This window comes from Gopherus evgoodei, chromosome 22, assembly GCF_007399415.2.
Source record: "Gopherus evgoodei ecotype Sinaloan lineage chromosome 22, rGopEvg1_v1.p, whole genome shotgun sequence".
Taxonomy (NCBI): Eukaryota; Metazoa; Chordata; order Testudines; family Testudinidae; genus Gopherus; species Gopherus evgoodei.
Window position 1 is genome coordinate 8,649,477 of NC_044343.1, and position 284,107 is coordinate 8,933,583.

A 284,107-nucleotide genomic window follows, 5' to 3' on the forward strand; every position below is an offset into this window, starting at 1 on the left:
TTAGTAACAGTCCAATTGTACTTGACCGTCTCCAGCACTTTCCAATGGTGTCTCCCCAGGCTCTTTACAAATATCGTCATTCCTGTAGTACCCAGGGGGAAACTGAGGCACAGAGCGGCGGCTGTGACTTGGCGAAGGTGACCTGGGAAGCATGAGGCAGAGACGGGGAACCGGAACCCACCTCTCCCACGCCTCTAGCCATGGGCCCAGCGGTGCCTCTTTTAAGTGAAAGTGACCCAACTTTCCCCAGGGGATGGCTGTAGCAGCTGAGAACAAACAAACTGCTTCCACGTGTGAGCACGTGCGTGTGTGTCCAGGAACACAACAGCTCCCTTCTCCCAAGGGTGTTCTGGGTTAGATAACATGGATCGGAGCCAGGGAGGGAGGCAGAGGAATGGTGCAGCTCCCCTCTCCCGGCTGGGGGGTGGCTGGATCTTGGGGAGCCGAGGCAGAAGCAGCGAAGGGCGAGCCGTGGCAGGAGGGTGTCCTGCCCTCTCTCGCCCGCTCTCTGCCGGGACTCGCCGAGCCTGTTTCAGGCGCCTGGCGCGGTGGCTCGCCGCCCGGGGAGGGAGAGGGGAGGCTGCTGCAGCTTTAAGAGAAGGGAGGACCCCTTTGCCCTTAGAGAAACCAGGAAGGGAGTTCAGCATCATACGGGGCTTTGCATATACAGTTACAGTAGGGGCAGTAACACCAGAGAGAAGAGGGAGAGCTGGCCGGGAACTGACTCCAAACTCCAGGCAGACCCCCCCCCACCCCCAGCCCCGCCACCCCCAGGACCAGCAAGGTAAGAGTGGGGGGATCGGGCTGTCTCGGGAGGGGGGGGGCGTTTGGGTGGGGAGGGGAGGTGCTGAATCAAGGGGACATTTAACCCCCCCTCGCCGGCCCCCCACCCCCACCTCAAACAGGGAGGCTGCCTTGGAAGGAGGAAAGTCGCCGCTCCCCCTGGCTTGTGCTTTACTTTATCTCCACCCCAACTTTATAAACCTCGGGATTTTTTTTTACATGGGGAAGTGGGGGGGCTTGTCCGAGAATTTCCAGCAGCTGAGGGGAGAGGGGAGTTGCAAAGGGAGGGGGCAGAGGGTGAACAGCGCGTGTTTGTGCGGGCGGGGGGCGAGATTCATTTTCTTCTCCATTTTCTAGGGAGGGTGTTTTTAATCTGCCTGCCTGTCTCTTTGCATTTGGCAGTTGCAAGGCTGGTCCAGGGGGCTGGGGTTGTACTGAGGCGGGGGGTAGTTGCAATATGGTCGGGGGGGGGGTTGCAAAGAACTTTGCGGCTATGCAGTTAATGCAGATCCCCCCCCTCTCTATTCTCTGCTGCGTGCATACGTTGTACTTGGCTGGGCTGGTGCTTCCTGGGGGGGGGAGTTTTTTTTTGAGGGGGGCCTTGCAAGCAAATAGGGGGGAGACTCGCACAGAGGGGTGGGAAAATGAGGCTCATGGGAGTTGTAGTTTCCCCGCCCCGCTCGGTCTTGCAGGTGCAATGGGGCCTTGGACTACGACTCCCAGGGTGCCCCGCGCAAGGCCGGCCGCCTCCAAACCAACCCTGGCCGGGAGGTGTGTTGATGGGCGGGCGGCCGAGCCAATGGGAAGAGGACCTCCGCCCCTCCTTCCCGCCCGGCTCCGCCTGGCCAATGGCGGACCGAGAGTGCTGCGAGAGTGGGGGGCGGGATGCGGAGGCGCCGCCGAGAGTAGCTCGGCCAGCGGGGCAGCGCCCTCCCCTCCCCCCCGGCACTTCCGGGCCCCCCCCCCCGTCCCCTTCACGGGCAGCCCGGCCGCGGGGGAGGCGGGGTCCCCGGCCGCCGCGCTCAGGAAAGGCCGCGGATGCGGGGCCTAGTGTAGGCCCAAGCCTGGGTGGTGTCCGCAGGGCTCAGGCCCGGCCTCCTGCCCCCACCCCCAGCGCAGGCCTCCATTGGTCGCTGGCAGCCCGGGGAGGGTGGGGTGTGGCAGGCGGCCAGGCTCCCGCGGGGAGGGGGCCGGATTGCGGTGGGGCTTGGCGCCCTGCTGAGGGGTGGGGCCGGGCCTGGCCGCCCAGCCGCGGGCAGGGCGCTGGGGGGGGCCTCGCCAGGGTGGGGGGGTTGGGTCCAAGGTCGCCCACAAGCACAAGGCCGCCCCGGGGGGGGGGGGGGGGGAGCCTGCTGGCCGGCTCTCCCCTCCCTTGGCAGACAGGGGAGGCAGCTCCCGGGCTGCCTGGGCTCCCCCCCCCGCCTCTCACACCCGGACGGTGGCAGCAGGCTGCAGGAAGCAACTTGCAGCTGGATAATCCACCCCTGGCGGGTTGAAGGGGGGAGCCCCCATCAGACTGGCTGTGCACAGGTTCATCCAGCAAATGGCCCCGAGAGGAGAAATCGCTCTGCCAGCCCCCGTGGAGCCCTGAAATCAAGCTGGCAAGTTGCTGCAGAGGCTGGAATGTGGAGACCAAGCCAGTATTGTAAAGGCTTCAGCATCACTAGCTCAGGCTGGTAGGACCAAGGGACTTCTCTACTCCTGCCAGTATTCAGGGCCTTCCTCGGCCTTCCTCCTCCTCTGAAACCACAGCTAATCCTTGAGTTGGGGATCAGAGAGCTATAAATCAAGCCCATGCTTTGGGCCGGGAGCCAGTCTAAAAAGCTCTCCCATAGAGGCCAGGAAATATATCTGAAGGTCATTGCACGCTTCCCATTGTGAACCACAGCTTTTGCGGGGCTGATCTGTTAAATAACAAGTGGGTGAGTTGTGGTGACCATGGTTTGGAGCTGGTGGTTGGTTCCTGGCTAGCAGGCTGGGGAATGAAAGTGCTGCTGTCTGTTCTCTGTTGGTAAAGGTTTATACTGACAATGGAAAAATGGACTGACAATGGAAAAATGTTAAATTTGTTGAACTTGTATGTAGCTTACAGTTCACAAGATTGTCAGACCTTTCTGTCATTCTTCTCAGGGATCTTTATGCTCTCAAAGTTTGTGCATTAGCTACTGCTTGGTCTAATAAAATGCATCACATTGAGGACCAATATGGCTACCTACATCTTCTCTTTACTACAGCATTTCTAGCAGACTTCCCAGTGGTTCCCTGGAGGGTCCATTATTTCCAAGCAGCAGCCTGGACAGCGAATGATCCTGATTCCCTGTAATGGCCACTTGGCAGGATTTACAACTGGTTCCTGAGTTAAACTAACTCAGATTAAGATTACCCATCTTTCTGCTATTAAATGTATTATTTATATCGTTCCCAAAGTGTATTAGGCACTTTATGGACAAATAGAGAAGATGCCTGCCTTGAAGGGTTTACAGTCTAAGTAGGTGGAAGCAGAGAAGTGGTTAATTCCATGATTGATTGTTAGTACTTTGGTTGAGGAGATGTCACAGAATATTACAGTTTGTCTTGGATTGAAGAAGCAACCTATAGTCATTTATGAGGGTTGATTTGGAGAAAGCAGCAGGTTTAGGAATTCCAGCAGGTTGCTTACGGATGTTTTTAAATGTTTTCTTTTTTTTAAAGTCTATGAATGGGTTATTGGAGAGGAGCCATTGCTGTTTAATATTCATTCTGGCCGTTGTTCAGGCTTGCTCTGGGAAAAGAGGGAGTGCAGCGGCACAACCCAAATGTGGATGAGGTGGTAGGATTTTTTCACCATGCCTTAGTTGTGCCTAGGAAGAGTTTTGCAGTGCTGGAGTTCTAACGAATTAGACGGTGGATCAAATAGCTCTATGCTTTGTGCTGATCTGTGGGTCTTCACGTGGCCTTTTTTGAGCTCAGAAATGCACCCTGTTGCATTGTGGTACAGGGAACTGATAATATTTAGCTATAATACTTATTTTTCTTAAAGGTGTGGTTTTCAGGGGTGCTGAGCACTGGAAGATCCCCTTGACTTCAGTTGGACTTGGGGCTGCCCATAACCTCTGAATGTCAGGCCCATAATGCTTTACAACTCCAGTATTGTACTAATCTGTATGAATGTCAATTGAAGACTGACAGTTTTTTTTTTCTTATGGCTATGCTTTTGCAGCCATAAGTAACTGCATTTTGTCAATGAACCCAAAGCTCATTAATAAGTTAGAAAGTTTAAAGTTGAGGTACCGTGGCCCAGATCCGCGAAGGTATTTAGGCTCCTAACTCCCACTGATTTCAAGTGAAGTTAGGAGACTAAGTACATTTGAAGATCTCGGTCAGTGTTACCATTGAGCTGTTAAATTAGCATTTTGTTTGCCTAAGTGGTTATTTGGGTGCCAAAGTATGCCTTTTAGAACCCAGTTGTAGAATTGAACATCAGAACATAAGTGCCTGTGTTTGAAATGTAGGCCCCCAAACTTGAAAATCAAACCCAAACATTTGAGATGTGCAGTTGAATCTTGATTAAAAGTGACAGTCTTAGGCTGCTAAAGTCATCTGTGACAGACGATTAGACTTCCACTTGTTATCTTGCTAATCAAAACAATAAACAATCATCCTCAACTTTGGAGAGGCCAGCATGTCTTTGTAATTAAAAGCCTTTTGATGAGCAATATTTGAGTGAGAGAGAAAATGAGCATCCTGGATGGTGAGAAGTATTTGTGCCAAATCCCGTGACCTTTTGATCCGAAATAGAATGTTTTTTTTCTGTTCAGAACTCTCTTCTATTGGTCACATCGCCAGCCAGTCAGTAGTGTGTCCATGCCTTCGGTACCTGAAGTCAGAGCATCCCGCTAATCCTGGAACCGTTCCAGTAAGGTGTCAGAACAGGAGTAAATGAGGTCAGACAGGCATTGGGATTCTATACAAATACCTCCTCATATTCCCATGCAATATCTTGATGCTGCGCATAGTCTAGCATCACATTGTCGAAAGCCCAAACGTTGCAGCTGGATTCTGGAGAATGGACTGGATAATGTTCTTAGCTGTCCAAATGGCAGTAATCTGTTCTTGTGGAGCAGGGCGTAGGGTGATCCCTTGTGAAGTCAAAGAATTTCCCCACAAAGACCCAGCGCATGATATGATTTTTCACCTTCCTCTGAAGCATTAGGCTTTGGCCTCTGTTCTGTTTGGGAGACAGGACCATAAGTGTGTTCTGCTCTGATATGATAGGGAGTGGAACACTGTACTAAATGGACTGCTCTGGTGTAGCTTTAGGTAGGAGACAAGACTGTGGGTACATCTAGACTACCTGCCGTATCAGCGGGTAGCGATCGATTTCTTGGGGATCAATATAGTGTGTCTCATCTAGACGCAATATATCGATCTCTGAATGCTCTCCCGTCGACTCCGAAACTCCACCAGTGCGAACGGCGGTAGCGAAGTCAACGGGGAACCGCGTACGTCGATCCCGCGCCGTGAGGACGAGAGGGAAATTGATCTAAGATACTTTGACTTCACTACACTATTCATGTCGCTGAAGTTGCGTATCTTAGATCGATTTCCTTCCCCCCCCCCCAGTGTAGACCAGCCCTAGATTAGGGGAGCTGGTGGTCTGCTCTTATATGACAAGGAGTGGGAGACGGACTCATGATGTGCTGTAGCATAGCTGCAGGTGGCAGACAGGACTTGTAAATCCTCATTCCCTAATGACAAAATGCCCCGGAGTTCGCTGTGGGTGTTTAGCACTTCCATTACTTCTTTTCTTTTTCATTTCTTCTTTTCATGCCTACTGTTCTTTAAATTCCACAAAGTTATACCTCAGTCTCTGAAAGGGCATGCAGCTCTCCTTTCACCGCAGCTCATGTATGTGGAACAGTGCCACCCAATGTATTGTAACACCATCTATTGTTCTGTTTGCGCTCTTAAAGTCCTGATTGACATACCCAGCTATTCCCCACTGGAAACCAGGAAGTAGACAATTTTTCCCCTCATTCCTGTTTCTGAATGCATCTCCAGTGCAGTGCTGTGCAAGTCACTGGAGCTTGGGCTTGTAGCTACAGGTAGGCGTTCTCTCCTTACCCAAAGTCTCCTGCCCCAACAGGCAGAGAGGACAGGAGGTGCTGTTCAGCATTCCCTTCCTTCGTAGCTGTACAATCAGTATGCTGGAGGAAAAAAAAGTTAATGGCAGGACACCATTACTAGGAATTTATTTTATGGCATGCTTACTCCTGGGATTCGTTTCTGCACTTCAGGTAATGAGCAATAAGACAAGAACTGTCTGCTTATTCACAAACCAGGCATTACATAATTGCCGGTCCTGCCTTGTGCGCTGTGCTTTGTCAGTAAACCTAAACCTTTGTCTTTTTATTTTTTCCTTCCTGGTGTGGAAAAGATTATTGGCCTTTGAGGCAATCAGAATAACACGAGACCTTTGAACTCTTAAGCCAGAGAGAGCAGGGAAGGAAATGGCATGCGTATTTGAGGGAGGGTTTTGCTCAGGGTCGAGGGGAGTAGAGACGGTAAAATGATTGCAGTTTTGAAGATGATTGATTGGGCCTCGCAACCGGAGGGCAGTGGGGAAACTAGATATCAAAGAGTATCCAAAGCTAGTCTTAATATGTCTGTCTGCAACACAGAATAGCAAATGTGTGTGAGATCATGTGGAGGTGAGAAGGGTGGGTTGTGTGAATTGAAAAGATAATTTGATTAATTTGTAGACAAAACAATAAAGGATGGGACTGCAAAGAAGTGATTCGGGGGTGAAGGGGACTAGTCCTGAGGTGCCCAGTTCTGCAGGTTGCCCAAGGTTGAGGCTCTGGGCGGAGCTCTGGTTGCACAATGGGAGTCCTGCTTGAGTAAGGAATGCAGGATTTGGCCTCAAATGCCTTGTGTCGACTCGTGCCCTGTCTTCCAAGCAGCTAGAATAGAAACATGGCCTACGTTGGAGGCCAGTATCCTCACCCTGTCTTCAAGTCCAGATGGAAATTTATGGACTGATGCCCCCGCTCGCCCACCATGTGCCAGAGTCCCTCCATGGGCCCCTGCCAGGTGAGGTCAGAGATTCCTTCCTAGGTGGTGTTCTGGGGAATGGGTTAGCACCGGAGCCTGTTTTATCTTTTTAATGGTGATTTTTCAGGCTGATGCCAAGACTATTTGGTGCCAGGGCCACGTGTTGCCTGTTGAAATTTTGTTGGTTGCTTTCAAGTTTACAGAGCCATCAAGACACAATACTTCAACTCTGCCTTTAAAAGCAGAAGCCCTCCCATCGTAACCAATTCAATTCCAGGCATTCTCTCTCGCCCTCCCACCCCGCTTTGCAAAAATGGTAATGTCTGAGGTTTCCCAAGGAAGTTAAGTGCCCAAAGACGACAAGAGTTGGACATTTCAGGAAGTAAAGCTGTCTTTGAAAATCCTATCTGAACTGTGGTTTTGTAGTGATGCATTCTGGTCACTTTAAATATTTCCCTCTTAAAAATAAGTAATCTTAAAATCACCACAATCTGTTTGTTTCTTTATGGCAATACCAGAGCAACTTAGGGGGAGGAGAAAGTCCATTGAACTGTGATAGGCACGCAGATAAATTTTGCTCTTGGCCTTGAGAGTCTGATCCTGCAGTGAAAATAAGACCTTCCATTAAACCATGTATTTGGGGGGAGACAGTCATTGATGTTTGACTGTTTGAATAGTGCGCTATTGTAGTGTACCAGCAAACATAGCCCCCCCTACACACCCCGGTTTGGTACACACGCAGGTCTTGACTGTATTGCTGCATCTATACATGTATCAAGACACATTCCTGCGAGATTAAATGTGGTCCCCTGATGACACAGGAGATAATTGTCAAGGAGGTCTGGGTGGAATAACCAGTTAAGACAAGCCTTGCAACACAGAAGTTTGCCCTAGTTTTTAATGTCAGTGGTTAAAATGGCCCTGTGTTGACATAGTGTAGAATCATCCCCATGTGTCTTCTGTGCTGCCCTTCTGTAGGTTAGCTGCGTGGTCTGGGTTGTATTTAGCCGTGTTTGGGGTTTACTCCTTCTGCTATGCCTTAACTGAAGGGCTTTCTTCTCTTAATGTATGATGTGCCATACTGATTTAGACCATTGTTACCTAATCACTGTCCTGCTTCCAATGTTAACCCATACCTGACGCCTCAACAGAAAATGAGCTGTCCCAATGCATCACTGTAACACATGTGAGGACTTTCTGACCCCTGCAGTAATCAGTATGTGTCATAAAGCAGGAGGAGTTGATTACCCCGTGGTAATAGGAGTAATCAATGGGGGTTTGCATGGCCACAGAAGCTGACTATAATAGCCAGTTCTTTAATAATCAACTACAGTATTTTTCTCGTTCCTATGGCAAAACATTGTAACCATGTAGGCCTTGTCCTGAGATACATGGAGCACCTGCAACTCCTCTGGAAGAGTTCAGAACATCTCGGGTGAGGCCCTACATAGGGCGACATTGCTTCCTATTCTGAATTTGCTTGTTGTCATTGTCAGGTGTCTCCTTGACCCTGGCCTTGTGGCACAGCCAGAAAAAGGAGCGGATCAGCTTTCACTTTACCCTCCACAATCTTAATTCTCACACTCATCCCTTTTGTTGTTGTTTGTATTATGGTAATACCTAGAGGCCGGAGGGAGTGGGCACTGTGCGCAAACGCAGCAAGAGATAGTCCCTGCTCCCCCTCCCCAAATAACTCAATTTAAATTGAGGAGGCAGACAAAGGGAGGACAACAAAGGCACAAAGAAGTGAGGGGACTGGCCCAAAGTCACACAAGAGTCAGTGGCAGAGCTGGGAATAGCTCCCAAGTCTCCTAACTCCCAGTCCAGGGCCTCTACCAGTTAGATCACACTGCCTCTGGTTTTTCTAGTCTCTAAACTAAATCCTAGTGGGTTTTGTCCCTCTCATCAGATGATGAAGCCAGTCTATTTAGCTTAACAAAGAGAACGTTAAGGGGTGACTTGATCATAGTCTGTAAGTACCAACGTGGGGAACAAATATTTAACAATGAGCTATTCCATTCCATCTAGCAGGGAAAGGTCTAACACAGGGGTTCTCAAATTGGGGTTGGGACCCCTCAGGGGGTGGTGAGGTTATTACATGGGGGGGTCGCCAGCTGTCAGCCTCCACCCCAAACCCTGTGTTTCCTCCAGCATTTATAATGGTGTTAAATATATAAAAATGTGTTTTTAATTTATAAGAGGAATCACAGTTGGAGGCTCACTGTGTGAAAGGGGTCACCACTACAAAACTTTGAGAACCACTGGTCTAACATGACCCTGTAGCTGGAAGCTGAAGCTAGACAAATTCAGACTAGAAATAAGGCAGACATATTTAATGGTGAGAGTAAGTAACCATTGGAACAGTTTGCCAAGGGTCATGGTGAATTCTCCATCACTGACAATTTTTTCAATCAAGATTGGGTGCCTTTTTAAAAATATGCTCCAGGCATTATTTTGGAGGAGTTCCCTGGCCTGTTTTATTCAGGAGGTTGGACTGATGATCACAATGATCCCTTCAGGCCTTGTAATCTGACTATCTTATCTTCTACATCTGTAGGACTAGGTCCCTACCAAATTCACAGTCCGTTTTGGTCAATTTCACGGTCGTAGGATTTAAAAATAGTAAATTTCATGATTTCAGCGATTTAAATCTGAAATGTCATGGTGTTGTAACTGTAAGGGTCCTGACCCAACACCGAAGGCAGCAGCGCAGAAGTAAGGGTGGCCTGGGATGGTATTGCCACCCTTACGTCTGTGCTGCCGCTGGCTGGGTGCTGCGTTCAGAGCTGGGTGCCTGGCCAGCAGCTGCTGCTCCCCAGCCTCAGCTCTGAAGGCAGCACAAAGGTAAGGGTGACAATACTGTGCCCCCACTACAATAACCTTGCAGCCCCCCTCATGACTCTCTTTTGGGTCAGGACCCCCTATCTGAGAAGTGCTGGTCTCCCCGTGAAACCTGTATAGTATAAGGTAAAAGTGCAGCAAAGACCAGATTTCACGGGCTGTGACGTGTTTTTCATGGCTGTGAATTTGGTAGGGCCCCCATATGACTGAAGGAATTATCCCCTTTTATAGAGGCTTTCTCTATTTAGTCATCGTGTGAAATGTATTTACATTTTCCCGGTGCCAGAAACTGAAGGACAAGTAATGAATCCCTTTGCTGGTGGGCTGCAGTGTCCCTAATAATCTCCTCGCTTACAATGAGGAATCCCAGCCCTATAACATCTTATTACGTTCAAACAGAGCCATTGATACCAGAGAGTCAGTTCAGTTTGGGTAGCAATTATCTCCCTGTTTCATCCCAGCTCCGTGCAGGGGGAGGTACGGATCCGGGTCGCTGTTTAGTCAGAGAGAGGAAGAGAAGAAGAAGATGGACATTCTTTCTTGCGGAAGTCTGTGATTTGGGGGAGGGCATGGCTGGAGGAGGGTTGGCCCTAATCCTTTGTACTTAATAGAGCCTTTGGCCTGAGTATCTCAAAGAGCTTTGCACGCAATTGTGTGTCAGAACAGTTCTAAGCAGTGGTGGGGTGCCTGTCTGATAGATGAGGTACAGAGGGAAGAAGTGACTTAGGGTATGTCTACACTGCAATTCAACCCCTGTGGCTGGCCTCTGTCAGCTGACTTGGGCTCGCGCTGCGGCGGTGTAAATGTGTGGTGGAGCTATTTGGGCGTGGACTGGAGCCCATGCTCTGGGACCCCTGAGCCCAAACATTTACACCACAATTTTACAGCCCTGCAAGCTGGTGTGGGCCAGCTTTGGGTGTCGTGTTATAGACACCCTGCGTGGCAGAGCTGGGAGTAGGAAGCCCTGTTTCCCAATTCTCTGCTTTAACCACTCAATTGTACTGCCTCACCAGCACAAATGGCTGGTCAGCATGTCCCAGAGTACAGTGGTAAATGATACCCGTTCAGCTGGATCTTTGTCATCCTTCAGCTGTTTTCATCTTTGACACAGCAGTAAAAGGGGAAAAAATGTGAATGCTAAAATTGTTGTAAACAGGCTGGCTTGTAAAATTCAAATCCGTGTCTTGGGATGCCTTCTCTCAGCTCTCCGTAACTTACCTGGCTGATGGGGCATTGCTGAATTACCTCCTAATGCCATGTGTTTCCAGGAGTTCGAAGAAACTGGGTGGTACTCGGTATTTGCCTAATGGTAGAGATTCTTTTGATGATGGTTTTTACCTAGTGTTGGGAATTGGCCGAGAGCTGTCTACCTCCTGAGTTTAAGATCTAAATCGAAAGAATTCAGATGCCAAAACAACAGACTGGAGGGTTTTTTGTGTGCCGATTTTAGATGCAAATGTCCCTGACCAATTTAGATGCTCTGCCAAATATATCAGCCCTAGACTGGCTTCTCTGAAGGCACACACAGGATGCAGCCGTTTCTGATCTAGGAAATGGTTGACGATTTAAGGAGGTTTTTTCTTGTTGCATTGGCTCTGTAGATCTGCCCCTTTTTTGATCAGTGCTCGGAGAGGAGAGCTCTGAGGAAAACCTACCATGTCACTTGGCATCACTGGAACTTCTGCACGGCACTACGCTGTTGGAGGAGGTGTATTGTTTTTCATGTGAAGTAAAACCAAGGTTCTTTATCACTTGTGGTCAAGCGTTCCACGCCCCTTGTTGGAAAAGTGGTGGGCGTTAATTCAACTTCTGTCCAAACTTCAGATTGAGTAACTACTACATAGTCTTCCTCTCTAACACCGCCAGCGGAATTTAATGGGATGTGAGAGTCGTCTTTTCATTTTGTAAACTATTGTATGCGGTGTACGTCCCACCTCAGAGGTGGCTGCATTTCAGTAGTGGGTATAGTTCCTGCATGCTGTTGTATATGGCTTGTAAAATACTTTGAGGTAAGAAGTGACCTATAAATACAAATGGTGGGGCAGGTAAAACTCTTTGTAATTACAGGCTGGAGAATTGGTGGTAGAAAAATCCAATTTTTTTTAACCTTTTGGGCGGGTACCTGGTATAAAAAGCAGAATCATAAAATGGGGATGTGGCATCCATATATGCCTTGCTATTGCTTCTACCCTGATGTGCTTTTCTATGCAGCTGTAAGAAGCAGATCTCTGGCAGGTCACCTGGATCTGGCAGGTGAATGGGGGCAGGTGATGTTATGGACCCTAGGACAAGTGCAGGTCATCTAATGATTTGATTGCAATTAGGCGGTTTTTTGCCATAACCTAGAGATGCTGGTTCCTTCTCCAACATCTCGTCCATCTCAGCCTTAGTCCATAGTTAAGAAATCTGGGGTTTATGGCCCTAGAGCCACAGTCCCTTAGATCTAAACATGGCCGGGGTTTGTAAGGAGAAGAAACCACAAAATGCACCTTTTGAGTTCAGTAATAGCCCATGTGGCATTTTGCCTTTAGATTCGCAAGTCTCTCTCGGGGGGTGGGGTGAACCTCATTATTGTCTGACATCTGTTCAGATGACATGGGGGGGTAAGTTTGGATTCCTAGTAGGGAAGCGTTCACATCACAAAAGCCACCACCACACTAGGCACTAATTACCCCCCAACTCATGGCCTCAGTAGAGTGCCAAGGCCCAGCTTTCCTAGGGGTGGTTCCTCCAGAATGGGGGGCATTCTGGGGTATCCATGATAAAAAGGGGAGTAATGCAATCAGGTGACAATGGCATAAGGAGTCAGGAAATGTGGGTTCTGTTCCTGGCTCACTGACCTTGGCCAAGTCACTTACCCTCTCTCTGCGCCTGTTACCTCAGCTGTGAAACCAAAATGACGCATACCCCCCATTGAGATCCATGGATGTAGAAGTTCTCTTATTGCTAAGGAGGTACCATTTGTCTGTTAAAGAGAGCATTTCATCCTCCTACACTGTCAATCCAGTGCCATTTGCCAGCTCTAAATTGCCTTTTAATAGTCTGTCTAAACCCTGTCATTGGTTTCTATTGACATCCAGGATCTTCATCTCAAGAGCATGCTTTTGTTTTGCAGGTCCACATAATTCAGATGCTTTGATGGCACTGCATTGCCAACAGCACATTCTTTTTGGGAAGCGGTTGAGTTTTAATAGTGACATGGCAGAGGTGAAACCAGCTGCTACTAAGTAGGCAAACACCCTACTTTAGGAATGCTTCATTTCCTCCTGACTGCCATCTTCCCACTGTTGGCTCTGTGCTGCACTTCTAGGCCTCTGCAGAGTTTAGGGAGGATCCTAGGCAGAAAGAGACATGCTCAGGCTTGCCCTGTAATGCTGCAGAAACTGGTGTCGGCAGAGATGTCTTATGCTCCGAATGGCCTGAGAGCTGTGTTTCTCTCAAGAGGTCGAGGGCTGCAGACATTGAGTGGGAAAGGGGAACCGGGACAACTGTTCCCTCAGGGTAAATGGAACAGACAAGGACTTGCATTGGGTGATCTATAATGGGGGTGAGCTGTTCGTAGTGGGGGACGTGCCCATTTCTCCAGCTGGTGGTGAGTGAGGGATGCAGTAATGTTTGGGCTTTGGACAACAAACTGCAGAATTTTGTTTTAATAGCAACATCATTTTAATAATCCTCCTCAGCACTCCTGCTGTTTGGCTGTACCTTGAGCAAAAGGACATAAGCAGTGGCCTTGTGTGCCTCCTTGGGTGTGTTGACACCTGGGGTCAAATGGCAGGCGCTTTCAGTTCTTCCAGGTGGTTATTCCCATGAAGCCTTCTCCTTAAAACCAAGTAACGGTGCCCTGAACCCATCCGTCCCTCTCATCGATGAGTGAGCTGATTTAGTTCTAAACTGTTGTGTAACATTATTATTAAACAGCAGATGTGTTGGTGGCAGAACTGGTGGCATTTTGGCAGTGGGGAAGGAGCTCTGTACTTTATAAATAAAGTGCTTTGAGATCTTCAGGCTGAAGGATGCTTTGCAAACGTAGTACTTTTACTGGCTAACCAACCATCTGTGACTTATCTGCCTATACCATATGGTTCACAACCCTCATTAGCCAATCAGATTCCTCCTTTCATCCAGCTAAACTTTAAATAAGTGCAGGGCAATAAGAGAAAAAATTAAACAAACTCTGCCCTCAGGCAAACCTGGTCATTAAACAGCACGATGTCAACAGTTTTAACTTTGACCCTGACATGACATGGGCATGTCACTTGAATTCACAGAGTTCCCATAAACTGCTGACTCCAATGGCAATAATTTTGGAATCTGTCTTAAATCAATTAAAATTTGTGAGTTGTCAAGTCATGTTTCTGCCTTTTTTTGAAAAGAGTCATTTGTCTGCAAGCCCTGAAAGGAGTTAAAATCGCCTTTGTGTGAAAATAACTTCCCTGCTGTTACAAGTAACAGCTCAGATGATTGAACTAGGAAGAGATGTATTCTTCGAGTGATTGCTCATGGGTATTCCACAGTAGGTGTGCGTGCTTGCCAGGTGCACCCCTGCCGAAGTTTTTCCCTTAGTAGTATCCGTAGGGGGGAGCACCACCCTGCAGTGACGCCTCTATATTGCTCTATAAGGGGAGCGCCGCGCTCCCTACCACCCTCAGTTCCTTCTTCCGACTATCTTCACTGGCTGCAACTTTTGTGCTCCAGCTTTGGTGTAGCTCTTCAATTAGCCTTAGTAGTCCTTGTCTTCTCCAGTAGTTGGATAACTTCTTTAGTTGGTTGCCTGGTGTGGGGCATGCCCTGTGCCCCAGGCTTCAAGTCGTGCGACTCCTGTCGCAGTTCTATGCCAAGACGCGACCCGCACACGCAGTGTCTCCGCTGCTTGGGTGAGACCCACATTACAGACCATTGTAAAATCTGTAGATCGTTCAAGCCTCGAACTAAACGAGAGAGGGATATCCAGCTCCGTGCCTTGCTAATGGAATCTATGTTGGCCCCGGACACTGCGCCGTCTGGACATGGCACCGGGCACTGCGTCCTCGGTGCGGAGTGAGGCTCCCTCCACCAGCCGGCACCGCTCACCCGCTAAGAAGCAGGGAAAGGCTCAGTGGTGCCTACAAAAAGACAGGGGTGAGGCTGGACCCGAGTTGGGCAGCCCACGATCCCCCTGGGGACCCAGACCTCCGATTCGCACTAAGCGGAGTAGCCCGGTCCCGTCCACATGTGCCTCTCCCGCGGTGAGAATGCCGTTGACGCCGGAGGCTGCACAGGCCGTGCACGACATCCTTTCCCTTCCGGTGCTGGGTGCGCTGCTTGAGACGGGCACCTGGTCCCGAAAGAAGCCGCCGTTGGGAGCACACCAGCTCTCCACGGCAAGACACAGTCCCCGCTCCAAGAACCGTGCACTGCCCCATTTGATGAGGTCTTCATTTAGCTTGTGTCAGCCCTCCACTCCGCTCAGATTGGCTGACTCGCCTGCGCCGGACTCTTGAGGGTCTTCTACACCCCACCGGGGCGACAGGCACTGAGATAAGTGGCGTTGACGCTCGTCCTCGAATTGTGGCTACAGGAGCAGATTCCGATGCTGTCGTTACAGATGCTCAGGTTCGAGTGCCTGCTCCACCAGACACCATGCCCGGAGCTCCCCTCGACACTCTGGGCTTCTTAGCTACGAGAGCAGCACCTCTGACGAGTACCGCTCATTGTTGAGGTCCAGATCTCCAGGTTGTTACCGACACGACCATAGACGCTCCCGCCGTTCTTCCAGCACCGTGCGGTCAACGGCGACCTCGGCTTCGGCACCCAGCCGCCCGTCCCTGAGCCGCACCACCCCTCGAGCAATTTGCACTGCCAGGTACCCAGGCTGGTCAGTGGCAAGGGGCACCATGGCTAGAGTAATGGTGTCAGTGGCCGCAGTTCCCACCCAGGCAAGACCCCACTCGGTGGCTGGAGCATCCCACGCCCACTCGGTGTGTCTCCTCCCCCCCCCCCCCCGCGACAGAGTCAAAGTCAATGGGTACTGACCAGGCAGTACCGGGCCTGGATTCGGTCTTGGGAATCGAACTACCGGCACCTCCCAACGTCCTGAGAGCCGGACCAGCCCCCTCGCTGGTGCCGGAGGAGACCATAGCAGCCCCTCCGCCCATTCTACAGGAGGACTTTAAGGCTTATCAGGAGCTCCTCAAGTGGGTGGCCTCAAATCTCTAACTCTCAGCCGAGGAGATGGAGGAGCCATCAGACACCCTTTTCAATGTGCTGTCCTCCTCGGCATGGGGCTGTGTGGCCCTACCTCTCCAAGGGGTAGCCAACATGTCGACTACTGTATGGCAAACCCCAGCTTCCTGGGCACTTATCTCCAAAAAGGTGGTGAGGAGGTACTTTGTCCCGATTAAGGGACACGAGTACTTGTACTCCCACCCGGCACCCAACTCCTTGGTGGTGGAGTCAGTCAACCACCGGGAATGCCATGGTCGGCCCACGCCAACCCCCAAGGACAAAGACGCCGGGAGACTGGATTCTTTTGGCAGGAAGGTTTATTTTTCCGTGAGCTTCCAACTCAGAGTGGCCAACCACCAAGCCCTGTTGAGCCACTATGATTTGAACTTATGGAGTCTCTACTAAAATTTGAGCCTCTTCTCCCAGAGCGAGACAAAAAGCAATTCAAGGCTCTGGTTGAGGAAGAGGCAGAAGCAATGAAAGCAGCCTTCCAGGCCTCCTTGGACGCGGCCGACACAGCAGCCCGTTCGACGGCCTCGGCCATATGTACGCACAGGGTGTCCTGGCTTCTCGTGTCCGGTCTATCTGCAGAGTCCCAGTCCTTGATGCAAGACCTTCCCTTTGACGGGAAAGTGCTGTTTGCAGATGAAACCGACGTCCGCCTGCATGGGATGAAAGACTCCCGCACCACCCTGCAAACTCTGGGCCTATATGTCCTGCCAGCAAAGGACAAACCTAGGCTGCAGACTTCAGCACCTCCCGCTAGGGGCAGATATGAGCCCCCGCCTAAGAGACGCAGGTCTCTCGAAGGACAAGAAGCAGGAAGAGGTGGTTTTGACTCTTTGGGGGGGGCCACCGGGCCTGTTGCTGCGGAAGCCCTCCAGTTAATAAAGTTTGTGTTCTGCAACCGTTTATCTGCATTCCGAGTGGAGTGGTCCCATATAACGTTGGACCAGTGGATCCTCAGCACTATTTCCAGGGGCTACATGTTGCAGTTCGCCTGACTCCCCCTCCAACACCCCCAGTCCTGGGAGGACCTCGGGAAACTGGAACATGTCCCCCTTCTAAGCCAGGAGGCGCACCTGCTGGACCTGGGTGTGGTGGAGAGGGTACCGGTAGAATTCCAGGGCGTTCCTTGGCCCAGTGCTGGGAAGCCCTGGACCTATGGGAGTTTTGCATAGCCCACCTACCCGGCGCGCGCAGTGTGTGAGCCGATCACCTCAGCGGGGTGTTTTCCTGCCAGTACGAGTGGTCACTCCACTGGGAGGTCGCCCGACAGCTCTTCCGAGAGTGGGGAGCTCCCTGGGTCAACCTCTTTGCTACTACCCAGAACCGACGCTGCCCCGAGTTCTGCTACAGGGCAGGGGAAGAAAGGGGGGGGGTGATCTCAGATGCATTCCTCCTCCAGTGGTCAGGCCATCTGTTCTATGCATTTCCACCATTCCAACTGATAGGCAAGGTCCTGCGAAAAGTAAAGGCAGACAGGTTGAGGGTTATCCTCATAGCCCTGGATTGGGCCCACCAACGTTGGTACGGGACCCTCCTACAACTTCTAGCGGCCCTACTCACAGAGGCTGCTGCTCCGCCCAGATCTTCTCTCCTAGAAGAAGGGATGTCTTCTCCACCCCAACCGAGCACCTCACCTGACAGCGTGGTTGCTCCATGGTTAAACGAGGAAGAGGGAAGGTGTTCAGAGGATGTCAGACGAATTCTGCTGGAGAGCAGAAAGCCGTCCACATGACAGATGTACTTTGCCAAATGGTCTAGGTTCTCTAGGCGGGTGGGGGAGCGGGGTGCCTCCCCATCATCTGCATCCCTCCAGCTCATTCTCGATTACCTCCTGTCCCTTAGGACCTAAGGACTAGCTCCTGCCTGTCAGGGTACATTTAGCAGCCATTTCAGTCTTCCACCCTCCGGTGCAAGGTCACTTAGTTTTTTCCCATCAGATGACCCCCTGCTTTTTAAAGGGCCTAGATTGTGCATTCCCGTATGCCAGGTCCATGGTCCCGCAAAGGGATCTGAATCTAGTGCTGTCTCGCCTAACGGGTCCTCCCTTTGAACCCTTGGCCACATGTTATGGAAAGCGGCATTCTTGGTGGCTATCACCTCAGCCCATCGTGTCTCGGAGCTTAGGGCCTTGACCTTGGAACCCTCGTATACGGTCTTCCACAGGGATAAAGTCCAGCTTTGCCCACACCCTGTGTTTCTCCCGAAGGTGGTCTCCCCCTTCCATATGGATCAGGACATTTTCCTACCAGTACTCTGACCTAGGCCGCGTTCCTCCAACGAGGACCGCCACCTACACGCGCCAGACGTATGTAGAGCGCTGGCCTTTTTATCTGGACCGAATCAGGCCATTCAGGAAATCCTCGCAACTGTTTGTTGTGTTGGCAGAGTGCATGAATTGGCAACCAGTTTCCGCCCAGCGCCTTTCCCGCTGGGACACCTCATGCATACGCACCTGTTATGACTTGGCAGAGGTTGCCCCGCCGCCTATCGTAAAGGCGCATTCCACACGAGTGCAAGCCTTGTTGGCTGCCTACGTAACCCACGTCCCTATCCAGGACATATGTAGGGCTGCCACGTGGTCCTCTGTCCACACCTTTTCCTCGCAGTATGCTATTGTCTCCCAAGCATGGGATGATGCCAGGTTTGGTAGGACGGTACTCCATCCCGGAAACCCTTAAACTCCTACCCACCTCCATCAGATATAGCTTGGCATCACCTACTGTGGAATACACAGGAGCAATCACTCGAAGAAAGGACAGTTACCTGTTCCGTCACTGCAGTTCTTCAAGATGTGTTGCTCAGGTGTATTCCACATCCCGCCCTCCTTCCCCTCTGTTGGAGTTTTCTGGCAAGAAGGAACTGAGGGTGAGGGGAGCCCGTGGCTCCCCTTATAGTGCGATATAGAGGCGCCACTCCAGAGGTCGCAGTGGTCCCTCCCTGCCCCTCCCGGGTACTGCTAAGGGAAAAACTTCTGGCACTGGTGCACGTGGCAAGCACGCACACCTACTGTGGAATACATCTGAGCAACACATCTCGAAGAACACCAACGACGGAACAAGTAACTATCCTTTTCTCTTCCACTTCGTACATTCCGCATCACTTTGTGTATTGTCACTTTCGCTGGTTCCCCAGCAGCATCCTGGCCTGTCTACACTAAGAACAGTTCGGCTGGTACAGCTATCCCAGCAAAAACCTTCAGTGTGGAGGCAGTTAGGTTGGTATAAAAATGCTTATTCCAGTATAGCTAATGCTGGTTTGGGTTAAACAGCATAAACTGTACTGACATGTAGAGACAGTTATACCAGTATAACTGTCTCTACGTTAAGGCTTTTACCGGCATAACTATGTTGATTTAAAGGGGAAAAAAATCCAAACCACCCTCCCCCCCCCCGCTCTCTCAGTAAAAAAAAAATTTAGTGTAGACCAGGCTCCAGTTAGTTTCCCTGGTGTGGCTCTTTTGAGGGAAGGGGTACTGCGTGACACTTTTTTCAATTGACTATATTTAAAATTGACACTGTACCTTGATACAGGTGCTACAAATTATGCACATGGATATAATTTTGGAACCTCTGAAATGCAGCCACCTCGGGGGTGAAATGTAGCATCTTTATAACAGCACATTGCGATGCAATCTAGTGAGCGTAGAATGTTGTATTCAGTTGGAGAAAAAACTACGTGGGAGATTGAGGTCAGTTGCTGCCCTGTGGCTCATTCAGTCTTTAACGTGGCAGTTGTGCCTAGCTTGAAAGCCCCCAGCACACCTGTCCATTAGGCACCACACTGAGACCCCTCAAACTCATTTCATACAAGTCACTGAAAAGCCCGTTGCTCCATGGCTACTGACATGGGCTGCTTTGCAATCTGTAAAGGTGCACGTCTCCCTATCCCATTACTAATATTCTGCATGCTTTAATAACCTTGCCATTTAGAGTCCCTGAATAAGGGAACAGCGTGTGTGATTTCTGCCAGCTGTTCAGAAGAACTTAGCAAGCGGTATGCAAGGTAAAAAGCCTTTGTGCTGTTGGCCGAAGTTTTATAACCAATGCTGCTGTGATAGAGAAGCTGTTTGCTCAAGGATAACTGAGGATGCTCGCCTAGGGGGGAAGTGTATATGTTTTTTAAACTCCTTCACGTTCTCAGCTACTGCAACTTTGAACCACAGCTCAACACAAAAGGCATTTTGTCCAACTCGAATAAGTTGTGAAGTCTCATGACCCAGCTACCATTCCCACACTATGCTGTCGATTTGTCCCGGCTCCCAGGTTGTGTGGGATTAACCCTTGCTTGGATGGCTGCCTTGCACCCAGCTATGGCTGGGCGTGACAAACCCCAGCTGTGTGGGTGCTGCAGGCTGCCTGGCCGAAAGATTATTGCCCAAAGCTGCTAAATGCTTTGCCCAGCTCAAATTCTGTCTAAAAGGGGAGGAAAAAACCTCCCTCCAGCATCTAATCTGGGGAAATCTCTAAATTTCATTTTGAGGACCAGGCCAAAACACACTCGCTCAGCGGGATAGCAGTCTGTCCTTCACATTTGGCACTCCCTCTTTTCAAACACAGAATTCTGCCCATAGTCACCCACTTGTGGCCCCACTGTCAGTCAGCGGGGTTGCATGATTGTAAATTAGGCCAATTCCATCTATTTACGTACTCTGTCATATTTGAACACCTTACCATTGCTAATAAACATACCCTTGCACAGTAGCCTGTTAGGAAGGGAAGGAATTATTTACCCCCATTTTACAGATGGGAGTGGAAATGAGGCACAGAGCAAGGAAGTGATTTGCCCAGGGTCACCCAAGGAGTCTGTGGCAGAGCCAGGCATTGAACCTACATCTCCTGTGTCCCCATCCAGGGCTTTAACCACAAAACCATCTTTCCTCCTCCCTTATCACTGCCCTTCATCTAAAAAACCCATGAGCCCAGAATCTAGATACACTTTTGTGCTTAGTTTTAACGCACACAACCATATTTCATCCCTTGCAGCTGGTGTCAGTTCCTTCCAGGCCAGGAATATTTCATACCTTGTAAAAATGCAGATGCTTTACATGCCGTGAGACACCACAGCCCAGCTGATCCATGTTAGTGGTTACCCGCTAATGGATGTGCTTAAGGGCCTGCTCCAGCAGCTCCCATCAGAGTGAATGGAGGGACTCCCAATTACTCCCTTGGATGGGTGCACTTGCACCATGCAACTCTGGGATTTTAAAGCCGGTTCCTGCCTTGCTGCTGTTCAGATCGATATGTTTCATTAGGATTGAGCCCTTAGTGAACATCTGCTGCGGCAAGCGCTGTCAAGTGCCAAAAACTTCCATCCAGGACCAATTTTATTTTGTCCCTGACTGACCCAAGTGGGTGTTACTCAGAACCTCAGGGTGAGGTTTGAGCTGTTCTTTGAGCTATTGGAATGAGAAAAAAGGTAGCAGGATTTTTTTAAACAGGGGAAAGTGTAGCAAAATCCCCTTCTCTTGGGCTGAGATCACTCATGGAAAGTTTCAACGTGGAAGCGCTGCTGGGGAAGTTATGAAAAGTAGGTGTGTGCTTGTCTGTAATAAAGACTGTTTTGCAACCTTTGATATTGTGACCGGGTTCCTGTCTACCACCACTATAACATAGCGCTATCAATTGCTTCCCTGTGTAGTTAGTTCTGTGCCTGACTCTGCCACTGATTCATTATTTCACGTTGCACAGGTCACATCCCTTCTCTGTGCCTTAGTTTCCCCTGCTCGGGTGCCCCACAACCAGCCGCACTGGCTGCTGCTGGAACGATCTGGGGCCGGTGGCTCTGGCTGGTCCCAAGCAGCGGTCCCGGAGCCAGCCACACCAGCTGCTGCTCACGCGGCCCTGGGCAGCTGGCTCCAGGGACCTCCGGAACAGTGGCTGGTGTGGCTGGTTCCGGGGAGCCGCCTGAGCAGTCCTAGGGGTGCCCTGGGGATCGCCCGAGCCGCAGCAGTCCAAGGACGGCTGGAGCAGCAGCCCCAGGGGTGCCCGGAGGCCATCCGGAGTGTGGTCCCTGGGAGCAGCAGCTGGAGGGCAGTCAACTCCCAGGACTGGAGCAGGACCCCCAGGGCAGCAGGGCCTCAGAAGCGGAGATTTAGTCAGGGGTATTTTTTATAAAAGTCATGGACCGGTCACGGGCCGTGAATTTTCATTTATCGCCCGTGTCTTGTTTATGACTTTTACCAAAAAGACCCGTGACTAAATCTCAGCCGCCTTATGATTTTGTATTATTATAGCACCTAGAGACTCCAAGTGAGAGGAACGCTCTTGTGGCAGGCGCGGTACATACTTAGCGAGAGCCGACTCCTGCCTCAAAGAGCTTCCGGTCTTAACAGGCAAGGGCAGGAGAGAGGAATTATTCCTATTCCTATTTCATAGATGGCAAACTGAGGCCCAGGGAGATGAAGTGACTTCCTCAAGATTGCCCAGGGACTTTGTGGCGGAGGTTGGAATAGAACGTGGATCTCCTGATTCCCAGCCTAGTGCCTTAATCACCAGACCCAAACGCTGCCGTGCCCCTGGCTGGCAGATCACTTGAGAAAGTAGAAAGGGTCTGAATAGTCACAGTAGGAAGTTAAGCAGAGCCGCTTTGTCTAGCTAGCCTGCTAGGGCTCACTAATAATGTTAGAAAGAGGCATTTCGCTTGGAAAGTAACGTGTGTGAGGCTGGCGCACCAGGCTTTGTGCAGAGCCGAGTGTGCTGCCGGTGCTTCCTGAACGTTTCAGGAGCAGCTTTGTCGCAAGGCTCTTTCCTTCCATGCATGGGAGTGCAGCTGGTGAACTGACAGAGCAGGGCTCGTTGGGGAAAGGGGATGGGGTGGCACAGGTACAGCCCAAGGTTTTATAGGGTCCTGTGTGAGCTAAGATGGGTGGGGATCCCAGCCAACTTCCGCCCCCTCCACTCAGGCTGCCAAGCCGGTGGAAAGGCTGCTGGGGTGTCCAGCTGGCATGTCAGGAGCACAGGCAGCGTGTGTGTGTGTGTGTGGGTGGGTGGGGCAGGGGGGGCGGTGTGGAAAGTGCTCTACTGAGGCACCCTGCTTCCCTTCAGTGCATGTGGGCGGAGAAGGAACAGAGAAGTGGGGCGTATGGGCACTGTGAGTGGCACTCCCTTGGCAACGCAGCTATAGGAACGGGGGTCGCTGCTCAGCTGCACGGTGGCCCCCTGGGATAGGACAGGTGGCCCAGTGGGTACCGCACTGGGCTGGGGACATGGGAGGCTTGGGTTCATTTCCTGGTTCTGCCGAAGGCTTCCTGCGTGACCTCGGGAAGTCCTTTAACCCATGCTGGGCCTCACACCCCCACCTGTCAGCCAGGCTGCTGCCTGCCTGCCTCCCAGAGCGGGGCAGGGTAAATCCAGCCGTCACGGTGCCCTCATGAGTCCCCCGCTGGGGCAGAGAGACAGACTCCACACGGACGATTCATAGGGGCAAGAGGGATTCAGCTTCCCCTACCCATCGGGTCCGTGGCCTCTCTGCTCTCCTTGCCAGCTGCTCTTGTGGCTACTACAGGAGCTGGGCTGGTCACTGCACTCATTTCAGCCGGGTTGCAGCGGGCCGGCGCCCTCGGTTCTGTTGCATAAACTTCAGCTGCTTCCACAGCTCTGGGGGGATGCCATGGGGTGATGGCCGGTGGCACAGGGTGGGGAGCCCGGGGGGGATGACCAGAGAACAACAGGGTCTGTCTGTGTCCAGCAGCCTCAATAATGAATCCCCTTCATATCCATTGAGTGCAAATCCTGTCTCTCTCCTCCCACAGGGAACGCTCCTAATTCCACAAGCATTTAAATCCCCGCTGTCCTCCGGTCTCTGACCTGGGCTCGTCATCCTGCGGCGGGGGCTCTGGAAGCAGGATGGGAAGGTTTCGTTATTTCCCCGTCGCTACAGGCCAGGGCCCTTCAGTGCCCCGACTGCTTGTGCCCCTCCCGCAGGGTGGGACGTGTTGGTGCGTGTACCCTGAGACCTGCTGAAGCTGTCCCGTTCCTTCCCCAGCAAGTCATTTGTAGATTGTGCTATGAGTTTCTCTCTCTTTTTCCAATTGCTTCTCAACCCTAGAGCCGCGTAGCAGGGGATCTCTCCAAAGGAGACGGCACGGTGGGAAGAGCAGGAGACTAACCGAGTGTGGGACTGTAGAAATGTTCAGTGCGAAGAGGACCTGGGGGTTGGGGTGGGTGCATCGGGTCTCTAGTATGAAGGCGGCATGCGTGTCTGGCACGTAGATGAGCCTTTACATGGGGCAACAGACAATAAATAAGACCCGTGGTGGGAGATGCTTTTGACAGTCCAAACACCTTTTAGCAAAGAAAGGCTCTAGAACTGATCCTGCTTTTTTTTTTTTTCTCGTCTCTTCCCAGCCTTTGGTGTTCAAAATGGCTGGTGGCGTGGACGGCCCCATCGGGATCCCGTTCCCTGATCACAGCAGCGACATCCTGAGCAGCCTGAACGAGCAGAGGAACAACGGGCTGCTGTGTGACGTGGTCATCTTGGTGGATGGTCAGGAGTTCCCCACCCACCGCTCTGTCCTGGCGGCCTGCAGCCAATACTTCAAGAAGCTCTTCACCTCAGGGTTAGTGGTGGACCAGCAAAACGTATATGAGATAGACTTTGTGAGTGTGGACGCCCTGTCGGCGCTGCTTGATTTCGCTTACACCGCGACCTTGACCGTCAGCACTTCGAACGTCAACGAGATCCTCAACGCCGCCAAACTGCTGGAGATCCAGGCGGTAACGGAGGTTTGCACGGATCTCCTAGACAGGAAGATTCTGGCCAAAAATGACCAGATGGATTTAGTAGATCAAATTGATCAAAGGAACCATCTCAGAGCAAAAGAGTACCTGGAGTTCTTCCAGAGCAACCCCATCAATGGCCACCAAGGCAACTTTCCATGGACCAACCAAGACTTGAGAGACCTTCAGAGACTGAACTTCCAAGGGCAAGAGGACGAGGAGGAGCCGGATTGCAACGGCATGGACTTCTACTCACAAGCCCCCCCAAACGAAAGACCAAAGGTGAACGATGGTGACCCTGACAGCAACCATGCCATGTGGCTGGAAAGAGAGGAAGAGGAGGCCCCGGGAGCCTTATTCCCACCTTCCCAGAATGGACATTACAGTGGACACAGCCTGACGGCACAAGGAGAAGAGGAGGCAGCCCCGGGAGGTCACTTGGACCAGCAGGAAGCCAGCAACTCTCCCAGTTTCGTTCCTGGGGGAGCGGAGGCTGAGGAGGCTGAGGCTAGAGAGGTGGACGGTCTGGCCGCCAGCGCCCTACTGCAGCAGATGATCAGTTCCGTGGGAAGGCAGCAGCTGGGTGAGGACGACCAGAAGGACGACGACGGGGTGATGGATTATTACTTGAAATACTTCAGCAGCTCTCACGAGAGCGACGTGTATCCGTCCTGGTCCCAGAAGGTGGAGAAGAAGATCAGGGCGAAAGCATTCCAGAAGTGCCCCATCTGTGACAAGGTGATCCAAGGGGCTGGCAAGCTGCCCCGCCACATCCGCACCCACACGGGCGAGAAACCCTACGAATGCAACATCTGCAAAGTCCGGTTCACCAGGTGAGGGGCAGAGGAGGGTGGCGAGGGCGGCGGAGGGGTATTGCACAAGCCGGCCCGCTGCTTACGGGCACGGGTGGGCGTGGGACGGCTCAGCCTTGCACAATCCCCTGCTGCCTGCAGTGATTCATTTCCTTTTTGATGGGCAAGTGACGAGTGATTTTTTTATTTTGAGTGCCCGGTTTGAGGAACCCTGACTTAGAATGTACCGAGCTAGCCACCGAGTTAGCTACCCTTCTGGAAATTGGGGGCCCTTCCATGGTGTCAAATGCCCCGAATCTCTATAGTCCCTGATCAATCTTGGCCATGCCTGGGATTTGCAAAGGGGGCTAGTGGGGGCTGGGCATCTGGGGGAGCTTGGATTCCCTAGCAGTTTCCCACCCCATATCATCTCTGTCCTTGGGGGAGTAGATTTCTTTGGCCAGCGGGGGCTGTTTATTGTAGATGACGCTTGAGAAATGGCCCCTTCTAAAGACTGAAACAGCCAGAGCCTGGTAACTGCAAAGTGCCCTGAGCAGAGCTGCCACTGCAGCCACCTGGTGATGCTGGATCTGAGGAAGGGATCGGGACTGTCTCTCTCCCTCCTTCCCTCCCCTCATTTAAAAAAAAAATCAACTTTTTGTGGCCTCCTAGGGGTATGGGTCGTTTCAGCCCCATTCCTAATCCGGGTCTGCCTGGGCTTCCCTCTGCCATGGGTGTGCCGAAGAAAGGGGATATTGTTCGAGTTCTTCTGGTTCACTTTAGTCCACGTGTTACAAAGAGGCCTCCTCTTTGCAGTCTTCACGTCTGATTGCGGCGTGAGGCCGGGGTTCCGCCCAGATCTTTCCGCGCTGTGCCAAGCGACTGTGTGGGCTGGCTGACAAAGAAGCCAAACAGCCTCGCCCGCTCAGCTTGCTTTCTGCTTACGCAAATAGTCCCGGATTCAGGAGCACCAACGGGGTTTGAGTCCCGTGTGGAGCCTTGGGGTGGGGGAGGAGGATCGAGCCAAGAAAACGCTGAGCTCATGGGCCTGATTCTGATCTGCCCCCTGCTGCTGTAAATCAGAAGTGACTGGGTAGGGTGGAGCAGCAGCCTCATGGGTGAGAGCGGTAAGCGGGCGAGGGGAGAGGACGCATCACACCCAGCTGTCCTTGATTTCCACTGAGTGGGAGCCTGAGGAGTAGGTGCTGAACCCCTGGCAGGATCGGGCCTCAGTCCCTCTTAAAACGAAGGGAACTGCACCTGCTGGAGTATGAGCAGATGTGGTGCAGCAACCCGCCCGGCCATGCAGTGGGGAGAGGGCCCTGCATTTGTTAGCTGTGGCATGCAGCATGGGGGCCAGCTGTGCCACTCCTGTAACCTGCTGGGCCAGCTCTAGCCTGGAGTGGCCAGGCATTGGCCCTGACCGGCGGGCGAGAGACACCTCCGGCCCCCTGCCGGTGAATCTGCCAGCAGGGAGAGCGCAGAGTCATGGAAAGCAATGCGTCTGTGGTACGCATAGGGGTGTGTGTTTGTATGCAGTACATGTGCACGCGAATGTGCGCTCACACACCCGGGAGCCAACCCACCTTCTTCTCAGAGGTGCTGTTGAGAAGCCGGAGGATGTGTCTGTCTCCAGAAATGCAGATGGCAACTGTCCTGTTACTAGATCCTGCCTGTCTGCTAGCTACAGAGTGTGCAGGGGCGGGGGTTGAGATGGGTGGGAACTTGCTGCGGCGAGTTTGGAGAAAGATTTGATGATGAGGCAGTGCAGCCTCATCGCTTTTTGATCTCTCTGTCCTGCCGTACGCCCGTATGGCTGTATCACTCTCTCTCTCTCTCTGTGCCCTGAGCCCAGTCTGCATTATAAACAAGGCTGGTGCATAATATGCTGCGGCCGAGTTTCCAGACTGAAATCCAGGAAGCCCGTATGTGGCCACAGAAACCCCAGAAAACAGGACATCTGTAGCCTGGGCTGTCTCCCACCGTGTCCTCTCTGCCCCTTCATTAGCAAAGATGCCCTTTAATTGCAGACCCAATGTCACAGCTGTCCCAGGAAGACCTGCTGTTCCACTCCCTGTTTACGACTTCAGTTTGTTGACCTCAGAAATGCTAAGAAATCCTGACTGGTGTCCTGCTCCCCTTCTGCTCTGCTCATCTGACTTGTGCCTGTCGGTCTTTGTCAGATGTTTCATTGCTCAGTGTGAGGTCCTGAAGGCTGGGGGTTGGTCCAGCCAGCCCAGGAACATTTGTGTCTCTTGCTTTTTACTGTAGTTCTGATCCTTTCAAATGAAAGTGAGGAGAGCAGCTGGGTTCTGCTGCTTTCCCTTTGACCTCCACAGTGATGCCACCTCCAGGGCTGCAGCCTGGATTTCCCATGAACCCCTCTGGGTGCTGAGTCACCGTGTGCTTTCCTCGGCCTGCCTTCTACAGCTTCCCGCGCGCTCCGCCCCGCCACTCCTTTCGTTAAAGAGACTGGGGCAAGCTAAAGCTCATCTGTTAAAAATAAAGGTCCTTATCTGTGCTAACAGTAATAATTAATGATAACAAATTGGCCGTACTGTGACAGCTGCTAACAGATCAGGGATCCGGTTATGCTGGGCCCTCCATATACACAGGGTGAGAGACGGTCCTTAAAGAGCTTACAGTTTAAACAGGCAGGGCGGACAGAACAGGGGTCAGCAGCAGAACTGTGGATACAAGCCTAATCCACCGAATGCCAGTGCAGTGCCCTACCCCCGCCTCTCTGAGAACACCCTAGATTAATAAAACGGGCACTTGGAAATAATCTCATTTGCTCATCACCATTCATTACCCTTTCGCTCAGCTTGGAGAATTGCACAGGGCCAGTCAATCTGATGTTCTTTTCTAGTCAATTTCACTTTTGGGGTTTCCTGTACTAGCCCTGTGAGAAATGTTGGGGGGAATCATAACAATGGAAAATCATTTAAAAAAAAAATTCGATTACTATTTGGTTTTTAAGAAAACGTTTTGGCTTAAACAATGTTCCTTTAACTGGAGCCAATGCAAGAACCACTTAACCCATTGCAAACCTACAGGGCGGCCTTTTCGAAACCTGTGCCGATTTCTTCCCCTTTTGGGGTCCGTTCAGAGCCCAGCTATTGACTCATCCCGAGCACCTCAGTTCTTCCAAAAAACTTTCGGCAAAGCTCTGCGGTTGCGCTGGCTTGTTACAGTCCGCAGCAGAATTTTCACCAGTACATATTCTCCTTATTTATTATTGGCATGGGATAGGGCCCCGTTGTGCTAGGTTGCTGTGCAACCAGGGGCGGCTCCAGGCCCCAGCACGCCAAGCACGTGCTTGGGACAGCATGCCGCGGGGGGGCGCTCTGCCGGTCGCCGGGAGGGCAGCAGGCGGCTCTGGTGGACCTCCCGCAGGCGTGCCTGCGCAGGGTCCGCTGGTCCTGCGGCTTCAGTGGAGCATCTGCAGGCACGCCTGTGGGAGGTCCACCGGAGCCGCAGGACCGGTGACTGGCAGAGCGCCCCTCGCGGTGTGCTGCCTTGTTTGGGGCAGCGAAATGGCTAGAGCCGATCCTGTGTACGACCCCGCATGAAAAGCCTGTGGGTGCCCCGAAGCCCCACCAGGATAAGCAGGCCGCTCCAGGAAGTTGTGTGTGTGGTTTGTGTGTGAAGATGAACGCTGGTGGGCAGTGGTCTCCGTCACATACAGACACTCTCACGCTTACCAGGGAAATGGGGATAGCCAGAGTGACAGGGACCTATGAAACATTTTGGAAGGGATCTAAATCCTCCTGTGTCAGAGCATGAACCAGACCCTAACTAATGGGGTTGGGAGAAAATTTCCCAGGGGCAGGATATCCCATAGCTGTTGAGTGGGGAAGGGGAGTTGTGGAACCATTCTCGAAAACAGCTGATGTTGACCGTAGTAGGTGACAGGCTATCGGCTGGATGGACCCGCGCTCTGCTCCAGTGTCCCAAACAGGGATACGTAACTCCGGATTCCTGCACACCCGGCCCCAGTCGCAGGACCGTCTCCACTCAGTCTCCACAGCAGAAACTGTCGACACATGGTTCACATGCGGCTAACTCTAGTGGGGAGTTTGGGGACGTGGATGCTTGGCCACCAGCTTGCATCACGCAGGCTACCAGGCGGTGGCCCTCTCGGCTAGGGGAAGGCTCCATAGCCCGTTCTCGCGGAACTGAGTCAGCTCGTTCCCGGTAGGAAATCTCCCAGTCCTTAGCACAGCCAGCCCTGAGGGATCATGGTGCTGAATGTACAGGGCTTCCCAAGTCGCCATGGGTCAGGGGGTGGGAGGGTCCCCCTCTGGTCGCCACATGTCTGGGTGAGGGAGAGATGCCAGGTGGTGGCGTGGGAGTGAAGGCTCTCCTGAGCCACCCCCCGTCACCATGCGTCTCGGTGTGGGAGGGTTGCTGGGTGGTGGAGGTGAAGGCTCCTCCCCTGGTCACCACATGGTGGCATAAAGGTGAAGGCTCCACTCACCCCACCCAGCCCACCGTGTGGCAACCCTGCATTCAGGCGCAGAATCCCCGCCCCCTCCCTGACTCCATCTCTCTCTCCCGTGCAGGCAGGACAAGCTGAAAGTTCACATGAGGAAGCACACAGGTGAAAAGCCTTACCTGTGCCAGCAATGCGGGGCTGCTTTTGCTCACAACTACGACTTGAAGAACCACATGCGTGTGCACACTGGCTTGCGGCCTTACCAGTGCGACAGCTGCTTCAAGACTTTCGTCCGATCCGACCACTTGCACAGGCACCTTAAAAAAGATGGGTGCAACGGCATCCCATCCAGAAGGGGGCGCAAGCCCCGGGTCAGAGATGTGAGCGGCGTGCCCGCCCCCGCAGGGAACCCCGAAGATGGAAGCTTTGAAGCTGTTGGCGAGAGACAAGAATCACAGGAGGACACCGTGCAGAAAAATGGCCAGGAGGAGCACTTTGAAGATAGTTCTAACAATGAAGCATCAGGAGGATTGAATGTAGCGGAGGGGTCGTCAGAGGGTAACACACAAGGACTCTCCTAAACCAAAAAAAAAAAAAAGTGTCACAAAATCTAGTTAGTACTTTCCTCCAATTTCTCTTTAAAATATTTCTCTCCCTTTTAAAAAGATTATATATATATATATATATATATGTTTCCAATCTTCCCACCATAACCAGTCCTGTGGGGACACCTCTAATAGCTAAGGACCTTTCGTTGGAAGGCAGATGCTTAGGAAGTGTGAGATTGGGAGGGTTGAAAGGATCTATAACATGGAAAGAAGCTTCCATGCAAATCCAAAGCTTTTATTTTGTGTCCAGACACACTTTAAAAAATGGCAGAGATGCATCTATTTAAAAAAAAAAAACAGAAAAATTCCAAGAGGTGAATAGGTTCTTCCTGGACAGTCACTACATTTTGTGCCTCCGTCTGACTGGATGGGAAAGAATTGAGTGCAGCTTTCTCTCCACTGGAAAGTGAAAGCTCCTGATGCCTGAGATGGTCTTGTGTTGATCGGGGATTTGATTCTGCCATAGGGAGTTCAGATTCTTTCTGACCTGATGCCGAGCGAAGCTGGCTGAAATCACCTGGTGCACTATTTTTATAATGATAATTGGGTGGGGGGGGGAATGGATGATATTTTACATATTCAATTTTTTAAGAATGATTGCTCCTGCCACATGGGTGGGCAAACAGAATTTTGCAAGGCTGCTCCAAGCCTCAGGTTTGAAATGCCTAGATGCCAGGTGAAACTGCGACTCTCCCCAGGAGGTTTAGATTGGCGCTTCTTTCCCGATTGGGAGGCAGGACTCCTGCGTTCATTCCTGGCTCTGCCACAGAATTGCTGGGTGACTTTGGCAAGTCGTTTTCCCTCTCTGGGGTGCAGCTTCCTCAGCTGTAAAATGAGACAAATGCTGTTTTGTGTGAGATTTGGGAAGTGCTTTGAGGTCCAGGGCGTGCGTGTTGCGATAAAGGTGTGAACTCCTTCCTTGGCAGATAAACTGCTCTGTTCAGGGGTTACTACGTGAGGGTCTCTTGGACAAAAATGGCAGCCACTCTCTGCTTTGTGCAAAGATCTTTGTGGCACTTTTCCTGAGGATGTTTGCAGAGCCCTTGGCCAACATTCCCCCTCACCCACCCATTGGGCAGCACATGTTCATGCCTCACTCTTGTCCTCCACCCCAGAGGTGGCTGCATTTCCATGAGTGCTGCATATATATAGTCTGTAATGTGTTGTAGTATTGAAGGCCCTGTTTTAGTAAGGTAGCCGTGTGGCTACCAAACCTCTCTCCCTAGCCCACTGAAAACCCTGAATCGGGCAGGAACCTGAGCAATCTAATCCAATTCCAGGCAACCTCTGATGGAATGGGCTAGTTCTCTACTTTGATGACTTATTCCCTGGTCCTGTGCTTGGCAAATTGTGCCCCAATAGGAGAGGAGCAGAGGGTAGATTTTTGCTAGATCAGATTGTTGCCTCCTGAATCTGAACCTTGCCTTTCAAGACACAGCAATTAGTCAATCCTCACTGTTGATTCAGACTCCCTGATACTCCCCTCCCCCAGAGCTGAAGCTCGAGACCCCTCTGGGATGTAACAGGATTCTTCTGTATCTTTGGGCCTGCCGGGAGTTAAAGATCAGTAACTGACAAGATGCGGTGTTCAGTCTTTTGCCACCCTGACATGGAATGGACAGCGCCGGTGTGATCGTGCTTTTAGCACTTGTTAATAGAAGCTTTCACTCCAGGATCTCAAAGCACTTCATTAGATAGTTCTATTAAGTAAAAGAATCTCTTGGAGCAGGGTAACCCCCAAGATTTTAAGAATCAAATGATAGCACCCTAAAAGCAGTTAAAACTGAGTTTTTGGGGTTGCTTTTTTTTTTTTTTTTTTTAAAGGGTTATTTAAGGTCTCCCTGAAAGGTGTGCTGAGTCCTTCTGGAGATGGAAGCTGTTGGGATGGGGGGAAAAAAGCACTCTGGGGCTGCTACTCCTTTAAGGCTTTGGAGTTGGGGTTTGGAATTTATCTCCTCTGGGGACCTCAGGCTGGGCCATTTAAATGCACAGGCTTCTGGGATGGGTAGTTCTCCATCAGACTGGCACCAATGTATTTACTGTTCTGCAGAAGCAAAGCTGAATTTATTTATTTGAGTAGTGGGCACTGATAGACTGGCCCGGGGGATGTGTACAGAGCTAATGTGGTGGGGTGGAGGTGATGGGCACCGGGGCTGACCGCACCACAAGCCCCGGCGTCCTCTACTTGCTGCGGTTGCTAGGAGAGCGCCCAAAGCTTCACCTGGTGCCTGGTTTCAGTCCCCAAAAGATGCGGGCGTGACCTGTGTGTGAGATGATCAGAATCGCAGGCTAAGCTGGTCCAAAACAGGCCACTGCCTCCTTGACAGGAAGGGGTTCAGGGCCTAATGGTTACACCAAAGTCTTTACAACCCTCTGCTAGCACAGGACCTTGAAAGTGGCTTGTAAATTATTCCCACTGTCCTGAGGCCCAGGTGGCCTGGGTCTTCGGTCTGGTCCACACACAAGGTTTTGTACCAGTATAACTGTGTCAGGTAGGGGTGTGACTTTTCACTGAAGTAGTTATACCAGTACAATGCCTACTGTGGATACATTGGTAACAGTACAAAGATTTGAGAAGGGAAATAAGCAATACTGGTATAAGCATCTTTCTACCAGTAAACTGCATCCACATGACAGGGTTTATACCCCTTTAACTACTCCGGGACAGGTAAAGGGGTCCCGTGCCCTCATGTGGACACTGAATGTTGTTGGTGGTTGGTAACCAGTCCCAGCCCTATGATCTGAAACATCTTGCACGGGTCAGTCTCAATCAATCCCTATTCCCTATCTGGATAGCGAGTCAAGTATGCAGATATAAAGTATATATTGGTGTGTATTACCCAGCTCCTCCAGCTTAGCAGAGTCTAGAAAGGGCACCTTTCAGCCATTCTCCTGTTTTTTAAATGCACAGTTCAAAATGAAAAGAGATTCTAGTCCTTTTATTTTGAAAGCACTTTTTAGATTTTATTTTAATTTTAAAGTGAGAGCAGGTTTGGCCGAATGTAAACTGGAGAGGGAGTGAGAGGGGAGTGTGTGAACTGGGGGGTGGGGGGGTGGGTGTCGGGGAGAGAAAGATGGATGTTTATTTAATGCAGAAAAAGCAATAAAAATTTAAAAAAACATTATTAAAAAAAAACCATAAAAAAAAAACAACCACGAAGTCTTAGCACTTTGCGATGGAACGGGTACTTTGAAATCACTTTATCTTAATTTAAAAAGCAAAAGCGAAACATGTTTACAAGTTGAAACCAACTTCTATGGAAAAAAATTATTATTAAAAAAAAATTCCTAAATTTATTTTTGTAAGAAAAAAAATGTGTGTGTATATATATATTAAAAAACAAACAAACCCCACAAAACCCAAACCTAGGCAGGATCCCACGTCTATTTCATGGAATAACAAAACAAAAAGATATCCAATGAGAGGAAGGATGCTAATTAGGTTCTGTGACATGACCTGAAAACAAACCCCTCAAAGTGACTGCACTTCACAAAACGGAAGCTTGAATAGTAGACAGGAATCATGGGTGTTTTTGTTTTTGTATTTTTTTCCTTCTATTTTCCTTTTTTTTTAATTTGTCTGTTTGTTTCTTAAATGTCTTATAGCCAGTGCTAGTCCAGATGTCTCTCCCACCTCCCCTCGTGCCCCTCCCGCCCCCAGGAGCATCTTAGCTTGTGTAGCAAGGAGGAAAGAAAGCATCTGAACTGCTGGGTGATGTAATTGATCGGGGGGGAAAGGATCATGGGATGGGGGCAGCCCCTGTGATCTTCCTTGTTTCATTTCTTCTCCGAGGGTCACTCAGCCAGGCTTGGGTAGATGATGAGATACGTCTCCTGGGTAGAGCGCTCCAAGCCAAAAGCATACTCCATCTTCGAAGTTAATCTAGCATTTCCCAGCTCTGCCTCCTACCACAGCACTAGACGTGCTTCTAGCATGAAGCAGGGGTTCAGGTTTGAAGTCAATTGGTTGAGGTCTAATTCGGGATAGAGGCTTCTGTGGCTTGATGGTGCACGTAAACCATCGTCCTCCCCACTCACTGAGCCCTGTGACTATTCCAGAATCAGCTGCTTGGAGTGGAGAGGGGCGGGGAAACCCACCTTACAAATTAAATACAGAGAAAATAAAGTATCAAAAATAATATCCCCCATTGCTTTTCTTTGCCAGCCGCTCGGCTGGTAGCCCGATCTTTGCCCCACAGGAGCGCCCTCCTTCTGGTGTAATGTAAAAACCAAAAAAAATTTCACAGCAAGGAGTTTTGTGTTTTTTTCCCAAGAATAAAAAGAGGACAGAACCCGGCGCTCCTGAATCAGCGTTTCCCCTGGGGTTTAAGCGCAACCTTACTGTCTGAACGCGGGCTCGCTCCAGGAGACGCAGAAAACCCTGTGCTGGTGCCTTTGCTTTCAGGCTGTTCCCGGTTGCAGAGCGCGAAGCTGGGCTCGATGAGCTGTAAGATCAGTGCCGAGGAGATAAACTGGGGAGAATGTGCTCTGCCGTCAAGGGGGTGGAATTGATGACCTAAGAGGTCTCTTCACCTTTGACTCCTGATGCCATGACAGTTGAGATCCATTTTACTAAGATGGCTCAGTCATCAGCTTCATTTAGTGCTGGAAGCAGGTCTCCCATCTGTTAGACCGCAGGGGTTGGAGGGTGTCAGTCAGCTGAAATGTACATCCAAGCAAGGGACCATATCAGTCCTCACGCAGCAGCCAACTAAGGGGGAGTCTGAAAATATCCTGCTGCCCCAAATCCAATCCCAGTTTCTCCGTAGTGTTGGCAACAGTGCAGATGCTGGGTGTTTCCTCCGTGCTGTAAAACACCTTAATCCTGGCCCCTGCCTTCCCATCCAAAAGAGAGCGGAGTGGAGTGTCCCGTGACCCGGGCACTAGCTGAATGTGGCAAGCCACCTCTTCCAGGGATGAACCTCTGCTTAGCACTGGCTACCTATTGCATATGCAAAAACTAGTGTGGACTTGTAAATAGACAGTTACTTGAGGTTCTTTATTGTAATCAAAAGTTGTGGTATCTCTTTTCTCGTTTGTGTTACCCCTTCTCTGCCCTCACCACCTTTTAAAGCTTGGGTTTCTCTCCAAACCTCCTTCTGCCATTTTGGGGGGTGGGGGGAAATCCCCCCTCCTTCCAAAATGGACAGCAAAAAAAAAAAAAAAAAAGTCTCAGGATTCTTGTTGGAGAGAGTGAGTCAGACACCTAGATTCCTTGTAAGAAATGAGAGCAGCCCCGGGGGTTTGACAATCCCAGCCTGCCCTGTCCCCCCCCTCCCCTCCCCGCATATCTTGGAGATCCCAGGGTGAGCTGCTTAGGAGGTGCTCTCTGCCTCTGAGGGCTCGTCCAGACTGGGGGGGGGAAATCGATCTTAGATACGCAACTTCAGCTACATGAATAACGTAGCTGAAGTTGAATATCTAAGATCGGATTACTCACCCGTCCAGACGGCGCGGGATCGATGTCCTCGGCTCTCTGTGTCGATTCTAGAACTCCGTTCGGGTTGATGGAGTTCCGGAATCGATATAAGCGCGCTCGGGGATCGATATATCGCATCTAGATTAGATGCAATATATCGATCCCCGAGCAATTGATTTTAACCCGCTGATACGGTGGGTAGTCTGGACGTACCCTGAGAATGAGCAAACGGGCGGGGCTGTTCTTAAGGGCAAGTCGCGTCCCCTCCTCTGTGAAATCTGAACAGCAGAGCTGGAGCCTGAATTAAACGCCGAGATCTTGGTTCCAACCGCAGGGCCCCCACCCAAACCAGAACAATCCCACACTTTGGGAAAGATCCCCTGGGGAGCTGGAGCAGAAAACTCCCCGGTCAGTCGGTTAACTATGGGGATCTGGCGTTCTGGTCTGTGGTTTGGGTTGGGATCCATCTCTGCTACAAGACGGGGGTATCCTTCCATCCCTGGAGGAACAGAGGGCAGCTTCCACCCGATGTAGGATGGCACTACAACTGCCCTCCACGCCCCCTGACCCACACCCTGCCACTGTCCTCTCTCCAGAGCAAACCTCCTCTCTCTGTCCCCTTGGGGCCCCTTGGCAGAGATGGGTTTGGAGGCAAGTCAGCGATGGCTTCTGAACAGAGATACCGCACCTTATTTGTGATATGAGATGCTTTTACCTTTATTAGAGAGCCGGGGAGCTGCCGCGTGAGCTTTGATTGATACAAGAGTGCCGGCAACACTTTAGCACAAGCCTTGATAAGTTTGCACTAAAAACCAACCAACCGATCTTCTCCCTTCTCCGTGTAGGGAGGCGTGGCCTCCAAGTACATTCTGCCTTAACTTCCTCACCTGTCTTACGCTATGTACCAACCGACGGTGGACAGACTAGTGCTTGCAAAACCTCCCCAATCATATACTGTATATAAGCATTGATTCTTCTTGTTGTTAAGATGATTCCTCTTCTTTTGAAATTCAGGTTGTGATAAAGTGTTGCCAAAGATACTGCTGAATTATGACGTTTCAGGAAAAAAAAAAACCAACCCCAAACCCGTAACTCCTACGAAACAAACAGACGACACAGCGGACTTTTTAGTACTGCCTCTTTGTTTTCTTGGTACAAAACAAACTATGTAATTTCAGTAGTGGTATAACTCTGTGTGTGGGTATGCGTGTCTCACAGTGGTTTCCCCTAGGCTGAGGGGGCTCCTGGGTTGTCCAGCCACCCGAGATGGGGCTTTATCCCCCTGCTGATCAGGAGTAGGGGTTTCATGGGGGCCGTTTGAGAGCTCCACTGCTTTTTTGGGCTAGTTGAGGATCCTAATTGCACAGACATGAGTTGGACTGGGCTCCAGGCAGGACGAACGCCCTTCGAAGTCAGCCGTGGACGTGGGCTCCGAAACAGGCCTGGTGTTTTTGACACTAAAGGCATCTGTGTGGTCCCGTCACCCTCTAGCATTGTGAGAGGAAAGCACAGATTGTCCAATGCATCTGTCCCGCTACCTGGCCCGCCTCCCTCCCCTCCTCCCGTCTAGAAGGAAACCTGCAGAGACACGCATACTGTCCCATGTTTCCCTCATACTGTCCCATGTCGCCCAGCCGTGGTGGGATACAGAGAAGCCACCTTCGCTCTAGGAAACCATGGATTTGGGCAGGCTCACGGAGGGAATGCTGTTGTCACTGTTTGAAGTTATCTCCTCCCTCCTTTTCCTTCTCGTCCCTCCCTCCGCCCCATATGAAACCAGTGAATGTAAAACCGTGACCGTGGGAGAGGCACGGGCAGAGCTGCCCAGCTGTGGTTGTAAAAGATCCTGTTTGCGTCCGGGCCTAATGGTGGCAAGATCAGAACCGTGAGTTCCAGCGACTTCTTCAGTCAATACCAAAGTATACTCCACCCTCCCTGCAGAGCTCTCTGGGGGGGGCGGGAGGGGGATTTCTGACGGGACCCCTTTGATCCCTTCCCATCTTCAACTGGCCACTGACCCAGCCCTCCTGGGGAACTTCCTGCGGGTGACGAACCGGCAGATGTCAGGTGGGCCCAGCTGCTAGTGCTGCGGTCGCCGTCTGACGTGAGTGGGGGGTGTATTTTCCTCTCCGTTTGTTGTGCAGCATGTGTCAGTTTCCTTTTTGTGCTCCCCCTCCTTCTCTGAGCTCCTTTTAAAGATGCTGCATCTTCTTGCTTAAGCCTTCCCCAGGTCTCTGTTGGACCCACGGGTCAGTCGAAGGCTTTGCCTGCGGAGGCGGAAAACCAGCCACGCCCAGGTAGAGCTTTGGCTGGGCGGGGGAGGCCCCCAGTTCTGAATTTTTGCAGGGAGGAGGGGAGAGGAAGGAGCCGCAGCTAAACCATGTGGTGGGGGCAGCACAGCTGCCCCCACCCATTGCTGTCATGGGGGAGCATCACACGTCCCCTCTGCCCTGGTGTGGTTGCAGCCGAGGCCGCTGCCCGTTCTTCCAACCCAGCCCTTGAGTCGCCTCCTGCCCCCGAGCAGGGGGCTGAGTAAGGGGCCCAGACTCTTCTTTCTCCCAATTCTGAAACCAGAAAGAGGGATGCAGCATCTTGGAGGGCAGGAGGTTTCTTTGCACTAACGGGACCCAGTCAACTCAGTGGGAAGTTGTTCTGTTGCACGTGTGACCGTGGCTGTTCCGAGGTGAGAACAGGCTGTTGGGCTGGGGGAGCCGCGTTCCTGGCGATTTCCCTCGTTTTGTGGGGGTGGATCTCTGCACGCACAGCATCTGCTGGTTAATGCTGGGAGGGAATTGTCTCCCTTCTACCCCCTGCCCTCCAAAGCTCACCAGCCACAGCTACTTGGAGCCTGGGGAGCCCAGCTTCAAGGAAGAGGGGAGTAGGTTGAAAACCCGGAGGGAGAGTTCAGCTGTGGGGTGCGGCGGGGGTGCATGGAGGTTTCTGAGCAGTGCCGGTATTAAGCCATTGAGACAGCTCCTCAAGGGATGGGTGGATTCTCAGTCACGTGGTCTCTTTAAATTGAGCTTGGCTGTCTGTTTCCAGTCAGATTACACCCTTGTGCAGCCCCAAGGTGCCGGCTGGAAGCGGGAATGGTCAGCCTGGGTGATCATAACAGTCCCTGAAATCAACAAACCCACGTAAGTCCCTAGATCATCCCAGAACATTTGGGATGCTCGAAATAACCCCATCTTGAGCCCATCTGTCAAGTTAGCAAACCAAAAGCTCTACCTGTATCCTCAAAATGCCAGTGGGAGGAGTGTTCAGGAGGCCTGATTCGACTATTTAAAAAAATCTATATTTATATTTTTGATTTATTATGAAAGTTTTATTTAAATAAAGAGGAACACTTTTTAAAGAGCAGGTAGCAGATTTAGCTTCCTAGTTGGGAACCTGTGTGGCTAGCATTTGTACTGCCTGGGACAAGTGATGAGATGCTGTATTGAAGTTATGTTTTCTAAAAAAATAATATATATATATATATGTGTATACACACACACACACACACACAGAGATTAATCTTTAATCTGAGGTGGGTAGATTTTAAACTCTCCCATCACCTCCCCAGAAATCAACTGATTCGATATCAGGAGGGAGAAAGAGAATATTAAGGATAGGGCCCCATTTCCTGCATCTTTATATATAAACAAACAAAAAAGATTTCTATATATAAAGCACTCGCAAATTTCATCAGTTTTATGTGTAAACTACTTTGTGTGGTATCTGGGTAATGAGCGAGGCACAGAAAAGCACAGAAAAGACATTCCATAGATTGTAACTTTGGTAGTTCTTTATAAAGTGTGGGAGACGAGAAAAAAAAATAATAAAAAAATGCACTTTTTGGGGGCGTTAAAAAAAATAAAAGATATATATTAAAAATATAAAAATGCAACAGTTTTTTCTTCTTGTATATCAGAACCACTAAAACTCAACCACCAGGAAAGTAACAATCTGCCCGTTACATACCTGGGGGGAGTTTTTGTTTTTTTTAAAACTTGTTTAAAATCAGAAGAGAAAGAAAAGGAAAAATCCAGCTATAGGCTAAAACGTGAGGCGAGCTAGGGTCCTGGTGGGACGAGAGGCAGCGGCTAACACGTGCACGCCTGGCATGTCACCAGATTCATGGTGATTCCAATCCTGTGGTGCTCTCAATCCCATTACTATGCCCCAATATTTCCCCCTGCTTTTCTCAGGGGTGGGAGTTTAGGCCCCATTGCACCTGATGTTCACTCCAGAGCAGGGAGGCTGGTGCCTCTAATGGCCCGGAGGCCTGGGACGGACTCCTTTGCACCAGGGTGAATGTCACCCTGGGATCTGAGGCTGGGCAATGACTCCCGGCTGTGGCATTGAGCTGAGCAGGTGCACAGGCCTAGCGGATCCACAGGGAACGTGGTGCTAATCGCTGCCATGAGCTAGTGGATCAGAGGGGGAGAACAACCCTCTTGTGCCTTCCCGGTGTCCAACCCTCAGCCCCCCATCCTGGTTGCCGGCTGGCGTAAGTCACCCGTGGCTCTCTGGACTGAATGGAGGGAAGCCAATTTACGCCGGCTGGCCTGCAGCGGGGCAGGGGAAATTGTTCTGAGGGGTGTCTTATTGGAGCTGATTTCCCTTTGGGTTGATTTTGTTTTTATTTGGATTTGGGCTGGGCAAGCCCCGGCCCGGCAGAAGGAGGTTTGGAGCTTTGTTAACTAGGTTGCTGCTCTTGGATTCCCCCCAGTGCTGAGCTTGGAATGCAGTTGGGAGGCGGATGGAGATTGGGGTTTTAGACCCATGCTCTTGGCTTTACGGTTGCTGAAGGAGGGCAGGGAGGTCTTTGGATGGGGCCATTGCCCGGTCATTTGCCTGCATCCCGCTCCTCCAGCTCACTGGGCATTGGCTGCCGGGCTCACCCAGGTCCTGTTTGCTGGGTGCCTGGCACCTGGACTTGTGGCTTGTTTCACGGCGACCAGCCATGTTGGACTCTCCCTTCTGCCCGGCGCCATTTATACGAGGGAGCTGATCCCATTCGCCCCGGACCTGGGGCTGGCAAGTCAAATCCCAGTGCTGAGGAAGCCAAGCGTAGGTGGGAGTGGAGGCAGGGCTGCTTCTCAGACCCACCACCCCAGCAGGTGCCTGAGACCACTGAAGATTAGTCCCCGAGACTGTGGGGCACAATCCTCAGCTGACGGAAATCCGCATCGCTCAGTGGAAGCCAGTGGGGCGCTGCTGGTTTTCGCCAGCTGAGGATCCAGCCGTGGGTCTACACTGGGAAAATGCCCTGCGTTGGAAAACGGGTAACTGGTGTGGCTTTTCCCCATCACTGCGCTCCTGTCCGCGTTCTCCCCTGGACCAGTGTGGATCCGTCCTGGCTGGTTCCCATTGGAGCAGAGGGCACAGCGAGGTGTCTGAGCCACCTCTGCAACAGGGGATGTCAATCTCAGTCCTGGCCCATTCCCAACCCCAGCTGGAGGGATATCAGGAGGGGCTGCTAAAGTTTTGGGGGCCAAACTCTACCCAGTGGTACCAGGTCAGTGGCTGTTCTCCCGGCTGACCGGGCTGGAAGCTGGAGTAGATTCAGAATCTGGCCCTTTGGTAGTCCTGGTACTGGAGAGAGGCACGTTTCTCCCAAGCTACGTGGGGCTAGTGACAAAGTAACTCCGAGCACTTTGCCTGAAATATTAGGTCCCATCTGAGGTTCTGCTCGGCGTCTGCTGGTTTCTAATGCAAGTGGCATATGCCAAGCCTGGCCAATTCCAGACTGGCTTTTGCCAGCATAGACAAGGCTTTAGTGAGCTCAGGGCCCGACTGAGCCAATAGATTTGCAGAAGTTTGGGATTCTTCACGCTTCTGCCCCCGACACCAGGGGCAAAAGCCCATCTGTCCTGCCCTGTACTAACTGCTGGGAGACAGGTCTGCCAGGTGCGAGTTACTCCCCCAGGAGCTAACCGCCTGGGGTTGATTTCTTTGTTCCAGTTGGGTTTGGCATTGACTAACCTGCCTGCAATTCGAAACGATGGACCCCTAAGGATCCCTGCCAGTTTGTTTCTATCCCAGGCCCCAAGATGTACCCCAAAGTCCTTTTGCAGGAAAAATGTACATGGAAGTGAGGACTGGAGGGTAGAAGAGGCCAGTGGCAGCAAGCCTGGGAAGGGGACAGGGGGTGATACTTAGGTTGGAAATCAGGCGTTTGACTCCCTGGTTAAAGGCCAGAGTAGACTTGCCTCACCACTCACTTCCATTGGGTTTTTGCTGAGGAAGGGAGTGTTTTCAGTCACCTTCCTAGGGGGGAGCCACTTGTTTTAAACTGGCTCAGTTCGGAAGCAGGCCTGAATCCCCCCCAATCCGCCCTAGAAGAAAGAAACCAACCAATGACTCCACCCCAGCCCCCGACTAATCAAAGACCCTGACTAATTTTGCCCAGGACGTAGCGGCAAAAATGCATCTGCCTGGCAAACACCCTTTTAAAACCCAAGCAACGAGGTGAGTGAGGTCGTATCTTGTATGGGCCCCTCTTCCGAGGGAGGAAAAAAGTCCAGCTGTTGGGCTCACCACACAGCTGTGTGGCTCGAATGCTTGGCTTGCTCCCCGCCAGCCGCCAGGCCAAGAGAAGATGTGACCTCGCCTTCCTTGTGGCCTGAATAGCCAGGGCCTGACACCGCTGCAAACCCCCATTTTAAAGTCAGGTCAGGTGTCTTCCCCGCCCTGCTCATCTCCTGCTGAAACGGACAATGACCCCACAGGATGCTCCCTCCTGTAAATGGCTGAGTGCAGTAGTGCCAGACTTCACTGCTGTTCCTGCTCCAAACTGCGGAAGAGGAGGCAAGCCGCGCTGGCTCTCCGATGGCCTCGAACCCGTCTTCACAGTCCCGTGACCCTCAGCGCTCGTCTGCTCTAAGCACCGGCAGTTAATGGTGATGCTTGGTGGGCTCCCCGGAGATGGGGGGCTCAGGCCCATCCCTCGCTCTGTAGCCGGCGTGGTTTCTTTCTGATTCCACTAGTGACAGATGGTGAGGGCGGCTGCTCACGCCCGAAGGGAAGTGGGCTGGCGAAGGTTTGCTGGGAGACCTGGGTATTATTATTATATTTTATTTTTATTAATCCATGTCCAGGCCAGGGCAGCCACCACTAATTTCAAGTCTGCAGGCCGCGTGCCCGGCCCCTGGCTTTTGTCTGTAAGGAGATGCCAGTTGAAACGCTGCATTTGATTCTTTTCTACTCTTGTTCAGGATTGGTTGCTGACTAAAATGAACTCAATTGTACGTTCCTTTCCATCTATTGTACTGTAATAGAGAAATGGTCATTTTTGCACTAATAGATTGTTTTCTCTCTGACTTCCGGCATCTGCTCCCTTTACTTGTGTCCGACTCTCATTCCCGTGGCTGCTACCTTGTGACCATTGGCGTTCACTACTCGCACGTGGCTCCTCCTGCACGGGGAGTCGTGGCTCACGCCCTGGCGGCTGGCTCCTGCATCCAGCATTCCTGCTGCAGTCCCTGTGCGAGCGCTAGGGGACCTGAGAGCTCCAGAGCTTTTCCCAGCACCTCCTGCTGGACGCTTCTTCACAGATGTTGCTCCCACCCCGGCATCTGCTGGGGCAGGCGAGCCTGGAGAAGCTCTGAGCTCCTGCCTCTCCTTCCACGTCTCCCCTAGAAATCAGCTTTGCAACCCCACTCCTGAGAGCTTCTGCCTTGTGATGGGGAGGGGAAATCAAATGCCACAGCCCCACCTGGCTTGCCCACCCGGTTCCAGCAGTGTAACAGCTTCCAGCCTCCCCCGGCCCCCGAAGGAGCAAGGCTGGAGCATCGCTACCACTCATTGTCCACTAAGGGTCTCCAAAACAGCAGGATCTCGGCAGGGGCAGAGGCTCCCCCCGCCCCCCGTAGCCCCCAGCAGCCCGCGTGGGGAGGGGATGCACCACGCTGGATGGTGCAGTGATCAGGGTGTGAGCCGGGGGGTCAGGAGGTCTCCGTTCCAGGCCAGGGCTGCCACAGCTGGTCTGTGTTGTGACCTGGAGCAAGTAACGTAGGCCCTGGTTCCCCACAGGGCCCTGGGACCCTGCCTCAGCGGGGTGCTGTGCTGCCGGAGAAGGTGGAACGGGGCAATATAAGTACCTGTGGGAGCCCCCGCCCCCGGCTCTGCAGTGCCTCCTTGTGGTGGGAGGTGGCATAAACCCAGCTAGCAGCCGGTACCTGGCAGTGGTCAGCTGATGGACACTGCTGGATGGACCATGGTGGGGGGAGTTTCCTTCTCAACCCGGCTTCTTGCTTATTTACTGGGTGACACACTGTGGCTCATCTTTGCTTATTGTCTTTAAGGAGCTTTCCCAGCTCTCAGCGCGCTAAGCCGCTTGTTGGCGCTGGCCAGAAGTGCGAGGTGATGCTGCTGATGCCGGGATAGAAGCACAAAGCATGATTATAATCCTCATTTTGCTCAGATTACTGCCTGAGAGGCTACTAATGCTCCCCCGCGCAGCATGCTAAGGAGCTGGGCCGGACCCGCTGCTTAGCACGGGCCAACCTGTCACCCAGCGGGAATGCGGCAGCATATGGCACGGGCTTAATGAGCCCCCGGGGGCTCAGCTATGGGCCATGGCCAGGAGTCAGCAGCCCCGCTGCCGGCCCGTCACAAGAGAGGGTTGTGCAGGGCTGGCTGGCGCACCGAGGCCCAGTGCAGCCAGGTGTGGCTCTGCTAGAGGGCCCACAGACCATAACATCGCAACAGGCCGGGGAGGCCATGTCCTGAGGTACAGGATGGGGCACGTGACATGTCCATGAGCAAAAAGGAAACTGAGGCCTGACTTGCATTCCACTGCGCCCCCCCCACCCCACCCCACTCCCTCAGCCTGGGGCAGAACCCAGGAGCCCTGCCACCTACCCCCCCACCTGCTATATGTCAAATGCTGGTTTTGCAGCAGCGCCAGGCCTCTCTGTGCCTCGGCGCTCAACCCAGCATCATGTTACCCCACGAATGGATTCGCCCTGACGTGCAGCCTGCAGCCTCCACTCCACCACCACCACCAAGGCCCCCTCAGTTGTGTGCTGCACCTGGCAGGGGTTGGGCCAGTCTTATAGACTTTAAGGTCAGAAGGGATCATTATGATCATCCAGTCTGACCTCCTGCACAATGCAGGCCACAGAAGCTCACCCACCCACTCCTGTAACAAACCCCTGACTTATGTCTGAGCTATTGAAGTCCTCAAATCGTGGTTTGAAAACTTCAAGGTGCAGAGAATCCTCCAGCAAGTGACCCATGCCCCATGCTGCAGAGGAAGGCGAAAAACCTCCAGGGCCTCTGCCAATCTGCCCTGGAGGAAAATTCCTTCCCAACCCCAAATATGGCCATCAGCTAAACCCTGAGCATGTGGGCAAGACTCACCAGCCAGCACCCAGGAAAGAATTCTCTGTAGTAACTCGGATCCCTCCCCAGTCACGCTCCCCTCCCTCTCCCTGCGGGGGGCTTGCAGTCAGCTTTTGCCCCCGGAGTGCAGCCCCAGCGTGGCAGTGGGCAGCGTAGCCCCGGGCAGGATGCAGGGTGGCAGGGGCATGTGCGCCAGGCATGGCTGTGCTGATTACACTGGTGTCTGCCAGGCCGTGGCTGGCTGAGTGCCCCATGCATTAAAACCCTGCCGCTGCTCAGCCTCTGCCAGGGGTGGGGCTGTGTGTGAACAGGACACAGCTGTGTTATGCTCACATAACTGTAGACACACGGAAGGAAGGCACCCCGTGAAACACATGGGATTGGGTAACACTTCCTGCCTGCCAATCCCCTTGGCCTTTGACCAACCTCTGGGCCCCACTCCCAGGAGGCGGCCAATGGCAGATGCAGGTGAAAAGCCATCGCCCCAGGTGGAACGTGAACCAGAGCCCAGCCGGCCCCTCACTTGCTAGAGTGGCCTCGCAGAGGCAGCATAGGCAATGCGTAAGCCCTGGCACTTCCTGGCTTAGCAGTTCAGCGCCCGGCACCTCTGGGCTTGGCAGTTAGTAGCCCCCAGCATCTCTGGGCCTGGCAGTTCAGCGCCCAGCACCTCTGGGCTTGGCAGTTAGTAGCCCCCAGCACCTCTGCACCTGGCAGTTCAGTGCCCAGCACCTCTGGGCTTGGCAGTTAGTAGCCCCCAGCATCTCTGGGCCTGGCAGTTCAGCGCCCAGCACCTCTGGGCTTGGCAGTTTGTAGCCCCCAGCATCTCTGGGCCTGGCAGTTCAGTGCCCGGCACCTCTGGGCTTGGCAGTTAATAGCCCCCAGCACCTCTGGGCCTGGCAGTTCAGCGCCCAGCACCTCTGGGCTTGGCAGTTTGTAGCCCCCAGCATCTCTGGGCCTGGCAGTTCAGTGCCCGGCACCTCTGGGCTTGGCAGTTTGTAGCCCCCAGCATCTCTGGGCCTGGCAGTTCAGTGCCCGGCACCTCTGGGCCTGGCAGTTCAGCGCCCGGCCCCTCTGGGCCTGCTGCATCAGTTATTAATGTAAAAAGTTGCTCAAGTCCCAGCCCCTCTTTCGTTTGAATTAAGCTCTGGGTGTACCGGATCCCGGGGCAGACATGGCAGAGGCAAGACTCAGCAATGGCGTCTCCGACAATGTGCCGCAGGGTGTAAACAGGCGAGACGGGCGAGGAAAGAGGCAGATACTCTGGTGCCAGCCGAGGACTCAGGAACTTGGGGTTTAGGTCTCTTTGCTGAGTGACCCTGGGCAGGTTGCCTAGACCCACATCCTCAAAGGGCTGTAGGTGCCTAACTCCCATTGGACTCACTGAGAGTTAGGTGCCTCAATCCACTGGAGGAGCCAGGCCGCAGGCTCTGTGTGCCTCGATCCTGCCCCATGGGGCCTACAGCTCTGCCCGCCCACCGGGGGCCAGGGCAGGAGAGGGGCATTACAGATTAGCAAGCGCAGCAGGGGGAGATGCCCCAGCACCAGGGAGCCCCTGGTTCACATGGCCCTGAGTGCTGCATCGTCAGCCTCGCTAACATGGAGCTTAGCGTCTCTAGGACTACAAGGCTGCTGGTAGGACAGTAATGCCCACAGGCCCCAGCCAAGAGCAGGACGCTGCACAGACCCCGAACATGACAGTCCCTGCCCAAGGGATTTGGCCTCAAGGGGGCGGGAGGAGGAGGAAATTACTCAAGGATCCAGCGCTAGGATTGGAACTCAGCTCTCCTGCGGCCAGCGGATGGCTCTGTGCCCGGTCAGGCAGCCTCCCTCGCGTGGGGCTCAGCTGGTCAGAAGATGGCGGCCATGCAACTACAGGGCTAGGTTAGGGGAGGCAGGAGCTGGCTCTTTACCTACAGAAACGGCTCCCCAGGGGAATCACCACAGCTCTGCTCCGCCTGCTCTGCTGCTGACCTTAGACAAGTCACTGCCCTGCTCGCTGCCTCAGTTTCCCCACCAGTACACTGGGACAATGCTACTGGACTGGGGAGATTTGGGGTTTTGGATGGGAAGGTGCTTCCTCATAGTGCCAGGCCCCAGGAAGTCCAGCCTAAGCTGGGTGTTGGAGGGAGACAGGCAGACACCAAAGGCACCGGGGGTGATGCTGCAACTCACCCCACGTGGCAGCACAGCTGCCCTCCTTTCCCACCTTGGCCTGGCATGGTGTAGCAGGGACTGGGGCTGGAACGAACCAGTGATCCAGACACTGCCGGCGTGAAGACAGCTACGTGACCATGCGCTCATCCTGCAGGGGTGAGACAGGCCCCGGCTACCCCCAAAGAGGGGGGCACCCAGCCCCTCTCAAATGCTGCTCCGGCCCATGTAGGGGAACCGTGGTTTGGCCCTGCCAGGTGCCTTGGTTACCACGTTTATAGCCTTGTTCTGACGGGATCCCAGGCCCGCAGTGCCAGGCCCTGCCCACGCCCACGGGACAGGCTATTTCCTCAAGAGCTTGCCCCAGTGGAAACGTGGTTAGAATCACAGCTGGTCGTCAGGGTTAACCAGGGCAATTGTGGTAGCAGGGGGAGGGGGCTTTGGTTACAGGTCTCACCCCTGGAGGAAGCAGGGACAGCTCCACCCAAGGCCCGGGACCCTCTCTAGGCGCAATTCCAAATACCCCATGGCAAAGGCTGGTGCACATTGCAGCCATGAGGGGATGGTTTGAGACCCAAACTCATTTCCCAAAGGCCCCCACTCAGGTAATGAGGTAAAAGCCCTGTCAACACTGGTTCTCCAATTGCGAGGTAACTCCCTTCTCTTCATGTGTCAGTATAATAATGCCTGCAGCTGTAAGTTTCATTCTGTGCATCTGAAGAAGTGGGGGTTTTACCCACAAAAGCTTATGCCCAAATAAATGTTAGTCTTGAAGGTGGCACTGGACTCCTTGTTGTTTTTGCAGCTACAGACTAACACAGCTCCCCACTGATACTTGAGGTAAAAGCGGCAATTCTCAGCCTCTGTCGCGACTGCCCACTCCCCCTATGTCATTAAACCAGGACCCTCCTTCCATGAAGCCAGTTGGGAAGGGCAGGAGGACCACTGCGTGCCAAGACCCCTTCGAGAACAAAACTAGCCCCCCGCCTGCAGAGCGAGGGGGACCCGGGTGAGAAAGCGGGAAATCTTTTTTTCCAGGGGAAGGGAAGCAGGTGTAGTTGCGTCTTTAAGACAAAGCCTCGACTATCGGAATGAGCCTAATATTCTCGGGACATCTGGCTGCTGGATGCAGAGCCCATACGTGCGAGCTCGGCACCGGGACCATCAGTCCTGATTAGCTGCTAGTTAAATAAAAATCCATCGCATCTCCTGCTGCTTTAGCATAGTGCAGCCAGGAGCAAGGGTCACCCAGGCATTACGGCCCTACCCTCCACTCAACCTGCAAAGGGCCACATTTACTCTGCTAGAGATTCAACAGTCAAGCCAGGATCCCTTGAGGCAGGAGGGGAGGAACGTGAGCTAGGAACTGGCCCTTCTTTGTTACAGGCTGGGCCCAGGGTGTCTGGAGAGGAGCAAGACCGTGGTTACCCCTCTGGGAAAAGGAAGCTGAGGTCTCACGGGAGGAAATGGAAAAATTTGCTCAGCACAGGGGCAGGTAACTAGCAGCCACCAGCCTTCTTGCCAGGACATCGTGAAAGAGAATTTCAACTCAGCAGCCCCCTTGCAGCCTTGGGGCCGGTACCCACCCCATGTACATTTGAGCCAGGGGTTGAAACGCTTTTCCCCAGCAGCCTCAATTCAAAGGGCACAGCCCACATTAAAAGATTAGTTTGTGTCATAAGCTTCCTATTTTTCGAGGCCGCTATAAGATTTTGGGGGCTTAGCTGCTGAGATTAAAACAGCAAAGTCGTCTTTCTTAGCAAGGCTGCTAATGCCACTTAGGGCCTGGGATCTGCGATTTTCATTAAGGGCGTCAAGAACAATTAGCAGGGGGAAATTAGGGCAGGGTCTTTCTTAAACAAAAATGGAGGCTTATCCAATCAGTAAAATTAATTTCCAATCAAAGCATCGCAATGCCCCCACCCCCTCATGCAAGGAGGAGATTTGAAGCCCCATATGTGTAAGCAGCTTGCGTGTGTGTGTGGGGGGGGCACAGAGGTAGGAACCTACATGTGCATACTCCTAGAAGTCAGGAGAGAAAAGGAAGCAGCCATTCCCAGAGGATTCATTGCACAGTCACAGGAACAGACTTTCACAGTGACGCGATGCTGCTTAGACAGGGTTTTAATACAAGGCTGTGTGGCGGTGTATTTCCACGCATGGGGGGGTTCGCTCAATTTCACTCCAGTGTCATGGGGGGCTACGTCTGCAAAATGTTTGTGCTGCACGAGACCTTCCCCCTCAAGGAAACCCACCCGAACGACTTTACAAGCCAGCCAGGGTCAGAGGCATTAACACAACGGGGGGGGCGGGGTCACTGGCTGGCCGTCCGCAGGGAAGGGGCCACTCAAACCCAACAAGACAAGGCGCAAGGCAGACGTAGAACGTTACTACCTGGTTTAAACCAAAATGCCACGAAGTCTCATGGGAATTAAGAGCCTGCTAGGTCTCTGCTAGTCCACTGGTGATTGTTCTCTGCAGCACGTTAAGGAGGGCTGGGCCCAGCCTGGCTGTATATGGCACGGGAAGAGTTAGAGAAACGTAGGGGTGGAAGGGATCACAGGAGGTCAACTACTCCAACCCCCTGCGCTGAGGCAGGACCAAGTCAACCTCGACCAGCCCTGACAGGGGTTTGGCCAAGTTGCTCTTAAAAACCTCCAGTGCTGGGGCTTCCACAACCTCCCCTGAAAACCTGCTCCAGAGCTTAACTGCCCTGAGAGTTAGGGTGGATATTAGGGAAAAGTTTCTAACGCTCCCTGGCCGCAGATTAAGCCCATTGCTTCTCGTCCTGTCTTCAGTGGACATGGAGAACAATCGATCACCGTCCTCTTTAGAACAGCCCTTAACAGATTTGAAGACTTATTACGTCTCCGAGCAGCCCCCGTCATCTTTTCTCAAGACTAAACCTCACCCGTTTTTTAAACCTTTTTCTCATCAGGTTTTCTAAACCTTCTCTCACTTTTCTTGCTCTCCTCCAGCCTCTCTACTTTGTTCACATCTTTATTACAAGGTGGTGCCCACAAGTGGACCCCGTGCTCCTCACCCATGCCGAGGAGAGCAGGACAATTACCTCCCATGTCACTCCAACACTCCCGTTAATCTATTCCAGAAAGATACCAAACTTTTTCACAGCTGTTCGCACATTGGTGACTCACATTCAATTCACAATCTACTGGAACCTTTTCAGCAGCACGGCCACCTAGCCAGTTATGTGCCAGGTTGGATTTTTCCTTCCTAGGTGAAGTTCTTTGCACACTAAAGGTAGCTGTGCTTCCATCCCATGTTCCCTTAGTTGAACAAATAAACTTCTGTATATTAGACCCCTGCTGCCTCCTCTCTATAAACACCTTCTGGCTCCACCTCCAGAGTGGGTTTGCACTGCCTGGGGTGCCCCAGCTTCCCGGCCCTAAATAGGGGAGTGTGGGCCAGGCTAACCCTGGGTGCAGCTTAGGCTACAAGGAAGCGATGAGCGGATTGGTTGCCCAGCTGGAAAATGGTTTTGCTTGTGAACATGAGGGCGTGGCCCAGAAATGGTCATTAGCAACAGGGCTTGAATGTGGGACCTCTGGTTCTACAGAGGCCCCTCTGCTGCCTGAGCTGACAGACCCATGTCCCCTTGCCACAGGTGCAGATGGGTCACCAACACCTATCTGTGACCCAGACATCCCTGGGGAGGGGAACAAGCAGCACCCTCAATGGATGCAGGTTACATAGTCAATGCTGAAGATAAAGACATGGTGCTAATCCCTGGTACAGGACTGCTCTGCATGTGGCCCCGGCCCAGCAGGAGAATGGAGACTCCACACCCCATTCAGTCCTTGGTTTGTCTCCAGAGACTGCCCACGAGAATGGTGTGTGATACAGACAACTAGTTATCATAGTTGAGCAGGGGAGCTTGAGGCGAAAGGCTCTGTGCTTCCCTTTACCGCTGGCCTGGGCCCCCAGAGCAGGAGTGGCCAACGCTGAGGCACTCGTAGACCAGAATTTGCAGAGCTTCTGGGCACGCTGCAGAAGACTTAGCGGGTGGGGAAGGGGAGGAGTGGAGAGGATTGCATGCGTGCCCCTGGAGCAATACAGGTGGACAGATGTCCTATAGGTAGGTGGCAGGCTGAGGTCCTGTCCGATTGCTGGTTTAACTGCAGTGGGGTGCTATGGAGCTTTAGGACCCCATCAGTCTTGAGATCAAAACCACAGAGGGACACAGAAAGCAGCAGCACCAAGGAAACGCTCCAGCCAGTGAGGAAGGGCAGCCCATCAGCATTCAACCACTGAAGACTCTGGGCAGGTATGCAGCTACTGCAGCTGCCCAACGCCTGGCTGGAGGGACTCAGATGGAGTGGGGCTACTCGAGGGTGGAGTCCCAAGAGTCCCAAGTCACTTCTTTACCTCCACCCTCTTCAAAAGGGGAGGAACGCCAGGCCCCAGGGACCCAAAGGCAGACCCCGCCAAGCTGTTCAGGAGCTGCTCCAAAGCAGAGGAGGAAAAGCACTCCAAGATCTCCTTGCTGAGACAATCCCTGGTGGCACAAGGCTCTCTGGAGGCTGGAGAAGTGCAGGCTACAGATACGGATGAGCCTGCAGGGGGCGATGGAAGTGGGGTCTGTGCCAAGGCCAGCTGAGCTGCTTCTCCTGCAGGCCATTGTAGGCGCCCGCGGGAAGGTAGGGGCGACGCTGGGAGGCGGGTGGGTAGAGAGGGAGAAGGGGGAATCCAGGCTGGCAATGCACAGAAGGGCCGGGGCCAGCAGGGTACGCGTAGGGAGGGCAGCAGAGGCAGTGACGTCCTGGGCAGCAGCTCAATCCGTAGAAGGCGTAGGGGTGGTAATAGCTCAGGTTCACCGCCATCCTGCATGGGGCAAGGAGAGGACAGTCAGAAAAAGCTCCTGCTCTTGGTCTAAGGCAGATTCTCCTGAGCTGGCTCCGGCAGGGAAAGATTGTGCCTCCCCCGGCAGCCTGCTCACCAACGCACCAGGTGGGTTGGCCCTGATGAAGGGAAGGTGTTAAGATCACCCCCAACCCCTGCCAAGGCAGGGCCGCTTCGGTTTGGGGCCAGCAACCTCATGGGAAGTTCAGCTGTCTCAGCTACGTCCCCTATTGCAGCTTCCACCCCAAGGGTGCGAGAGTTCATATTGGCCCCCAGGAAGGAACATAAGAGCAGCCAGACTGGGTCAGACTAAAGGTCCATCTAGCCCAGTATCCTGTCTTCCGACAGTGGCCAGTTCCAGGTGCCCAGAGGGAATGAACAGAACAGGTAAACATCAAGTGATCCATCCCCTGTTGCCCATTCCCAGCTTCTGGCAAACAGAGGCTAGAGACACCATCCCTGTCCATCCTGGCTAATCGCCATTGATGGACCCATCCTCCATGAACATATCTAGTTCTTTCTTGAACCCTGTTACAGTCTTGGTCTTCACAACATCCTCTGGCAAGGAGTTCCACAAGTTGACTGGAAGTGGGTCTCTCTCCAACATGCCCTGATTTTCCATAGTTCCCATCTCTTCCCATGGGACCCTTATTCTCCCTACCCTAGTATCTTTCACCTGAGTGCCTCTCCGTACGTGCTTACCAGACTTCAGCGCGCTTTCAGCAGCCGGGGAGGGAGATGAGTGTTATGCCCATTGTACAGATGAAACTGCGCCCCACATGCTGACTTGTCTAGAAGCTGCACAGCTGAACCCAGGAGTCCTAGCGCCCCAGCGCCAGTCCCCTGCTCACGGAAGAGCTGGAGCCCCAGAAGCCAGAAACGAATGAGGCTGCATTTCATGAAATTGCCGAGACCTGCAGGGGTCCTTGGTCTCATGCACTGAGGAACGTTTAGTAAACAAGGGAGGCCTGGAGCCCTGGTGCCTTCCCCCGAGACCTCTTCCTGCCTCACCGCAACCCAGCACCAGGTTGAGTCTCCCCAGTTGGCTGAAAGGAGATGTGATAGTTTCTTTTCTCCCTCCAAGAGTAGAAGGGTGATTATAGAGCAAGGGTGGAGATGAGGTCACCGGCAGGACCAGGCTCCAGTGAAAGGACAACACGGGTAACATTTTGGGTCTGGCAAGGTCAGATTCAGGTCAGCACGAAGGAATAATGGTCTTAGCCCCGAAGGGGGAGTAGTTCCTGCTGGTCATCAGGCTAGAGGTTAAGAGTCCATTAGAGAGGGGGTTACCATGCAGCTGGCTTAGGGATAAGCGGAGGATTTGAGCCCCTGGTGCCGCTAGCCCCGATTCCCCAACCCCGAGCCACCTCTCACCTGCGGATGCGCCTCCGGGCTCGGCGCCGGTGGTAGTCGCCCTTGGAGAAGTCCTCCAGGTTGGCTGGGTGGATGGCCCAGAAGTGCCCTTTGCCGTTGTCGCTTCGCCCAGCCTTGATGAAACATTCGTTCAGGGACAAGTTGTGCCGGACGCTGTTGCGCCAGCTCTTCTCCTGCAAAGTCAACGAGCAGGGGAGGAAGACTGAGATAAGGCAAGTGGAGTAGGAACACAGGCAATCAAACCAGCGGTTACAGAAGCAGCAAATCCTCCAGATCCCAGACCTGTTTTCATGCTAGGATCTCAGATCATCGGTGGATCCCTCAACCATCCCATTGTGTCCCCAAGCTCTATAGATGGATAAACCAAGTTAGAGGGGGCCCTGCAAAGGACTTAAAAAAGAAACCCCCTCATCCCTGGACTTTAGCCTTACACACTTCTGGCATCTAAGGTGACCAAACAGCAAATGTGAAAAATCAGGATGGGGTTGGGGGGGGTAATAGGAGCCTATCTATACAAGAAAAAGGCCCAAATATCAGGACTGTCCTTATAAAATCAGGACAACTGGTCACTCTACATCTTTCTGATGGATAAAGGAAGTTCTCCTCTCCCCTGGTGTTTTTCCTCGCTTTAGAAATATCCAGTCCGCTCTTCTCCAGTTCTGCTGGAACAAGGTTGTGGAGGTGCCTGCGATTGCTGGGTGAATCTTTAACAGAGACATCTTGGCTCCAAACGGTTCGTTCCACATTTGTTTTTTTTCATTCCAACAACCAAGTGCCGAAGGACCGGATTGGAACAAACCGCTTCCCTCTCTCGGTGGCTGCAGCTCGCAGCCTCTCAGCTCATACCTTGCTTTTGCTAAATCTCCGCTCTCCCTCTGCCAGCAGAGATTCTTCCAGGGACGACCAGTCCTCACTTTGCAATGTGAACAAGCAGATTTTTGTTGTGACTTATGGAAAAAACAAAAACAAAAAAAAAAGGCAGATGCACCATATTCTGCCTCCTCTGCAGGCCACTTGAGTTGGCCCCACATGTTGGTTCCCCGCATCCTATTCTAAGCCCTAAGCAACACCAGCTCAGGAACCTATGACTCCTCTCCCCTGCAAGGGAGCATCCCCATGTACTCCAGACAGCAGCGTCACAATTCTCATTGTGTTTGCTCAATCGTTCGGACGACCCAGGGACGGGGACACTTTCCTATAGTACAGTCACGGTCAGATTGTTTTCAAAGATAAGTCGGACCTGGAAAACACACAAAACAAAACCCCAAACCCCAACACCACTCCAAGTCTGAAAGCTGCCGACTCCCCTGCACCTGCACCTCTAACTGCTGCCTTCTCCTGCCAGGCCGAAAAAGGGCCTTTACAATTCACCTTGCAGGCTCAGCAGCCCAAGCAATGGAGGTTTAGAGCAGACATTTCATTTGAACGTTTCCTGACCTTTTCCATCCATTATACTCACAGCAGCTGGAAGGCAAGAGGGGGAGCGTTGCCTTCACCCTGCCCTCTCGCACGCACGGCAGATCACAAAGAGCAAGTTTGAAAATCAGGCTGAGGAGGCACAACAGCAACGAACAGGATACAGCACCCTTGGGGAACTCAGCAAGTTCGGGGCACGAAGGGGCGAACAGCTGAGAATTTTCCACTCTCCCTCAAAGAGGAGGTATTCCCTAGTTCTCTCCCACCCCCATCGGCTCTGCTGGTCTAATTTCAGAGGCCAGGCAATCTAGTGTCTATTCCTCCCCAGAGAGGGGCAAGTTTGTACTGGACAATTAAATCCACCCCCATGTGCCCCCCCCCCCCAAAATCCCAGTGAAAAAAAAATCAGACACAGAAGCCATGCTTTGCAATTCAGCCGCAGCTGTGCAAGCTCTCACGCCGAGTGACTCAGATGGGGCCGGTGGGTTTTTACGAAAAAAAGTGTAATCGAGTTCTATAGAGTCGCTTTGCTCCCCAGGAGCCAAAATGCAGCCCCTAAAAGGAGTGACTCTGGAGCTAGAGGGGTTTGGAGAGCCTGAAGCCCAGGGTACGAATGAACTGGGGACTGTTGGACCCGCTCCAGCCCTCACACCGGCCAAGCAAGGCTACCACCCCAAGAGGAGGAAAAACTCACCTTGTTTTTGAAGTAAGGGTAGTTATCCATGATCCACTGGTAAATATCCGAGAGCAGCAGCTTCTTTTCTGGGGAGGAGAGGATGGCTGTGGAGATGAGGGCAATGTAAGACTGGTTGGGTTTGTCCAGCGGATCCAGAGACTCAGGGACCGGTGGCTTCCCCCGAACCTCCTCTTCCACTGATTTCCTTTCAGAGGAGCCAGGGATGTCCTGTGGCCAGCAGCTCCTGGACTCCCGCTCCCTGCTGGCTGGCCTCCCCTTAGCGAAGAGCAGATAATCAATTGTGAAGGAGGCTCCAGGTTGGCATCTGCTCCCAGCTCCTGCCTCTTCCATGGTCTGGGCAATTCTGGGGGTTTCACCCGAGCTCATCCTCCTTTCCTCCTCCAGCAGAAGGAGCGGCTTCCAGTGGAGCCAAGGAAACCCTGCAGGAGCTGAGGGGAATGAACCTCCTGAGTGCCTGACAATTAGTGCAGATTACAAGGTTTGCTAATTGTGTTTTCACAAACGGGCTGCCTTTGCAAAGCAGCCTGTTTATCTGGCAAAGCCCCGGGTTTAGCAGGATTTGGCCCGTAAGCCTAATAAATAAAATGATTAATCCGCTCGAGGTGGAGGAATTCTGAGCCAAGCTCTCCAGTAAGGCCAGGGTTCACGAAGAGAAGAAAGCTGCTAGAGCGACGCAAGGGAGGACACAGAAGAGGGCTAGAAGATATTTAAGGAGGGTGGATCTTCTGAGAGACCTTCCTGAAAACCAAAACCTGAAAGCCATCGGCACACTTATTCACCAGCTCTGTTACCGTAAAGGGGCTGTAGATCTATAAGATCAGCGTTCTCCCTTGGGTGGAAAGGTGTCAAAGGAGAGTTGAGTTGCGGGTGGGGGACCAGTTGTGGAGCTCCATTGCTGAGCAGGGTCAGAAAGAAGCCAGCTAGGGAAGTTGATAAAAAGTCACAAAGGTACCAGCGTGGCTTGAGTGTGCACAATGGGTCTTGGGCCCCAGGCTGCTACTTCTGAGGTCAAGGACTCTGAGAGCAATGGGTGTTTTTCAGCTGTGAATGAGGAGCACAAGACTGGGAATTCCACAGTGAGGCTCTCTGAAGAATTCTGTTTCTCATACTGGTCACAAGATAATTGATCACAAAGAATCATAGGATGGATCGAAAGCTTTTGAAGGGCAGAAACGTTCACACCCTCAGCCAGCAACTTAAGAATAAGGCACTAGCCAGGCAAACCAGCATGACATATTCAAGCAACAACCCGCTCGTGTTGCATCATCAAGCACTAGCCACTGTTAGGGCCAGATTTCCAAAGGCGCAAATGGGAGTTCAGTGCTCAACTGGCCCAGCAAATCAATGGAAATTGGGCATTTCACTGCCCTTACACCCTTAATCTTTGACCCTGAGGACAGGAAGATGGTTGAGATGCTCAATAATTAAAAGCAAAATTGTTCTAAACCACTGAGGTTATAGCAGCTGCCAATTCTTAAAAGCCATAAGAACACCAATACGAAACCATACTGACTTTCAGTGTGAGAAGGTCTGTCCATTCCAATGTGTGTATTTGTGCACCTAAGATGGCTTGTGCCTCAGACAATTGAATGATGGGTAGAGCTCTCATCTCAGCCAGCCTCCCACTTACTGTGTTCTCATGTTCTTCTAGGCCCGTCTTGCAAAAGAACAAATTTCTACCCTTATCCCCTCCTCACTTTCCTGTTGGAGTGAGTGGCCCACCTGTTTAAGAATAGAACTGAAAGGTCATCTCACTCCACCCTGGTCATGATACCAAAAAAAGACACGTTCCCTTCAGAATAGAGAACAGGCCTTTGTCTGATAGAAACAGGGCATTTTACCCTATTTTTTTTTTAAAGTGCCCAGAAAAATTAAACCAATTTAAAATCCCAACGTATTTTAATATACAGGTTAAGAGAACCGGCCGGCAAGGTTCCCGCTTGGCCTGTCTAGTCAGCCTTGTGCATGACACATTAACTCACCTTCCTCCACTGTATGAACCAGCTCAGAACTTAGGGCCTGATTCACATTTAGATGTGCCAAACTCGAAGCCGTTTATGCCCAAAGGGAGACCCCTTTGCACCACCAGAACAGTATCAGTGTAAATGAGAAACGGGCCTTTCCAGGTAGAGGGATTTGCAGAAGTCCCTAAGGGTACATCTATAGATGGGAGGTGTAATTCCCAGCTCAGGCAGACGGACACATGCCAGCTATCCTCAAGCCAGTGTGCTGAAATAGCGGGGTGGCCATGGCGGTGCGGGCTAGTGCTCCCCCAAGCATATACCTAGGATTTTGGACGGGTGACCTAAGCTGCTGCAAGTGCCCAGATGTAGCCTACGGGATGTGTCTACACTGCAATGGAACCACCTGCAGCTGGCCCATGTCAGCTGACTTCGGCTCACGGGGCTGTACAATTTCAGTGTAGATGTTCGGGCTGGAGCCCAAGCTCTGGGACCCTGCGAGGAGGGAGAGGCCCAGAGTTCAGCCTCCAGCCCACACGTCTACGCCACAGTTTTGCAGCCCAAGCTGGAGTCAGCTGGCAAGGGCCAGCTGCATGTGTTTAAATGCGGTGTAGACAGACCTGTAGTGACTTAGGAGCACATGTCCCACCGAAAGCCAGTGGGACGTGTGCTCGTCAGCCACAGAGGCGCTTTTGAAGATTCCCTCCAAATCTCATGATCCTAGGCCCCAGATAAGCCACCCTTACCCAGCATCCATGTGCTCCTAAAGCAACATAAGAATGTTAAAAACTCTGCAACTTCCCAGGTTTCTGTGTGCTAATTCGCACTTTCAAGCTTGCATCAGGGCTTTGGGAAGGTTTTATGCCCTTTCTAGGGAAGGTTTTTAAAGTGGCGTGATCGATGGTGCTGTAACTGTGTCCCTCGCCAAGTGAAAGGCTGAATGCTCTCTCTAACGCGACAGAGAAAGCTTGGAGAAACCAGAATCTGACTGTTATGGGGGAAGTCTCCCTTATTTGCAGCAGCTAAGACAGCTTGTGTTATCCGCAGGGAACCAGCCCAGCAGAGGCTGTGGTCTCTCACTGTCTGTGGGCGGATGGGCCAGCATTCCAAACGCTTTGCCAGTTTCCAGCCCACCAGTTTGTTGGAATTGCTCAGACATTTCAAAGCCAGGATTCAAGACCTGCAGCAGGATTAAGCAGTGCCGCATTTTCCCAGAAGTCCTGTCCTTGGCGTATTTTGCTTTAGACCTCTGTGCTGCTGTTCTCGTGCTGGGCTGCCGGTTAGCGGACCTCATGGGCCCAGCTCTCACTGATCCCCAGTCGCTTTTTGAAGATTAAAGTAGTAAAAAAAACTACTCTTCCAGGACAGAAGGAAGTTATTTAAAATGACAGTAACACCTAGAGATCCCGAAGTCTTTGGCTTTGTACTTACACAATGGCCCCCTGTTCCAAAGAGCTTACAATCTAAGCGGACCAGGCAGATGAAGGGAGGGAGGGGAAAGAGGCAGAAAAAGGAAGTAACTTGACCAAGGTGACACAGCAGTTCAGTGGCAGAGCTAGTAAAAGAACCCAGCTCTCCTAAGTCTCAGTTCAGTGGACCATGCTGGTTAAGGTTTGGAAACCTCCAACCTCCCTGGGTCCTGTGTAATTCCTTCCACAATTCTGGCTGCCACGTGCTTTCTGTTTGTGCCCAAGGATAGGCGGTTGCTGACTGCACCATTTTGTTTCTTATCCATGCTAAGAGGACATCGCTTCTGTTCTGGACCTGATCTAAGTTCCAGACATTTATATGAAATAAACGTGTTAACATATAAATTGTAGTTTGGTTCAGTGTCCTATTTTAAGTGGTGATTTGATCATAACTGCAGGGAATGGAGCCAGAGCTCAGGGTGAATGCTGAGGGATCATAAGACCTCCAATACAAAGAAATCCTTAAATAGGAGAGAGGAACAAGGGCTGGTCCCAGACTGGATTGGTAAAAGGATCCATGCAAGCTCAGAGCAGCCTTTCCCACTCAGAAGCCCGACTCATGATACAAGCACGAATGCGAAAGGCAGGACAAGGCAGGCACTTTATTCCTAACGAATTTAGGAGTTCTGGTGGGGGACATGTGGGAGGTTCATTGCTGTAATTTAACAGATGTACACAGATCCCATTTATGAGCAGGAGATGCACACTCCTATGAACCAAGATCCCATGTAAACAGATTACAGCTATAGCTTAGTAACCCGTCTGTGACACTCTTCTGGCCCATGCATGGAGTCTGTCCACACGGCAACTTATTCCATGGTAACCATACATCCCCTGAGCTCGTCCACCCCAGTGCCTCGGAACAGCTGAGCTTTAACTCTGGGCATTCTGGGAAAATCTAGGCAGCTATCGTCCAGTGCCTCAGCCGGGAACAGAGTAGCTGGGGACACGTGCCCACAGAGTTGCAGTCCACCAGTGTGTTCAAGGAGACCCTGCCTGCCACGCTGAGAACTAGGAGGGAGAAACAGGCAAACTGGTTAAAGGGAGTCTCCTCCACACAGCCAAAAAGGAGGCAGTGACCAATTTAACACCCATGTGCCCACTTAGGGTGCATGTGGTAAGCGACTACAGTCATGAATATTAATCATGTGTTGCTGCAAACCATATCTGGAGTCAGCCACCTCACTAATAAGTTACTAACTCAAAGTTACAGCATAAGAGTTGCAATGTTGTATCTTCCCCATTCAGCCTGCCTGGCTCTGCCATCTTCCACCGGAGAGTCACAGATTAAGGGCCAGGATGACCATTATGATCATCTAGCCTGGCCACCTACATGATACTGGCCAGAGAATCCCATCCCGTGACTCCTGCATGAAGCCCAATGTACAGTGGAGCCAGACTGTTGCCTTTAGACGTCTGGAGCACCAGATTCTCCCTTGCCCGGTACTTCTCACCGAGTCTAAAAGTCCTAGTAAGTCACCATAGTAACATTCACGCCCACTTCCCCCTGGTGTATAATTGACAACGCTGGGTAACAAAGCATCAGGCTCCCAATCTTGACCCCACACAATGAAGAATCCACCATCTCTCCCACCTGCTCGACACTAAAAATTAGATCAACCTAGCTGTGTTGCTCAGTGCTGGGAGAAACTTCTCGCTTGGCGCGACATTGGAAGGTGGAGGCGCAGTTAGGTCAGCAGAAGAATTCTTTCACTCTCAAAGAAGTGGATTAACATCAACGGAAAACGCCCTTCCATCAACATAGGCAATGTCCACATTTTGGCCCTCTGATGGCACAGCTGTGGGGAAGACGGCTGAAGCAGCTGTAAGGTAGACATGCCTTCAGTCAGAAGAGGGACACCCCAAAGTACACAATGGAAAAGGACAAGCTGGGAATTAAATGTAAATCTTTCTTTTTATTTAACAAAACACTAGAATTCTGAACATTGAAGAATGTGTACTGAGGGAAAGAAAAATAATTCTTGTTTTTTTCCTCTTCTTTACAAAAAAGAAAAAAAACAGGATATAAGAAAAACATGTACAGGAGGAGCTGGCCAACTCAAAAAGAAAGGAGTAACAGAAGCATGTCGTCTCCAAACAGTGGCTTGGCCTGGAAAATTTAAAAACAATTAAATTAGGATACAAATATTAGAAAAAAAACTGGACTCTTAACACTACCGGGTGGCTGGGGATGCAAGCCGCAAAACTTTATAAAGTAAAACAATTGGAGCTCTACCAAGTTATTTTTATCTATTTATTTGTTTCAACCTGAAAACATATTGCTTATTTGCAAAAATAAAATAAAATAAAAAAAAGTCTTCCATACAAATAAAGGTTTTTCTGTGGGAAAGGAACTAAAATGGCGGAAGAGTGAATGAGATTCCAAGGTTGCCTCTTTCCCTCCTGTCCCTCATCCCCTCAATTGCTCTTAGGGGGCAGGGGGAAGGCTGGGTAATTCCTTCGCCATGTTTTCACAGGCTGGTGCTGCTGCTGAGGAAATGTGAGAGGCTTCTTGACAATGCCCCCCGCCACCGCCTCAGCCTGATGTGCCCCTGCCACAGTAAGCTTTGCAAGTGTTCGTTTAGGGGGGTGGGAGGGGGGAAAAGGCAGAAACATTTTCCACCTGCCTCCACTTCCGTTTGCTGGGCCAAATACAGATTTGCAGGAAGGACCTTTCCCTTCAGACATGCCCATGCGGTCCTAGGTGATCAGCTCTCGCTCTCATCAGAGGACTCAGAGCACGATAACCCACCACCGCCGGGCCCGGGATTTCTTGAAGCAGCTTAATCTGAGGGACAGCATGCCTCACTGGAGAAAGTTCTATTCGGACATCATGCAACAAGTCTCCGTGAGGATTTGGAGAGGAAAGACTCCGAAAGCCAGGGTCTAGCTTTCTGCTCAATAGCATCTATGGGATAATATTCTGCTCTCTTCCTACAGGCTTTAGAGTAGGTCCTTAAAAGGGTATTTAAAAAAAGAGTTCTAGTGGAACTTGATGGCTTTTAAGTTGATGGGGTATTTTAAATGCATCACTTTTTCTTAAATGCATCAGAAGTGCTTTGGAAAGCACCATCACTTTGGTTCTGTGGTTTAACATAGCTGCCTCCTTTCCTCCAGGCTCAAGCTTTAGGGGAAGAGGTAATTATAGGACATGAAATAGAGTCCACACTGCCCATGTGTCTGTACTTTCACCGATGGTTAGAGAGTACGGTGTAAGCAGAAGGGGTGGCAGGGCTGAAAATGAAAGAATGTCCTTTGCCAGTAGCTGGGAAGTCTCTATACAGCACGACTGGAAGCTACACGCATGGCCTTGGTTGGAGCATCTCTGCTCAGCTGGTGGGGTGGTCCATTGCATTACTAAGGGCAGTTACTTTGAGTTCCATGCTTCCCTTGTATATGCTCAAGGGGCAAAGTCAACATGCCAACTTCCTTTTAAAGTTTATTCTCATCCACAGACGAGAAAGTCGGCAAGGTCCAAAGCGAAGCAGACTTCAGAGGCTTTTAACTAGGGACAGGCAGAGCTGCGTAGGCAATTTAGTTACCAAAAAAATCTTTACAAGACAAAGGAAAAGGTTACCATTTGGAAACTCAAAAGCAACAATGTTTTGCCATTAAGAGCTTAGCAGTGGCTTTGGGTCTGGGACCAAAGCCTTAACAGACGTGGAAAAGTCCAGAGGCCATTAATACGTGGTCGCCATGCTCCATTTAGCCCTTGGCTAAGTCTCCAAACACAATGACATTAAATTGGTCAGCAGTACCAGTGATGGGCTTCGCACTGTTTCATGACTGAAATAAACCTGAATTGGAGTTACCGAGGTAGTTGGCTAGAAACTGAGATTTCCCCACCTGGCATTTTCTTGAAGGCCATGCATCCCCTCCACCCCACCTCACGCCTACACAATGCCCCGTGTCCCTGCAGGCCCCTGGCACCGATTCCGGAGACAAAGCCTTCTTTACAAAAGGGAATGCACAGCCCTTTGCATCTTCAAAAACACCAAGTTATTGCACTTCATAAATACAACAGATTTGTGGTTCAAGCCCTCCTTGCCCTCCCCATGGCTTCTGCTCAACTAAAATGATTCACTAAGCACAATTTCTACATCATCTTCAGATTAGATTAAAAGGATTCACAATGTGTCTCTTTACATGAGGTGCAGAGCTGCTGGGGCTCCTAACAAGAACAGTGCGATTCCAATCTTAAGTCTTTCCTTTCATTCCTTCCCCTACCCTTAAAAAAAACCCTCTAACCTTGCTGGGATATATAAACCTCCCCCACCCCCAGCCCAAGTCCCTCTCTTTCCCACCCTAACCCACCCATTCACATGTCCAGCAAAACTTTAGATAATCAGGAATGATTATTTAACAAGACAATAAAAATGCACACAGCTTTGGAGATGCACTGGAGTTAGCCATCCTGTAGGTTTTCAGGGGAACTCCAGCGATTCACACTAATGCTGAATGGCACCCAAGGTCAGTTAGCTCTGGATCCTGGCTGCCTGGCTTAAGACACTTTCCTTACTTCGAACTCCGGGTCAGGTTGAGCTGGCAGAGCTCGGGTCAGGCTGTTTAGTGGGGCAGTTTTCCAACCAAGAAGCAGCTCAATGGTTTTATTTTTCGTTTTAATGGTTAACTTGGAATAGGAACGTCAAAAGGAGACCAGGGAGGAAGGGAAGTGAGGCGAAGGAGAAATTCCCCTCCCCTCCAGTTTAGTAAGCACCAGAGTATTCAAGTCTGTCCATTCTGAGATTCAGAGCTACTTCCGCAGTCAGCAGGCAGAAACTAAACCTTTCTCATAAGAGCAGCGTCGTTTCGGTTGGGGTCCATCATCATCGTCGTCGTCTTCTTCGTCATCTTCCTCCTCCTCTTCCTCGGATGATGAACTGTCCAGTGTTAAATCCACAACGTCGGCGGTGACCTTGCCGTTCTCTCCATTACCATTGGGAGTGGGCAACAGCCCATTGATATCGGAAGAACCTGGGAAGAAAGGCTTCGTTAGAACATCTACAAAACTTCCCGGCTAACGCTCCTTTACAGCTCTTTCACTATCAACACCACCACAGCAAATCCCAGAGGGATGCAGCCTCCTTGCATATCTGAAAAGTATTTGGAGAAGTGGCAGATAAAACATTCCTTTTAGGGAGGCTGAGTACGGAAATCCATCTACTTAAAAGACCAGGAGGATAAGTGAATAATTCCTGAGATGTCCTAGAAGACCCATACATCCTTGAAGATGGTTACTTACCTGTACTGTAACTGTTCCTCTTCTAAATGTGGGTGCAGACGCATATTCCACTCACATATGCACATACCCAGAGAATTTTGCTTAGCAGTACCCAGTTCTCATGCCCTCTGGCCCTCAAAGCCTCTGCCCACAGTTACATATGGGCCGCTCATCCCTGACCCCCCTCAGTTCTTTGCGACCAGAATCCAAGACTGGGGAGACTGATTCAGACATGACAGAGGGTGGGTTGCAGAATATAGGTCTGCACTCACCTGTAACTGTTCTTGGAGATGTAAGTAACCATCTTTCCTTTGAGTGGCTGCAGATGTATACTTCACTCAGATGACTCTCCAAGCCCTACCTCCTACTGGTACTACCTGAATCTACTCATACAATGACTACAAAAATGCCTTTCCTAAGTTTGCATCTGACCTAGATGCCACCACGTTAAGTACATATGAAAGACCACGCAGCAGCCCTGCAAGTGTCCCATATTGAAACATTGTTGAGAAATGACAGATGTCGCTTGGGGTACTCCATAAGCTGTCATAATGCTTGAAGTTCTCCCACCTGGAAATTGTGCATGTTGAGACCAGGTGTCCTGTCATCTGATCCACATAAAAGACAAAAAGCCAGTGCAACGATTGAAGTGGGTTAGTCCTTTGCACATAAAATGCCAAGCATTGCCTCCTATCGAACGTATGAAGATACTGATCATCTGAGTGTGGCTTAGTAAAGGATACAGGGTAACTAAATAACCTGCTTATGGTGAAACTGTGAAGTCACTTTGGATAAAAAAACTTCAGATGTGACCTGAAGGACACTTGGTCTGTGAACAACTGTGTAGGAGGAAGCCCTGCCATCGGGGCCTGCAGTTCGCCAACTCTTCTTGTGGATGTTATAGCAATAAGAAAGGCTGCCTTCTGGGAAAGAAAAAGAGACACAAAAAGCAAGCTCAAACGGACACATGAGGGTGGCCTGTACAGTATTAAGGTCTCACAACTGGACCATTTCCTTCACAGGTGCAAACAGACGGACAATACCTTTCAGAAATCTCACTGTCATGGAGTCAGTTTTCTCAGACTTCCTCTGGATTGAAGAATGGAACGCCGAGATTGCTGCCAACTGAACCCTCAGCAAGCTAAGAGGCAGACAGGAGGACTACAGATGTAACAAGTAATCCCAGAGCATCCTGAGTATGAGCGAACATCAGCTGAATTCCCCTAGATATTAACAAGGTGGAAAAAAAAAACCTTTCACTTGGCTAAATTGGTGGTCCTAGCAGATGATTTTCTACTATTAAGTAGGACCCTCCAAACTGCTTCCAAATACTGCCTTTCCTCTTCATCTAACCATCCATACCGTGAAGTACAGATTGCTCAGCGTAGGATATGCAACTTAGCCATGGTGCCGAGTCAGTCGGTCGGGAAAGAGATGAGGTCTGGGAGGTTGGACAGAGACAGATTGAGAAGGTTACAGATCCAACCTTGTCTTTACCAAACTGATACTTTTTGTGCCAGCTTGGTCAAGTCCAACTTCAGAGTTTGAGGATAACCTGAGAGATAATAGGAATAGGGGAAAAGGAGTACATCAGGGCTGATCCCCAATTCAAATGGAAGGCACTGGTTAAAGATCCTGGACGGAGATCAAGAACAAAACTGATGGCATTTTTACTGTCCTTCATTGCAAACCGGTTTACTGAAGGGATGTTCCATTCCCTGAGGATGGGCCTCACCACACCGCTTTTCAGAGACCACCTGTGGTTCTTGGAGAAAGTTCTGCTGAGATGGTTGGCCAATTGGTTTTGTGAAGGTGGTAAGCGTGAGGCTGTAAAGCATGATGTCTTTGATGCAAAAGTACCAGAATTCTATTGCTTCCTGGCAAATCTGGTTGGAACGGGCTCCTCTTTAACTCTCCACATGAACCACTGTGGTGCTATGCTCCCGGTGGTATGCTCCCCTGATCTGATCCCAAAAGGCAGGGCAAGCATTGTAAGTGGCTTGAAGCAGTATGTTGATGTGAAAAGATGCTTCCATCTCTGACCACAAATCACGAACCTTTAATGTTCCTAGATGCGCTATTATGGAGGCATCGTTGACTGGAGTCCTGGGCAGTAGAGGACAGGCAAAGGGAACCTGACATGCATTGTTCTGTTTAGCCCAGTATCTCTGGTAGCACTCAAACCAGTCTGTCAAATGACTGGCTACTCGGATGATAGACCAATTTCAACCACGACTGAAGAGGAAAAAGATGCAATCTCATGTGCTGGACCATGGGGCCATATGGTCTAGTAACTTCAGGTATATGTGGATCATGGTAGAAGGCTGAGATTAGAGATCCAGAAGCACAAAAGGTGTCATTGTTTGGAATCACTGACCTGGGAGAAAGGGCCTCAAATTCATAGAGTCTAGTAGGGTCCCCATAAAAATCAATGCCTTCTTTGCTGTGTTCAAAATCAACCCAGGTTGATCAAAGAGGTACAGTGTGAACTGGAAAGGACTGAGGACTTATTCTTTGGATCTGCCCCTCACTAGCCAGTTGTCTGGGTATGGGAGGACATGAATTTCCCTCCATTGGGGATAAGTCACTACAACCATCATCAGACATTCACTAAAGACACGTGAGGCTGATGACAGGCCAAAGTGGAGATCAGTGTATTGATAATGTTGACTGATGATTAGGAAACTTCCTGTGGTCTGGAAAAAATCACCACATGGAAGCAAGCATCCTGAAGATTGAGGGCAGCAAACCAGATGGCATGATCCAAAGTGGGGTGAATAGCAGCCAGGGTAACGTGGAATTTTATGCATTTGATGTAATTGTTGACACCATGGAGATGGAGGATAGGTCTCAACCCTCTCTCGGACATGGGGATCAGGAAGTGCCAGGAGCAGAATCCCTTTCCCTGATAAAGAGGAACCACCCTCTCTACAGCTCCCAGAGCAGAGTCTGGACCTGCTGAAGCAGCAGCAGCGGCTCGTGAGATGGGTCCCTGAAAACAGATGGGGTTAAGGACGTGGAAAGGGGAAAAAGTACAGAAGTTGGATGGCATAACCTGACCCCACAGTGCTTAGGACCCATCTGTCCGTAGTTATCGCTTCCCATGCACTGCAGAAGTGAGACAGCCGGTCCCCGAACTGAGATGTAGTTGAGATGGTCACAACTGGTAAGCTGCTCTCCATATGCAAGTCAAAGACGCTGCCTGCCCAAAGATGGAGGAGGAGGAGGATGATGGGCTGGTTGGTTAAAATTAGAACCAGGTCTCCTCTGTGATTCATGCCCTTTTCTGAAGAAGTCTTGCAGCCTAGCAAGGCAGGAGAACAGCTGGAAGTATCATTGCAGATGATATTGCTGGGCTGTAGCTAACCCCGCAAAATGATGCCTCTTTGTGGCCTGGGTATAGAATTCCCCAATGACTGGAAAGTAGCACGAGTCCTCAAAAGAATGCAACATAGCAGCAATTTCTTAGAGAGAAAAAACTGACCACAAAAGGTAAGTCCTCTATGCTCTTTTGGCCCTCAGGAGCTATGCCAGAATCCTGTAACCTCGAGGCCTTTCTCAATGTTACAGCCAAAGGTATAAATCTGGACGAAGCATTTGCCACTTGCAATGTTGACTGCAAAGAGGTTTTGGCCACCGAATGGCCTTATGCAATAAATGCCTCACAACTCTCCCTGGAGGATTCTGATAACTAATCTGTAAACATGGACACAGCGTCCCAATTCACAAAGTCATATTTAGATAGTATTTTCTGCTGGTTGGCAACGCACATTTATAATGGAGATAGAATAAGCTTTCCTCCCCATCAAGTCCAACCTCAGACTCCGACTTGAGGAATGGATTTATATCCCCCCTGCCATAACTTCTTGGTTTTTTACCATCACAACCAGGGAAGTAGAAGCTGGATGTGAGAAAAACACACTTGCATGGGAACCTTCCCTGGGAACACACTCTCTTATCAGTACACTTTGCTGTGGGTGTTAGAGACATTGGAGGTATTTCACAGATTTGGGAGGCTCTAATATCACTTCATTTATAATGAGAGCCGCTCTCCTAGGAGCTGAGAACTGAAGGATATCCAGTAACATATGTTTGTTCTCCTTAAAAACCTCAACTTGAATAGCCAAGATCAAGGTCATTCATCTCAGGAGATCTTGATAAGGATTTAAAATCTTTAGGTACCAGAGATGAAGAATCCAGCACTATAGCATTATCTGGTGACAAGGAAGAAGAGGGAAGCAGTGGATTCCAGGATGCACCGATTAAGAGGAAGCCTACTCAGTCTATGGCTGAAGCACAAGCAGCTCAGAAGGGGAGAGAACAGGTGAGCTTTCCCTAGACTTACTGGAAAATGGGGACTTTGCTGAATAAGGACCTGCCCAAGGATTCCAAGTAAGCAACTGGATAGGGTATGACATTAGTGACCAGTAGAAGCTAGGCCAGGTGCAGTTATCCCTACTGCATGAGTGGTACCAATCCCCATAAACTTCTGGGCGATTGCCAATGGTAAGTGACTTCAGAGTGGGACTGCGAAGGTGAAGGAGATGGAAAGGTCTCTTAACTAGATCCTGAAGACGCTTCCATGTAGTCTGACTGTAATGGAGGAGCCACTCCAGATGAAGCCAGTAAAGGCCTTGCATCCTCTGCAAGAGATGGCAGTTACAGTCCTGACAAAGGCATCCCACTCGGTATCAACCAGAACCAGAGTTGATCCCAGACCCAGAGTTAGACTGCTCTGCAATCATTGTCAGTACTGAAGATAGCATCTGCACTGGCAAACCCCTCAATACAGACCAGGAAGCCAACTGCAACCCTGCCCCATGGGTACAAGGTGCTGCAGACAGAGCCAACAGTCTGCAGCCAGTGCCAGTGGTGCCAAGGACACCGAATACTAAGCCACCCCTGTAAAATGCTCCTGAACAAGTGGTGAGTCAGGAACAAAAAGGCACAGCAAATCCACTGCTGCCCAACACACTGCCAATATGGAAGCCATCCAGGACGACACCACTGGTGTTGGGACTGGGCTGAATGGATGCCCCACAGGCGGTACCAGAGTTGACTGTACTGGTTTCACATTGGTACTGTAGAGGGGGTTGGCAGTCCACCTCTGTCCCACATACTGAAAGACTCATGGTGCCGGTCTACACTCCTCTTAGAAAGGGAGGAGGAACCTCTCCAAGTTCTGGAGCTGCTCCAGTCCATTTTGTGAGAGCTTTTCCTCAGACTACCAAAGGAAGGAGAACAATTGTTGTTGCTCCTGGGAGAGGAATCCAAGTATGACTGTGGAGTTGCAGCCCATACAAGCTCAGTTGCTCTCTGAGGGGCCTGATGATCTCTGGTAGTCCCCTATGCTGAAGCAGGCCTCATGTTCTGCTCTAGTAGGTGCCAATTTAAGTGCAAGGCTCTAACCACCTGCATTCTCTTCTTGGACTTACAGATGGAGCATCTTTCCTTAATGTGCCCTTGCCCAAGGCACAAACATTGAGTGTGGGCAGGGCCACTCAGAGGATTCAGGGGGCCTGTGGCGCTTGTACTCACCCGGCGGTGGTCCGAGTCTTCAGCATTTTGGCAGCAGGAGGCCCTTCGGTCACTCCGCGTCTTTGGCAGCAATGAAAGGCCCTCCATCGCCGAAGACCCAAAGCAACTGAAGGGTCCCCCGCCACCAAAATGCTGAAGATCTGGATCGCCGCTGGACCAGGGCTTGCAGGGCCTCTGCAGGGCCTGGGGCAAATTGCCCCACTTGTGCCCCCCCGCCACCCCTGAGTGTGCGGAGGTCACTGGTAGGGATAACTACTTTGGACAATGCTTAAAACTCAGGGAAGGTGTCACACCTAGCTAAGAACTACCTACACGGCACTAAACCCTAAGGTACTACTAAATTAACCATTTCTTGTTTTCCCCTACCCCCAATAAACACTGCGATAGAGAACATGAGGTGAGATACCATACCTGAACGCTCCAACTCAAGCCGCGGGTGGGTGAGAAGGAACCAAGGGGGACCAGAGTGCTGCCTCCCTTATATAGGGGCTACGGCAGCCAGTGGGCACAAGTACCACCCCAACAGGTACTGCCAAGCAGAGTTCTTTGGCTTCGGTGCTTTGGGCAAGTGCGCACATGACTGGAACACACATCTGCCGCCACTCAAAGAATCAGTGTTTGCTCGGGAAATATTTGCATAAAAACAAGGAACTGCTTCAGTCAGAGACGTTACAGAACAACGCAGACTGATTAGTTGGTAAAAAACGCCACTAGCGAAAGGTCTGGCCTTCCACTGTCCATGAGTGGAGGCAGAACATTGCCGGGTTATTCCATAAGTGAATACATAAAAGATGTTAGTTCCATGCCACTTGGAAGGGATAACCCAGTTTTGCTAAACAACTGATTTGAACGCTAACTAAACCATTAGGGATCTATTCAAAGGGCTCGAGGACCGCAACCAGAATGATCCCCTTACTGTGCAGTTACCACCTCTCTGATACTACTTGCTCTTTTGTATAGAAAGATGGGGGAACCTATTAGCTGACTTACAGCGGTATTCTGAGCAGAGCTCATAAGGTGTTCGACAACTCTCCAACACTGACCCAGCTTCCTGATTTTGTGTCAAGTGATCCGTGTATGTTCTTTACAGGTCATCGTTCAGTGCATTTAAAATCATTAGCCCCACTCACGACACACTCACCTAGTACCAATATTGGACACTGAGGGCTGCAGCTTCTCTCTTTCTCAGCTTTGATTGGACACCAGGATCCATCTACCAGGTATTCAATTTCGTCTGCATCCTCGCATGCTGTCAATATTTTTGATAGCAGCCTGGAGAGGAAAGAAGATGCCATCTATTAGCCTTGAGGCAATCAGCAGAGCACCTTTGATGACAGAATGCTAAGATGGATCCTCACCTTAAATGGCCCTAACATTTATGTTAGGAAGGGAATTTGGTAGTGAAAAGCTGCTACACCCAAGTCCTATTCCCTCCCCCCCCCCACACAACAGGTACTGGCAGTGCCAACATCCCCAGTCCATCCTGACATGGCTTAAACCATGAACCAGAGAGCAGCCTTCATGCTCGATTCAGTCCTTGGTCTCTGCTGATGCTGCCCATGGTGTGGGAGAGGACAACTATTGTTACTTATGACAAGTGGTAGTTCTGTGATGAAGACTTTCCACCAGGAAGTGGGCTGAGACAGCAGCTCAGTTATTAGACCACATCTGAACACAATGCAAAAGACTCAGCTCCTCACACCCCATCCTGTAGCCCAGCAGATCCCAAAGGCTGAAATTTTAATTACAGTAGAACACGGTCCCACTCCACTGCAAGTGTGAAGTGAGGCCAATAGACAAGTCCCTTGTGATGCTGTCCAGACAATATTCTTATGATGCCACATCTACAGTACACTGGGTGACTCATGCACACACATTCCATTTATTACATTATGAAAGGACAGACTAATCCACCAGATTAACAAAGTCAGGTAGGAAGTGTAGCCTTCCTCTCTTCTTACTCTTTATCAGTCCAGACACTGCACTTCCCAAGCTACTGATGAAATCTCCGGGAAGTATAATGCATGCAATGTCCTCCCGGCTAGAGGCTGCATCAGAAAAAGCTTCTGTGCCCAGCCCACACTGTGTTGAAAATACAAAAATGACAGCATAGATCCAGATGGCCACCTTACCCATCTCCAATCATGAGGAAATGGACCTCTAACCAGATGGAGACTACCTTTCTGGTTCATCGTGCCTTAGCGGTTGGGCATTTGCTTTACTATTGTTGAAGTGTTTCTCATCACTGGCCTCAAGAGGGTGTTTAATAGTTATTGGAACAGAGCATCTAGAATTCAGATTGGAGAAAGCATCACTCACGCCTAGGCTGTGGAGTTTTCCCTTTATCAGTACAAGGGTGAACCAACACTTGATTTGTAAAAGTTTGAAGTTTCCTTGATGCGTGAAACCATTCTGAGAACTGTTTTGTCCCGATTGAGTGGGATCTGCTATTTGATTCATGACAGGATCTAGACAGCTCTAGTCTCCTAGCCTAGCAAAACGGATACTAGAAATAGAACTTTAAAGACGTAAAATGGTTCAGGGAGGCTTACATGAGATCCCTCAACTAGCTTGGTCTTCAGTAGCTTCCCTGAATCTTTACTGGATGAGTTGTGTTCCTTTGCTTGCTGAAACGGACAACATCTGGATCAGACTCCAACATGGTCCGTTCTAGTTTACTCCTAGACTGATTACTACCAATTTTACAAAAACTGAACAGGAACAAAGTTCAGCTGTCTATTAGAGAGATGCCAGATTAATGACAAAGGCATGGATTGGATCGAGTTCATCTTCTCTACCTCACTGTTTTCTGCAGTAAAATGAGGAAAAGGAAGCTTTGCCAGTGGAGGAAGCACTACCGGAACACCCTCTCTTCCATAAGCTTTAGCCCTCCATAGCCAGGCTGTAAATGAGAAAGGGAAATGGATATTCCTGTTGTATTTACTCCTGGGGGAATTCTGAACACAATAGTTTAAAATTCTGCATATTTGTCAAAATAATGCAATATAATCATTCTGGTTTTAATTATTTCGGTAATTTATTTAAACTACAATACAATGGATGGAGCACAGGAGTGGAGAGCATTGGAGAAAGTCCCCAAACCCCCTTGCCTAACAGTAATGTGGCTAGGTTTGATCCTTTATTTCTAGTTATTAGTCAACAAATATATGCAGCCATATGCTCAGTGTTACATCATAGACAACTGAGGGCTGGGGAAATCAAACTCACAATTTACATTGGCTACTGACCATCTCCAGAAAGGTCAGTAGCAAACAGTTCATGGAGCACATTTTGATAGGAAATGTTTTCAGTCCAAAAATGTAGACCAGTTCTAATCACGAAAGCACAAGCAGCATTTATAAGGTCATACTGTCCTTTACACCAGTGCTTCTCAAAGTTGGGCCGCCGTTTGTTCAAGGAAAGCCCCTGGCGGTCTGGGCCAGTTTGTTTACCTGCTGCATCTGCGGGTTCAGCTGATCATGGCTCCCACTGGCCGCGGTTCGCCTCTCCAGGCCAATGGGGGCTGTGGGAAGCGAACTGCGGCCAATGGGAGCCACGATCGGTTGAACCTGTGGTTGCAGCAGGTAAACAAACCAGCCCAGACCGCCAGGGGCTTTCCCTGAACAAGCGGTGGACTGGCTTTGAGCAGCACTCCTTTACACCCTTCTGGCAATGTGAAAGAGCTTAAAACTTTTACATCTGTTTTATACACCTGGGGGGGGGGGGGAGAATTCAAAAGACAATGGGAACAATTCATTAAGCCGGCAGGCTGCTACATTCTGCTCTGCCTGAGGGGAGGGAGCCTGCCTCATTCCTACCTCCTTAGAAACTCCCTGACGCTCTTCTTCACACACAGCATGCTGCAACAGCGAGCAAGAGGGACAGAACGTCTCTCTCTCACTTGCATGAATGCCCAGCTCCCCCCTTCCGGTGGTGATTTACACCTCTACTGGCTGCTCTGGGCACCTGAGCCAACCTGTCTGTGCTGTCCGCAAGGGGCGCATGACCACTTTTGTAGCTTTCCTGTCAGAAGTCATTTTTCTGTGGGGAAGCAAAGAAATCTGGAGGGGACATGAATTCCGCACATGCACAGTGACGCAAAATTCCCCCAGGAACACGCATTGGTAGGCTTAGCAGAATTTATTTAATAATTTTGATGGATAATCTCAGACTATTTAAGCACCTTCTTCTCTTTTCATCTGTTTAAATTTTCCACAGTTTCAGGAAATTAGGTGGGGTCAAACAATTATTTAATGACAGTAGACTTTAAGATTCAAAAAAGTGAAATCTTTATAACTGTTAAACGTCAAAATATACAAAGTAAATATCTTTAAATCAAACCTCTAGCAAGTTCTCAAACATCATTTTTCTTTCTCTGTATATCAGTAACTTTGATTTTTTTATCATTTACTGAGAAAAATCTAATTCTCGCAAGCCTGCGTATTGGCCACAGGGCAAAGTGAACAGGTTATCTACGTCTAGGTTGCTTCAGATTGACTGAGGAGGTCCCAATAGCCAGAGAAGATCAGTAACTATGAATTTCTTGATGACCCGAGTACTGTCTGCATGATTAAATCCATGGGAATATATAACCAAGGTTGAAGTTCACATAGAATTCTACAAAGGGGCAGATGAGTGAGTCATCTGAGCTCTTGTGATTGGGTCCATCAGTATATTTCAGGGAAATCCCCAGTAGGAGGTCTGAGATATCTGAGTGGAGAGTTCATTTCCTAGAAACCAGGAGCTCTGCACCTCGTTACTATCAGCATTTTTACAATTTGTCCGCAATTTCTACACTGGAGCTCAGTGCATAGTCAGGCTGCCTAGCCATTTCCTGACTCCTGTGCTGCCTTGTTCACACAGGAAATGGTGGCATTCATCACTCTGTTCCTTCCTTTGCTCTTGGCAGAGTAGGCAACTAGTTTACGGAGTTCTCCTTTAAGGTGATCGGCATCTAAACCCATGCTTCTGGAGCTACTGGGAATCCTAGTCAGGTCTGTAACTTGTTTAGGGTGGCATCTGTTGCCAGGACTAGCTAATTCAGTGGTTCTTGTAGAGGACTTGTCCTGGCTCTGCATATGAAAACATATCTCAATGATAAGAGGCAGACATTCCTTGGATACGACTATCCTCTTGATAATACTCAGTTCCATCTCTTCATGTTTCTTTATATGATCTTCTAATATCACTCTATCAAACCTTGTTCTGAGATGCACAATGGAAGCATATCCCCTCCAAGGTGCTGGTCTATTATCAAGCATTAATCTTTGAGCAGCAGACATTCTTAAATGTCTTCAAGGCTAAGGACTTTCTTTGACTCAGCTAGTTGCCCAAGCATAGACAGACTGTGAAGCCTTCTCCCTTCCAGGCTGATGTATAAACGTACACCATGTTTGAGAACGTCTATGGTGCCATTGCTAGTCCCAAGATATTGGCACTTGTATGTGGACTCCAACACTGAATATTGCATCTGTGAGACATGCTCCTCACAGGCCAGTTCTCTCATCAAGTGTTTTCAAAGGGCATAAAAACCCGCTATGGTTCACAATCTGAAGGCATGAGCTTTTAGAGTTGCCACCCTAATGTTTGGGACCCACAAGAACACATTGGGCAGCACAAGACAACAGAATGAAAGAACTCTCCTCCAGATATATTAAATATACAGTTATATTTCTCCACAAGGGGCTAAAAGAAAAGGATGTTTGCGGTTGGCCAGTCTAAGGACCTGCCCTAAAATTTGTGGCTTCAGACCTTTGCCCCAGATTGGGGAAGATAAAACGCAGGCCTCCTGCCTCCCAATGTGGACCATAATGCTCTCTTGGACTTGGTTCTCTGGACGCTGTTTTAACAAAGTGACCCAAACTCGACTGGCTGGGTCAGAGCTCAGCAGGGCCCTCTACAAACCTTAGATACCTTTTTTGCAATCCTACTGGCGCACTTACTATGCTTACTATACTGTTTGTAAGTGCTGAGGAGTGCTGTCAGACCTTGTAATGTTGTTAGAAATACAATACACAGGATCTTCATTCTGAAAGTCTAAAGCATACTCATAAAAACCTCCTCTCAGAGAGCAGCACAAACAACTAGTGTGACATTATAACAAAGATGATTCAACGCTTAACAGCTTGAGGTTCTCTGAACCTACCAAAGTAAGGTTATTGGAGGCAGATACTACTAGAACCATGAACCAACAAGCTCCTTTTATTCATGGAATAACATTATAAAAGCATCTTTGTTGTACTGTCTCCATCGAAGGCAGGGAAGAGCCTGGATTAGTGCTGAACGATGCACAACTACAACCCTAAGCTGCTTTGATGAATCCAGACCAAAAGAATCAAAAAAGTAAAAATAAAATCATTTCAAGAACATATTAGTAAAAACAATGGCTAAAAAGCCAGGAAAAATTCCAAGCTAAGCTTACAAGAACCCCAAACCCTTGAAAGTGTGGGTATTCATAAATAAGGTGCTCAAAATACCTTCAATATGTCCCTACAGAGATTCCAACCCCATATCTTGTTCCTTTTATAGGAACTCATAATACAGAAATTGCCAGCAAAGCTTTTTTTAAGGACTTTAAGGAGTTTGCAGCCTAGGGCTACAGATACTATTTGCACACTTTGCAGGTAGAGTATCCAAAAAAGAATGTACCCATAGAGCACTGGTTTATAACTGCATTCATACCTCCATCTCAGATGTGCTAGCTCTGCATCTAATGACACCTGGATTAATGGTTGGCACATACTTATGAGGTGCTGAGAACTGCTTGTGAGGTACTGCAGGATCAGGCCCTTAACGAAGGAGTGGGAGAAGACTGCATGCCGAAGGCAGCCTGTCTTTTCAGGAGTGTGTAAAGTAGTTTTACTCTAGGGAGTGTAAATGACAGTCAGTCACTGCATGGAAAAGAGCAATGCATCTTAGCTTTTGCTGTCACCAAGATGAAAAATGAAGATGGCTGTACGAGTTTCAGAGCTTGATGAGAAGCTACAGAATCAAGAAGCAAAGACTAATGACCGAGTCTCCCGCAAACCCACTACCACCAGTAATGGGGAGGTTAGTCTTTTACATGCTCATGGAGCAATTATATATTTTAAACTTAAAAACAATTTTGAAATGAAGGTGGATCAGCTAGAAGGCCTTAAAAAACAGAGCATGAGCCCAATGTGGAAGAGGGTGGGGAGGAATAACCGAAGGGGCAGAAGAGGAAGGAGCGTAGGAACTCACCCATCAATTATTAGCTGGTCATAGGGTGCTGGTTTGTCACACACAGGACACATCCAAGTGGGCTTCTTCTCATTCATCTGGAGGTAGAAGACTGCATCGAAGCACTGTAAGTGTGCACATGTCTCAGCCCGGCATGGGACAGACAGACGCATCTTCACCAGCTACGGGACCAAGAGCAGACAGACCAGTGACCCATCCCACCATTGTATCACTAGATGCTTCCCCTTCCAAAAATGGGATACTGGTGCCATGCGCAAATACACAAGAAACTGCTTCTAGATGGTTTTGGTGAAAAAGATGATTATCCTGTAAAGATGGTTTGGACAGATAAATAGGAGAGCTAGTGTTAACGGCCTGGATTGCTGGGCAACAACTTACCGGGCAGATGAGCGAGACTCGAACACCTGTAGTAGCAATTTCACTGTCTGGATCCAAACGTAATTTCTCCTTTACTGTATTCAGGAAGACAAGAGAGGATAAAATTAAGGCAGCCCGTTTTAAACCTAGAAATAACATGGAGTATAAGAGGCAAGCTTCTGCGGTTGTCACATGGGGAAAAACCTGCTGATGCCAGGAGAGGATGCGGTAAATACTGCGCAATATGCAAGCGACTCAGACACCCATGGAGAGCAGGGACAACAGGGTGGGAGGTGGTAGTGGGTCACGTCACTGCAACATCAGGGCAGATACTGGACAAGGAACAAGGCATTCAAGCTAGGGCCACACCCACTTAAAAAAAAATGTAGTACAATACAGAGAGACACGACTATAAAGGGGCAAGCCCAGGAGATAGCGAGGCAGCAGGACTCTAGTCCAACTGACCCTCTTAGTCTCATCTGAGCTGAACAGACTAGCTCTATCCAGACCCCAACATGATGCAACTCTGGAGCTGACCAACAAGCTGGGCTGCGGGCATACTGGCCAGTTTCTGCACTGCAGCAGGCTTTGTCACGTCTGGGAGATTAACATGCAAAGCCAGAGAACAAGGCAGGAGGTCTGGCCAAAATGCCATTTTCCAAGAAGGGAATAGGCATATTTGGAAGGAATCGACACATTAGGATAGGAGGTAGGGAGTTCAGTCTCTGCTGAAGCTCACCCACGTAAAAATCTGGTGGGACAGACAGAATCAAGGATGATGCTCTAGCTGGCAGGTGAGATGTGGGGGCCTACGTGACTGCAGAGGCCACAGGGAGACAACCATTTACATCTTTTGGAGGGACATTTTTCATCAAACAGGTGCTGAATGAACACAGAATACTGTCCCTAAACAAATCACTCCAGAAACATTACAAAAGCCACCACTAGCACTGCTGTTCATACACGTTTATTACACTTCCATCATCTCTCTTTGGGGATGGGTGCACTACCTCAGCTGTTTCAGACCATCATAAAACACAACTCGATATAGAATCTTTATGCATTTTGAAACAAAACAGCTCTTATGTTGAGATGTTGCTTTACAACTAAAACAGAACGGCTGGTGGGGTTGTAGAGTATTGTTTTACGAGAATACCAAGCATTAAATGCTGCAAACAGTGAAATTCATTTTCCATCCAGCCCAGCAGATCATGGGAAATGAGACCAACTATATCCTAGGAGCTGTTAACTAGCATCAAGATTTTTTTCTTTAAAATGGGTGACGAAACTTTGGCTTTCAACTCCACAGTTAGGCACCTAAGTACCGGATTTCAGAAAGTGCTCTTAACAGAAGTCAACAGAAACATATGCAGGAGGAAGATACATCAGCCCGGGTAAGCAAGTGGAGCTAAAGGGCAGTGTTAAAATAGAGAGGTGATCAGAATCCGAAACCATTGTAGAATGCACTGGTGAGATATCGTAGCAAGGTTTACAAGCTACCTGGATCTGGCAGATTCGGATGCCCACAAAAAATGAATGTGTGTAAAGCCAAAGTGATGGTGTTTCTCATTAGCTCATAACATGACCAGGGAAACTAAACAAAAGAAAGATGACTCCAGGGTTAAGAATTTAACAAAAGTAATCCACCTCTGCCAGCCAAATGAAGCCAAGATTTTTATTGAACTATTCCACTGGAGTTAGAGGTGATGACAAAAACAAGCTTGCCAACAGTAAAGGCAGGAAATCCTGTTTGTAGAATATCTGCATGATGCTTCCAGACTTTGAGGCGATATATTGTAAAAGCACGAGTTTTGAAAGGAAGAGCCATTCTACTCTTGATTACCCACAGCCCTGTTTCACTAAAACTGGGCTCAAAGAGGAATGATGGGATCTGGTTTTATTTACAGCACTAACGGCATGGGGAAATGGGAGTGCAGTCCACAACCGCTGATTCAGCTATGCTAGGTAGCTAAGCCACACAACAACCAGTGACTGCCAAACTCTTAGCTGGTTACCATTTTCCTTCCCCTTATTGCCATAAGCAAAGATGCAACAGTTCTGCAGATGTCCATCAATCACGTAGGAGCATTGGTTATTTAGGCACAATTGTGCCAAAGCCACTGTCTGAATGTTGAGTTGGAAGAGATCAGCATGTTCATCTGCCCCACACCTGGGCAGGGATGGGAGCGAGGGGCAAGATACAAAGGTAAATTTGGACCCATAGAGAACCCTAAAGATAGTTGTACAAATGGATGCTAGAGTTTGGCTGAATTGTTGCAATGTAATAAGTCTTATCTATAGGATGACCAGATGTCCTGATTTTATAGGGACAGTCCTGTTTTGGGGGGCCTTTTCTTATATAGGCTATTACTCCCCACCCCAATTTTTCACACTTGCTATATAGTCACCCTACTTATCTAGGGCTTTTCATCAGTAGATCTCAAAACACTTAAAGGAAGTTAGTACCTTTAGCTCCATTTTATCAATGAGGAAACTGAGGCACAGAACAGGAAGTGATAAGCCCAAGGTCACCCAGCAGGCCAGTGACAGAACTGGGAATAGAACCCAGGCCTCTTGATTCCAAACCCAGTGCTCTATCAACTAGGCCACACTGGGCCTCCTAAAGGAATGCTGAATTCTCTCTTTTCAATATAATCAGTCATCTGTAGCTAGTGACCAGGCTACAAGGACCTGACACATCTGAACATGCGTTTTTCCCTATACGTTAAATAGGCCTTTTTTGAAATTGTGCCCCCTAAGCCTGGTAAGTGCAGTTCGTGGTTAGTGTAGAATACCACAGCATGTTTTTTTTAATTGTCCTCTTATACAGAATTAAGTGCTACGGTCATTATGTCATACCATAATTTGGAATCACTGAATGACTGGAAGTAAGTTCCTTGGACTACTAGGAACTGACGGTCTGGCCTTGCCTTTGAAAGGTAATTTCCCAAGATTTCCAATAAGGTTCTGCATTTACCCAATACCATGATCTATCTGAATGGGTTCGACCAAGATCTATATCGCATTTGAAAGAGGTGCTGTGAACTCCTGCTCTCAAACACAGGGGGATTGGCAGCAGGACATCTCCACATAAGAGTTCTTTGCTCCAGAAATTTCCTCTGGAGATCCTGCAAGTGCTCTGGCAACATTCACCCATTTATAATTATTCAGCTGAAGGCAGAAAACCACTCATCAGAATGACACTGAACCTCAGCATCACTCACCATAATATGACCCGGGAATGAATTCTAACTCCAACTAAATTAGGTCAAAATTTATCTGTATCATGAAAAGTGCTGCAAAAATCTCTGCACAGATCTGGGGCAATCTGATAATGTGCCTAATATATAGCTTAGCAAAGTCACTCAAATTTGACAAATGATTTTATAGAATTGCAGAGAAAGATTCTATAGAATTTGACAATTGTTTCCGCACAAAATGTCTAGTAGCCTGACTTCTCAGACTGTCCAGTCTGATGAAGACTGCATGAACTTTAACAATGATATGGACTTACCGAGTGCCTTGCAGAGCTCTGGATGTTTAATTCCAATGGTTTTCAACCTCTGCAGCAATTCCGCTGAGGTCATTTGCCGCACTAAATATAGGCCCACTGAATAACTCTAAAGAGAAAGGAAAGGGACAGGATGAGAAGAAAGGGCACACTCCACACACATGCTCGTTTATTTCCCAAGTCATGCAATCATTTACCTTTCCATAATTCCCCCACGTAACTGTGATTCGATTGGTCGCTGCTGACAGGTACATGAGATGTGTGAGGTTAATGGGACGACAGGGCCTTTTAGGCTCCACTCCAGGCTTGTTAGATGGGTAGTAGCCCTGTAGCAAAGAGAGACATTTTTCTCTTTATTTTACCAGAGAGATTGCTGTAGCTGAAAAGGAAAAAAAAATCCACAAGGACATCAGCCTTGAAAAATTCTACTCATGCACAGAGTAACTTTTTTGGATGAGATTATCAAGTCATAGTAAAGAGCAGGGAAGTTGACACTGCACTTTCATGGCAGTTTTGCAAGAATACTGTTAATGAACTCTACAAACCAAATCCATTACACAATGCACTTCAAAGTCAAAACAATCTATTATTAGCACTGCAGCTCCCCGTCTGTATTCACCAGAAAACAATTTCCAGAATAAAACAGAACCATTTAAATCACACACATTCTCCCTGGGCTGTAAAGTGACACTTCATGGCTGGGTTGACTTACCGGCACTGAGCAGTAACTATGATTCACTTTTACTGCGATGTTTGGAGGGTACTGATCCTCCTGCGGGGAACTAGTGTCCGTGTAGCAGATTCTGGAGAGAAATGGTGACCTTTACATGTCTACATCCCATATGCGATTTAAAAGATCTCTACCCTAATAAATACTATCGACTTCAACAGCAGCCAGCTAGGAGTACCACCCAAACTAAACTTTGTCATCTAGTCAAACCAAACCCATTACACCCAGGAATCTCTACTGAGGACATGACATAGACTTCAAATTCGGCTTCACAGCAGAATGCTACGTAACCAGCAGTTTCTATTAAAGCAGCAACTCAAATATCATCTGCAGAGAACCAAGAGGGTCAATGCAGCAGAAAATTACGTTGTAAGATGCTTGCGCTATCCTTGCAAACAAGGGACTTGCTTAAAGTGATCCGTTATTTTGTAGCTATTGGACACAGAGCATTGAAACTGTTACTATGTTGTACTAGTGATCTCCCTCCCCTAGTTTGCTGCCTCATGGGTTTAATTAATTTCATGGTATTCAGACTTACCTTAGCACAACCTGAACAGATTTCACACCGGCTTGCAACTCCCTGGTAAAAACAAAACAGACTTTCATTTAACAAAACCTCAGTTTTCTTCTTTATCCAATCAACAAATAACCTAAAGCTATTACAGATATTTTTTTTTAAATCACTTGTCAGGGTTTGTGACATTTACAGTAACTCCTCACTTAACATTATAGTTATGTTCCTGAAAAATGCAACTTTAAGAAAAACGATGTTAAACGAATCCAATTTCCCCATAAGAATGAATGTAAATGAGGGAGTTAGGTTCCAGGGAAATTTTTTTCACCAGACAAAAGATTTTATATATTATCTCTCTGTGTGTGTGTCTGTAATATATATGATAGAAGAGAGATAGATCTCTCTCACACACACAGTATAAGTTTTAAACAAACAATTTAACACTGGTACACTGTGATGATGATTGTGAAGCTTGGCTGAGGTGGAGGAGTCGGAGGGTGGGATATTTCCCAGGGAATGCCTTACTGCTAAATGAACTAGCAATTGACTGAGCCCTCAAGGGTTAACTCTCACAACACTCTACAAGGCAGCAGGAAAGGAAGGAGGGCAGACAGAGAGAAACACCCTGTGTGAGAGAGAAAAAAAAATGTGCATTTCCCCTTTAAGTAGCTGACCCCAGGCTTAGGTACACTGCCTTGTTAATTAAATCAGCTTACTGAGACCTGAAACCAGCAGCTACTGCCTAGAAGCTCTCTCCCTCCCTCCGTCCTGTTCCCCCCTGCCCCATGGAAGATGGGGTAAGCAGGATGCAGGAGTGGGGGAAAGGGGAGACACCCTGACATTAGTCCCCCTCTGCCCTCCTCCCCCGTACAACAAGCAGAGGTCTCTGGGAGCAGCTCCAGGGCAGAGGGCAGGAGTAGCACATGGGGTGAGGGCCAGCTGCTGCACAGGGAACTTAGGGGAGTGAGGAGCTGATAGAGGGAGCTGATAGGGGGGCTGCTGGTCCACCCTGGTTCCAACCACCCACCAGCTAGCTGCAACGGGCTGCTCTTCCTGCAAGCAGTGAACAAAACAGGCGGCTGCCAAACAACATTAGAAGGAAGCATTTCACAACTTTAAACGAGCATGTTCCCTAATTGGTCTGCAACTTAACGTCAAAACAATGTTAACTGGGACAACTTTAAGTGAGCAGTTCCTGTACTTTTAAAATTTCACTTGTTTTGGAAAATAGGAACAGTCTGGTTAGTTTCATTTTCCAGCTCTCATGCACTAAACCAAGGTTTTGGTATTTGGGTTTCCAAAATTGCAGAGAAATGTTTAAAGAAAAGTATCTGTCTTCATCAAAATATTAAGTGACTGCAGAAACATTTCCAGGCAGACGAGATTTTGTAAAACATTCCCACTCTCTGCCCCCCACTATGCCTAGGCTGACAATGTCCCTACAACACCCTCTTCATTCGATTAGTAAACTAAAATTGCTCTTTCAAATAAAGGAATGAGCATTATGGTACCAACAGAATATTCCTGTTGACGCTATTAGCTTTATCAAACGGTATATTAACTGGTTTCAGAAAAGCTGCATAGCAGAATACGGGGTTCTTAATAGAAAGTTTTAGACACAGGAACAAGATGTACTCTAACTTCTGCCCAGATTAAACTCAGAATTTAGCCTGGATTTGACAGTGAAAGTGTTTTGCAATCCAATCCTACTTTTAAATTGTTTAAAGTTTTCAGGAGGTTGAGTTCAGCCCATAGCTTACAGGAAAGGGAGTTACTCTGACAGCTTTAAAGAGTCCATCAGCAGGGACCATACTTAGATACTTCTCGCTGCTGTCAGAGAAGGCAGGACCTGCCCTGAAGGAGCACTGCATCTGATGTCAGGCGCTCACTAGAACCCCTAAAGGGAGTGCATACTATGTTCTAATCAGACTACAGCTGATGAGAATCCCCTCATAGATCCAAATATTCCCAGCTTTTCCTTTCTCCACATTCAAGATACACAGTTAGCAGTCTTCTGTTAGATCATCCCAAAAGGTCTGCCCAAGTCTCTGTGGTCTTTGAATGGCATTTCTTTGCACTACTGTCATCTATGTGGATTGCCATACTATTTGAGCACTTAAACTAAAAATAAATATTCAAGAAGGAAGCTTGCCCCGATGTGTGACATTATTATTGTTGTTTACTGTGGGGAAGCTGTGTCAGAGTTTTACATTTCACTCAGCTCAAAAGGTTTGTCATCATTCTGATCTCTCATGGCAGCAAGTTCCAGGGTCACAGGCCAGCTGCTGAGTAAGCTTTACCTCCTGCACTGATGTATTTCACTCCTGGGGTTGAAAGTTATCTCACTGAAGAGGAAAGCAGTTGTCATGGGAAGTCCTAGTGGCAGAGTGCAAGATAGCTGCTCAGGCAGCTATTATCAAGAATCCCTGGGTAATGGCATGGAGCATATAGCGTTTAACCTGTTATTCAAAAAAGATTCTGCAAACAGATTTATACTTTTGGCTTATACGAGAAGTTTCAAGACCTCAATAATTGCATGCTGTTTGCCCTGCCTAAACTTACTATTCTAGCTGAGATTTATCACACTAGCCGGAAGGAAAGCCTACAGAGACCAAGACAGATTGGACAGTGCCAAAAATGATTATGTGCCTCATCTTGGGGAAAACCTGTCTGCTGGTGTTCTCAAGTGAGCAGTGTTACCAGGCAGAGAAGAGAGACCCAATATGGAAGGAAGACTGTCAGGGAAGTTATGCATTTAACAGTGTTTTAACAATACACAGCACAGAGTACCTGGAATTTCTGATCAGCTCCACTTGTCTTGGCGTCAGTGCAAAAATGCACGGACTCTCCTGAAGCTTCTCGTTATTCTGTGGGACTGAAGAGAAGGAGAAGAGAGAGAGGAGACTTTACACTCCAATGTACATCCAAGTGCTACTGAAATGAGTAGTGTCCTATCCCTCATTTCACTTTCTGTTTAGCAATACACTCATCATTTGTTTCTTTGAATTGGCATTGGAGAAGTCGTCGTCTGCTGGGATTAGAGGATGCTCCTATAAAGCCAAAGAGATGCATGAATAGTCCAACAAAAAAAGGGCACCTTGTCATGGTGGTATAATGAAAGGAGAGATTTGTGAGACAAATGTCTTTGCACCATTGATCAAAATGCACTGCTCACTCCTTGCCTGCCTGTTTTGTTACCAGGGTTAACATGTTGTGGAATTTGTCCCACCCATTTTATAATGTGTTCCTTCAACTTCCCAATCAGGCAACAGGTGTACATTTCAAAACAAGAGCACATGATGAGTGGAATCACAGCATGAAGACAGAACTCAGGGTGGGAGGGGGAAATGTAAGGATGTGTCAATGCATAACATGAAAGTATTTATAGATGGGACCATTAGACTGGCTGTGGAAAAGGAAAAAAAGCAATCTAACATCAACATCAGGTGATAAGATAGCATCAGAAGGCTGGCCCCAAAGGGCAGAGAAAAGAGGTGTCAACAAATGCATTAAGTTAATGGTACAGTTTTAGGTATGGTACTATAATGATCTGTAGACAGATAAGGAGATACTGTTAGCCACAACCCAGAGTGGACAAAAACTGGATTTTAAAAAAAAAGTCAGTTTAATTTTAATTAAAAAATCCAAGTAAAATACATTTTTCTTTTTTAAAACAAGCTTAATTAAAATAGAAATTATGACAACTATGTTAAGGCCTAACCTTACTCTAAGGTATTAAGATATCTCGCACTGCACAACATTCAAGCAGTACATGTTTGTGGATGAAGTTTTAAAGAAAGCCAAACCACTGCACTGGAGGAAGTCAGTTTAAAGCCAGAAAGGACCACCAGATCATTTGGTTGACCCTCTGTATATTATGCACCACATCATGGGGGGCCTGTAGGGGGAAGGGGATATTCCTCCTACCCCCAGTTGCTGACCAAATTAGAAGCAACAAATCTCATTGGCCAAGCACTCATTACCTAAAGTGCTAACCAGCAGTGGCCTCTTCTGCAGGTACAGCAAGAATATTTTCTTCAATTCAGTTTATTAGACTAGATCAGTTCACAGACTAGTCCATTCAAATTTGGAAAACGGATTGGGAGTTGAAAAAGCAGGAAAGCTACTTTACCTCTTTTGATCTATGAATAAAAACTAGGTATGAGGATGAGATCTACTAGTTCTAAAATCTTGAATGACATGGTGACCAGAGACCAACTCACCAACTGCAAACAATACTTCCTTTAATAAATTAGTTTTAAATGCAAATAATTAAACAAAACAAATTTTTAAAAGTTGCCTTAGTGCATTTTCAGTTGAATTCCAATTTCCATGCAAATGTAGCTTGACACAAATCACAAGTAAAAATGAATCTAGTAAATAAATATTTCATTCACCATTTTCTAATGCAATAAAAAGTCAATTACAAAACTGAATAAATGTATATGAAGTTCACACAATTGCTTAAATGTGTACAGGGCACCCTGCTGGCTAGCAAAAAGTTTCCAAATTACAACAGTGAGAATTAACCTCTTCAGAAATTAACTAAAAAGTACAAATATAAAACAATTAAAATCAATGAGTCAAATCAAGATTTCCTGCTTGGTGATTTAAATTACTTATATTAAAAAAAAAATCCACCGTGCAAGAATCCCTCTTCTTTTCCAAAAGCAATGCCTGTACCCCAATTGAGAGTATAAACCTCGGCATCAGCAGCAAAGCCATGACCCAAGCAGTTTCCACCCATTTATCCCATCATCACTGTAGGATTAGGTTTTCATGTGAGGTTAGGATCATCTTTCTTCATCAAAGTATCTCCCAGCAGCAAGATATCTAGCATACCATCTACCTCAAAAATGCATAAAAGGCCCACTTCTACAACATGCCAAATGGCTTCTGACAGGCACCATGGGTGAGGTGTCACTCCAAGATTACCTCTTTCCCTTGTCACTCAAATGTAATTGGGCTACTAGTCCTGCTAGAGGCTGGGGAAGAAAACAAGTATGACTGTTAGGCAACATAGCAGTGCTCTCCTCAGACCACAAATCAGAGACTGAAGCAACAGCAGCCCTAGTCAATATGACTGTGCAACTAGCTCCATAGGAAAAGCAATATCAGTCAAAGCAAAACCCTCCCTTTCAAGGGCAGCTCACTAGTTGCAGAAGGAAAGAGGAAAGGAAACAGAATTAAGAGACCTGAGCCACCTTGGTCCCTTTGATCTTTCTTTATTCCTCTCCATGAAGGAGCTGGGCAACTCAGCTTTCCTGGCAAAGAGTTAGGCTCCTCTCATCCACAGCCAGTCAATACCTCTACTGGGTGAACCAGAGGAGGCTGCTAGAGACTGATGTGAGTAAAGAACTCTTAGCTATTCCTGATCCAAAAGAAGCTAGAAAGAAAAGCATCTACTCCAGTATTTCACCAACCGTGGCCAGTACCAGATACTTCAGAGGAAGGTGTGTGTGTATGGGTGTGTGTGTCGGGGAAGGGCGAAGGGGGAATGGGGAAAACCATTCAGTAAGTTATGGGATAATCTGTCCCAAGGGAGAATTCTAACCGGATCTCAACTAGAGATTGGTTTATGACCTGTAGTGCCTTTCAAAAACTCACTGTAAGTATTAAACAACTCGGATGAATTCCAGAGTCTTTTTGCTACGGCACAACCAAGTACAACCTTGGCCAACAGAAAAAAAACCCATCTAAAACTATTCAATACTTTGAGTTGGGCACTTTTAATCAAAAATGAGTTTCAGCCAAAAGCCTTTTCTGAAAGTGAACTAAGTTAAGCTTTTCTGATCTGTGTGGCTTTTGTGACTTGCTGGGATGAATTTCTGTTAAAACCCCAGGATAGCAAGATATAAAGAAGTCAATTAATTATGAAGTTTGAGCTACATCAGCAAATCTCAGACTAAGACATACAATCTCTAATACTCACAAGTACTTGGCATAGCCCTTTAGAATTTTAGTCCAATTATAATGGATTCTTATTCTGAGAAGCCAACCCCCAAGCCAGTTTGAAAACAGCTGAGCATGATCACTTAATGTCAGTAGGATTGTTAGTTTTAGGATTTCCCTACACCAAGCTGTATGTTGCATCAGTGCATCATATTTAATAGCCTGGGAGCCTATTACCTTAGTCACCACCTCTCCTTCTGAGACATATTACCATAGTTGTGGTCAGTGGAGGCAATGCTAGATTCTCCCCCTTGATATACAAGAGAAGGGGCTGGTGGCATGGGATTCTTTGTAAAAGCTCCAGAGCTCTGAAGTGTCCTTCCACCCCACAATCCAAAGTAGCCCAGATTTGATGCCTTTCACAGTACAGTGCAATGCCCATTCATTTCCACGACCTTTGAAAACACATATTGACTAATGTAAGGGGATGGTAGTGGAGTTCATACTGGGACTTGGGTGAGAGCCCATTAGTTTGTTTTTATAATTTTAAATAACTGGCAGGGTTCTCAGGGAATACGGATGGGTGCTTTTTATTCTAACTCCAAATGAATCAATCAATCATCCAATTTGTTCACCTCCGAGAACTAGCCCAGAGAGAGAACAGAACCAATGGCTTGCAAATATGCTCTTGGGAGGATTTCTCAGAGGATGTCAAATGCAGGGATGTGTGTTTTGCAATCAAGAGAATACAGTTGCCTCAGCCATCACAGATACCTGCAATTAGACACCAGTGGCTGGCCTGCGCCAGCTGACTCAGGCTCCCAGAGTTATGGCTAAGTGGTTTGTTAAATTTCAGGCTCGGGCTGGAGTCAGAGTTCACGGCGATAGAGCCCAGGCTCCATTCTGAGCTTGAACATCTATACTGCAATTAAACAGCCCGTTAGACTGAGCCACGCCAGCCTGAGCCGCAGGTTTTTAATTGCAGCGTAGACATCCCCCAAGCCAGATCGAATATACACAGGAACTGAGCATGATCTTCAACAGGGCAGGAAATAATACTGTCTATTTTATTACTCAAGGCTAGATAAAAAGCAGTATACAAATTGCCAAGTAGATACCATCAAAAGGTATCAAACTGAGATACAGTTTACTCTGACAGTGGCTGAAACACACAGATTATGTAGCCCTCTGTTCCCACAATGACACCAGCAGATCCTCCTCAGGCACTGCCTCCAAGCAAAGACCTCAGCACTCTGCATCCACAGTAAACATGCAGGCTGTCACACTCTCTCGCCTCAGGAGAACCAACCAAAATTCCCTACCACACCACATTTCACTATTACCAAACCACGTTCATCTCTGATAAAAACCAAGGCATTTACTGAAAGCCACAGTATGGCTAAGGAAATCTACAAAAACATCCTGTCAGCAAATACTAGGTTTTAGGCCTTGTCTACACACAAAAGCTGTACCGATTTAACTAAACCAGCACAACTACCTTGCGTGGACAATCTTAAACCAATTTAGAAGTGTCCACACAAGGAAGTGGTGATGATTTAATTCAATCCATTACTAAACTGAATTGGTATAACGTGTGTGTTTAAGTAGTTACCAAATATGGAATGTTACCTGGTTCACAAAACACTTCAAGTCTCCTTGCCCCAACACCTGAAGCTGTATCTTTGTCTGCAGGCATAGTAATCTGACACTCTCCTGCAGAGAAAAGCATGTCTGCCTAGAGACACAAGGTGAGTGATGTAATAACTTCTGTTTATGAGAAAGAAGCTTTCGAGCTTACACAGAGCTCTTCTTCAGGTGAAAAGAGCTCTGTGTAAGCTTAAAAGCTTGTCTCGCTAACCAACAGAAGTTGGCCCACTAAAAGATACTACTTCACCCACCTTGTCTCTCTAATACCCTGGGATCCAAACAGCTACCCCACTGCATATAACAATTGTAGAGATCATTGGTTGGGATGATTTAGTTGGGAACTGGTCCTGCTTTGAGCAGGGGGTTGGACTAGATGACCTCCTGAGGTCCCTTCTAATCCTGATATTCTATGATTCTCAGTTAAATATAGCCCACCTTTTGATCTCAATGTGATCATTTCAAGGAGACTTGTTTCTCAGCACATATTAGCTTCTGATTAACAAAGATCCTTCTATTTAAAAAAAATCGGTGAAATGCACAAAAGTTTCAATTCCCTGGTTTCCTTCATCACACTACATATGCTTAAAATGTCTTCTGTAGCAGGACATTTACCCAGGGCACATTATGATGTCCACGTGAAATGGGTCTCTGATCTCAGATATTTCTATGGCATACCACCAGTAGCATTTGAATTTTCTACAGAATAGGTCTCAGGATTAGTCTGTACACAGAAGTTGCACTGCTTTAACAAAAGATGTAAAGTTAAGAAGATACAGTAAACCAAAGCAACTGATAAGCCTTTATTCTTTTTTATTTATTTTTTTTTCGGTCTCATCAAGTAGAACTCCATAGATATAGAACTTTACTTTGGTATTCTTAACTTAATATTCTTGGAGTTAAATTGTCAACATGTCAGTTTCCAAAACAAACTATTAGTGTGTATTTGTAAGCACACTGATAAGCATTTTTCTTGGGTTAGGATAACCGGAATCTTACTGAGCCAAGTACAAAAGTTAGTCACTCAGATATCTATCACCTCTGCTAATGATAATGCTAGGAGAGCAAGAGTCCAGAACCAGATCTCAGTAGACATGCCTACTAGTCTCATTTCCAGTTACCCAAATGAACGAGTACATCAAAGACATTCTGCCATGCTGAAGCAGCCAGGGAATCATACACTGGGCTTGCTCCCCGCTAATGATAACCAGCAATTGTACTCCCCACCACCACCAATGCCAGACCTGCAGAGTTGGAAAGATGAAGTAGAACTATAAATCTATATTTCAGTGTGGATTCGGAGTGATAAATCAGGTTTAAAAAGAGCATCTGTTCCACACTAGCTGCCCTATAGCAAGTCCCACAGATGAAGTACAAATTACAAAAGAGAAAATTGGCCAAACATGCCCCGGGAACAAGAGACCTTCTGGAGGTTGTAGTTTTCATATGGAGTAGGATGCCAATCTAGCCAAACCAAAGATCTGGTCTGACGCAGAACATCTATGTATTGTTAAACTTCAGTGTTCTCTGGTAATCAGGCTAAATATATTTCTCCTCAACTCTAGATGCTTCCACTCCTTCTTAGAGCTATAAATAGGAGATGGGGTTGTAGCAGGAAAAAAAAAATCACTTTTCTCCCCCTTCGAAATATTAAATTACATTTCATTTGCTTCTCCAGTGGACTGGCACACACTGTTCAAGACTGAATTAGCCAATTTCTAAAACTCTGTTTAAGTCATCACAGCCTTAACATCTATACTGCCTTCTTATGCAGACAAATCACGTATATCTGAAGCCTGTATAATACAGTCATAGTTCTCTTTTTACACTGGTAAGTAGTCCAGAAGCTAAGAAATATGGAAAATAAGAGTAAACAGGGAAACTCCACAAGGAGTAATAAACATATGGAATAAGTTAACAGGGAAGGCAACTAAAACAGAGGATATAAATAACCTCAAGGGATACCCAGCCTAGTTTGTGAAGGCGGAAGGGAGTGAAGGGTTAGGATGAAAAAAGCAGGAAGATGGGATTAAGAAATTATGAAAGTGCAGGCACATAGGGCCAGATGGCTGTTTCCTGTTCCTAATATTTATGTTCTCTTGAATTAAAGAGGACAGTTTAAGTATTCTGATTTGTGTTCTGGCAGGTTTTTCAGAGCCACGTAACATGGTTAAATAAAGCACCTTTTATGTCCACATTAGAGCAACAAATCCACACTTCTGCCTAGTGAGGCTATTCAGCAATGGCTGTTTCCCACATGCCTTCAAATTTCCAGTCCATGTTCAGACACTGCAGCAGTTCATCTAGCTGAATCTTGGTAAGATATCATTACCATCATTTATCAACACTGCTTTCATCTCTCTGCACATTAGGATCAAGCCTTTCCAGCAACGGGAGATCCTCAAATTCCATCTTTATTTTGCTCACAACAAGGTCCATTTTGTAATGAGGCCTGAGGCAACCACGTTTACTTTATGGGCCATTGAAGATGGGCATAGTTTGATGGGTCACAAAGCAGAGGGAGCCACAACCATAGCAAAAAGGCCCATTATGCCTCTGCCACACACAAAACACACATTACAGCCAGTTACGGCAATGCTCATCACAACCTTGAACCATAACAACGCTAACCTAGACTCTGGTTATCATGGCTCTAAAGTGGAAGGAGCTGCTTCTTTCATCTTCCAAGCTCCTCTAGCTGCTCTTCAAAACACAAGGTATGGTGCATAAAGAACTGCATGACAGGTTTATAAATGTAAGAAGACGTGCGTGTGTGTATTACAATAATAAGTCATCTTTATTTGTAGGAAGCTTTAAGTCTGCCATGATAAAGTATAGAACTAACTAGTATCAGCATAGAAAGGGCCACTGTTCCAGTTTAGCATAGTTGTGACAATGACAGAGAAAACAGCTGCTTCCCTAATATACTGCTACATTAGCTGGAGCAAGAGCAGATTATGATTCAGTACACAAGGATGCAATATGTTAAAAAGGCAGTGAAGGATACAAAAGCCAGAGCAAAACAGGACTGGCTTTCAAGTCACTTTGATAAGTGACTGCAGCTCCTGCTTTAAAAAAGGTTAAAAAAAGCAACAAAAATTAATCTAGGAATATTCTGAATAGACACCAACTAAAAAGAGAACGCACTGGTTCTCTCTCATGTGGCCTCACTGCTCACCAAAAATGCTGCCATCATTTCAAAATTTGCATGCTTTTTCACCATCCTTTCCAAGACAGAGTTCTGGGCGTTAGCATTGTATTTGCATATGAGAGGCACTCACCTAGCTCTGTTGGCTTCAGCAGTTCATCCAAGGTGGTATAGAAGGGAAGTTTCACCAGCCGAACTTCAGGCTTTACAACTTTGGGTGGTAACCTCCCCAGTCCGTTAAGGTATTTCCCATAGAGTGCAGGATAGTCAATGTTAGGCGTGGAAAGAGAAGTCCTAGCAACAGTGCTCCCACGGTCATAGGAAGAATGTATGGAGAGCGCCTCTGGAGGTCGGTGCTGCTGTGGCTGCCCCGGTTCAGAGCTCTTCTTGGCATAGCGAGTCTCATAGAGCTCTTTAATTTTCTTGAAAACTTCAGGGCTACAATCAAACTGGACCAGCTGCAACGCTCTAGTGACCAGCTCGTGTTTAAGTCCACTCTTACTCCGGCCAACAAAACCCAGTAACATCTGAAGATCTGAGACTCTGAAACTCATCACCATGTTCTAGGAAATAAATGTAAAAAAAAGTAAAAGATTCTTGGCGCTATAAATAGATCAAGTGACAATTCTCTCCAAAGCCTGTACCCTGGAACTCAAAAGATTAAAATTCACTTGCAAGAGTGACACCAAGCCTTCTATTTAAATCACCTGGTTTTCAGCTGATTACTGTGTCATGCACAGACACTTGTTTGTGCAATGGGAATACACAGCAGACCTACTGAATATCATTCAGAATACACAGATACAAAGGCAGTGACACAAGTATCACAGATTTTTTTTTATAAAGTAATCTCATGGTAACAACTGGAAAAACTGTCAATCACAAGGATACTAAATATCTTGCATCAGGTTGTTGGAAAAGCAAGTGTATTTGGGGTTATTAACTACTTCAGCCCACACCTCACTCCCTTCGATCAGCTCTCCTGTGAATAGGACCAGTGCCTGCTTCTGTTACTGCTCTGAGAGAGCACCATGAAACTACCAATTTCAAGGCTGATCCTAAGGTTTTGAACAACGCTGAAACTGACCAGTCTTGTCAACTTCGCTCTCTTCTGCCTGGGTAAGCTCAGAGAGAACTGGAGCTGTCTGTAGACTCAAAGACAACACAGGATTGATCTATGCTTGGAAGAGTGTCTTCATAAGGATAAGAGCCAGAAAATATTAATTAAAATTAATGCTCACATTCTGCAGAGATTGATTGTTAAGGCCCTTCCTCATTGCCAAAAAAGCTTCACATACATCCAGGGTGAAGAAAGTGTTTTTTGAGCCCTGAAAATAGGTTGGAATATTTGCATTTATTCTGGCAGCTTGCTCACTGGTTTGTGAAAAATTCAGGAGAAATTTTCCAGAAAACACTCCTACATATCCAGGTGCAGGGGATGGAATCAACACCCACTAGGTGTTTTCCATATTTATTTTCTAATAATATGGAAAAGACATACAGAAATCAGATTAGTTACCAAAATAGGTTGAAAATAATGTTCTTGCTGTTCATTGAAAAAATTGACAGGCCAACTTTTAAAGGAAAATGGCAACTGATTTAAATCCAGAAATATTCATTAACAGTATTTGTGGGGCATGAAATTAAGGTCACATCTACACTATGGGACTATAGTAGCATAGCTATGGCACTCGACCTCTGCTGGCATAACCCTATAATGTAGGCATAGCCTACAATGACAGAAAGGGTTTTTGGTCACTGCAGGAACACAATATTCCCGACCGATGGTAGGTAGGATGATGGAAGCATTTTTCCCTTGACTTAGCTGGGTCTACACTGGAGGTTAGGTGGGCATAAGTATGGTGTTCATGGGTGTTGATTTTTCACCCGAGTGCTACAGATATGTCAACCTAAATTTTAAGTGTAGACCAGGCCACAGAAAGAATTAACCTCTTACATTTTATTCTTCTCCTTTCCTGTGAAATTCCCTTGGACTTTCCATTTCACTGACGCTGTTCTATAATGCATCCCAAATGCATCTGGGTGCAAGGAGACATTTAGTAGTGTGATGTGTTCTGGAATCTCTTCAGTGAGAAAAAGAAGTGTGGGGGGGGGGGTGAGAATAGAGCTTTGACAAACCAAGGAAAAAATGTTTAGTGGTTAGGGAACCAATCTAGGACTTGGGGGACCCAGATTCGCTTCCCTACTCCACCACGTGCTCTGGTGTGAACCTGAGCAAGTCATTCAGTTTCTGTGCATCACTTATCCATTTGTAAAATGGGGGTAATGGAACTTGCCCATACCCCACAGGGGCACTGTGAGAATACATACATTACTGACCACATGGTGCCTAGATACCACAGCAAAAGTGGCTGCATAAGCACCCTAGACAAGAAAGTTATCTCTGTACTCATTGTTGCCAATTTCCTGTTCTCTGGGTGTATTAGGCATATAAACCAGCGCTTAACTCAATTGCTTTTTGCAGTTTACGTTTACCCAGATTTCAGGTCTAGTCATGTTATCAGATTTATACAATAAAAAGCAAAACAGGCTATTTTGGCACAGAGAAATAGATGTCTAGAACCTCACGCCTCTAACTCAGAGTGAGCAGTATGAATATGCAGTTCTCATTAGCCAGTGAGATTATTCATTTTAAAATGAATATAGATGTAGGCTTTAGGCAGCAACAAAAGACAGGAAATTGTGTGTTCAAGGAGTATGGAAGATAATGAATTCTCACTACAGCCAGGCAACAGATAACAGAAGTCTTCAAGATGCTTCCTTTCAGAAACGTGGTGGGCTTCTGCCCACAAAAAGCAACGAGGAAGGCCTAACACAGGGAGAAGGGGTCAGCCATTGTTATGCCTACATTTAAAAAACAGGGTTCTCTACATTTTACTTCTGTCCTACATCAGCCAGTTCTAGGATTCACAGCATTCACTGGGCCTGCCCTGTCATTCCATTACTTAATGCCTAATCCTGCCAGAGGCTGAGCCCCGTCAACCATCACTGAAGTCACTCAGAGGTATTCAGCATCAGGCAAGAATGGGAACTTTACCATGAAAGCCCTGTTGTGTGCATGAGAGATTACAGTTCTGCTTCACAGACAGTACACCTGTGATTCCACTCATTGGCAGGCAGGAACTGAAGAGCCCCACTCATGCAGAGAGCAGTATCACATAGCAGAACTGGACTCAATAAAGAGAGGTTTGGAATCTGCACTGCAAGTCTTCCTCTCCCTAAAGGGGCTTGTTATGCACAAGATGTTTTGTAAGTATAATACAACTTCACATATTTTTTAAAAACAGCATGTCACTAAACAACCTCCAAATACATCAGACATCACAGAATCCTCTAGTCTATGCAGATGTATAGACATATCAAGATTTTCTCCAGAACATTTAAAGCATTGGATGCCATTCATTATCCACCTCCATATTCACTTTGCTGAAAGCCTCTCCATACCTTCAATTTAGATCATAAAATAAGCCATTTATACCTGGGGGCGGTGTAAAGTTTGCAAACAATTGACCCACAGGAGACATTTGGACAGTTCACTCACCCCTCGCTCCAAAACCATTTTCTAAAGTGTCAGTGGAAGAAACCTGCATGTCATCACTTCACACTCACACCCCCAGCTGCACTTGCAAACTCTTCACTCTGAAGCCCAATGAGCTGAGGGCTTGTCTACATCAGAAAGTTGCAGCGCTGGTGAGGGAGTTACAGCGCTGCAACTTTGAGAGTGTCCACATCTGCAGGGCATCACCAGCGCTGCAACTCCCTCTTTGCAGCGCTGGCCGTACTCCCGTTTTGTCTCGGGTGTAGAGGATCCAGCGCTGGTGATCCAGCGCTGGTAATGCAATGTAGACACTCACCAGCGCTTTTCTTGACCTCCGTGGAAGGAGGAAGCCTCTGGTAATCAAGCTGGTTTCCTTTCCCGGTTTGCCCTCTCGGTCCCGGAGCCAGCCAGCAAACCGCAGGGAAGGAGACCTGCTTGCTCGGGGTTCCGGGACCGAGAGAGCAAACCGGGAACGCCGCGGTTTGCTCTCTCGGTCCCGGAGCCAGCCAGCAAACCGCGGGGAAGGAGACCTGCTTGCTCGGGGTTCCGGGACCGAGAGAGCAAACCGGGAAAGGAAACCAGCTTCGCCGCGGTTTGCTCTCTCGGTCCCGGAACCCCGAGCAAGCAGGTCTCCTTCCCCGCGGTTTGCTGGCTGGCTCCGGGACCGAGAGAGCAAACCGCGGCGTTCCCGGTTTGCTCTCTCGGTCCCGGAACCCCGAGCAAGCAGGTCTCCTTGCCTGCGGTTTGCTGGCTGGCTCCGGGACCGAGAGAGCAAACCGCGGCGTTCCCGGTTTGCTCTCTCGGTCCCGGAACCCCGAGCAAGCAGGTCTCCTTCCCTGCGGTTTGCTGGCTGGCTCCGGGACCTAGAGAGCAAACCGCGGCGAAGCTGGTTTCCTTTCCCGGTTTGCTCTCTCGTCCCGGAACCCCCCTTGAAGCCGCCCAACAGCGCTGCAGTGTGGCCACATCTAACACCACTTGCAGCGCTGGTTGCTGTAAGTGTGGCCACTCTGCAGCGCTGGCCCTATACAGCTGTACTAATACAGCTGTAACAACCAGCGCTGCAAAATTTTAGATGTAGACATGGCCTGAGATTGGAACAGGAAAGGCGGCAGCATGAGGGAGTCACAGGGGAAGGGGAAAATGAGAAGAGTAGAAGTGAGGATGGGAGAACTGCAGGAGGGATCTGAGGCAATGACTACATGGGGGAGGGAACAGGGAGATAAGATGAAGCAGCGGGTGCGCGGAGGGAAGCCAAGGTGTGCAGGGAGCAGCATGCCTGTTGAAATGATTTTTTCAAAACAGTTATAAAGGATGAGCTGAAATGGGGGAGTAAGCTGGGGATCTTCAGGTTCAGTGTTGGGGTGAGAAGAGGCTGAGACAGCAGCAGGTGGGGAATCTTAAGCATCAGTCACAAGGAGCGAAAGTAGGGGAAGCATAGGTGGTGGGCAATCTCAGGGGTCAATGGGGGTGATGAGAAGGCCCTGAGGGAATCTCAGGAATCAGCCTGGGGATAAGAAGGGACTAAGGCATTAGGCTGAGCGAAGTGGTCTCTGAAGTTGGCGGGGGCAGGAAGGCACTTAGACTGGCGGGATTGTGAAGGGCGGTAGGTCTCCGGACTGGAGAGGAAAGTGGTGACACCAGAGGGATGGGGCCTCTCTGGGGCCGTGAGAGGCAGGAAGGTGCTGACACAGGTGGGGTGGGGGAAGGGCTCAGGATCAGGAAGGGGCTGATGCTGGGGTCCCCAGGCTCAGCTATAAAATGGCAGGATGGCACTGATGCCAGGCAGGGAGGGAGGATTAAGGAGACGCCTCCGGGGAAGGTTACTGGGGGCGGGGGAAGGTACTGTCAGCAGGAGATGGGGGCTCTCCAGGGACAGGACGGCAGAGATGGGACTGCGATGGCGGGGGGGGCGCGTGTCTCCAGGATCCGGAGGGCGCTGACGCGCGGAGGGGTACGAGAGGAAGATGATCGGGACGGGACGGCGCTGACGGGGGAGGGGAGGCGCTCGGGAAGGGACGGCGCTGACGCCGAGGGCTGGGAGGCGAGCGAGGGCTCGGACCGGCAGAGGCGGGGCTGCTCGGGGCCCAGGCTAGCGGGCGAGGGCCCTGGCGGGGGAGCGGCGAGGGGGCCGGGCCGGTCCCCGCGGGGGGCCGGCGGAGGAGGCAGGAACCGGGGGCGGCTCCCGCAGGGAGGTTCCAGGGGCCCTCGCGGCCGGGGGGTAACGGGGGCACCGCCCCCGGCCGCGTCGCTGCCGCCCCCAACCCCGCGCCCCCGCCGCGGCCCCCCCCTCGCGCCCCCCCGCCGGCGGGCGGCCGCTCACTCACTTTCGCTTCCACCAGCTCCGCCGCCATCTTGGCTTCCAGCGTCCACCGGCGCGCCGGGAGCCGCCGCCGAGTCACGTGACCCTCAAGGTGGGGCGGCGCGAGGGAGGAGCGGGGAACCAATCAAAGCGCGCCCCGCCCCCTCCCGCCGGCCGGCGCCGGCGCACTGCCGGCCGCTCGCGCCCCGCCTCTGACCCCGTTCCAGCCGCCTGCGGGCTCTTAAAGCGGCAGAGCCGCAGGACAGGCTGAGCCCGGCGTGGCGCGGGCGGGGGAACGGGGCGCTGCCAATCCCCGCTCTCCCGCGGCGGGGGCTGCCCCCCCCCCCGGCACAGGGCCGCCGCGTGCGGGCGGAGCCCGGGGCCGGGGAACGTAACGGGGTTTAGTTAATTAATCACTAAGCCGACACGGCGGCGTCACCGTGGCCATTGCTTGGCGTGCGGGGCAGCCGGCAGAGTCCAGCGCGGCGGCGGCTGGTGTCCGGTCTGCTGAGGACCAGCTAACTCATCGCAGCTGGGGCGGGGCGGGGGGTGATGGAACCGCCATGGGAGCTAATTAACAACGCTGCATGTCATTAGCGCAGTGCAGCGGTTCACTTGACTCCCTGCGCACAGCTGGGTGTTGCCCAGGCGCGGTGGCCCTTGGACTCCAATGAGACTCCTGCTCAGGTGAGTAAGGGATGTAGGCTCAGCCTGTGAACCACACTGCAGACCCTGCATATGTTGGAAACCACTTCAAGCCAGGGGGTGCTGCTGCCGCCACCCCCTCAGCACCCCTAGTTCCAGCACCTGTGGATGCAGGAGCAGGCCCATGTTTTGAATGATGGGCCAGATCTCTCTTCAGGGAGATTTCACCTGCTCCTATCAGGGGTTGGGGTTTGCCCCTTCCCATTGAAAAGGCTGGGGGCTAATCCCTCAAACATCGCAATTTCCTAGTGAGGCTAGAGTCATCCTCAAGGAGCTCTTGTGTGCTCTCGCTGTGTTCCCAATGTCCGTTCCGGGGTAGAGTGGCTCCTTGGAAGCCATGCTATAAGGCAGTGGTTCTCAAACTTTTGTGCTGGTGACCCCCTTCACATAGCAATCCTGTGTGTGTGACCCCTCCTGTATAAATTAAAAACACATTTTTATATATTTAACACCATTGTAAATGCTGGAGGAAAAGCAGATTCTGGGGTGAAGGCTTGATACCTCACAACCCCTCATGAAATAATCTCACAACCTCCAGTTTGAGAACCTCTGTACCAAGTAATCAGCCTGCCTGTGGAATCAGACTTGGCTAGACTAGTACAGTCCTGGAGCTGCCTTATCAGCGGTGCTGGTGGGAAGATGAGGAATTTCCGGGCAGGCTCACCGACTTCACCACACCTTCCCATCCAGTATCTGGCTCCTACCACTGTCTGGACCCCAGACTTATGGAGTGGGTTCCACAGGGTCTGATAGAGGGAAGGGAAAGTGCTGCAGAGGTAGCCGATATCCCATCTCGTATAGGGAAGAGGGATATTTGTACATGGAGCATCTCCTTTGCACATGGATCAGAGGGGTTTGGTCCAACTCACTGTTAGGGGCTATACAATAATGATCCACCCACTAGGTGGGACAGCCTGTAATGGAATGTACTTTATAAGGCACCCCTCAGGCCAGCGATACCCTGTTACAGGATGGAATAATGCCTGTGAAACCAAAGACAAGATCACTCTGGGGGAGGAAATAGTTTTAAGGAGTTCGAGTGTGGAAAAACCATGGCTGCTAATTCTATTTAGGTCCCAAGGCCTGAGTCTGCAAACAAGTTCCATGAGCTGGAACCCGCTGCACCCCCAGTGAAGAAGAATCAAGCAGTTCTGAGGAATGGGCAATGGGGGAGTAAATCTCCTATTTCATTATGGAGGTTGGGGTGTTGGGGAAGAGAAGACATATCTCATTGCTGTGACTAGGCGCTGCTCACATTTGTTAATCCAGTTTGACTGGAGAAAGGCCATGTCTACACCAACAGGCACTACAGAGGCACAGCTACCGGTGCCATAGCTAGGCTGCTGTAACCCTGTAGTGTAAATGCAGACTGCAGGGACAGAAGGTGATTTTCTGTCGATGTAGGTAATCCACCACCTCGAGCAATGGTTGCTAGGTGGATGGAACCATTCTTCCGGCGGCCTAGCTACATTTTATGTGTAGATCAGGTTAAAGTTTACTGCAGACCTGGATTATATATTGCCAGATTACGAAATCCCTTTTGAGTGCCTCTGAAATGTTCTTTCTGGCCTGTTTTTGAAAACAAACAAACAGCCTTCCTCACCAGACACACATACCCATCCTAGCAAATTAAAATAGAAAAACCTCTGTGAAACCAAAAAAAACCCAACACTCTACAAAACAAACAAGCCTTTCATGCTTCCTTGACCCATCACAGAGAAACATAAAAGGACACAAACTCAAAATTGTTTTCCTTTGCAAGTCACCCTTTAAGAAACTGCCTACTGAACAGTGAGCAGTTTTCAAACTTGTATATTTGTTGCAGCCGCTTTTGATTCAAACTTTGTTGTGCCAGTCCTAGGTGTTCAACAATCATAAGTCAAAATAGCACAAGAGTGGCTTAAAAATCATGGGATTTCAAAAAAATTATATATTTGGGGTTCTTTTAATTTCCCTTCTGGTTTCTAACCTTTCTACTCAGTTCATGATTTTAGGCTTTTTTCACAATCACAAGGGCTAGAAACTTTTTTTTTTTTAAAAAATAGTGCTAAGAGCTAGTCTAAGATTCAAAGTTATGTTAGCTCAGCTACATGGCTCGGGGCTGTGAAAAACTGAATGTCCTGTGCAATGTAATTAACGCCAACCTAAGACCCAGTGTAGACGCTGCTAGGATTTCTCCCATCAACCAGCAATCACTTCTTGGAGAGGTGGATTCACTACCTCAATGGAAGAACCCCTTCTGTAGCTGTTGGGTCTGTCTACACTGCAAAACAGCTGCAGCGTGGAAGCTCTGCGGCTGTAGTGTTTCTAGTGTAGACATGAGATATGCATGGAATCACTTGCTTCCAGGAGCTGGGGCTTTAAGAAAGTCACCAAATCTCATGAGACCTGGTCATAAAGTTGCAAGTGTTGGCAACCATGCAAACTAGACAAAAGACACTATGCACCTTGGCCAAAATTTTCAAAAATAGGTGCCTAAAGTGAGACTTCTAGGTCCATAGTTAAACACCTCAATGAGTGACCCGGTTTTCAAAAGTGCCGAGCACCTAGCAGATCCCGCTGAAATCTTTTGAAAATCAGGTTACTGTCATAGGCCCTGATTCTGCAAAGTCTTAATGCATATGGGTAACATTATGCACTTGGAGGAGTCCTGCAGTGGGTTTACTAACAGTGGATAAAGTTAACTAAGCACATAAACGTGTCTGAAAGTCTTTGAAGAATTGGGGCTTTATACGCCTAAATTTATTCTCGCTCTCTTTTTTTTTTAAACTTAGCCCTTAGGGACATTGAGGGAGATCTTCACAGCCACAGACGGCATTTAGGCAATGAGAGTTGGGTGCTTAACTCCCATTTGTGCCTGTGAACGATTCTAGGCAGAATGTTCAAAAGCACCCAAGTTCGAAAGTCACAGATACGTATAGGAGCCTAAATCTCATAGAAAGTCAATAACGATCCTCATCCCGGGTTCTTATCGAGCCCTTCTCATCAGAAGAGCTTCAGATGCTTTGCAAAGGAGGTCAATATCAGTGTCCCCATTTCACAGGTGGAGAAACTGACGCATGGGAAGGGGATGTCACCCAACAGGCTAGTGACAGAGTTAGGAATAAAACCCAGGTCTCCTGACTCCGACTTCAGTATGGCAGCTATGAGGCAACACTGTTCAGGTTTGTAAAGGCTACATTACAGGCAGAGAGGCGTCAAGTGGGTTTTTAAATGTACTCGTGTGCCTAACTCCTGCTTGTGGGGAGCCCCATGTCATCAAATAATCCCCAGCTTTTATATACTACTTTTCATCAGTAGATCTCTATTGTCTCTGGGATTCTCCCCCCAGTGCTTTACAAAGGAGGTCAATATCCTTAGTCCCATTTTACAGATGGGAACATCGACACAGAGAGAGGAGAGACTTTCCCAAGGATATGCAGCAGGCTGTACATGGGTGCAAGGGTCTACTCAGGTGGGTCCACTTGCAGGATCTGGTCCTGAATGCAGGATTCTGCATTAGTATAACATCTGGATTTTGATTATTTCCCCTTCTGTTTTCACTTGGTCAGAACTTTCCAAAAAAGTTGTCTTTGGAGTTGAAACTTTCTTTGCTTAGGATCAGCCCAGAGTTGATTTTTTTTTTTAAAGGCAAATCTGAAGAAAATCTTTTCAGCTAGTTTTGAGTTATGGGAAAGTGGGGGAAAATATTTTTTTCATCTCAAAAATATGAAAGAAACATAAAAATATGAAATTTTTGATCTTGAAAAAAGAGAGGCTTCTTTCCCTTATGCTGTTCTTTAAACCTGTGTGAGGCCAGGTCTACACTAGGAAATTAGGTCAGTATAATTACATCACTCGAGTGTGAAAAATCCACACCCTTGAGTGATGCTGTTAAACCGATCTAACCCTTAGTATAGACAGTGCTAGGTCAATGGGAGAATTCTCCTGTCAACCTACTTACCGTCTCTCAGAGAAGTGGAGCACCTACATTGACAGGGAAACCATCCCGTTGATGGTAGATATTGTCTTCACGGGAGCAACTGTAGAAAAGCCCTAACTCCATCTACTTTAGTGGAGTTACTCCTGATTTAGAGAAGAATCAGGACCTAAGGTCCAGATTTGCAAAGGTATTTAGGTGCCTAAATCCCACTGGAAGTTTGGCACCTAAATACATTTGAGGATCAAGGCCTAGGCCTTTTTTGCTCACCAGTTGAACATGACTTGAATGATGGAATATGCATGGCCAGTTTATCCAGAGCATATTACAAGATGCACCTGGCCAATCGTTTTCTGTAACATGTATGGATTGCCTCCTGACCCTAGTTGTTAATCAGTTTATGTCCTGAAGCATGAGGATTGATCACCTGGTCATTTTAACTCTATTTTTATGGCAGCCAAGTCTCAGCTGGTGTCAGGAATCTGCTCCCTGCAGTTTATTACCCAGCCTTGGTGAAAACTCTCTCCAGCCGAGCGGTGACCCCTTTCTTCACCAGCCAGTTCACTTCGACGACTGGGTAAACACTAGTATCTGTTCAAGTCAACAAGCTGTTACCTTCACCTCCTGGTTGGGAAGATTCATCCTAACACCAGGCAGACCAGTCCCACTGCAGCGGGTGTCAGGGTGCTTTATTAAAGGCCTGAGCTCAATACAGACCCGATGTAAAAGGATGCAACTCGGCTGAAGTCCCTGCCTATCCCTCTTCTCCAGCTAGTGCTCCAGCTCCGCTCCATGGGTGGCAATGTAACAGTCCTTCTGGCTGTTACCACCATTGAAAGCACTTTGATTATTAGATCTGCTCTGTGGAGAGGGTGAAGAAGCCTGTAATTACCAGGAAAGGGATCTTCTAGCACTGTGATGGAGTCTATGCACCCTGCTTAGCAGACAGCAGGGAGGAGGTTAACTCTTTCACTCGCTTTTTCTCGTGGAAGGAGAGCTGCAGGGAGCCACTCCCCCAGGAAAACCCCTCGGTGCTCAGGGATTATCGGGGATCCAGGGGGGCAGGGCTAGCCCAAGTTGTAGAGAATGGTCATCCTTCTAGACACTACAAGATGGATGTGTTTGGACTTTGGGATCAGCCCACACTAGGGGTACGTCTACACCACAGATTCCAGTGTAACTGTACTGCAGGTAGGCACACCTGTGCCAGCTTGAATTTAGCCATCACAGCTACAACTAGTGACGAAGATATGGTAGCATGGACTCTGGGACGGACTAGCACAATTCACATACGTCCCCAGTGGGCCGTACAGAGGTGGCTAGAGCCCTTATGGAACCCTGCCGCCTTGTCACTACTATTCCTACCTGCGTACACTCAATTAAAACTAATATAGTTATGCCTCCCTACTCTGCAAGCCCACCTTAATTTGCAGTGTAGATGTGTCAAGCGTTAGTTCCTTGTCGGGCTGCTTCATGAACATATCTGAGCACATGAGCTGTGCAAAGCCACTCCTTTGTTGATTTGGTTGAGAGACATGGGCAAAAGGAAGCCCCTTTCCAAACTTTTTGGTGTTGGTAACTCCCTTAGCTGTCTGTGAACATTGTCCTGGCTCTGTAAAGCCTGAGACATTTAGGGTGAAGGGGGTGCTCAAAAAAACCGTATAGACAGATAGATTAGGGCTGTTGATTAATTGCAGTTAAATCACGCCATTAACTCAAAAAAAATTAATTGTGATTAATCACACTTCTAATCGCATTGTTAAACAATAACAGAATTCCAATTGAAGTTTATTAAATGTTTGTGGATGTCTTTCTACATTTTCAAAGAAGTTGATTTCAATTACAACACCGAATACAAAGTATACAGTACTCACTTCATATTATTATTTTTGATTACAAATATCTCCACTGTAAAAATGATAAACAAAATAAATAGCATTTTTCAGTTCACCTTATACATGTACTGAAGTGCAATCTCTTTATCCTGAAAGTGCAACTTACAAATGTAGATTTTTTTTGTTTGTTACATAACTGCACTCAAAACAATGTAAAACTTTAGAGCCTACAAGTCCACTCAGTCCTACTTCTTGGTCAGCCAATTGCTCAGACAAACAAGTTTGTTTACATTTATGGGAGATAATGCTGCCTGCTTCTTATTTACAATGTCACCTGAAAGTGAGAACAGGCATTTGCATGGCACTTTGTAGCCAGCATTGCAAGGTATTTACATGACAGATATGCTAAACATTCGTATGCCCCTTCATGCTTCGGCCAACATTTCAGATGACATGCTTCCATGCTGATGATGTTCGTTAAAAAAAAAAAAGTGTTAATTAAATTTGTGACTAAACTCCTTGGTGGAGAATTGCATGTCTCCTGCTCTGTTTTACCCACATTCTGACATATATTTCATGTTATAGCAGTCTTGGATGATGACCCATCACGTTGTTCATTTTAAGAACACTTTCACTGCAGATCTGATAAAACACAAAGAAGGTACCAATGTGAGATTTCTAAAGATAGCTAAAGCACTCAACCCAAGGTTTAAGACTTGGAAGTGCCTTCCAAAATCTGAGAGGGAGGAGATGTGGAACATGCTTTCAGAAGCATTAAAAGAGCAACACTCTTGATGCAGAAGCTACAGAACCTAAACCACAAAAAAAGAAAATCAGCCTTCTGCTAGTGGCATCTTACTTAGATAATGAAAATGAACATGTATCAGTCCGCACCGCTTTGGATCGTTATCAAGCAGAACCCACCATCAGCATGGATGCATGTCTTCTGGAATGGTGGTTAAAGCATGAAGGGACGTACGAATCTTTAGTGCATCTGGCACATAAATATCTTGTGAAGCCTGCCACAACAGTGCCATGCAAATACCTGTTCTTACTTGCAGGTAACATTGTAAACAAGAAGCTGGCAGCATTATCTTCTGTAAATGTAAACAAACTTATTTGAGCAATTGGCTGAACAAGAAGTAGGACTGAGTGGACTTGTAGGCTCCAAAGTTTTACATTTTTATTTTTGGGTGCAGTTATTTATTTGTACGTAATTCTACATTTGTAATTTCAACTTTCATGATAAAGAGATTGCATGACAGTACTTGTATTAGAGGCGTTGAAAAATACTATTTATTTTTGTTTTTTTACAGTGCCAATATTTGTAATTAAAAATAATATAAAGTGAGCACTGTACACTTTGTATTCCGTGTTGTAACTGAAATCAATATATTTGAATATGTAGAAAATATCCCAAACTATTTAAATAAATGGTATTCTATTATTGTTTAGCAGTACAACAACTATTGCCTTATATTATGGAAACACAAAGGATTTTAAACCTCTCGTTAATCTTCACCATTTACCTTCCCTGTTTACATTGGACAGATTTTCAAAGGAGCTCAGCTCCTATTTACACACCAAAAGAAGTGGCCAGATTTTTCAAACGCGTGTCGGGTCCTGATGAGTACTTGAGAAGCTGGCCTGAGAGCCTTTCGTGGATGGGAAACTGACGACAGAGTGGGAAGTGCCACTCTTCTCTAATCTTTTCATTTTCCCCCTCTTACGCATTAGCATCAGGCTGCAAAGTTTGGCTTGCAAACACCCTGGAAATATTTCGGTTCCCTTTAAGGCTTCTCCGCTTTGCCACTTTTGTTCCAGCTCTGCATTTGGGGTCTAAATCTAGTAGATTCCATTTAATGCTAATTACTTCTGGACTCAGGGCAGCTGTTAAGTGAAGATATCCCTACACGACAGGAGTGCTTCTCCCGTTGGCGTAGTTAATCCACCTCCCTTAGAGGTGGTAGCTAGGCTGGCGGGAGAAGGTCTCCCATTGACATAGTCCTGTCTACATGGGGGGTTAGGTCGGTATAACAGTGAATCGCTCAGGGGTGTGGATTTTTCACATCCCTGAGCAACATAGTTATACCGAGATAGGTTGGTTGTGCAGACCTGGCCTCAGTAAATGACCGAGGTACATTCCAAAGTGAGCTCTCCCCCAGTAAAGTCTGCGGTGTTTGTTGCTGAGGAAGTGGCAAATCCTGGAACTCAGCACACAGCCTGAATAACGGGATGTGACAAAGTGGGAATGTTCTCGATGTGTTATTTGAATGCTGAGTGGGGAGTATTAACCTGGGAAGGTTGCAGGGGAGTTTTGCTGGGATTGTTTGCCTGCACTGGGGAAGGGAGGATACCTGAGCATGTAACATGAGAACCAGGAGAGGGGTTGGAGGCCAGGTAACACCTCTGCCTGGGAAACTGCACAAAGGACACAAAGGCTGGGGGTGGAGCAGGGAGAGGCTGATAGCCGGAGGGAGTTTCAGTTTGGAGCTGGCTGGGAAATGGAGAGGGTCAGCCCTACCAACAGGGCTGTGCCCTCCCTGGGGCCCCCAGATGGGCCCAACTAAAGGGGGTCCTGTTGTCTGTATCAGCAAGACCTGTTTTGGACTGTGTTCCTGTCATCTAAATAAACCTTCTGTTTTACTGGCTGGCTGAGAGTCAGGGTGAATCGCAGGAAACTGGGGGAGCAGGGCCTTATCTTCCCCCACACTCCGTGACACTGGGGTCACCATGGGGAACCCCCAAAAGAATCCCCACCAGCAGCCCAGGCTGTGGAGCTACTCTGCAGCTGCCTCTGCAGCTTGGGACTGCAAAGCCAAGGTAGCTGATGTGCCACCGACAGGAATAGTCCCTGATCTACCCGCCCTGCACCACTCCTCCCCATCCTCCTTCCACCTGCTGCACAAGGAGACCCTGTGGAGTTGAGCTCTGTGGCACGCAGGGGTTATTATGTACCTTATGGACAGGTTCCAGGCAGCCTGGCTCTGTGCATGGTGGGAATGTGCTTCCAGGGAGAGGTGCCACGGGGATGGGATTTGCCTATAAAAGCCCAATTCTTCAGTCCTCATGCAAACAAAATTTTCATTGACTTCAAAACTAGCGGCCTGAATGTGCACCTAGGACCTTGGATGGGGGTGTGCGCAGGCGGCTAGTGCTGCTTTCCCATCAACAGAGGAATTCTTCCCTCAACCTTCGGCTGTCTTTATGGGGCCAGGGGAGGCAGCTTCACCAGGGGCATAGATTTTTCATGCCTCTGAGCAACATAGCTGGGTCAAACTAACTTTTTAGCATAGACTAGGCCTGCATCTACCTAGGAATTACACCTCCCAGCTGCAATGTAGACACAGGAGAATAAGCTTCCAAACGTGCAAAGGGAATGCATGGAACCAGTGCTGCTGGGGAAGGAAGAAATTTCCGAGAGACTTTTGCACATTGACAACAGCTACAAGTATTCACTGAAGACAATTAGACAATTTCCCTGTCAGGCCAGTGTGTTAATTAGGCCAATGGTGGCCAACTTAAATTCTGGCAAAATCCAGGGTTTGTGCTAAAAATGCTAACAGTTACCGTGGCAACTGCAACAGCTGATAGCTCCTCATGTCACAGAGAGAGAGCACACCCCCAGACAGACTCAGTGGGGCAAAGCAATCCGTGGTGTAATGCCACTGAAGCCACCAGAGTTACACTAGGAGTGAGTTTGGCCCTTTCTCGCCCATATGCGCTGCCAACCGCTGTCTGTGATCATTCTTAAGTAAGCTGGGGGAGGCGGTGTGAGGAATTCAGCAGGAGACTGCTGACTGGCAAGGCAGTTATGAAACAAAGTGATTTTGTTGTGCTCTAACTTTTATTATTGTAGCTAATTGAAGTTTGAGAAAAAGAGGAATACAGTTCTTATCTCATAATGCCGTTTATCCTGATTGAAAATAAATAAAAGAGAGGGACTATATCTATCCTCTAAAGAAGGAGAAAGCGAGAGTCGGGCCTCCTGGGTTCTATCCTGTCACTTAACTCACTGTGTGACCTTGGGCAAGTTACTTAATCGCTCCCTGCCTCAGTTTCCCCGTCTGTGAAATTGGGACAAGGCGACTTCCCTATTGCACAGGGACTTGGGGAATCTTCATGAATCAACATGACTGTTTTTCCTCTCACACCAGGTTGACATGGCTGTAACTCTGCTACCTTCAATGCAGGGGCAGCTCCAGGCCCCAGCACGCCAAGCGTGTGCTTGGGGCAGCATGCTGCGGGGGGCACTCTGCCCGTTGGCGGAAGGGTGGCAGGCAGGGTGCCTTCGGCGGCGCGGCATGCCTGCGGGAGGTCCACTGGAGCCACAGGACTGGCGACTGGCAGAGCGCCCCCCGTGGCATGCTGCCGTGCTTGGGGCAGCGAAATGTCTAGAGCCGCCCCTGCTTCAATGAAGTTACTTCTGACTTATATCCATGTGAGAGAAGAATCTGAAGATGTTTTTGAAGCACTCTGAGATCCTGTGAAGGAAGCTGCTTATGGGGCAGAATAAAGCATGAGGTGGGGCAGGGTAGATAGCTGATATTTAGGTCATGCCACAGTGTAGATGACGCTACCATCAGCTTAACCTAACCCCAAGTGTAGACATGGCTATCTTAATTTTTCACATCCCCGAGTACCTAACTTTGAAATATAGACCAGGCCTTAGGAGTCATAAGGGTGTATTTTCTGAGTCATACTTTGATTTTTAGATGTATTTTCAACAGGAAACAAACCATCCAGAGTAAGAAGAACAGGAGTCCTTGTGGCACCTTAGAGACTAACAAATTTATTTGAGCATAAGCTTTCGTGGGTTACAGCCCACTTCATTGGATGCATACAGTGGAAAATACAGTAGGAAGATGTGTATATACACAGAGAACATGAAACAACGGGTGTTACCATACACACTCTAACGAGAGTGATCAGTTGAGGTAAGCTATTACCAGCAGGGGATCTGCTGCATCTGATGAAGTAGGCTGTAGCCCACAAAAGCTTATGCTCAAATAAATTTGTTAGCCTCTAAGGTGCCACAAGGACTCCTGTTCTTTCTGCAGATACAGACTAACATGGCTGCTACTCTAAAACCATTCAGAGTAAGCTAATTGCAGAATGGTTAAATACTGAGCAAGGTGCAACTTCTGAAAGGGTCTAGATGATGAGTGAATTTCTCACCTGGAGGGTGCGAATCCCCAGACCATCCCCTGATACAACTGGGCATGCAAAAAAATTACCATCCAGCCTGAGCCAAGCAGGTGGCCTCAGCTGAGTGCCAGACTATACTGCCCCACCCTCAAAGCACTCCACTCCCCTGTGCACTTTGGGATCCTGATTTGATCCAGCCGACTTCATTGGCCTTTCTCCAACCCTCTCTCAGCAACTCCTTTCCTCTAGCAACAACCTCCTCTCTGTGCCTTCATGCCATTTCACCATTGTTGTGAGAGCCTTCCCCTCTGCAGCTCCTGCCACCTGTCTCTCTTCCAGCGGTGAATGTGCTTTAAGGGGAGCCTGCCTTTTTAAGGTTTCTGCAGTTAGTCTCAGTCTATGAAGGGAACGGAGCCAGGACCCCACCCTGCCAGGAAGCAGGATGAGCTTGCATCCTTCAGGGCCAGGTGCAAGATGCATTTGTTTGCACAATCTTCTCATGCATGCTAGTAAGGAATAGATAGGTCAGCACTGGCTCTTCTGGAGAAAAAGCCAGAGCATTTAAGGGAGCTGGGTAAAACCATGGCGATATGGAGATCATTAGATGCTATGTTTCATTTTCTCGGTTGCTTAGACACCCTAGTGATGAGCCCGCTGAAAGCGCCTAACTAGACAGATATGGGCCACTCATTCCTCCACCTATCAAAGCGGGAGGAGAACTGCAGCATGCGTTTCAAGGAAACGTTTTAAAAGCCTCCCTCGCTGCCGGGCGCAGGCCGAAATCTTCCCCCTCGAAGATCTTTGCACAGGTGACGCCTGCGAGAATTGAAGTGCATGACAGAGCCATATACACAGGCCCCCCAAGAGCCAGGTTTCAGTGGAGGCTCTAAAAATAATTCTCTTTAGCACATGATTTATGCAGTGCTGCAGAGCAGCCCTGCTCTCCCCTCCTGGCATGCCAAACACATGAGCCAGCTAAAGCAGCACCTCTGGGAGCTCTTGGCTTGCAGTGGAACCTCCCTTCCTGTAGGTGTAGCTGCTGCCCCTCTTCTTGCAGGCGTTACATGCGCAGCACAGGCTCCCTGCAGAGGTTTTTTTTTCCCTTCCCTGCCCCCTCCTTCAATATTTAATGCAGGCCTCTGAGGCCTCCCCACCTACCCGCCACCCCTGGGTATTTTGGTTATAAGCACAGAAATGATTGAGCTAATGCAGCAACAAAGAGTCAAAAAAACAAAATACAGAGGCCAAAAAAATCCAGGGAGGTTAATATCAGAAAGGAACACAAAGTGCTGAATTATTCCAGCTTCTGTTGAATTGTAAGCATCTGGCAGCAGCTGTATTTGAAAGCTCTGACAGCAGCCCTAGAGGGGGCAATAGTTTCAAGGAGAATAAGGGTTCTAAGATTCAGCCTGCAAATTAAAAGCAACCCCCAGCAATTGGCAGTGCTATATTCTCACGCACTCTTTAGATGTATATTCAGGGCAATGAAAGCTTTTCCTTTGATTTACAGCAAAGTAATAGACCAAGCTGGGGCCCAATCTGGAAAACCTTCACTCACACAGTCGTTTCCTTAGACTTCAATGGGACAACACGCAGGATTACTTGCTTGCCTAGGGAATTGCAAGATCAGGTCTCGGTTTCCAACTGACCAAACGTTAACCCGGTGAGCTAAAGGTTAGTGCTTCAAGAAATGGTGGCGCTTTTTAAAAAACACCCTTATTTGCATCTTGCTTCTAAGAACAAGACTAGAGAGCCTGCAATGAGCAAAGCCCAGGTGCAAGCCTGTGCTTCTGCAGAGACCCTGTGACTTAATCAGGGCTCCGAATGGAGTCCGCCCATGCAGAGCTCATTGCAGGACCAGGGCCAAAGTAAGAAATAATGTATACAGGCTATAGTCTAGGGTGTTTTTGCACCCCCAAGTGAGAAAGTTTCAGCGCTGTTAATTGCCAGTGTAGACAAGCCCCAGTCATAACTTGTTTTCACCAAAGTATACTGGGAATTCCCTTAGAACTCAACTCTCCTTCCAGTTTTAATACATGGCAAAATTTCCCTTTGACTTTAATGACAGCTGTATCTGACCCTTGGTTATAATTTATTATACAAGAATCTGAACAAAAATTAACTGATATATAAGAAGCCAAAGTACTACAGTCCTAGTTAATCATCATGGTGAAGTGAGTCATATAGAGATAACATCATCGGTAATTAATTTTTGTGCTTAGAGAATTATATTCATTTGCTTAATTCCATTTAATCACGGTGTGTCAAACAGAACCAACATCCAGGACTAGCTTGTATTCTTGATAAATGTTTTAAGCAGAATGCACTTTCATTCACTATGTAACGGTTTCACTAACATATTTTACATGTACCCTATGAAATGTGGCCTCAGTCCTGAAAAGGGATTTGAGTGGACAGATCCTCATGCCTTGCTGGAATCCCACTGATTTCAACAGAACACCAGGCAGGGCCCTTTGAGAGATCATATATCTGTGACTCATAACTAAAGGGTCAGCTGTGGGGGTTTTGTGTTCCAGCCCTGCACCTTAGCCCTAGGTTGTGAGTGTGACTCAGATCAGAACTCCCCATACCACCCTGCACTAAAAATGAAGTTGATTTTGCCCATAGAGGAGGGCACTTTAGGGACAAATATTAAGGGATTCCCAGTTTCCCAAAGAGCTTGCAAATATGAAATGTGTTACTTATGTATATGCCCCAAACCCACAATATTTAATACCATCCTTCATATGTTTTACCCACATTTTATTCTTCCTTTACTTTACTTTTAAAAGTGGAGAACTGGTTATTCCCTGTTGTATTGCTTTGAATCATAAATGGAATTCTCTAACTTGTGTTAAAGGTTAAACAGCCCAAGTCTCCGCCTCTCTAGCATTTATAGCAGCCCCAGGGCTCTGCCCTGTAGGAGATTTGAGTGAACTGGTGCCTGGGGCTCCCCCTATGCACAGCCACGTGGTTGCAGCACGTCCCCTGCTAGTTAAAGGCCCTTCGGACCATAGAGATCCCTTTAGGGCATGGGGGAAATAGAGCGGCTCTGGCGCATGCGCTTTGAGCAGCCCGCTGTCCCCGCCTCGACGCCGGCTCCGGCCTATAAGAGGGCTGGTCGTTGACGTCAGCTTTCTCTTCCGCCCGCTCTGTCCCCGCCAGCGAGACAGGGCCGCAGCCGCCGCCATTACCGGTCCCCTCCTTTCCTCCGCTCCCGGAGAATCCGCCGCCATCCGCAGCCATGGTGAGCCATCCGCGCCCCGGGGGCGGCTGGGGGGACGCGGGGGGCCCGGACCTAGGCGGGCCGCTGGTTATGGCCGCCCCCTGGCCGGTATAGATCGACGGGGCGGCCTGGGAAGCGGGGGTGGGGCGGGTAGACCCCCAAATACTCCCTCCCCATGCCTGGGAACTGCGGGGCCCCGGAGCCGGGTAGGGGGAGGAGGGTGTCCGTCCCTTTCCTGGGCGTGGCTTGTGCTACCCAGGCCAATGCTCCCTAATGGGAAGTGGGGAATGGAGGGTTAACGGGGGTGGGGGGTGCCCCTTCTCTAGGGTAGATCTGGCCCCTGTTGGAGTGGGCTGTGCTGCCCCCATTAGAGGAAGCCCCGTCCCCGGGGGAGTGGGATGCACCTCTTGCAGTGGGGTAGTTGCTCAGCGGGGTCTGCTAGCCCCCCCCTTTTTGTGTGTGTGTGGGGGTGATCTGTGCACTGGCAGAGTGAACACAGACCTTCCCCCTCTTCTGCCAGGTGTGGCTGCGCCATTGGGGCGGGGGTCAGAGGCTCTGGGGCCTGCTAGCTCTACCCAGCCTCCTTGCCGAGCACTGGTGGTAGGCGTGAGTGTGTCCTTGTACGCCCAGTGGCTGTGCAGGTGGCTCAGTCATGCTGATCGGCCCCCTCCCCGAAGAGACAGGCGGGCAGGCTCCCCAGCCCCACTCTCCTGTCAAGGGGTTTGTTTGACGGAGCCCTGAAGCTGTGGTGTGGCTGGGAGTGATGTGGCGGGGTGGGGGAAGGCAAGTGCCAGGATGATGTTTCTGGTCTCTCCTCTCTGGTCAAAGGGAGGTACTGCAGCCCGGGGGGAGGGGGAATATTTCCTGCAGTGAGGTAGTAGCCCTCTTATGTAACTCTGCAGTCTGGAGTAAAATCCTAGCTCGGATGCTTGGGTTGTGAAAGAGTGAGCTGCTGCGGAAGGTGTGCTGAGTGGGCTTATGTTGTGACATAGCGGGATAGCTGTGTGTGGTATGGGTAGGAGTACAGGTGTGAAATGTGAGTGATGGTGATCTTAAGACGGGGTTACAGGGGAATTTATTGACTGTAAGAGCCTATTAGGCTGTGGAATAGTTGCCCCAAGGCAATTGTAAAAGCCACTGGTTGGGGCATTCAGCTAGATGGGAATGCACTGGGAAACGCTGCTTTCTCTGAGTTGCCCTGTAATGTCTGCTGAGCAATAAACAGAGTGACTGAGCTTGGCATTGCTATGTTTAGATTCCCGGAAGAACCTGCCCCTGATCATATAACCTTCTCTTCAAGGTGAACTTCACAGTAGACCAGATTCGGTCCATTATGGACAAAAAGGCCAATATCCGAAACATGTCTGTGATTGCTCATGTGGACCATGGCAAATCCACCTTGACTGACTCCCTGGTATGCAAAGCTGGTATCATTGCTTCTGCCCGTGCTGGTGAGACCCGGTTCACCGACACGAGAAAAGATGAGCAGGAAAGGTGCATCACTATCAAGTCAACGTAAGTTCCTTTGCTTCAAGCATCCTGGTGTTCAGTTGTTTCTCTTCCTTGTGTCATGGTCTGATCACAGGACTGGGACCCAGGAACTCCTCCTGGGTTCTAGTTTCAGTTTCTGATACTAAACTGGGGGAAGAAGAAACTACTTAATAAAGTGCTTTGGTTGCCACCAGAGGCTTATTTCCATGCAACCTAGGGCATTGTGAGTGTTGTCTAAATGTAGTAGGACAGGGGTTCTCAAACAGGGTTGGGATCATGAGGTTATTACATGAGGGGGTCATGAGCTGTAAGCCTCCACCCCAAGCCCTGCTTTGCCTCCAGCATTTATAATAGCTATATAAGTGTTGTTTAATTTATTGGGGGGGGGGGGTCACACTCAGGCTTGCTATAAGAAAGGGGTCACCAGTACAAAAGTTTGAGAATCACTGGGGTAGGAGTACTAAATACTGGCTTGTACGTGGTGTATCAATTACTATATCTTGGTAGTCAAAACAGTAAACAATCTTTCATGCAATCATAAGTTAAAACGTTCCCTCTTAGTATCTATTTATGTTAACTGATGTGGAATCCCTGGAGCTGGTTTGTTTAATGCATTTCTTCAGCCAGCAACTTACTGGTCTCTAAAAACTTATCAGGAATATGCCTAAGCTACATGAGCTAAATGTACTATAAATGCATTGCTGAAAACAGAGTGCATTATCACGTAGCACTACTTTTGTGTATCTTTATTTTTCAGAGCTATCTCTCTCTTCTACGAGCTGTCTGAAAATGACATGGCCTTCATCAAGCAAAGCAAGGATGGTTCTGGTTTCCTGATCAACTTGATTGACTCCCCTGGACACGTAGATTTCTCTTCTGAAGTCACAGCTGCTCTCCGTGTCACTGATGGTGCCCTGGTTGTTGTAGACTGTGTCTCTGGTGAGAACCTGTAGCATATTTAAATGCATGTTGGATAGGACTAGCATGCTAGTCCTGCAGCAGTAATCAAGATTCTGCCTCCTCCAGGTGTGTGTGTACAGACCGAAACTGTGCTGCGACAGGCCATTGCTGAGAGGATCAAGCCTGTCCTGATGATGAACAAGATGGACAGGGCACTGCTGGAGCTGCAGTTGGAGCCAGAAGAGCTGTACCAGACCTTCCAGCGTATTGTGGAGAATGTCAACGTCATCATTTCTACCTATGGGGAAGGAGAGAGTGGCCCCATGGGAAACATCATGGTAAGGAGAGGAATCAAGGGAATGTATTCCAAATGAACAACTGTCCAGAGCTTGCCCTCAGGTGTTTTGAAAGACATCCTTCCCCTTTGAAGCAAGGAGCAGTTGTCTGATATTCCTCTGGAGGTTACTTCCATTGTAAACTGACATTGGGGACCCAGAAGAATGTTTACTATAACACAGTATGGGTAGTTGGCTTGAAATACAATTGACTTATAGTCATGTTTCAGTTTGGATGCACTGAATTACAGGTTTAATCATATTGCGATCTGACCTACTTAGTGTCAAACCACAGTTGGTGGAGGTGAGGGGAAGAATGTTCACCTCAACACTAATCTTCTGACCTATTTCAGATTGATCCTGTGCTAGGTACAGTTGGCTTTGGTTCTGGCCTGCATGGCTGGGCTTTCACCCTGAAACAATTTGCTGAGATGTATGTTGCAAAGTTTGCTGCAAAGGGTGATGGGCAACTGAGTGCTGCTGAGCGTGCCAAGAAGGTAGAGGACATGATGAAGAAGCTGTGGGGAGACAGGTAAGTGACCTGAGCTCATGGTTTTTATCATGCTGCTGATTTCCGAGCTTGGGCTTGCCCTATCTAGTATTACTTTAGCACACCTTGAAACAGCTAGCTGAAGCAGTGACCCCATAACTAGAGATGGCAGAGCACAGAGGTGGTCTGTAAACTCAGACCAGGCAGTGGTGGGAATACCTGTAGAACAGCTCCAGAACAGGGGAATACTTGAGCTCTCCTGGGCTGGGAGTAAGGAAGCAACAGTATGGTAGCACCCAAAGGAAGGAATCCTAATTATGGTGGATGGCTTATTGTGCTGACTGCTTGCAAATCCTTCATGGGAGGGACTTTAAATCTAGATTTAATTAGACAAATATTAGGGAATGGGATCTGGAATACACCATACAGGCAGATCTCTCAGCTTTGCTTTTGAAGCAAGTGACTGAGAGTGCATCAAATCTCAGGAAATAGAGGTAAACATCTCAAAACAGGTCTTTGACTTGATAACCCTTTCCTCCATCTTGAAAGGTGAGCAGAATAAGCAGTGCTAATTAAACAAGATGGCAAAACCACAATCCCCTCTGATTGGATTTTTCTAGATATTTTGATCCTGCTTCTGGCAAGTTCAGCAAATCTGCTACCAACCCTGATGGAAAGAAACTGCCCAGGACTTTCTGCCAGCTGATCCTAGACCCCATCTTCAAGGTAACTACCATGGTACTAAGTCTCCTCTTAAGTGGTCATGGTCTGTGCCTCCTTTGTGTATGCATGATGATGGAAAAATTTCTTCACTTTGACCTGACTTGACTGTTTGAAGAAATTTAAATATCTGACACACAGCTGAGCTGTGCACTAAGGGCTGGGAGAGTTACTGCTCTCTAGACAAGAAGCTGTTTATAAACCATGTATCTGATCTGCTGACCTACTAATTGGCAGATACAAGGGTTGCTGTTAATAAGGCAGTTAAACTGCCATTTACTGGCTCTCCCTGGAGAAGGAGCGTGAGCTGCTTTCTCTGAACTGGGTTGCTTGATGCTTTCTCCCCTAACATTGAACTCTTGTGCTAGGTTTTTGATGCAATCATGAACTTCAGGAAAGAGGAGACTGCTAAACTGATCGAGAAGCTAGACATCAAACTTGACAGTGAGGATAAAGACAAGGAGGGCAAACCCCTACTGAAGGTAAGAACTGATGGGCATTGCCTTGGGAAGAGACATGCAGTGGGATGCTAAGCTAGTCTTTCAACACTGGGCTGTTGGTAGGTAACCTAAGTCTGCATACCTTAGCTGAGAAACTTGAAGGCGGGGGGGGGGGGGGGAGAGGCAATAGTATGAGCAAAGATGGATTTGCCTGAGCCTCATGCCTCCAATCTGCTTTTTCAGGCTGTGATGAGGCGCTGGCTGCCTGCCGGAGAAGCTCTGCTGCAGATGATCACCATCCACCTGCCTTCCCCTGTCACAGCTCAGAAATACCGCTGTGAGCTGCTGTACGAGGGCCCCCCTGATGACGAAGCTGCCATGGGTATGAAGCACTTGTAATGTGCAGGAGCATAACTGCATTAAGGCTCTAAAATGCCCAGAGCTGTTTGTTTGCTTTTCAACAAGTATACAGCTGGGCTGCAGTTGTAATTCCTGCACCTGCAGCCTTTCTAGTGTGGATTAGACAAGCTGCTTAGAGAGCAGCTTTCCTGTGGATAGCTGGGCTAGCCAAGTACCTGGATAGTAGCCAGAGTGTATACTAAAGGCTCAGTCTATGTTAATTACAACGATTTCTTGGCACATGGCTTTTTCCTTGCCAGTTGGGCTAGCCAGCTACCTGGATGGTAGCCAGCAGGCTGGTGTCACAACTGCTGCGTTCCATCGGAGTGATTACCTTGCTCCAAAGCAGAGAGCACTATGGTGGAAGAAAGCACCACAGGTCAGCACTGATCACGTCTTCTCTTCCAGGTATAAAGAACTGTGACCCGAAAGGGCCCCTGATGATGTACATCTCTAAAATGGTGCCAACCTCAGACAAAGGTCGTTTCTATGCTTTTGGACGTGTCTTCTCTGGTCTCGTCTCTACTGGCTTGAAAGTCAGAATTATGGGACCAAATTACACTCCTGGCAAGAAGGAAGATCTGTATCTGAAACCAATCCAAAGGTCAGTAAAGGCAGGGATTGATCCCATGTTGAGATTAGATTTAATGCCTCATTTTTTTCCCCTCTGATGCAGGTTCCATATTTACATCTACATTCCTAGCCCTTGGAGTGACAGTTTAGTAGTGTCTTGATATTTGTCTTCAGTGGCCCTTTTCTGCCCCTCCCTAGTCTGCTCAGTCAAGCAAGAGACAAGGCATCTAGCTTTCCTGTGCAAACCTGTCACTTGGAGGCTGGTATCCTTTCTAAGGAGCCATCCAGATTGACTCAAGTTTTTCTTCACCCAGGACCATTCTTATGATGGGCCGTTACGTTGAACCCATTGAGGACGTGCCTTGTGGTAACATCGTTGGGCTGGTCGGTGTTGACCAGTACCTGGTCAAGACCGGAACCATCACCACCTTTGAGCATGCTCATAACATGAGAGTGATGAAGTTCAGTGTCAGCCCTGTGGTGCGTGTGGCTGTTGAAGCAAAGAACCCAGCTGACCTGCCCAAGCTAGTAGAAGGACTGAAGCGTTTGGCCAAGTCTGACCCTATGGTGCAGGTAAGGGTCCTCTGAGGGAACTCTTCAATAGCAGTTGCTAGGAGATCTGTTGAGTATTGTCCACAAACTATATATGTAATTACGCAGCCCAGTACCATAGAGGAACCATGTTCTCTCCTCTCCCCAAGCCGCAATATTTGAGGGAATACTGGCAGAGAACTTCCAAAACTCATCCATGTGAAGCCCTTCACTTGGATGAAACCTGCAGCATGCCATGGAAGCATGGGACAGGGATAAGACTTATTTTTTGGGGTCAGGGTCCAGACTCTAGAGCAGGGGTGAGCAAACTTTTTTTTATTTGGCCTGAGGCCCACATCTGGAAATAGAAATTATATGGCAGGCCATGAATGCTCATAAAACTGGGGTTGGAGTGCAGGAGGGGGTGAGGGCTAGGGATGAGGCATTTGGGGTGCAGAAGGGTGCTCTGGCGGGGACCAAGGGGTTTGGAGGTCAGGAGGGGGATCAGGGCTGCAGCAGGGGGTTGGGGCACAGGGGGAGGCTTAGGGGTGCAGGCTCCAGGCAGTGCTTACCTGAAGTGGCTCTCTGAAGGGGCAGTATGTTCCTTCTCCAGCTCCTGCACAGCCAGGCAGCTCTACATGCTCCCCTGTCCAAAAGCACTGCCCCTACAGCTCCCATTGGCTGGGAGTTGCAGGGGCAGTATGCAGAGCAGAGCTGCCTGGCTTCCCCATACATACAAACTGGAGGGGGGTCATGCTGCTGCTGCTTCCAGGAGCTGTGTGGATCAGCCCCCAACCCTGTGCTCTGGCTGGAGTGCCAGAGCAGGGAAAGCCCCAGACCCTGCTCCCCAGTGGGAGCTCAAGGGCTGGATCTAGCCTGTGGGCTGTAGTTTGCCCACCCCTGCTCTAGAGGAAAAACAATAACATATTTGCAGTACATTCAAAAGTGTCAATCAGTTGGATTTGGCCCATGGTCTGCATATTGACTACCCCTAGGTTGGGATCAACTAGATTTCTGGCTGGAGTGAAATTATCTCCCTGAATGCTCTACCACATGAAGGTCAGTCTGGGGACCAATGGCAAGATCCTGGATCATCTTCGGTCTTGGTTGCTACTCTGGAGCTTAGTCAAGATCCTCAACACGATTTAGTTAACGCATCACTATCCACTGTACATACATTGATGGGACATTGCGCATTGAAGGGCTGATGAAAGACTGCTGGAACAAAGCATGTGGCATGCATAACTATTTTTTTTGTTGCCTGATGCTACATACAGCTTCCATCTAAGTTCTTAACAGAACGTGGAAAACACGTTAAGGGTCTCCTGTAACTTAACCATGGCAATGGATGTCATGGCAATTCCTCTTCCGGTCAGAAGAGGAAGGGACTGGGAAGCACAGCATCTGTGCTTCTTTTCAGAGGCAGAAAACTGTTGCCCTGGCAAATGTCTTCAGTGAAAAGACTTACTAACCTTGCTGGGCACCACCAATCTGTTTTGTGTTTTCTCACCCTGCCCCCTGTAAATCAGTTGATGTATGTAAAGATCCAACATCTCAAATGACTTTTTTAACAATATAGACCAGTATGCACACACAGGTACTTTAATGGAGTCCTAGTAAGGAGTCTCTCGTCTCTCTCCCCCCACCCCATTGCATAACTGGTTTCTGTTTCAGTGTATCATTGAAGAGTCTGGAGAACACATCATTGCTGGTGCAGGAGAGCTGCATTTGGAGATCTGCCTGAAGGATCTGGAAGAGGACCATGCATGCATTCCAATTAAGGTAAATGTGCCACATCTTCCCTCTTGGTCTAAGCCTAGAAGAACTCAAGTGAAGGCTGAGTGGATGAAATGGCTGCAGATCTAGTCAGTCTCTGAACTCCTGGATTACTGGGAACAAATACAACCGTTGAAGCTGTTTTTCATGATGGGAATTGCAGTAGCTCTGTAGGTACCAAATCCATGAGGCTGCAGCAGGGTGTGGAATACCGTCTCCACAACAGAGATGCTGTGGCTAGTGGACTGACCATAGGGCTGAGTCAGGTGTTTCTAACCCAGCTGAGCTACTGACTTCTCCTAATTCTGCTTTCCTTAGGTATATACTAATCTATAAAATGGAGACAGATGCCTAAAATGAGTGAGTTTCCTACAAAAAGGGTGGCTGATGTCTAGTGCAGGAACACATCAGAGTAGTAACAGTTGTCTTGTGTTTCTGGCATATTAATAATGCTGATTGGATGTCCTGCTAAATTATCTGTGCTGGATACAATCTTGCACTTTCAAAGGCCTTTTGTATGGCTTGTGGGTGTAGAGTACACTTAACTGAGCTGTGAAGCAACTGACTATTGCTTTTCTCTTTCCAAATTCTCTGGAACTAACTGGTGACTGTTTGTCTGCAGAAATCTGACCCTGTCGTCTCTTACCGTGAGACAGTCAGTGAGGAATCCAATGTGCTGTGCCTTTCCAAATCCCCCAACAAGCACAACAGGCTGTACATGAAGGCCCGACCCTTCCCAGATGGATTGGCTGAGGATATCGACAAAGGCGACGTCTCGTCCCGTCAGGAGCTGAAGCAGCGTGCACGCTACCTAGCTGAGAAGTACGAGTGGGATGTCACTGAAGCCCGTAAAATCTGGTGCTTTGGTCCAGATGGCACTGGCCCCAACATCCTGACTGATATCACTAAGGGAGTGCAGTACCTGAATGAAATCAAGGACAGTGTTGTGGCTGGCTTCCAGTGGGCTACTAAGGAGGTAGGTGCAGTAAACTGCTGTTGATCAAAAACAGGAATTTGTTGCTTTCTTGCCTCTTCTCCTCTCCACATCGTACATGTACCACCATACTAGTGAGCCAACATACTGCAGTCCTTCCATGGACAACTAACATTGACTGGCATATCTTGATGCAGCTGCTAAAATTGCGTTTAATTTCATCCCATAAAATAGATGAGACTCTCTCTCTCTCCATTTATCAAGGATTCTGATATGCCAGGCCCACAGTAACTTTTGGCAGTACTTTCCCTTGGCATCTGGAGATGGATGGATGTCTGGCCTGTATGAGACACAGACTCTGAGCCAGGAGTGGCATCTGTTTCTAGCTCATTGCTGTTAATAGATTTGTCACCTGGCATGCCCCTGCTAGAGAACTGTTTGTTTGCAAAGTTCTACAGGACATGGCTGGTACTGTCCTGCATTTGGGATCTGTTACCAACAAAGTGGTACCTAGTGAGGGGCCTGGAGAATCTCTCAGCTGGTCGCTGATATCTGGGCTTTGCTCTCTTTCAGGGAGCTCTGTGTGAAGAGAACATGCGCGGAGTCCGCTTTGATGTGCACGACGTGACCCTGCACGCTGATGCCATTCACCGTGGTGGTGGGCAGATCATCCCTACTGCCAGGAGGTGCCTGTATGCCTGTGTGCTCACTGCTCAGCCAAGACTTATGGAGCCCATCTATCTTGTAGAGATCCAGGTACTTACACTTTGTTTAGCTTCAGATCTAACATTTGCACCTCTTTGAGCTGCAAACAATCCTACAATTAAAAGACTTTCATTTTAAGCTTAAGATGAAAGCAATGCCTGTAATACAAACTTTCTGTGTACCAGTGTCCAGAACAAGTAGTTGGTGGGATCTATGGTGTCCTGAACAGGAAGCGTGGCCATGTCTTTGAGGAGTCCCAGGTGGCAGGCACTCCCATGTTTGTTGTTAAGGCCTACCTGCCTGTCAACGAGTCTTTTGGTAAGTGAGCTTAACATTGTTCTTGGTCATCTGATTACTTCTACAAGCCTAGGAACTTCTGCTGGAGCTCCACATAGCGTGTACTGAGCTCTAGAATGGTAGAGATGGGTCCTCCCAGCTGATCGTGCATGGGCTTTAGTAGTTACGTTCTTCCCTTAACCTCCCTTCTTTTGAGCCTGAATTCTCTCTTCTTCTCCCTCCCCTCCCCCAAGTGACTGGAACACAACAGTAGTTTCTTGGGGCTTAAATACCATGTGCTCTAATTTCTCTTGGAAAGTACTTGGTTTGCTCTTGGTGACTGTTCCTATCTCAGAACCTCATAATCAAACATGTGCCTCTCTAAGCTCTTTATCCCAATGGACTTTTTTCCTCCATAGGTTTTACAGCTGACTTGAGATCCAACACAGGTGGCCAGGCCTTCCCCCAGTGTGTGTTCGACCACTGGCAGATCCTGCCTGGGGACCCCTTTGACAACACTAGCCGTCCTTGCCAGGTGGTTGCTGAGACCCGCAAACGCAAAGGGCTGAAGGAAGGTATCCCGGCACTAGACAACTTCCTAGACAAATTGTAAAAGCTACCCCAACACCAGTTTAAAATCACTGTCGTTGGACTCTGAATAAACTAACTAGCATAACATCAAATGCAGCAGGCAACTGTAGACTGCAGTGACCATCTCTTTGCATTATACTTAATCAGTTTCATAGCAATTTGAGACTTTCAGAAAAAAACACATTGATATTCAGCCTTATAGGTTTCTGTGTTGCACATGACTCATTAGGGCCCCACTTGGTGCCATTGTAACTTAAAAACATTTCCACTTGATGCAACTCGAGTTGCCCAGTTCTGTATTTATTTGACACAGGAAAGATGCTTTCCTCTCTGCAGGGATTGGGCAAAAGGGGTGGGGTGGGGTAAGAGGGCACTTGCCTCTTCAAAGGGGGAAATTCATAATGCCCAGCGACTTGCAAACCAAGCAAAATATTGCAGGAAGAGGGTTTGCTTGAGTTAATGGCCTCTAGTATGCGTTTTTTTTGTTTTTGTTTTTTTCCCCCCAGGGGAGGGGGATGTGTAAGGGGACTTCTAGTTGGGCAGAAACTCAAAGGCAGGAAGATCTTGTGCAGTGTGATTGTATCATGAACATCAACCAATGTATTAGTGCCACTGGAATAATAAATTTGATATGGTGATGAGTATTCAGCTGGATTCTTGTTCAGTTTCACTTCATTCCAGACAGTCCAGCAGAGAGGAAACCTTCAGCCCCCCTTCATTAGGGATCCAAAGCTGCTGGGGTATCTTAAAGCAAAGAGTGTCATCCCTGCCTGATTCGAAGGGGAGAGGCTCCTGTCACAGCTGCCAGGCTCAGCCAAGGGCTCATATGGAATGTCACTTCAGCTTGTTCTAGGTCCTACTTTCCCCAGTCAGGAACATGTGAGCACTGTTCAATGGCTCACTGGGCAAAGCTAATCAAACCTAGGACTGTAATTCATGGTTAGCAGGAAATCTGTATGGCAAAAGTTGCATAGATCCAGCAAGATAGCACTGTGTAGTCCAACCTGAACAGTTTTTCCTCCCATAGCGGGCAAGAGGTGCAGTCTCTTCAGGCTGTATACAAGTCATGGATTGTTTGCTAGCATTTTATTGCTATTTAATCCTGTCCTGCAGGGTTTAGGACTCCTCTGTCCAAAAAGTCGCACTGGTTTAAAATGGAAACTGCTGCAACTTTTCTTGTAGACAACTCCTTGAGTATGCTGAATGGAGGGGGGGTGGTGGTGTGAGACTGATGTAGTGAGTGCACAGAACTGTCCCTCTTGTGTATGGAGTGTAACTGTAGCCACATCGGTCCCAGGATATTAAAGACAAAGTGAAATAAGGTAATATCTTTTATTAGATAACCTTCTGATAATAAGCTTTTAAGCCACCCCAAGCTCTTCTGGGAAATGTACTCCTACTGTTGAAGCAAAATACAGGGTGGAACAGATAGATTAGCCTAAGTAGTTAGCACGCATAAGGGACCTTTCAAGATGAAGTGGCCTTTAAACATTCTGGAAAAATCTCTTCTGAACTTACCACTTCTGGCCTTCAGACATAACTTTTCTCCCTCCCAAAAAAACAACCTCGTCAGAAGCAAAGCTCCCCCTGACCAGGCCTTGCCAGAAGTACAGATGCAAAATCTGCAGTTATCTCCCCTGCTACAATGAACAGCAAACCTTTCAAGATCAATGGATCCAACACATGCCCATCACAAGAGGTGGTATACATCATTCAGTGTGCTAAATGCCCCAATAACACTAGGTGGGTGAAAACAGACTATCTCTATGCTCTTGAATGAACTCCCAAGGAAAATAAGACAAACATCCTCTCACCTATGCTTAACCATATGATTCAGTGACATTGTGGGACCTCTGTCATCTTTTCAGCCAAGGCTGGATCAGCAGTCAGCCATAGAGGCCAAGCTTGGTGATGCCAAAGAGCTAACCAGTAGCTAGCCCTGAGTCCACTGGAGCAGTCAGCCCCTGGTGCAGGAGCAGTGGTGGGGATGGAGCAGCTGCAAGCAGTGCTGTGTCCATCCTCATGGGTATTTTTAGTAAAAGTCAGGGACAGGTCATGGGCTTCCAGGAATTTTTTATGGCCTGTAACCTGTCCCTGACTTTTACTAAAAATAGCCATGACACAATCCTAGCCTTAGGGGTGAACACTTCCACAAAGCAGCCTCTGACCTATCAGTCCTCATCCATGTAGAAGCCTGCACAATGCTTTCAAAAGGCAAGCCTGGGAGCTTAGATTCATTCCTCTGCTAGACACTAAAAATCATGCACTGAACAGACATTGGATTTATTTCTTATTTAAAACAATCTGTAACCCCCTACACCCCCCTTTTTGTCCTATGACTGCAGTGGTGATAATGGGCCACTCCCCCTTGAATGGAAGATCTTTTCCAGACCTGAAGAAGAACTCTGAAAGCTTGTCTCTTACCAACAGCTGGTCCAGTATTACCTCGCCTTGCCTATGTTCTCCCAATTGAGGAACTCCTACTGCTAACTGTAGGTGGGTGTAGTGAGCTCACTCACATAGGTACTTACCAGCTTCTTAACTAGTTTGGTCTGTAACATGATGGTCCTCCATGCTGACCTCTAGCACAAATTAAGGATGCCTTAAGCTCCAGCTAACTGGCCCATCAGTGTGGGTTAGGGTGACCAGATGTCCCAATTTTATAGGGATAGTCCTGATTTTGGGGTCTTTTTCTTATATAGGCTCCTATTACCCCCCACCCTGTCCCAATTTTTCACACATGCTGTCTGGTCATCCTAGTGTGGGTTAAGTTCAGCTGTTGCTGGTGGTCCAACTAGTTCCATGGTGTGGGTGCGGTAGTTTAAGTTACAATTTACCTGCTACCTATCCAATCCGTGTTTTGCAGTGTGGCCCCCTGCTCAAGTCATGCCACTGGTGGAGTGATGCCAAGTCCCACGTTCAGAAGCAAAGGAGTAGCTCTTACTCTTAAGTCTGATTGTTCATAGCATGTCTACATTGCAATAAAACAGAGCTGGCCTGTGTCAGCTGACTTGGGCTGGGGGGTATAAAACTGCAGTGTAGATGTTTTGGCTCCCTGCTGTGCTCCTGAGAGCTGTTAATTTGTAGCCCAGTTGTACAAGAGAGGAGGTGGGAAGTCTCCTTCAAGAACATGGCTTCTGTGCTGTCAAAATGTGGGATTTGGCTCAGAAATTTCAGGAGGAATCGGGTTTTTTTTAGCATTTGAGAAACATGTTCTGTTCAAACATTGCTGTCAGCCCAGCAGAGAGGTGTTTGAAGAAAGAGCAGCAACAGACTCTGTCTGCTGCATTCTGCGCAAAACACAGTGCAAGTGTGTGCAGTCTTTTCTGCCCATTTTGGGAGCTTAATATTAAACTTGGGGAGTGAAGAGTCCAGGGGCCCTCATGTTGAACCCAAAGACTCACAATAAATTGACACAGCTGCAGCAGTTAAGGACACTTGCCAGTACAATACCATTGGAAAGGACTTGGAAATCTATGGATGAAAAGCACCAAAAGGTGAAATAGTGTTAAAATTACATATGCCTTTCAAGATGGTCCCTGCCCCAAACAGCTTCCAAGCCAGTGCAGCCACCTCTTCTGTGGAGAATAGGACATAAAAGGCTATACCAAAATGTGGGACAGGGAGATGGAAGGACCCTGGGGCAAACTTTCCCATACAGTAAGTGCCATGGTTCACCCAAGCAGTGTGGACAGGGCCTCTGTTCTTAAATTGTATAGTTAAGAAGAATGGTTTAAAAATCCACACCCATGTGACTAATAACCTACATGTCGCTGGCTCTGCCACGCTGGAACATTGTGGGTGTGGAAAGGCAGGGAGGTCCTGCTCTGATCTCCCAGCTCAGCAGCTAGGAGACACTGATACACAGCACTTCTTGAGCTGTGCCTAAAACGCCCAGTGGAGGCCGGGAGTCCAGCCCCACTGCAGCCTAGCCCATGGAGGAGCCTGTCTGCAAGGGTTAAAACAGACAGAAGCGCGTCTGGCTCCTGCCTGTTTTCTCTGGTGGAGGGGAGCCCCCCGCCCTGGAGAAGGGGTGTGGGGAGCCGCCCGAGGGGAGAGGCGGGGATAGGCCCGGGGGGGGTCACGGGGGAGCCCCGCCGCCCGGGGGAGGGGCGGGGATAGGCCCGGGGAGGGTCACGGGGGAGCCCCGCCGCCCGGGGGAGGGGCGGGGATCGGGCCGGGGGAGCCGCGCCGCACGGGGGGGGAGAGGCGGGGATAGGCCCGAGGGGGGTCACGGGGGAGCCGCGCCGCACGGGGGGGAGAGGCGGGGATCGGGCCGGGGGGGGGTCACGGGGGAGCCGCGCCGCACGGGGGGGAGAGGCGGGGATAGGGCCGGGCGGGGTCACGGGGGAGCCGCGCCGCACGGGGGAGGGGCGGGGATAGGCCGGGGGGGGTCACGGGGGAGCCCCGCCGCCCGGGGGGAGGGGCGGGGATAGCCCCGAGGGGGGTCACGGGGGAGCCCCGCCGCCCGGGGGGAGGGGCGGGGATAGGCCGGGGGGGGTCACGGGGGAGCCCCGCCGCCCGGGGGAGGGGCGGGGATGGGAGCACGGGGGGGTCGCGCCGCACGGGGGGCGGGGATAGGCCCCGAGGGGGGTCACGGGGGAGCCCCACCGCCCGGTCCCAGGGAATCCCGCGTGTCCCGGAGCTGCAGCCTCCCCGCAGCGCGAGGCCCTGCCCTGTGACGCGCGGCCGGCTCGGCCAATGGCGGGCGCGGGGCCGGGCTTGCTGCGGTGACGTAGCAGCCGCGGCTCAGCCAATGGCGGGCGCGGGGAGCGAGCCGGGAGTGTCGGAATGCGGCGGCCGCGGGCCCAGGTGGGGGGGTCCGGATCGGGGCCGGGGCTCGGCCGGCTGCGGCTGCTGGGGAGTGGGGGCCTTGTGGGGTGAGGCGGGGCTTGGGCCGGGGTTGTGGGGCGGCCCCGGCGCGGGCGGGGGGTGTATGTTGGGGGTCCACAGGGGGCAGGGTGGGGGGTTGTGTGGTGCCGGCCATAGGGAGTGGGGGCTGCGTGTGGGCTGTGAGTGGGGCAGGGGGTTGTGGGGGGGCAGGGTGGAGGGCTGTGTAGTGATGGGCTGCAGGAAGTGAGGCCGGGGTGCGTGGGTTATGGGGCAGGGTGGAGGGCTGTGCGGTGATGGGCCGCAGGAAGTGAGGCCGGGGTGTGTGTGGGTTATGGGGCAGGGTGGGGGGTTGTGTGGTGCCGGCCATAGGGAGTGGGGGCTGCGTGTGGGCTGTGAGTGGGGCAGGGGGTTGTGGGGGGGCAGGGTGGAGGGCTGTGTGGTGATGGGCTGCAGGAAGTGAGGCCGGGGTGCGTGGGTTATGGGGCAGGGTGGAGGGCTGTGCGGTGATGGGCCGCAGGAAGTGAGGCCGGGGTGTGTGTGGGTTATGGGGCAGGGTGGGGGGTTGTGTGGTGCCGGCCATAGGGAGTGGGGGCTGTGTGTGGGTTGGGATTGGGGCAGGGGGTTGTGGGGGGGCAGGGTGGAGGGCTGTGTGGTGATGGGCTGCAGGAAGTGAGGCCGGTGTGTGTGGGTTATGGGGCAGGGTGGGGGGTTGTGTGGTGCTGGCCACAGGGAGTGGGAGCTGCGTCTGGGTTGGGAGTAGGGAGTGAGGCAGGGGGCTGTGTGGGGGCAGGGGGGAGGGCTGTGCGGGGTACTGGGGGACTGTGTTGGGCCGAGGGGTAGAGAGGGGGTGAGGGGTTAGGCGTGGAGGGTTGTGTGGAGCTCCAGACAAGTGTAACTTGGGGACAGTCAGAGATGCTGGAAGTGGGGCTATTGCCGCACCCCATGGCTTGAAGCGGTTTCCATCACATCCAGGGTTTACAGTTTGGTTCGATGGCTCTCAGCACCCCCACTGTACAGATTGTTCCTGCACCCTTGGGGACAGTGGTTCTTGTATTGTAGTTGGAGTGTGGTGAGAGGGTGAGGCCTGCTTGTGGGGGGGGCGGGAGAGGGGGCACTAAGGAGGAGGCTGAAGTTCCTTTGTGTATATCCCTCTCTCCTCCAGTGCACCCCAGTGGGCAGAGTGGAAACGTTGTAACAAGCTCGGCTTTGCTTCCTCCTCTTTCAGATTTATAAAATCAATGTGCTGATTGAGCCACTTGTTGCCTCCATCCAGGGCCTGGCGACTTATTTAGGGGTCTCACCCAGTGCTGTATCATGGGGCTGAGTAGGGGAGGGTGAGCTTTCCTCTCTCTTCGCAGAGGGTGTCAGGGAAGCTGAACAAAAAGATGGGAAGGAGAGTGGCTGAGGGACAAAGAATGATGGTTTGGGGGTTATAGCACTGGACTAGGACTCGTGAGATTTGGGTTTAATCCCTGGCTCTGCCACAGACTCCCTCTATGACTATGGGCCAGTCCCTGGGCACAGACAGTCTCTTGCTATGCATCTATACAGCACCTACCACAATGGGGCTCTGCCAGTAGCTCCTCAGGGCTACTGTAATAATCTGCTAGACTGAAATATCTTCCTACAAGCAGGGGGGTGGGACTGAATCATAACCCTGGAGAGCAGACGGCAGGGATCAGTCCTGCCTTGGCCGGGTGCGAATGAACTAGAAATAGATGCAACGTAAGAGCAGCGCTCATCCATCTCTTGTATCCATTCACGTGCCAGTTTAGAGCAGGTGCCGCTGTGTCATGCAGGGGGTTCTGTTGCTCATCCCACAGTGCTGGAATGTCTGGCTGATTGGGGCATGACAATTCTCTCCTGTTTCCTTTGTCTCCTTCCAGGGTTGAACTGAGCTGTCTGGCTCTCTGAAGGGTGGGCCGGGCTCCTTTTGGTCTGACAGCCATGTCCACCTTCAGGCAGGAGAATGTGGAGGACCATTATGAGATGGGAGAAGAGTTGGGCAGGTGAGTGTGCTAACTAGGGGGCGTGCTTTGCTGCGGGTGGTGCCATCTCCTGGCCGTAAAGCCAAGAGCCTGACGGCTTATAGTCATTAAATAAACCCATGGCATTTCTTTTGCTATTTCCATTTCTGTTCGCTACACCCTGTCTCCCATGTTCCCACCCTGCGTGTTCCATCAGGTGTGGGATTCTCTACCACTTGCTATTTTAAAGTGTTGGGCAGGTCTGCTGTTCAGCTGCTGTCTTTCTCCAGAGCCAGCTTTATTGCTGTGGCGGGTTAAGGGATCTGTTTATATCCCTTATCTACCTCCCAGGGGTGGGTCGGGGGAGGCTTAATGAATATTTAAAACTTGAGCTGGTTGGGAATATTTTAACACCACTTTGTTTTGGCCAGACAAATGTTGATTCATTGAAACAAACTTTTTATGGGAATGGGCCAGTTTTGATAATTCTTTAGTTGGGAAGGTTTCTCAGGTTCAGGATGGAGTTTCAGCAGAGTGCCAGCCAGCCTGATGGGGGTGGGCGTGCGGGAGAAGTCTCAATCTCTCCTGCTGGAGTTGTTCCAGTTTGTATAAATAATATTCATTGGGCCAATCAGAGAGACCAGACAGTGACAGGCTCTTATACAAGGGCCAAGCATTTTTAGTCACAGTTCACTCCTTTTCTAGTGGAGCTATGGCTCTTTTCCCCCATAAGCTGCTCACATCTTATCCCTGTTTGGCTGGGTCTGCCCTGCTTCAAAAATATCACTGTGGCTTGCTTAGCATTCTTCACTAGTGCCTCAGTCGCTCTGCATGTTTGGGGCATGTTCCTGCTATGAATCATCTTTGCCTCTCGGCAGAAGCTCGACTGTCTTTAGAACACGGGAAGAGGAGGCTGTTGTGTTGCATGCAAACTGGACTTATTCACATTGGATGCAAAACCTGTGTGTATCTTAGCTGTGCTCCATGTCTTAGCGTCAACAGAAACCCTCCCCAAGTTTTTAGTGTTGATGATTGAGCTACTATTTGTTGCAGCAGTGTCCAAAGCTCCCACTTGGTGGAGGCCTTTGCTCCAGGTGCTATACAAACCGGTAGGAAGATGTGACCCGTGTTCCAAAGGGCTTATAGTCTAACACAATGATAGTCAGACAGGCTCGTGAGCTGCAAGTGGCTCTTTAATGTGTCTCATGCGGCTCTTCGCAGCACATGATATTAAAACACCGTGTGATAGAATTATTAACCAATCAGGGTGCTCTTACTATGTTGTTAACCAGTTGTAGTTGCTAAGATAATAATACTTGGTCAGTCATTTTGCTGTGAGAATAATATATCCAAATAGGAAATGAAACAGTGAATTCACACGACTGTGGCTCTTTTGGGTAACGCTGATGGCTAATTTGACTCATGAACCACCGAGGTCTGAGTATCACTGGAGTTTGACTCTGCAGGGGAATGCTTGCTTGTAAACAGTAAAATAAAAGTGGAAAAATCCTGTGTTGGGAACATTTCCGATGATCTTCGGCTTCTTAGAAAACCTTTCCCCACCAAATTAAACTTCTGAATCAAATTGAGGTTGTTGGTGTCCCTTGAAGTCTGTATTCCAAGTCTGAATCGTAGAAGGAGAGTTAAAATGGTTCAGCTGTAGCAAGCCCAGAAAATTCTGGGTGGGGTGTGTGTGTGTGTGTGTGTGTGAATGGCGTTTAAGTTTGGCATTAGACTTTGGCATCTAAACCTAGCTGGTGATTGCCATGGTGTCTCTGGTTTAAATAACATGCAATGTTAGATGTTTTGTGGACTGCCTTCAGCGTCCGCCGCTGCTAGCTAAGGCCTGTTGTGTATCGGAATACAGCTCGGGAGTTCCTTAGGGACAGGGTTTTCCTTTTGAGTGCTGTAACCGCACAGGTGGCCCTGCTGGTGTTTAAATAAGAATAGCACTCGTTGGAACCCTGCACCGGCTCAAAGCATTTCCCAAGCAATCCTCCCTCTGCTCCTCTAAGGTGGACAGGCCGGCAATGTTACCTGGGCAGTGGTATTGTGTGGGGCTTTGTGGGTCTGGCCCATGCTGCAGTGCATAAGTGCGTCTTTGTTTACTTTGAGATGGTAATCGGTCTTGTCCATTGCCGAGAATGTGTGTGGGCATAAGAGCTGGCAGTTCTCAGGGGAGCTCTTTCAGAGGCTGTTAAGGCTACATTCCTGGGCCTCTTGGCCTTTAGTTGAATTCTCTTTTCCAGTCTGCTGGACCAACCTGCCGCTGCTGTAGTTCTGTCTTCTTGGGATGCGGCCGAAAGTTTGTTTCATGAGTTCCTCTAATCCCTGGGCTCCCCAGCCCCTTGGGGAAGGAGTTTTGTGTCACCATCCTGTCCAGCTGAGCAAGGAACGGCATGGGTTCCCCTTGTTCCCTGCTGTTCAGCAGCTGGAAGGTTGATGACTGTGGCAGTGAAGAGAGATGGGTGCAGAGGGGGATACCTGATGTTTAAAGGAGGAAAGTGGCTCCCCCTTCCTCTGTGCTTTGGGTTTGACTAACGTGCTCATAAAGGGGTGAGCAGCTTAAAACGAGTTTGCCTATTGTGCTCCCTGGGGAAGGAATCCAGGGAATCTAGGGCTTTGCTGCTCTGGCGGTATCTCTCCTTCGGTGTGTGACTATTTCATCACTTCTCTGTCCCGACAAGGTGACCTCCTTATTTCTGCATTTTCTAGAAGACATTGGTTTGTTAGACACTTCACGCGTCATAGCCCACTTCTTCCTCTCCTGCTCAGCACTCTCTAATCCAGCCAGGCTGGTGGGAGGTAAGAGGCTGTTGGTTGGTCTGGGAAGCTTTTAGCATTTGATTAGCTCTGACTGTTTCCTGTCCAAGCACAAGCCTTATATGGAAAGTTCAGGCCTGGCAGCCACCAGCCAATGAAGCAAGCCTTGATGTCAGTGTTTAAAAATGTAAATAACCCAGTTGGAGGCGAAGATGCTGGCAGTGTAACGGTGGGGGGGTAGGGTGACCAGATGTCCCTATTTTATAGGGACAGTCCTGATATTTGGGGCTTTGTCTTTATATAGGCACCTATTTCCTGCCTCCCTACCCCCCCACCACGCCCGGCCCCTGCCAGTCCTGATTTTTCACACTTGCTGTCTGGTCACCCTAAAGCAGGGGCAGTTAATATTGATCCTCCCAGGAAGAGGAAGAAATCCATCCAAATCCGGGTCTGTAACTTCCAGAGGCAGCATAGTTTTGTGGGTCTGGGGGTCAGGATTCCCTGGGTTCTGTTTTTTGACTTTGTTGCCAACTCCCTGCGTCTCAGTAACATAATCTCTCAGAGCCTCAATTTTCCTGCTTGTAAAATGGGGGTGTCACTGATGTAGACCACGGGGGCTGGGAGGAGTTATAAATTAGTATTCACAAAGCACTTGAAAATCTAAGGAGCTCTGTAAGTGCCGAGCATTGCAGCCTGGGTCAGTTGCACAGGCATGCTTCTTCCCAAATGCTCCGCACGGTGAAATCGACATCTCGGGGTGCTCTGGAATGGTGGTTGGAACTCTTGAGCTGCTGGATTCGTAGATCTGAAGGCTGGAAGGGACCATTGTGATCATCAGGCCATGGGAACTGCCTGATTCCGGCACTGAGCCTTGTAACTTGCGGTTAGGTATCGGCAGGATATTGCACAAATGCCTAAGCAGCATAATCACGTCATTACCATGATATGCTTCCTGATACCTGGGTAGATTAATACATTTCAAGGAAGGGCTAGAGATTTGTATGAATCAGAACAGCATCTGCGGTGACATACTTCGCATAAAAGCAGCATGAGCCATCAATCCTCATGCTCTAGGACAGGAGTAGGCAAACTACGGCCTGGGGGGCTGCATCCAGCCCTTCAGACGTTTTAATCCGGTCCTTGAGCTCCTGCCGGGGAGCGGGGTCGAGGGCTTACCCCTCTCTGTGTGTGCCATGGCTCTGTGTGGCTCCTGGAAGCAGCGGCATGTCCCCCCTCTGGCGCCTATGTGTGGGGGCAGCCAAGGGGCTCTGCATGCTGCCCCCACCCCAAGCGCCACCACCACAGCTCCTATTGGCCAGGAACAATGGCCAATGGGAGCTGCAGGGGCAGCACCTGCAGACAGGGCACGGTGCAGAGCCACCTGGCTGCGCCTCTGCTTAGGAGCCAGAGGGGGAAACATGCTGCTGCTTCTGGGAGCAACTTGAGGTAAGCGCTGCCTGGAGCCTGCACCTCCAACTCCCTACTGTGACCCGACCCCCTGCCCCAGCCCTGATCCCCCTCCTGCCCTCCAAACTCCTCGGTACCAACCTGGAGCACACTCCTGCACCTCCAACCCCTCATCCCCAGCCCCGACCCAGAGCCCACACCCTAGCTGGAGCCATAACCCTCCCCTCTTCCCCACCCCTCTGCATCCCAGCCCCAAATTTCGTGAGCATTCATGGCCTGCCACACAATTTCCATACCCAGATATGGCCCTTGGGCCAAAAAGTTTGCCCACCCCTGCTCTAGATGTTAACTGAACTCTCGCTGCAGCCAGGAGGGAAGTCTCTTCCTTCCCTCTTTCATCCTACCCAGCATGCAGTGGCGGTATTGGTTTATTCCAATCCTGCCTCTGATACCTCACAGACTGACAACCACAGGGGATGAGCTGGGCTATTGATCTGTCCTGGCTTGGCAGCAATTCGGTCTGTTTGTACGCCACAGGCGGTTGAAGTGTGTTCTCCAAGAAAGGGGCTTTTATTCTGCCTTGATGCTCAGCTTTCAGTGTCTATGATGCCCCAATCCCTGAGTTGGCCAAGTGGTGCATGGAGAAGGCAGATGCTTAGACCTAGAGTCGAGTGGAAGGGCTTTACCTCCTGTCCACGGAAGTACTGTGGCTCCCAGCAGGTTTGTAAGGAGTTGCACCCTTCTCAGTAAGGAAACGCACCTATGGGAGGTCTCTTTAGACTCCGAGCATTGCAGGCTGTAGATACCCCACTGCAGTCACTGACTCTTCCAGGCAGGTGCCAGCGAGGAGACGTCTTATTAACTGATGAGTCCTTTTTCCCATGTGCAGTGGCCAGTTTGCCATTGTGCGGAAGTGCCGGGAGAAGAAAAGCGGCCTGGAGTATGCGGCCAAGTTCATCAAGAAGCGGCGCCTGTCGTCCAGCCGGCGGGGCGTGAGCCGGGAGGAGATTGAGAGGGAGGTGGACATCCTGCGGGAGATCCAGCACCCCAACATCATCACGCTCCACGACATCTTCGAGAACAAGACAGACGTGGTGCTGATCCTGGAGCTGGTCTCAGGTGGCGAGCTCTTTGACTTCCTGGCCGAGAAGGAGTCTCTGACGGAGGAAGAGGCCACCCAGTTCCTCAAGCAGATCCTGGATGGGGTCCATTACTTGCATTCCAAGCGCATAGCGCACTTCGACTTGAAGGTAAGTTTCGGCCTATGGTGCCCAGGGTTCTGGCCTGCTAGACGCAGCGGAGTCAAGGTGTGGACAGACTCGTTGACTGTGGGGCTGTCTCCATCTGGTGCAGTGATCTCATTAGATCGTCTCAGCTCAATGAGATCAAAGCCGGTGGAAACTGGGTGGCAGATCTCCAAGGGCTGCTGTGCGAAGCCGTTCGTGGTCCAGTAGTTGGCACTCCTTTTTCTTGGGTGTGGTGTGGTGCTTTTATCTCCCACTTGGAAGAAAGGTCCCAATTGCTTGGTCTGTCTCCACTTCCCAAGCCCTCTGAACCCAAACCTACAGGCTGAATTCTGCTCTCCTTGGCACTCGTGCCAATCCACTTACTCCGGTGGAGTACTCCTGGGTGTTTGCTAGCATCAGACTCCGGCCTGTCTCTTTGGAGTCAAACCGAAGCGTGTATGCACAGAGGCAAAGGACTGAATCCAGATTGGACACCCTGTGCTTCACGTAGGCAGGTGAAGCTGGGAGAGGTGGTGAAGGGCTCTTGAGAGACAGTAAACACAACCACAATAATGCTCAGTGACTTTACACAAGCACTGTGTGTAAGTTCAGAGTCTCAGCTGCAGCTGAGGCTTATCCTTGGCTTTCTGGGTGAATGTTTGAAATAGCCATGTGGAAATGGTCCCATACCAGCGCTGCTTAGTCTTTACTTCCTGACGTGCATTTTTAACTCTCCTCGGTAGCGGCTGTGGGAGAGCAAGCTGGAATCTGTGCTGTTTCACAAGGCAGCATCAAAGCAGTTGTCAGCGGAGCTGTAACCACAGGATCTCCGTTACTGATGTGACAGGAAGGAACCCAGCTTGCCTTTCAGATCCCAGGCAGAGTCTGCAGGGGTGGCAGCTTGGAATGCCACGTTCTGAGCAGAGATGACTAAGCTAAAAAATTAATTTGGCCTGAGCTAGGTCGATGTACAGCTGCAGGGGTTCACGTCCATGCTATGCCCCCTCTGTTGGCTGTCGCGCACTTACCAGGAGTACTTCCACTCAACTGTGTGGAGCACTGACAGCTGGAGCCCCACCCTGCCCTGGGCCCCCCAGCCCCTGGTATCACCCTGCGGGGTTCTTGGCTGGAGCCTCCACCCCTGCTAACACCGTAAGCTGCCTTACATTGACCTAACTCTGTAGTATATAGTTAGAGCAAATCGGGAGGGAGAGGAGGATAGGGAATTACAGGATGTCTCTTTCCAGTATAGTGTTGCACTCAAAGGTACAGAGATCTTAGTGTTGCTGGAAGCCAATATGAAAAAGCCCTGCTGCGTTTGCTTCTCTCCAGCCCGAGAACATCATGCTGCTGGACAAGAATGTGCCAAACCCCCGCATCAAACTCATTGACTTCGGCATTGCTCACAAAATCGAAGCAGGGAATGAGTTCAAAAACATCTTTGGGACCCCGGAGTTTGTAGGTAAGAGGGAAGTGGGGTGGTGGCGGCTCTCGGTGTTCTGGAGGCTTGTTTGAATCTGGGAAAGATGCCCTGGGACTTTGCAGTGAAGGAGAGCCGGGGGGGTGGGGTGGTGGAGAGCTGTATTCCTGCATGGTGCCCCTGTGTATCAGCCCACAGCAGCCTCCCTTCGCTCTATCAGTTGTGTACCAGGACCTCCCTTAGTCTGAGGAAGCTGCTAGTGCAGCCCTGGACTGGGCGAGATTTGGGTACCCTTGCTACAACTCTTTGACGTCCCCAGGAGAAAAGTATCACCAAAACTCTGGTGAAGTCCAGTGGAGTTAGGGTTTGAGTCATTGCACAAGATGCCCCAAGCTGCTTGCAATGGATTCTTCCTGCAGCATAACTTTCTCTCTCTCTCTCTCCTTCTAAAGCCCCTGAAATAGTGAACTACGAGCCCCTGGGGCTGGAGGCTGACATGTGGTGAGTATGCCATGACTTTCCATCATAACCACAGGCCCGTTGTAGAACAGCTGCTGATGTGGGTGGTTTCGGCCCGGTTCTTAGTGGGCAGGTATTTGCACCCTCTCTGTGCTAGACACCAGCTGGCAGCTTCCTGACAGAGGCCAAGAATTAAATGCACCTGGGGACTGAACCGTTGTCTTGTTGCTGGAACAGAGTCCCTCTGAGCCAGGGTTGAGGGGTGCTGGTTGAGCAGGGTGAGAGAAGTGGCCCATACTAGCTGATAGCACATGCCCCACTAGCTAGCCTATCTTGGCCCATACACTAGCTTGCAGTGCTAATATGCATGTGGCACGTTCTTGTAGGTAAATAGGTTGCTTCAGTCTGCGGGGCTGTCAGCCTGGCACTGATAATCAGCCCAGGAGGAGGGAATTCTGCATCTGTGGGGCTTGTTTCTGTCCCTTGGTTGTCTCCCGTAGCCAGGCAGTGTTCTGGCTGGGGTCTGCTGAGCCTGTTGCTGTCTGCTCGGTGTCATAGAATCTCAGGGTTGGAAGGGACCTCGGGAGGTCATCTAGTCCAACCCCCTGCTTGAAGCAGAACCAATCCCCAACTAAATCATCCCAGCCAGGGCTTTGTCAAGCCTGACCATCTAATTCCCTCCTTTTATATCTTTTTGTCCCTCGCTCCTGCTCCTGTGTTTCATTTGTTGTCCCCAGTCGATTCCTGGTTCTGTGGTACCCCTCTCGCTGAAGAGGACAGGCCTTTAATTCCTGGTGGGCCCCAGCAATCTGACTTTCAGACAGGCTGGTCTCTTTGAATGCTGCTAAATCTAGCTCTGGGGTGGGGTTGGGTGGGTGTTGGGTATGTGGGCCAGGGCTCGGGATAGGCCTGTAATCGCTGAAGGCTGAGTGGAATTTGGTTGACTTGCACATCCTGGAAGCTTCTAATGAAATAACCCAACCCCGGATTCCCTGACCTGAGCTTTGATCCTTAACTCGGGCAGCTCAGAGACATGAACGGGGAATCTTGTCCTAGACCTAGAAAGTGTCTGTGCTAAGGGAAAGATGAAATCTTGGGGAAAGCTGGCTGCAGGGTGGACCGATCTGTCACTAAGAGGTGCCCTCCGCTGGAAAACCTAAAAGACTTAAGTCTGGAGTGAGGAAAGACCTGCCTAAAAACTGCTCTACAATGCAGTGATCTTGTGTCCTCTCCCTCTCTCCTAGGAGTATCGGGGTCATCACATACATTCTGTGAGTACAAGGACAATTCTTCTTCTCTCTGGGTAAGAATATGCTCTGCCGTGCTTGAGGAGACAGTGTTGTCAAAGGCTGGGATTCAGAAGTCCTGGGTCCTACTCCCAGCTTTGCCATTGAGTCACTGCCTGACCTGGGGCAAGTCCTCCCCCTGCCGTGACCCAGGTCAGGGGAACGGAAGTAATGTTAGTGCTGGTGTTTGGGAGTGAGCGGCAGGGCTTGGCGCTGTTGGCACAGAGCGGTGTCTGATGGTAACTGTCTGATCTCGCCCTGCAGTCTAAGTGGCGCCTCTCCGTTCTTGGGCGAAACGAAGCAGGAGACGCTGACGAACATCTCCGGCGTGAACTACGACTTCGACGAGGAGTATTTCAGCAACACCAGCGAGCTGGCCAAGGACTTCATCCGGCGCCTGCTTGTCAAAGATCCCAAGTACGAGACCAGTCGGTTGAAACGAACCGCGGGGAGCGAGGCATGGGGACGGTCTGCTGCATGCCCAGCACTACTCCCTGCCAGCAGCCTCCAAAAGCCCCCGCCTCTCTCTTGCTGCCGTTGTGCAGTGGAAGAGCTTGGCTAACCTGCTGCTGCTTGTCATCACATAGCACACTCAGTGTAAGAGGAATGGCAGGCGACTGCCCCATGTCTTAGGCCAGAAGTGCTGTTTTCTCAGGTCCGTAACCTCCGACAGCTGCTTCTTATCTGCCGTCAACAGGGTCCAGTCTTTCACAATATCCTCAAAGCAAAAATATCTGCTGCTCCAGGTGTGCAGGTTTAACGGGAGCCGTTGGACTGGCTCTCGTCTCTCCAGGACGATAGTCTGGTACCAGACTGCCGCTGCAGCATCTCTGGAAGCCAGCTCCTCTCCAACGGGGATCCCACACTTAGCAGAGAAGCTAGCTCGCCTTGGGCAGCGGTTGGGTCCACAGGGCAGGAAGGCAAATAATTACAGTACAGCGTGTGTCGGCTCAGCTGATGGAAGCGGGAAACTGCTGCTGATTTGTCGGCTGGCGCTTGGTGGGATTAAAGCAGAGACTGAGAATAACTGGCTCAGCCCTCTGCATGCGGGTTTCATCTGAAAACTAGTGACCCCGAGCAGGCCAAAAGCTCGGTCCAGCTGCTGTAGCCTAATGAACAGACCTAATGTTGTTGCAGGAAGCGGATGACAATTGCCCAGAGCTTGGAGCATCCCTGGATTAAGGTAAAAGTCCATAAATGCTTGTGGCCTGGCTCTGTTTCCCAAAGGTATCGAACAGCCCAACTCCCACGGATAGGAACAGCGTGCACTCAGCCCCTCTGGAGAATCAGGCCATTTGTCGTGGAATCTAAAAATTGTTCTTGGTATCAGCCTTTAAGCAAGAAGCGTTTGCTTCTCGTTCACTCCACCAGCCTGGAGAGATCTAGCAGCTGTGCTGACTTGGTCTAGAGGGAGCTGATTTCTGGCCAGCCTTGAAGCAGGAGTGGGGACAAAACAATCTGGAATTCTCTACAGGCAGGGGATTGGGGGACCGGTGGCCATGTCTCCATCAGTAGTGGCTTGCACCACGGAGGTAGGGGAACTGCACTGCACGTAGGCTGGCTCTGAACCATATGCAAAGTATATGGCGTGAATGCAGCTGCCAGGCTTGCTGTTGACCTGCACTGCTACAGACTAGGGACTGAGTGGCTAGGCAGCAGTTCTGCAGAAAAGGACCTAGGGGTTACAGTGGACGAGAAGCTGGATATGAGTCAACAGTGTGCCCTTGTTGCCAAGAAGGCTAATGGCATTTTGGGCTGTATAAATAGGAGCATTGCCAGCAGATCGAGGGACGTGATCATTCCCCTCTGTTAGACATTGGTGAGGCCTCATCTGGAGTATTGTGTCCAGTTTTGGGCCCAGCACTACAAGAAGGATGTGGAAAAATTGGAAAGAGTCCAGCAGAGGGCAACAAAAATGTTTAGGGAACTGGGGCACATGACTTATGAGGAGAGGCTGAGGGAACAGGGATTATTTAGTCTGCAGAAGAGAAGAATGAGGGAGGATTTGATAGCTGCTTTCAACTACCTGAAAGGGGGTTCCAAAGAGGATGGATCTAGACTGTTCTCAGTGGTACCAGATGACAGAGCAAGGAGCAATGGTCTCAAGTTGCAGTGGGGAAGGTTTAGATTGGATTTCAGGAAACACTATTTCACTAGGAAGGTGGTGAAGCACTGGAATGGGTTCCCTAGGGAGGTGGTGGAATCTCCTTCCTTAGAGGTTTTTAAGGCCCGTCTTGACAAAGCCCTGACTGGGATGATTTAGTTGGGGGTTGGCCCTGCTTTGAGCAGGGGGTTGGACTAGATACCTCCTGAGGTCCCTTCCAGCCCTGATATTCTATGAAATGCGCAGCCTGGGGGTGGGAGGGAAGAGTCATTGACCCTGGACAGTACCTGAGAGCTGAGTTTTCCCTTCTCCTCCTTGAAGGTGATCAAGAGGAGGAACGTCCGCAATGAAGACAACGGCAGGAAGGCGGAGAGGCGGCGTCTCAAGACCACTCGGCTCAAGGAGTACACCATCAAGTCCCACTCCAGCATGCCCCCCAACAACACCTACATCAACTTTGAGCGCTTCTCCAAGGTCCTGGAGGAGGTGGCTGCGGCTGAGGAGAGCCTACGGGAGATGGAGAGGAACAAGAAGTCCTTCCGGGAGGACATCGAAGCCTTGCGTTCCATCTACGAGGAGAAGGAGTCCTGGTACAAGGAGGAGAATGAGAGCATTCGCCAGGACCTGCGCCAGATCCGGCAGGAGCTGCAGAAGACAGAGGCCCTGAAAAAGCAGACCCAGGAGGAGACCAAAAGCACCCTGCTGGTGGCCAACGGGCTCAAACGGCGCTACCGGAAGCTGGAGAACCGCTATGAGGCTCTGGCCAAGCAGGTGGCCTCGGAGATGAAGTTTGTGCAGGAGCTGGTGCGGTCAATGGAGCAGGAGAAGCTGCAGAGTGGAGAGGGGGACTGCAGCATTCGCTAGCCTTCATCCTCTGAGCTTGTGGGGCTGGGGAGGAGGACACTGTGGGGGGGAGAATACCTTTGCCATGGCCTCTATGGGCGAGACACCCAATCTGTGCCCACTTGAGCTTCATCTATTCGCCAGGAGCCCGAGAAACTTGGCCGTAATAGCATAAAATGGTAGACTGCAGCAGCAGTTAATAGGCAGGTATGACAACCTGGACACTACAACTCCCATCATGCAATGCTTCTGATCCAAACTGTAGTCTGCTGAGCCCACTGCATGCTGGGACCTGTAGTCTTACCCCAGTTGCCTCACCATATTAAAGGAGAAGGCTGCACTATTTATGGGCGAGTCTCCGACCAGCCCCCTCTTCTGAGGGTATATTGGCAATGGCAGCTTTTAATTACTTGCGAGTGGGTCCAGCCCTTGTCCAAGGACTTGGGCTGTTTCTTACTCTGAAGTTAATGAAATCACTTGCTGATCATTCTCAATGTTCCATCTCTCTTCCCTGCTGGCTCTGACCACCAGCAGCGAAGCTCTGACTTGTCTAATTCCCAGGAGCCATGGCTGTGGCTATGCTGACCTGGGTACTGCAGCCGTTTGGATTTCTAGAGTATTCTGGCAGCAGGAGCTGCTCTTGCAAGTTCACAAGACTCTTGCCTGTCTGAGGGGAGAGACCAGCGGGTGTTCCCAGATAACTAGTTCCATAGGGGAGAGCTGAACGGCTCAGGAGGGGCCCTTGATCTAGGCATTGTACAGACTGTCTCGATAGCTCCTGACACATTTGGAGAGCGAAGAGCCAAACCCTTTGGAAAAGAGGCTTCTAACTGGCCAGTCCGTAACCTGGCTGTCAAGCCCTCCTGACCTGGGCAACTTGCCTTAGCTGACCTCCTTAGCTGGCTCGCGCAGTAGCAGCCTGTCTGTACTCTCGCCCATAGAATCTCTCTCGCTGATTTGCAGGCTCCTTGAGAGCTGTTGCCTCAGCAGTGTGACCTACCTTCCTTCCTTCTCGGGAACTGCCTTTGTCCCTCAGCGACCCAAGTGCTGCTTTATTCCCTGGTGTGAGGGGAGGGCTTTAATTTCTTTTTAACCTCTCCAAGCCACTCTACTGTTAGAAATAAGTTTTCTTACCAATCTAGGTGGAGAATCGATCACCCTGCAATAATACAAACCATTGAGACTAGAGCTGCCTCCTGTCCAGCAGTTACTAACCATAACCTGTGGGGCTTGGGCTTGCTTTAGGGTTTCTGGGCACTGGTCCCAGCCGCAAAGGATGCTCTGGAAGGTCTCTGGAACGCTTGGGCATCCTCTGCGTGATCCTTGCCCTTCAATTTGCACCTCACTTGATCCTGGCCACGGAAGAGACTGGCTGAGCTCTCCTGAGCCAGTGCTGGGTTGGAGAATTGGAGAATGAAATAGTTTTCCCTCTAATGAGGGCAGGGTTTGGCCTTCTCCTGCCATGCTTCCTCCCTGCTGGCCTCCATATCAAAGACCCAGCTTTATTTGAGGCAGGAGAGCACTGGGAGTCTAGGATCTTGACACCAAGCAGGCGTCTTCCCAAGATACGCTGGGCGTGCTGCAGCTCTGACAGCTGCAGGGGCTGCCATGAACATACCTGCCCATGTCAACTTCCCATGCCTGGTCTCCTTTTCTGCACTTCCTGGTTTGGATGTTCCTCTGGAGCCATCTTGGCTAGGGTTGTTCCTGCTGCTTCTTGAAGCCTTTTCCACCTGTCGGTTGCTTGTTGTCTCCTGAAGCAGCTGGATACCTCCCAACTTCAGTCTCTGCCTGTCCCGTGGCTTCAGTTTTCCCTCCGCGTGGTGCCGCTCAGCCCTGAGCCCTCGTAGGAGTTCATGCAGCCTCTTCTTTAACAACCTCTTTCTTCTTTGTACACTAGGAACCCCAGTGTCAGGGAAGCTAGAGGTGGGAGAGATCAATTAGCAGGCCTATGGAGTTGGCTAACGCAATGCAGGTCCTTCCTTGCTGTGTCTTATGCCTCTTCCCTGATTCTCTTCTCATGCATGTAACAAGCTGCCTGGCATCATGCCCAGTACTCCAGACCGGCTTTGCTGGCCACAGAAGGGCCCTAAGGGTCTCGCCTCACTCCTGCTCCTTGTTCTGCGTGTTCCTAACAGCTGCTTGTCACCGACCAGATCTTCAATTTCAATCCTGCCCTGGTGGCCTGATTCAGTGTTTGACCCTCTAGGGCCTAATGCCCTTGCATGTTTCTCCCACGCCCTCTCCTTATGTTCATCATGTGCAGAAGCCACTTCTCAGGGCTTGTCCCTTTTCTCCCCTACTCCTACCCCATCTTTAGGCGTGGACTGGCCTCTAGGCACTTCCTATGTCCCTGCATGTTGCCAGCATGCGCCAGCTCAGGGCCTGCGGTCTATAGTGCTTGATTTGTCACTTCCCTGGAGTTATTCCCTTAACGCCTTCCAACCAGGGACCTGAGAGTGCTTTGCCGACACCAACTGAACCTCAGTTGACCCTGTGAGCAGAATCCGTGTATGTTTCTAGAGGTGAACTGAATTGCACAGTCAAGTCACGGGAACAGAACCCAGGAGTCCTGCCTTCCATCTCGACCCACTAGCCAATCCTCTTGCCTGCGAGCTAAACCACATTTCTGCCTCCACCACCCATGTCCGGTTACGGCTGCTCTGTGGCCTGTTACCCAGCCAAGTTTAACTTTGTGTTTCGTCATCAGCAAAATGTTCGCTGCCCCCTTGCTGCAATGTACCAACAGCTGCTTTGATAGTTCAAGGCAACTGTTTGAATCTATAGTGTACCTTGAATTTCAGTTTCCCTAACTTTGAACCTTGCAGCCATGTTCTGTCTTCAACCCCACGTCCAGTCAGTTTCCTTTCTTGGCTTCCCTCCTGTCTGTTCTAGCCTGGGTTTGCTCTTTACAACCATCCAGTGCAAGAAAGAATCTATGTGCAGACTGGAAGTGGTGGGGCAAGAAACCATCTCAAGCTGGAAAACAATAATCAGGCTGCTAACGTGGCATGTGCAGCCTGTCTGGTTTCTTCTAGTCTGTGGACTCTAGCATCAGGAGGGGAAGAATGCCAAGAATGCCCTGGAAGCAGTGAGGAATTTGTTGCTTTATGGTTTGTGCATCTGCATTGAAAAGCCAAGCAGGCTAGCTGCTGCATTGCTTGAGACTCCCTTTTCAGCTGGTTTCTCTAAACCCCTGCTTTCTTCCGTGTCTCTCTGTCTTGTCCTTTTAAGCAATTTATGACCAAGGACTTTGAATCTCACAGGGGGCCCAGTCCTTGCAGTTGCCAGATACACTCCAGTCCTGTTGTTTTCACTGGGAATAAAGGATTGCTTGGCACGTCCCAGGATCAGGTCCCACATCTGCAGGGAGCGCGACTTCTACTCTGCGCTCATGTCACTTGTTGCCAGGCTATGTAACCAGAGAGGGAGTAGGACCCTGGTGGTCGGGGTTCAGAGCTGGGTGCTGCAAGGTTGTATCCTGGTTGTGGTCGGATGTGACAGCAGCTACACCTAGAAATCTCTCGACCGTTCTCTTTATCCAGCTTAAGGATTTGGGCTCCATACTGTAAAATGAAAGAGCAAGAAAATGCCTAACGGAGAATATTGCTGTTGCCTCTTCCTCCACAGAAGCAACGTTTGATGCACTTACCTCATTCCAATTGTATTCCCCTTTTCTCCTGTGCCATAGCTCCAGAGGCCGTGGATTCAAAAGGCAGCCCCGTGCCTGCATAAGGTGCAGCATTGAGGGCTGTCAGCTAACTCTTGAACTCTGAGCTGTAGTGCCCCCGGTGCTGCCTCAGAGATGAAATAGACCCGTGCGTTTGTGCCAATCCGTGTCAAAAGCACCATTGCATGTGCCCTAACCCAGCACCCAACTTCCATAACGAAGTGGACACTGGCCAGAGGGCGCTTTCAGGTGAACTTGTTCTAGTGGCACAGAAATGTCTGTGTGAAATGAGGGAGGGGCCTGGACTGGTTCATCTCTAGGCCTGTTTGGATACACAATCGATCAGAGAAACCAGATACTGAACCAAGAGATGTTGGCTGCCAAGATCTGCAGAAAACTTGTGTTTTCCCGGCTTCTTCCCAGCCTGTGATGTGTGATCTCTAAGTGTACTTTCCGTACCAGTATGCTGTGCATTCCAAAGGCCTGGAGGAGGGAACCTTGCATCCACTCCTGTGTGTTCCTGGTTTTTGAATATCTTTACCCCCAGTCTTGGAGAAAGCAGGTGCTGGTATGGGATTAAATAGATGAGGGGAGGCAGGTGTGAACTGCCAGGTGAGCAGTGAGGTCTGTCCATGGGCTGGTCTTGAGCTGCTCGGATGAGTTGGGAGCCCCATGGTGTGCCTGAGTGTATTGCACTGTGGCAATCCTTGGCTGTCCTTGAGCAAGGACCAGTGTCTCTTCCCATCCAGGGAAAGTCCTTAGTCACTCCCTGAAGCTGCACGCAGATGTCAACACAACACAGGGCTTTGAGGAGGGAGAAGAGCATGGGCTGGGTCTTAGGGAATCCCGATGCTTGTCATGAATGTGACAGTGGGGCAGATATAAACTCCTGTGTGAAAGTCACTGGGACCCCTGGCCCCTTCCGAGAGCAAGTCTCCACTCTGCCTAGGGGTCCCCAAAAGAGAGGCTGAGAGAGGTCTCTGGGGAACAGCGGGTCTGCCATTGCTTGGGGCAGGGAGTTGACTGGTTTTATCAGAACCTAGGGTTGAAAGGCAGATGGTGTCTCCAGCTCCTTGCCTGAACCATGTGGTGGAAGGAGAGCTGTAGCACAGCAGCAATAACTAGCAGCCAATCAGTATTCAACTTTGCCTGAAGGGAGTCAAGGGTTGGCCAATCACTGGCTGTCACTGTTATCAATCTAGACAGGGGCTGAGCCCTCTTTCTTGGTTCACCCACTTGGCTGGCTGGGCTTAGGGGTTGTGTTGGTCTGTGCCATGCCCTAGTGCCTGTGTAGCAGGGAGCTGTATTAACCATGGGCTAGGTTCACTTTTAGTAGGAAGAAGTGACCCCATGTACCCCTCTGCTGTGGGACACACACAATCCAGTACCAATGGGTTACACCAGCCTGTCTTTTATTTTAAAGGAATAAAGATTTCTGTATCAACAGGCTGCGGCGTTGGCTTGTGTTCTGCCATGGGTGGGAGGAACCTGTCTTTAGGGGAGGGGGCAAGGTAGCCTCAGGGGGGAGAACTTATACTGGTAAACTTTGTCTCCTCTCGCCTCCAAGATGCTGGTTTGAATCCAGCCAGAGGAGAGAGTTAGCTAAGCTGCATCACAGCAGCTTACCATGAGGGTGCCCTGCATGGAGTCCAATTCTTTGCATCCATGTGATTGCAAACCCTCCGTGGGCCCAGGCCCTGCTCTGTGGCTGAACACAGGCCTTTCTTCTCCATGAGTGGGAGGCTGGTTATCTCTTTCCTGTGCTAAATTCACACCACTTGAAACACCTCAGCTGGAATCCCTGTGGCAGGAGCTCTCTGCACTTCAGTGCAATTCCCTGGGCAGACTCTGTACTTTTGCCAGTTGAGTTAAAGGTGTCGGTGTCCTCCCTGGCACTGATCTGACAGGAGAACAAACCTACTGCAGGTAGGCCAGGGCACTGCCCTAAGCATCTGTGAGCCTGTCTCGCTAGGAGCGTCCTATGTAGGATAACAACCTACTCCTGTGCCCATGCAGAAAACTCTGCCCTTGGTGCTGGAGCTCCTGGTTTCCCTCCTGCAGCCATTTCTTTTGCTGGCCCCGAAGCAGGGAGCGGGGAGTCTGCAGGACCCACAGCAGCTGAAAATTTTAGTCTGCTACATGAGTGATGCTCATGTGGGAATGCTAAGAGGGGAAACACCCCTTCATACCTACCTGTGCGTGAGATCAAGCCCCCCTGCATGCTGCCCCCAGATCATCGCCATTTATACGCTCTGCCTTTGCTTGCTTCACGTCCTCTGCTGAAAGGAGGCAGCCAGGGTGCTGTCAAAGCCTTACCTAGCAGAGCAGTTTGGAAAAGGGAGGGGGGGAGTTGCTTTCTCCATGCTCCTCTACCCTCTGCAGGCAGGTTGGTCCTGAGAGCAGCAGGACCTGGTGAGGTGTTAGGTGCATATGAGATGGGGGGCTGTGCCCTAGGCAGGGGGAGAGCTTTATGCATATGAGATGTGGTGGGGGAGGAATAGCTCAGTGGAACGAGCATTGGCCTGCTTAAACCCAGGGTAGTGAGGCTCAGTCCTTGAGGGGGCCATGTAGGGATCAGCGGCAAAAAGATGGGATGATTTCATTGGGGATTTGTTCTGCTTTGAGCAGGAGGTTGGACTAATTGCCTTGGAGGAGGCAGGAGCCAGGTGTGATTCAGTGCAGTTGCCCAGGGATGCGAAAGCCTCTCGCTTCCCTATCACAGCACCTCTTCCTGCTTCCCCTCAGCCCTCGCTAACTGGCCAGCCCCTCCAGCTGAGATTCCAAAGGGTTAACCCCGGTTGGGTGTCTGAATCTGACCAGTGGGTTCCCTCCCTGGTTGGGATGTGCAGACAGGCTGCTGCTGGTACCCAGGGTCCCAGACATAAAACAAGCCCCTCCTTTTGTTTGCCCGCTGCCAGAATCCCACAAAATGTTTCCAAGCAAACCGCATTTTCCAGTGGAAAAATAGTTCCACCAAACTTTTCCACCTGCCCAACTGACCCTCTGAATCTAGCAACCAAGGCCCTGGCTGTTTTTTGCAGGCTGGGTTTCCCTGGTGTTTTCCCCCATCCCGGTCTCCTGCAGCAATTACAGGGCACCGGAAAGGATGCAAATGTCAAAGGGACAAATCATCTGCGGCTGCAACTGGCCCAGCTACGTGGAAGGGGGTAGGGGAAAGATCAGGGAGCCTCTCACCTTCTGCATGCCACAGAGCTGCACAGTGAGAGGGCTCCGTCTAGGCCACTGAGTGCAAAGGGAGGTGACTGTGGGCCTGGACAGCCCCGTGCCGGGGTGCTGTACGTGCTGCAGCTAGTATAACAACCCAGAGACGTCTCAACAGCCTGCGGTGGGAGGAATCCATTGCTCCCAGTCTGGCACTGAGACCTGGGGTAGGATCTGCCCCGTGGGATGCTTTAAAAAAGGCACATGGTGATTAAGGCTGCTCCTTCTCAGAGGGCTCCCAGGCTTAGTTGAAATCCTGCTGCCTCCACATCTGGTTCCTGTGACGATCCGTGACCAAGTGGGCCAGGAAAATATGTGTTGGTTGGTTCATTTAAAAGAAAAACAAAATATGGAATCGTGGATGTTTTGTGTCTAAAATCTCAGGGGTAGGTGCCAAAACCCCAGGGATTCCCCTAGAGAGTCACCAGGGCTTGTGCCCGCTGGTCCATTGCCAAAATAACATTAGGCACCTTTCCAGGACATGGCAAGTGCACAGAGGCTCCAGTTTTGGAACACTGACAGCTGCATCGCATGGGCGAACTCGTACGCTGGATCCCACCTGGGAGATGGCCAGCAAAGGCTGAACCTGGCCCCTCCGGTTTTTAAAGCATATCCTCTAGGGCTGCCTGAGCGAAAAGAGCCACCTCTGTTAGCTGAGGTTGTGGCAGGGTTATTGACCTCTGTGTGTGACCCAGGCACCATCAGTGGGGATCTGAGCACCACACTGAGGGGGGGTGGGTTACAGGTGGTGAGTTACACTGCCTGGGCCTTGAGAATTTGGCCCCAGATCTGCAAAAGAGTTTGGTTTGGGGGACCTTGTTAGATCCAAGTTTGGTAGAGATGGATCTGATTCTGCTGTGTAGGACGGTGGTGTAAATCAGGAGTCACTCCATGGAAGGGACACTGGAGTCAGACCAGCATAAGCAGCTGGAGAATCAGATTGGGTGAGTCTAATCCAGAATGAACCTGTGGCTGTTAGAACATCCATCTAGTGAATTCCAGCTTGATGGGTCATTCTGCAGCTCCCAGGCTGTTCAGTGGGGCCAGGATTTTAGCTCAGCACGAGGCTCGAAGGCTGTTTTCAGCTGGGATCTAGTAGCAGGTGTTTTGTTGCTACGGGCCAGGCTCGCCACGGCGTCCTTTGGCATAAGGCAGCCGCACAGTAGCAGAGCCACAAGTTCCAGGCTCTTGTCACTTTCCGAACTGCCTGCCTCCCAGTTGACCTCTGGAAATGGCCGGAGAAAGACCCAGCTGAAAGACTTTGACTTTGGCTCTTTCTGAATTAAGCCACGAGGTGGCAGCGCAGAAATGGGCAAGGATTTCAGCATCTCACACAATTATCCACTGCAATTTTCCTTGTGCGCTACCAGTTTTTTAATTCCTGCTTTATTTGTTTTTTGGCTAGGAGATGCAATGCCCAGACCGGCTCGAACTAAACTGGTTGGAGGTACTTATAACTACCAAGGCATCTGAACCAACACCCTGGTCTATCTATGATCCTGACAGAGCCCTGCTGTCTAGTATCTGAGCAGCTCTCAATCTTTAATGTATTTACACCCCACACACACCGTGGGGTAGGGCAGTGCTCCATTTTATAGAGGGGAACGGGGGCACAGAGACATCAAGACTTTGTTGCAAAGGCCAAGACTATAACAGGATTCAAAAAAGAACTAGATAAGTTCACGGAGGATAGGTCCATCAATGGTGATTAGCCAGGACGGGCAGGGATGGTGTCTCTAGCCTCTGTTTGCCGGAGCTGGGAATGGGTGACAGGGTATGGATCACTTGGTGATTCCCTGTTCTGTTCATTCCCTCTGGGGCACCTGGCATTGGCCGCTGTCGGAAGCCAGGACACTGGGCTAGACGGACCTTTGGTCTAACCCATGATGGCCGTTCTTATGTTCTTGTGTCTACGCTCATAGGCACCAACTTCCTCTGGTACTGGTGGGTGCCTGTGCCCCCTGCCCCTTTTCCTGCCCCTGGCCCTGCCCCAACTCCACACCCGAGTCCCTGCCCCTGCTCTGCCTGTACCCCTGAGGCCCCACCCCCATCACTTGTTCCTTTCCATCCCTCCCTCCGTCACTCGCTGGGTCATCTCAAGGAGCCTGCCTGCCTGCAGGTAGGATGCCCTCAACAGAAGGACAGGCATGGAGCCTGTGTGCTCTTGGCACGCAGATGGGCGCACCAGGAGTTGGTGCCATCAGCCACATGGCTCAGCGTGACAGGAGGGCAACGAGCCAGTGATTAGATACTGGCTGAGGAGCCAATAGGGTCAGAGCAAAAAGCCCTGATGGTGCCTGGATCCCCAGTCACTTGTGTCTGTCAGCACGTGGGCAGCTGCTTTGCCTCTGTTTCTTTCTCTCCTCCTGCTACTTTGTTCCTTCGCTAGACAGGGCTGGCGTCTGATGTGAGCGTGACTGGGGCAATAAAAGGCAACGTGCCCCAAATAACTCATCCAGCGAGGGGTTTGCATAGCAGAGATTCTCTTGAATGCTGGCCAGACGAGGGCATGACTTTCTGCCCGGGCTTGGCCCGAGCGGTGCAGTTCAGATCAGGATCCAAAGTCGTGGGGAGGGGTCCTGAACCCGCATTCTTGTTCCGGCCCATAGCTAGTTAAAATATACAAACCTGGCCCCACTCTCGGTAACCCCACTGCCCTTGTGGGAGGCAGAATGCCACTGGCCGTTTCACTAGCTGGGATCAAATTACCAATATTGGTTGCCATGCTTCAGGGCACGGAGTTGTCAGGGGCTGCAGGTCAGGAAGACACTTCCTCCCAGCAGTAACAGCAATCATTGCAACTAGACAGCAGCAGTTCTGAGCCTGTGGCTAGCAGGCCGCATGTGGCCCGATTAGCACACAGCTGTGGCATCCCAGCTCAGCTGTGTGCTGAAGGCTGCGGGCTCCTGGCCCGTGGACTCTGGGCAAGTGGCTGCCTCCTGAACCCACCCAGTGGGGCAGTTGGCTGCCACCCAGTGGATCTCAGGGTCTGGGCAGCCAGCTACTGCCCAGCCCCACACGGCGGGGTCCCAGTGGGGTTGGGGTCTTGGCTGCCTTAAGGCCTCATGTAGTGGGGTCTGAGGGCCCAGCGGGGTCTGGGGTTGGGGTTCTGGCTGCCCCTCAGCCCCCCACAGCAGGGTCTGTGGTTCTGGCTGTCCCCCGGCCCCCTGTGGTGGGGTCCGGGAAGCTTGAGAAACCTGCAACCTGCTGGATGTTCCTTAGTGGGGCGCAGGAGGGCCGTCACTCCCCCATAACCCATTCTAGATGGGAAGCTCAGGTCAGTCTGCCATTCATGAACCACTGTCCCATGCTGCACCACTGAAAGAGTCTTGTATGGGGGAGAGAACACCCTATCAGATCAATTCACAGGCAGCAGCACTGGGCCTGAAATTCTGAGCCCCTTTTGAATAGACGGTGGGCGCAGCCACCTGCTAATAATGCCTAGCTCTGATCTAGCACTTTTCACCTCTAAATCTTGCAGTGCTTTTCAAAGGAGGCCAGTATCATTTTTTGCAGGAGGGGAAACTGAGGCACGGAGCAGGGAAAGTGACTTTTCCGAGGTCACCCAACAGGCAAATAGCAGGGCTCGAATTAGAGCCCTGGTCTCCTAAATTCCAGTCTTGTGCGTTAACACTAAGCCACTCTGCCTCCTTGATCCCCAGAAGAAGCCAAACTTTCGGTGCCCTTGCAAAGCAGACTCTGGCAGGGGAAGGGCTGGATTTGATGGACTGTGACACTGACCCTGCTCCTTGCTGGGGAGGGGAAGCGGCTGTTCTGGAGGCTTTGTCACACAGTGGTTGGCTCTCAGCCCGTGGTGTCAGTGATCGAAGCTTGTGGAACAAACCCTGTGAGTCGTGCTGCCCCCAGGTAAGTCAGGCCCTGTTCCCAGCTGTGTGCTGATGAAGGGGAAGGCCAGCTGCCAATCCGCCCCCGCAAGGCAGCCAGACAATCCCAGCTTGACGGCAAGACACCGGATCGCTTGCTTATGCGAAGAGCGGGTGTCGGTTTCATCCTGACACATGGAGCACGCAGGCCTGGGGATAATTATAGCCCCCCAGGCCAGCTCCCCCTGCTCCAGCTGCCTCTCTGAGAACCAGCCCACCCCCCGTACTGTGGCAACTACTGCACCCTTGTTCATAGCTGGGCTGGCAGGAGCACCCAGGGGTGACTCCTATGTCCTGAAGTGTGAGGTTTAAATGCCCTGGCTCTAGGGCCGCATCTTAATTGTTGGTTGTTCTTTGTATTACAGCAGCAGCTGGCGGCCTGTAACAGGGCAGGGTTCCCTCAGCCTGCGCTCCCTGTTGTGAACAGCCCTCACGCCCGGTTGCAGCAACTTGAACACCCAGGGCGTGATTTCCAGCACGCCACGCAAGTGCCTGTTCCCCACGGGTGGGAGAGCGTCGCCCGCCAACGGAGCGCTGTCCACACCGGCGCTTCTGTCAGCGTAACTCAGGTCAGGGCTGTGGGTTTTTTCACACTCCCGAGCGACATACATTTTACTGCTAATGTTGACTGTTCTCTGCTGAAGAGTGCAATCACCTGGTTAATGGGTTAATTGCCTGGTGCTTAATCAATTGTCTTGTCAATTTAGCACAGGGGTTCTCAAACTGGGGGCTGGGACCCCTCAGGGGGTTGTGAGGTTATTACATGAGGGGGTTGCTAGCTGTCACCCTCCACCCCAAACCCTGCTTTGCTTCCAGCATTTATAATGGTGTTAAATATATAAAAAAGTGGTTTTAATACATTAGGGGGGTCATAATCAGAGGCTTGCTGTGTGAAAGGAGTCACCAGTACAAAAGTCTGAGAACCCCTGATTTAGCCCCTGTGGGGACGCGTACTGTTCCCACTCTGTCACAGGGCCCCAGCGAAGATCAGGGCCCCACTGTGCGTGGCACTGCACAAACCCAGGTGAGATGCAGTCCCTGCCCCACAGGGCTGACAATGTAACAAGACAAGGAAGGGTTTTTTGCCTCAGCCTCCCATCGGTAAAAGAGGGTGAGAGAAGTCACGTGACTGTGGCAGAGGCAGAAATTGAAGCTCGGTCTCCCACAGCCTTGTCCAGTGCTTTAACCATAAGCCCTTCCTTCCACTTTTCTCAGTGGAGCCAGGTGTGTTTTACACTTGGGTGGAATTTGGCCTATTCCTTCTCAGCTCACTACATATTTCTTTGAAGGCCTAGTGTGGCTAAGCTGGGTTAACTTCCAGATGGTGGCAGAAGTGGGATGAAGGCACGACAGGGCTGTTGCAGTCAGGAGGTGGTGAAAGTTTTGCCTCTCCTGCCTTTATGCGATGGATCTTAGGAGTTGCAGTTAAATCACTCGGAGTTTAAAAGTTTAATCACTCTCCGTTTAAAGGTTCCTTTTCCAGATGTGGCTCCTTTCTCCTTGACGTGGGCCTGGAGCAGGCTGTGAAGCGGTTCTCAGCCCGATGGCCCCAGGCCCCGTACTTGCTGCCCTCTTGTGTTCACATGGCAGGACTCCTGGTGCGTGTTGGGGTGTGTGCGGGGAACAAGCTCAAGGAGCAGCCCTATATGGGAGGGCGACAGGCTGGCAGCCCACGAGACCTTTCCCCTCCCATCTTCCAGGCTCAGTGAAAACTGAGACCCAGTGCTGCCTTGATCAGGCAAAGGCACTCATCAGCAGGAAAGGGGTCCCAGGGTAACCTGGCTCTGAGGGCCACACCCAGTGCCTGGGGCTGGCCTGGTCTTAAGGTGACCAGATGACAAAGATGAAATATCGAGGCGGCGGAGAATAAAAACAACAGCTCCCAGAGTGCCCCCCAAGCCTGCCGCCCTCACCGCTGCCACCACTGCCAGAAGCTAGACTGGAGCAGTTCGCAGGGTGAGTGCTGGGGGCCACCCCCTCCCTTCAGGCTTGCGCCGCCATACAGCTGATCGGCGCAAGCCTGGGAGGGAGGAGGAATGCAGCGGGGCCAGGGCAGAGATTTGGGGAGGGATCCAAAGGGGCAGTGAGGGGGTGGGGCCGGGGTGGGGATTTGGGGAAGGGTCCAATGGGGGAAGGAGGGAGCAGGACTGGGGGGGAGGGGCGGCTCTGCCTGTGCCGGAGCAGAGGGCAGATTGCTTGTTTGTCCAGTGTCCGACGCGGGACAAACAAGTAAATATCAGGACAGTCTCGATAAAATCAGGATATCTGGTCACCCTCCCTGGTCTCCTCCACTCACCATCTGGATTCAGACCAGGCCTAAGCTTCCCCATTGCTCCTGGCTTCCCGTGACACGCTCCTCCTGCCACCCTCAGATTTCTGAAAACCTGCCAGTTCTTGCAGAAAGGGCCAGGTGACCTGTGACGGGCCAGGTGCATGCTGGAAAATGTCGGTGACGCCAACTATTGTTACAGTGGCACGGAGAGACTTTGGCCACGCTCAGGACCCCACTGTGCTGGGTGCTGCACAGACACCGAATAGGGCACGGTCCCTGCCCCGGAGAGTTTACAATCTAAATAGATCAGAGGGTGGGAAGAGAAACCGAGAGGAAGGGACAGAGCTGATCAACGGTAAAGCTAGGAAAAGAACCCGGCTCTCCCGATTCCTCAACCAGTGTCTGCTCCATAGCACCATAGTGTCTCCCAAGCATTGCTTAGTGTCTAATGCAGGAACAAGGGGAGTTAAAAATGTGCCAGCTGATCCCCCCGTCAGGGGTTAAGCGTGACTAGCTGACACAACTGGCCTCGTTCGCCCAAGGGCAGGAAATTAAGATTGATGGAAATTAAAGGTGGGAAAGGCTCCTGGGATCACTTGGTCACGCCTCAGAGCTGACACAATACAGAGCCCTGCAGCGTATTCTCATGGGCTTCGTCCAGTTTAGCTGCAGATGACGTCCTTTAAGACTGGCTTCTGTCAGTGCCCAGGAGCGCCTGCTAAGGCTGTTTTCCCCCCGTCTAGGAGCATGGCATTTAGCAAAACACCGAATGCAGAGACGGTGTCAACGGGGGCAGATCGGTCGACTTCCCCGCTGTTGCACCAAGGCTGAATTTGTCTCACTCCCACGTGCTGAAGAGCCCGCGCGTCTGCGTGGCTATTTGTCCCCACAGCCAGCACAGGAGTGGATGCCTGGAAATCCTCCAGCAACGGTTGTCTCAGGGCTCAGCAAGACTCACACGGTGCCACAGTTTGCGGAATGTTTCTCTTGCCCACGGTTCTAATTCTGGGCCCTTGAGGGAAACAGGTTCTTGGAAGTTACCCACTGATTTACTGTGTTCTGCTTGTGGGAAATAATTACTCCAGTCTCGGGGCAGTTCTTTCATGGGATGACCTGTTGTATTAATTTGGATGGAGCATATGGGCTAACGGTGTTAACATAACCCAGTCGCTATCCAACATTAGACAGTGTTGGACAAGGTCTGGGATTGGTCTGCAGCAGAGGTCCCTAAACTGTGGGGTGTGTCTCCCCAGGCAGTGTGTGTGGGAAAGTCTAGGGGGGCATGGCGGGGCCCGGTCGGGGGGACAGGAAGGGAGTGCCACCTAGCCCCACTCTGCCCCTGGCTCTGCTCCAGTTTTGCTGCTATTTATGGCTTGGCTAAAAAAAAAAAGCCACGGGTGACTTGCAGCGTTCTTACAGTAAACTTTGCACAGGGGTTCTCAGACTGGGGGGCGGGACCCCTCAGGGGGTCACGAGGTTATTACATGGGATGGGGGTCGTGAGCTGTCAGCATCCACCCCAAACCCCGCTTTGCCTCCGGCATTTATAATGGGGTTAAATATATTAAAAAGTGGTTTTCATTTATAAGAGGGGGTCGCACTCAAAGGCTCTGGGTGGGAAAGGGATCACCTGCACAATAGTTTGAAAACCACTCACTTGCCAGATGAATAACTGGAAAAAAGCAAAACTCCTGGTGACATTTACTGGTCATGAAATTGTGACTGGGGTATTCTACTCTGTTTGAGAGGAAACTTTTGCCAAATGCACCATTTATTATGTGGGTAAGAGCCCCCCTCAACGACACGTTATTTTGATCACAATTCCAGCTGCTTGATTCTGAAATGGTATTGACGAGGGTTTTGTCCAGCGCGTGACTGATTAGCGCAGTCCTTGAGCATGTCCTTAACTTTGAGCATGAGGATAGACCTGCTGAATTCAATCAAACTGCTCACGTGCGTGAAGCAGATGTTCAAACATTTGCAGGATCAGGATCTATATTAGAACTTGAGGCGTTTTCAGGACAAATACCTGAAAAACCTTTTCCCAGTTCAAATCCGTCTCAGTTTAATATTAAAGTCTGGGCCGATTCTACCCTCACTCACATCTGTGCAGTCTCAGCGAAGTCACGGGCAGTGCCAAAGTGCAATGGTGGTCCCGATTCTCCCTCTGACTTTTACACTCCATAGCATGGCCGTTTCTGCTGCTGATGCAGTCCTAGTAACTGGGGAATTCAAGACTGAATAACTTTCATGCTCAGATTACAAGATGAAGAGGAGCCAGGAGCTCCCACTCAAAATTCTTTATCTTACAAAAGGCAGTTGACTATAGAGTGTGAAACAGACCATTGTGCCGGTGTGCTGAGGGCCACCAGCTGTTCCCCCAGAGAAGCCCTGATTGAGGGGAGGAAGACTTAATTATCTAATCAGACTGGGGATTGATGAGCTAAGGTGTTAATTATCCCATCAGCTGAGATGGTAGTTAAAAAGCACAGGCACTGGGTACAAAGGGACGGCTAGCAGAGTCCAGGGGAAGATAGGTTTCTGGCTCCTGCTCCTGCGAGACAGGGCTAAGGATTGAAGGTAGATCTACTGCATCGGGATTGTGGTGGTGACATCAACATACTCACAGAGGTGTTGATAATTAAGAGGCCTCTGACTGTGGAGAACTCCAGGGTGGGAGAGGCACTAGCCTCCTGAAAGCCACAATATGTTAGGGTAAATGCAAATTTGGTTCAAGCATAAAATAATATGTAGAGGTTTGACTGACATTCAGCTACTTTCCTTCCGATCAGCATGTTTTTAAAAACTTGATCTTAAAAAGTGGCGTCACGAGCAATAAAACAAAGATTTAACATCAGTTCAGAAATATAGGCAGACCAGACGGTGGTTTTCTGAATGTTTTCTTATAAAAATGCATCTTAAAGCATTACATATTTAAACCAGTGGAATATAAAAAACTGCCTGTGGCTGTGTCGTAAATAACTTCTCTTTTTTTTTCAATTATATACATTAGACCTTTCCCAAAGGACAGTATGTGACTGGTTTACAGAAATAAACCCTACATGATTCTATCTTCTAATGTCTAAAGTACTATCTACATCTGGTCTATACCTGGGTCCTTCAGCTCTCCTCAGACCTTGAAAAAATAAGAAAGTAATACCCGAGTGCTGTTTCAGTGGGGTCAACCAATACACGTAGAGGCAGAGGCATATTTCTCTATGAACAATTTAAAAGCATGTTCTGAATCTCTTCAAAGACCTGATTGTACAGGTCATCTCTGGACTTCAATCCATCCAGATAAACTGAAAGGGGGGGAAAAAATCAATGATTAGTTTGCAGTCAGAATGGCATTTGTGAATGTCAAATTTCCAAGGCGCTTAAACTGTGTCTTGCAGGTGGCTAGCACAAAATAACCCCCGGCCCCAAAACGCCTGTATTTTCAACCCAAATAAAGCTCATTCCATGGAGTCTCTCAGCTTGGTTTAGACTTCCGGGAATAACCTGTTCCTAGGGCTGCATGGTTCTAAATAACACTTTGCCTTTGAATGGTGTTTTCTAATCAAAGCTGTTAGCTACCCCTGAGCAATTTCATTAAAGTTAATGAGACTGCCAAAGTTCAACTGAGCAGAATCCAGGCCAGCGTTCTGGGCTTCATCACAAGCAAAATAGCAGGCAGTAGAATGACAGGGAATAACCTCCTTGAATGAAGTCTTGACTGCCTTAAATCAGCAGCAGCGTTTGCAGCGAGAGTAACTTACCAGCATCAATCCCATGGGTCTCCATTTCCTTCCTGTATTTTAAATACATGGGCCACACATGTCCATCGAAAAGACCAGGTGGGTCAGGTATAGGATAATGTCGTGTACTGTGGGTGTTAGAATGGAAAGGAATCTGTTAGATTACCATGTTTCATTGTGTCTGGCACCATAGATGCCAACTCCGTGGGTGCAGAGGGGCTGGAGTACCCATGGGGAAAAATTAGAGGGTGCTTCACACCCACCGGCAGCCAAGCTCCCTCCACCCCTGCCTCGTCTCTTACCCCGCTCCCTCCCAGCACTTCCCGTCCGCTGCCTAACAGCTGTTTGGCAGCACTTAGGACTTTACAGAAGGGAGGGGGAGGAGCAGGGATGCAGCGCACTCTGGGGAGGAGGTGGAGAAGAGGTGGGGCAGGTGCAGGGACTTGGGGGAAGAGGGGTCGGAATTGGAGCGGAGCGAGGGAGTTGCAGGGGTGAGGCCATGGAACGGGGGCTCAAGCACCCATGGGGGAGAAGAGAAGTCAGCACCTATGTCTGGCACCATGCTAAAGACCAAAAGCAGATATCTAATGGTTCTTCAATAGTATACATGTAATGAGATTCCTTCCTAGGTGGTGTTCTGGGGAGTGGGTTAGCACTGGAGCCTGTTTTATCTTTTCAATGGTGATTTTTCAGGCTGATGCCAAGACTATTTGGTGACAGGGCTGCATGTTGCCCGTTGAAATTTTGTTGGTTGCTTTCAGGTTTACAGAGCCATCAAGACACAACACTTCAACTCTGCCCTTAAAAAAGAAGCCCTCCCATCGTAACCAATTCAATTCCAGGCATTCTCCCTCTCCCCCTACCCTGCTTTGCAAAAATGGTGACGTCTGAGGTTTCTAAGGGAGTTAAGAGCCCAGAGACGATAAGAGTTGGACATTTCAGGAAGTAAAGCTGTCTTTGAAAATGCCCCATTAGCTGTCCTCATCCTCTGACTGCCTTGGAAGTTTGGAATTGGAACTTCAGTTGGAAAGTGATGTCAGTACGTATATTAAACCACAACAGTCACGTGGCTAATATATCAGAGGGGTAGCCGTGTTAGTCTGGATCGGTAAAAGCGGCAAAGAATCCTGTGGCACCTTATAGACTAACAGACGTTTTGGAGCATGAGCTTTTGTGGGTGAATACATATTCACCCATGAAAGCTCATGCTCCAAAACGTCTGTTAGTCTATAAGGTGCCACAGGATTCTTTGTGGCTAATATAGGTTCTGAGCACGTATGCAAGACTGCTAATATGCTGTCTTGCATAGGTGCGCAGAACCTATATCAAAGCCAAATATTATTAAATGTATCTCAAGCGATTAGCTTACCTCCTCCTCCTCTTGCATTCGTCATAGGGAACTGTCAGATAGTAGCGTTTGTTGAACACGTCGGTCAGTGGTCTGGGGTAGCAGGGGAAAAAAGGCAACACTAGATCACTACTAGATCACTTATTTGGAGAGACAAATGCTAGTGGCCACGCTGTGACAAATAAAAGCTTTCTACATTTCTTCTATGACTTGGTATGCCATTGCTTCAGATTCTGCAGCATACAACGTTCCAATCAGCCTGAAATTTCCAAATACTCTTGCATACTACACAGAAGTAAGGTGTTTGAAGGGGCCCGAACAGCCAGGTTTGGCACAAGAAAGCTAATCAGCCCATGATCCTGGGGAGAAAAACAATGCAGGCAGGTAATTCTTTCACATTTGACTTGAATTATGCTTCTACTAGGCTGAAAAAAACACTCAATGGAGAATTCAGATCAGACCAGAGGATCACTGCAAGACCAATCTGATTTGTACAGCAGGGTTGAGCAAAGTTTGGCTGACAGAATTCTGATACCTCCCATGAAGGCTCCCAGAATCAGGGCTGGCTCCAGGGGTTTTGCTGCCCCAAGCAGCCAAAATAATAATAATAATAATAATAATAATAATAAAAAGTCGAGATCGCGATCTGCAGCAATTCAGTGGGAGGTCCTTCGCCCCAAGCGAGAGGGAGGGACCCTCCGCCGAATTGCAGCCGAATACCTAGACATGCCTCCTGTCTCCGGAGTGGCCTCCCCAAGCACCTGCTTGCTAAGCTGGTGCCTGAAGCTGGCCCTGCCCAGAATGCAGCATTCCATCTTGGCCTTCATATAGGCTTTTCACTTCAAGATGGAGCATTTCATAATGGGACCCAAAGTTTCATTTGGGCAACATTCAGGCACTGTACAGGCCTTGGGCCCTAGGCAAGCTACCGATGTAGTCTTCAACGAGGCTCTCCTAATATGTAGTCTGTGGAGACAACCCATTTACATTTGACGTTCAGCTTCAGAAAGCAGATTTCCGCTACCTGTGAAGCTTGATATACTCAGCATTTAAATGTCGAGCAGGTATCATTGTACATGCTGTCTCTGCAAAACCAGCCACTGAGGGTAAGGCCAGAAGGGACCACTGTGATCATCTTGTCTGATCTCCTGTCTAACACAGGCCAGAGAACTTCCCAAAATAATTCCTTGCGCAGATCTTTTAGAAGGGCTTCCAAAGTTGATTTAAAAATTGCCAGTGAGGGAGAACCCACAATGACCTTCAGTTAATTACTTTTATTGTTAAACATTTATGCCTTTATTTCCAGTCTGAATTTGTTTAACTTCCAGCCACTGGACTATGTTATGCCTTCTCTGCTAGACTGAGGAGCCCATTATTCAATATTTGTTCCCCATGAGGGTGCTGTTAGATGGAAATCAAGTCGCCTCTTCTCTAGTAAATAAACCAGTTGTCGAGAGTTTAGATTCTCATGCAAGGCAACTGTAATATTTCTTGGAAGTCTCATACTTGTCAATTGTATTTCACTAAAGTTACATTAAGGTTACACACAATTACATTAAGGTTATATGGAGACTTTCATGTCCCTCCTTCTCCAGCCTAGTCCACTACTCCCCACCTCCAAAACTAATTTTTCACTGCAAGAAGAGTGCAGAAAAATGTTGTTTTTTTCTCAAATGTGAAATTAATTGCTGAGCTCAGTCCAGTTCTTAACTGAGGATTGATCTCACGGGAGGCTATTAGAGGGCTTTCCCTTCACCCTCTCCCCTGGTTCTTGTCATGTAGATGAACAGCAGAAGACCAGAAGTCCAAAATGCAGGCAATACGATGTTTATTGGGGTTAGTTTCCAGCCAGCATGTGACGCCTTCGAGCCCTGTTTCCTAGTGTCCCCTCCCCCCTCCTCAGCAGATATAATTATACCTGAAATGCATCCCCACAGTCCCACCCCTTACAACTTAGGGTCATGTTCTGTTTTGCCTCTGGGGTCTTCATCCCACCTCTTTTGTACCCCTTGGGATGGGTAAGGAGTGAGGTTGTGCTGCAGTCAGGGACAGGCATTTCTTTGCCCCTCCCCACCATCCCTCTTTGCCCCTCCCGAGTGGTTGCTTGACCTTGCCTTGAGATAGGGGTTGAGGCAATCTTAGAGTGTATTCTCCAGTAACACTTTAACTGATCTTAGCTGTTCCCATTGTACTAACAAACCTAAGGTGCCACAAGTACTCCTGTTCTTTTGGAGGATACAGATTAACACGGCTGCTACTCTGAAACCCACCATACACAGTGTCTTTTGTCCTTTCTTTAGACATATTAGTAGAAGATATGAGTATCAAAAAGTCAAACCCAAAATTCTATCCCAGGCTAATAAACCTATGTTCTAACAGAGGCCAAGTCCTGAATGGGCTTGGAGAATAAAGTATCTTGATCCCGTCAGTGATCATTGCCAGTCTAGGCTGAGACACGCTGGCAGGAGAACATAGGAGGGAAGTTTTAATGACTGCTGCAAGATCAGTGGGTAAGGAGCTCGGTCTAAGCAGAAGTCTGGGTGCCTGTCACTCCCAAATTCAAATTCTGGCTCTTAATTAAAAACTTACCTTGAATGCTCAGTGGTTTGAGCAATGACCTGCTAAACCCAGGGCTGTGAGTTCAGTCCTTGAGGGGGGCCATTTAGGGAACTGGGGTTAAAAAAAACTGTCTGGGGGTTGGTCCTGCTTTGAGCAGGGGGTTGGACTAGATGATCTCCTGAGGTCCCTTCCAACCCTGAGAGTCTATGATTTCTAAGTCAATCTCTGTCTGTTTCCCCATCAGTAACATGGGGAAAATTCTTACCTACGGCACCTCACAGCAGCACTGCAAGGATTGGTTAATTAATTGCAAGGAGGCTTTGGTGCCCAGAGCTATAAATCTAGCCTTTTCATTGCCACACATTTGTCTGTAAATTAAAAAGACATTTTACTTGTAATTGTAAAGCAGGAAGCCTTCAATGACCAGGATGTGGATCTCCTCTGGGACGGGTTCTTTAGCGTTAGACCTAACGTTCACCCCATGGGAGCGGGCAAACTTCCTTGGCTCCTCAATCCATGCATGCACCGTGCTCACCATTGCATCCATGTCCAATGATTCCAGCACTAGTTAGAAGAAAGTAAGGAGGAGACATCAAAAGCCACAAACCACCGAGGCATGAAAGTTTGTAAATATAAACTTGTAATATGGAATTATGGAAATTTACCATTAAATCTTAATATTAGAGTGAAAAAGAAATACTTAGGAAAAATATACATTACTGCTTCCTACAGCGACCACCGCTCTTACCATCCCATTGTTTAAAGCCGTCTTCCCCGACTTCTATCTGATCTTGTGGCTGAAATATAGCGAGCAATAAAACAGGGCTGCAAATGCAGGGTGACCAGTTAGCTATGATGCGCTCACTACACAACGGAGCAAGAGTTCACTTAACAGACCACCTGCAGCCTCCTTCTGGCAGGGGAACTTGACGGGGCCTTTTTACAGGCCCCGCAGCCTGAGAGCATCAGAAAGTTCGTTTGCTCTCTTGTCCCCAGGGGGCGGCTGCTGACAAAGGATTCTAAGTTTAACGTAGTCTAACAAATGCCCGATCTGATTAGATCTAGGACCATGGGTTTGCATGAAGAAATACAATCTTCGGCTATAAAAAACACAGGTCGTATTAAGTGACAATTGCTAGATCGCACGTTCAGCATAGTAGGAATGAGTGTAACGAACACATCCAATAAAAGCTGTAGGTTGGCATAGTAAATCTTGCTCCATCTTAGCTCTGCTTTCAAAAACCATTTATAAATTAAACATGCCAGAGTGACATTGTATATTTTACAGGAAAAGGTAGAGAGAACTTCACCCCCTTTACCCTCAACTCCTATTAGCATTAATCTAGCTGCATTTTGTGGGTTAGGGTGAAGAAATGCTCCCAATTTAGCAGTATATGCAGTCTTTTTAGTTCTATTCAGTAGGATGGGTATACTTATGAAGGTCGGACCAACAGGGCTTACAGGTTTGTCAGCACAGGAAAATCTACGAGGCTAGGGGTATAGTCTTATTACAATAGGATTGCTCCAACTGTATCATCATAACACGGCTTGATCTTCCCTATATCAGTGGGATCAAACTATGGTATAACCCAGGGGTAGATAGGCTGACCACAGCAAATGTGAAAAATCAAGTGAGGGGTAATAGGAGCCTATATAAGAAAAAGACCCCAAAATCAGGACTGTCCCTATAAAATAGGGACATCTGGTCACCCTAGGGGTAGGCAACCTATGGCATGGGTGCCAAAGGCAGCACACGAGCTGATTTTCAGTGGCACTCTCAGTTCCCGGGTCTTGGCCACCGGTCTGGGGGGCTCTGCATTTTAATCTAATTTTAAATAAAGCTTCTTAAACATTTAAAAAACCTTATTTACTTTCCATACAAAAGTGGTTTAGTTATATATTATAGACTTATAGAAAGAGACCTTGTAAAAACGTTAAAACGTGTTACTGGCACGCGAAACCTTAAATTAGAAAGAATAAATGAAGACTCAGCACAGCACTTCTGAAAGGTTGCCGACCCCTGGTACAACCATTATGAAAATTGTTAGAGCGTGAAACACAATTCAGGAACATGTTCTAACGTGGCTTGGTCTTTGACATCATCTGGGCTTGGTCCAACATACCCACTACCTCCAGTGGGAGTCTTTCCACTGACTTCCATTGGCTTTGGCTCAGGGTCCTACAGAGGTAAAACAGAGCTAGTGCTGTTAGACAGTCCCCTGACATAATACTCTTCCTGGCCCAGCTCCTGACAGGTATTTTGACTTCTAACTTCCATTGAAATCAGTGACAGTTAGAAGCCTGCAAACTTTTGAGGATGTGCCTAAAGGACGATAGATTGGTTTGGCTTTGTTTTAAATTATAAATGCCGACCTGCTTCCAGCTTTGTCATAAAAGATCATTTGAAAGCACCGGAAAGAGAGTGATAGCAAGAAAGGGTCAAGGTGGGGACAAACTGGGAAAACAATCTGAAATAAAAGCCAAAAAAAAAAAAGTTTATTTAAAACCTTGGGCTGATCTAAGGTTAGATGCACTTGCTTTGAAATTAAAACTCAAGGAGATAGCGAAAGATCATTTCCACAGCCTATGCTCCAACCTTGTTGGCCTAACACGCTGGGTTCCACACACTGTGTTGAAACTAACACACTAGCATTTAGTAAAAGGCAATTATGTTTCAGTCTGTCCAAAACAATTCAAACATGAAATATGCTCTTCCTAAACAACTTAACCTCAAAAATGCACACCGAACCTTCCTGTGGTACATACTTGACATTGTACTAAACAGATAAATACATTAATGGATTTATAAATAGTTCTATATTTAAATAGGCAGAGTAGTTATACTTACCTTGTAAAAATCATCCTGATGGACAACACAACAGTTTGGAAGTGCTTTGATAAGCCGGTTGGTCAAAGTGGTTTTGCCACCGTTGGTCACACTAAATAGAAAATTTGAAGCAGCATTGGGGAAGATGCATTAGTTCAATGAGCAAGTACTGCCGACTAGCAGCACTTCTTCAGTGGGTATTTCCATTACAACCAGGTCTATCTGCTTCTGCGTTATATGAATTAAAAAGAATCTTTAATCAAGAATTCTGATTTGTGGCACGTGTTGAAGGCCAGCAGGCTCCACACTGTTTGCCCTGATGGAAGGAATGATGTTTCTTACATTAATTCTGTCACTTTCACTTCAATATTTCTTGCCCCCACAGGATCTGGTATAAGGAGGCTAGGGACAGCATCTCTGCCTGTCCTAATAGCAATTGATGGACTTGTCCTCCATGAATTTATCTAGTTCTGTTATAGACTTGGCCTTCACAACATCTCCAGGGTCCTCCTCTCAAGAACCAGAGCCAAAGGGGGGGACCCCTCTAGTCAGAGGGAAAATTCCCCCTGTCCTTCAGATTGTTCCCCTCAGTCTCAAATGGGGGGTGTTCTATGAAACATCTAGTTAAATTTCTCCCCTGTTGAGGGTCCAGGATCTCTGCTGTGTGTGTTTCAATGGGAGCCCTGAAATCTCTCTGAGACCCATGTGGCTTCAGCCCTGGAGGGGCAAAGTTGCTCACTTAAACTATCGCCCCATCTTTAACTCCTGGGATTATGAACAAGGAACATGAGCAGACGTCTCCCAGGGATTCACTCACTGGGGACTGGCCCAGGCAGGCACCCTTTGATGAACAAGCCATTTTAAAAATAGATTCCAAATGTCATCTTATTGGCATTGCTTTAGCCCCGTTACCCAGCTATCTGTGGGAGTTAGGATACATCAGTTGATACAGCCAAGATCCTTGAGACTTAAAAAAAAAAAAAATCTGCCACAAGAAGGAAATGCTTTAAACAGCTGCCTTGAAAATAACCCCAAAGCAGGGAGTCTGCCTTTGCTGTCCTGTGAATGAGCCTTGGGGCAGATCTGGATTTAAACTCCCATGTTCCTCCCACAACTGCACCCCCAAGCAGAGGGATTTTCCTCCCCAGAGGAGGGTGGGAATCATCAGGGCTGAATGTGCCAACTTCAAACATTTCATTCCAAAGCTTTCACCCTGGCGTGCTTTTCCAGACCCCTATAAATCAGATCCTCCACTGGCGTCAGTTGAATGGCCCATGACAACCAGCACCCGCAGAGGATCTGTCCCCTGCAGTCACCCAATTCTGGAGGTTTATGCAGCTCTACTTCCTAGTCTCATGCATTTGGAGGGGAAATAAAAAAAAGACCCTCCTTTCTGGATCCATTTTAGGAAGCTTTTCCATCAACTTGCCTGCCCTCCCCTGTGTTTTGCAATGGAACTCTTAAAACCTCACTCTGCCTTGAAAAGCTCTTTCATTTTCTTCGCTGCTTAAACCTACTCAGAAATCACATGTAAAGATAAAGCTTTTCTGGCTTCAGCTCCCTCCCTTTATTACTGTATAAACCCCAGCCTGTGGAGCTCTCCGCATGCAATATAACAAGCATGATCTAGCGTTAGGAGACATTAGTGCTAGATTTTGCCTTATTTAAATCCTTGCCTTATTGCCACATAAAAGTACATGTCATCTTCACACCCTAGGGCATGCTGCAAGTAACAAAAATAAAAAGCAGGAAATAAATGCAGTATCACCTAGCGACTTACCCTCCTATACCTATGATGTAATGCATCCCTGGAGTTGCGTCCTCAGCAGCAAGGGGGAGGGAAGAAACTTGGATTCACAAGTAGAAAGGATGCAGAGCTAATGCCTGATCCTTTCTCTCCCTAAACGAGTGGGTGTCTGCAGCCTCTCACTCTCAGCTCTGCCTTGCAAGTTGCTTGACTATTTCATTGAGGGGAAAAAAGACCTGGGCACCTTTAATTTATACCCTGCTACTGCCATGACCTCCCCCCTCCCTCAGCCTTTCTGTGCCCCACGAGGTGATGGAAAAGCACTATGACTATCATGAGATGGTCTTAGCCAGTCCTGATCTCAGTAGCTGGGTCATGCGCACAGCAGCGGCACCTGTTTTCCACCCCTCTCAGAGCTCTTAACTACCCCTTGCTAGCTGGGTTATAAATACCTTCTTGGCAAACCTTTCCTTTGCCTAAATTAGTAATGGGCAAGCTGAGACTGTGCCCCCTTTTGACATTTCCACGGGGACTTCTGGGATAGGGGTAGGAGGCTGGTAATGACAAAATGAGAAGCCTTGTCTTTTCCCTAAAGTGATACATACAACTTCTTTGCCTTCCTCCTGTGTTTCTAAGTGTCTCACAGTGAAAGCATGAGAACTCAGGATTCCGCCTATGATTTTTAGAGGAACATTTCAAAGAAGAATGCAAGGGGAGGCTGTGAAATGATGCTGGGCTACCACCCCTTGAGGCTTTTTTAGGATGGGCATGTTGGCTTAACCGACCACTGTTTGGGCTTATTTCTTCCACGTTGACACAAATGCATAATCAATTATGTGAGCTGCCTTCCCAAGCGCCTGCTTCTGCAAAATTGACTCCCATTGAGTAGCACTTACTCATGGGAGTTGACCTGAGTTGAACTACACACTTCAATACGTGCCACTTGGTGTGAGCAAAGATTGGAGAACCTGCACCCAAATCTTTATTCTTTCCAGAGGCCCAGCTTTCTTTGTCCTAAAATAAAATACTGAAACTCAAATGCTTTTCCTGGTATAAGGACCTTTCGAAGTGAAGGCTAAAAAAAGCTGGTGTTAACCTGGAGATAATTTTGAATGATCTTTTTTCTCCAGATCAATATGATGCTAACAGTGCATAAAATACACTTAAACCTCCTCTGTTTTGAACAGAGATGGAACTTCTGGGTTTGAATTCCCCAACCACGGTGTATCTTTTCTGTTGTGCGTTTATAGAATCAGCGGATAGACAAAAACTTACCAAAAGATGCCTTACTTTGCAAGGCTTCATATGCACCATTGTAAATGTCTGTGCTGCTGATTTTTATTTAATCAGGGAGTTCTGTCCCTTTCTTCTCCACTGTTCTGCAGTCCCAGAGAGCCACATTTTGCACTGTGCTCTTGGGGTTACTGTACATGTGGGTAGTTCTGAGATGGGGGCTTAGCCAGTGGATTGTCAGGCTGCAAGCCAAGCTGAAGGAGAATGCAGGGGTCTCGGACACTCCTACAGCACTGAGGTTGCATTAATGGTCATGGAAAGGGTTCCAAGGTGACCTGCTGTAAGGCTTTTTAGGGAGCATACCTGACTGGAAGACTTCGGGAGCCTTACATTATACCTCCCACTGGGTCCCCACTTAAGCCCATGTATCAGAGTTGGAATAAAATAAACCACCACATGGAGATAAACTCACAACACTCTATTTACTAAAGGACAAGGAAGGAGGGGAAGGGGGATGGATTAAAGACATTGGAGATTTGGAATATAAGCAAAGATGTTTTTCTACCTCCTTCAGGGACTGCCGGTGGTGAGGCTACAGAATCCGGACTGGTGAGATCAGTGATGGACACCAATGGTGGATCACAGGGGGCCAAGACAGGTAAATAACCCTCTCTCAGACCCACCCTGTCCCTCTTTGCGTCGTCTGTGCATGAGTGTCAGATCTAACTAACCGGATCTAATCCGAGAGTGCACGTCTGCTTCCCAAAAGCAAATAACTAATAAACCCCAAACTGACAACTTCGTTCAGTGAGTGGCTACTGCAGGCCAGTAACCCATGTGGGAGCTGTACCACCCCACAGAGAGAGAGCTTTTAGACACCTGAGCCCCAAAGATTAGAAGAGCCTCTGGCCGTTCCCTTCGTTTGTTTATATAGAAACCGGTTACTTAGCAACAACTGATTCCCGCTCTTTTCACTTTCCTGCCTTTTACATGGAGGTCACCTTGTTCTTATCCAGACCAAGATGGCCACCTAATAAACAATGCCCTAAAATCCAACTGGGTGGGTGCCTTCCCCAAGAACTTGGCAGGGTTGTAGTTAACACTGCAGCTTGGAGAAGACGGAAGAGAAGGATTCTTGCTGAGCTTTTACATGGTCTTGATCATTGTAGCATCTAGTTGCATAGTATTTTGTGTACTGCATCTTCCAGAGAATCACTGGGCAATACAAACACACTCAGAATTGGACCCATTAAGAATAGGAAGTCGGCCCATCCCAACAATATACGTCTACGGACAGTCGCAAAAAAAAATGCACAGTTTGAGTGGTTTGCAAATGTCACCCATAAGCCTGGATTGATGTTTCCCAACATATTCACATCACTTTAAGCACAGCACAATATTTGCAGTGGGGAGTCAAGGGGGCAGATCCTCAGCTTGGGTGAACCGTCATAGCTTCATTTCAGTGGAGTAGGAGCTATGACCTGCTGAGGATTTGGCCCAAGATCGGATCTTGGGACATGTAGTTTTTTCCACCCTCACTGCACCTGTCTGCTGCCCTGCACCCCTGGGCTGGGATGCTCTGCCAGTAGGGACACCTGGGGGAAGGCAAGTGGGGCAATTTGCACCTGGCCCCACAGGGGCCTTGCAAGCCCTGGCCCAGTGGTGGTCTGGGTCTTTGGCAGCATTTTAATGGCAGGGGGCCCTTCAGTGCTGCCAAAGACATGGAGTAACTGAAGGGTTCCCTGCCACCAAAATGCTGCCAAAGACCCAAACTGCCACCGGGTGAGTACAAGTGCTGCAGCTCCCCCATTTTGCCCCAGGCCCCCTGAATCCTCTGGGTGACCTTGTCTGCCAAAGATAAAAATGCCAATGTATTGCATTAATTTATGTAATCTGGTGTTTTCATGGTTGTATTTCAAACATAACACATGTATGTAAAGTTTTAATTTAAAACATCACTAATGACATTTCTCAGTGTATCATTATTTGTTGGATCATCTGAAACTTCCTTTTCCTTCCCTGTCTGGAAATAGTCTCTTTACTGATACTATATTTGTACAAATACCTCCCACCAACCCTCCCCAAACAGATAAGGAATATGTTACCTCTCTTTATATTACTTGCGTATTAAGAATGTTTGCAAATAGTTAAGAGGGTTAAAATATTTTGATAGTTAAAATTTTGGAGCTGGTTTAAATTGTATATGAAAGCAGATAATTTTACATAGAACTTGATGCTTTTTCCAAGGAACTAAAGAAAATAACCCAACAATGAATTTTGTAACAGCAATGTGTTAGCTTGTTCTCCTCCTTTGGCTCCCTTCTCAAAAATCACTTCTTTAGTTGGTGTTCTATCATGAAAGTAAAGATTCCCAGGGCCCCTGACTGCTCTTGCCTATAGTCGGACTAAAAGACAACTCCACAAAGTCTCAAATACCCCAAGAAGCTAACGATCAAAGCCCAAAGTTCCTGTATGTGACACACCAAAAATAAACATAAAATGCTCCGTTGAAGACTTTCCCTCTCTCTATTTGCTTTGTCACTTCATTAATCTCCCCTAGTGTTGAAATTTTCTTTACTCATGGTATTAACGGTGTATAATTGTAAGCTCTTTGGGGCAGGGATCTTGTCTTGTTTTCAGCCTCATGCCCCATGCACATCTATCATGACATATATCTGATAATAATGTATGTCATCAAACATGTTGCTTCATTCACAGGCTACCTTAATTTTAAAATGAACAATATTGACATAAAACGGGGGAGAGGGGAAGGTGAATTTTCTGTGGTGGTGGTGGGGTGGAACTTAGCTCTTTTCTTGGAGGAATTTGGGTAGAAAGGGTTTCAAAATTCCTGGAAGGTTATGGGAAATGTTGAAATGTCACTTTAGTTGATTATACGTTTTTTGGGGGACAAAGCTTTGTTTTTTATCATGCTTTATGATTTGTCTGATGGTCTGGCGGGGTATTTTTCTTGCTTAAAGTTATAGATGTCTGTGAACTTGCTTGCCTTTTAATGAAATTAAACTGAGAAATATTGGCCCCCAAGAGTAAGTTTGGGTTAAAGTGGCAGATTTTGACTTGAGTTATAATAGGATGTGCCATTCTTGTACATGTCTCATTAATGCCGCCACCATTTTATATGTCCAGCTATATGCTCTCTCTAAACAAGCAGAAGGCAATACCACAAAAAGTGACTTTTGATTGAGAAGGAGAGGAAGGACTTCCATCTACCCCATGTGGGCTGGTTCATAGACCTTAGTGATAGACACAATCTTTTAGGTAGGATTGGCAGAATTTGATTTTTATTTTGTTATAATTTTGATGGATAATATGTTTATGTTTAAGCATTTTTTCCAATTTTTATCAGTTTACATTTTCACGGTTGCATGAAATTGGGGGGAAGGGGGAGTCAACATCACATGTCAAAATATACTAAGTAAATATCCTCAGCATTTTTCTTATCTTGCTTGTCTCTACATTTCAATCATCATCAATGGAAATATTTTTTGCCCGTTTGTGTGTATACAGTGAAATTGACGTTTACTGACATTTATTTGTAAAAAATCGAATCAGTCTAAGATTACTTTTAAGTCATCTACTCTATTCCAGAGCCTGGCAGGATTGTTTCCTACCGTGCTCTGCCAAGTGCTGATTATGGCAGAGTTTAGTAGTATAAGGGGCCTACCATCAATCAAGCGTTGGCCTTGTCAATGACCTGTCAGGTCCCACCCACCTGTCACCCTAAAACCCACCCTCCATGGGGTATTACATCTGGGGTCAAGATTGACACATGACCAGAAGGAGCTTAATGACTTGGACTTAATTTCCATTAGTGGCCTTCTCATTAAGATTTGGTCTTTTACAGTAACTGAGGGCATGTCTACATTATGGGCACTACAATGACATCGCTACCACACTGAAGTTATGCTGCTGTCGTGCCATAGCATAGATGCTTCATACAGAAATGGGTGGGGTTTTTCTGTTGATGCAGGTCATCCATCTTCCCAAATGGTGGCAGCTAGGTTGATGGAAGAATTCTTCCATCAACCTAGTCATGCCTATTCTGTGGATTAGGTTAGATTAACCTTGGCACCCCAGAGTGTGAATTTTTCACATCCTGGAGTGCTATAGCTATGTTGACCTACGTGTACACCCAGCCTGTGTGTGTGACCTTTTCATGTAGGAAGGGAATGATGGCCTGCAAGTGTGCACTTAAGGAAAATATTAGCAAAGTGATCTGTTTCACAATCCCTTTATCTACAGAATACACATGGAGGATTTCCCAGGTTAAGTGAAATGAGCAAGCTAATTCCCTCCTAAATCCCAGTACATTTCAATATCCCCACAGGGTTTCTGAGCTTTCCAGTGAATCTCATCTTCTGCATGCCAGCTCTCAGACTATGTTTTTTTGTCTCAGAGATGCTCGTCTTTTTATTTCTGGTGCAGAGAATACTGTCAGTGCTTAACAAATGCTAAATAAGAATATAAACATGCTAAAGTAATCTGCTACATAGAAGAAATCATTGTCATTTATGGAAAAATACAGCAAAGACTGCACAAACGATGTGTTTTTCCCGAGAAGGACATTTTGCCTTCTGATTTTTCCTTCAGTAGAGTAGCAGTTCATTTCATGCCACTGAAATGAAATCCTATTTCAATTGCACTGTGCAATCGTAATGTGGGGAGCGTGCAAACTTTATCTGTTGCGCTGGTCACATTCCTAGCTGTCAGGATGTGTGATTAACATACCTTAATCAGGATTCCTGGCCTCCCTTTTTGTAACCACTGACCCAAATTCTTCTGATGGCAGAACAGTGAGGTTAATAACAATCTGAAGGACCACTTGACATATTTTAGAAGTCATTCATATCCTAGTAACAGGCAATGTTTTTGTCTCAGACAGCATGTTACACAGCATTACTTCAGTCAGCATACTGTTGTTAAGTCTCTGGAAACAGATCAAATGAGAAGTTCATACACTATTACTTCCAACTCCAACTTGCCTTAAGTTTTAAAATACCACTCTCTAAGCACGGTATTTCATCTGCTCGTACCAGTGCTTTTGATAGAAATATAATTTAAAATCAGAGATGGGATCAGACAAATTATCAGAACGTTTAGTTGTTATATATAGCGGCAATAGTGACAGATGGTCTGTAAATCAATATTAAAAAAATAATGGGTTCAATTCTGCTCAGATTCTGCTCTCAATTTCTGCTCTTGTGTAACCCAATTGTAGCCCTAATAGTTTATATGCATATTAAATGTTATGGTAAATTTTTCACAATATACATCCAACAATGCTTGGTTTACGATGATATTAATTTGTATTTTATGTTCTCGCAAATATCTAATTTAAAAATGTTTTTAGCATTTAAGTTAGGATCCTGACATCTTAGCTATATGTTGGTTTGTAACAGAATCTCTTGTGATTGAACGGTGAAGCACGTATGCAAATTAGACTGTAAATGAAATCTACAAAGAATAGGTCTTCTCAAATTTCAGTTTTTGTGGCAGAGTATGGTTTTGCACAGAGTGGGCGACACAAAGCTAATAGGACAAATGTCTTCTGAAGCAAAATGTAGAGAGACACTTGTAAAAATCATATTGATGTAGTAAAGGAAAGTTGCTATTTTTTCAGTAAGAGCATTTTGAGAGCTTCACTTTGCAGCCTCAGCATTAGAAATCTGGCACTTTGTGACTTGTTTTCTAGGAGGAAATGGTCCTTAATCCAAAGAAACTGAGATTTTTCTCCTGGTTTTATATTTAAGGCCACTTTGTAAACAAAATATGTAACAGTGAAATTAGATGCACACAAATGTAGGAGAGGTATTTTCCTTTAAGGGTCATTCTGATTTTAATTAAATATCCACAGATTTCTATGGCATAATACAAAGCAAAAAATAATAATACATAGTTAACAATCATCTAGGTCTTCTAGCATAAATCACCTAAATACAAACACTTTAGAAAAATGACAGTTCACACATTTTTACACGTAGGTATGTTTTGGAGGGCCTGCTGCAAAAGAAGAAAACTGAGATTGATTATAACCCTCTCTGACGGTGGCTTCAAAATTCACTTTAACAGTAGCATGCTCTATTTTTGATTACCAGTAAGTATGGAAATACAAAAGAAAAAGTGTCTGCATTTTTAAAGCAATTTTGTCTGTGTATTTCTCCTGCTACCGAGCCAATATAAGCTTAAAACAACCATTCTTGTATTAACTCTTCTTTTTTCCTAGCCAGGAAGGTGAAGTAGAGGAGTGTTGCTTTTAAGAACTTTTAACACTTAGGAATATTGTTTTTCTCTACCAACATGTAGACACATCTGTAAGCAAAGAGTCTTTGGAAAAAGTAGATGGAAAAAACTGCCATGAGGTATGCTCTAAATGGACACTCAGATTTACACAGGACTTTAGAGAAGAAATTGAATTCATTTTTTAACTTGATTAGATCACAGACTGTCCATTTCATTTCCTGTGTCTTGTGGGACCAAAACAAAAACTATTGCACAGTCCTGAATTTGGACACTTTCTAGCAATGCCAGCACACAGTAGTTTAATTGCATAACTCTGTTGACTGCTGCTTAACCCTGGAAAAGATATCTGCAGTTCAGAAGGATTGATCCTGTCCACCTCACTCTACTGATTTTGTTGGGTTGTCAGTAAAATACCGCGGAAGAACAAGTAGATTGGAGAAAAATCACCGAAGCTCTTAAATGAACATACAAAAAGGTTTCCTTCATTGTGGCCCATATCCAAAGTTTACTGAAGTCAAAGGAAAGATACCCATGGACTTTAATGGACTTTGGAGCAGGCCCTTAGGGAGTATGCATGAATACATTAAAAATTGAATTAGGATGTTTTAAACTCTGCCCTTTAACTATCTCATATAAAGACGAGAATCTGATTTTTTTAGTTTCTGGTTTTCCATGACTTGGATGGTAGAATTCAACCACTAGTAGCTGTGAGTGGAATACCTTGTTGTTGTTCTTGGAGCTGCTGTCACAGATATAAGATAAACTTTCCCTCTCTCAGAAATGTTGCTCTGGATAGACTCAATATTTGAACTAAATCACATAAGTGATAGAGTCCAAGAGTTGCCTCACCCAGGAAAATGTGTTTGACACCTGTTATTTGATATTATACAGAGCATTCATAAGTCAAAATAACTCATCTTCAGAGGAATAAGGCAGGAATAAGACCAGGTCTACACTAGAAACTTTTCTCGTATAGTAATTGTGATATTTTTACACTTTTATACCAGCAAAAGCCCTAAAGTAGATGCAGTTATCCCGCAATTGTTGCTTCTGCTGGCCTAGCTGATTTTGTTTGGGGAACTGATTAAAACCCGCAGCAACACTAGAGTGTTTTGCTAGTAAAACTGTACCAACTTAGCTATCCCATTAAACCCTTTCTAGTATAGACAAGGCATTAAAGTCATCACTGTCAGGCCTCTTTAACTCAATGGCAAGGAAATCTCTTGCCCTACCTCCAATACTCTTTTCAGTTGGTATTCTGTATAGCAGCATCACATCCAGGCATAACCTTTGGGAATGGCAAATCCATTTTGCCTTGGAAAGTAATATTGTTATTAACATCGATTGTATTTCTCCAGCATCGAGTAATAGTGGAGCTTCAGTGAGATGCATGGAAATAAATCCACCAAAGGCTTCTAATGACATCATTAACCTCCACAGTGGAGCTTGAGTGATGCCACCAGATTTCTGACATGGCATTATGTGCTACCATGCGACAATTTGTGCATTTCTAGCCGATCCCTGCATATCTTAGTTTTGCGGGGAGGCCCAGGTCTGTTAAATGCCTTAACTACCTAAGAAGTACAGCTGTCCAGTATGACGGGACTTTGTGAAGTGTTATTACTGTCATAAAGTGTATTTTGTTGTAGTTTTTAAATGACTGGTTGAGGACTCCAGGCCTATGCAGTTATACTAGATCCCTGTGCTTTCAGAAACTTTGTCCACCATTCTGATTCTCTTTTGGCAGGCCAAATTCAACCCTCTTTGAAATTCACGAGTCTTTCTATTGTCTTCATTGAGAAAATCCAGCTCATAATGCTCTCTTTAAAATGAAAGCATCCATTTTGTGTTGAGTATGTTTACAGTTTAAGGATCTTGTATTATATTGATGTATAAAAACATTTTAAAATCGCACAAGGCAGTCAATACCAGTCTTAGAGATGTGGCTGCATATCTTGTTAAAGGGATACCGCCAATTTGAATGGCACATTTCCATTTCAAACTTTTGTAGCTACTATGGTTACAAGTAATACCTAAAATCACCACTACTGAAAGAAGTGATTGATACTTTTTTGTCTCTTTTTAAAATTTACTTTGTGCATTCGACAGCAGTGTGTGTATCATCTGTTTCACTTTTTCTCCTGTATACTCAGTTTCTTTCATATTGAAAAGATCCTTATAAAGACATCAGCTGGGAAGCAGAAAATCTCTCAAAGGTTTTTTAAAAAAAATCTAGGATATCCTGTTTAAAGAGTGCTCTACCAGAAAGTGTACTTAAAAAAAAAATTAGCTCATTTTATGAAATTAAAATTGGCGTTCTCCATTTCAATGAATTACCTTCCCTGTATGTGCAATGAAATAGATGATGTATATTTTAATATCCTCAAACCTCAACCCCATTGTGGAGGACCTACCTCATAAGGTACTAATACTTCAATCTTCAGGTCCATCCTTTCTGTGGTTTCTCTGCTAACGCTGCAAATGATGGTGTTTAAAAAAGTTCACCTATTGTGGTTACTATTCACGATCAACGTTTTAATTCTCAAGGTCTCAAGATTGAAGATAAATCTTTTTTTCCCCAGCAGCACATGTGCCAGAACGGTGTTAGTCCACTGACTGGGGTGTTATGAACATTTTTGCTGAAGTATTGAGTTACTACAGACGTGGTAGAGGTTTCTGGGGTTGGATTTCAAACATCTCTTTAATGTTCTACCAAACTGCTCATGATATGACTTTACAACTCCCTTCCACCCTGCAATATCATACAGTTTATTGCATTCTTGACTTCCATTGAAATGCAGGAAAGTGTTCTCAGAATGAAAGCGAAAGTCTAGGCCCGGGAATTTCTGATAGCAAAGGGGAATTCGCATGTTCTGCATCACAGTAAGGGCTGTAGCGATTTATTCTGAGTGTGTTCCAAAGTTCTTTGAGGTCAGGGGGAGTTTTTCTATGCACTCCAATGGGTTTTGGACCAGTCTGTTTGTGGACCAGATTAACCCTTACATATTCTGACTACTGCTTCTTGCCTTGAAACTAAGTGACTGCCGAGTTTTTTGGAATGTTTAGTACAAAATGTCCTTTTTTTTTGTCTTATTTTGTGTAAAACTCAAACTCCAAAAAAATTTAAGTGCTGCTTTCTTTTGTTTGTAGGACAGAAATCCTACCTCTACACCCAGCAATTGGCTACGAGTGAAATTTCCAGGAAGCCAGGTGGCTTTATGAACGCTTGGCAAATGAACGGTTACTTCTTTTTAACATGCCTGCAAGAGAAAGCATCAAGTTCTTCTGCTCCTGGGGGTCATGATATCACTGCAGCTCTCCTCTCCTTCCATGCATGTGTCTGCCCAGTAAATAAATCCATGACTGAAGAGTCATGCATCCCACTGAAAACCTTCTGCCCACAATATAGGAGAAACATGCAGAACATGAGAAGATAAGAACATTGGCAAGTATATGGTTAGCCAGTGTACTCTCTGCTCCTCTGCCATTGTTAATGATGGGAAAGAATAAAAAGCAATGCTCTGCATTTTACAGAAAGCTGATTCCTTTGTTCAGAAAATCTTGCTTTGCCAGCGTTGCCCTCCTGTGGGGTTTTACAGCAGAGTGAAGTGGTATTAATTTCAAATGGGAATGAATAGCTGGACCGTTGGGGCTCTGTACACAAGATCCACCAGGGACACCAGTTATAAAATGTCTCTTGATCACTGAGATTCTCAGATAATTCTTCAGCTGCAGAACTCATCCGTAAGGGGTTTTACCTTGTGCATGTGCGAGATTGTTTGCATAGGCTGACCCTGGGCTAAGACAGGGGTTTACAAATCACGTTGCCTGATTTCTGCTTGTTCAAATTCTTCTCTCCTCTGCTGAAAAAGCCTCATGATCCCCCAAACCACGTGTTTAAAGTCCTGATACCGTGTCTGCATCGCTTCAGAGCTGAGCACCTGCATGTCCATACAATTCCCCGTCTTCATATTTGCAAGATTCCCAACCTGCGTTTGTGCTGGTCATGCTACAATCCGCCCTTTGCTCAGACCAGACTCTCACCACCCAGGAAGAGAATTTAGGAACATTTAGCAGCTTGTTTTTGCAATAGGAGGTATAAAGAGTGGATGATTGTCCAGTGTCATCTATACAAAGAAGAGGGGTGAAAAACTTCCCAGTCCATAAGGTCCCTTCATAAGAATAGGTCTTCCTTTGTGCCATGCTGTGAGAAAATGCTTATAGAAGGATTCTGGCTAAGGTGGCATCCGAGATAGAGGATCCTGCTTTCAGAGTATAGTCTTTTATCTGTGAGAACCTTATGAAGAGGGACAGGACAAATTAAACATCATCACACTCATTCATAGATAAGTTTCACCATGAGCTAGCTAGCAAGCTGAACCAGCAAGGATGTAGGAGGCACAGGAGCCAGGGATGGGGGAAATGTGTTGGCCAAAGGCTTGGTGACACTCAGTATCTACTGGAAGAAACTTACACCATATCTGAAAGGGAGGAAAACTCACTCTTCCCAGTCCCTGCGTTAGTTAACGTAGGGCCATGGCCATCGGAATCGCTATGTGGAGGAAACTGATGTGCAACTGAAAGCAAAATTGCACAGTGCTGGCCAGCAGCAAGTTGGGGAAGAGTTTTATACATTTAAAAAAAAATAGACCTCTTCTTTTGGGCTGGGGGCTGTGATGGACTATGGGGTGATGCTCATGAGCTAAGAGGAAATATTGTATAAGTTTGCATTATTTATCTCTTGCCACAAGCCATTGTAGAAACAGGAGCCTGTCCTAGAAAGTGCTATTCTTGGATTATTCTTTCCTTAAATAAAATGTTTCCAGAAGCTTTAAAGGACTTTGCATCTCTGAGACGGGGGAGGCAGGTTCCTTGATCTTACAGGAGTTGGAATGAGAAGATGACTAGATCTTGTACCAGGAAGGGCATTTACAGTGGGTGACTGCCAGGCTGCATCGTTCTCCGCTTCCATTCATTCCTTGTTATTTCTATTCATGACATGCTAGGAGGGGAGAGAAAGACAGGGACATTTTAGAGGGCAAATTGTAAGAAATCTTATGCTTTGAAAGCCAAATAGCTAAGCATCCCAAATAATATGGATACGCAGGAGTTTAATCCTCCATAAAATTCTGCAAGCCAAATATGTGTCAGGCCACCTCATGAAGGCATCCCTTTCCCAAAACTCCTATTCACTTCAGTGGGCATTTTGGCTGAATAAGGATGGAGGGTCCAAAACTGGAAAGTTTTTATTTGCCCCAAAGTAGTACTTATTCCTGCCTGTAGTCCATTGATGGCTACGGTCTACTCATATGAGTAAGAGCGGCAGGGTCACGTTTAATGGGGCCCTTACAGGAGCAGTGCCAGTGTTTTTGGTGCCCTAGGCGCACGGCCATTTTGTTGCCCCGTGGGCCGGTTCCGAGGCTCAGGTGGACCTGCCGCAGGCGTTCCTGCGGAGGGTCCGCTGGTCCCGCGGCTCTGGTGTAGCTGCTGCAGGTCCACCGGAGCCGCCTGCCGCCCCCTCTGAAAAAATAACGCCCCCCAATAATCCTGGCGCCCTAGGTGATTGCCTAGGTCACCTAAATGGAAGCGCCGGCCCTGGGCCCTTAAGAACTCTAGGTATTTCCAACGTTGTGATCTATACGTTCCCTTACGTGCTGTAGATTACAGCTGTTCCACTTTTTAAACATTCTGTGTGTTGTCCAGTAGACTTTTAGGGGGTTGATGTTTGTTTCCTTCCACCAATTGTATGATCCTTGATGTTAATGAACATTTCTAACTGGTTACAGTAACTTCTGATGGCCAGTACTTAAACATCATCAATGCAGGCTACTGCCTGGGGCCCGCTGACTAGCCCAGCCTCATTCTCTGGTAGCAGAGCAGGAGACGATAAAGAGTTCCCTGGCTCATCACTTTTAGCATCTCATAATACATACTCTCCTGCAGCGCGAGATCATTCGAAGCCCAGTGTCTCCATCCAGCAGCTCAAGGACTTGCTAACACTACACCCCACCCAACCCTTCCTAATGGGTCACGCGTTTCTCTGCTATTAAACTCCGTCAGCAAGATACTTGTGTCTCCAGCAGGTGTTTCTGTGCTTGAGGATAGTGGAAGCATTAAGGAATGCCAGTCAGGACATGTCTACACTGTAGCACTTTAGTGCAAACACTTGTTACAGCGATGGGAGGAGTTCTCCCACCGCCGTCGTGAAGCCACCTGCCCCCGAGGTGGTTGCTAGGCTGACAGACGGACTCTCCCGGTGACCCAGCACTGTCTACACTGGGGGTTAGGTCGGCTTAACTACATTGCTTAGGGGCGTGGACTTCTCACATCCCTGGGCGATGTAGCTTTTGAGTGTAGACCTGGCCATAGTCATGCTTGATGAACATTAGCTCAATCCCAAGAGACAGTTCTGCTAATTCAGATAGACCCAGACCAGAGCCAAGATCTCTGTATTCCAACGAATGGCATAATTAAGGGCAACAAAAATGTTGGCAGGGATTTTAAACCTTGTCCTTCAGGGATTAAGCCAATCTCTAACCATTACACTCTGGTTGAACCTTATGCGGAGGGCAGATTAGCCCACAGTGTCTGCAGCAGGGTTCTTGCACCTTCCTGGAAAGCATTTGGCACTGGCCACTGTCAGAGACAGGACACGGGGCTAGATGGATCTTGGATCAGATCCAATCTGGGAACTCCTATGTCCCTATAAGTAATATAGTTGCAGCATTTGCTGGTAGGAATGTCAAGAAGTGTCATTGCATGGCAGAAAGAATGAAAACAAATTTTAGATTCTGAATTAGAAATAGGTTTCATTCCAACCTGGTTTCCTGATCCTCCCTCGGCGGCAGCACAGGCCTGCTTGGGAGAGAAACGTTGCAGTGAATAAGCAAATTTGCACTACACATCTGTCATCCTCAGCTAATGGTCCTAGAGTCTCATGGGGTTCTTTGGAGTGACACAGGCAGCTCTGGTGGCGTCTCCCAGGTTTGATCTTATCCTGGGGAGGGACTATCAGGAAGACCCACCTTCCCCTTCAGGAGCAGAAAGGAAGACTCTGTGTTTAAATAGAGTCAGAACCAAAGCTGTCAACTAATCATGGCATGAGGTCTTGACACTGCAGTCTGGCATTTGTCATTGCTTTGCGATGATGCTGGAGGGTCATATTCTGCTTCTAGCTGTACCCAGGAGTTCCAAGGAGTTGCCCAGCTTTACCTAGCAGCAGAATTTGGCCCTGTCCTTTGCAGTGATGCAACATCAGAGACGAACATTGCTACACAGGGTCAGGAGACCACGTCATGTGACATTGTGGTTCTCTGGCTCCATTCCCTGACCACAGTGTGCTTCCAGCTCTTTGAAGTTTAAGAGCACTGCCAGGAATCCATTCAAACAGATGAAAACCAATAACGGAGCGAGATCAAGCTGACCTATGTATTCTTTACACAGTCACAGATGTAAATATTTCTATGTAAATATTTCAATCTCTAGAACAGGAGTTGGGCTCATCTGAGTTGGGACCCGGGGGAGGTGATACAGCGAGGCCTTGTCCTATTGGTATCTAGGAACAGCGAGGCCTGGTACTAGGCTTAGAGAATTCGCTAACTTGGACAATTCCAAAATGCCTGGGAATCACCCAGCTGTGTTTTAAGGTCATTCCCCAAAGGGCCATCTGATAGTTTCAGGGGGTGGCTCTTCAGAGAGCTACCCGTCAGCTGCACCCCTCTTCAAATTTCTGTTTCCAGAAGATTGTTGCCACGTTTATGTCTATAAAGATGTTGACCTACACCCGTGGGTGGGGTTTTTCCTGGTGTAAATGGGAGAGAGAAACTGGCAAAGGCAAAGTCCCAGGCTGATGGAAGGAATTAAACCTTACCCCAAATGGGGGCGGAATGGCTATGATGCAATAAAAGTCTGCAAAGTTCTCCCTTTATTCATTGCCTTTGGGCTAAGAGCAAGGTAGAATCAATTTCCCTGCAGGGACAGCATGAATTCCAAAAGTCTCTCATTTCCTTTCTCACAAAATCTTCTTAGGATTGCCAGGTGTCCGGGTTTCAACTGGAAGGTCCAACTGAAGACACCAAAAGTCTGGTTACCACTTGGGGAGTGGGGAGGCACCAGGTCATTAACCCATGCTAGTCCCTGCTCAGCCAGGACCGCCTCCTACCTGCATCTCGTGGGCAGGCAGGATCTGTGTCAGGGGCTGCAGCTCCTGACCCAGCCCCAGAGCAGAGGGAGGCCAGCTGGTCGGGGGAGGGAGGTGGAGAGGATCCAGTGAGGAGGAAGGGGGAGAGCAGTGAGTGACAGGGGAGGCGTGGAGAGGAGCGAGCAGGGGCAGGGCCTCATAGGAAGAGGCGGAGCAGGGTGTGGTGGGGGAGGGGAGAGGTTCTGACACTCCTGCTTTAGGGTCCAGTTTTCAGAAATTAGAAATTTGGAAACCCCAAATCGTCTCTTGGTTCCCAAGAACGACACTCTCTGCCCCTGGTTTCACATCCTTTGATATGCGACTCCCCGGGTGAGTGCCAGGATTATCTACGCTGGAGCTCCCTGGCTTCAGTGATTCAGGAGGGATTTGCATTGTAACATGTTGTCTTTTCACTGTGGCCCATGAATACACAGTTGAGCAGTCACATGCATTAGGGTGTGGGGTTTGATGGCAGCAACTGACTTTGTGAGCTGCTACACAATAGGATTGTTGGTTATGCTAAGAGCAGGCTGGTCTTTAGTAGGGTTAGAATCTTCTTGAAGTATGCACCAGCTAAGTCCTATGGCCAAGTGTGTTCCCTTCCTTTTCTTTCTGGAGATCTTGCTGATTTGCTAACTAGATTTTCCCCGCTAGCTTTTATCACAATGTTTTCAACCACTTCCACCATCTTTTCAATGGAACAGACCCAAGAACAATGAACAAGGCAGGAGCTGAGATGCAGTCATTGCATGCAGCTTACCGACAAGTGCAGGGTATTTACCTTTCTTTCTCTGCCATGTCTTGTTTCTCCTCTGCCCTGTAACGATAAAACTTATTTAAAATCTACCGACTGAGAGCAGCCAATGTGAAAGGGACACACTGGCTTCTCCAGCACATGCAGCTTCTAAATCAAGACTGGACATCTTTCTGAATGAGATGCCGTGTCTCCACCTAGCATGATTTGGCCTGATGCAGAAGTTAATAGGAGGGGTTCTTCGACCAGTGTTATGTAGGAGATCAAACTAGATGATCGTAATGGTTCCTTCTGGCCTTAAATCTACGATTCTATTAAAATACCGAGATCCAGACCTTTCCATTTTCTCTTGCTTATTACAGATCAATTTCGCCTTTATGGTAGGGTATAGTGTTCTGAAGATGTAAAGTGCTATGTACCTCTATTGCTCATGATGGTCCTGATCTTGCAGCCGTTGCTCGAGTGAGTCACCTTGTCTCCCAGGACTAGCCCTTTGAGACTGCTGGCTGCACTAATTTTACATTTGTGACAGTTTTTGAGCTTTAGAGAATCTTGCAGTTTTTTTTTTGTTTGATCAGCTCAAGCAATTTAAAGGAATACCGCACTGATTACTTCTAATAACTTGGGGCTAGAGCAAGCTCAAATGCTCAGTTTGTGGACTATGTACATCAGCAATACTAAAGACAAACCCACCGTAACCGTCTCCAGTTTGTGAGGGACCCCATGGAGTCAGTTTCTAGGAAACAGATACATTCATGGAGGTTAAATCCATTAATGACTATTGGCCCGGATGGGTAAGGAATGGTGGCCCTAGCCTCCATTTTTCAGAGGGTGGAGATGGATGGCAGGAGAGAGATCACTTGATCATTACCTGTTAGGTTTACTCCCTCTTGGGCACTTGGCATTGGCCACTGTCGGTAGACAGGATACTGGGCTGGATGGACCTTTGGTCTGACCCAGTATGGCCATTCTTATGTTCTTAGGTTCTAACCTAAATGAACCCAAAGTTATGGAGACAGATATGAGTCAAGTAGGCCAACAGAGTATCAGAAACCTGGAAAAATCTCTGACTGGATGGGCTCAGGCGTTTGGTCACAAGCTAAGGTGGTTTAAAAGTTTTGGATTTTTTTAAAGCAATTTTAAACAATCAAACAGAGCAAGCAGCAAATATTGGGCCGCACACTTCTGAAACCCCAAACCATGTTCAGGTTTTGGCAGACTATTTTCAGCTTTTCAGTTAAAAAAAACCACAACAAATTTTGAAGGAAAGCAGACATTTTCTGTGGTTTTTTTTCCTGCTTTTTAAAACCCCCTAGTTTACAATCCAAAAAAAGTTTTGATGGAAAATATTTGTCCAACCCTTTAATGACCTTTAGTGCCTTTTAGCACAAGCTGATGCTGAGAACCAGTGATACCTTGTAAAAGTGATTTGAAAAGAAGTTTTCTTGAAAGTGGGTTTGTGCTGAGATGCAGAAGGTTTTTAAACGTTTATTTTTCCCAGGGCCGCCCTTCCAACTAGACTGCGAACCACTGATAACTTCTCTCTGAGTACAGGATTCCAACCAGTTGTGCATCAGCCCTATAGTAGGGTTGTCTAGGTTATATTTCTCTCATTTGTTTATGAGAGGGTCATGTGCTGGGCCGTCACTAGCTATGCAGCCCCCCCTGCGTGTGTGGGGCCCCAGGCACCTGCAGCAGGGAGCAGGGGGGCTGTCCTCAGGGCTCTGCGAGGGGAGGGGCGGGCCCCAGGCCTCTGTGGGGGGGGCTGGCTTGGGGGCAGGGGGGCAACCACTCACCAGCTGCGCAGCTGGGGCCGGGTCCACACTTCCCGCCACCGCTGAATGCAGGCCAGGCCATGGTGCAGAGCTCAGGAGAGTGGGGGTGGGCTGGGGCAGAGCAGGGGTGGGAAGAGGGGGGCTGGGGCGGAGCAGGGGCGGGGGCCCTGGGGAAGAGGCGGAGCAGTGGTTGGAGCAGCACACAGCTGTGCAGGGCACCAGGAAATGTGGTTCCCCAGATTTCCTGGTGCCCTATGCAGCTGCCTACTTTACGTATGGGTAAGGACAGCTCTGCTCACATAGATACAGTTACTTGTGCGCACCCAATGGGCGTATTTGCATGCCAAAGTTTTCTCGTGTGTGAGAGTTCACAAGTCAGGGGCATAATTCTGACTTGGGTTGTCGTGCTTTTGGTCTGGAATGGTCACCATGGCTCGGGCCTGTGGCAAGCGTTCCTCCTCCCAGGTTGCTAACATTTAGGGTGACCAGATGTCCCGATTTTCTAGGCACAGTCCTGATTTTGGGGTCTTTTTCTTATATAGGCTCCTATTACCCCCCACCCTCTGTCCTGATTTTTCACACTTGCTGTCTGGTCACTCTATTAACATTTGATTTGTTCTGTCTATGGTAGTGAGACCCAGGCATAATGAGACATTTGGTTGTAACAAACCTCCCTGGACGCAAACTGACTCAGCTAGCTTGGCTTCCTTTCCTTATCCCCCTCTGCTTTTAGCACAGGGTACTGTAATGTACTGTATGCTATTGGCATGAGTTGTGGTAATAGAACCTAATTCAGGATTTTTTTTTTATCAGATGAGGTGGCTTAAAACATGGAAATAAAACAAATTTGGATATAATGGACCCAATTCGCATTTATAGTAAGGTCCCTTTACACCTGTCTGGCCTTAATGAGAGCATAAATTACATTTCCTGCCACTTTACACCACCGTGATGAGGCAAAACAGCCTTAAAGAGGCTTTAGAGCTTGTCTGGATGGCAAGTGGTTCCTGATTAACTCCACGTGTGGTATTCCAGAATAAGAGCGTCCACACACGGAATTAGGCAGGGACAGTTAAGCAGGAACAACTCCTTGTGTAGACAAGCCCTTTGCCTAACTGAGACTCGGGCTAAGTAGTTCCACGGCAGGTTTATTCTGGGGGACTGTTTTTGTGACGTGTTGAGGTGTTAGCTGGGGGACAGGTTCTTCCTCTGGATGGAAGGTGAGGGTTGAAATTACCACAGGGGGCATCTTCACTAGGGAAAACATACATTGTTAACTCAAGTTAGCTAACCAGAGGTAAAATCCTAGTGGGGACTAGGCAGTTGGCAGGTTTCACACAAGTTAGCAGGTTGAGTTAAAACCTATGGGGAAGCCTGGGGTTTGCATTGTGTGCCTGTTGTGGATGAATATCAGGAAAAGTCAAATATAGACCAAACGGGTTGCCTGGGTGATGAGGAACACACAATTTACTGGCTGTAACTCCCATAGGAGAAATCTTTAGAACAATAGGAGCCCCATTCCCCCCAAAGCTGATTTTTTACCTTTCTTTCCTGGCTTTGATTCTTTCCTCTTCGTACCTGCAATGAACAAGAGAGATTTCCTTAAATGTCGCTGCCAGCAAAGCGCAGCACTCACTTTAAAGGCGAAAGAACCTGGGGCAAGCAGTGACTCTAGAATACAAAGAGTTAATGTGTCCTCTCTCTTGCATTTCCTGCTAGAGGCACAGAGCGGGTAGGACTTGTCCAAGGCCAAGCAATGAGTTGAGCTGGGACTAGACGACAGCCAGGCCTCCTGAACGGGACCATCCTTCCTCTCTGAAGCACGGGGAACAGGTGCACATGGTGAGGCGCTAATGGACTGTGGCCTCCAGAGTTGCCAGGTTTTCAAGTAAGAGGTCCCTGCGATACTCACTGTAGGAGGCAGTCAGGAATCTGGACGTGCTCCATGGGGATAATCTGCTCCAGTTCTTCCAGACTGTGAACGTACTGGATCTTGTTGATAAACTTCACACTGACAGAGGAGAGAACATGCACCCTTGAAGAGCTTAGAACGGTGACTATCTGGGACATGTAGCCAGATCCTATTGAAGTCTATGGGAGTTTTGCTGTTGATTTCAATGCAACTGGGATGTGACCCAAAACGAAGGCTTCCCTTTAGCCAGAGACTGTGAACAGTTCAGACATCTAGAGTGGGGTTCTCCTGCTCCCAACTTCATTTCACTCTTTTGACAGTAACTTTTGCTGGGAGAGCTGTGAGTGCCTCTCCTATGAGTTGTTACACCAGTCTCTACACTGACCCCTACTGGGAGAGGCTGGGGCTAAGGCATCTGGAACTTCTCAAAGAACCAGAGCTCTTGCACCGGATCTTACACTAACTCCTGGGGGGAGAGAATTTGGTTTAGAGTCCTCCATGCTAGAGCACCCACCCGGCCCACGTCAGGAGCTGCCCAATTGTTCCTTTAGTTGTTATAAGAACTTGATAAAAATAAAAACATCCCCCCCCCTCACCCCAGCACCACTAGGACACCTTTCCCCTCTCCCAGTGAGCAAATTTCCGGCCACAAAAACCCAGCCTCCATTTCTGGCTGCCTCAGTAGGGTAACAGGAACACGGGGCTCGCCAGGCTCAATCAGAGAGAAGGTCCATCAAGCTCAGTGTATTCTCTCTGACGGTGGCCAGTGCCAGATGATTCAGAGGAAGCGGGAAGAACCCTGCACTAGACCCAGGTGGAATAATCTGCTCCTCGTGTAGCCCTCATCCTGCTCTCTAACATGTAGAGATTGGCAAAAGGTTGAATTGCCTTTCCAAAACCCACTAGGATGAGGGAGAGTTCTTTGTTCACCTGATGAAGGGCCTGGATATAGCCAGCACTGTCCGGATGAACCACGAAGGGTGCACGATTATCAAAGCTTTCAGGTTTTTCCGGAGCCTGCGGAAAGGTCAGAGGTGAAAGGTTAGACGCAAAGGCCTTGCTTCTGAACTCCTGGGGGACTCCGTGGATTTCAGGGGTTTACTCCAGTGTCGGGGCAGGATTGGACCCACAGGATCACATAAGTTAGAGAAGGAGAAGACCTGCTAGGGCAAAGTCCCACCACCTGTAGCTGTTGTAGGAATGTTCCTACAGTGTATTCTTCAGCAATTCACCCCCGCCTTGTTTGAGACACTCTGATGATAATAGGGCCCCCACCAGGGCTGGTGCAACCCATTAGGTGACCTAGGTGGTCGCCTAGGGCACTAGCATTTGGGGGGGGCATTTCGGGTCCTTCGGCGACAACCAGGGTGGCTGGATCTTCGGCCACCCCGGTCGTCATCGGCATTTAGGCGGAGGGACCTAGGACAGGGGGGCGTGGGGAGGGCCACCTGCAGCAAGGGAGGGGTGGCACACAGGGGAACCACTCCCCACCCCAGCTCACCTCTGCTCCGCCTCCTCCCCTGAGCACACTGCCCCGCTCTGCTTCTCTCCCTCCAAGGCTTGTGGCGCCAAACAACTGATTGGCACTGTAAGCCTGGGAGGCAGGAGAAGCCAAGTGGCGACAGCGTGCTCAGGGAGGAGGCAGAGCAGAGGTAAGCTGGGGTGGGGAGCTGCCACGGGAGGTGGAAAGCTGCCACAGGGCATGTGGAGGGGGGTGCAAGGTGGAAGTTTCACCTAGGCCGTGAAACATCCTTGCACCCGCCCTGGCCCCCGCCACGTCCCTTGGAAGAGAAAATCTGTTCTAGTCCTAAAGCAGCAATGGGCTAGTCACCCGAAGGGTCTTAGGCCGGCAGTGCACGTTTAGGTGCCTAGAAAATCACTGGGATTCACAGAGCCCAAGTTCGGGGTCTGAGTTCCCTATACAATGAATGGGGAGAGCCAGGTGCCTCAGAATGGAAATCACAAAAGCCAGAGCTCCAGGAGGCTCCTTGCCCAAGCTAGCTAGAGAGAGGTGTCCCGCCCTGCCCCTCTCATGGAGATAGGTTCCTTTTTCTGCCTGGGATTCTCAGCCACAAGATGGTGGGGTGGGGTGGGCTGGGGTGGGGGGCTCCCTTATAACTTTGAACGCAGTGGGTAGCATACTCAGCTGGGATGTGGGAACCCCCTGTTTCCAGTGCCCCTTCACTGGAGGAGGAGAAGGAGGAGGGATCTGCCACCCCTCAGGTGAGCACAGGTGTAGTTTGATTTCTATATTTGGAGGGGGGGCGGTTCCAGTGAGGCAAACAGGGCTGTGTGTGTGGGAGGGCGTTACAAATTCCATGCCTGCCCCCAGGGGGCGCCATTTCAGATTGGGGGACGACGACACACACAACTTTAACGGGGATTCCAGGGGCTATTTAGGCAACTGAAAACTTTAGTGTTTTCGTAGATAATAACTTAGAAATATCTGACGGGAGCATTGTATCGAATTCCTATGTCAAGAAAGAAAATTAAATAAATATTAGACCCACTCAGCTCTAATACTAACATGGTCTGACTTCTTGTGGCAAGACACTTATGAGACACTGGTTAGGTTTAAAATGGTAACGTCTATTCTTACCCAGTTTCGGAGTGGCAGCCGCGTTAGTCTGTATCAGCAAAAACAATGAAGAGTCCTTGTGACACCTCAGAGACTAACCAATGTATTTGGGCATAAGCTTTTGTGGGCTAGAACCCACTTCATCAGATACATGGAGTGGAAAAAAAAACAGTAGCAGGTATATATACAGAGTGCATGAAAAGATGGGAGTTGCCTTAGCAAGTGGTGGTGGGGGAAGGTGTCAGTGCTAACGAGACAATTCAATTAAAGTGGAAGTGACTCTGTGTTTTCTTGTTTATGGACCCCCTAGTCTGTATATGCTGCATCTTTGTCTTCATATATAACAACTTGGGGCAGGTTGCCAAGTGTGAACATGGCAATCAGGAATGAATGACCAGTGAGTGTAATGAGGAAGCAAACCCAACAGCTCCTCCTGCTGGGGCCCATTCGGCACTGCAGGCTGGCTTTCCCAGTGCATTGCTTTGAAAGAGTCCCTGGTGCCTCATGGGAGATGTGGAATGATACCTGGGGAGAAACAATTCTGCTGACTTTGTCCCCTTTTCGCTCAGCAGGATGGATCCATGCCCCCGGGACTTGTCGTGCTCAGCAATTTTCTGCTGCTTCATCTGCACTTTAAATTCCACCCCCTATAGATGGGGTCTCAGTCCTCTGTATGCATCCAGTCCTAACATACCTTACGTGGGCGCCGAAGAGCCAAATCAGCGTTCAGCTTTGGGGCTGAGTCTCAAGTACACTAAGGTTCCTTTGTATTGTTTTGGTGGTGCCTTAAGCTGGGTGTATAGTGCAATGGACAATCATGGAAATAATCTGCCCACAGAGGGCGTTCCTCACCTTCTGTCTATCATCTGGTAGCATTTCTTCAGCCAGCCCAGGCCCGGCATCCTCCGACGTGGTGTGGCTCCATTCAGGTACACGATCATGTAGTCCTCGGCCACCAGCAGCTCCAAGCTACTGATCACGTACCTATCGGGTGAAAATCCAAAGCAGCAATGGAGTGGGATTGCAGGGATTGAAGCTTCAATACATACAGCAGGGTTTCTTTGTTTATTTGTATATACCCTCTCTCCCAGCCCCACCATTTTTCAATCTATTCTGACTCTGTATTGTGACCCAGGTCGCTGTATTTGGCCAAAAGAAGGTTCAAAGGAACATTGTAACTGAAAATCTGACCTATCTATCCTTGTGGGTTTTGAGACTTGGAGAAGATGTTTCAAATCCACCGTGACGCACCTTTGCAGGAGCCATGGAGGGGTAAGCTTAGGTGGGGCCTAGAGATCAGGAACGGTGGTCCATACATTTATGTCCATAAGGTCCTTTGCACAGCAGTAGCCTCAGATGGATAATTTCTACTGTGGACATGCATTTATTGCTGGCCAGCATACGGGCGCACCTTAATGCTATATATGAAGCCACTTTGAAGTATCTGTCTTGGGTCAGAATTTGGACCATTGGGCATGTAAGAAGACACTGAGGACATCAGGTCATCCAGTAGTATTCAGCCAGATACACAGCAGCACCCTGTACAACTGGCATGGATTCCATCTTGCCTCGTTTCCCAGTTGAGGTGCTCCATGTAAAGTCCCAGTGAGTGCCACAGATTCTGAGGTTACCCAGGGACCTGGGACACTTTATGCCTCCCCTCCGTCATGCAACTTGGCATAGTAACTTACAAGAAGAGGTTCTCCATGATGTAATGGTAGTCAGCTAGATTGCTGTCTGGGAGATAGCAGGCAGCAAAGACAATGATAGCATTGAGACCTTCTCCGTAGTACCCTAATGGAGAGAGAGACAGACAGCATGGCCACTTAAGTGAGACAGAGACAAGAGGTCAAAACGGAAAACAATGAAGTGCTTCTGCAGCCAGGTCCGTGCTTATGCTGTGTTGTGGGACACCACCCCATCCCCAGAGAGGTCCTGACCTTGCACAGAACTCCCACTGAGCTACATGCAGGAGGAACTAGGCAGGATCACGGCCGGGGAGAGATGAAATGCAACATTCGCTTTGTTGTATTAGTTTATAAAGCTCCTGTTGTTGTAGCAGCTCAGGGCTTATTTGTGAATAACTAAGGTTTGCAGAGTGCCACGAAGCTGTGCAGATTAGGATTTTGGCAAATTCCCAAGGAAATTGAGTTCCAGAGGTAGAGGCCATTGACTGAGAGAGCCCAACTTATGAGCCAGTCCAGGAAAATTTTACCTAGGGGATGAAAACAACGGCCTCCCAGGTGATATTAACGTGCTCTGTCAGGCCCCATATTCGGAATGGTCAGCTCATTGTTCAGTCTTTGGATATAGACCAGTCTTTGTATTTGGGAGAAATATGGTCTGATGTCAAAGCACAGGACAAGGAACGATATTCCTGGTTGTACCATTGACTCGTTGCTAACCACGAATTTTCAAAAGCGGCCATGATGTCTGGTGCCTTAGTATTTGGGTATCCAATCTGAGATACCAGGGTCTGGTTTTCAGAGCTGCTTAGATTCTGCAGCTGCAGTGGACTTCAGTGTAAGCTGAAGGTGTCCTGCACATCTGAGAAAGACCAGACCCGGGATCTCTTGCTGCATCAGTTCCTGTATGCTGTCTATTATGTAGCTAGGTGTTTTTGGGTGACATACAGAGCTGGGTAGAAAATGGTTTTCCCATCCCTGGAAGATTTTTGATATTTTATCCTGTCCTAGGATGAAAAATCAAAATCTTGAAAATTTTTGCAAATGAAAAATCAACAAGACCTCCAATTCAGGTCAATCAAAACATCTGCTTTCAATCTTTTAAAAATTTGTTTTACATGGACTACGAATTAACTTAAATTTTGAAACAAATAGTCATTTTGGACCAAATGAGGGAAACTTTTTGCTTTGAAAAGGTCAAAACAGAATGGTTTGACAATTTCAAAACTTTTTTTCCCCAAACATTTTTCCAAACAGGCAGTGCATTGAAACTGGCCCTTTCCTGCAAAGGGAAAGGGCCAGTTTTTCATCGGAAAAAAGTTGAGTTAAAATAATCCCAATCAGATTTAGTGATGTGAATGTTGCCGTGTTGAGTGGGATAGCTACCGTGTATGATATGGGGAACCGGCTCTCCTTACTGATGGCCAAGACAACCAGTTGCTCGTGGGTGGCGGGTATCAAAGGCCAGGGGAGGCTGTGTGGCCTTGTGTGGCCCTGCCCATGTTCCGCCCCCAGGCTCCCTCCTGCTTCCCAGAGCTCTGCAGCTCTTCCTCCATGGCCCCGGGCTCTGGTCTGGGGCTAATGGAGGCTGGCCTGTGGCCAGGGACTCCGGGCGGCTGGAGCTGGTGCACATGCTTTCCTGCCCGCCCAGCACTCTGGGTTTGGGGGGGCTGGGGGCTGAGCCACCTGCTCAGTGCTGGGGGGTTCTGGGCTCCGGCAGGGGAAGTGGGAGAGGAGGGGTGGGGCCTCGGCCACAAGGGTCAGGGCGGAGCTAGCCTCCCTGAGCCTGTGGTTCACCTGCTGCCTATGCAGTTGCTACATCTCTTCCTGCCCTATCATCCCAAGAAGCAATATTTTATAAGGAAGGCCAACAGGCCAGTGCATTTCTGAGGCACCATGGTCTTCCCAAACCTCACCTCCATGTGTCACCACTTTCATGTAGGGTTTGATCATCTGCAGGTCAATGCGGTGTTCCTGCTCCCCAATGATAACCGTCCTCCACAGTCTCCCATTGGTAGCGCTACCATCTTCCACCACCCCGTCCCCAAAGAGGTCTGCGCTGTTTCCGGGCATGTTCTTGGCTGTGGCCACCGGTGTATCATCTGGAAGAGGGAAAGTGAAAGCTCTGGTAAGCTTCTCCTTGAGACTGGACAGAGGTCTACGGTGCTTATCTAGGCTGTGCTGTAACAAATGGCTGGTCAGGGGACAGGGAGGGATAGCTCAGTGGTTTGAGCATTGCCCTCCTAAATCCAGGGTTTTGAGTTCAATCCTTGCGGGGGCCATTTAGGGAACTGGGGTAGAAATTTGTCTGGGGATTGGTCCTGCTTTGAGCAGGGGGTTGGACTAGCTGAGGTCCCTTCCAACCCTGATATTTTATGATTTACACTGAAAACTTACATCAGCATAGCTGTGTCTCTTCAGGTGTGAAAACCCCCTTCCTCACAGCAACACAGTTCAGACGACATTCAGAATGCATGCCTTAAGAATACAAGCTGGAGTCTCAGTGTGCTCTCCATGCAGGACAATAAGAGACCGTAACACCCACAAACTGAGAATCTGCCACCTCAGGATGGGATGCAGAGATAAAATTTCTAGACACCATTAATGATGGCCAACTGAAGCAGCTAAGCCTGGAGCCCACAACGGGAGAGGCAATTCTTGCTTTAGTCCTAAGCAGTGCACAGGATCTGCTCCAAGAAGTGACCATAGCTGACCCACTCAGTAATAGCGACGATGGTGTAATTAAATTTAACATCCTGGTAACTCCATTGACTTCACCGGAGGCTGACAATTGACTACAGCTGAGGCTGTGCCATACCGTCAGCCTTGAACATACTGAGGGCAAACGGTATACAACGGAGCTACGTGTCACAGCTAGGGAACAGCAGAGTCAAAAGAAAGAGGGTTGAAGTTAACCCAAGACAAGCCCCAAGTCCTAGCAAAATCCACCCCACACTGGCCTTTTACCTTCCCACTCCAGTTCATTCCCGTTGCCCAGGAACTCCAGGGAGTCCGTCTCATCCGGGGTTTCGATGTCATCCACATTGATGTCCAGGTCATCGGGCGTGTCCAGGAAGTCATCGGACAGCATGGAACCCTCACTTTGGTCCAGGGAAATGTTGATTTCAGGGGCTATGAGCGTCTTGCGCTTCCGATGAGCTCCGTTAAAGTTCAAACTGTTAGGGGGAGCTGCAAGGGAAGAGGAAAGTAAGCATCAGCTTGTCCTGATCATCCACCCTTGCAGCAAGACTTTGCTTTGCCCGATCCTTGCATCTGTGCAGCAGCCTTACAGCCCTGTGCAGTCAGTCATTTTATCCCCATTTTAAAGGGGGGTTAAACTGAGGCACAGAAATGTTAAGCACGTGTCCAAGCCAAGAGAGTGAGTCAGTGGCAAGAGTCAGGAGTAGAAGGCAGGTGCCCTGACTCACAGCTCTCTGTTCCAATGAGGTCCCTGCACACTGCAAAATACAGCCCTTCTTCTGAAGTGCTTACAGAGTCATTCCTCCCTGAGTCGGGCAGGTTACTGAGACTGAACTTTCTCTGGGTCCAGCGTCTCTGTTCAGTTAATAATACTTAGCATTAACATAGTGCTAACTAATTGATCTTCACAAGCCCCCATGAGACAGGTCAGAATCATTATCACTATCTTACAGATGGGGAAACTGAGGCACAGAGGCCCTAGCTATACCAAGCAGGAAACTGTGGCTGAAAACTCTATTAAAATATAAATAACCATAAGAATAGACCAATTTGGGGCCTAACGATGCTAGAACCCTTATTTGCGCCTAGTTAAGAGCCTGATAATTGTGTGCATGATTTGGTCTCTGGAACCCTTGCTATGGCTGATCGGTGATGGTGATTTGCTGCCATCACATAGGAGGCCGCATGGGACAGTGAATTAAATGTATGGTTGTGACGAAGGAATTCCTGAGTGCTCATTCTGGCTCTGCCACTGACTTCCAGGTAGGGCCTTAGCCCAGTCACTTGTTCTCTCAATCCTATCTATGATGCTAAACACACTTCTCTTATCTTAGGGGAAGTCTACCCTCAATAGCCAACCACAATGACAGCTGCAGAGCTCAAAGCATGGGGGTGAACAGAACAACTTTTCCTTCACGGATAAACAAACCAGAGAGGGAACAAACATGTTTGGGGCCACTAATGCAACCATCTTTTTGTGCCGTGTTTGTGCAGCACCTAGCATAATGTACAGCATCCAGTCCTGGCCCAGGACTAGGCTCTGAGCTGCCCCAGCAATGCAAAGAATAGATATTAATAAGGATTGCTCCTTAGGGTTCTTATTCTCTCCCTATTAAACAAGTGCTAAATAATATTCTGGCGGCTCCGTTCGTGGAGCGGGTGGAGCCGTTGTATCTGCTCTGTTTTTCAGGAGTCCAGGTGCCCAGCAAAGCTCGATCAAATAATTGTGATGAACGTTCTGGTCTGAACTCTGTTCTGAGCAAAGTGAAGGATGGCAGCAATTGCTCAGCTTCTCAATGAGCCTCTGGCTTTTCAAAGTCTTCCGACTGCTTTGCAGCAACTCACTGAGGCTGCAGGCACAGCCGGGTCGCAGGCTGGCTGCCAGCCGGATGGACGCCATGGGGCATCCCACTCAAGGAAGCTGAGAGCAATGGGACATAATTTGAAGGGGCTGAACACCCCCAATTCCAATAGGAGTCCATGGGAGTGCTCAGCACTGCAAAAATGCCCGTTTCCCCAGCTTGTTGTGACTCTGCAACACACTCAAATGGTTCTTGGTTTCGTCCCCCAGGCAAGATTTTTTGCCGAGACTTGAAGGGAATTTGTTCTCTCTCTTCTCTAACCACGGCCTGCTGCCCACGGGGCTCAACAAAATACCCTCTTCGAAGCCCAACGAGGCAAGGCTGATACTTACTGGATGCGTTCTCATCTGCGGGGCTGCCCAGGGAGTCCATTCCTGTCTCTTCTGGGAGGGGTCTGCAAGCCAGCCAGAGCAAAGGGTCCAGGAGGCAAAGAAAGCACAATTAGCAGAGATGCCATTATTAAAGTCCATTCATCCCAGCTCCCTGGGCTTCGTAACGACTATCTTTAAGTATATTGGGCCCATCGTATTTATCGAATTCAAGGTACAACATCATTTAAAAATCCATCAGGAAGACGTCCCCCACCCTAATACCAAATAGGACAGGACCAGTTATCCTCAAGGCAATGCCTCCTCCCATCCAACTTCCTAGCAAAAGAGATCAATTCCCAACGGATGCAAAGGAATAGAGGGGAAAATGGGTCATAGGTTTAAAAAGCTCTGGAGCAAGCCACAAAATGGACAAGAAGAGACCAGCCAAAGAAGATAGGATCTGCCATGTATCCAGAATAAGCAGGCAGCGAAGGACCCCAGGGAAGAGAGTCTTTCAATGCAAAGAGCTCTGGATTGAGAAAGATTGAGCCCGAAACTGGTTCATCTAAGGATGGAGAACAGTAGATCTATCCTGGCCAACTCTAATTGCTGGGCAGGGATGTAGGGTCAGAAGAGGCCTTCAGCTCGGAGTATGAGGAGCTTTAGAAGATAATACTTGATCCTGAGCTACGAAGCTGTTGCTCGGCTGGCTTTGCGCCCCTGACCTTGTACACATGGGCAGACGGTGCTGCCCACAATGGAGTGAGAGATCGATAGCGTTGTCGCTGCGCTGGTGAGCATTTCAACCAGACGCAATAGTTGAGTTGGGTCCATCCCATTTGGAATAGACTGGGCATAACCTAATCAACTGCCATTTATTTCTATAGCATTTTGCGTTCCAAGGTACTTTAGGAACTATCTATATGAACACACATACTTACACACACACATCACATCACATCCCCACTGAAATGCAGCCACTTCTGGGGTGCGAGGCAGCAGCCAGACATACTGCTGCCACTCAGCAAGAAGAGTGGACATTTGAGCCAAGGGCAACAAGGCAAACTCTCTTTTACCCCCCCAAAGCGCCAAAAGACGTCCTCACTCTCCCTTATTAAACTGTATGAAACCCACAGATGGGATGTTGACGGAGAGGTGAGTCTAGCAGAGCTGCTGAACCTGGACAACCTGTTCCCTCCCCTGCTTGGTGGATTCTTGTTTAGTCATTCTCACTATTGCAAGGCACCTTACACTCTTGTTACCTTGGCCGCCCAGATGAGGCTCCTCTCTGAATCTAATAATAATAATGAATAATAAAGTATTCACATAAGAGACCCAGTCATGGGCCAGGGCCCCATTGTGCTCGGCAAACACAGAACAAACAGATGGTCCATGCCCCAAGGAGCTTCCAATCAAAGGATAAGAGAAGACACAGCAGATGGAGACAGTGCGATGGAGGAACACAAGGAAACAGTGGGACCAGCATGGTAAGTCGTGGGTTTAGCGCAGCAGCAGCCGGGCTGTTGTCAAGTTTTACGCATTGCAAAGTGCATTGACGTGTTCTCTTGGGTTTTCATTTAAAGTTTCTGGTTTGGATTTAACCCTTCCCCTGCTGTGTCCGCAGCCCAGACAGCATGGCCCTGTGTGCGCCCCTTGACAGCCGGAAGGGGAAATGGACTAAAGACAACGCCCCGCTGATGCCTTGGAGCTCAGCTACTCGATGGGCTGCACTCACTGCTCAGAGCAGGTGGATTTGGCTGCTGCATTCACCCACCCTGGCCTTCCCTGAAGGAGTCCCCAACCTTCCTGTGTCCTGCCAAGAACTGTAAAGTGAACAGACTCTGGGCATGTCAGCACCCACCCAGGGCCGGTCAGCTGGGGCCTGATTTCATACTTCTGCTCAAAGAAGGTGGGGGAAAAATTTATCCCATGGCCCACTTTGCAATTTTTCTACCCACAAATCTGCAGGTCACACCTCAGCCCTAATCTGCAACATACCCCGGCAACTGCCTTTTACTCGTTCTCTTCAAGGCACATGGGTGGTGGGTGGAGCCACCTTCGGGGAGGGAGTCCTGACTCTGCCCCTTATGCCTGCCGCCCTCCCTCTCCCCGCAGCCAGAGCCCCATGCCCCATACGCCCCCCATGCCCGGAGGAGCCCTGAGTTCCAACCCCTTGGCTGGAGGAGCCCCTAGCCCCACCTGCCCAGAAGAATCCTGGGCCAGCTGCAGCCACGCTGTATCGTCCCTCCCTAAACCCCAAGCTGCCCTGGGAAAAGGGTCTGGAAGAAACTTTTGCTATGCCCCAGGCAGGTTCCGGGCAGCTGAAGAGACAGGATTTGCTACACAATCCAGAGACATTACTGAGGAGCCCAGGAAGCTGAATAGCACATACCGCCTCCTCAGCCACCCCCGGAACCGGCCTGGGGCATAATACATCAAAAACTTCCCCCCCAAGCCCCACAACCGGGGGTCTGGTGGCACAGCCTCCCCTGGCCTATTATACCTGCCACCCTTGTCAAGGTACCTTGCAGATATTAACTAACGAACCCTTTCAGTATTATTGTGGCCTTTATATGGGTGGGGAAACCGATGCCGAGGTTCGGTGATTGGGGCAAAGGGAGTCTGTGGCCTTAAAACTCAGGAGAACTGGGCACCTCCATGCTATGCTCTGTCTCAAGCCTCTCCCATTTCTATCCTGGCCCACCCTTGTGCAGAAACTGATGATTCCCAACTCCCCCACCAAAAAAGCTGCAGTGGTTTTGTAATACACACAAATAGGACCCAGGCACACTGTATCGTTTCCCTACACAAGAATTTACAGCCATATCTCGGGGAGCAAAAGGCCAGGGTGCTCGCTCACTGAGCAATACCATAGCCCCTGGTCACAGCTCCAGAGGCAGCTTCTGACTTTCTGCTGGGCCGTAAACCTCCCTTTTCTGCAAGATGGTTGCTGCTAGCCGGAGGTTTCAGCCATGCCAGTGTAACGGAAAGCTTTGCTTTTAGATGCAAGGGCCAGGGCCAGATTCTGCACTCAGTCACACGGGTGCAAGTCCTGCATCATTTCAAGGAGGCCCGTGGATCTACCCAGGGGTAAATGAGATCAGAATCTGGCCCACACTTTGCATATGTTAAGCAACACGTCTCGCCCACGTCCACTTGTAGTCTGCCCAGCTGAGCTCCGTAGGCTCTCTCTGGCGCGTGAATGATGTATGTTATTCTGACATCCAGCACGCTGTGCAAAACGTCAGGCTGCGTTCCTTCTGCCTGGTGCCTAATAACCCGAACTAGAACTTGCATTCCACTATCCAGGGCTTGCTAGGGGCTGCGGTGTGAAGATTTGCGAGTTCAGGGACGGAGGCCCCCCGAGAACAGGCCAGTCTCAGAGCAACCCTGTGCAAGGGGGAAAGACTGCACATGCCCTACAAAACTAGAGAGATTGCCTTTTGCACTGACACACCACCACAACCATCAAATGAAACTGTATAAATATTCAGATGAAGGGATAATCTCCTTGGAGCCAGGTTGTTGGATATTAATGAGTGCACGAGTTCTGATTAAAGGCACATTGGCCCTGCCTCTAAAAGATACACACACACACACACAAAGTCTTTCTCTCTCTCTTTCCCTGGTTGGTTCTGTGACTGGTCTAACCCTCTGATGCCTGACACAGTCGGGTAATGCACCGTCAAAAAAAAAAAAAAGCCATCTGGCTTGGGTATATCAAAATACCAGCTGCCGTGGGGCTCAGGGGGTTATGACGCTGATGTGGGATTTCAGATTCTTTTCATTTAGCAATAGTATCTGTCTAAAAGTCAGAGGTACGGGGTCTTCCTTGCCTTTCCAAAGGATGCTTAGACTGCTGTCTCCCATTTCCTAGAGTAAGTCTGCCCTTGGATTTTCCTTCCCACACAGCTAGCTTAAGAATCTTTCCCTTTTCCAGAGTTTCCTGAATAAAGCAGCTTTTCTAAGGGTCATGGGCCACCGTTTTGCTCCATACTGATCATCTGCTGGCCAGTTTCACCCTATGAGGCACCTGCTCTCAGGCAGCAAACAGCCTGCGCCTCTGCTGTGATTAGATGGATGCTAGAGACACAGTGAGCATGCTCCTGCATCCACCCTCTCGCATCACTACAGCATCACTGCAGGACCAGAGTCACACAAACAGCTGAGACATGCTGGAGCTAGAAGCGTAAACCTTCAGGGAGCTCTAGGGAAGAGGGGGAGGAGTCTCTTCTTGCTGGTGCAACTTAGGTTATTCTCAGCCTGGGTGACAGAGCTCAGCCTAGTCGTGCAACGGTGGGTACCAACCCTTTGCTACCAGGGAACAGGAAAGTCACCCCAAGAAGCAGCTGGCTCTGGGGAAAGTTCACATTCTGCCCTTGGCCAGGCGCTGAATTCGCTTCACCCAGAGGGGATCTTTGTAGGGACAGCCTGCACCTTCGGAGCCAGAGGGGCTAATGGCAGCTGAGCAAATACAGTTGTTCAGCACATCATCCAGCAGAGAGATACGGGCTGGAAGGCAAGATGGAAGGGACAGCCTTTGTGATTTGAATGTGAAAATACCTTTAAATAAATTCTCCAACCCCAGCTAAATTCTGCCAGTCCAGCGGGGGCTCCTGTGTCAAGTGACAGTTCTTGGTTAGGACTGATTTACATTAAAGGTCTTTCCCTGTTTAATCCCTATGCAGGAGGCTGGAGTGTGGTCTAGCGGCTAGGCCAGAGGTGCCTGGTATTCAAGGCACCTGGGCTGAGTTCACAATGCCGCCACTGATTTGCTGCGTGGCCTAGGGTACATCACCTCAGCTATTTGTGCTTCCGTTTCCTATTCTGCACAATGGGAATAAAGGCTATCGACCCTCCTTGAGATGGAGGGGGGAAACCCAACAGAAATGCTATGTTATTATGAGAAGATAGTGAATTTGCTGAAGAAAATGGGGCTTTGTGGCTCCTGCATAGACATAGCAGTGTGACCTAGTGGCTAGTGCACTGGACCGGGACTCAGGAGACGCGGGCCTGTTGGTCGCGGTGTTTGTACAGCACCAAGCACAATGGGGGAGGGGCGGCAGGGTCTGAGCTCAGTTGGGATCCTAGTTCCTCTAGATGCTTCTGTCATAGAAATAAAAAGAACGTTTGGGGAAGTCACGACTGCTGTCCAGCCTTGCGGCAGATCCCCGGCTCAGGGCCAACTTTGCCATTTTGCCCCTCCCTGGAATAAGCGAGGGGTGTTCCCATCTTCTAGCAACACAAAGACCTGGCTGAGTCTCGTTCTTGTGCTCGGGGAGGACGCAGAGTGAACAAAACCTAGCGGGGTACAGTGGGCTGCAGACAGAGGTGCTTGGATGAGCCCTGCAGCTGGAACTTGCATGAACAGAGCCAAGCGAATCATCCAACAAGGAGGACAGGAGACCTCTGACTACAGTGGTTGGCCTTGCCAAGGTAGCGGACTTAACAGGCCGAATTACACAGCGGGCCCACTGTCCTATGAACACAGGGTGGCTGTAGCCTCGGCAGCAGCAATTCCGCTGCAGCTGGGAAGAGAGGCTCGCTGCTTGAAAGGCGTCCTCACAGCATTCAGGCAGCACCGCTCCACCCCATTCATCGGCACCAGCTGCACGCTGTGTCCCGAGAGATACGCACGGGTGTAGCGAGGTGCTGGGTACATGCTGAAGCCTGGAGCTGGGAGAGATGGGTTCTGTGCTAGGGGCCGGAGGCAAAAATTCAGATCGGGCGCGACTCGGAGCAGATGCAACTCCATCTTTCTCTATATGGCTGGCTGACAGCTCGGTGGGGGAGCAGTTAGGACCTGATTCTGCAACTCATCACGGTGTCGTGTTGCAGTTACTCACCCAAGTAGTCCCATTGACTTCAATCGCCTCATTGGGGCTGCTCTCTTGAGTAAGTACTTGCAGAATTGCTTTCTTTGAGGACCCACTCCCTGCATCTTAGACCAGAGAAGGAGGCACGTCCACCTGGCTAACTATCACATGACCACCAGGCCCCTCACTCTGGTATCTGAGTGCCCAAGGAGGTGTGAGTGTGATGCGAGATTATTGCCATGCAAATATTTTAAAAAGGGCCGTGAGCCATCCTTGCAAAATCCCTGCTTTCTGAATGACAGTTTGCCTGAGCTTTGTCAGACTCAGGTGTCCTATTGCTCCCTAGTACCATTTTCCCTGGCCTTTAGCTGCAGCGTTACCAGAACAGACCTGGGGAAGTCCTCGTCCTGCCACTCCTCCTTCACCTCCACGTTCTCCATCCGCAGCGTGGCTTCGGTGGTGCCCATCGCGCTCGGGGGGAGACTCTGGCCACACTAGGTTTCACCTGCCAAGGGGCTTGGTCTGGAACAGGAGACACAACTGTATGGCAACAGGCTGAATGCTGAGCGTAAAGCTACAGCCTTCAGGATCTGCAGCCCACTCTCAGGAGCTTGGGAGTCCGGGGTTTTGGTTCTGATCTGTTCCAACATCAGAAGCTATTTGGAAAATATTGCTCCAGATGTGGGTCAGGGGTGAGGGGAGTCTTCAGTCTTCAGGATTGAACAAAGACTGTGAATGGCTTGCCAATTACAGAACCAGTTTCTCCTTTCTTGGTTTTCACACCTCAACTGCTAGAACAGGGCCTCATCCTCCCTGATTGAACTGACCTCGTTATCTCTAGCTTGCTTGCTAGCACACATATATATACCTGCCCCTGAATATTTCCATTACATGCATCTGAGGAAGTGGGTATTCACCCACGAAAGCTCATGCTCCAAAACGTCTGTTAGTCTATAAGGTGCCACAGGATTCTTTGCTGCTTTTTCAGATCTGATGTGACTCTCTAGACTTTCTACATAAAACACAGTGGCTTTATAAAAGCATGTGCCAGTGAGCCCCTGGGCATGGTGTTTTGGGGCTACTGACACCCCTGGATAAAAACAAATCAACTGGCCCTGGAGCATAGGCTCCGTATAAAATGCGACCGCAGCAAATGGCCTATCGCTTACCCTTTGAGATGCTAGTTCTGAGCAGAGCCATTGCAGCAAACCACAGGGACCCAGCATGCTCTGTTCTGTGGCATGCAGGCTTACCTTTCAGATTTGATTCTGCCGTACTACTAATAATTGACGTTAACCAACACGCTGGCCAATGGACATTCAGTACGGGTTTAAAGGATAACAATACAAGATTACTTTCAGGTTATGTGGCAGTGACACCTGTTTCTATGTTGCTGTCTCCTGTGGATGTTAATCTCTTCTGTTGCACAGAGAAATTTCTGGGTGATGTTCTATATTGCCACCCAGCTAACCCCCCCACCCCCCACACTGAGAGAGGAAGAGAGGGGTCTATGAGGAAGGACTTCTGTGAGGAAGATGCTGGCTCTCCTTCACTCAGGAGATACACGTATTAGCCTTCTGCCATTCATCACTTGTCTGGGGTCCCATTTTTATAAAAACGCCATATAGGGACATGACTGCGTATGGGCCTTGGCTCTGCGCCCGCTTCCATGTGGTTTATACTGACATAACTCCATTCACTTCAGTGCAGTCACTAGTGCAAGGAAAGGCCGAATCAGGACCAATGGGGCCAGGTTCTCATTTATATTCAGGCCTTTGGCAGTGCTAAGGGGTCTCAGAGTGACCGTGACTGTGGCTGACTCTCGCTTGGTGACCTCTTTATGCTTCCGGCCAAGGAGACTCATGCCCATCGTATCTAGGGCCTGGCCGTATATATTCCTTGCACGCCTGAAGCTTGAAATGCAGTCAGCAGGAATTTAGGGCGTGCAAGGATTCAGGATCAGGACTGCATGTTGTCAGATCCTTTAGCAAGGCCTCATACACTCCTCTGGATTCTATTCCCATTGATCTCAATAGCAGCTGAATTTAAAGGGAGCAGGAGCAGGCCCAGTGTCAGAGCTGAATAACTGACCAGGGCTGCCCGGGGGGTGGTGGGGGCGAGTGGGGCAATTTGCCCCGGATCCCACAGGGACCCCCACAAGAATACAGTATTCTATAGTATTGCAATTTTTTTTTATGGAAGAGGTCCCCAAAATTGCTTTGCCCCAGGCCCCCTCAATCCTCTGGGCAGCCCTGTAACCGACATGACACACCTGTACATAAGCACGGTCAGCATGAAAGGCACATGAATGTTCAGGCTGAATCCAATGGATCCAATGTGCATGAGATGTCTGTGTATTTAGAGGTTGGCCAAATAGTAACACATTCTTAAAACAACGGGCCAGATCCCAGCCTCAATTACATCAGCGTCAAGCCTGAGTGACCCCACTAAAGCCAGTGTTGCTCCTCCGGCCCACTCGATGCTGTTTGAGAGAGCCGGTGCGGTTCTGAGGGCCTTTCTAAAGAGGGCCTCCATGATGATGGATAAGCAGGAGACGCAGTTCTGTCTGCACGCTGCTTTAAGGTGGTAAAACTCTATGGATCACCGAGGAAATGCGGTGTTCGGATTTACTGTGGACATTGTTGGAGGTAGGAGCCAGCCCTGAAGGAGGCTGGCAGAGTGCTGTGTGGCGAAGGGTTACTGCTTTCTCCCCACCCTCCCTCTCTCTGTGCGGCGCTTCCTGCATTACATATTTGTCTTTATCCATTGCCGGATGCGCTGCCTGGGAAAGGAGCGTATTGGTGCTGAGGGATGATTTCCTAGCATGTAGGAACCAGCCATGCCCCAGCACTGATGCAGATCCCCCTTCCACAATCCCTTCAAAGCATGACAGAGGCAAAAACACTCCAAAAACTGGACCCAGTGTCTTCATCATCAACCCTTTCCCCAGCAGAACGGACGCACGGGTGGTGCCTTGTACTTACCCTCTGAGGGTCTCTTCTTGCTACTGATGAACAAAGAATCTCTCTCCTGTATTCCAGTTGGGCATTCCTCCTTCTGTAGCAGGGGGCTCCTTAGGACGTCCAGGATTGGAATAAAAATACCGCTCGGCAAGGCTGTCGCAGCCGGGGAACGAGGAGCTGCATCAGCGCTGGCCTTCAGTGCAGGAGCTGGCAATTTGCTTTGAAAATGGATGGCAGTTATTTGTATTCTCTTAACACGGCCAGGGCCACTGCTGCCTTCCTCGGAGGTATTCGATTATTTGCAGCTCACAGTTAGCTAAGCCCCTGCTCCCTTAAGACAGCTAATTGCAGTGCTTTTGTGTGCCGGGAAGGGAGGGAGGGGGTGGGTGGAGAGCTAGCAGCATAAAGCACCCCCTTTTCAGTGCCGCGTTGCCTCTGATTGGATAGAGGACAGCAAATGTCTCCCTTGGCATCCTGAGCATCCTCAGCCCCTGGCAGGATCCGGCCCAGGAAGAGAGGGGCGGGGAGAGAGCTGTTTAATATAGAACATCATTGGCTAAGGAAAGGCAAAGGCGAAGTGGTCCAAGCCAGGTTCTCTGTCCCCAGCCTAACAATGCGCCCTCTTCCCCCCAGCATCTCTCTGCACCTGGAACAGAGGGGCTGTCCCTGCTGCTGGGAGCTGGAGTGTGGGTGGCTAGGAGTGCCACGGGGGAAGTGCAGACCCCCAGAAGGCTTTGGGGGAGCTGAAAAGAATCGGCTCTGCGGAAGGGGGAGGATGGAAGGCAGGTCTGTGCAGATGCCCACAAAAGGGTGGGTCTAGGGTGTCCAAACCCCACTGGCAATGGGAAGCAGGTGCCCGATTCCCTTAGGCGCCTATGAAAATCCCTGCTTCAGCCAGGTTTTTGGAAACTTTCCTCAGGCTTCCAGGAAAATGCGGTTTTGAACGCCAGGTGTTACTGCTGAGGCACACCCGTCCGCTGATGAATTATTATTATTATTAATGATTTGTCTCACCATTGGGCCTAGGAGTGCCGGTCACAGGACCAGGTCCCCTTATGCCAGGGGCTGCAAAGGCACAGGACAAGAAGATCATCTCTTCCCCACAGCTAATAGATTGGCTCCCAGCTACTTGCATCCAGCACATCAAGTAAAGCTTTGTAGTCTTTGAGATCATCTATTCTGCCCCTCTTTCCTTACTCAATCCTCTAGCTAGATGATATAATACTCTGATGGACCTACTGAGCAAATCCGTCCCCCAGCCCCATCCTTGCACATTAGGAGGGGTTGTTGGGTGACATGCCAAAGACGGGTTGGGCAGGGCTCCGCATTACTTAGTCACACCTATTCCCTCCTTTTCTTGCGCTGGTTTGGTGCCAACCCCATCATGCACAGCCCTGGAGTCCATGTTGATTCTGCTGGATTGTGGGCTTCCAGCTGCCCTTCTGCTGATGGAGAGTTGCCAGGATGAGGTGGAGGCTTTGGGGCAGGATCTTACCGGCGATCACGATTGAATGGCTTTGCAGGAGGAGCGTGTCTTGAAGAGCGAAGTGAGGGAGGAGGAGGAGGGGGTGGTTGGTCACTTGAGAAGCAGGAGTCCTTTGATGTGTCTTTGCTCTTCACACAACATTAAGCGTAAATCTTAACTACAGCCGACCTGGGTTCCAACTACAAACACTAACTGCAGTATATACAAACATACACACCTCCGTTACACATACGCATCCTTGCCCTGTTAGGTTTTGGTGGCTTCTGCAGGAGAAGACAAGGAAGCTCCCACACTATTTAAAGGCATACTACCCAGTTCCTAGTCCCTACACTTTCCAAGACCAAGCTGGGACAATGAGCGAAGGGTCACTTTAGAACATGATAGCTCAGATATTGCTGATCAAAGTGGGTGTGGGAATATCCAGCGGAGAGGAACATTTCGGTGTTTTCCTCTGTTTTGTTTTGCACGAGAAACATTTTCCTCTTTTGCAGTTTTGTGGCAATCGAAGCCTCATGCAAAGCTTATGAATGCCATCTACTGGCTCTTGCTCCATAACTATTGTCTCTGGGTGCTTCTTGCTCAGGCTTCTTATCAGTCTGGTCATGTTGCTAAAATATGTGATCCTGGATTTAATCACTCCCACCTTGTTTGCTGTGCCAATTTTTTTAATCCCTTCTTTGGTGAGACGATGGATTCATTCTCTTTTCATGTTGTCGTGTGTGAAAAAAGATTGAGCAATTTTAAGAACATAAGAACAGCCGTACTGGGTCAGACCAAAGGTCCATCTAGCCCAGTATCTGTCTACCGACAGTGGCCAATGCCAGGTGCCCCAGAGGGAGTGAAGCCTAACAGGCAATGATCAAGTGATCTCTCTCCTGCCATCCATCTCCATCCTCTGACAAACAGAGGCTAGGGACACCATTCCTTACCCATCCTGGCTAATAGCCATTTATGGACTTCACCACCATGAATGTATCCAGTTCTCTTTAAACCTATTATAGTCCCAGCCTTCACAACCTCCTCAGGCAAGGAGTTCCACAAGTTGACTGTGCCTGCTTGAAGAAGAACTTCCTTTTATTTGTTTTAAACTTGCTGCCCATTAATTTCATTGGTGGCCCCTAGTTCTTGTATTATGGGAATAAGTAAATGACTTTTCCTTATCCCCTTTCTCCACATCACTCATGATTTTATAGACCTCTATCATATCTTCCCTTAGTCTCCTCTTTCCAAGCTGAAGAGTCCTAGCCTCTTTAATCTTTCCTTATATGGGACCCTCTCCAAACCAGTAATAGTTTTAGTTGCCCTTTTCTGAATCTTTTCTAGTGCCAGTATATCTTTTTGAGGTGAGGAGACCACATTTGTACGCAGTATTCAAGATGTGGTGTACCATGAATTTATATAAGGGCAATAATATATTCTCATCTTATTCTCTATCTCCTTTTTAATGATTCCTAATATCCTGTTTGCTTTTTGACCGCCTCTGCACACTGTGTGGACATCTTCAGAGAACTCTCCACAATGACGCCAAGATCTTTTTCCTGACTCGTTGTAGCTAAATTAGCCCCCATCATATTGTATGTACAGCTGGGGTTATTTTTTCCAATGTGCATTACTTTACATTTATCCCCATTACATTTCTTTGCCATTTGTTGCCCAATCACTTAGTTTTGTGAGATCTTTTGAAGCTCTTCACAATCTGTTTTCTACAATTTTCTTTTAAGCCTTTTCATTTCTCCTGGTCATTATTTCAGGCCCTGATTCTGCAAATACTTATGCAAGTGCTTACTTTTAACTCGCATGACTAGCCCCATTGACCTTGATGAGACTCCTCCTGTGAGTAATGTTCCATACATGCACCGGTGTTTGCAGGACCGGGGCTTTAGTATAGCTGAGAACTGGAGACCCAGGTTTTGTTAATTTCTGTCTCTCTCTCAGATACTTATCTGGCCTCCATCACTATAGCACCTGAGCATCTCACAATCTTTAGTCTCACAACACCCCTGGGAGGTAGGGCAGCGCTATTCTCGTTGTACAGAAGCACTGATTTTACATTGATAGAATGATGTCAGTTAAGGCTGTGATTTTTTTCCTGATATACCATTACAACCACTAATGTGGATGCAGTTATACTGGTATAAAAGCGCCTTATACAGGTATAGCTTTCTTTAGAGGAATAAGTTATACTGGTATGACAGCGTGAACTGTCACATCGGAGAGAACCCACCCCCCGAAGCAGCTGACTCCCATTAACCAATCTTCTCAGAGGCTGCTGGGAGTGGGCGGAGTCTGGGCCCTATATAAGCCAGACCCTGATCCTTCCAGCTAGGGAGGAGGTAGCGATATTAATAATCAAGAAGGCTGGAGGACAACAGCACCAGAGAGGGGCAGGAGGCCAGGTGATCACCCCGGGGGAAAGGTACTGGGTCTGGGAAAAGTTGGGCACAGGCTCTCCGGGAAGTTTTGGACTTGCCTGAGAAGTAAGAAAACTGATGTGGAAATGGGACTAAAGGCTTTGGGTGTAGATGCTGATTGATTGTAAGGCCTCAGGGTGGCCCTGTCTTGATTTCCCTCTCCTGGTCACTTGCTGTTGTAGGAGCAGCAGTGATCTGTATGCTCTGTATAACTCTGCTATGTATAACCTTATGCTCAAAAGATCTATTACACTCCCCCCACCCCCTGTCTCCTCTCTCTTTCTGAATACCTGTGAAGGTGCTTTCCTCCTCCCCCTCCCTCCTGGAATGCTTGTGGGATGAATGGGCTTCTTAAGCAGCTGGAAGATCAGAAGAGCTTCCAAGTAGACAAGGTGTTTGGGACTCTAATTAGGCAGCACTCACACCCCAATGCATGGACACAGCTGAGGTGGAGTGTGACCAGCCAGACACGGCCAAGTCATCTCTAGTCGCAGGCCCTGAGGAGCAGGTCTGTAAAAGGGGAAGGGGGCATGTGCTCGGCAGGGCACTCACAAGCTTGTACCTCCCGTGAAGGCCCTTCGCCTGAACCGCCTGGCCAGTGTTTGCCGCGTTGCAGTCCGTTGTGCCTCGGGAAGACTTACCTTCATCACACCATCCATTGCGGTGCTGGGGGTCGGGAGACACTTACCTTCAAGGATCCTGACATCTCTGGTGCTGTGCCTGTCCTGGGAGCACGGGTATGCAAGTGTGAGTGTGACACCCCTGCTTCTTCTTTTGAGCTTAGCTGTCAGTATAATAAACCTGCTGCTTTCTGCCAAACTCTGGTGGGTCATTAGTCCTCCCTAAACTTACTAGCTGGCCCAGTTTTGGACAACACTCACCAGGGCTGATCACCGGCATGCCTTCTTTACCATGTGCCTACCTCAGTTTCCCCTCTTGTCCTGGAGTCCCCAGTACCTCCAGCAAGTTTCCAAGCATAACTAGCTCTTTGTGGGGTTATCATATAAGTCCCCCCAACTGTAGTCCAGATTTCCCCAGCACAGTCCAACCAGCACAGTCAGTCTTTCAAAGCCTAACACCAAGGAAGGATCCAGCATCTCTCCCTACGCCTCTGGCTCTCATATATGGCTCTGGTGTCTTCCTCCTCCTCTTGCAGCTGGGGTACTTCTCTACCCTCTCTCCTTCCCAGGAGTGGCTCTAGCACTCACCCCTCCATCATTCCCCAGACTTCAGCCCTCTCTGGCATCAGCTCTCTGGCCCAGAGAGCCAGAAGGCATCTGCCTCTGCAGCGGCCAGCCTTCAGCCCTCTCTGGCCTGGGGCAGTCTGCAGGTGACCCTGTCCCCGACTGCCTGCCACTTTCACCAGCCTGATGTGGCTCCGCTACTCTGTCCGTGTCCTTCTCCGAGGGCGTCCCCGCCCTGACGGGCTCAGCCCAGCAATTCTGAGCTCTCTCTGCTCTTGGGACTCAACTGTCTCCCCATCTGAATTCTCTCTCTGTGTCCCCTCTACAGCCCAGGTGCCCGCTTTTAAGTCCAGTTGGAGTGAGCTGGTGAGTCGCAGGCACTCTGGCCTCGTCCCTTTAAAAGGGCCAGTCTCACCCTGTGACAGTGATGCATCCCTTTTATAAGTACTCCCACATTCTCACTGGCTTCTGAATTTCTTCTGAGGTGGTCAGCTCAGCATGGTGGCACTCGGTGTGGTGGGATCTAGGGCTTAGCCACAGGGCCAAGATACCTAATTAGCAACCACCTGCTGAACTCCCTGGGGCTGGTGAGAATCCACCAGTTCACAACTGGCGTAAGCACCTTTATACCAGTATAACTGTCCACCCTGGAGGATTGTACTGCTTTAGCTATGCTAGTAGAGTTAAAGAAGTATAACTCATGTGTGTAGACAGGCCTACATGATGTGCCCAAGGTCACACAGTTATGCCAGAGCTTCCTGGCTCTCCGGCACTGAGCCTGGAGCCTGAAAACCTTGGCAGTGCTGGCTATTAACTGAGGCAGAAGGGAGCCTCAAACATTGGCTCAAACTGGGGCTCTGCTGGCTTCCAAGCCCCCTCCCCCATTCACTCAGCATAGCTTGTTTTGGACACACCGCTGGTTCGGAAGCAAATTTTGGGGGGGGATTTTCCGCTTCGCAGGAAACTTCGAAAGAGCAAAATTTCCCGCAAAATGGAAACACACACACACACACCCCCCCCCCACAGAGAGGAAATCCTGCCTTTCAGAGAGCTCTACACACACCCCACACCCCATTTGGTCACCAAGCAAAACACCCGGTTCAGGTGCTAGCCTGGGACTTGGAAGACCATTCCCTAGGTACCATTTCCTGCTCGCTACAGACTTCCTGTATGATCCTGGGCAAGTCACTCAGCCTGCCTGTGCCTTAGTAAAATGGAGCTATTAGTGCATCCTTGCTTCCAATGCATGTTGTGGAGCATGTTGCGAAATGCTGGTAAAAACCACTATATAGGATAACACTACTTATAGGAATTATTATTATTTAGGAGCCTAAATAGCATCTTTCTGGGGACACAAAGCTCACTGCTCGCAGAGCAACTTGCTCCCGGTGCTCCTACTATCAGGCAAGACCGCAGGTGAACCAGGCAGAGGAAGAGAGAGAAGCAGTTATATTGGAAATATGGTCAGATGGACTGGTCTCTAAAGGAGCGTGGAAGTTTTACTACTCTGTCATGGCTGTGGAAGATGGTGATCAGCAACCTCTGCATTGGACTTGTTACTGGAAGAAGCAAAACCTTTAAAAAAAATCTGGTCCCTAGTCTCTGTGCCTCAGTTTCCCCTCTGTGGCACTGCCCATCTCCCAGGGAGTTTGTGAAGGTAACGGCCTTAAAGATTGTGAGGTGGCTCAGATACGCTGGTAATGGATTGTATAGATTTGTTTTTTTTTTTTTTTGCACAGACAACTAAAACCGTCTCTCTAAAGAGTTCTCTCCATTCCGATTAAGGGCTAGTTATTTAGTCTCCTTCAAGTGCTTTTGAGAGAGGTCAGAATTTCTGTTCTGTATGAGCGGTTGGATATTCTGGGGAGCAATACTGAATACTCAGTGTAACGTGCTTGGATGCTCTGCAAGGACGAGGCCCCCACACACTATGAATTATTTGGCTTTAATGAAGGTAAAGTGACACATTCGCAACAGGGACCCCGGGCGTTGCTGTCCCTTTGGCGGGGAACCCAGCACCGAAGCTCAGCTCAGCCTGGGTCGGAGTCCAAAGGCGGGACCGGGAGCATACAGCTATATAGACACAATACAAAAGCAACTCATACATATGCAAAAAGAGACTTCCCACAGGCTATGTCCGCCCCTTGGCCAAGGCCAGAGACTGTCCATGGGTGGAGTATGCCCTTTGGCCTAAGGCCATACAAGCTAGTTTCAACCAGTTAAAAGCAAGTTATAACTGGCATGCCGTGTCCTACAACGACCGGCCACTTAGCAAGCAGGGGCTTTCCACAAGGCCGCCGAGAAAGCGGAAATACCCTAGCTAGGCCGTGACACAGTCTTCTGCAGTCCTCTACACTAAGTATTCTCAATGACTCTCTTGAAGACGTTGCCTCTGTTCTGTCCTGGACAGAGATGCCACATTTAGTCCTTATGGTGGAGAAATAACTCATAGCTTTTATTGAATATTTGCATGTTCGAAAGCAATTCCATTTGTCAGTGGCGGACTCACAATAGGATTCTGAAAGGCTGACGAATCCCCAGAGTCTCGCAAGGTTTGCTCTGAGCCAACAGAGGTCGTGTGCCCTAATTTGAAACCATTTTGGAAAAGGACCCTTTTAAAAAAAAAAAAAAAAAATCTCCTCTTAGCCAAAATTGCTTATCCATGAATCTGCCTGAAGGGGTCACGCTGCACCAGGAGATCACAGCTGCCAACGTTGCAAACTCACTAGAAAAAGTTCCTAACTGTCAGGGTGGTTAAACACTGGAATAAATTGCCTAGGGAGGTTGTGGACTCTCCATCTCTGGAGATATTTAAAAGTAGGTTAGATAAATGTCTATCCAGGATGGTCTAGCCAGTATTTGGTCCTGTCATGAGGGCAGGGGACTGGACTCAATGACCTCTCGAGGTCCCTTCCTATCCTAGAATCTATGTATCATCCCTCAGCTGATTCTCTAAGGATATGTCGACATGCAATAAAACCCCCCACAGCTGATTCAGGCTTGAGGTGCAGGGCTATACTATTGCAGTGTAGATATCTGGAGCCAAGGCTCTGAGTCCTGGCAATGGGGGGGGGGGGCAATCCCAGAGCCTGGGCTCCAGCCTGAGCCCAAACATCTACGCTAGCCCATGAACCTCATTCAGCTAATGTGGGCCAGCCGCAGGTGTTTTGGCTGTAGTGTAGACACACCCTTCATGGCACCTGGCCCATTCGCTGGTGGGGTCCTGGTGATTTTCAGGTTATTTTAAATGGCTCTTCTAACAACTGGGGGGGCCCCCAAATGAATGGGGTTTGGAACAGCATCCTGAAGTTCAGGGAGGGGATAGTTTCTGAATGTAAGGGGTGCAGTCTATCCTCCGTACCCAAACAGCTCCCCTTCTTAGATGGCCTTTGCGGGAAGGTGGCCCAGGAACTGGACATCCTCCAAATCAAATGTTCACAGGAAAATTTGGGGAACCTCCCTTCCACCCCACAAAAAGCCTCAAACATTTTTCAAAATTCCCCCCCCCCAAAAAAAAACAAAGGGCATTTTTTTTCACTAGTTCAAAAGGGGCCTTGGTCTGATTAGCCCGGAGTGAGCAACAAGGAGAGGAAGACAACCGTGCCCCAAAATCATGAACTAGGCTTAGTTCTGGTATCTGAGCCTGGAAGGTGCACTCTGGCTATGTTTTCAAGCCCTTCTCTGTGACGACGAAGGATAGATACTTCATTCAAAATGCAAGATGAGATTCTTGCTTATTAACGTGAACTCCAGGAGCTGGGGTGTTACAGGGCCACCCAGAGGATTCAGGGGGCCTGGGTCTTCAGCGTGCGGGGAGGCCCCCACCACCAAATTGCCGCCAAAGATCGGGCACTTCGGTGGCGGGTCCTGGGGCAGAAGGACCCCTCCGCCTCAGGTCTTTGGTCACTTCGGCGGTGGTTCCGAGCGGAAGGACCCCCCGCCGCTGAATTGCAGACGACGACCCAGAGCGGAAGAAGCTCCGGTGGCCCGGGCCCCGCGAGAGTTTTCTGGGGCCCCTAGAGCAAGTGAAGGACCCTGCTCCAGGGGCCCCGAAAAACTCTCGTGGGGACCCCTATGGGGCCTGGGGCAAATTGCCCCTGTTGCCCCCAGCGGGCGGCTCTGGGGTGTTAAAGACACCAGCTATCATGAGACTCGTGGTAAAACATCATGGTGATGTGCAATGCTGTGAACCCTATCAGGTCCATGCTTCCAAAATAGGAGATGTTATGTTTTTCACCTGGTAGGCAAAAAACATAACAAGACCCTAATTGATCCCCCTGGTCCCTTGGGATATTAGCACAAGTCTTACGAGTTAGCAACACTGCACTTAACCCTGTCACCTGATGGTTGGCTTGATGGAAATGGCTGCAGAAGAAACAGCCCCTCCGTTGTCTTTCTGCATTGTTGCATTGAGTGTGGGCAGCTGCTAGAAAAGGGGAGAGGGGAGAATTACCCTGAGTAGAGCAAGCTGGGAACTTTCAATATGAGTTTTTCTTTGTCAGAAACTGCAGACGTATTGAAACCAAAACTGCATGGGGGCTGGAGGAGGAGAGCGGGTTTTGACAAGTTATTTGGATATGAAAAACAAATGTTTGAACTAGTCCATCTTCTGAAGATTTTAAAAACACAAAATTCCAGTTTTCTGGTTCACGATGGCTTATTTTTTTGCCTTGTAATTTAAGATAATTATAGTTTAAAAAAAAAGTATAAAAGCAACTGACAGTTTAAAAAAAAAGATAAAAGATCAAAATGAAACACTTTGGAAGTATCCAAACGGAATGTTTCAATTGACCTCAACGGAAATCTTTTTTTCGATTCCCCCACCCTCCCGCTTCATGAACATTTTCAAGATTTCATTTTTGGGGCTTGATTTTTGGACGAAGACAAATCTCAATCTCAAATTTCTTAGGCTGGGGAAACCGCTTCCCTCCGAGTTCTCACACCAGGGGCTGGAGTGGATCTCCCAAACACAGCAGCCTTTTCGGAAGGGATGGCCCAAACTGAATGCTGCTGGTAGAAGATGGATTTGTTGTGGCTCTGAATACCCCTCATGAAGCTACTTGTATGTAAATTGTGACTGTTGTGTGGGACTGAATCTGGGAAGATTTGGCCCATGTTTAGCCATTTTTATTTTTTTCCCCTCTCCTCTTCCAACACCACTCTTGTTTAGGAGCTGGCTTGGGGATATTGGTTATCCGTACCGAGATTGCATTGATGCAGGTGGCCAGAACAAGGAGTAATGGTCTCAAGTTGCAGTGGAGGAGGTCTAGTTGGATATTAGGAAACACTATTTCACTAGGAGGGTGGTGAAACACTGGAATGGTTCCCTAGGGAGGTGGTGGAATCTCCTTTCTTAGAGTTTTAAGGCCCAGCTTGACAAAGCCCTGGCTGGGATGATTAGTTGGGGATTGGTCCTGCTTTGAACAGGGGGTTGGACTAGAATGACCTCCTGAGGTCCCTTCAACCCTGAGATTCTCTGATTCTATGATAATAAGGAGCAGGGTGAAATACCCCGTAAAAAAGTGAGTGGAGCATGTTTTTACCCAAGAGAGTGTGTGGATGGAGAATGTGTTTGTTCGCAGATCCCCAGCAATGTGCAGCGAGGGCCAGAACAAACTCGAGAGGGACAAACAGTGTGGCTCAGTGTTGGTAATGCAATGTAACTAGACACAAACAGTTGTTGGCGCTGACTAATAAGGGGCTGGTAGGAGATCGATGCTGGCAAAGTAACGTCTGGGATGTGTTATGATGATAGATGCCAGTAAGCAAACAGGGGTGGTGCCGCTGGGCATGTAATTATATATGCCTGCCTCCACACATCCTCGCTTGCCCTTGGCAGCTCTTGAAACCACAGAATAAACATGTGGGAAGCCCTGTACTGTTCTCGAGGCAGTCTCTTCCCCTTCGTCTTGGGAGGTTTCTTTCCTGAGGGGTTGGGTGAGGTTTTTAAGTGGACAGCGCTGCTGTTTCCAGCCCGGGGAAGGTGGGAACTGAGAGCTATTACCAGCTGCAGCCTGCTTGGGCACTGGTGTGAAATGTGGTGGTGATGTCTCAGGCCTTATTCCCTATTTCTGGGAGCCTCGGGCTCTCACAGCTGCCATGGCACAGGGATGATCGTTTGTTCATAGAGGCTGGGATCTTCAAAGGCATCCGAGTCAGCAACGGGTGGGTGCTGACTGTGGGTGTGGGGAATGGAGCCAGTCACTGTCTTTACACTCTGATCCTTTGTTCTGTAGCACTGGTTTCCACTTGACATCCTTCCACTCACCCCCAGCCGGCCCAGGAGTAGGCGTCTGCGAGCCCCATCCTCTTCCTTCCCCTCCCTATTTCTGCCTTTCCCCTTCACCCCCTATCCTCCTTACACCCCCACGGGATGGCTGCCATCCCAGGGACTGAGCTAGGGAATTCCAGTGCTAAATGCAGGAGCTGCCAGAGCTAACGAGACAAATCTTCCCCTCCGCGCATCGGCCCAGAGGGGGAGCTGCACCGCCTGGGTTACGCCAATACCCACATCAGCCAGCTGGGTGAGGAGCTGAGAACAAAGAAGGGGTGGTGTGTGTGTGTGGGGGATTCTTTCCAGAGCATTTCCTGTAGCCTCTGGTCCCTGATTAGAAAACAACAAGCAATCAGGCTGGGCCAAAGTAGCTCCGAGTCTAATCAATGGCATACCGTGAGGCCCCAGGGAAAGAGCTGGAGGGAATTGTCGGGTAGGCAGGAGCTTCTTCCGAGGAATGCATGGCCTAGACCCAGTAGCTTTCTGATGGGCCCCCTCACCTCTCATGGATATTAAAAACCGCTCCACAGAGGCTTAGGGAGAGAAATGCAGCGGAACCACGCGGAATGCGTGTGGGATGAGGGACGAGCTGTGAGGCCGGGGGACACCACAGCCCTGACCTCTCTCTCTATCCCTCGTGAAAAGCCTGTGATTTCTCAACACCCACAGCGTGCCCCCCACAACTCGGCCCTCATGATCCCAGTCCATTCGCAGAAGCCTCCCACTCAACAGCTTCTTGGGAAGGCCGAAAAGTGGAAAGTTGGAGAGAGTCGCACAAGATATTTATACTGTAGCTAAACACGAGGCCCGAGGGAGAGGCCAGTGTTTTTCTCCTGAAATCCTGATGGTTCTTTTAAAGGCCGACAAGCTAGCAAACGGGGCCTTTGCCCAGTACGGGGACTCCCTTTCATTGTAAAACTGAGATTCAAACTGGAAACGCATCCCAAAGCTTGCTCAATGCTCTGACTGGAGACAGCCCTGGGGGGTTGATGTGCAGGGATCTTCCCAAGGGGTCTCAGTCATGTGCCTCCCCAGGGGAATTTGAATGGGATCCCCTGAGGGGGTGCTGGAGGAAGGCAGCCCATGGGCACGCAATGGCACATTTGCAGAGCGGCACACAGTCTTGTCCTAGGCCGAGGCAAGAGGGAATTATTGTGGCCAGGGCCGGCTTTAACTTTTTTGCCATCCCAAGTGAAAAAAAAGAGCATTGCCCTGCCATAACACCCCCCGCAAGCGCTGCGCTGCTAACCCCCCCAAGTGCCACTCCTCCCAAGCCCCTGCCCCCCCTCAAGTGCTGCACCGCCGAAACACCACCTCCCTCCGAGTGCTGCCCGGCTAAACCTAAAACAAACAAAAACCAAACCACTCCAGCACCGCCCCACTGAACCAAAACAAAAAACAAAAAAAAATCCTGAGTGCCATCCCGCCCCAAGGTGCCACCCCAAGCACGTGCTTGGTCGGCTGGTGCCTGGAGCCAGCCCTGATTGTGGAGCAGTTCTTTGCCCTGTGCTGTGCAGCAGGTCCCACTAGGTCCCTTTGGGCCTTGGCATCTGAGGTGAATCTCTAGTGTAGACACACCCAAATGTGCTGATCCTGAATTCCTCCTGGTGCTGGGGTGCAACTGGGCCCTGAAACGATTCCCGAAGACCTCGCACTGTGCCTGTTGCCACATGGAACATTTTAAAGCAGAAGGCTAAGGATTTTTGATGGAGGCATTGCTCCAGTTTGATACCCAGGTGATGGGCCAAGAGTTTTGTCTTAACAATTGCTGCAGGTGGCAAAATCTCAGTGTGAGACCCCTCGCAACCTACTGGAGCTGGTTGAGTGCCTCTGGGGGGACGGTCTGGCCCAGGAAAACCATTCAGACCAGAAAAAGCAGGGAAGCTGGAGCTCTGCATGGAGCGGGTGGGCCAGGCTGGGTTGATCGCTAAAGGAAACTGGTTCCACTGGTTCGTGGGCCAATCCTGTCCTCCTGGAAGCCCACGGCATAGCTCCCACACCGCATGCAGGGTCAGGCCTGTGCCAAGACCAGCTCAGCAGAAACCAGGAGGCTGTGTCCGGCTTTAGATCTAATTCCTCTCCATGCTCCGACTCACACGAGGCATCCTGAGGGATCCCCCGGTCTCCAGGACCGAGATGCTGATGAATCCAGTGTAAACACTCTCCGCGCAGCATCTGCCGTCTGCAGACCAGTGTGTCAGTCTAGAATGCCCAGAGGGTGGTGGTGGACGGCAGGAGAGAGATCACTTGATCATTGCTTGTTAGGTTCACTCCCTCTGGGACACCTGGCATTGACCACTGTAGGTAGACAGGATACTGGGCTGGATGGACCTTTGGTCTGACTCAGTATGGCCGTTCTTATGTTCTTATGTTCCTGGAGAGGTCACTTATTTTTCTCCCAACCCCTGAGAGAAACCCAGTAGAAGCATAATTCATAATCCAGTCTCTGATACCTCTGAAACAATGAGCCGAATGTTTAGGTGACATCCTTGCACAAGGATACCGGTTAGAGTGTTAAAGGGAAGGGGTTTTGGAAGGTTTAGTGGCAGCTTTTGTTCCTAATCAATAATGGTTCCTATGTGATGAATTAAAAATAATTAACAATAAATAAATACCAGGCATAATTGCTAGCAGTGGCTATACTTAATGTTGCTTAACACTTTCCATAAGACCCTGGGCTCTGAAGTGCAGGCTGGGGGAGTGAATTCAGATCTTGGGGGAGACATCCAAAGTAGAAGTTTACCTGGTCTTTCTAGACAGATTGGTCAGAGATGCTGCAATTGAAGAAAATGTGGAAGAAGCAGCGTCGTAGACCAACAGTGCTGCCCCTCTCCGTGGTCTTAAGTCTTGGTCCCTATTACCATTTTGTGATCTAATTGTTCCTCTTTCCAATGAGAATCCAAGGTCTTCTATCTCCCGCTTTGCCCAGACCCGGTAAGCCCTGCTGCGTGGATTTTTCACTAGAAGTCTATCAGCTGCTCCAGAGGAGTTGTCCAAGGAAAACATCGAAATATGCAGCTGCGTCTCCTCCACTACTCTGAACGATGCTCACGTGTTGGGATAGAGCCAGTGCCTCTCAAGGCCCAATGGCAAGACTAGGAAGCGACAGTCCCACAGGCGTTTTAAATGCCATGTCTGCTATCGAGGGCTGTGCGAATGGCACCTGCCAACATCCTGTACGTAAGTCAAATCTGAGAAGGTTCCGTAATTGATTCTGGGCGGCAGACGGGAATCTGAACAGGGGGCAGCACTGATCTTATCAAAGTCGACACAAAAATCAGCTGCTTTGGGGCACTGCAGCCATTGCACGACACACCATTATTCACTAGTTAGAAGTTCAGCAATTCCTACTTGTCTGTGTTTCCCTGGCTTGGCTTGTAACAAACCCTGGGAACTTCTCCAGCAATGACTGCCTCTTTCGCTGTTAATCTTCTTTCCAAAGGTTTAAATGGGGGGACAGTTTTCCTCCCTCCAGGGGTGGCACCGTTCTCCCCTCCAGTGGTGCTTCTCAATCCCCAGGCACTCTTTGAGGAGTCTTACTCCACTCCTTCCAAAGATTCACCCAGAATGTTTGCTGAGGCTGAGCTCTATCCAACCTCCTTCTGTCTCTGGATACGTCTTCTAAGAAGGCTGCAGACCTCACTGCCATTTACTAACCTTTTACTGGTCCTGGAAGGCTACGTCACCATCTTCTGCCCTTGCTGGGCAGAACTCCTGTTTCCTGCAAGCCCATCGTACTACACTGCTTGATCAGCCTCCAGATTCCCTACAGCAGGTTCTCTCAGGGCTTCCAGGCCATCCCTTCTCTCTAAGACAGGGGAGGGCAAATCTTTTGGCCCAATGGCCACATCGGGGTTCTGAAACTGTATGGAGGGCTGGGTAGGGAAGGCTGTGCCTCCCCAAACATCCTGGCCCTCTCCCCCTTTCCGCCCCCTCCCTCTTCCCGCCCCTGACTGCCCCCCTCAGAACTCCCAACTCATCCACCCCCCCTGCTCCTGGTCCCCTGACCACCCCCCTCCCGGGACTTCCCACCCCTAACCACTCCCTCCCGGACCCCACTCCCTATTCAACTCCCCCTGTCCTCTGACTGCCCCAACCCCTACCCACACCCCTGCCTCCTGACAAGCCCCCCAGGACTCCCATGCCTATACAACCCCCTCTGCTTCCCTGACTGCGCTGACCCCTATCCACACCTCCACCCCCTGACAGGCCCCCCGGAACTCCCACACCTATCCAACCCCCCTGTTCCCCATCCCCTGACCGCACACCCCTGAACCTCCGCCCCATCCAACCGCTCCCTGCTCCCTGTCCCCTGACTGCCCCCTGGAACCCTCTGCCCCTTATCCAACCCCCCCTGTTCCCTGCCTCCTTACCATGCTCTCAGAGCACCAGGACTGGCAGCTGCGCCACCCAGCTGGAGCCAGACAGGCTGCTACGCTGCCTGGCAGGAGCTTGCAGCCCGCCTGCCCAGAGCGCTGGCAGCACGGTGAGCTGAGGCTGCAGGGGAGGGAGGACAGGAGGGGAGGAGCCAGGGGCGAGCCTCCCCGGGCAGGAGCTTAAGGGCCAAGCAGGACGGTCCCGCGGGTGGACGTGGCCTGTGGGCCATAGTTTGCTCACCTCTGAGCTAGGATCATAGAATCATAGAATCTCAGGGTTGGAAGGGCCTCAGGAGGTATCTAGTCCAACCCCCTGCTCAAAGCAGGACCAACCCCAACTAATCATCCCAGCCAGGGCTTTGTCAAGCCAGGTCTTAAAGGCTTCTAAGGAAGGAGATTCCACCACCTCCCTAGGGAACCCATTCCAGTGCTTCACCACCCTCCTAGTGGAAAGTTTTCCTAATATCCACCTAGACCTCCCCCACTGCACCTAGAAGGCTGCAGGAGACGTTGTTCACTGAGCTGCTGCAGGCACCTAATACCTTTAAGGATCTAGGCCTCCATGCTGCTGCCACAAATGTCCAGAGTATAATTCTTAATGGCCCGTTACAACGCTCTGCTGAACCACACGGACGCTAAGGTCACTGTTTAATCCTTTTTCCTCCCGACTAGTTAGGGACTGAATGAGTCGCACAGGAAAATTGTGCTTTGAGTGTGTGGATTATTGCCTCTGGACGTCAAGCCAGGAAAACGGCTGTGTCAGGGCTTCATCTCGTGGGAAAGCCTCGCGGTCTCTTGTAATGCGTAGCTCTGCTCACGTGCACAAGGGCTTTCCTGCACTGGGGTGTGACGGAGCAGGAAGCAGGGTGGATTTGACCTGGGAATGTTGCAGGAGAGTTACATTGGGGATGGGGGACTTCCCTTGAAGGAAGCTACCTGAGTTGTATCCTGAGCCAGAAGGGGGGTTGGGAGAAGTGACACCTTCTGCCTGGGAATGGGGGGGAGAGAGCTGCTGGAAGAGGTTTTGTTTTCAGTCTTGGGCTGGGTGGTGCAACGCAGGGAACCCCAAGCTGGGGTCTAAGCTCCCTGAACCCCCCTAGAAGGACTTGATTGAGGGGTTCTGGTTGTACCTACATGCTCGGCTTGGGACTGTGTTCCTGTCATCTAATAAACCTTTTGTTTTCCTGGCTGGCTGAGAGTCATGGTGAATCTCAGGAAGAGGGGTGCAGGGCCCTGACTTCTCCACACTCCGTGTCACGGGGCCATAGTGTTTTATATTATGCTCATTACTACGATGTATCATGATGAGTGATCAGGGCATAGCAAGTCTTCAGTATGTCAGAAGAGCCTCTCTCACACCAGCTGATGTCCTTATCCATGGAAATATTCCTCACTCAGGGATTCCCAGCCACTGATAACAGAAGCCTTTTAAAAAGGTGCCTCAGTGAAATATTGCAGTGACCTTGACATTCACGGGCTAAGGGTAATAAGGGTTTCAGTCACCCTAAGCGTTTGCATCTGCTGATTAATTCCAGCCAGGTGTCCACAGAGCAGGTCTTTGAAACAACAACTGCCTTCAAGTATCTGGGAACACTTAGTGAGCCTTCACTTTGCAATTCCAAGTATGGATAAATATTTGCACCTTGGCGGCTGTAAGACACCTTCAAGGGGAAGGCGGCTATTCTAGGAGTTTTTTACAAGACCAAAAGCTTGAGGTCCTGGGGAGTGATGGGGGTTTACAGAGGAGGAGCCTGGGAAGTAGGACTCCTGGGTTCTTTTCCCAGCTGCATTGCAGACTCCCTGGGTGGTCTTGGGGAAGTCACATGCAGGCACTGACTTCGGGGTCCTCCATAGTTTGGAGTTCAGTTGGATTGAACTCCCAGCTCCCATTGACTTTTGTCTTTAAATTATCTGTGCCTTGGTTTCCCTAGCTGTAAAGTAGGGTAACACTAACAACCTTCCTCATGCGGGAGGGAGCTGAGGCTAAATCCACTAAGCATGCAAAGTGCCCTCCTGGAGGCCCTCTTATGGAAGGCCCTATATCTCCAAGTACTAACAACAACCCCTGGCTTTTGTACTTTGCTTTCCATCAATAAATCTCAACGTGCCTTCCGATCTTTAATGTACCTATTCTCACAATGCTCTGGGGGGCAGGGCAGGGAGAATACTGGCACCCAGTCCAGCTAAGTGAGTGGCCCAAGGTCCCACAGGAAGTTTGTGGCAGAGGATGGGGTGTATCCTGTATCCCAGTATTAGGATTTATTACTGTTTCCATTGTCACTTATGTTTCAATAGCTGCATTTTCCTGCTTCCTTCCTGTGAATAAAGCGCTGGCTGTCAGGGATTTACACATGAATTCCAAGCCCATCCTTGAGCACACTTGCCTTAGTAGCTGCTCTTCTAAACCAGAGGTTGGGGAGAAATCAATTGGAAAGAATCTAAAGGGAAAATGTTCATTCTGCGCCCGCCTTACTGTGGGGTACAATCATTCGATGCGGCCTTGGTGTTCTCTCTGTCATTTCAACTAGATCTGGTATTCTTCACTTCCTGTCCTAAAGCATCATGGTTCCTGGGCAGTGTGCTGTTTTGGCAGCTCCGCCCATTGCACCCTGCTCTGGATAGCAGATGCTGCATGGCTTAGAATCATAGAAGATTAGGGTTGGAAGGGACCTCAGGAGGTATCTAGTCCATTCCCCTGCTCAAAGCAGGACCAATCCCCAACTAAATCACCCCAGCCAGGGCTATGTCAAGCTGGGTCTTAAAAACCTCCAAGGATGGAGATTCCACCACCTCCCTAGGGAACCCATTCCAGTGCTTCACCACCCTCCTAGTGAAATAGTGTTTCCTAATATCCAACTTAGACCTCCCCCACTGCAACTTGAGACCATTGCTCCTTGTTCTGTCATCTGCCACCACTGAGAACAGCTGAGCTCCATCCTCTTTGGAACCCTCCTTCAGGTAGTTGAAGGGTGCTGTCAAATCCCCCCTCACTCTTCTCTTCTGCACACTAAATAACCCCAGTTCCCTCAGCCTCACCTTGTAAGTCATGTGCTCCAGCCCCCTAATCATTTTCACTGCCCTCCGCTGGACTCCAATTTATCCACATCTCTTCTGTAGTTGTGGGACTAAAACTGGACGTATTACTCCAGATGTGGCCTCAACAGTGCCGAATAGAAGGGAATAATTACTTCCCTCAGTCTGCTGGCAATGATTCTACTAATACAGCCCAATATGCCGTTGGCCTTCTTGGCAACGAGGGCACACTGCTGACTCATATCCAGCTTCTTGTCCACTGTAATCCCCAGGTCCTTTCCTGCAGAACTGTTGCTTAGCCAGTCGGTTCCCAGTCTGCAGCAGTGCATGGGATTCTTCCTTCCTAAGTGCAGGACTCTGCACTTGTCCTTGTTGAACCTCATCAGATTTCTTTTGGCTCAATCTTCCAATTTGTCTAGGTCACTCTGGACCTTATCCCTACCGTCCATCATATCTACCTTTCCCCCAGCTTAGTGTCATCTGCAAACTTGCTGAGGGTGCAATTAATCCCATCATCCAGATCATTGATAAAGATGTTGGAACAAAACTGGTCCCGGGACCAACCCCATGGGCACTCCGCTTGATACTGGCTGTCAACTAGACATCGAGCTGTTGATCACTACCCATTGAGCCTGATGATCTAGCCAGCTTTCTATCCACCTGGTAGTCTATTCATCCAATCCATACATCTTTAACTTGCTGACAAGAATCCCATGGGAGACCCTATCAAAAGCTTTGCTAAAGTCAAGATATATCACATCCACCACTTGCATGAGATCAGATAGCAAGGCCGGGACAGAGGTCAGAATGGAAGCTGAGTCACCACTGGATAGATTTTGCAAAGCAGTCAGATCCCATTTATGAAGTAGCCATATTTTCTCAAGAGCTCAGCTCCCATTGTTCTCAGCTGGGCCCTTATGCATGTGCTTAACTTTAAGCATTTGCTTACATCTGATTGATTTCAATGGTACTTAGCCCTGGGCTTGCGTGCTATCCTGAATAGGGCTGTTTTCCTGAATCAGAGCCTGGGCACGTCAAGGACCCACTCTGTGCCTCAGTTTCCCCATCTGTAAAATGGGGATAATGCTGCTGCTCTCCCTGGTAAAGCGCCTTGCGATCTCCCGATGAAAAGTGCTAGGTAAAAGTGCAGGGTTGATGTCATGATTATTACATTGTTCTCAGTGGGAGCCGTTGGCTTGCGAGCTCTTTGGAAAGTCGCCTAATACTCCCCGCCCCAAGAAGCGCTGCGTCCTTTCCTGTTTTGTGGTGCCTAGCTGCTAGCTCTGTGTTCTGAAGTTCGCTCCTCATCGCTGGCTCTGTGGACCCAATTCTGGGTCACTGGGCTGCCTGGCAACGCATGCGGCCTGACATTGCTACAGCATGAGTGAATTAAAACTCACCCCTGAGAAACCCTTTCCCAATCACTCAACTCACAGAGGCATTTATAGGCGGTGGGACTTTTTATTATCCTTTTGGCTGAGTCCAAAGGATCCCGCGAGAGCTGTTCCATCCAGCAGCTGACACTGTTACGTTATGCCCTGCTATCCCAGTCGCTTGAAGGGAGTCTGTAGTATATTAAAGCCATTGTAATAACTTCAGGCAGGCATTTCCAGGTTCAAGTGATCCTAATAATGCCCATAAAACGCACTCAAAGTGAGGTATTTATGAATTACTCTACATGGAAACCCCCCCCTCCAAACCTGGGAAGGATTAATAGCACAGGAAGAACCATAAATTCAGAAGAATTGGATTGCGGAGATGTTTTATGGATTATTTCGCATGAGTAATAAAAGGAACACTTATTGCTTTGGGATGTAAATAGAGGTCAATCCTTTTTGGAGAAATAGCTCCCTTGAAAACAAAAGAAAATAATTGAGCCGCCTTAAAGGGAGATGCCAACTCTTTGGTTGATGCCTGAAGGCAGAGGGTGGGAAGATGCCCCTCCTAGCGAGGTATAAGCTGCCAAATGCATTTTCTGTGGTCCAGCGCCCTGTGTTCTCATTTACCCCAGTGCTTCTCGGACTGGTGTTCAGTCTCTGGCAGGGGCCATAAGAACATAAGAGTCATAGAATCATAGAATATCAGGGTTGGAAGGGACCTCAGGAGGTCACCTAGTCCAACCCCCTGCTCAAAGCAGAACCAATTCCCCACTAACTAAATCATCCCAGCCAGGGCTTTGTCAAGCCTGACCTTAAAAACCTCTAAGGAAGGAGATTCCACCACCTCTCTAGGTAACCCATTCCAGTGCTTTACCACCCTCTGAGTGAAAATTTTTTTCCTAATATCCAACCTAAAACTACCCCACTACAACTTGAGACCATTACTCCTTGGCCATACTGGGTCAGACCAAAGGTCCATCCAGCCCAGTATCCTGTCTACCGACAGTGGCCAATGCCAAGTGCCCCAGAGGGAGTGAACCTAACAGTAATGATCAAGTGATCTCTCTCTTGCCGTCCATCTCCATCCTCTGACAAAAATAGGCTAGGGACACCATTCCTTACCCCAGTTAACTTAAGAGGAGAGTGAAAAACCTCCCATAATTGTACCTAATCAATGGTGCACACTCTTGATACTTCGGATGTGAGTCAACAGTGTGTCCTTGTTGCCAGGAAGGCTAACAGCATTTTGGGCTGTATAAGTAGGAGCATTGCCAGCAGATCGAGGGACGTGATCATTCCCCTCTATTCGGCACTGGTGAGACCTCATCTGAAGTACTGTGTCCAGTTTTGGGCCCCCCACTAGAAGAAGGATGTGAAAAAATTGGAACGAGTCCAGCAGAGGGCAACAAAAATGATGAGAGGACTGGAGCACATGACTTATGAGGAGAGGCTGAGGGAACTGGGATTGTTTAGTCTGCAGAAGAGAAGAATGAGAGGGCATTTGATAGGTGCTTTCAACTACCTGATGGGGGGGTTCCGAAGAGGATGGATCTAGACTATTCTCAGTGGTGGCAGATGACAGAACAAGGAGCAATGGTCTCAAGTTGCAGTGGGGGAGGTCTAGGTTGGATATTAGGAAACACTATTTCTCTAGGAGGGTGGTGAAGCACTGGAATGGGTTCCCTAGGGAGGTGGTGGAATCTCCTTCCTTAGAGTTTTTAAGGCCCAGCTTGACAAAGCCCTGGCTGGGATGATTTAGTTGGGTTTGGTCCTGCTTTGAACAGGGGGTTGGACTAGATGACCTCCTGAGGTCCCTTCCAACCCTGATAGTCTATGATTCTATGAAACACTGTGGAACAAGTGCAGTCCTGGTGTGAACGGCTGCTCCTCCAGAGCAAGGGAGGTGGAGAGATCCAGGCATGCAGTGCCCAGAGGCAGGAGTGATGGAACAGAGGGGCCTTTCCCGAGAGTGGCAGGATTGTGTGAACAGAGGCAGGTGTGGAAAGAGGAGAGGGAAGGAGCAAGAGAGGAGAGAAGGGGTTTGATTCGCTGTTGCCCTGCACCTTGCACAGTCCGTTACAACAATCAGTGCTTCGTTTGTAATGAAAGAGGTGACAGGGCTCGAGCAATTTTTGTACATTTATAACTGATGCAGCAAGCCCAGAGGTGCCAGGGCTCTGAACTGCCAGGCCCAGAGGTGCCGGGGCTCTGAACTGCCAAGCCCAGAGGTGCTGGGTCTCAGCTCCAGCAAGCTCTGGCACAAATTAAGCACTGACAATGGTGCAAAAAGAGTGTCACACGCTATCAAGTCAGAAGGGGACGATTTTACTCCTGCTTTTTATGGCTGCAAATGGATGCACAAGAGACAGGGAGAGACAGGACCCATGGCCTCTAAGGTAGGTTGGAGCAAATCCCTGGTAGGTTTTGAAAACAAGGAAGGTAGTTGTGAAAAGGAAATTGAAAGGAAGGGGGCGCTAGGGAGGGTGTTGGAGTATGGGGGCACAGGGGTCATTGCTATTTGAGAATGTGGTCCGGCCATCTCCCCAGAGCAGTTCCTTTCACATCCATCCATCCAAGCTTCGGTTTCCTTTGAGTTAACGCCAGTGTTTTGTGGCCAGAGACCTCTTCTCCATCACTGTGGTGATAAAAACACATGGCCCCTAATATCTCAGTATTAATCACCTTGACCAGAGTCATTTCTGGAAGCTGTTCAAACGCTGTAATAAGGCATCTGTCTGTGATATTTGTCTTCCCTCATTTCCTCACCTGGGTGATGCTTTTACAGCACCGGCTGGAATACAAAGGGGGTTACGCAATGCACAATGATCCAGATTTACAGTGGGGTTAAATTACAGGCTAAGAAAACCATTGCATAAGGGGGAAAAAAGACATAAGAACATAAAAATGGCCATGCTGGGTCAGCCCAAAGCTCCATCAAGCCCAGTATCCTGTCCAGGTGCCCCAAAGGGAATGAACAGACAGGTTATCAGCAAGTGATCCATGCCCTGTCACCCAATCCCAGCTTCTGGCAAACAGAGGCTAGGGACACTATTCCTGCCCATCCTGGCTAATAGCCATTAATGGACGTATCTTTCATGAATCTATCTAGAGGCATAGATGCTGGGTAAATCCAGGGTAACTCCCGCAACATCGGCAAAGCTAGCTTGTATTACTACCAGCGTGAGTGAGGGCAGAATTTGGCCATGAGCGAATAGACAGGAAGCCAGTCTACGTTTCCAAAAGCTATTAATGTAAGTTAGAGTTTGTCAGTCACTTCTTGAAAGCAGCTGAATGCCAAGGAACCAAGGGAAAGAACACATAAGCCTTTATCAAAGGAGACCTTTGGGTCAGAGGATATTTATTACTCATATTGGTTGATAGTGCATATTTTGTAAACTTCATTGTGGCACCAGCACTAACAGTCTCAGTTTTCTGTCTCTCACCGTACCATCGTTAACAGATTTTATCCTTATAAACACCCTATGAGGCCAGGGGAGCCTTAACCCCATAAACAGATGCAGACTTGAGGCCCCGGGTACATAAGTGACTTGCCCAGAATCATATTTTGATTAAAAAATGAGAACGATATACCACAAACATGGCGCACATTAATTGGATTACAAACTGGCTAACTGATAGGTCTCAAAATGTAACTGCCAATGGGAAATCATCACTGAATGGGTGTGTTTCCAGTAGGGTCCTGCAGGGATCGGTTCTTGGCTCTCCCCTATTGAACATTTTTATCAGCGACCTGGGAGAAAACAAAAAATGCAGCCCGTACTTTCAGGATGGGGACTCTATCCTGGAAAGCAGGGACTCTGACAAAGACGTGGGGGGGTCGTGGTGAATAATTAGTTGAACATGAGCTCCTAGGGCAACGCTGTAGCCAAATAGCTAGTGTGGTCCTGGGGTGCATAAACAGGGGAGTCTTGAGTACGGGCAGAGAGGTTATTTTACCTCTACTTGGGCCTTGGTGCGACTGCTGCCAGAATATTGTGTCCAGTTCTGGTGCCCACAATTCAAGAAGGATGTTGATAAATTTGGAGATGGTTCAGAGAAGAACCACGAGGATGATGAAAGGATTAGAAAACCTGCCTCATAGAGATAGACTCAAAGACCTCAGTCTGTTTAGCTTAACAAAGAGAAGGTTATGGGGGTGACCTGGTTACATCCTATAAGTATCTACTAATGCACTCTTCAATCTAGCTGAGAAAGGTCTAACACTTTCCAATGGCTGGAAGTTGAAGCTAGACCAATTCAGACTGGCAATAAGATGTATATTTTAGTGATGAGGGTAATTAACCATTGGAGCAATTCACCAAGGGTAGCGGCGGATTCTCTATCTCTGACCATTTTAAAATCAAGATTGGATGTTCTTCTAAAAGATCTGCTCTGTGAATTATTTTGGGGATGTTCCCTGGCCTGGGTTTTACAGGAGGTCAGACTAGAATAGATGATCACGGTGCTCCCTTCTGGCCTTGCGATTGATACAGAGAAGCTGTAGCTAAACTGGGAAAAGAACACAGGTCTCCTGCATCCCAGCGTAAGCTCTAGCTGCTAGCCCATCCTTCTTGCACCTGCAGGTGTGTTTCAAATTTTTGTCTCCTTCTTGGGTCATAGCCTGATGAACGCATCTTCTCTCTGCGAATGAGGCAGAGCATCCCATCATGGTCCCCACTTCCTCTCCAACTTTCCATAACTTCCAGAGAGGACCAGTGGTGGGGATTGGGGTGATTGGCAAACACGTCAGTTCAAGACCCAACCCCTAAATTTAGACACCATCTTTGCGGTTATTCATTCTCTTGGTAACTATCATGCTCCTGCAGACAATCCCTAAGCAAACTCTCCAGTGTGTAAATCAGCACCATTGCCAGCATCCTTTGGAAGGCCCTAGCTGACTTTCTTCCTTACTTCAAACCTGGAAATAAAATCCCCTCAAACAAGTTTTTAATTGGGTAACCAAAGCCTGCAATATCCCCCCAGGGACCCTGCCATGAGCTCGCCCTAGAATCAGGAAGAATGTGCTCCCTTTTCCCCCTCACAGGGGCTATGAATAACACAGAGAGACCGATCGTACTCCTCCAATCTGGAAGTAGTTAGAGATCCGTGGACCGACTGCTGGCTCTTAATTGCTGGGGACGGCATGATCTCAATTTTGTCACATGGAACTGATGCTGGATTGGGAGAGAGGCTGATGGGGCTGGTCTTTCCCAGCGCAGACGCCAAGCGAGGCTGGCAAACTCGTGCCAGCTATGAAATCCGGTAGCGTCAACCCCCAGAAGTTTGGCAAGCACAAGTCGTAGCAAAAAATCATGAGAGTGGCCTAAAAATCATCAGATTAGGAAAAAAAGAAATATTTTGGGGGCTGGGTCCTGCTTTTCACCCCGCTTCCCATCAGGCATAGGACAGTGATAGGGTGAAAATTCGTAGTGCACACAAATCTGCAGGGGTTGGATCCCCTAAGCACCTGCTCCCCGACTCCTGTCCAGGAACCCTCCCTACTCACAGGTTCCACAGTGGCAGGCTTCCAGCACGCTCTGCTTCCCCACAGCTGGCTGTTGTAACCGGCCACTACCCTGGCAGGTTTCCACAACCCCCAACAAGTTCCATAGCTCCCCCCACCACTCCTGCAACCCTCACCCCTGGCGAGCTCCCACAGCTGCACCCTGTCTCCAGCCTGCATGGAAGCAGGGGGCTCCACTGGGTTTGAACCTCCATTCTGCACTTTTGCAACACGTGCATTATGAGACAGGATCAGACCCCTGGTCCACCGAGCCTAGTATCCTGCATTTGACAGTAGCTACACCAGGTGCTATAAAGGAAGGTATAAACCCCCTGAAATATCAGCTTGGGGATAATCTGGCCCTCACTTTGGGTCTCCCTCCTGATCTCTAATAATTAGCAACTGGCGATCGCCACAGGCGTGGCCATTCTGGCATTGAATCTTGCTGTTTTCTAGGCCTTGCCTCATCGTGCCTGACAGCCAGTTTCCCTGTCTCAGGTCATTGGGCTGCAGGCCTGGAAATAACCTACACAACGATCTCAAGGGCCTTAGTTTAAAGTTGCTGTAGCAGGGGCATGGCAATCTCGGATTTCTGGGTGTCACTGCTGCTAGCTGCAGCCTCTCGTAACTTCACCTGGGCAGCAGGGGTAGAACTCTGATCCTCTCTCTGCAAAACAGCATCATGTCCCTGCCACATGAACTAATGGAAAACCTCTGACAGCAGTGCAGAGACTATGATGCGCAGTCAAGCAGTTCTGATTCCATCCAGTAGAGGGCAGTGGAGTATTTGTAACCCATCGGTGAAAGTGTTTTACAAGTTTTGCCCAGACCTAGTTAGTTAGGGCTGGTACAGACCCAGTTAGTAAGGGCTTGGTTCTTTAGCAGTACGGGCAGGAGCTGGGAGCAGCTTATGCATTTAGCTCCTTGTGGTGTATTGAGAACTGGGTTGGAATTGCAAGCTATCACTTTAAGAGAGGTATGTGTGTGTGTGAGGGGGATGGGAGGGGCTGTGTTTCCTGTTCCCGCTTGCAGGGTAGGGGGCTCTGTAGCAAATCTTGTGAGCAGAGTCAGTCTGGAAAGAGTCAGCTTAAAGTAAGGTGTGTTGAGTTGTGCTTCTCCGCCTAAAGAGCAGCCTGTTTTCTCTCTCTCTGTTTTTGGGTTCTTCTGTGTTATCATTCTGAGTTCTAAGAAATGAAGTCGAGTTATGTTGCAGTCTTCCAGCAAGAGCGTTTATGCATTTATCTAATTTCTCTAGGTGTGTGTTGTGAACATAACACTCTGCAGGTCCCAGTGTAATCCCTGCATCACCCAAAATGGCAGCTGTTCTACACCCCTCCTGACTAGTCTCCTCTTTGCAGTATTCACACCTGGCAGTACCCAAGAGCCCCAAGCAATTCTATAATCACACTAGTATTTTGCACATCAAGTAAAAAAATGGATTTTCAAACACAACTGGCCCCTTTTTATGGGCAGTCTCAACTGCGAGGCCAAGGAATGACTGGGCCAGGAGGAATGAACTCCCTAGAGGTGGTCTCTGCACTCAAGATTAAAGGCAAGGGGCAGTATGTGTGAGGTTGGCTGGTGGCGGGGGAAGCTCTCCCAACTCCTGCCCGTACTGTATATGTTCAAACTGCCTTTCCTGGGGGTGATGGTACGGCACGAATCAACATGCTTTAAATCATGACTACTAATAATTCAGCTAAGGGACCTCACACCTGGGTGTTGTCAACCCCTGAGTGAGATTTCCCAGGCTCTTGATGTAGTGTTTGAAAGATGACATTGAAGCACTTAGACCGGCCAAGCAGACATAATCACATTCGACCTCTGCCATTTCACGGCCAGATCTTAGTTTACATTCACAGTCAGTGATTTTGAGCGCACCTGGTTGTTTGGATGTCTGATCCATCTGCCGGTAAAGAGACGCCGGCTGGTCTTACATGCCGCTCCGTTAATGCTATCAATCAGCATCTGTAAAAAGAATCTACTGCCACTAATCCTCTGTGCCCCTCAATAAAAAAATAACAACCTTGTTTGCTCCCAGGTCGCTGGTGGAAAATACCCGAGGATTAAAAAACTCCGCTGTCGGGTGTTTCCCACATGGTTGGAGAGTTCTGTTTCAAGCCCATGCAGCACTGAACTAAATATTCAAGATGGAAGGCGGGAGAGAGAAGGAAGGCTGCATGGATTTATCTGAAACTAATAAGTTTTTGTGGTTGCACAGCAGTGGATTTCCCTGCTGGTAGGCAGAAAATCTTAAATGAAACACCAGCACGAAAGATTAGTTGCAAAGGGTTCCCAGCTCAATTTCACAATTTAAAGGGGAGCTTAAAGCTGAATGAATGGGCATTGGATTGGAGTTTATTTTTCCACAGGCAGGCGTTTGTTTCACAGGGCACCATATGTAAGCAAGATTAGGTTTCAGGCCCTGCTTCTCCTGATGTGTTATTGCTCAGCCAGGGTGCGGAGCTGGGTAAACTTCAAGTCATCTTATAATTAGAAGGTCATTTTCTAATTAGCCAGGAATGGAATTGGATACACTGCCGGCTCCTGGGATGTTTATGATGGGGTGTCACTCCTGACACTTGCTGTTTATCATTCCTAAGCCGTCCAACCCCTGTCATGCTCTGCGGTGGTTAAATCACGCCCAGTTGAGTGGAAAGTTCATTTCTGAGGCCTGTGCATTTAAATAGTTTACGAAGCGGTTGGGTTCTAATCCAAAACAGTAGGACCGTGTGAAATTGCCTCCTGGAGGAATTCCCTGCTGTGCTGAATCCAGAACTGAAGGAAATTGCTCTGGGTGGGCCACAGTCCAGGAGCAACTGAAGAACAAGGAGGTCAGGTCAGATGGTTAGACGCATGTGGTGCTGTCATTCAAACAGGTGCATTTAGGACATATTGTTTTGCTACAGTTTACCATCAGTCTGTCAACTCTGGTATCCGGCATCTCACAATGACCAATGTTGATGTGGCAGAAGTAAGAGACACGACAGCCATCATGCACCTGCTCTAATGTGCAACAGCCTATGGAAAGGAATCCTCCATCACCCTCCTTGCGTATTTGGTCAGGTGCATTATGGGAGTCACGTCTCTGTCCTCTGGTGCATCAGAGTCCAATCTCATTCCTCAGGATAAGATGAGCACTACAGACTTGATTCTGAAAAGTCCAAGCCAATTTGGATGCCTTAAATTGGTAGATGTTATGTAATAACAACAAAGATGTTGCTTCACTGATGCTATTGTTGGGATACGTCTCATCTGATTATGTGCCAGGTGAACTCAGATCATCTGGGAACATGAGCTTCTACTGGTTGAGCTAAAGGATCAGGTCTGTTAGCTTGGAGGTGATAGCAGACAGATAATCTTCCAGCTGCTAGAGGGAGACAGAGTCACACACCAGCTTGCGTGGGTTTTGCTGGTCTGTAAGTTACATTGGTGGAGGCTAGCGGGTGACTGTGTAGATTGTAGAGTAGCATTGGGAAGAGTTAAGCAGCTGAGGCAGGAGGGTTCTGTGGTGACTGTGTCATGTCTTTCCGATGAGCCATAACAGCAACAGTCCTGGCCGTTTGTGGTCATCAAAGATCCCGCAACGCCTGTCACAAGAACAGATGACCATAATGCTCCCATCTGGCCTTAAAGTCTATGACTTACTCCCTTCTGCAGAGTGGAAGAAGGGCCCAGTGGTTAGACTGCTAGCAGGAGACTTGGGCTCATGACCTTGCCTTGCTATGAGCTTCCGGCATGACTTTAGCAGAGTTGCTTAGTTTTTTTTAATGCCTCAGTCCCTCTTCTGTAAAATGGGGATAAACCCAGCCTCAAAGGTGTATTGGGAGAGACTGTCAGGTGCTTAGGTCCTGCAGTAATGGGGGTCATATGAATATCTAAGACTGGCAGACATCTGCTAATTTGGCTATACTGAATTCCTCACCATGTTGGGCTGAGGGACAAATGTTGTTATTGCAGCTTTGATTGTTTGGAATGCATGACGCTCCATTTCAGCCCACTGCCTCCCGTGACCATGCAGTTCGGGAAGCCCTTCAATTCCCTGGAAATATCCTGGTGCAAATGAGCCATGAGAAGGGACATCATTTTCCCTTGTTTAGATGGCAAGTGGAGAGATGATTCCCCGAGGTCTGGGAAGAGCCACTTAAGCAGAGAAGTGCAAGATAAACAAGATGAACATTCAGATTAAGAAAGAACTTGGATGGACTTTTAAAAATAGTTACATTAGGCACAGAAATATACAGACATGTAAACAGATCTGTGACATGCCGAGGGGGAGTCAGGCATGTTTGCCCTGGGATGAAAGTTATTTCATTCTTAATACATTCCCCTTTGGTGGCACTCTGTACCTCAAAGCAGCACCCTGGAACCCCCATATTCACCACTGTCATATAATTATATTTTTCATACAAAGTATCCCTTGTGAGGTTTCATTTTAAAAGACTCGATCTATGGAACATTAATGTCCAGTTGGATTGTATGTGCTGTCATTGTATGTGTAGTTCTGAAGTTTTGCTATGTGTGTGTGTTACTGAAATATGTGGTGAGGCTGGGAACACTCACAACCAGCTTTTCCAGCACAACGGTGGAGGAGCCAGATGCGCCGATGGCCCATTGAAAGGAATCCGTTCTCTCAACGACCCTCTCAGAGAGAGCATGTATACAATGGAGACTGCTTGGCTCATGTCATATCGAAAGATCTTTCCAGCAAGCTGGAAGAAACTATAAAGAGGGGAAGTGATATCGTAAAGTCATATGTAGGTATTTCTACAAGGGCCAGGATCCAAACTGAATTCCAGATCTCTCATACGTCGTTGCAGCACTGGCTACTACAGGATGCTCAGCTGGCCTCTTTTTGGTGAGCCAGGTGGGGCAGGTCCCAGGCTGGTGTATAGGAGTGCAGTAGTTTCATGGGTGTCAATGGGTCTGTTCAAGGTCTGTGGAGGTCATGGGCATGGGAGTGATCTGATTCAAAGAAATGAAACCCGGAAGGATTTTGCTGTCTGAGGACCGTACAGGACTGGAATGGGGAATGGGGAACTCCCAGAGTTCTTGTGGCCATTTTGGTGAGTGTTTTATGGGAGGAACTGAACAATGAATTCAGCAAAAAGGCTGATCCTTTGGCCTGGTCTACACTAGGGATGGGAAATCAATCTAAGATGCAACTTCAGCTACGAGAATAGCATAGCTGAAGTCGATGTATCTTAGATCAACTTAGAATCACTTACTTCGCGTCCTTGAGGCACGGGATCGATGGCTGCTGCGCCCCCATCGACTCCGCTTTCACCTCTCGCCGTGGTGGAGTTCCGGAGTCGACAGCAGTGCGATCGCGGATTGATTTATTGCGTCTAGACGCGATAAATCTATCCCAAATAGATCAATCACTACCCACCGATCCATGGTATGAGAGGGGCTCAGCTGATGTCCTCGGCTGATGTCACTTGGCATAGTTCTTTTGCCATCAGGGGCGTTCACAGGCCAATTGATGTCAGCTGAGGATCTGGCCCCTAAACTATAAATAATTGTAAAAAGGTAAAACTATAGCTCCTACCGCTGAGCTCTCTGTACATTTCACAAAGTAACCAAATCCTTTTCAGTGGCCAGAAAGGATGGGAGAAACACCCTAAAGAATGTACCATGCAAACTTCACATTGCAAGCAATGAAAGGATGGTTTTATTGATAGAATCATGGGACTTGAAGGGATCTCGAGAGGTCATCCAGTCCAGTCCCCTGCACTCATGGCAGGACTAAGTATTATCTAGATCATCACTGGCGGGTGTTTGTCCAACCTGCTCTTCAAAAGCCCAATGGTGGAGATTCCACAACCTCCCTAGGCAATTTATTCCAGTGCTTAACCACCCTGACAGTTAGGAAGTTTTTCCTAATGTCCAACCTAAACCTCCCTTGCTGCAATTTAAGCCCATTGCTTCTTGTCCTGTCTCAGAGGTTAAGAAGAACAATTTTTCTCCCTCCTCCTTGTAACAACTTATTTATGTACTTGAAAATTGTCGTGTCCCCTCTCAGTCTTCTCTTTTCCAGACTAAACAAACCCAATTTTTTCAAGCTTCCCCCATAGGTCATGTTTTCTAGACCTTTCATCATTTTTGTTGCTCTTCTCTGGACTTTCTCCAATTTGTCCACATCTTTCCTGAAATGTGGTGCCCAGAACTGGATACAATACTCCAGTTGAGGCCTAATCAGCGCGGAATAGAGTGCAAGAATTACCGTACTTCTCGTGTCTTGCTTACAACACTCCTGTTAATACATCCCAGAATGCGATTCGTTTTTTTTATTAGTCTCCTCTCTGTGAGCAGACTGTCTTCAGGGCAAGAAGCTCACATAGCTTCCACCTTCCTGGGCCTGACCTTGGAGCATTCAGCATCCTCTGCCCCTCCATGCACTTCCCACAGCGAGTCCGCCCAGGTGGGGTCCTGGGGAAGCCAGAGGGTCCTGCACCCCAACTTCACAGTCAGACGTGACTCTCAGCCAGCCAGTAAAACAGAGGTTTATTAGATGACGGGAACACGGTCTAAAACAGAGCTTGTAGGTATAGAGAATGGGACCCCTCAGCCGAATCCATTTTGGGGGGCAGTGAGCCAGACAACCAAGTCTGCACCTCACTCCACGTCCCCAGCCAGCTCCAAACTGAAACACTCCAGCGCCTCCTCTCCCTTTGTCCCTTTCCTGGGCCAGGAGGTCACCTGATCTCTTTGTTCTCCAACACCTTCAGCTGGCACCTTTGTAGAGGAGGGGCCCAGCCCAGGTCATTAGTTGCCAGGAGGCAGAGTGTCAGCCATTTCCTGTCCAGACAGCATCACATCTGCCCCCTAGGGATCTGCAACAATCACACTCCCTTTTCCCACCACCTAGATACTTAAGAACTGCATAGGGGAAGCTGAGGCACCCACACAGTATTCAGAGAAAACATTACGAACATTCCCACTTCATCACACATAGATACTGGCTATGTCCTCGGTTCGCTAGCCCTGCTGTCCTGTCTTCACTGCCAGTATTACCCAGCCACTTGGATTCAGTCTCGCTCAAGTAAGCTGGCTTGTGCACGGCTTTTCCTATGTAGGCAGATCTTCTGGCAATTTTACATTGCTCTGTAATGTAAAGGGACCTTAAAACTGCCAGGATGGTGTAAACAGACCTCAGTGTAAATGAGCACCAGGCCTTTAAGCCTGAATCTCAGCCTGATTATTTTGGGATGGGTGAGTGGGCTGTCATGAGCAGCTAGTACAATAATACCTACATTCCGGTGCATAAGAGCCCAGAACAACGAGGTGTTTTCCTAGTAGTGTTCCACCAAGACAGCGGAGCAGAGAAGTGTGACTTGTGTGGGTAGGATTTGTGTGTATGTGTGCTGGGGGAAATTATAGCATTGCTCCTGGGGGACGACTGTATCAAACAGGCATCTTGATCTGAACACCACCACTCTTGGGCTCTGCCTGATCTCTTCCAGCAAGGAGTTCCACAGGCACAGACAGTCCTATCACCAGTCCCCTGGCTGTGAATCTACTCAGCTGCATTGATCCCTGTGGGCTGGTGTCATCATTAGAGCTGGTAAAAGGATGGTTTTCCCACCCGGCCCTAGGCAGGATGGAAACCCAGCCCATACAAGTGAAGGATTATATTGCAAAGAAGCAAGTGACAAGTCTGTAATCCTCACCCCAGCAACAGGAGGGTTGTTCTTAGTCACACACTGCTCCAGGTAGCTGGAGGAGAGGGAACTAAGTACCAATAAAGCTGGGAAAACCAAACTCAGTTTTCAGTTAGTCAGACCCGCCCCCCGCCCCCCGAAATCAAAGGCTGGATTTTCAAAGCAACTTCCGGAGGTGCAACTTTCTGCTCCTAGTGAATTCCAATGAGAGCCATGCACCTAAATCCCTTTGGCCTCTTTGCAAATCCTAGCCAAGAGTAACAGTGAACAGAGCCCCGGATTTGCTAGGAGAGGAATTCCAGTGGAATCGCCATATGGCAATATCTGAAGCCAGCTCAGCTTCCCTCCCCCATCACTTCTGTCCTTCCTTTAGTCCAGAAATGGGACATTTCTGCGATAATAAGGGTACCTTGGATTTGTGGGGGGAAGGGACCCTGTTTTCAAACTCACGAACCGGGATGTTTTTCTTGCGGCATTTTTCAGGGTTGTGACGTAATCCTACGAAAGTACACTTTAAACCCCACCACGTGTTGGAGTAGCTACTGCTAGCTTCGGACTCAAGGGCAACGTGGATGTATTTCTGCATGGGGAGAGTTTTTCCCAGGAATTGAGGGGTTGTCCACATGGGGAAGTTACTCTGGAATAAGGTATGGTGTGAAGGTGAAGCACTATAAACTAGCTCAGAACAACTGCCTCTACAGCCACACTTAATCCAGAGTCAGTGTGCCTTTTCCCAGAAGCAGTGTGTTGGTGGTATAGTGGTTAGCGTAGCTGCCTTCCAAACAGTTGAACCGGGTTAGATTCCCAGCCAACACAGCTCTCTGGGCTTATTTTGGGGGAGGGATAGCTCAGGGATTTGAGCATTAGCCTGCTAAACCCAGGGTTGTGAGTTCAGTCCTTGAGGGTGCCATTTGGGGCAAAAATCTGTCTGGGGATTGGTCCTGCTTTGAGCAGGGGTTTGGACTAGATGACCTCCTAAGGTCCCTTCCAACACTGATATTCTGTGATTCAGTTAATCCACTTCCAAATTGGATCAAGCTAAATCAGAACAAGGAATGAGTGTCCACATGGGGGCGCTGTTCCATAATGGCTATTCTGGTCAATTTCCCCATGTAGACAAGCTCTTGCTGGTCTGTGTGATTTTTATCAAGAAACAAGGGGGTAAGTGTCATTAACGTTCACTCGGAACAAACGAATGTCACCGATCATTTCTGTGCTCATTCTCACTCCGCCAGGCTCTTTCCCCCTAGCAAGCACAGAGCGCATTCTCCTCGGTGCAGCCATCCCCCTGGGGCGCACGTTTTGTGATGATTTAAAAAAGCCAAACTCAGGCATTGTGGCTGGAGAAATGAAAAAACCAGGACCGCTTGGCTGCTGCGGAAGGAGATCCTGGGCCGCAGGGACATCATATGACATACGGGGCCTGTCCCAGAAAAACAGGGACATCCTTGACGGCGAGGGCCTCCCACTGCATTTTGGGAGTGCTTGGATTTCAGGCGCTTGCTCTGGGCTGCTCCATGCAGGTTGGGAGCCAGTCTGGATTCTGTGCACACAGAGCAGGTCTAGACCTAGACTCACGAGAGGGAAGACATCAAGAACACTATTGTCTCCTATTTCCAGGCCCTGCCTCCAGCTCCTACTCAATCCTTAACTTCAGAGACAACTCTCCCAGCTCCACCCTCTGCCCCTGCTTCCCTCAAAGGCCACTGATGCTGCTAAGGGGAGCTTGCAGCACCTCTAGCCAGAGCCCACCTTGCTTGTGCCTTCTGTTGCAACCAAAGGAGTCAGGGATGAGCCAGGGACTTGTGGATGAGCCGGCCAGGGGAGCTGCTTTTGCAAGAGGAGACGCCACCAGTGACTCCCGTTCTCAGGGGGAAAGGAACCCGTTTGTACTGTCCCGTGCAGTTCTTCCCTCTACTTCCCTTCCTCTCTCCTCCATTGCAGCCTCCCTTCATATCCTGGTGCTAGATCCTGGAGCCCCTGTGAGCCACGAGCATGGGGCAGCCTGGGGAGGATGCTGTGCCCATCCGCTACCCGGTGAAGCTACCTTCCCCCTCTGAGCAATGCCAGCTGTTCTGGCTGGTGCAATGGCTGCTCCCCACCTGCTCAGGTGGATGAGCAGTGGGCGCCCATGTGATCAACCCGCCAATGCAGGTAGCCCGTGCAGGAGAGCAGGGGGGAGTCATGCCCTGTTAGTCACCTCCCTAGTGGGCTAGTGTCCAGGATTTGGCACTATCCCTGCTATGGCCTTGGTTCAGTTCCAACTCAGGGAACAATGATTTTACATCAAAGAACCTTTGATTATTCTTCACGTGCAATTTAAATAAATCCATGGTTTTTGTGGGGGAGGGATAGCTCAGTGGTTTAAGCATTGGCCTGCTAAATCCAGTTCAATCCTTGAGGGGGCCATTTAGGGATCTGGGGCAAAAATCTATCTGGGGATTGGTCCTCCTTTGAGCAGCCAATTACACTAGATGACCTCCTGAGGTCCCTTCCAACCCTGATATCTATGAGCTGGCTACAATTTTAAAAGTCTTCTGTAGGTGGGTGTAAGGTGGCTTGTGCCTGAGCCCTGCCAGGCTGATTGGATTGCACCCTCCAAGCCATCTGCAGTGATGCTGCATGGGACTAGCCCCACTGCCTTCCTCTGCCAGGTTTGGATGATGATTTGTAGCTGCTGTAGAATCTAGATCTAGATTCTAGGGTCTTTCCCGTTGGGCTGGACAGGGAGATGCTAGGGGAATGAGTGCTGTGTAAGAACCTGTGTAGCACTGACTAGAGTTCTCGCAGAGGAGAACCAGCAGAAGGAATGAGGGTTTCCCCACCCGATGCTGCAGTTTGTTTTCCGTTCGTTGCATGTGGTGTCTGCAAGGAGCACAGAGAGGCAGATGGCAGAGGAAAGGAACATCGCCTGGCAGCATGGAAAGGAAGAGACAGCTCATGCCTTCAGAATGTGCGGACAGACAAAGGAACGTAAACACCCCCCCCCCAGTGCCTTACGGCTGCTCTGTGTAAATCGGGAGTTCACTGGGGTGGAGGATGAGTCACCAGAGGGATGTCCCGGCGTCCGGAGGACAAAAATCCCAGGGGTTGGGAGCAGGCCATGCGGCTGCCACGTTAGGCCTGAATTTGCAGGATCTGCTCTAGATGCAATAACTGAAAAGATCTTATGAACTGTCGGGCATCCAAAACACTGCTGGTTCTTAGTTAACCCCTGCGCTGCCGATTCACCCTCTACACCTTCATTCAAATTTGTTGGCACGCTGCCCCGGCTTCGCCCTGGTGTCAACTGGCTGTAGGATGACCAGTCAGCAAGTGTGAAAAATCGGGACAGAGGGTGGCGAGTAATAGGAGCCTATATAAGAAAAAGATCAAAAAATTGGGACTGTCCCTATAAAATCAGGACATCTGGTCACCATAATTGGCTGCACAATGGGCAGGGCCATGGAGAATCAGGCCCCTTATCCAGTTACATATAGTGGAAGCCCTTTGGGGCAGGGAGCATCTTTCTTTCTGTGTTCGTACAGTACCATGCACGAGGGAGTCCTGTTGGAACATCCCAAGCAAGGAGCAAGTCCAGTGAAGAAGTTTGGACAGGCCAGGGCCGAACTGCTGCTAAGCTGGCTGGGATCGGGGTTGCCTTGTTGACCTGTCCTTATGTAAATGTATTCAGTGATACATCCAGCTGCTTACGATGGGGTGTTTGCCCCACACTAGCCCTGAGGGCATTCATGGGGGCCAGAAGAGGCCACTTAACCTTATGTTCTGCACCTGGAGGGGAGCCAGGGTTTGGTGAGGCCTAACTGCAGTGAAGCCTTGCAGCAGGAGGAATGGAAAGCCAGGAACTGAGACCAGGAAGAGGCTGCAGGGAAGGGGACTTCACTCTCTAGAGGAAAGGAAGTTGGTCAGAGACAAAGAGGGAGACCGGGGCAGAGTAAGCCCTGGCCTCCTGCCCTGGGTTAGGGAGTCTGGCAAGAGACCAAGGGGGTGAAGTAGCCATGGCGAGCAGAGGACAGACCCGGAGATAGGGAGATGGAGTGGGAAGGAGCCCAGGGAACCAGCAGGAGGGACTGAGCAGATCTGGATTGCTCATCATAGGGTCCTCGGGCTGGTATCCGGAGCCGTGGGCGGCCTGGGTTCTGTCACTGGGAAGGGGCACGGGACCTAGAGGCGGAACAGAAAATGGTCTGAGGCAGCACCCAGACCGTTTGAAGTGGGGACTCTATAGTGAATTTGTCAGAGGGCCGAGTCAAGAAGAGAGAGAGAGAGGGGAACCGCAGCGCAAACTGCCAGTGGGGTTAAAGCTAATTCCCAGGCCTAGCCACAAGGAGGTGCACCTGGGGGTGAGTGCAGCCCCTTACACTGCTGTGTAGGATAAAGGGGACGTTATGACCCCAGAATGTATCCAAGTTGGAGGAGGTTACACAGGTAAGAGGATGTTATCAGTGCAACCGATGAGCCGAATGTACTGCCAGAGGACGAGTAAGGAAAAACAAGCAAGTCCCTATATGGAGTAAGTGATAGCTGGCCTTGCCAGCACACGTGATCAGTGACCAGAAAACCCATGTAACAGGAACACCGTATGGACAGCAATATTTATGTAAACGGATGCTTACACCTGTGTATTGTATCGGTTATATAAGACACAATGCTTAATGCTGATTGGCTGGTGGTGGCTATATATATGTTGGAGCATTGTAGGAGCAATCCATCGTGACCGGCCTACGCACGAGAAGGTAACTGAGCATTATCTTTTTCTGTCATTCATTGCTATAATAGTAATTGTTGGCCCCAGGTCTGAATTTGGTTCAGATAAAGGATTGAGTTAATAACCCGGAGTGTTTCTACCCATAGCATGTTACACCTCACTCAACTGTCATGGTCTGTGATTGGGGGCACCTGTGCTTTACTGCGTTACAAAGAAACAATATTAAAATGAATTAAATAGAGCACAATGAGATGGCTGGATTAAATAGAAGACACAGGTGAGGCCAATCCTGGGTTAATTAACATGCCCACGTGAGCAATGTACGGTCCATGGGGGGCACAGTGCCACAGCCCCCATTGGGCTTTGGCCAGGAGATCCATAAAAGAGCTTTAGCTTTATGAACACAAGATGGGCAAATCCCTCCGGAAGAGGGACAGTTCTGTAGGCAAGGCGCTGGCAGTTTTGCCATTGACCTCGAAGGGAATGGCAGGTGCTAAAGGATGCTCCAGATCAGACCCTTCCATCCTCCTCCTGTTCTCTGTGGGACTCCTCCCAGGAGCAAGAGCCCTGCAGGCAATTCCATGGAGTCTTCCTAAGGGTGAGCTAGTGCAAGGGTCAGCAACCTTTCAGAAGTGCTGTACTGAGTCTTCATTTATTCACTCTAATTTAAGGTTTCGCGTGCCAGTCGTACATTTTAACATTTTTAGAAGGGCTCTTTCTATAAGTCTGTAATATAGAACTAAACTATTGTATGTAAAGTAAATAAGGTTTTAAAAATGTTTAAGAAGCTTCATTTAAAATTAAATTAAAATGCAGAACCTCCCAGACCAGTGGCCAGGACTCAGGCAGTGTGAGCGCCACTGAAAATCAGCTCGCATGCTGCCTTCGGCACCCGTGCCATAGGATGCCTACCCCTGATCTAGTGTCTCTAAGGTTTTTCTAATGTGCCTTTCACTGTAGTAGCTACGTCACAGGAGAAGGAACCCCCCTTCATTTAGACCAGGATCCTCATTGATCTGCTGTTAGCTAATATCCCAAGAAAGCTTTGATCAGAAGCCAAAAGTTCCACACTGTAGCTATTCCTCTAGAGTGGAAATACCCATGCTGGATAGTTATGGGCTTTTGAGAGGTGCCCACAGTAACTTACTAATAAGATGAGCTCAAGCAGCTGGGCAGTTCCCCCTTGTGGCTCAGTCAGGGGAACTGCTGCCTATAAGGATTAGGCTGGAGAGGTGCCACCGTTTGGGTAAGAACATAAGAACGGCCATCCTCAGTCAGACCAAAGGTACATCTAGCCCAGTATCTTTTCTTCCAACAGTGGTCAATGCCAGGTGCTTCAGAGGGCATGAACGGAACTGGTAATCACCAGGTGATCCATCCCGTGTAAATGTCATGACACCAGTGTGCCATCTGGCATTGGGGAGATCTTGGGGACACAGTGGGCACTGTCTTGGCCTACGCAGCACATCGGGGGGGGGTATGCAATAATGGTTTTATTAAATATGACAGGATCCTCAAGAATTTCCGTTAAAGTCAGGAATGGAGACAGCTGGACAATGAAACCAAAGCATGCCCCATAAAAGCTGTAACACTGACCGGGAAAAACAAACGTGGAACGATGCATGAATTCTGGCTGCCATGTGGAAGGCTGAAGGTTTCTTCGGTGAACCCAGGATATCCGCCAGTGAGGATTCAAAGGCAATTTGGATTAATGAAGAAGGAAAACATCCTTAGCATATCATTTCTGGCTTGGTTGGAAGCCAAGCAGGGATAAACCAGAGAGATCACAAATGGCTATTTCAGATGTCAAGTACCACATGCACGCACACGCACCATGGGACCTTAAGTCACAGGGCAGCCCCATAGCAGAGAATGAGAAGAGGGGCACTGGCCTGGGGCATGCGATTCCCACCGAAACACATTCAGCATTCTTCACGTTCCAGGCTAAACATCCTCTCGGAAAAGGCCAGGCATGAGCCAGGAAGGATCTAGGGTCCAGCCATGACAGAACAATCAGGAGGGCTTGTCCTTTCAGCTGTTTAGAGTCTAGCGGGGTGGATTTTTTTGTTGGAGTGGGCACAGATGGAGGGACAGGAACGCTGTATAATCGAATCATCCGTGACCACCTTCCATCGGCCACTGGAGATTAGCAGCTCCCAGAAAGGAGGATTCAGCTAGGGGAAGAAGCCTGCTCCAAACTGCCAATGGGAGGATAACAGCTGGTACTGGAAATTCTGCTCAATTCAGGCTCCACGAAAAAAATCCCTGGGACCTTTCCATCCAGTGGCTGTCTGGCCCATTCCGAACCTGGATACCATCCAGTCAGTTGATGGGAAACCCTTTACTCCTGGCTCTTTTGATTTTGAAAGAGCGTGTGCTCCAGAAGAGACATTTTCTTCCTCTGCCTTGTCTTTGCTGTTGTTTCTGCCAGCCTCTTGACTTGTCGACACACTTGCAAGCGACTCGAATGCAGGCTGGCAGCTCTGCCTGCCTGGAGCGTGGCTCCCCTCCAACAGTGGTAATGGCTAAATCCTGCATTTTATGACTGTTGGGACAGATCTGGCCTTGGTAGGGTCATGGCGATGAAATTCTTCCCGCTCCGGAATGTCTCGTCGGGATCCAACGTAAATAGAATTGTAACAGTCCTTTAATACACGGCAGGGTGGACAGCCCAGCCCAGCTGCAGGGGCTTCCTTGCTCGGCTCCAGCTGAACAGCAAGAAGTAGTGCTGGAAAGAGGCGTCAAAACACTGAGGGCATTGTTGATTTTAATGCGGCGCTCTGCTTGGAAACAGAGGGCAAGGCTTGACATTAGAACCTACAGAACATGGAATGGCCCAACTAGCTTGTCACTCCCCTGTCCTGGAAGTAAACCCTCTATCTGGCCATATATGTACCTCAAACTAGGACCTGGAGCTGCTCTGTTCCCATTGGCAATAAAAGAACTTCCTGCCCACACAGCCCGGTCAGGACTTACTCCAGCGTGTTCAGGTTTGAAGAGCAGCACACGTCAGTGAAAAGTCCAGCAGGTGGGAATGTCTTGCATCCTGACTCATTGCTCATCTTTGGTGTCCACCCTGCGGGGCACCAGGGACTGGTAACCTCTCTTGCCCAGGTTGGTTAGCTGTGTGAAGAGGACTCTGCAGTTCCCAACCAAGCATTTCCCAGGGAGAGCACTGGGCCTACCGAGCTGCGAAAGGAAGCTGAGCCGAGCTGAGAATGACTCACTTCCTGTTACAAACACGGGGCCTAGGGGAGGAAATTCTCTGTAAAACGGCTGGAGCTGACTGCCCCCTCACCAGCTCATCTGACTTCCAATTTCACCAGCCTTTGATCAGAGATCAAAAGTATTTATTGCTCTGGCAAAGGGATCCCTGAGCACGGTCCTCTCGGGGAACCTGGCATGCACAGAAGGGGCAGAGCAGGACCTTTGGGGCTGGATTGTCCCCGACACAGGGATTGCCTGTGCCAGGGGGCTGGGAACTCCACTAGCCTTTCCCTCATGCGCTTTCCCTGACATCATTCCATGCGGCAGAATTTTCCCTCTAAATACATACAGCTCCCAGTGGATCCACCAAGGCCAGGGACACCTTGTGCATAGTGAACTTCCCGGAGCCTCCCCTGCCCTGCTTTGAATCAGCTGCAAGGTGATTGTTATCAGTTGCCACCAGCTGGCTCCGAGCAGCACCTGAGTGTATCAGGTTCACCTTTCCGCTGCAAGACGCCCTCCGCTTCCATCAAGGTTCACGAGTCCTCCCCAAACAGATGCAGCCGCTGGGCTCTTTGAGTGCTTGTGAGAGGCGATCTGGGTATTTGGAGAGCAATTCTGGATCTATTCCCCACCGAAACCATCTTCTCCACCCAGGCAAATGTAACTCACCCCCTGGGTGTGTTCTGTCCTCTCTCGTGGCACTGAGAACACTTAGTGATTGAATCTGCTATTAGCTAAGGGCCATGTGAAACTTGTGCATTTAGCTCCAGAGGTCCCCCATTCGATCCCATCCGCTGATGACCGGGGGTCTGCTGGTGTTACCCAAACATCCTCCCGTGACCTGCTCGTACACAGGAACTCAATTTAAAGCACTCACCAACCAACCAAGCATTTTCAGAAGAATAGACTAATGCCCAGTGGGACATTTCCCCGCCTGGAACCTCCTGTCATTTGGTTGGGGCCCAGCTGCTCTTTATTTTTATTCTGAGCAAAAGCAGCTGCTGTGTCGTTCCTCTGACGGAGCCCATAAAGCGGCGACGAAGACTTCATTGAATGCCAAACGACGTCTAAAATATCAAAAGAATGGCTGCATGAGTGAGGAAGAATTTCTTCCCTAGAAGTCCTCTAGCATTATGGAGAAAGGAGGAACAGCTGGTGGCCCATAGAGGGCTACCCTGATTAACCTTAGCGAGAGACGGCTCACTCTTCCCCATATCAGAACGCTAGTTTGTGCTGCCTGGTACTCACCCATTTCATTCACCAGCAGGCCCCCTGGCTGCCTCTGTTATGCTTATAAGGAGCACATGGGATTTTTTTTTCAGGGGAAAAGGCAATACGCAGCATTTATTGAAGATACAATAATTAGCCTATGCATTTAATTACACCACCTTCATCCATACGTTGTGCCGCCAGTCGATGTTATAGTTCAGGGGTCAGCAACCTTTCAGAAGTGGTGTGCCGAGTCTTTGTTTATTCACTTTAATTTAAGGTTTCGCGTGCCAATAATACATTTGAATCTTTTTAGAAGGTCTCTTTTTATAAGTCTATAATATATAACTAAACTATTGTTGTATGTAAAGTAAATAAGGTTTCCGAATGTTTAAGAAGCTTCATTTAAAATTAAATTAAAATGCAGAGCCCCCTGGACTGGTGGCTAGGACCCGGGCAATGTGAGTGCCACTGAAAATCAGCTTGTGTGCTGCCTTCGGCACTGTACCATAGGTTGCCTACCCTTGTTATAGTTACTAGTTTAGAGTTTGGCTCAATCTAGGTTGATCACAGGTAGGGAGGAGCTGGTTTCTGTTGGTCGTGACACGATGCTCTGTGGAAGTCTTGCCAGAACAACCCAAAGTTTTCTGACTAGGCACTCTGTTTATGTTGTGATTTTTTTTTTAAATTGAGGCTAATGAGTTTTGCACTGTTATGCTGTAATCAATTGTTGTTTAACGAGTGCTTGTTTTTTAAATTTTTATTATAGCTATTTTGTTTTTATTGATAGGTGCTTGTTCTATGTTCAGAGTTGTTAATTTGCCCTTTTTGCCATTTTAATGGGGCGTGTGGCAGCCTTTTGGCGCCCTTGCATTTCTTTCTTTCTTGTTTTTATATTTGGCTCAGCAGTGACCTTTATTTTTTTACATATACCTTTTCATTTACACACAAAACAGAATTAATTTACACAGAACATTTTGAATACGAACGTTAAATTGCAGCGCACAAGAAAACAATTCTGGCATTTTTTAAAATTATTTTAAAATGCTAAACCTACAACAAAATAGTGACCTTAACACGTTTGTTATTGCGTTGAACCTGCTCACTTCTATTGCACGTGCCCGTGAGCTGGACGGTCTGCAGGGCTTTCCTGGGCCAATGCCATCATGGCAGAGTCAAGGGTTTCTCATTGGGAGGAATTAGTGCAGAGACGGCTGGGTCAGTCCTGTGGGAACCTCAGTGGGAGAGGAGAAAACTGTGGACTTTTGCAGTTGGTTTTCAGGCATGGAGGGTCTATTTGTGCTTGAGGGGTGAAAATATCATGGCCCCTTTGAAGTCAACGGATGTTTTGCCATTGACTTCAAAGGGGCCAGCATTTCAAGCAAGAAGTTGCAATCAGCATCTCATGAAATGGTCCATGCCCTTTGACACCTGGCGACACGAAGAGCGGTGCGCCATGTGGAGTCAGCAAGATGGAGTTTGTGTGTGCCTGGGTATCAAACCCGTGGGGTTCTCCTCCTGATTCTAGCAGTGGTGGAGGTGCTGAACTCGGTTTAAATGTCACTGCCCAAAAGCCAATGCAGACTGGAGCTAGGCAAAGCACAAAGCTGTGATTTTCAAAGAGGCCTGAGGGAGGTCGACAGGGGCGTCCCATGGGTGCTGGGCACCTAACTTGCAAACACCCCTGCTGCTCACTCCAAGCCCTGGGTTAAGGACTCCTTTTTCCTGCAGGGTTCTTTAGCTTTTGGAAATAGCCGTTGGCTTTGGCTGACTCAGCACAACGGTGCCTTCCAAGTCTGTACAAAAGCTAACCCCACGCCTGCTGACAATGCTCCATGGAGAATGGTTGGGGTTGCCTCCCCTCTTTCTGTACGGTGGCTCATTGCGCTCCCATGGGGAGTCTCCTGAACTGAGAGAAGAACATGGAGCTGACACCTCAGTTTCTTCTCACGTCCTCTTGCTGTCTTGTCTATTTAGAGGGTAAATTCTTTGGGGGCAGGGACTGTCTCTTACATTTGTACAGCTCCCGGCACAACAGGGCCTTGATCTTGGCTGGCGCTGCCACGTCCTGCTCTACAACTGCACTCAGATGTTTTTTTCTGGCAGACAGATGGAGGTGAGTAAGCAGGTCCCTGGAAGGTTTTAACTTTTGGGGGAGTTGATTCCAGCCAACCCTTCAGCCCATCTCTGATTCAACCATTTCAAAAGACAATGACCTTTTCCCCTTCTCCTGAAGAATTTGTGGTGGCGAGCTCAGGCTGGGAGCCTTCAACCGGGTGCTGCTGAACATCTGGATTTTAATGCATAAGAAGGGCTGGAAGGCATGAGAGGAAACACGAGTGGTATGAATCAAAAGCTGGGTCCCATTCAAGAATCTATTGACACTTTTTTGGGGGGCTGGGGGTGGAGTGAGGGATGGAAATGGGAGAGATGGGCTGAGCTCTTCTTATCAGCTGCAAACCCAGTGGCCACGTGGCATGAAACAGACAGGCCTGGGCTGCAGAGCCTGTGCTGGAAGGTCAGGGGTTAGCAAATGGGATGGTCCTGATACAACGAGTGCTGGGCTGCTCTCAGGGGTGATCTCTGGTTTAGGGAAGGTCTGAATTTAGCCCTGGGGGTTGCCTGCACAACTTGATTACGTTTTTACATCATCCCTACCCGCCAGGGTGCCGCTGGGTTGGTTGGAAGCCCCCCCACTTGGCTGGGGAAGAAAGAGAAGCAACAATGAACCAGCCATGTTATTACCATGCACTTCTCCCAAGAGCGGTGATTAGCAAGCAAAGCTGCTGGTGAGATGTCTGGGATCACTCCTTCTCACCCTTCCCAACCCGAGGCAGAGCCTGCCCATTTGGCAGTCAAGCAGGGAGTTTATTCCAGATCAGAATTGCCTCAAGATGTTCTTAGCCAATTCAGAGGGCCAGCTCCTGCTCTCCCTTATGCTGGAGTAAATCCAGAGGTGTCAGTGCATTTCTTCCAGATTTACACCAGTACAGGTGTGAACAGGCTCTGATTCAAAATCAGCTGCCTGGCAGAATCAGGGATAGCTGGGAGGTGCAATGTATCCTGTGAAAGCTGCAGCCGGCGGGAAGGAGGGAGGTGGGCACATCTGGTGCTTGCAGCTCACAGCAGGATTGCCAAAAAGGTGTTGCTCATCAGTTTCCTTTTTAGAAGCAACGAGATCAAGACAAAAATTGAGGGCCCTGATTCTCCGTCACCATTCCGCCCCCGCCCCTTCCTTACAGTGCTGGAAGAGCGGAAAGGGGTGTCAGTGTAAACGCAAATCTGGTTCTAATCCGGGCTCTGCCACAGGCACACAGATTGGCCTCGAACCCTTTCTGGCTCAGTTTCCCCAGCTGCCAAATGGGGATAAGGAATCTTACCCCTCTCCCTCGCTGGGGTGCCCTGGAGGTGAATTAATTAATGCCTGTGCCGTGTTTGAACATATGTGTTGTTATTAATTATTACACTAAAGCCAATGCCCCAACTCGGCTGGGGCCCCATTGCACCAAGTATACTGTATAAAGTACACTGTGTGCTGAGCTAAAAAAAAATCCTATGAAGTATTACAATAAAAAACAGCCGATGCTGTACTTACTTCTAGCCATTGGCGTTGCCTGTGGCAGGTACCCTTCTATTTTTTGTCTGTTTCACACGCCAAGGCTTGAAAAGTGGCTTCGTGAAACTATCTTGTAACAAGACATAACCACTGCAAGCGGGTTGCCATCGGCCGGTCCATAATCTCGCACACTTTTCTCTCTACGTTTATGGCTCAGTTACACCAAGCCCCTATTAGATGGCGCTACAACAACTGCTACGCTATCCTCCTCTTTTGTTCCGGGGCCTGGGTCTGGCTTCTGAGCTAGCAGCCCAGGCCCTGGGGCTTTGGGATCTTCGGTTTGTAATTGTTTCCCCCATCATCAAGCCACCTGTCTCGTCTGTCTCTGCTCCTGGGAGCAGCTGCGAAGGATGGGCCAAAGGTTCCGCCTCAGCTCTAATGAAGGGTTTTGAGTTAAGGTCCTGCCTCCAAAGCTGAACCTTTCAGTAAACGGGGTTTGAATCTAGGCTGATGCTAGAGACACTTGAATATTTGGATGAAGTGGCCATGAGCAGGTCACCCATTCACACCACCTGGCTGGATGCTCTGAGGCGGGAGTGCCCTATCTCAGGATGTGCTGGGGTGGAAGGTCACTGAGTCTTCTGTTATCGTCTGTGCGAAGGTGGGGATTTGCTGAGCCTTGGGGAGTGTGTGGCCGTGGAGGAGAAGGTAGGAGTGCAAGTTGGGATACGAATCCTTGGAGGCTCATGTCCTGTTGAACCTAGACCTTCGTCTGACCCTCCTGGGCTTAGTCCTACCGGGAATGGACCACACAGGTTCTGGTTCAGGTGCTGGTGGTCCATATGAACCAAACCTGTAAGGCTTATAGAATCACAGAATATCAGGGTTAAATATCCTTGCTCAGGCCAGGCGGGTACAACCACCTACTGTGGAATCCTGGAAAGAACCAAGCCCACAACGGAGGGGGAAACTGAGTCCTGAGGCTGTGGAAATCCTGATATCAATGGGAGTTAGGAGCCTACACACCTTGGTAGATCTGGGCCCAAGAGTCCTGCAGCCCCACGTCAGCCTGCAGCTGTTGAGAGCCCTCAGCAGCTTGCAGGGGCAGGTCTGTTCTCAGTCTAGAACTCAGGCCCTGCTGTGACTGAAAGTCAGGGCCATCCTGCAAGCATAGGGGCACCCGTGAGAAATGGGTTTAGGTCCAGTTCCCAATATCCACTTCAGAAAAGCCACTGCCACACTGGGCATTGGCTGGTTCTCTTCTCCAGGGCTTTCACCTTGACCCCTTTCATCAGCAGACAGATAGATAGATAGGCAGGCAGGCTGGAGTATGCATGGTGCTGATAGACCAATGGATAGACACCTCTCACCTTAACATTGCTCCAAAGGACAATGATCTTGGTCAGAATCTTCATACGTTTCCAGCTCTGCACGACCAATGATCCATTTCAGTGGCATCTGACTGCGGCTAATATGTGTGGGACCAATGTGTTTGTCTGGGTGGGTCCTGCGCACCCCCGTGCACCTGCTGTCAAGGCACCAGCTCGTTAATGTCTTCGGCTAATATGATGCAGCCAATACTGGATGTCATTTCTTTGCCATTAAAAAAATGACAGTATGGTAATGCCTAGAGCTCCCAGGGTGCACATACATGTAGCCAGAGACAGTCTCTGTCCTGAAGGATTTGCATTCGACTCCAGACAGACAAAGGAGGTGAGGGGGAACAGATAGAGAGAGGGGAAGTGACTTGGCCAAGGTCACCGGCAGAGCTAAGGACAGAATCCCAGGTCTCTTAAGCCCTAAGGGAGTGCCTGCATCTGCTAGCTAGATCAAACTACTAAGTGACTTGCTATGTAAAACACGCTGGGAATGGCATAAGCATTCCACCTCCTTCCAGCGACAGAGCCATGCAGACAGTGGTCTGTCCAAGAGGCTGGGAAGAGACCAACAAAGGGCTGGTTATGGGCCGAGCTCGGGGGAGGAAGATGAAATTATTGACTGATGACAGGCTATGCTCAGTCAGGAGTTGGGATAGATTTAAAGAGTGTTACAAATGGTTTCCAAGCCAGGGTCTGGGTTTCTGAAGGATATTAATGGAATGTGTCAGCTCCTCTCCGTGTCTGGTGTAGCAGAGGCCTGGGCGGGACTGAGAGAACCAGTAGCGCAGTGGTTAAAAAAAAAGAAGAAGTGGGTAAATTAATGTTTGGGGTGTCGCAGGCTGGGCAGTGGCATGGCAGGCACTAAGGGTGTAAATGAAATATGTCCCCAAATGCGAAGCGGGTAAGCTCAATTTCCCCGTGTTTACACTAGTGAAGCTAACCTCGGGGGCTCACGCTAATTGTACCTGTAAGCAGAGTCTGAATGAGGTCTCCCCTGACATCTAGTGGTGAGCTGTGGAAAAAGACTTCAGAAGCGGATCTTGTTCGCAGGGACACACCCACCCTTCCTTGGTGCTTAGCACGATGGGACTGCTTGTCCAAATGATCACTTGTGGCTGGTGTTGGATCCCCAGCCTCCTTGTTATTGGGGCAGGAGTAATACGTTGTTATCCTTGTTGTGTGAACCAAGGGCAGCAGAACTGTACCTGGCATACCCCATTGGAGGGACTCACCCTCAATGGAATGGCACTCACTAGGCAGGGGACATGGGTTCCAAAGCCTAATGAGCTGAGAGAGGGCTGGGATGGATATTTGGTCGGGTCGGGTCGGGTCGGGTCGGGTCGGGTCGGGTTTTGTTTTGTTTTGTTTTGTTTTGTTTTGTTTTGTAAGGGTTTTGGACTCTATTTGATCCTTCTTTTCTCCATGATGTAATAAAAGAGCTAATCTGGATTCAGTTGAGAGTCTTATTACATGTTGTAAAGCTGAAGTCACTGATACCTAGGTCTAAATATTAGACCTACTTGGGGATGGTGCCTTTATTGCGGAAGACTTCCCAGTGTGCACCAGCAGTGAGCCTTCCTCACTGACAACTGATATCACTGAGAAGTGTGTTAAGAGGGGAGACCCTGAAGACATCTTGGTGAGTGGGCAGCTGGTGGAGGGTGCTGCAAGTGGACAGCAGGGCGGCTGGTAGAGAGGTGTGGCAAGCAGCCAGCAGAGAAGCTGGTGGAGTGGGCCAGAGCAGATCCCCACAGAGGCACAGCAATTGGCCACTGGGGCACAGAACGAGTGCCTGAACAGTGGATTGTGTAAAGTGTCTCCTAACCCTCACTCCACACAGGGTGGGTGGTAAACTGTGCGGATGAACCTCTGAACTCTGGGTCTGCACTGGCCAAGGACCAGGGGCAGCTCCAGGCCCCAGCATGCCAAGCGCATGCTTGGGGTGACATGCTGCGGGTGACACTCTGCCGGTCGCTGGGAGGGCAGCAGGCAGGCAGCCTTCGGCGGCGTGTCTGAAGAGGGTCCACTGGTCCCGCGGGTTCATTGGAACCGCGGGACCAGCAGACCCTCCGCAGGCACGCCTGCGGGAGGTCCCCCAGAGCCATGGGACTGGTGACCGGCAGAGCGCCCCCCATGGCATGCCGCCACTCTTGGGGTGGCGAAATGTCTAGAGCCGCCCCTGCCAAGGACAGCAACTGTGAGTGGAGTACAGAGAAGGGGCGGGCATGTTAAAGGGACTTTTGGGTTGCTGGACTTACGACCTTGGGGGGAAAAGGACGCTGCCCAACTTACTTGGGGGTGGGTCTTTTGCTCATAGCTTGTGTTTAGGAACCTGTTTGCTGTGTTTTCCCAGCTTAATGCCAAGTTACTTCCCTCCTTTCATTAGAAGTGTTTTGCTACACTCAGACTCTGTGCTAGCAAGAGGGGAAGTATTGCCTCGGGGCACCTAGGGGGGTGGTGTGTATTTGTCCCAGGTCACTGGGTGGGGCTCGAGCCAGTTTTGTGTTGTATTGTTGAAAAGGAACCCCTAGATCAGAGGTGGGCAAACTAAGGCCCATGGGGCACATCTGGCCCACGGGACCATCCTGCCTGATCCCAGAGCTCCTGGCTTGGGAGGCTCGCCTGTGGCCTCTCCCCTGCTGTTCTCCCTCCCCTGCAGTCTCAGCTCACTCTGCCGCCGGCGCAGTGCTCCGGGTGGCAGGGCTGTGAGCTCCTGGGGCAGCCCAGCTGCAGAGCCGGCCTGACCCGCTGTCTGTGCTCTGTGTTGGTGATGGTGGCTTGGCCTGGCTCCAGCTGGGCGGTGCGGCTGTAGCGCCGCCAGCCACCGGTGCTCCAGGCAGCGCCGTAAGGGGGCAGGGAGCAGGGGGAGTTGGATAGAGGGCAGGGGAGTTCAGGGTGGTGGTCAGGGGGCGGGGGGTGTGCATAGGGGTTGGGGTGGTTGGGGGCGAGCAGGGGGTTGAATAGAGGCACTCAGGAAGGAGGGGGGGTTGGATGGGACTGCAGGGGGCAGTCAGGGGCAGGGGTCCCGGGGGCAGTCAGGGGACAGGGAGAAGGGGTGGTTGGATGGGGCAGGGGTCCTGGGGGGGACCGTCAGGAATGAGAGGAGCGGTTGGATGTGGCAGTGAGGGTCGAGGGGCAGTCAGGGAACAGGGAGCAGGGGTGTGTGAATGGGACAGTGGTACCAGGGGGGCCATCGGGGAACGGGGGGGGGTTGGATGGGGTAGGAGTACCTGGGGGCAGATAGGAGGTGGAGGTTGGGCCATGACCCCCTCCCCTAACTGGCCCTCCATACAATTTACAAAACCTGATGCATGCCTCAGGCCAAAAAGTTTGCCCCCGCCCCCAGATACTGAACCCGGCCCGTGTTGCTGCTGGCTCCACCTGGTAGAAGGGTTACACAATGATTATATAAAAAACAACAACGAGGAGTTCTTGTGGCACCTTAGAGACGAATCCATTTATCTGGGCATAAGTTTTCATGGGCTAGAACCCACTTCATCAGATGCATGGGGTGGAAAAAGCAGTAGGCAGGTATATATATATATATATACACACAGTGCATGAAAAGATGGGAGTTGCCTTACCAAGTGGGGGATCAGTGCTAACGAGGCCAATTCAATCAGGGTGGATGTGGGCCTTTCCCAACAGTTGACAAGAAAGTGTGAGTAGCAACAGAGGGAAAATTATTTTTTTGTAGTGACCCAGATACCCCCAGTCTTTATTCAGGCCTAATTTGATGGTGCGAACTTTGCAAATTAATTCCAATTCTGCAGTTTCATGTTGAAATCTATTTCAGAAGTTTTTTTTGTTGAAGACACAGACCTTGTGACCAGGTCTTGCAGCTTGACCTGCGTCCACATGGCAAAATGACAGGGCTTGGACCCAAGATACAGCAGGACTTGGGCTCTGAGCCAGCCTCTCCCCCAGCAAAGTCCTAGGACTCAGAGCCTGAGGGTTTGCTGACCTGAACCAGGCTGATTTGTGTGTGGATGGAAGAGGGGCTTGGGCTCAAACCCAAGTCACAGCCCGGGCTTCGTGTGCAGTGTAGACATACCCTGTACCTCTTCAGCATCTTCCATTGGCACAAAATTCACCAAGAGGTGTGTGTGTGTGTGTGTGTGTGTGTGTGTGTGTGTGTGTGTGTGTGACCATAGGCACCGACTCTGGGGGTTCTTCCCCCACTCATGGGGGAAAAAAAGAGGGTGCTGAGCACTCATCGGCAGTCAGCACCTCCCCTCCCTCCCGTGGGTGGTGCAGGGGTGGGGCCCTGGGGAAAAGGGTGGAATGGGGCGGGGCCTGGGGCACAGCCGGGGTGTCGAGCCCCACCTCTGCCGGCACAATGGAAAGTTGGCGCCTGTGTTCTGTATGAGAGAGAGAGAAAAACCCCCCAACCTGAAGCTACAGAAAGGAGGGCAAGTGCTAATTGTGTGGGACAGGAGCAAGCAAGTCAGCAGGGAACTGTGTAGTGCTCAGGGAATGACAGAGTTGCATTCTGGTCATGTCTGAGACTGCTGGCATGGCAAGCTCTTCGGACATCCAACCAGTCAGAGATGTTTGGAAGGAAGGAATTAAACTGCAGGCATGGGAGGGTGTGTTGAAAGCCCCTTGACTGTCTGTATTGTAATACAATTGTTATTTATGATTTTCTCCGTCCTTCAGAGACGAGAAATTTAGCTGCCATGGTCTTGCCATGGTGAGCGCCAGGCATCTGTTGCCTGTGACCTGTCCACATTTCCCATCTGTTAGCCCACTGTGATATCTGAGTGCGACACCATTTGCCCAGCCTGGCGGTGCCGCCCAGCAACTGATTAACAGCACACAGCAATGCTCAACGACCATTTAGAGCAGGAAGTTTAAAACACTCTACCCAAGTTGAGCGGAACCAGCCAGGGCAGTCGCGTGGTTGTAACGTACTGTGATTGGCCACATAATCTGACCAAAACACCTGGGTTCATGCCCCCTACTTTTGTACATAGGGTCATGGAATCTTTAATGACTATGGATGATGAAGACCTCTGGGTTATCTCCCAACTAGATTTTTATATCATGCTCAGCCTTGTGGTGTTTAAGCAGCTTATGTCTTAGGGGCATGGGTGGAGGGTATCATAGGCCAGGGCAGGCTAAGCCTCCCCTGACCGAGGCTGTGGTTCCCTGAGACCAGGCCCTCCCTCTCTTCCTGAAGCTGGTGGAGGCTCAGCTCCAGCCGTCGGCCCTAAGTTTGTGCCTGCTGGCAGCCAGGGGTGGTGCTGGGGCCAGCTGGGGTGGGAGGGAAGTCTAGCCAGCTGAGGTGGGGGTAGGGGTTGGGCTAGCAGTTTGGCCCTGGGGGGTGGGATGGCAGTGCTTGGGGAGATGGGGGGGGGGAAAGGATGGCAGCTCAGCCCAGCCCAGCAGTGGAGCCAGCCCAGCACTCCTGCTGCAAAGCTAGACCCCTAAACCAGGAGACATAGGAAATCCCCACAGGAAATGAGATCATCTAAATTTGCCAGCTTGACACTCATGTCATATTGCTGCACTGACAACCATTGGTCAAAAATCACAAATTAGGCCTCGAAAAATCAGTAGATTGGCTTAAAAATCACGAGTGCTTCGGGGGTAGGTTCTTTGTAAATAAATCTCCATGAAACTTACTTAAAAAAAAAAAGTTGAGATTTTCACCTAATCACTTGACTCCAGGAGCCGGGGTTTTATGACAATCACCAGGTTCCTCTGCCCTCACATGGAGCAGTATCCCCTGGTATTACTCACGGTGTAAGGTGCTACGTGGTGTGAGTAAGGGTGGCAGAATCTGACCCATAGTGTTGATGGCTGTGATACCCAGATTGTCCATGTCTCCATTGTTAGGCAAAGAATAATGTGAGGATATGTCTGGAGAGCCGCTGGAGAGGTAAAGCTACCCAATGAGTGCAAAGCACTACCTGATCCTAATGGAAGCAATTCCCATCCACTTTGTATGTGTAAGCGAGAACAGGTCTGTCTCCCAAGATCTGTGAGAATGAGGGATCATCTTTCAGGGTAGGTTGTAGATCTTTGATGATGCGCTGGAGAGGTTTTAGTTGGGGGACTGAAGGTGACGGCTAGTGGCGTTCTGTTATTTTCTTTGTGGGTCTGTCCTGTAGTAGGCGACTTCTAATCACTTAATCACATCAGCCGCACCATCAGGAGCTTGTTCACCTGCACATCTACCCATGTCATATACGCCATCATGTGCCAGAAATGCCCCTCTGCCATGCACATTGGCCAAACCGGACCATCTCTAAGCAAAAGAGTAAATGGACACAAATCTGACATCAGGAATCATAACATTCAAAAACCAGTAGGAGAACACTTCAACCTCTCTGGTCACTCAGTAACAGACTTAAAAGTGGCAATTTTGCAACAGAAAAGCTTCAAAAACAGACTCCAACGAGAAACTGCTGAACTTGAATTAATATGCAAACTAGATGCCATCACTTTAAGCTTGAATAGAGACTGGGAATATCTGAGCCATTACACACATTGAATCTGTTTCCCCATGTTAAGTATCCCTGGTCGAACTGTCTGAAATGGGCTATCTTGATTATCACTACAAAAGTTTTTTTTCTCCTGCTGAAAATAGCTCATCTTAATTAATTAGCCTCTAAAGAGTTGGTAGGCCAACTCCCACCTTTTCATGTTCTCTGTATGTATATATATCTTCTTACTATATGTTCCATTCTATGCATCCGATGAAGTGGGCTGTAGCCCACAAAAGCTTATGCTGAAATAAATTTGTTAGTCTCTAAGGTGCCACAAGTACTCCTGTTCTTTTTGAGGATACAGACTACCACAGCTCCCACTATGAAACCTGCCATCCTCCTAGTCCTTTCTCAACTCCGTGTAACCCTCTGGTGAGTGTGTGGTACAGGCCCCCAGGTCTCCTCCCTGATGGTAAGAATGGGTACCATCCGAAGCCACCCGAAGACCTCCAGCGCAAGCAGTAACAGCACATGCTTCCCCACTTCAGTCTCCAGGAGAGCGGGCATCACATTTGTACAGGCCATTCATGTTAAAAATCTGTTAACTAGTTGAGGGCTTGCTCCTGTGTGTGGCCAAGGGCCTGATTTTCCCAGGGCCTGCACTTTTCGGCAATCATTCACCACCAGCGCAATGAGCTACCAAAGCCCAGTGGTGGCATTTTGCACCCTCTTCAGTGTAAATGACCACACCAGGTGTAGGGCAACAGAGAATCAGGCCCATCGAGTTCAAGGGGCACAGGACCAGGCACTCGCTGACTCTGTAGTTCACAACAAGAAAACAGAGCTGCAACCTCCTAGAGTGAAGCCTTAGATTCCTAGAAGCTGGTTTCTTCTCCCTGGTACGGGGTTCTCAAACAGGCCCATGGTCAGCCCGTCACACCCGCCCCTCAACGCCAGCAGGAAGCAGAGCCCATCTCTCCTCCAGGCCAAACCCGTGAGTCTCTGTAACAGCAGCAGCTACATCTCTCTGCTGTCTACTTTCATGAAAACCGTCTCCCAGCTGCTTTTTAAATGTCCTCAGATGGAAGTAGTCCATTCTCATAGGTTCCCCTGCCTTCTTCCTCCTCTTGTGCACTCTGGGGCTAGGAGAGGCTGTTACCCCGGTAACCACTTAACGACAAACAGGGCAAATGCTGGGACATCAATGACATTGTCAAGACATTCCCAGTGTGTGTGTGGTTACTGTTCTGCTCTGATAGCATGCCACCCACTTTGCCCTGTCTGGTATAAATGCCTACCCAGGTGCATGGCCATGGAGCATCACGCACCGAAGACCCAATTCTTATTGACGCTAGGGCCCCTTTCCATGTCTCCGGCAGTGTAAGGGCCCCTTGATACTGATTTATACCCTGCTACATGCCCAGAGCAATGTAAAGTGTTCTTAGTGCCTTGTGAACCAGTTCTCCAGATCCTCCAAGAAATTTAGGCTCCTAAGTCCTATTGATTTCAGTAGAAATGGAGGCACCTAAAATATCCAAGTGTTTTTCATAGTATCATGTTCTCACTGCCACTTAGCAAAGCTCTTCCCTTGCGGCAGATGCTTTTGCATGGACATTTTAGTAACGTGTAATGCTAACGGGGCAACCCTTGCAACGTTCAGCAGTTCTTATCTCATCCATGCACTCAACTGTGGAATATTTCTCCTGTGTTAGTCAGGTTATGAAATCTGCTTTTGCATGTATTCTACCTGTCACCGTCCTGGGGAGGTGTTCTGCCTGTGCCAATCACATGGAATAAAGCTGTTGCCAGGAACTTGGGTAGGGCTTTGCAATGAGAATGCTTATACCCCAAGCTAACTATGCAGTGTGAATATAACCTAAGTGATTTTCACAAGATCCCATAAGACATTTATAGCAGAGCAGGAAGTGAAGCTAGAACCCTGGAGACACAGGTCAGAGCTTTAGGGCTGATCTACACTACAGGGGGTGGGGGAGGCGGGGCAGGATTGAGCTAAGTCACACAACTTCAGCTCCGTGAATAATGTAGCTGAAGTCGACATACTTAGATCTACTCATTGCAGTGTCTTCACTATGGTGTGTAGACGGGACACACTCTCCTATCGGTTCCCCTTGTGCTTCTCATTGCGGTGGAATACCAGTTGATGCTAGAGCGATTAGCCATCGATTTATCATGTATATTCTAGACATGATAAGGGGGGAGGGATAGCTCAGTGGTTTGAGCATTGGCCTGCTAAACCCAATGTTGTGACTTCAATCCTTGAGGAGGCCATTTAGGGATCTGGGACAAAAATCTGTCTGGAGATTGGTCCTGCTCAGAGCAGGGGGTTGGACTAGATGACCTCCTGAGGTCCCTTCCAACCCTGAGATTCTATGACCCCCACTGGATCAATCGCTACCCATCAATCCAGCCAGTAGTGTAGACAAGTCAATCCCCACACTGCTATAAGCATCTCTACTCTCAGAATTCCATGGTCAGACCTTAGAATGAGGCTATGCTGATCACTGGAGGATGATTCTGATGGAGACCACTTGAGCGAGCCTTTATTATTCATAGATTTTAAAGGCCAGAATGGCTCATCATGTTCACCACTCCTGACCTCCTGTATAAAACAGGCCAGAAACTCTTAAGCCAGTTATTTCTGAATCAAGCCCAAAACTTGTGTTGTCCAATTCACTCCTACCTCTTCCACCATCTCACCTGGCTGTTCTTCAAGCCTGCCCTGAAATTCCATCTCAGATATGAAAGACAACCGATGCCACGCAAGGCATCCTAGGAATACACTCGGGTCATCAGTCAAGTGCAGACGCAAAGCTGTGCTCTGCAGCTGGGCTGGGAAGGGTGTGTCATACTAGTCTCTTGCTAGGAAACAGCCTTAAACAGTTACTATCAGCCTTCGGGAAGCTCCCCACATCTTGTGAGACAGGAGTGGAACAAACAAAAAAAAATTCTAAGACTGAAACCAAGCCAATCCAGTCTTCTCTGTTAATTGTGAGGCCAATACCGGAATGAATCATTAACAACTGCTGACTAATTCGCTTTTCATAAACAAAGCAAAGGAGATAAAAGGAGGACCCCCTCGTCACATGTTCCCCCCTTTTCCCACTCGATTCTCAACACGCACATATAGGCAGGGCATCTGGATTTCATTGTGCACAGCTGCTCTGAGAGGACTAGTGGAAACCATCTGATTTTCTCTCCATGGTGCAGGGAGTTTTTCACATGCCAGGCAGATCTGAGCTGCCATAAAGTCCTAATGAGAGAGCATGTGCAGACAGATCCAAAGTAGGGATGGGGGTCAGCTACAGACCAACCAGTCCAAGGCATCACACATCCCATCCGTGGGAGCCTCTCTCAAGGGCAGGGAATAGCAGGTTAGCTTATGTGGTCATCCATCCATCCCTTTGCTGGCTCCACCCAGAACTGGAAACGAAAGTGCAATGCACATATTAAGTGGTGGTGATTATGTCTCCCTCTAGTGGCTGTAGCAGCCTGCATTAACCTACAGATTTAGCTGAGCAAGTTTCTTTTTTTTTTTTGGAGAAATATATATTTTTTAATCAAAGCAACATATTCATTGAAACTGAAACTTTTTCCAGGAATAGGTTGGTTTTGATTAATTTCTCGACTTGAGTAACTCAGCCAGAGGTTTGGCGTCTATTTAGGGAAGGTTCTGTGGCCTGAAATGTGCAGGAAGTCAGACCAGATGATCATGATGGTCCCTTCTGGCCTTAAAGTCTATGAGTCTATAAAGTCGATGAGGCACAAAAAAAATTTGGGAAAAAAAAACGTTCTGAAATGATCAAAATGTGCCGTTTTTACAGGTTTGAAATGAAAAAAGTCAGTTTTCCAGTTCAAAATGACTTTTCATTTAGAAATTTAATCTAGTTATAGTACTATCTAAAAAAGAAAGTCAAAATCAAAATGAAACATTTTGAAATTATCCAAAAGAAATGTTTTGATTGCCCCAAACTAATCCGCACCCCCCAATTTTTGGTTTTCATGTTCATCTGAGCTTTTTGAGACTTCCCCATCACCAGCCCCATCTGGAGCTCTAGGGAGTTCTTAGTTCAGAATCTGTGTTGTGGGAGAATGACTCATGCTGGTGGTTACTCACCTTTATTTTCAAGAATTCACCCTAAACTGGATGTTCCTATTAAGCTCACAATGGGGAAAGTTCCCTGTCATTATTTTGTGCCAATAATCTCCAGGTCAAATGTCCCAGTTTACCAGTCAAAACAAGAATCAGTTAATGGACAGCTCTAGAAGGCACAGGACAGAATGAATACTGGAGATGGACTGAGGCTCCCTCGTCTCGTTAGAAGCTGGCTTTCTCGGTCAGGGCAATGTGCTGGGGAAGTCTGCATTGTCGTGACACATGCTGCATCTGTTCTTTGGCTCCAGCTCGCTCTCCTGGTATAGCAGTGTAACGAGAATGGCCCGGTCCTGTTCTGACAGATACCACAGTGAATCTGGAGTGACTCCACTGACTTTCGGTAAGTGGGAGGGGGAAATTAATTGTAAAAAGTGGAAAAAATGTAACATTGTAAAAATTTTTGGAGGAGGATTTGTTCAAAGACACTGAGAAGTTCAGGCATGCATTTAATGGGATGGATCATACAGCTCGTGGAGGCTGTTTTTAAAATCTCAACCTCAAATTATATAGACAGCAGTCGCTGACTGATTATAAAACCATCTCATATGTAGAGACCCCCCTCCGCCCGCCCCCAAACCAGCAAAGCTCTATGGAACTGAGCCAGCAATCCAGCCCCGTTCACCAACATTAAAGCCCCTTCAATCAGAGATGAAAATTTGACCCCATGGTTTCCTTCTGATTGACAGATGTACTTGGTTTCAGTCTGTCCTTTAGATAGTACATTGGCACAGTGTGGGTGATGTCTCCCTCTCGTTGCTGGTCCTTTAGGAGGATAACAACTTAATACCGCTGGCGGCTACTGGAGCTGCTCTTTTAGTTCAAGTGGCAGAGGCCCTTGCAATGGTGATGAAGACCCTGCTTTCAACCCGGTTGACATCCCATGCGGCCAATGGTCATATTGGTACATAAGGGTCTGTGTCCTGTAGATGAGTTGGGGTTATCTGACCAAAGGCCAGGACTCTGGGGACAAGTGTGCTAGCAGCAACTTCCACCTATAACTTTGCGTTGGTATTTGCTTTTCATTTGCTCAACAGGACTTTGACCCGAGAGCTGTTTTGCAGCGGTGATGTCTGGCTTATTTTCTCTTCCACGTTTCATCTCCCTGCGGCTGCGGAAGTCCCAGGTAAATGACTTTCTTCCAGGGTGTTACTGCAACACAAACAAAGTCGACATATTGGCTCACAAACACTACCCCCCGCTACAAACCAGTTACGGAGCTGAGGTTTCCTGCCCTGCTCATCAGAATGTGACACTTGCGGCAATCAAATGATGCCTTTGATCATTTGTAGGTTTTTCTTCTGAAACCGGGCCTGCGTTCCTAGCATGGTCTCAGTTATGAGTTAATTATTTACATTTTCAGCTACCTGACGGGGATCGTTTCTCCCCCTCCAGTTGCTGTACATAGACAGATGGTGTCCCTGTCCTTTTCTGGTGATGAGCAATGGCCTCTAGGCTGTTTTCTTCCTTGCTGATCTCAATAAGTATCATAGTAACAACAGGTGGTTAGGAAATCAATTTCCCCCTGCCCCAATAAAAAAATTGCAGGTTTTCAGTGAAATCTTCCATCTCAGGGGTTCTCAAACTCGACCCCTCTTATGACAAGAAAAATTACTACACGACCCCAGGAGGGAACCAAAGCCTGAGCCTGCCCAAGCCCAAAACCCCTGGCGGTAGGCTTCGGGGGGTTGGCTTCAGCCCCGGGCCCCAGCAAGTCTAACACCAGCCCTGGTGACCCCATTAAAACAGGGTCATGATCCACTTTGGGGTTCCGACCCACAGTTTGAGAACCGCTGCTCCAGCTCCAAGATTTTGGCAACTGAAAACCGAAATGTTTGGGGTTAGAACTGAAGGCTTTGATGGGACTGTAAGATAGACATGCATGTGGGCCAAATTCAGACTTGGCCTAAGAAGGAACAGCTTCATTGATTACAGTTTTAGGCTATGTTCATTGGCTGATTTAGGCCAAGGATGGAATGGGCCGGGGAGACTTAACTGCTGTCTCCCCACTACAGCAGGACTCCAGCTAGGCGATTGCCATGGAGACAGGGTCACCCAGGGGTTTTGGAGGGTCTGGGGCAAAATCTGAAACTGAGGCCGCCCACACTCCTCACCTGAAACCAAGGCCCCAAGATGGGGTGAGGTTGAAGAGTGAGTCTGCCCCCACTCACCCTGCACTGGCGGCTCCTGTCCCATGGGGCTGGGTGGGTTCCTTCTCTGAGCATTGCAACCTAGCTCATGGGGTCTCAGCGCTGCTCAGGTTTGGCCCAGGTGCCCCTCACTCAAAGTCCATAGGTTTGGGGACCCTCTCAAATGGAAGTCCTGGGGCAAACTGCCCCTTTTGCCCCATTTCCCCCTGCATGGGTGGCCCTGCCTGGGGATCTGGAGGAAGGAAGAACATCAGCAAGACTAGAGCTGAGATTAGCAGACAGGGAAGGGAGAAGGAGATGGACCAGCCCCAAAGGCAGCAACCATTTTAATTCTTTTAAAGTAGATTCAAGCCAACACAAACTCTTGCTAAGCTTTCAGCCTGGGAATGGGGCATGAGCCTCTCCTGAGCCTGCTCCAGTGGTGTCTTTCCTCTTCTGAGACAGCGCCACTACCTCTTTCTCCTTCACCCCCCCTGCCTGGTTGCTTTCTCCTCCCCCAATCTCCCTGCACTCTCTCGCTCTGCTGGCCTCTCTCCTGTCACAGGCCTCTTTCCCTTCCACATCCCTCTCCCCTGTCCCTCTTTGAATCAATCCTCTCACTTGCACCACTCCTCTTTTTCACACTCATCCATTCCCTCCATTTTCCTGTTCTCTCTCTCACTGGCCCACCCATTTCTCTCTCCCTTTTCCGTCATTTTCCAGAGTCCCCTTGGCATGGCCATTACCTCCTCTGGAGAACACCAGGGGCTTTAATTTCTCCTTTCTAGATGCTGCTTTGCCCTTTCCCTTAATCCACACATTTCAGGCATACTTCTCCTTTGCTTCACTTTCCATTCTGCCACCTCATCAGCTTGGTTTTCTTCCTCTTTGCCTTCTGCCATCTTCTCTTTTTCTTCCTGAATTGCTGAGAGACGCTGGCCTTGGGATATGTCTGTGGAGTTTCAGAATCTGGAATATACCAGAGCAGGCCTGCGTCTACTGCTGCCTTTACTATTGAATGCCGTTGCTTGGTGGTTACAGGTAAGCATCCTCAAGGAACCTGGAAGGACAAAGGAGTGAGGGGTCACTCATATCTCTGCAGTCCTTAAGGCCAGAAGAAATCATCAGATCATCCAGTCAGACCTCCTGCATGGCACAGGCCAGTGAATTCCAACCAGTCATTCCTGCATCAAGCCCATTGTGACGGGGTCCCCGGGTTGTAACCTGGACTCTGTGATGCTGTGTCAAGCCACAAACCTCTGGCAGGTGCTGCACTTACACAGATATCTACAAGCAGGGACACACCCAACTGAGTTACTTTGCCAGCCACTCACGAACCAAGAATAGAGAGGCTCCAGCCAGTTCCTCCCAGCTCCACAACCTTGCACCCCAGAGCTGTACCCTCTTGCCCTTGTCAGAAGCCTGACCAGTGTAAGTTCATTACCCAGTCCACCCCTCCCTCGATGTGGATGACATGCACTAGCCTTTGTAACCTGAGCTGAGATTTCCCAAGCCCTTCAACCAAAACACACTGTTTTAGGTTAAATATAAACAGGTTTATTAACTGCAGAAAGATAGATTTTTAAGTGATTATAAGCAGCAAGGGTAGCCATCAAAGTTGGTTACCCAGAAATAAACACAAGTTGGCAGTCTGAGTTCTACAAACTAAACAGGATTTGAATCAAGCCATGTCTCACCCTGACAGGTGGCAGAAATAGGTCACAGATACTCAATACACAGGCTGGAATTGCCTTCCAGCCTGAGACCACCCTTCCTCAGTTCAAAGTCTTTGTGCTCCAGACACGTTTCCAGGTGTTGAGTTGTGGAGGGGAGTGAGGCCAAGTCATGATGTCACTTCCCCTCTTTTATACTTTCTTCCAGCTTGCTGGAAAGATCCTTTGATGTGGGGACCAGGCAGTCCCCAGTGGTCAAGCAGTCTTCATGGTCTACGAGCTATCTCAGAGAAGTCTTCTGGGATGGGGGTGGGGAGAGCGGATTCCCTTTAATGGGCCCTCGGTGCATCTGGCTCCTCTACTGTTGTAGGGGAAAGGCTGGTTGTGGGTGTGCCCAACCTCACGACATATTTCGGTAACATGAACACATAGCAAAACTTCATAACTTCCCATACAATGACAGCACATAGAATCCAACAGGATAGTAATGTTCATCAGATCAAGACTTTAAAAATGATATCTCACACAGCCTCCTTTGTACATATAATTATAGGACAGTGGTGAATACTGGGCCTCTGGGGGGTCTGCTTTGAGGTACAGTGCGCCACACACATATCTTGTGGTTGAACTAGAGCGCCTCTTGGACAGCAGATCCTGATTTAATGACTCCACGTGATGGAGAATCTACCTCATCCCTGCAGGAGCTGTTCCAACAGCTTATTCTCCCCACTTCATCCCTGGAGCTGAACTCACTGCTCTCCCAATACTGCCAGCTTCTCTTCTGCCATGGAGGGAAAGCCAGGACTGGAAGTCAGATGGCAAGGAATGGAGAGCACTCAGTGTTCATTTAAAGACATAACAAATAGCTGGTAGCTTTATTCTCAGGGAGTGATTGTGCTAGGAAACCTGTGAGCCTGGGGAGAGTCACGCAAATCTGCATATTTACGAGGTGTCGGTTGCTAAGGCTCTGTATCTGCTGTGCATGGCTCAGCAGCTGGAGAACAGGCTTGAACGTGCAAACACGCACCGTTAGATGAAAAACACCATATAAAACCGCCCGCATTGCAGCGACTTCCAGCATTTCACACACCCCCTTGGCAAACAGCAGTGGGGCACGTCAGCCAATAACGACTCAGGTAGGCACAAGAGTTCGTAAGTTCTAATCAGCAGCAGGCTGGAGGCAGGCCTGGGGCTCAGAGAAGCAATGGTCCGGGCCCCCAGAGAGGGCCTCCAAATCCTGAGTCCTAGATTTGATCCCGATGCTCGGCCTTTCTAATGACCAAGCAAGCGAGATCCACTTTGAACTTGGCAACGTGCCACTCGGTGATCGAAGCTGCCATAGCCAGTTGCCACCTGCTGAGAATAGTCCTCTTATCACTGGGTGCGGCTGATGTTAGCTAGGGAGGGGGTCAACTAGAAGAATGTACTAGAGGCTGGAACATACACCAGCCAGCTAGCTTTGATCAAGTGGGCAGGGCTAGTCCAACAGCTAGGGATAGGGTCGAGTGACCTAGATAAATTGGAGGATTGGGCCAAAAGAAAATTGATGAGGTTCAACAAGGACAAGTGCAGAGTCCTGCACTTAGGAAGGAAGAATCCCATGCACCACTACAGTCTGGGGACCAATTGGCTAAGCAGAAGTTCTGCAGAAAAGGACCTGGGGGTTACAGTGGATGAGAAGCTGGATATGAATCAGCAGTGTGCCCTTGTTGCCAAGAAGGCTAACGGCATATTGGGCTGCATTAGTAGGAACATTGCCAGCAGATCGAGGGAAGTGAATATTCCCCTCTATTCGGCACTGGTGAGGCTGCATCTAGAGAATTACGTCCAGTTTTGGTCCCCCGCCTACAGAAAGGATGTGGAGAAATTGGAAAGAGTCCAACGGAGGGCAACTAAAATGATTAGGGGGCTGGTGCACATGACTTATGAGGAAAGACTGAGGGAACTGGGGTTATTTAGTCTGCAGAAGAGAAGAATGAGGGGGGATTAGATAGCTGCTTTCAACTGCCTGAAGGAGGTTCCAAAGAGGATGGTTTTAGACTGTTCTCAGTGGTACCTGTTGACAGAACAAGGAGCAATGGTCTTAAGTTGCAGTGGGGAAGGTCTAGGTTGGATATCAGGAAACACTATTTCACGAGGAGGGTGGTGAAGCACTGGAATGGGTTCCCTACGGAGGTGGTGGACTCTCCATCCTTAGAGGTTTTTAAGGCCCGGCTTGACAAAACCCTGGCTGGGATGATTTAGTTGCTGATGGTCAGGGCTGACTCTAGGCACTAGCAAACCAAGCACGTGCTTGGAGTGGCACAGTTTCAGGGGTGGCATTCTGGCCACCTCTTTTTTTTTTTTCCTTTGGCAGTTTAGCTCCTGGAGGTTTTGTTGTTTTTTTTCGCCTGGGGTGGCAAAAAACCTAGAGCCAGCCCTGGTGTTGGTCCTGCTTTGAGCAGGGGGGTTGGACTAGTTGACCTCCTGAGGTCCCTTCCAATCCTGAGATTCTATGATTCTATGAATAGGGCCCCAATCTCAGCCGCTAAGTGCTACTTTCCTACAAATAATAACAGTCACGGAGAAGAGAGAAGCCCAAGAAAATCCATGCAAAATGGCTGGCTGGCTTGCCATGGCAGCAGGGCTGGTGCAGCCATTTAGGCAACCTAGGCGATCGCCTAGAGCACTAGGATTTGGGGGGCGTCATTTTCTTCGACAGCGACCATGGTGGCTGGATCTTCGGCCGCCTCGGTCACCACTGGTATTTAGGTGGAGGGATCTGGGGCAGGGGAGCACGGGGAGGGCCGCCTGCAGCAAGTAAGGGGGGGCAGCACGTAGGGGAACTCCCTGCCCCAGCTTACCCCTGCCCCGCTTCCTCCCTGAGCATGCCGTGGCTGCTTCACTTCTCCCACCTCCAAGGCTTGCGGTGCCTAAGCTAATTGGTGCCGTAAGCCTGGGAGGCAGGAGAAGTGAAGCGGTGACGGTGTGTTCGGGGAGGAGGCGGAGCAACGGTGAGCTGGGGTGGGGGGGTGCCTCAGGGCAGAGGGTGGCGGGTGGGGAGCTGCCGCAAGGGGGCCACCTCAGGGCGGAGGGGGGAAGCGCCTCAGGGCGGGGGTGCAGGGGGGTGGGAGAGGGCGCAAGGTGGAAGTTTCACCTAGGGCGCGAAACATCCTTGCACCAGCCCTGCATGGAAGGTGGTTTTAGTTAATTGCTGACTATTGTGCTGCAGACAGCCCAGCTCTTGTACACTTCTCGGACTGATGAGGCGTTTAACTTTCAGCCCGAATGAGGTCACTGAATGTGCACTCACCTGGACCGGACCTTTGCATTTAATATAGTAACGGCCAAGAAGGACAATTGCAATTTTTCTCTTCTCACACATTAAATGACCTGTAGCTCTTGGTCATTTTCTGGAGATCAGTGGTAGACCAGTGAAAAATAACCCTTAAGCCGCCTGAACTGCTAAATCTCTCAGTAATCCCTCCCCCCAAAACACACTCTACCCTCTTCCGCTGTTCAGCTGAAACGACTTGTCTTGGTGCCATTAATCAACAGCTTTGGCTCTTGGATGCCTCATGGTCTGTGTATACTTGGGGAAATCCTGTCATTTATAAAACGCCGGGACCTCACACAGTCTCCCATTCCCCGTGACCCCAGAGAGGGGGTTAATATTCATTGTAAGCCGGCGGAGTGGGAAAGTTTGACTATTTATATGGCAGGCCATTAGCAGCCATATTTTAGCTCCCTTCTGTTGGAATGGATGGTGGCCCCCTATGGCTCTCGGTCCTATGTATAGGCCTGTGGATAGGTTGTTGCCTCAGAAACAGAATGAGTTAGTCCTTTTTTTCTGGCCATCCCAGCTTGCGACTTGATTCCAGTGCATAAGTCAGCTTGGCAGAATTCAATTTGAAAAATATGTGATAATGGATAAGGTTGCTGTTTATTTTTAAGAGTTGTTGTTCTAATTTTTATTTATTTCAACATTTACAGTTGCAGGAAATTGGAGGGGGGGCATCAGATTACAAGAGGGGGTCAGACAATAATTATTTAATGACAGTAGATGTAGAGATCAAAAAGTTAAAGCTTCTTAATCATTAAAGCACAAATTGTCAACTTCTCATGCAAAATATACAACGGAAATGTCCTTAAATCAAAGTCTTCTGAGCTTTCAAGCAGTGTTTTTCTTACTTTGCCTAGCTGTCACTTTCAGTGATCATTGATGGACATTTTTTTGTTGGCTTGTGTATGAAGTTGACATTTACTGCCATTTACCAATAATTGTCTAATCCTTTAAAACCTGTATGTAAGTGCCTTCATGGGGAGAAAATGCCGGGCATTAAAAGGCTCTTTAATGTAGCATAGAAAGTTATAACAAGAACCAATGGCTGGAATTTAAATTCAGATTAGACATAAGGCAAAACATTTTAACAGTGATGTTGAGTAATCATTGGAACAAACTGAAAAGAAATATGGTAGAGTCTCGACTGCCTGAAATCTTCAAATTGAGACTGGACGCTTTTCTGGAAGATGAGGTTTAGCCATGCCCAAGTTTTTGGGCTCAAAGCAGAAATAATGGAAGAAATGCTCTGGCCTTTGTGGTTCCTTTTGACCTTAAAAATCTGTAAAACTATTACATTTTGTTGGAGTTTAAACCTGACGTTGTCACATCCTTCCTGATATTACCTCACTTAGGGCTTGTTTACACTACCCGCAGGATCGGCGGGCAGCGATCGATCCTGAGGGGGTTGATTTATTTCATCTAGTATAGACACGATAAATCGACTGCTGAGCGCTCTCCTGTCGACTTCGGTACTCCACCAGAATGGGGAGCGAAAGCAGAGTTGACAAGAGAGCACCAGCTGTTGACTTACCACAATGAAGACACCACGGTAAGTAGATCTAAGTACATTGACTTCAGCTACGCTATTCACATAGCTGACATTGCGTATCTTAGATCGACCCCGCGCGGTAGTGTAGGCAAGCCCCAGTCTTTAGTACAGAATGCAGCTGGTTGCAATGTTTTAATCAAAACAGTTTATCAGCAAAATCTGGCTTCTCTGCCAACATTCTGTGACCATTTTTCAGCCTGGTTGCAATGTGCCAGTTTCAGGGCGGTTACCGTTTTAATCCCCGCTTTAAGTGCAAAACACAACTCAGTTGAACTGTGCCTTGGGAGAGGCACTTCCAGAGTAAAGATGAAATAGGGTTCATTAAAGATAAGCAACTGCCTGACAGTATTAAAAAGTAACTTAACGTTCTCCAGTGAGTTCACTGCAAAAGAAGCATTTACACTAAAATCGTTTTACATGACCCTTACACTGTAAAAGGTCATTCTAATGAGCGTAAATGTAATTTATGCAAATTTACATCCCCTTCAGGCTCTGACTGTGAATGAGAATCTGGCCCTGTGTCTTTCTTTTACAAGAAAAGAACATTTGGCAGAGTGGACTGAGGGTACCTCCGAGCAGAGAGATGATTCAGTTTTGGTACACGTTTTTTTAAACTCCTGGGATGACAAAAAATAGGAGTGGAGAAAAGCATTCAAGTGTCAGGCAGGCCAAGGAAAAACAAATGATGAAAGAGATGAGGAGGAGGGCAAGGGTATGGGGAGTGGATTGCATGCATCTACCAGGCACTGTGAATGGCTCAGTTAATAGATGCTAATCATCTGCATCCCAAAAAGTTTCACTCAGCAATAGATGTCATCTACCCACACCAAGCCCCTTGTAATAATTGCGCCCAGGACTGATTTGTTTGAAGATAACTGAGACGCAACACCCATGAAGAAGGACGCAATTGGCTTGGCAACGACACCCAATGGGGAACAATACGTGATTGAAATGTACGGAGCTGCCTTTCTGGTGGCATGTGATGTAGCATCTCTTTGTTTGAATGGGAAGAGTAGAGCAGTGTATGGGTGTTGGGATTCAGAAGGCACATTCCAGATTTTCTTTAGCTCTTTACAGAGCAAGGAAGTAGGGGATGGATGGAACAGTCCTCAGATTTCTGCCCTGTCATCTCCAGTGTCGACGCACATGCCCCGCAGAACACAGGAGCCTGTGAAAAGCTGCCCCTCTCCACCCTCCTCTTTCCCCCACCCTGCTTCTCTGCAGGACCCCTTTGTCATGGAGGAGTTGCCAAGGCTGATCGGCAACAGAGACTAGGGACACGCAGAACCTGGTGTTGGATCACTGCCCACGCTAGCTAATAGCCATTGAGGGACCTAGCCTCCATGAACTTACCTAGTTCTTACTGGAGCCCTATTACAGTTCCACAGAGTTCCACAGAAATACTTTCTTTTGTTTGTTTTAAATCTACTGCCTATTAATTTCATTGGGTGACAACCAAGTTCTTGTGTTCTGGGAAGGAGTAAATAACATTTCCTTATTCAAGTTTTCCACACCATTCAGGATTTTATGGATCTTTATCATATCTTCCCTAAGTCATCTCTTTTCCAAGCTGAAAAGTCCCAGTCTTTTTAATCTCTTCTCGTACGGAAGCCGTTCCATACCCCTAATGATTTCTGTTACCCTTGTCTGTAGCTTTTCCAAACCCAATATATCTTTTTTGAGATACGGTGACCAAATCTGCACACAGTATTCAATATAGGGTAGTACCATGGATTTATATAGAAGCAATATGATATTTTCTGCCTTATTATCTATCCCTTTTCTAAAGATTCCCAATAATCTGTTATCTTTTTTGATTGCCAGTGCACATCGAGCAAATGTTTTCAGAGAACTGTCCACTATGACTCCAAGACCTCTTTCTTGACAGGTAACAACTAATTTAGACCCAATCATTTTGTATGTGTAGTTGGGATTATGTTTTCCAAAGTGCATTACTTTGCATTTATCACCATTGAATTTCATCTGCCATTCTGGTGCCCAGACACCCAGTTTTGTGAAATCCCTTTGTAACTCTTCGCAGACAGCTTTGGACTTAACTATCTTGAGTAATTTTGTATCATCTGCAAATTTTGCCACCTCACTGTTTACCCTTTTTAAAAGATTATTTATGAATATGTTGAACAGCACTGGGCCCAGGACCGACCCCTGGGGGACACCACTATTTACCTCTCTCTCCATTCTGAAAAGTGACTATTTATTCTCAAGCTTTGTTTCCTATCCTTTACCTGGAATGCCTGGCAATGCTTTCGGGATCATCTAATGATCTTTAATTTAATTTAATGTCCTGTCTTTTGTTATCTTAATTACCCTACCTCTGTTTATAAAGTATCAGGAGGTAGGCGTGTTAGTCTGTATCCACAAAAACAACAAGGGTCCGGTGGCATCTTAAAGACTAACAGATTTATTTGGTATAGATGGGGTCCACCAGGGCTCGACCCTCCCTGAGGGGGAGGGGAGCCACACCGGCCTCACTGTCATCCCTGCAATTACAATCAGCTCTGGCCCTTTGGGGCAGGGCAGAGCAGTGGCAAAGTCAAAAGGGGGCCCAGCCCTTGGTTTGGGTGAGGCACCAAACACAGTTACAATCAGCTCTGGCCCTTTGGAGCAGGGCAGAGCAGTGGCAAAGTCAAAAGGGGCCCAGCCCTTGGTTCGAGCAGGGCGCCAAACACAGTTACAATCAGCTCTGGCCCTTTGGAGCAGGGCAGAGCAGTGGCAAAGTCAAAGGGGGGCCCAGCCCTTGGTTCGGGCGGGGCACCAAACACAGTTACAATCAGCTCTGGCCTTAGGCCGGGGAGAGGGGGAGTCTGCCACCCAGATAAGGGTGGCAGGGGGAACGCAGGCCCACCCACTCCTCTGCGTTCCAGCCCGGGGCCCTAGCAGCGGCTGTCACTGCTGCTGGTGGTCAGTGGGGGTCCTGACCGAAACACACTGACATGGGCAATGGTAGATCTGCAGCCTGACTGGATTCAGGTGCCCCCGGGCTACTTCCTAGCTCCCCCTCTACTCCGACCTGGTCCGGGGCCTCCGCTCCGGGGACGTCCAGGACCATCGGTTCCTCCCAATCCGGGCTGGGCGGCAGGTCCGGTAGTGCTTCGGGGAAGGCGGGCCAAGCCTGGTCTGGGGGCTCCTCGGGGCCATAGTAGGGGCGAGGCAGCTCCGGCAGCTGCTCATCGTAGTAGGGGCGAGGCAGCTCTGGCGGTTCCTCGTCGTAGCGGCCTTGAGAATGCTCCGGCGGCTCCTCGTCGTAGTAGGGGCGAGGCAGCTCTGGCGGCTCCTCGGGGCCGTAGTAGGGGTGAGGCAGCTCCAGCAGCTCCTCGTCGTAGTAGGGGCAAGGAAGCTCCGGCAGCTCCTCGTCGTAGTAGGGGCAAGGAAGCTCCGGCAGCTCCTCGTCGTAGTAGGGGCGAGGCAGCTCTGGCAGCTCCTCGTCGTAGTAGGGGCGAGGCAGCTCTGGCAGCTCGGCCTCTGGCTTGGGCAGTCTCCCAGTTACGGGCGTCAGCGGACACGTCTGCTCCTGCCGCTGGCAGACCTGCAACTGAAGGCTGGGGCCCGGCTTTTATTCTTCTGGGTCGCCACCTGACCCTCTGAGGGGCGGGACTTCCGCTCAGCAGCCCCGCCCCCATGGATGACTGAGGGGGCTCGACCCTCCCTGAGGGGGAGGGGAGCCACACCGCCTCGCTACACTAGGCATAAGCTTTCGGGGTAAAAAACCCACCTCTTCAGATGCATGGAATGAAAATTACAGCTGCAGGCATTATTATACTGACGCATGAAGAGAAGGGAATTCGCAAGTGGAGAACCAATGTTGACAGGGCCAATTCAATCAGGGTGGATGTGGTCCACTCCCAATAATTGATGAGGAGGTGTCAATTCCAGGAGAGGGAAAATTGCTTTTGTAGTGAGCCAGCCACTCCCTGCCCCTATTCAAGCACAGTGCTGTGTGACAAGCGTAACGGAAAGCCAAAGAATGAAATGGACGCTCATGGAGGGAGGGAGGGGGGACTGAGGACTCCAGCTATCCCAAAGTCCCCGCAGTCTCCGAAAAGCATTTGCATTCTTGGCTGAGCTCCCAATGCCTGTAGGGTCAAAAACATTGTCCGGGGTGGGTCAGGGTATATCTCGTCAATTTACCCCCCCTCATCCCCCGTGAAAGAAAAGGGAAAAATATTGTTTCTTGCCATTTTTCAATGTCACTGTATGTCTACTGCATGCAGCTGGTAGACACTGTGCTGCGGCGCTGAACAGCAGCATCCCCTCCCCTTCCTTTCCTGATGGCAGACGGTACAAAATGGTGGAAAATCGTCATCATCCCATGAGTGCTCCTGGCTGGCCTCGATGAGGTCAGCCGGGGGTGCCTGGGTAAAAATAGGAATGACTCCCTGTCATTCCTGGCATATGGTACAAAATGCTTGATAACCGTCCTCATCATAGCAGCTGGAGCCTGAGCTCCATCAGCCCACCTCCCCCCTTTTGTGTCTAAAGAAAAGATTCTGTACTCCCTGGACTATCATAGCAGCTGGAGGCTGCCTCCCCCTCATTTTATCTCGCAAAAAAAGTCAGCGTTTCTTATTCCTGTGTTCTTTATTACTTCATCACACAAATGGGGGGACACTGCAACGGTAGCCCAGGAGGGTTGGGGGAGGAGGGAAGCAACGGGTGGGGTTGTTGCAGGGGCACCCTCTAGAATGGCATGCAGCTCATCATTTCTGCGGGATCTCTGGGGCTCTGACCCAGAGCAGCGCCTGTGCTCTCTGGCTCTCTAGTAGACTTGCCCCATATTCTAGGCAGGACTGACTCTATTTCTAGACAAAACATAAAGAAGGGAATGACCCAGGGAGTCATTCCCATTTTTGTCCATGCGCCCCCAGCCAACCTCAGCGAGGCCAGCCAGGAGCATCCATGTCAGCAGCAGATAGTACAAAATGATCGATAACCATCATCACCAATTTCCAATTTCAAAAAGTGCAAAATGATTGATAACCATCATCTCATTGCCAATTTACAATGGCAGATAGTGTAATAGGGATGGTAACCATCTCTGCTACCTTGCAAAAGCAAATGAATGCTGCTGTGTAGCACTGCAGTACCGCCTCTGTCAGCAGCATCCAGTACACATACAGTGACAGTGACAAAAGGCAAAACAGGCTCCATGGTTGCCATGCTATGGCATCTGCCAGGGCAATCCAGGGGAAAAAGGGCGCGAAATTATTGTCAGCTGTTGCTTTCACGAAGGAAGGATTGAGTGACGACATTTACCCAGAATCACCCGCAACACTGTTTTTGCTCCATCATGCATTGGGATCTCAAGGGAGACTGCGAAACTATGGGATAGCTACGGGATAGCTACCCACAGTGCAACGCTCCAGAAATTGACGCTAGCCTCGGTACATGGACCACACCACCGAATTAATTTGCTTTGTGTGGCCGCGTGCACTCGACTTTATACAATCTGTTTTACAAAACTGGTTTATGTAAAATCGGAATAATCCCGCAGTGTAGACATACCCCTAAATCCAGGGAATAGACCAGCCCTTCTCTTTTGAATTCTGGCCCTTTTCCAAAGAACACCTCCTACTCAGAACATTTTGTTTCCACAGAAGCTGAATTGTTGACATAAAGATGCAGATCTTGGAGGCATCAACTGCCACGTCAAAACCCAAGCTCTGCCCTTCCCGTTCAAAGAGAAAGGTGCTGCATCACATCCAGCCAGGAAGGGCATACAAAGGGCAGAAACAGAAACATGAGTTATAAAGGGCTCGTAATCTGCTTCTGTCTACAAACCATATATGCCACTGGGCAGGCTTGAAGTAGTAGGGCAAAGCTGTTACATTATATGTGATTCCCTACTTCATTTCCAGCGTCTCCGTTATTCCCCCCTTGTCACTCCCCTCTTTGCAGCCAGCTGGAGTGGAAGCTGTCCTCAGCTGTCACAGTTATGAAAGAGAGGAGGTGGGCGAGGGAAGATATTTTACTGACCCACCTTGCTTCTCTAATATCCTGGGACTGACACGGCTACAACTACCCTGCCTATGGTTCTGAAAGTCTGTAGAGGCTGTGTCTTGGGGCGCACCACTCGCTGCCGGACTAGCGCCTCCTTCTGATACCCTGGGGATTAGCTTGAGCCCACCGCCCCCACCCCAGCTGCGGTTTTCACACCATCACGTCGTCCACCTGCAGCTCCTCTCACAGCCTCAGGAACCACAGCGCCCTCTTCGTGGCTCAGCCCTTCGGCCGAGTCACTGTCTGCGTTCCCCCCTTCCAGGGAAGGTTTAGCTCCTCAGTAGTCCTAGGCAGTCTTCCCACTCATGGGCTCTGGGCCACATGCCCCGTGGCTGGTAGATGAACCCAGGCCCATCCTAAGCTGAGGCCTTACTGCTCGATCCCTGGGCTGTTTCCTACTACCGGTTCCCCTTTTTTTCCTAGGCCTACCAGTTCCCAAAGCCTCCTCCCTCTTCCCAGGGAGTAACTGCCATCTGCAGTCTGCAATCTCCATTCCTGGGAGTGCCTGCCTCAGGGCCGGCTTTAGGCCGATTCCCCGGAATCAGGCCCTGCGCCTAAGAGGGCCTTAGGTGCCTTTTTAATTTTTTTTCACTCATCCAGCAGTGGTCTGGGTCTTTGGTGGAACTTCGGCGGCGGGGGGCCCTTCAGTGCCGCGGAAGACCCAGAGCGAGTGATGGGCCCCCCGCTGCCGAAGTGCCACCGAAGACCCGGACCACCACCCGGTATTCGAATCAGGCCCCACAGTTCCTAAAGCCGGCCCTGGTCTGCCTTTTCAAAGTCGCCTCTTCTCCTTTCAGCTCCTGGGCTTTATGGGACCCGACTATTCCTGCCCAGCTGAGCCTCCTTAATCAGCTGCCTCGTGGGTTAATTGGCCCAACTAGCCTGTGTTAAAAGATGCAGGGTGAGTGTGGGGTGGTCACCCCACCACAGGCTGCCATTAAATATATGACTTTCATGGTGTTAACATTTACTGCTCTGACTTCGGAGGTTCAAATCCCAGTTGCACAGAAGGCACGGGTGGGGGTTATCGAAGGCCAGAGGAGGCTTAGGCTCCCCAAACCCAGGCTGTGGCCTGGCCCACGCTCTGCCCTAAGGCCCCACCCTCGATCTCCCTCGAAGCCATCGGGCACTCAGCTCTAGCCAGTGGCCAGGGACCGGGAATCCATGGGGTGGCTCAGGCTGATGCTCGGGCTGGGGCTGGCTGAGCTGGCGTAGCTGAGCCAGGCTGGCTGGGGCTCCTGTGGCCATGGAGGATGAGGGGGGGTGGACTCAGGATTCAGTAGGCGGGGGCGCAGGGCCTTGGGCAAAAGGGGTGTGGTTGTGGGACTAGCCTCCCCAAAGCGGGGTTCACCTGCCACCCATGACAAAAGGAATGCTTCCATTTTGCGATACCCAAAGAGTACCCAGAGGCTTTGGGGAAAGAGGAGAGGACGATGAGGCAGAAGGTGGTTTTTCTTCCACATTTAGGCACCCTGTACTCTGGGGCAGGTGCATGTTTAGAGCAGCCTGAGGGCCTCTATAGTTTGCACCCAGCTGCCTATGAAATCGAGGGCTGTTCCAGCAACCAGGAATAGGCAAAGCACAGCAGAGTTCTGGGGATGCCTTCCTTTTCCTTAGCCATGCCCCCTATGCAGCCCCCTAAACTGAGGGCTGGTGGAGGAGGTGGAATTGTGGAGAGCTGCTACACCCATTCTACGCCCCCTTGGGAGTCACCCAACTTCAGGGACATTCATGACGCCTTGGCACCGGCAACATATATGATACATGAAGGGGCACAAGCAAACGAGAAAGAGGGAATGTGAAGTCTGCAGGAAAGAGCAGAGTGCGTCTGTCCTCTGTCCTGTGACTCTGGCTCACAAAATGGTGGTTCCTTACCCATTTAAAGGTGCAATACCCCGAACCCAACATTATGACAGTCACCCAGTATGTGCACCCCACATGAGCTGGGATTTTCAGAACTGGAGGGGTAGTCAACAGGCAGACTGGAGGTCAAATCTGGACCACCAGACACTTTTGAATGGACCTCAACATTTTTTATTTACATATTATTATCATTATTGTTATTTTTTACAATTATTTTCTCTGGAATCTGGACCCTGACTATACTTTGACCAAGAAATTTGGACCTTGACAAAAAATAATTGACTACCCCTGGGCTTCTGCATCCAACTACCAGTGATGGACTCCCAGAAAAGGCGGTGGTTTCAGCCCCTTAAACACTTTGGAAAAACCTCAATCATGATGGTTCTAATGAGAGGGTCCTTCTGCCCTGTGATCTTGCACCAGTCTGCGGGCTGAACGTCAGGAAACCCCAGTTAGTGCCTGTGCTTCATTTCACCAGGGGAGAGACAGAGAACCCACTGCGTTTCCTAGGTAGCTTTCCTGGAACGCAGGGTGGATCAGCCCCAGGTCTGACACAACTTTTCCAATCAGTCTGTGATCTCAGGGGCTCTGGGAAACCAAACCTAAGTATATCACTCTCCTTCGCTCGATGATATTTTTCATAGACTCTAGGACTGGAAGGGACCTCGAGAGGTCATTGAGCCCAGTCCCCTGCCCCCATGGCAGGACCAAATACTGTCTAGACCATCCCTAATAGACATATATCTAACCTACTCTTAAATATCTCCAGATTTGGAGATTCTACAAAAAGCTGCTCCTGTCTGCACGATGTACCTGGGGTTAAGCCTAGGGGATAAAAGGCACCTCTAGATCTGACCCTTTAGGATTCGAAGAATTTAAAAGCCCTTCGCAGCAAATTCCTGAACATCCCAGGCCTGATTCCTGCCCCCACCGCCTTCCAGGTTCGGCCTCCATCCAGAAACTGTAATTCAAGTCACACAGCTAGCACTTCCATTTAAATAAATTTCATCCTGATTTAATGCATGAACGACCTTTTCATGCCAGCCCCTTGCAGCCAGGCAGGTGCACAAAGAAACAATTCACCTCAGTCACAGCAACTGAAAAGCATGGTTCATCGCAGTGACTAAGATACATGAGACCAACTCACCTGGGCTGAGGGCGGGGCGAGCTTTGTAGGAGGATAGGGCCCATAGCTGGTCTTCCCCAAGCAGGGCCGGTATCGCTCCGTGTCCCTATCCAGCTCATCTCTCGAGTGCTGGGAGTTACGAGGGAGTGAAGGAGTCAGAAGGCAAAAGCTTGAAGGTGATACATGCAGGGCCTAAGACCCTGTCACATCCTTGGTGACACATCCAGGCCTGAGACCTTGGTTGAGGTTTTCAACGGGGGGTTGGCAGCACATTGGAATCAATGGGAGCAGTGTGGTTAAATCTGCTCTTTAGCTTTGAAACTCATGGTGATTAATAATCTCCTTATCAGCCTAGGCAACCCCACCATGGCAAAGAAGAAATGGAGGGTGGAGAGTGGTGGCTCTGCATAGGTTCCCATGCTCAGCAGGGCCTGTGGGCCGAGTCTGGAGCTGATGGCCGTACCGGGCAGAGCTCTGAGGACTGTTCCATCCGTCCCCTGCTCATTTGCTCTGCAAGAGCCCTCAGGAGCTCAAGAAGATGTGGAATCCCAGCTGGGGAAAGGAGCTGTGCCACATCCAACCAGGAAGGCAGATCTGGTACGTTTCAATCTTATATTGTTCCTCTTTGGATGCTGTTTCCAGTTCAATTGCTTCCCTCTTCTTTGCTGTCACTGCTCAATTATCTTCAAACATATCAGTCTTGGGAATAATTGTTGCGAAGGGATGGGCTGGGGATGTTCAAAGAGGGCGGGACTTATGTTTCTTGGGGATCTTGTTACATCTGCAGCTGGTTGGCATATAGCAAACTGTCGGCCACTCCCTGTAACTTTGCCCTCCTCATTCTGTTTTGCATCACTTGCCTTCTCTTACCCTACCTGCTGCTTCGACTCATCTCACCAGAGCACTTATCGTCATCTCCGGAATTTGTCAGGACGGAAGCCAGAGGTGAGTTGCTTTCTTCACTGCTGTCTGGACTGTGGTTTCGGTGGCAAGTTCTCTAATCATAGGCAGCCTGGGGATACGGGCACTGGCCGAGGCGGCAGGATCCCTGGGTTCTAATTCCCATTTCTGCCAGCCGTCTGGTCTATGACCTTGGACAAGCTGTTTCCCCCTTCCCTGCTGCGTCTGTCTTGGCGTGAGCTCTTGAAGGATGGGGCTGTGGCAGTGCCAGGTAGGTAGAACCAGGAATCCTGGATTCGGTGCTGCTGTATTGTCATGCAAATAAATTTCTAAAAAAGGGATGGGTGAAAAGTGGAGTAAAAGGCTGAGGAAGAAACTGAGGTGGGCAGTGGTGAAGGAAACCCTGAGCCTTTGGAAGATCCTACGTAGCCCACCAGCGAGTGTGTGTTATAGCAGACAGCTATGGAGCTTGGGCTTCTCAGCTCATGCTTTTAGCTCTGGGAGTTCCTGGTGTGTCAGCCAAAGGGGTGGTAGTCACATCTAAATTGGTGGGTGCTCCCACTGTATTTTGAACCAGGAGCCTGATGAAACTGCAACCTGGAATTACCTGGTGCCTCCCTAAATCCTTCCTGCCAGCTAGTGTAGAAGAGGTCTAAGGGGTTGGAAAGGACTAGCTCTTTCAGTTTGCTCTGAGTAATTCCCACCCACAAGGGCAACATCATACCGAAATGAGGTTATTTCAGCAGGGGCAGGTTTGGGAGGTAGGCCACCAAAGAACTGGTCTGCCCTTGGCTGTGAGTCTGCAAGTGATTTTGCTTCGTGTTGTCTCCTTTGGGCTTCAGATCTGTGACCACTTTCTAAGAAGTGGTGCCAGTTCCTGGCATTGCTCTGTTCCCCTCGTCCCTACCGTGTTTAGTTTTCGCTAATCACTAATCCCTCCGTCATTGGTGTCTCCAGCATTCCCAGGCCAGCAATGCAGAGCAGCGAGCAGACGAAAAGCCCAGCCTGCAAGAACCTCCTCCTCTTTATTCTCTCCCAATTCATACTCGCCCTCTGTTTGTTTGCATACCTTCAGCCCTCTAGGAACCAAGGCCCAGAGCCCCGGGCCGGCAATCCCTCTGCACTCACAACCCAGCCTGGAAACAGCCCCACAGCACTGCAGGCTGGTTCGGAACTGATCATCCTGCTATGGACCTGGCCCTTTGGGCACCCTGTTGCTCTGCAGAAATGCTCGGAGCTCTTTGGCATCCGGGACTGTCACATCACGGCCAACCGCAGCTGGTACCACAAGGCCAATGCGGTGATTGTGCATCACAGGGATGTGTGCTCCAGCCCAGAGAAACTGCCCCAGGGCTTACGGTCCCCTTCCCAGCACTGGATCTGGTTCAACCTGGAGTCCCCCAGCCACAGCCCTAACCTGGGCTTTATGGATAACCTCTTCAACCTGACTATGTCATACCGGAGGGACTCGGATATCTTCACCCCCTACGGGTGGCTGGAGGTCCTCAGCCAGCCCCAGAACTTCAGCATCCCAGCCAAGTCCAAGCTGGTGGCCTGGGTGATAAGTAACTGGAACCCAGCCTCCCGCCGGGTGCAGTACTATGAAGAGCTGAAGAAATACCTCCACGTGGATATATACGGCAGCCATCACATGCCTCTGCCCAGGGACAAGCACTTCTCCACCCTGTCCCAGTACAAGTTCTACCTAGCCTTTGAGAACTCGCTTCATGAGGACTACATCACCGAGAAACTCTGGAACAATGCCCTGGGCTCAGGGGCTGTGCCCGTTGTCTGCGGCCCCTCCCGAGAAAACTATGAGCGCTTTCTGCCCCCTGATGCCTTTATTCACATCAATGACTTTCCCAATGCTCAAGGGCTGGCCCAGTACCTCCAGGAGCTGGACAAGGACCCAGCGCGCTACCAGCGCTACTTCCAGTGGCGAACATGGCTAAAACCGTCCGAGCGAAGTTTCTGGGCCATCCACTTCTGCAAAGCCTGCCGGGCCTTGCAAATGACAGAGACCTACCAGACCAGGACCAGTTTGGCCAAGTGGTTCCACTAGGAGTTACATGCTCAGCTTGCTGGGTTTAGTACAGATCATTTCTGGCTGGTTCAGTTGCAATTAGCCAAGACTGCTACTTTGCTTTGTACAGAAACATGCCTACATTTGTTACAAGCTGGGGTTACAAGCTGGGTAGACTTTGCACCAGGAA

General features: G+C 49.3%; 7 protein-coding genes and 1 non-coding gene across 11 annotated transcripts; 5 read left to right on the forward strand and 3 right to left on the reverse strand.

The window, feature by feature from the left end:
- The first annotated feature begins 368 nt into the window (after window positions 1-368).
- Window positions 369-34,534, forward strand: ZBTB7A (zinc finger and BTB domain containing 7A). 3 transcript variants are annotated; one of them, XM_030540717.1, is made up of 3 exons: window positions 369-784; window positions 24,219-25,423; window positions 29,947-34,534. In XM_030540717.1, exons 2-3 carry the CDS (start codon window positions 24,234-24,236, stop codon window positions 30,398-30,400), a joined length of 1,644 nt encoding a protein of 547 aa, XP_030396577.1. In that variant the 5' UTR covers window positions 369-784; window positions 24,219-24,233; the 3' UTR covers window positions 30,401-34,534. The 3 variants fall into 3 exon arrangements, with proteins under 3 accessions (XP_030396577.1, XP_030396578.1, XP_030396579.1); XM_030540718.1 differs by lacking the exon at window positions 369-784 and adding an exon at window positions 2,068-2,459; XM_030540719.1 differs by lacking the exon at window positions 369-784 and adding an exon at window positions 23,624-23,809.
- Window positions 34,535-63,708: 29,174 nt separating this feature from the next.
- On the reverse strand, window positions 63,709-98,836 carry PIAS4 (protein inhibitor of activated STAT 4). Its single transcript, XM_030540454.1, has 11 exons — window positions 98,767-98,836; window positions 93,017-93,446; window positions 84,990-85,074; window positions 82,224-82,265; window positions 81,668-81,758; window positions 81,153-81,281; window positions 80,959-81,064; window positions 77,466-77,539; window positions 77,088-77,248; window positions 71,008-71,138; window positions 63,709-64,081 (listed from the first exon to the last, which is right to left on the reverse strand). The coding sequence occupies exons 1-11, from the start codon at window positions 98,791-98,793 to the stop codon at window positions 63,873-63,875; spliced, it is 1,485 nt and encodes a 494-aa protein (XP_030396314.1). The 5' UTR covers window positions 98,794-98,836; the 3' UTR covers window positions 63,709-63,872.
- A 14,632-nt stretch (window positions 98,837-113,468) lies between these two features.
- Window positions 113,469-124,389, forward strand: EEF2 (eukaryotic translation elongation factor 2). Its single transcript, XM_030540134.1, has 15 exons — window positions 113,469-113,595; window positions 114,875-115,089; window positions 115,823-116,004; window positions 116,092-116,303; window positions 116,654-116,832; window positions 117,411-117,516; window positions 117,879-117,992; window positions 118,194-118,332; window positions 118,758-118,953; window positions 119,237-119,495; window positions 121,128-121,235; window positions 121,852-122,205; window positions 122,737-122,919; window positions 123,054-123,186; window positions 123,564-124,389. Exons 1-15 carry the CDS (start codon window positions 113,593-113,595, stop codon window positions 123,755-123,757), a joined length of 2,577 nt encoding a protein of 858 aa, XP_030395994.1. The 5' UTR covers window positions 113,469-113,592; the 3' UTR covers window positions 123,758-124,389.
- On the forward strand, window positions 117,576-117,646 carry LOC115638846. The gene has a single exon (XR_003997534.1). It is a non-coding gene; the product is annotated as a small nucleolar RNA SNORD37 (small nucleolar RNA).
- A 4,094-nt stretch (window positions 124,390-128,483) lies between the features above and the next one.
- Window positions 128,484-147,162, forward strand: DAPK3 (death associated protein kinase 3). The gene is made up of 9 exons (XM_030540355.1): window positions 128,484-128,547; window positions 130,455-130,577; window positions 135,595-135,955; window positions 137,264-137,393; window positions 137,804-137,852; window positions 139,055-139,081; window positions 139,361-139,513; window positions 140,234-140,279; window positions 141,522-147,162. The coding sequence occupies exons 2-9, from the start codon at window positions 130,516-130,518 to the stop codon at window positions 142,062-142,064; spliced, it is 1,371 nt and encodes a 456-aa protein (XP_030396215.1). The 5' UTR covers window positions 128,484-128,547; window positions 130,455-130,515; the 3' UTR covers window positions 142,065-147,162.
- Window positions 147,163-156,715: 9,553 nt separating this feature from the next.
- Window positions 156,716-167,606, reverse strand: NMRK2 (nicotinamide riboside kinase 2). The gene is made up of 7 exons (XM_030540714.1): window positions 167,342-167,606; window positions 165,583-165,673; window positions 163,483-163,531; window positions 163,127-163,298; window positions 160,197-160,268; window positions 158,849-158,955; window positions 156,716-158,392 (listed from the first exon to the last, which is right to left on the reverse strand). The coding sequence occupies exons 1-7, from the start codon at window positions 167,365-167,367 to the stop codon at window positions 158,307-158,309; spliced, it is 603 nt and encodes a 200-aa protein (XP_030396574.1). The 5' UTR covers window positions 167,368-167,606; the 3' UTR covers window positions 156,716-158,306.
- Window positions 167,607-177,435: 9,829 nt separating this feature from the next.
- ATCAY (ATCAY kinesin light chain interacting caytaxin) lies at window positions 177,436-205,733 on the reverse strand. Of its 2 annotated transcripts, none has more exons than XM_030540686.1 (13): window positions 205,359-205,733; window positions 202,765-202,896; window positions 196,580-196,641; window positions 194,653-194,874; window positions 193,602-193,787; window positions 191,692-191,794; window positions 190,853-190,984; window positions 188,353-188,439; window positions 187,423-187,521; window positions 187,053-187,088; window positions 183,763-183,798; window positions 181,622-181,657; window positions 177,436-179,804 (listed from the first exon to the last, which is right to left on the reverse strand). In XM_030540686.1, the coding sequence occupies exons 2-13, from the start codon at window positions 202,839-202,841 to the stop codon at window positions 179,795-179,797; spliced, it is 1,086 nt and encodes a 361-aa protein (XP_030396546.1). In that variant the 5' UTR covers window positions 202,842-202,896; window positions 205,359-205,733; the 3' UTR covers window positions 177,436-179,794. The 2 variants fall into 2 exon arrangements, with proteins under 2 accessions (XP_030396546.1, XP_030396545.1); XM_030540685.1 differs by having other exon boundaries at window positions 181,622-181,660; window positions 205,359-205,732.
- Window positions 205,734-282,867: 77,134 nt separating this feature from the next.
- LOC115638686 (galactoside 3(4)-L-fucosyltransferase-like) lies at window positions 282,868-283,956 on the forward strand. The gene has a single exon (XM_030540578.1). The coding sequence runs from the start codon at window positions 282,868-282,870 to the stop codon at window positions 283,954-283,956; it is 1,089 nt and encodes a 362-aa protein (XP_030396438.1).
- The last annotated feature ends 151 nt before the right edge of the window (window positions 283,957-284,107 follow it).

Coding starts and splice junctions, on each gene's coding strand:
- LOC115638686 (XM_030540578.1), top strand. CDS start 282,868: ATGCAGAGCAGCGAGCAGACGAAAAGCCCAGCCTGCAAGAACCTCCTC.
- ATCAY (XM_030540685.1), bottom strand. CDS start 202,841: ATGGGCACCACCGAAGCCACGCTGCGGATGGAGAACGTGGAGGTGAAG. Junction 193,788..194,652: donor GAATGAACTGGAGTGGGAAG/GTAAAAGGCCAG, acceptor TCCCTCTTCCAG/ATGATACACCGGTGGCCACA. Junction 191,795..193,601: donor GAAAGTGGTGACACATGGAG/GTGAGGTTTGGG, acceptor TCTCTCCATTAG/GGTACTACGGAGAAGGTCTC.
- PIAS4 (XM_030540454.1), bottom strand. CDS start 98,793: ATGGCGGCGGAGCTGGTGGAAGCGAAA. Junction 93,447..98,766: donor CGGAGCTGGTGGAAGCGAAA/GTGAGTGAGCGG, acceptor TTTATTTCCTAG/AACATGGTGATGAGTTTCAG. Junction 77,540..80,958: donor AGAGCTCTGCAAGGCACTCG/GTAAGTCCATAT, acceptor TCCTGAATACAG/TAAAGGAGAAATTACGTTTG.
- NMRK2 (XM_030540714.1), bottom strand. CDS start 167,367: ATGCATTACATCATAGGTATAGGAGG. Junction 165,674..167,341: donor TACATCATAGGTATAGGAGG/GTAAGTCGCTAG, acceptor TTTTCTATTTAG/TGTGACCAACGGTGGCAAAA. Junction 158,956..160,196: donor GAATGCAAGAGGAGGAGGAG/GTAAGCTAATCG, acceptor TAACACCCACAG/TACACGACATTATCCTATAC.
- ZBTB7A (XM_030540717.1), top strand. CDS start 24,234: ATGGCTGGTGGCGTGGACGGCCCCATCGGGATCCCGTTCCCTGATCAC. Junction 25,424..29,946: donor TGCAAAGTCCGGTTCACCAG/GTGAGGGGCAGA, acceptor TCTCCCGTGCAG/GCAGGACAAGCTGAAAGTTC.
- DAPK3 (XM_030540355.1), top strand. CDS start 130,516: ATGTCCACCTTCAGGCAGGAGAATGTGGAGGACCATTATGAGATGGGA. Junction 137,394..137,803: donor TGGGACCCCGGAGTTTGTAG/GTAAGAGGGAAG, acceptor CTCCTTCTAAAG/CCCCTGAAATAGTGAACTAC. Junction 140,280..141,521: donor TGGAGCATCCCTGGATTAAG/GTAAAAGTCCAT, acceptor TCCTCCTTGAAG/GTGATCAAGAGGAGGAACGT.
- EEF2 (XM_030540134.1), top strand. Junction 119,496..121,127: donor AGTCTGACCCTATGGTGCAG/GTAAGGGTCCTC, acceptor TTTCTGTTTCAG/TGTATCATTGAAGAGTCTGG. Junction 122,920..123,053: donor TCTATCTTGTAGAGATCCAG/GTACTTACACTT, acceptor TCTGTGTACCAG/TGTCCAGAACAAGTAGTTGG.